Source organism: Strigops habroptila, chromosome 12, assembly GCF_004027225.2.
Source record: "Strigops habroptila isolate Jane chromosome 12, bStrHab1.2.pri, whole genome shotgun sequence".
Taxonomy (NCBI): Eukaryota; Metazoa; Chordata; class Aves; order Psittaciformes; family Psittacidae; genus Strigops; species Strigops habroptila.
Window position 1 is genome coordinate 207,719 of NC_044288.2, and position 214,593 is coordinate 422,311.

At 52.9% G+C, this 214,593-nt stretch overlaps 8 protein-coding genes and 2 long non-coding RNA genes across 38 annotated transcripts; 5 read left to right on the forward strand and 5 right to left on the reverse strand.

Annotated features, from left to right (window-relative positions):
- Nucleotides 1–27,525: 27,525 nt before the first annotated feature.
- On the forward strand, nt 27,526–52,309 carry LOC115615614. The gene is made up of 3 exons (XR_003994105.1): nt 27,526–27,536; nt 43,352–43,357; nt 52,209–52,309. It is a non-coding gene; the product is annotated as an uncharacterized LOC115615614 (long non-coding RNA).
- An 18,804-nt stretch (nt 52,310–71,113) lies between these two features.
- On the reverse strand, nt 71,114–78,406 carry TENT5B (terminal nucleotidyltransferase 5B). 4 transcript variants are annotated; one of them, XR_003994074.1, is made up of 3 exons: nt 77,975–78,406; nt 73,313–74,614; nt 71,114–71,408 (listed from the first exon to the last, which is right to left on the reverse strand). XR_003994074.1 is itself a non-coding variant. In XM_030503685.1 (3 exons), the coding sequence occupies exons 1-2, from the start codon at nt 78,158–78,160 to the stop codon at nt 73,595–73,597; spliced, it is 1,206 nt and encodes a 401-aa protein (XP_030359545.1). In that variant the 5' UTR covers nt 78,161–78,406; the 3' UTR covers nt 71,114–71,408; nt 73,563–73,594. The 4 variants fall into 4 exon arrangements, 2 of the variants coding, with proteins under 2 accessions (XP_030359545.1, XP_030359543.1); XR_003994073.1 differs by having other exon boundaries at nt 72,352–74,614; XM_030503685.1 differs by having other exon boundaries at nt 73,563–74,614.
- Nucleotides 78,407–82,646: 4,240 nt separating this feature from the next.
- On the reverse strand, nt 82,647–111,098 carry SLC9A1 (solute carrier family 9 member A1). 2 transcript variants are annotated; one of them, XM_030503676.1, is made up of 12 exons: nt 110,676–111,098; nt 91,022–91,482; nt 89,271–89,521; nt 88,582–88,799; nt 88,243–88,445; nt 87,309–87,398; nt 86,851–86,921; nt 86,093–86,266; nt 85,852–85,966; nt 85,396–85,476; nt 84,968–85,040; nt 82,647–84,318 (listed from the first exon to the last, which is right to left on the reverse strand). In XM_030503676.1, exons 1-12 carry the CDS (start codon nt 110,998–111,000, stop codon nt 83,996–83,998), a joined length of 2,385 nt encoding a protein of 794 aa, XP_030359536.1. In that variant the 5' UTR covers nt 111,001–111,098; the 3' UTR covers nt 82,647–83,995. The 2 variants fall into 2 exon arrangements, with proteins under 2 accessions (XP_030359536.1, XP_030359535.1); XM_030503675.1 differs by having other exon boundaries at nt 85,375–85,476.
- A 5,656-nt stretch (nt 111,099–116,754) lies between these two features.
- Nucleotides 116,755–143,580, forward strand: WDTC1 (WD and tetratricopeptide repeats 1). 6 transcript variants are annotated; one of them, XM_030503678.1, is made up of 16 exons: nt 116,755–116,970; nt 123,729–123,876; nt 125,961–126,044; nt 126,940–126,986; nt 128,131–128,242; nt 128,646–128,833; nt 129,622–129,804; nt 130,086–130,180; nt 131,366–131,481; nt 132,463–132,538; nt 134,037–134,133; nt 135,812–135,985; nt 139,017–139,252; nt 139,632–139,800; nt 140,207–140,399; nt 140,566–143,580. In XM_030503678.1, the coding sequence occupies exons 2-16, from the start codon at nt 123,769–123,771 to the stop codon at nt 140,761–140,763; spliced, it is 2,076 nt and encodes a 691-aa protein (XP_030359538.1). In that variant the 5' UTR covers nt 116,755–116,970; nt 123,729–123,768; the 3' UTR covers nt 140,764–143,580. The 6 variants fall into 6 exon arrangements, with proteins under 6 accessions (XP_030359538.1, XP_030359540.1, XP_030359537.1 ...); XM_030503677.1 differs by having other exon boundaries at nt 116,833–116,970; nt 123,800–123,876; XM_030503680.1 differs by lacking the exon at nt 135,812–135,985 and having other exon boundaries at nt 116,830–116,970; nt 123,800–123,876.
- Nucleotides 143,581–147,390: 3,810 nt separating this feature from the next.
- On the reverse strand, nt 147,391–147,957 carry LOC115615514. The gene is made up of 2 exons (XR_003994075.1): nt 147,743–147,957; nt 147,391–147,665 (listed from the first exon to the last, which is right to left on the reverse strand). It is a non-coding gene; the product is annotated as an uncharacterized LOC115615514 (long non-coding RNA).
- Nucleotides 147,958–147,999: 42 nt separating this feature from the next.
- On the forward strand, nt 148,000–154,657 carry TMEM222 (transmembrane protein 222). The gene is made up of 6 exons (XM_030503686.1): nt 148,000–148,156; nt 149,254–149,338; nt 149,946–149,977; nt 151,000–151,096; nt 151,259–151,389; nt 151,971–154,657. Exons 1-6 carry the CDS (start codon nt 148,035–148,037, stop codon nt 152,056–152,058), a joined length of 555 nt encoding a protein of 184 aa, XP_030359546.1. The 5' UTR covers nt 148,000–148,034; the 3' UTR covers nt 152,059–154,657.
- Nucleotides 154,658–156,130: 1,473 nt separating this feature from the next.
- On the forward strand, nt 156,131–161,012 carry SYTL1 (synaptotagmin like 1). 8 transcript variants are annotated; one of them, XM_030504245.1, is made up of 15 exons: nt 156,131–156,248; nt 157,287–157,568; nt 157,849–157,997; nt 158,074–158,173; nt 158,431–158,467; nt 158,697–158,790; nt 158,989–159,083; nt 159,293–159,409; nt 159,498–159,664; nt 159,742–159,844; nt 159,922–160,083; nt 160,152–160,230; nt 160,301–160,400; nt 160,477–160,682; nt 160,751–161,012. In XM_030504245.1, exons 2-15 carry the CDS (start codon nt 157,336–157,338, stop codon nt 160,888–160,890), a joined length of 1,782 nt encoding a protein of 593 aa, XP_030360105.1. In that variant the 5' UTR covers nt 156,131–156,248; nt 157,287–157,335; the 3' UTR covers nt 160,891–161,012. The 8 variants fall into 8 exon arrangements, with proteins under 8 accessions (XP_030360105.1, XP_030360107.1, XP_030360106.1 ...); XM_030504247.1 differs by having other exon boundaries at nt 159,341–159,409; XM_030504246.1 differs by having other exon boundaries at nt 158,080–158,173.
- Nucleotides 161,013–162,172: 1,160 nt separating this feature from the next.
- CD164L2 (CD164 molecule like 2) lies at nt 162,173–167,065 on the reverse strand. Of its 8 annotated transcripts, none has more exons than XM_030504256.1 (6): nt 166,663–167,058; nt 165,198–165,302; nt 164,743–164,820; nt 164,515–164,583; nt 163,718–163,883; nt 162,173–163,331 (listed from the first exon to the last, which is right to left on the reverse strand). In XM_030504256.1, exons 1-6 carry the CDS (start codon nt 166,973–166,975, stop codon nt 163,316–163,318), a joined length of 747 nt encoding a protein of 248 aa, XP_030360116.1. In that variant the 5' UTR covers nt 166,976–167,058; the 3' UTR covers nt 162,173–163,315. The 8 variants fall into 8 exon arrangements, with proteins under 8 accessions (XP_030360116.1, XP_030360118.1, XP_030360115.1 ...); XM_030504258.1 differs by having other exon boundaries at nt 162,173–162,610; nt 166,663–167,053; XM_030504255.1 differs by having other exon boundaries at nt 164,515–164,586; nt 166,663–167,049.
- Nucleotides 167,066–168,293: 1,228 nt separating this feature from the next.
- GPR3 (G protein-coupled receptor 3) lies at nt 168,294–170,632 on the forward strand. Its single transcript, XM_030504254.1, has 2 exons — nt 168,294–168,372; nt 168,998–170,632. The coding sequence occupies exon 2, from the start codon at nt 168,999–169,001 to the stop codon at nt 169,983–169,985; it is 987 nt and encodes a 328-aa protein (XP_030360114.1). The 5' UTR covers nt 168,294–168,372; nt 168,998; the 3' UTR covers nt 169,986–170,632.
- Nucleotides 170,633–175,466: 4,834 nt separating this feature from the next.
- WASF2 (WASP family member 2) lies at nt 175,467–207,710 on the reverse strand. Of its 6 annotated transcripts, none has more exons than XM_030504286.1 (9): nt 207,593–207,710; nt 191,471–191,624; nt 187,266–187,400; nt 186,582–186,735; nt 185,370–185,487; nt 184,161–184,291; nt 182,535–182,690; nt 180,364–180,884; nt 175,467–179,876 (listed from the first exon to the last, which is right to left on the reverse strand). In XM_030504286.1, exons 2-9 carry the CDS (start codon nt 191,598–191,600, stop codon nt 179,719–179,721), a joined length of 1,503 nt encoding a protein of 500 aa, XP_030360146.1. In that variant the 5' UTR covers nt 191,601–191,624; nt 207,593–207,710; the 3' UTR covers nt 175,467–179,718. The 6 variants fall into 6 exon arrangements, with proteins under 6 accessions (XP_030360146.1, XP_030360143.1, XP_030360144.1 ...); XM_030504283.1 differs by having other exon boundaries at nt 180,364–180,887; XM_030504284.1 differs by having other exon boundaries at nt 180,364–180,887; nt 191,471–191,626; nt 207,531–207,694.
- Between the last annotated feature and the right edge of the window lie 6,883 nt (nt 207,711–214,593).

Here is a 214,593-nt window from a genome sequence, read left to right on the forward strand (position 1 = left end):
GGGGGCAGAGAGACCCCCCAGCCGCCCCAGGGTGACCTGGCAGGAGGTGGGAGCTCCCCAGGAGAGCAGCTCTGCGCTGGAGCCAGCCGAGGGCTGCCTGGGGCAGCCACTGCAGAGCGGGGAGTGAGGGCTCCCCCAGGCCTGGGCAGGCTCGGGGCCAGGGACTGCCACCAGCTGGATTCTGCCACTGCTGGATCCCGCTTCCTCCTCATGCTGCCAGCAGGGGCCTGCGCTCTGCCCGTGCAGGGCTGCTGCAGGGTTACCAGAACCCACTAGCGCCATTGCCCCTTCTGCTGGAAGGTGGCAAAGGCCCTGGCGGGCTCTGGCAATGCCCATGGAAGTGCTTCGACCAGCACTCATGGAAGGACACCCAACATTCCAGAACATGGCAGCGCCCTGGCAGTATGCAGGGACCCAGCAGAAGCCCCTTAAGCGTTCGGATAGAGGCAGGGGCCTTAGCGGGCTCTGGCAAGGCTGCAGAATTCCACTGGGCATTCCAGAATGTGGCAGGTTCTCTGGAACTGTGCTAAAGCCCACAGGAGCCCGTCTAGCATTCTGGAAGGTGGCAAAAGCCCTGGTGGAGCTTGGAAGCCCTCCAGGTATTCCAGGGGCACCAGTGCCCATGGTGACCAGGAAGACCCCTGGGCACTCTGGAAGGTCACAGGTGAATGCAGCAAAAGTCCTGGCAGGCTCTGGCAACGCCAGCAGAAACCCTCCGGACATTCCACAATGCTGAGCTGCCCTTGGAGCTTCTGCCAACACCCGCGGGAGCCACCCAATATTCCCGACTGATGGTGGCACTGTTGGCTCTGCAAGTCCTGGGGCAGGAGAAGGGCCCTGGCTTATGCTACTTCTTGGGGTGTCCTGGTGGCTGTGGAGGTGACAGCCCAGGAGCAGACACCTGCATCTCCTGGTGCTTGGGATGTCACTGCTGGCTCCTCAACTCTTGGAGCTGTTTCTGCTGATACAAGTGCTTCACCCTCCTGTTTGCCCACCCACCCAGACTGCAATCGCCTCCCTTGGGTAGAGCAGCATTGAGGGAGACTGTGCCAAGAGCTGTGCTGAAGCTGAGGGAAACCACATCCACCCTTTGCCTCCTCACGCACAAATGCAGGCTCTCAGCTTGGCCAGGCAGGAGTTACGCTTCACACGACTTTTAGGTGCCCAGAAATGTCACCCCAGAGGACTCTGATGCTGGCACACACCTCACCAAAGGCAGCTTCTACAGCCTGTGCTCCCCTGGGGTGCACTTGGGGCCTTTTTCAAAGGTAAAGTGCAACACGTCCTTGTCCTCTCTACCAAGAGACCTCTGCCAATCCAATGACCTTTCACAAGGGGCATCCCAGAGGAATGCTGATCTTCCCCTGTAACTGCACTGCCACTGTCCTGCCTGTGACACCACGTGCTTCATTCCTCTCATCTGTCATAGACCTTCCCCTATGCAGGACACAATGACCAGCTCTGAAGCCCTCTTTTCAGCAGGCTGAAGGCCTGCTGAAATGGATAAATAACGGCACTAATGGACAAAGGCCCTGTCCATTATTCTCCAGTTGCCTCCTCCCCTCACTCTTCATTCATTCAGAGTCCTCTCACCTAGAGCTGCTGCTTTGAGCTTCAGGCAGGAAACGTTTACAAGTCTTTCTGTGGTCTAATTGTCTCCTTGGACGACTCTTCAATCATGTTCACAGCTACCTCTTTGTATCTACCTGGGTCTCTAAACCATTTCTCATGAGATTATCCCTGTATAGGAGCATGACCCCATGAGGCGCTGCTTGTACCAGGCACGTGGTGCCCGAGTGTATTTTACTGTGTAGGACACTTTGTCCTGCTTTTCTTTGCTTTGCTTGCCCAGAGGAACAATCCTGCTGTGCCCCTGTGCAGGCAGGTCTCTAAGGCAGCCAGGCTGGGAGTTGGTGCACAGGAGCTGCACCATCCAGCCGCCAGCTTCAGTGGAGAAGTGGGATGTGAGGAGAAGTGACGCAAGTCCCAGGTGGACGATGAGAGCAATGTTGCGTGGGGAGGTGAGGAGTGAGGTGCTCAGTGCAGCGCTGGACCTTAAGGGCTGCTTTTCCTGCCTGTCCAGGCCTCTGGAAGAGACATTCGGGATCAATGGCAACAGAATAGAAATTTCTAAACTGAAAAGTAATTAAACACTTTCAAATAACTTTTGTCAGAGGCCTTATGTAATCTTCCTGCACTTGGAAACCTCCCCACTTCCCTGGAAGACAATCTGGAAGACATGGCAAAAACTACAGGGTTTTCATCAGATTTTAATGAGCCCAATAGGTGAATCTGGGCTGAATCCATGAACCTCAGGTACTGAGAGGAGACTGAAGAAACCTCTCAAGAATTCCAAGTCAGAAACAAAGCCCCAAGTCCCTTCAGCTTTAATGGGCCCCACTAAGGGTTGTTACTGACAAAGCCTCCCCAGGGACTTGTTAAAGCAAGTAACTGGAGGCTGTGCTTACAGGGAGACAAAGGCAAAATGCAGGTGTCTGATGGTGACAACACCCTTGATTGGTTTGATGAAGCAGAAAGGCCAAGCCCTGAGCACAGCCCTTGGAGAAGGAGAGCCTGAAATCCTAAGAATGAAAGTTCTCCTCATAGGCCTTCAGGAAAGAGGCAACTGCCATAGACCAGGGGACAGAGACCTTTTGTTCTTTTGGGCCCTTCAGCCTTGCCAGAATCCTCAGTCATCTCTGCTGCAAGCTGTCCTCCACTGGCCCATGCCTGCACCTCTTTCCCTTCAGGCTGTTGCCACCCATCTTGCTTTGCCACCTAGCTCTCACGTGGCATTTCGGTACCTTCAGTCACATCTCTCCACCCATTGTTGTCTGTGCCTTGAAACACACAGCCATGGGCTCATCCAGACTCCCTTTTGCAGAGAAGAGATTCAGAGCAGCCCTGCAGAGGAGGACTTGGGGGTGTTGGTTGACGAGAAGCTTAACATGAGCCGGCAGTGTGCGCTTGCAGCCCAGAAAGCCAACCGTATCCTGGGCTGCATCAAAAGAAGTGTGACCAGCAGGTCAAAGGAGGTGATCCTGCCCCTCTACTCTGCTCTTGTGAGACCTCACTTGGAGTATTGTGTACAGTTCTGGTGTCCTCAACATAAAAAGGACATGGAGCTGTTGAAGAGTCTAGAGGAGGGCCACAAGGATGATAAGGGGGCTGGAGCACCTCCCGTATGAAGACAGGCTGAGAGAGTTGGGGCTGTTCAGCCTGGAGAAGAGAAGCTGCGTGGAGACCTCATAGCAGCCTTCCAGTATCTGAAGGGGGTCTATAAGGGTGCTGGGGAAGGACTCTTCCTTAGGGACTGTAGTGGTAGGACAAGGGGTAATGGGTTCAAACTTAAACAGGGGAAGTTTAGATATAAGGAAGAAGTTCTTTACAGTGAGGGTGGTGAAGCACTGGAATGGGTTGCCCAGGGAGGTTGTGGATGCTCCATCCCTGGCGATGTTCAAGGCCAGGTTGGACAGAGCCTTGGACCACGTGGTTTAGGGCAAGGTGTCCCTGTCCATGGCAGGGGGGTTGGAACTAGATGATCTTAAGGTCCTTTCCAACCCTTACTATTCTATGATTCTATGATTCTATGACCTATTGCACCACAAGTCCACCTTTTGAGAGCCATTTCTCTTTCCTAACTTTGAGTCTGAACCTTCCAAGCTGCACGTTGTATTGGTTTCCTTGTCTTCCCACTACCAAGAAAACCTCCATCATCTCTGAAAATCCTCTTCAAGTAGTTGTAGGCTGCTTCTGTAGTGTCAATTCAGCAGGTGGAATGCATATCCCTCAGCAAGGCCACCTAAGGGAGGCTTCTAGAGGAATGGGTGATGCCATCAATATATAGAACTATGTACCATGGGAGAGCAGTGGGGAAAGGGAATGGTCTGGATTGAGAACTTCTTGGCAAGAGCCAAAGGAAAGGTGGTGTCCTTGGGTGCAAGGTACCCCATGCTCTGGGGACAGGGCACCTCGTTTGGGACAGCTTCCTGCCTGTAGCACCCTCTCTGCTGCGCACACCCCGCTCTCTGCCCGCACTCACAAGTGTCTCACAGAACCTTTGCACTTCCCCTGCAGTGGCGACACCTCACTCCAGGAGGTTCCTGTATTCCCCAGGCTCAGGGATACTTCCTGCATTCCAGGCAAGTTTGGGTGGTGCAGGAGAGGGAGACAGGGAGGTCGGCTCATGGGGCATGATGAGCAGTGTTCAGGCACCCCCAGCAGTGGGCATTCCCCATGTGCCATGCTGAGGCATGTTCCCATGAGGGAAACATCTCAGATAATCTCTGGTTTGCCCAGGGTCTGCGGCCACACTCCAAGGGACATCTACTCCTCCTCCGCCTACAGACATCAACTGCTCTCCGTTGTTGGGCTCAGTCCTGCTTGTAAGGATTTGTTAAAGCCCTGACCCATCCCCCTGCTTCTTGCTGACTTTCCTCCACCCTCTCTCACCTCCCTACACACTGCTCATTGCCACTAGTAACTAACTGAAGAGTTAAGAATCTCTCAAGGCTTTCCTCAGGGGGTGACCATGTTTCTCCATTCACCACTGATGGATCCCAGAAGGGCCAGTTGAGGAAACCCATTAAGATGTGTGAGGGGAGGAATTCCCTGAGGCACCTCTGTGCTCTTGCAGGTCTAAGTGTTTTTGCAAGGCTCCAGGAGTTCATTTGGTGCCATTCCTCTGGTGTTCATTTCCTGAAACACAAAGCTTTGTTTTAGCTGGACATTTGTGATGAAGGATCTGTGGGAGTACTATGCTTGAATATCCCATGAGAGAGGGAATGTCCGTTTTTGTAATATAGGGACACAGCGCTATGACTCCAGTTTGCAAGAGAAAAAGAATGTTGTGCTTTGGTTTGATTAACCCTAGTGTGATTGATGGAAGAAGCCTTAGTGTCTGTATTTCGGGCAGCTTGCTTTCACATGTCCCACAGTGACATGTGGTGAAGATTTCCTGTGCCACGTGCCTGACAAATTACTTTGCCCTTTTAAATAAAAAATACATTTCACATAGTATCTGATAACTATGAACAAAACTAAAAGAAGAGGACTTGACCTTACAAAGTGCTGTGGTTATTCAGCTCTGCAGATAGAAGAGATCCTTCAAGTCTGTGCTGTGGATTTCAGGTTTTAGTGAGGCCATAGTGCCTGCTCATCACAACTCCATGGATCTTGGTGACAATTCATTTTAAACTATGGTACAGTTCCCTCAGGAGATCCAGCATCAATACCTCTACATGTTTGTATAGACTAGTGTCAGTTTGCTTAGTCACTGCACTCACACAAAACAGAAAGTCCAGTATCTGCAAGGAAAATTATTCTTATCCCCCTGAGGGTGCCCCAGCACAGTCACTGTTAACAAGCGAGATTCCACCAGAGCTGAGAATAATGAGTCTGGTCTTTTGATGGTTGCCACCAAATAATTCAAGATTGCCTTTGCACCTGTATCAGGACTGCCATAAAACATCCAGTGTGGGGCAGTGTCTATAATCTATCAACTGTGGACATGCAGTATTAGTTGGCAGTATCTCCCCACTGCCCCAGTCCTGCCAGCCCATCTGTGCTAAGCACTTACAATCAAATGAGGGAAGCAGAGTAATGAGGACATATTTAATAAACTTAAAATGCTCAGTAATACTAAGGCCATAAATGAAAGAATCACAGAATATCTCCCTACTGAACACAAGGGCACATGTTTCTGTCTTTCACACTGCTACCTCCTGTGCTCTTCAAGATGCCTTCCTGAGCTTATCTGGTTTACCTTTAATGCTTATTTCTATTCAAGGTGGTTTGAATCCTACTAACCCTTAAAGCTGTCATCATGTAATTAGAGAAACCCAAGCTGGATCAAACTATTTTTAATGAAGTCATCTGTTAGAAAAATGCATGCCAGGAGGTAAATTGCTGTTTTGTTAGATTTACTCTCAATTACCTTTACACAGATGTTTGTTTGGGGCTGCAGCTGTGGAGCTATTGGTGACTCACACTCAATGCAAGAGGGTGTACTCACTGGCAGGAGGTGTCTGCATTCAAGACATGGTGCCATCTGAAGAAAAAGCCACATCACACATGTCATTAAGGTTATCATGAGGTGTTTAGTATTTTCCTGGTTAGCGTCTACAGCAGCAAAGTCACTAGAAACACAGCAACTGATAGCCACAGCTGCTGGTACTGATCCTTACAGATCAAAGGCTATTGAGAGAATATGAAGACAACTGGAAAGACTTTACTGGAAAGTGACTTTACTGACAACTAAAACTAGGCCAGAAAGGTACTAAGTTAGTTTTCAGTAAAACTAAAAAGCTGCTCTCAATTGTAGGAGTTGAAATCCTCCTAATTATGAACCTAATCTAAAGAGGTGGTGAATATTGAGTCATCACTTGAAAGTACAACATTGCCCCAGACAAGACATCTTTCTGATGATACAGGGGAAAAAATTACACCACTGACTTCTTAGATCAGGTTATTATCTCTTGGGAAGAGCTTAGAGAAGACAGTTACAGGCATCACTGTAAAAACTTGGTGCTCTTACATATATGCCCACACCTGCCACCATTTAAGGTTTCAGGCATGATGGATCTTCTACAGCTCTGACATAAGCAGTAGTTACTAACTAACTGCACTCGTTGGCACTGCAACAAGATGCATATGCAGGTCCTGAAGAGGTGGTTGTTGCAGGATGAAGAGGAACCTGAATTTGGTAATGTTTACGGACACTGGCGGATAAAACACAATTTACTTTTCCATTCTTACCCTTCCTAACATATATGGCACTTGAAGGAATCTATGCTTTATTTTGCCCATCATTTAAGAATTACATCCAAAGGCATTGAACAAAATCACAGAATCATAGAACCCCAGCCTGGTTTGGGGTGGAAGGGACCTTAGAGCTCATCCAGCTCCAACCCCCTGCCACGGGGGCACCCTGTGCCAGTGTCCCACCCTCACAGGGAAGAACTACTACCTGAGATCTCATCTCAATCTCCCCTCTGGCAGGTTAAAGCCATTCACCCTTGTCCTGTTCCTAGAGGCCTTTGTCCAAAGCCGCTCTCCAGGTTTCTTCTAGCCCCTGTAGGCTCTGGGAGCTGCTCTAAGGTCTCCCTGGAGCCTTCTCTTCTCCAGGCTGAACCAGCCCAGCTCTCTCAGCCGTGCCTGTTTAACTCCTGGGCTGTGGGTGAAGGCCAATGATCCACAGAGGACGCGGATGAGAAATTAATAAAATATGCTATACTTTCACGCACTGGTTCTTGCAGTCAAAGCAAAATGCAACAGCTTAAGAGATTCACCTTGGAAGCAATCAAGACTGCTGCCAGGTATGAAATAACTCATATGTCAGTAATATTGTTTGAATGCATAAAATTAAGTGCAAGTACAGTTGGTGCATCAAAACATGTTGGTGAATTTTCTAAGTTCCTTAATGAAATGTGCCCTCATAAAAATTATCATGAAATGCAAACAAAAGTTTTGAGGCTCAAAGTTTCACATGAACACGTAAGAGAAGTTTTTACCTGGATTCAAAGCTCTTATTCAGACCTGATTTCATTTCTAGAAGAGTATTCGTGTCTACTTCATGGTTAGCCTTCCCTGGAAGAGGGATTCCAAGTGAGATGACCTGAGTAACTGGGACAGAGCCAGCTGCCACTTTCTCCACAGTGCTCTTTGAAGGAGAAAAACAAAAATGCAGACGATAATTTTCCTGAACAGAAGAATACACTAAGAGATACGGTCTTTTATTGTGATTCCTGTCTTCATTTGTTTCCCTTAAAAGAGAGAACACCAGATTCTTTAAAGTGATCTTTAAATGCAATTCCTCACTGCATGATTTTCACATTGAAAAGGAGCAAGCTCCTAACAACCATCCCAATTCCAACTTATTCTCCTGTTGCACAACTGTGAACAAAGCTTGAGATGAGCACTGTTGCTTTCATTTCACTTTAACCTTCCTTGCTCAAGTCTGGTTCCCATGTGTTCTAGGGAAGCACCTTTAGCATCATACATCAATGATACCTGGTAGGAGCGAATAACAGGGAAGTCTCTCCACCCTAATGGTACATTGGAGCCAGCCTCTTGTTTCATTGCAGCCATCTGAATGGATAAAAGATGTCCTGCAAAGGGCTAAAGCAAGACAGCCATTGCTTAAGCTTATCTCAGCTTCTCTATGCATTAAGAATATACCTATCAAACAGATGCCAAACATGATTTCTCATAATTTACATACTCATTGTCATGTCACACAATTCAAGAATGACAAATTGCATTTGGATACAATAACATTTTACAATACACAAAGATGTGCTCCACATTTTGGGAACTGATACTCAGGGCCAGGAAACATGTCTGCACTGGAAATATTTCGGTCTGAAACCAACCCTTTAATCCTCCAGACACAGCTCTTACACCAGTCATCAACGCAGACAGTACCGATTCAACACAGGAGGGGGTCCTTAGTCCATGCTCTGTCTGGGGCTGTGCTGAGATAAGGCACAGGGTTGCCTGCAGGTGCCCATCTCCTTGGCTGAGTTGCCCAAAACAGTGCTTAAGGACGGTGGCATGTCTCAGCCAAACTCTCTTGGGCTGCACACAGCGGCACGGGACACACAAGGTGGGTGGATCAGATCTTTACCTCATGCAAAGGGGCAGCGAGTATCTTTCCTCAAGGACCCGCCTGCTTTTGGCACCCCTGCACCAAAAGCACAGGACCTCGGATCAGCCTCCTGAGAGCCCAGCCCTGGGGGGACACAATGGTCCTGCCGCCATCCCCAGCATGCCCAGCCCCTGCCCCAGCAGGGGCTCCATCCCTGCCTGCACTTACCCTGCTGGCTCAGGCCCCGCTGCCCGTCCCCTCCTGGCACAGCCCAGCCCACCTCCCCCCACTGCATCCCTGCTCTACCCCCTGCCCACCCCGCTCCATCCCGTCCCACAGCCCTGACCCCCCCACTGCAGCCCTGCTCCCGACCCCCTGCCACCCGGCTCCATCCCAACCCACAGCCCTGCCCTTCCCGCTCAATCCCAGCCACAGCCCCGCTCACCCCACTCCTGCCCGGCTCCTTGCGGCTCCATCCCGGCTCCATCCCGGTTCCATTCCGCTCCATCGTGGTTCGATCCCGGTTCCACCCGGCTCCATCCCGGCCCCTCCCCTCCACACTCTCCCGCTCTCCCGCTCCCACAGACGGTGCGCCCCGCCCCTTCCCGCCCTGCCCTCCTTGTCGCCGGCTCTGCCGTCATCCCCCCGCGCCGGGAGGTGTCATGGTGGCGGTGCAGGCGGAGGAGAAGCCGGAGGCGAAGGTTCCTGCCAAGAAACACCGAGGGCTGGAACTCACCCGCGTCTGCCCCGGGAGCAGGGTCAGGCCCCACATCTCTGCTCCTGCCAGCGCTGCCGAGCCCTGCAGTCACTGGATGGTGCCATCAGAGCGCTCCACACCCCGCAGCACGGGCTGGGCCACTGCTCACGGCTCCAGCCGAGGCAGAACTGCCTTTGGAAGCTGCCAGCGACCAACAAGAGGTGAGGAGCGGCTGCAGAAGGGCTCTGCTGTGGGGCTGAAAGGCAAGGGTGGTGCAGGGGAAAGGAGAGGCTGCAGAGCCTCAGCCCTTGGGCTTCTTTCAGAGGAGGTGGCGGTGGTGCCCTTGAGCCTGGCTGTTCTGCAGCCTGCCCTGCCCTGAATGGTCTCCACTGGCCTCTGCCGTGGGCACCAGCAGAGACAGGATGTTCCTGCACAAATGTCTGCCCCTGGTTCTGGGGCTGACTCACTGATGAGAGCTCTTCTGCATCCAAATGCAGATTGTATTTTACAGACATACAGCCATAAACAGACTGGTTTGGGGTGAAGGGACCTTAAAGCTCACCCAGTCCCAAGCCCTGGCTGCCCAGTGGCCATGGGCACAATGCTGCCGCCATCAGAAAGCCGTGGCGGTCACTGTGGAGACACCCATGGTGACGGGGGCCCCCGTGGTGACCGTGGGGTATTTAAGGAGCAAGAGCCCTGCAGTAACCAGTGCAGAGGAGATGCCTCCGTCGGGAGGCTGCATCTCCCTTGGCTGCCCTGCACATCCAGGTACGTATTCTCTGACTTTTCAATCCTACTTTAGTGTTTGCTTGAAACACGTTGTGGGTGCATGCTCTAAAGGGAGGAGAAGCTGTCAGGAGATGTGCTGGTGCCATCCCAGCTGGAGGGGTAGGGGATAGGCGAGGAGGAGGCCCTGGGCTTGTTCACATGCTTGGAGCTGAGCTCTGGCTGCAGAGGTGCTGGGGGCGAAGCAGGAGCCTTGTGTGTGCAGGAGCTGCTGGTGTGAGAGGTGCTGAGAAGGTGTGAGGGCAGGAGCAGCCCCTGGGCAGTGCAGCTGCTGGTGCTGTGACTGGGAGCTCAGCACAAGGGGACCTGCCTGGCTCCAGCAACGCGCTAGGAAGCCCACCGGGCATTGCGGAAGGCAGGAGGGGTCCCGGTGGGCTCTGGTAAAGCCCAGGCCGGTGCCGGGCATTGCAGAAGGCTCCAGTGCTCTGCTGGGCTCTGGCAATGCATTCTGGAAGGTGACAAAGGCCCTGGCAGGCGCAGGCACAGCCCAGAAGCCCACCGGACATTGCGGGAGGCGGCAGGGCCCTGGCAGATTCTAGTGATCCCTGTGCCGAGCGTTCCAGAAGGCACCATGTGAGCTCTTGGCTTCCAGCAATGGAAGCCCTCCAGGCTCTGCAGAAGGCAGCAGTGTCCCTCATGGACTAAGGCAAAGCCCACAGATGCCCACCGTGAATTCTGGCAGACAAGAGGGGAACACTGGGGCTCCGGCAAGGCCCTCGAAGACCGTTGGCCATAGTCTAAGGAGGAGGGCCCTGGCAGGTAGCGCCAATGCCTGCAAACACCTGCCAGGCATTCCAGAAGGTGGGAAGGAGCTGGTGGGCTCTGGCCACACCTGCAGAATCCTGACTGCAGCAATGCCCGCAGGAGCCCCTGTGCTCCCACAGCAACAGTGCCAGGACAGGAGCTGTTGCTGGGCCTCCCCTGCCCTTGGCAAGCACTGCCCCAGCCCCAGCAACACTCAGGAGCTGCGCTTCCTCAGCCAAATAATGCTGCTTCCAGCTCCGTGACCATACAAAGAGCCGAGCTCCAAGAGTGCAAACGTCCAGCCTCTGCTGCCACAGCAAAGGGGCCAGCACAAGGTCAGTGTTTAAAGCCAGCTGGGAACTCAGCACCAGCAGCCAGTTGCTCAGCACCTGGGTGGGATGGGGAGGAGAATGAAAACAATGTAAAACCCACGGGTGGAGATGAGAACAGGTCAGGAACTGAAATCAAGCACAATGTAATATTAGTATTATTGTGATTAATAATAATGGACACAAGAAGGGGAGAGATATGGAACCAAAAGGGGAAAGAAAACACCAATAGCCAGCAGTGATGCCCAATACAATTGCTCAGCACCTGCTGAGCGACACCCAGCCCGACCTGAGCAGCGACCCGTTCCTTCTGGGTGACTCCGCCCAGTTTCTGTGGCCTGAGGTGTCATGGGCTCACTGGGCTGAAAAGCATTTATATTGGAGTGTATAATTTACAGTGGTAATATATATGTAAGCATAAAAGTCGATCAGAGAAACTCTCTAAGACTCAATGTGCAGTTTCAGAAAGCAGCATTCTTTATTGCAGCACTGGGCGCACACGTGAATAGCTTCACAAAGGTGAGCGCACCTGATACTTGCCGACAGCAGCTGTATATTTAGCATACTCATGCATATTCATAGCTTTTCCAGGAACTAATTATAATATTTGCATCCCAATTACGCATGCATTCTCTTGTTGAGTGGGGGTCTCTGGTGGTTGCTCATAGTCTTCCTCACTGTGTTTACTGAATGGCCTCAGTGCTTGCACACACTTGCAAAGTCCTAGTGCTGAGTTAGCAGCTGTTATGTCCTTGCTTCTCTTCTGTTCCAGTCTCACTCCACACTGGGCACCACTCTGCTCTCTTGAAGGCTGACATACTTGGTCTTATTTACTGTCTCCTTAGTTATTATCAGTCCTGTGATGTTCCTTCCCCCATCAGCCAAACATTCCTTTCTCTCTGTGTGTTAGTAAGTTAGAAGAGTTTGGTTTATTCTACTATGTTAAAGGCACGCACACTATTGCTAGTTTAAGATTTAAGGTTACACTTTCATCAAGGCCTATGAGGAGAACTTTCATTCTCAGGATTTCAGGCTCTCCTTCTCCAAGGGCTGTGCTCAGGGCTTGGCCTTTCTGCTTCATCAAACCCACCAAGGGTGTTGTCACCATCAGACACCTGCATTTTCCCTTTGTCTCCCTGTAATCACAGCCTCTAATTACTTGCTTTAACGAGTCCCTGGGGAAGCTTTGTCAGTAACAGCCCTCAGTGGGGCCAATTAATGCTGAAGGGACTTGGGGCTTTGTTTCTGACTTGGAATTCTTGAGAGGTTTCTTCAGTCTCCTCTCAGTACATGAGGTTCCTGGACTCAGCCCAAATACACCATGGGGCTCACTAAAACCAACAGAAATAGAAATTTCTATTCCATTGCCATTGATCCCGAGTGTCTCTTCCAGAAGCCTGGAGAGGCAGGAAAAGCAGCCCTTAAGGTCCAGCGCTGCACTGAGCACCTCGCTCCTCACCTCCCCACGCAACATTGCTCTCATCATCCACCTGGGACTTGTGTCACTTCTCCTCACATCCCACTTCTCCACTGAAGCTGGCGGCTGGATGGTGCAGCTCCTGTGCACCAACTCCCAGCCTGGCTGCCTTAGAGACCTGCCTGCACAGGGGCACAGCAGGATTGTTCCTCTGGGCAAGCAAAGCAAAGAAAAGCAGGACAAAGTGTCCTTCACAGTAAAATACACTCGGGCACCATGTACCTGGTACAAGCAGCGCCTCATGGGGTCATGCTCCTATACAGGGATAATCTCATGAGAAATGGTTTAGAGACCCAGGTAGATACAAAGAGGTAGCTGTGAACATGATTGAAGAGTCGTCCAAGGAGACAATTAGACCATAGAAAGACTTGTAAACCTTTCCTGCCTGAAGCTCAAAACAGCAGCTTAGGGGAGAGGACTCTGAATGAACGAAGAGTGAGGGGAGGAGGCGACTGGAGAATAATGGACAGGGCCTTTGTCTAGACAGCCTGCTGAAAAGAGGGCTTCAGAGCTGGTCATTGTGTCCTGCATAGGGGAAGGTCTATGACAGATGAGAGGAATGAAGCACGTGGTGTCACAGGCAGGACAGTGGCAGTGCAGTTACAGGGGAAGATCAGCATTCCTTTGGGATGCCTCTTGTGAAAGGTCACTGGATCGGCAGAGGTCTCTTGGGAGAGAGGACAAGGACGTGTTGCACTCACCTTTGAAAAAGGCCCCAAGTGCACCCCAGGGGAGCACAGGCTGTAGAAGCTGCCTTTGGTGAGGCGTGTGTCAGCATCAGAGTCCTCTGGGGTGACATTTCTGGGCACCTAAAAGCCGTACGAAGGGTAACTCCTGCCTGGCCAAGCTGAGAGCCTGCAGTTGTGCGTGAGGAGGCAAATAGTAGATGTGGTTTCCCTCAGCTCCAGCACAGCTCTTGGCACAGTCTCCCTCAATGCTGCTCTACCCAAGGGAGGCGATTGTAGTCTGAGTGGGTGGACAAACAGGAGGGTGAAGCACTTGTGCCAGCAGGAACAGCTCCAAGAGTTGGGTAGCCATCAGGGACATGCCGTCACCTCTGCAGCTACCAGGACAGCACAAGGAGCAGCATAAGCCAGGGCCCTTCTCCTGCCCCAGTACCTGCAGAGCCAACAGTGCCACCATAAGTCGGGAATGTTGGGTGGCTCCGGAATGTTGCTAGGCCCCCAGGTGCCCATCCTCCTTCTGGGATGCTCAGTGGGTCTATGCTGTCTTGCGGAATGCCGGCGAGCCTGCCCAGGCCTGGGGGAGCCCTCACTCCCCGCTCTGCAGTGGCTGCCCCAGGCAGCCCTCGGCTGGCTCCAGCGCAGAGCTGCTCTCCTGGGGAGCCCCTAGCTCCTGCCAGGCCACCCTGGGGCGGCTGGGAGGTCTCTCTGCCCCCCTGCGCGATGGAGGGATGTGGGCAGGGGGAGGGAAGGGCAGCGCAAGGGACGGGACCACGCCGGGGAGTGTCACAGACCGGCTCACAAAGGGCCCCGCTGTGACCTGCCGCCGAGGGCGCGAGGGGCAGGGAGTCCAGTGCAAGCTGGACCTGGAGCTGGGATAGTCCCTGTGCCAGGAGCTCTCCTGCCCTTGGGAATCTTCTCTTCAGCTCTCTTTGGACCCAGCCTGGGTGTGCTGGGCTTCCTCCAGCTGCCATGGCTCTCAGCGGGCAATGGGGGCACTTGCTGGATCTGCTGCTGCATGCCTGAAGGGAAATGGCCTTGGAGCTGTGACTTGTTGTGCTTCACAGGGGAATGGTTCTGAGAAGTCATCCTTGTGGGGAGAACTGAAAGGGCTTTATTAATGTCCAATGTTAATTAATCAGTGCCTGAATTAAAATCAAATGGGAATCCAATGGTGATTAAGCAATAATTGAATTTTATTTCAACAGTGGTTTCACAATGATTTGAAGATGATGTAAATGATAATTTAGACAGTGAGTTTCCCTTCCAGTACCTAACAGGATGCCTACAAGAAAGCTGGAGATGGATTTTTTACAAGCATATGTAGTGGCAAGGGGAACGGCTTTAACCTGGCAGGGAGGGGAGATGAGATGGGATCTCAGGAAGAAGCTCTTCCCTGTGAGGGTGGTGGGACACTGGCCCAGGGTGCCAAGAGAAGCTGTGGCTGCCCCAGCCCTGGCAGTGTTCAAGGCCGGGTTGGACACAGGGGCTTGGAGCAACCTGCTCTAGTGGAAGGTGTCCCTGCCTGTGGCAGGGGTTGGAGCTGGACGAGCTTTAAGGTGCCTTCCCCCCCAGCCCCTCCCGTGCCTCTGGGGTTCCATGAGGGGCGGCTGCTCCATGAGGAAAGGCCCCGCCCCGCACGGGGGTGCCACTGCAGACTCCGTCTGCTGCGGCAGGCTGCGCCATGCGCATGCGCAGGAGCCCAGACTACAGCTCCCAGCGTGCCCTGCGCAGGGGAGCCGCGCGCTGATTGGCTGTGGCGGAGGCGGGCCCGGGGTGCACGGCAGAGCGGGAGGAGAGTGAGGGTGAGGGGCCGCGGAGCGAGGCTGGGGAGGGTTGCAGAGCCCGGGGAGAGGGGCTGGGGTTCTACGGACCCCCGAGGCTCTGGGCAGTGGGGCCAGGCGCTCCTAGGGTGCTGGGGAATGCGGGGGGCGGGGGTGAGCGCTGAGCAGTGGGGCTGAGAGCTGCCTGGGAGGATGGGGTGCTGGGAACCCGGCACAGGGGGCCTGGGAGCTCTGGGGGTCCCGTGCCTTTCCCTGTCCGCCACAGCCGCACGGCATTGGGTGTGGAGCGAGGCTGTTGTGGGGGGCTCTGGGGGCTGTTTCTCCACGGGGGGCAGGTGCTGCTGGGCAGCTGATCCCCTGCACCCAGGAGGCAGCAGAGGGGGCAGGTGACTCTGAGCTGGGCTTTGGCTTCCACAGCGGCTCCTCCGGGCGCTCGCGGTGGGAGCAGGGAAGCAGAAGTGCCGGCTTCGGCTCCGGCACCACCCCTGGGCCGGGAGCTGTGGGGACAGGGCTGGGCGGGGAGACACTGCAGGAGCAGCCCCCTCTGCCTGCGGAGCTCCGGGCCAGCGAGGGGCAGCAAGGCCGGGGGAAGCTGCTGCCCGGGAAGGGCAAGAACATGCAGGAGCCCATCTCTGAGCCCCCCGGCAGAGCAGGGTTTCCCGGAGCTCTGGGCTCCCACCCAGGGACACGCAGGCCCAGGAGAAGGAGAGGCGGGGGCCAGGCACTGCAGGCTCAGCCCGCGCCGAAGGTCGCTCCAGAACCATGGGGCTTCCCGCTGCACATCCAGGATAAATGTGCAAAGAGCCTGGAGAAAGGGGAGAACCAGGAGCCTGTGCCACGGCAGCTCGTGTTCCGTGGGGCACTTGCTGTCTCCTGTTGCCGCCAGTGACGGGTGCGGTGGCCTCACACACCTGAACGCGGGCTGTTTCGGAATCAGGCACGGAGTGCTGCCCTCACCGCCCGGTCCGTTCCCCATGAACAAGGATCACAAGTGCTGCTCCACCGGGTCGGTTCCTCTGAGCACAACAGGACTTAGTGAGAGCCTCGAGCAAACGGGAATCGTCCTCACACCGACTCTTTCCTCTTGGTTTTCCATCCCGGAGCACTCGGGTGCAGGAATAAGCACTGAAGGATTCCGGTTCCCTTTCCCTGCCTCTCATCCTGCCTCTGTGGCATCGCCGTGGGAAGAGCTGGGGGTCTTCAGCCCGCTCTGGGGAGGGAAGGGCTGATGCAACTCCGGCCGAGAGCTGCTGTCAGCGCTGGTGCTATCGGGAGCAGGGAGAGGGGCTGCTCCCGAGGGAGGAGCCAGGGAAAGGGCTGGGAAATGAACAGGCTGAAGCCAAAACGCTGCTTAAAGCCTGGATTGAATCCGGGCGGCTCCGGGTGGTGCAGCTCCCAGCACAGCCACAAGTCCCACTGTCAGAGTTACATCCTCCTCTGCACGGGGTTCGTACCAGGGGACACTGGGATGTACTGGGCCATACTGGGAGGGCAGCAGAGCCCTAGTGGGGGGCACTGGGATGGACTGTGAGGGGATCGGGGCAGTACTGGGAGCAACTGGAACTGTGCTGGGAGCCAACTTGGAGCTGCTGGGAGCAACTGGGTTCACACTGGGAGTGACGGGAGTGTCCAGGAGTGACTGTAGTAGTGGAGCAACTGTTACTGTGCTGAGGGTGACTGGGACCACACTCAGGGCAACTGGGAGGGTGCTGGGGCACACTGGGAGTGACTGGGAACATGCTGAGGGTAATGAGGATCATGCTGGGGGCAACTGGGAGCAACAGGGAGGGTGCAGGGGCATACTGGGAGCAACTGGGATCACTCAACTGGGAGTGTGCTGGCAGTAACTGGGGTGTACTAGGAGCAACTGGGACTGTGCTGGCAGCAACTGGGAGGAACTGAAAGTGACTGGGGGCAACTGGGAGGAACTGGGACCAAATGGGGGCAACTGGGAGTGACTGGGACTATGCTGGGGACAACTGAGACCATGATGGGATCATGCTGGAGGTGACTGGGAACATACTGGGGAGTAACTGGGACCGCACAGGGTGACTGGGAGCTGCTGGGACTACGCTGAGGGTACCTGGCATCATGCTGGGGGCAACTGAAAGTGAAAGGAAGTGACTGGCATCACACTGAGGGTGACTGGGGGTGTCTCGGATCACACTGGGGGGAACTGGGATGTACTGGGAGAAATTGGGACTGCACTGAGTTTAACTGGGGTAGTACTGGGGGCAACTGGGAGAAACTGGAACCATCTGGGGGCATTGGGAGTGACTGGGTGGGTGCAGGGGCACTGGGAGCAAGTGGGATCGCACTGGGATGAAGTAGGAGTGGCTGGGACCATGCTGGGATCCTGCTGGAGGTGACTGGGATCACAACTGGAACTGCACTTGATGTGACTGGGAGTGACTGGGACTGCACGGAGGGTAAATGGGGCCACACTGGGGGCAACCATGGCAACTGTGGACCCCTCCATGGGCCCCCTACAGACCCTCCCTATGGATCTCCTTGTGGACCCCCCACTATACACCTCCCATAGAGACACCCCCCCGATGGATTCCTCCCTCTGCCCCCAACCCTATATATCCTCCCTGGCCCTATAAATCCCCCCTTCCCCCCAGGGCCCTACAGACCCTCCCTCACCCTACAGATCTTCCCTGGCCCTATAGATCCGTCCCACATCCCACAAGTCCCTCCCTTCCCCCTCGGACCCAATAGTTCTCCCCTCACCTTATAGATCCCCCCTCATCTCCCCTGTGCTCTATAGATCACTCCCCCCCGCCCCAGTCCCAAGGATCCTTCCCTGCTCCCACACCCCACAGCTCCCCCCATCCCCATGTCCCCCCCCAGAGCCGGCAGCCCTGACACTGTCCCCATGTGTCCCCATGTCCCTCCAAGGACGCTGTTGTCTTACCTCAGTCTGCCTTTGTGTAGCTCCATTTGCTGGTAAAAGTCTCAGCATCAACGACTGAAACATGAAGCCTTCCATCATTTGTCATTAAACCACGGAGAAAACAAACTCAACGCACACTGCAGTGAAAAAAACCATTTATTGCAGATTGCTGCAATGCTGCTTCCTGAGCAGAGGAGAAAAGAACATCCTCAAGGTAAAACAAACCCCACCCAGGTCCCGTTAACAAGAATAGAGCTAAAAACATCTGATCGCACAAGTTACTAATTTCTATGTATGACCCGCACGTGTCAACTGACAGTGTGGCACTGCAGGAGATCCACCTCCAGAACCTTTTAAAATTAGTGTATTAAACATTTCTAGTACAAACATTTCATCACATCACTACAAAGCACAGCCATTCATACTTTCACATCCACTAGTGCTATATCTCTTCAAAGTGAAAAAATTATTTGAAAGACCTATTTAAACCCAAGCACTAACCCAACAAATACCTTGTCATTGCAGATACCACAGAGTTGAAAGAGAATTGTTAACACAGGAGAATTCTGCACTGCTGTCAAAGATTGGCTTTTAGCACCAGACAGGTAGAAAATGCAGAGGCACAGATAGGACTTGCCCATCCTCCCGCATTACCCACCACGTGCACCCAGGTCCTCGAGCAGAAGCCATCCTATGACTGGGTTTGCCTTTGCCTGAGGCAGGAATACCCCACACTGGTTTCCCCAGCACATTCTTTACATGCACCATTCTTCCTGCTGTGGTGCAGAGCATGTTTCATATCTTGCTCAGAGCAGACTGGCCCAAGGGCCACTGCAGAAACTGTCTCCTTGTTCATTTGTTCAACGCTGGTCGTTGCTCAGGGCCCTTCCAACCTTCTGGACAGGAGCAAATGATAATGGCATAGGTTGGTTCCTTAGTCCAGCTGCAGTGCCTGCTACAGGGGTTGGAGTATCTGCAGAGCCTGTCACTGGGGTTGGAGAAGGCGCAAAGCTTGTTGCTGGGGTTGGAATAGTCACAGTGCCTGTCCTTGGCGTTGGAGTAGGCAATGTGACTGCTGCTGTGCTTGGAGTAGCCACAGTGCCTGTGGCTTGGGTTGGAGAAGCCTCACTGCTTGTCAAAGGGGTTCGAATACCCTGTCCCACACAGCTTCTCTACAGCAGCAGCGCCCTTCGGCTGCCCAGCTGGGGTCAATCCTTCCCCCCAGCTTCTCCCCCAGCACTGTGGGGAGCTCCTGGGCAGGCTGAGTGCTGACCCTGGCAGGCAGCAGAGTCCCTGCCCCGGCACACAGCCCCTGGGGTGCAGGGACCCTGCTCGCAAGGACAGCACTGGGCAGCCCTGGCTGCACACCCACATTCACACCCTGCAGCCAGCCCCGGGACAAGGGACCTATCTTGTCCTGTCCCTTGCATGGTGCAGAGGGAAGCCCTGCTCTGGAGCACATCCTCCTCCTTAGCTACTTAGAGAAACTAAGAGAGTCCTCCTGACAGATCCCATGGACTGTCCGAGACAGTAGCTTGAGGAGATCCCTCCAAGAATTGCAGCTGCACTGCCCTGCACCCAGAGCCTTACCACGCACAGGGCTGGGAAGGTTTCTCCTGCAGAGAGCTCTCAGCATCCTCCACTGCCAAGTGCCTTTAAGCTCTCTGAGGCTCGCAGGTCTCCCCTCGGTGCCTGCAGGCAGTGCCCCAGCCCTGCTCCTGGGCAGAGCTGTCTCTCTGCAGTGCTGCCCGCTTGCCAGCATCTATCTGTGTCCCAGGAGCCTGGCCCAGCTCAGCAGCAGAGGTCCAGCCCAAGGTGGCACTGCCTCTGCCCCTCTGGGCTCCCTCTGGGCTCCCTGGGGCTCCAGGGGAACAGGATGGGAAACATCCTGAAGCAAGCAATGATGTTCCCTCCCTCAGCTGGGAGGCACACTGCCTTCCTGCAGTGTCATTTCTCCACTGAGAGACAGAGTTTGTTCTCAACATCAGCTTTTCTTAGAAATGTAGAATCATTTAGGTTGGAAAAGATCAAGTTGGATCAAGTCCAACCATTAACCAAACACTGTCAAGTTCACCACTGAGCCATGTCCACAAGCGCCACATCTACATGTGTTTTCAATATCTGCAGGGATGGTGACACAACCACTTCTGTGGGCAGCCTGTTTCCTGTCCCATCATTAGACAGGACAGACAGACCAGGACAGGCAGGGACCTCCTTTACGTCTGCTGGAGGAAGGGATTCAGCCTGGTTAGTTGAGGCGTCTCCTCCTGGGACTGTAGCCCTGGGGCTGGAAGGGGACTCAGCTCCCTCCCAGGCTCACCACAAACCCACAGGAGGTGGGATTCCTCCTGCCTCTGCTCAGGTCTTCATTAAAAAGGCACCTCCATGTGAGCTCCTTGTCTCAGCTCTCATGGTCATTAACAGTGATGGGGGCTAGGAGGGAGGTGTCCAGATGCAAATCTCCAGTGACATTTAGCATTACAGGGCTGGTCAAAGTTACATGCAGGGAACAGAGACAGGTCGAAGGTACGTGCAGGCTGATATAGAGACAAGACAATATCTTTGAGAATATTCTTGTAGCACTCAGAGGCATCAGCCATCACTTGCTATCAGTGATATAGCAAGTGGCCTTTCTGCCACCCATTAGCTGCAGGCATTGAGTGAACACAAAGTACATCACTGCAGGGTCTTTACTCACTCCCTGGATGATTCAGGCAAGGAAGAGCCCAAGCATTTTAACTGTGTGCCTTGGTCCATCTGGCCTTCAGAGATAGCATCAGCAAAGCACAGCGATGGGTCATAGCAAAGCTTAGTCAAACTCAAATGGGAATTCAAGGGCACCAAGACAAGCTGCTGCTATTCGGGAACAGTTAAAGAAGAAACAAGATAACACAGGACCACTACTAAGTAAAGCCAGAGTACATGCAGGTAGATCTCAGATAGCCTATCTTTTGTTTGCCTCAGTTACCATCAGCAAGTTCTCCCAGGCCTTTGTGCTTTAAGGAGGACTCAGGATGGGAAAGGGGAAAAACCAGCACTAGATGGGGATCAAGCCAGGGGTTACTTTGCAAACTACACCCTTACCAGTCCATGGGGCCAAAGGGACCACATCTGAGGTGCTGAGAGAATGTTTTTCCCCAGGACGTGCTGGTCTGTTCTTATACCAGGAAGAAAGGCACTGGAGTCTGTGAGGTATCATTTAAAATGCTGTTCCTTAGATCTAGCTCTGTAAGGGGAGAATTCTGCAGATAAAATCATGTCCCTTTGATGGCTGGAACCCCAGGAGGTGTAGCATGGAGAGAGGAAGGATGAGAGGGATGGATGTAACCTGCATGAAGGGGAAGCTTGGATTTCTGGAGGTCCTTTTGTGTAGAGAATTAGCACTTTTTCTTCCTGTAAAAATGAAAGATTTTTCTGAAGCTCTGGCAGACTGGTAGCTAGTTTCAAGCTAAAAGTACCATCCTTCCTCAGTAGTTTCTAGGTAATTAAAGGACAGGCAGTGCTCTTTTTTGATATTTTTTTTTTTAAGAATAAAGCAAATTGTGGATTTTACAATCACTTCATAACTCTGAATATGACAGTGAAATTAGTAATTTTAATATAAAAAAGTAGTTTATCAGAAGCTTATGGTGTTGCCATTAAACTTGCAGAAAAGAAATCACATGAAAGATCATGTGATTATACATAATTAATTTTTCTAAGAAGTGTAGAATTTGAACCGACCAAATTGTCTTTTTGCTGTTGTTAGTACTGCTGACAAGCCAGTTTTATAGAGATACCCATAAGTTGGGGAAATTGAGAAAGATACAGACATTGTTGCACTGTTCAAATCATCTCGGCAACAACATGCTTTAAAGTTCAGTTGTCTTTGTTGTTGCCTGCTGGAAATGCTTTCTTCAGAAAGGGAAAAAGACTCTTTATATCAGAGAAAACAATATGATTTCTTCAGTAGATTGGAGATTTTTAGAGAGCATTTTTCATGTGGGGGATAATAATCAAGCTTGAGGAGTTACCTGTCTGTACAAAAGCAGGTGATGTGTCCTGCCATCCTCCGATTTGATAACATTTTAAAAAATTTGTAAATCCAAAAGCAGCCAATCAGGAAAAAACACAAGTTGAAATTCACATCATTACAGGAATTGACTTAAACAATGATGCCTTCGATGATTCAAGTACTTTTCAAACGCCTGTCAAAATACAAAAGGCAACAATATGATGAACAATAAACAGTGGGAAGCTATAGGTAGTTTTCGTCACACTGAGAATGGAATGGATACTGCTTTTCTGGAAAAAGCTTTTGTGAAGTGTAGCATTGTGAGAAAGCATGCAATGTGCTAATGCTGCATGTGAGGAGCGTTTCAGTTTAAGTAAGATTTATTAAAAATGTTACTTTGTTTGTTGTCTTTGTTTTCCCCCTGAGATTTATGTTTTAAACATTTCAGGCTCTGTCAGTGTCTGAATGAAAAATTTTCCTTAGCACTGGATTGAATCTGAAGAAATAGCTGTTCTAGAGAAGAGTGCACAAAGTCAGTTTTTTGATAAAACTGATGAAGAAGTTGAGTTGAAGAGACAGGAAGCTGTAAAAGAGAAGTTATTTCCCAGTGTCCCAGGCAGAGCTGCTGAGGTAAGCTTCAGGTTGCTTTTATTAGCCCAGATGCTGTGAATCATCCAACACTTGAAAGACGTTTAGAGCATTCTTTCATACAGTGGGCTACATGTAGACTGAAGTCTTGCTCTTGGACCTATGTGCCAGCCACTCCATAAGTGGGGTGCTTGTGTCTGTAATAGTTGTTTCCCAGAGCAAATAGTGGTACAAAACACCTGGAGTTCAAAAAAAATCTACAGCTATTGGCCTTCTGTCATTTTAACAAAACTGACATTGGCAATGTGTGTTAATTTGGAGAATGTTACCATAGAAAGAGTTAAAAGAGCAAGTGAACTGGAAATGCTCCATTGTTATTGATATAATGATTTCACTTACTGGGTTGTTAGTATTTTCGCAAAGAAATTTCTTTTTTAGTAGAAGATAAGCATTAAGGAAAAAAACTCTCCATCTCAAAGTAACAGCAGTGGAGCTGTATTTTCGTAGATGAATTAATCCAGTAATCAGACAAAAATGCTGGTAGAATTAGAATTTAGTTTGGCATGATAAGCATCTGAGAAACCTGCTATCCATGAAGGCCTTATTTTCAATTTTAAAAAGTACCTTTTGGACTGTGTTCTCTGAGTGGGTTATTTCACACAGAAGAACTAAAAATGTTCATACATCAACTAAAAGTTCTGCCTTCTTCAACTTGAGGCTCCTGGTTGAGAGGAATAGTGAAGGTAATGACATAGCTAAAATTAATCCAGTCTCTGTACTGGATTGTCTTACAAGAACAATAAAACAGTAGTAGATTGTTAAAAAGTGCTCTGCAGAGACTTCCTGCTAACAGGGCAAAGATTTCCTTTCTCAAGGGACAACAGTCTTCAAGACCAGATGGTCAGTCTGCAAATTTACTCAAATAAATTTGTAGTTTTCTAAAGTCATTTTTAAATTGTGGAGGAAATGTGGTCTGAATGTTTTTTTAATTCAAAAGAATCTTAGTTGGCTTTTTCTAGGTTCTTGAATTACGTGTTCAGCCTATTGCTGCAATAACCTCGTTTATCCAGGAATTTTTCAGAGTTGTGAAAATTGCCAAGAACAATTTGAACAGTATTGGGATCATGAAGAGGAAGAGTAGTGCCTGAAGAAAGCTGTCAGAGTAGACGAAAATGTTTTTTCCTCCTCTTCTCATAGTCATTTTCCAGGCTTCCAAGTCCATTAATACACTTTGGAAGTGTGTGAAGTCCTGATATAATTAGCATAGGCTCACTAGCCTTCCCTTACACTGCAGTCCTAAAAGGAAATGAATGTCTCTGGATATGGGTATGTATATGGGTTCAGTTATTTCTGTAGGCAGCTGTACACAACTCCCAGCTCTTAACAGGTTTCTGTACAGTAACTTTTCCCAAATAAACACACACAAATTTTCTTCCCAGCTGTATTTGACACCAAAATTGCTCCTGCCATTTTTTCTAGGCAGATTGTTTGTAATTGACACTGTTCTGTTCATAATCTGTCATCGAATAAAATTCCTGCTAGAATTTATTTGCATGCTTTTCAATGGGTAAACTTTTTTCATATTTTTCTATCCACCCTGCTAAAATGATTATCAAAATGTGAGTCCTTCTTCCTGTTTTTTGAAGCATTTTGATTCAGTTTTTTGGGACCTGACTTTGCAGGAGAAATGCGTTCAGAATGTGATACCCTTTTCTTATGCCTTGCGCATGGCAAGTTTATAACACAGAGTTGGCTAAGACGTATTTCTTGTTGCGATGCAGTCTGACAGCCAGTTTTTGTAAGTGACAAAATGAAACCACGACCTGGAAACATATCCTGCATTATTGTTGGGTACCATGTGTCATTCAAGGAATTTGCAAACATGGAGTGAATGAGTGCTAATGTATGTTAGATTATTAATGCTGTGGGACTTACAGTTCTGCTAGGGAAAGCAGGGAATAGTTTATGGGAATGCGCTTCATCAAGCATTTCATCACTGCTTGGGTGACATCTTTTTAAAGTAATTGTGAGCAAGTAGTGCTATTAAAAATACATCTGGTTTTTTAGGATCTTGAGGAAGTAGAAGTTTGGATTCTGAGAGCCTGACCATCAACATGTTTGCATTTTGAAAAAAAGTAAAAGGGTTAAAAACCGAAAAATGTTTGTTTTAATGTGTGTTAATGCCACATTGACTTCCATTTTGCAGACATAACTGTGTCATTGCACATGACCTTCCAGCAAGGCTCCTGTAGAAAATCCTTTGAATATAATGTTGAATCTTTTTTAGAAAGAAGCACAAGAGTTCTGTGACTCACTGGAAGTCAAGGAAGACCCTGATGACGCCCCTACTGCCCATGCAGGAGAGAGCACACCATCATCTACCGCTAGAAAACCAAAACCAGATGAGTCTGTGTCGTGGTTTAAGCCCAGCCGGTAAATCAGAAAAAAGCAGCCGGTGGCTCACTCCCTCCCTTAACCTATTACAGCGGTTAAGCAAGCTCTTCTCTCTCCCACCTGCCACCTTCAGTTCTTTGCAGTAGACACAGATTTTAGTGCAGACTTGGATATGGTCAAGGTTTTCCCTGGAAGAATTAGGAGGAGAGAAGGGAATGCTAAAGAAAAGAGATGGTTCAGAAGAGGCAGAAGCAGACCCAGAGCAGAAGAAGCAGCAGAGAAAGTAGCAAAAGCAGAAGAACTCGGTGGAGAGGCCAAAGGACAAGGACTGATCAGAAGATTTTGTACTTTAACATCTGTGATGTTATAAAATCTTACTGGATAATCGTAAGATGTACATTAAGAAAGAGATTTTGACCTTAACTACTCAGCCCTCAATCATTCAACCCTTCCAGTTGTTATAAAAAGTGTCAAGTCCTTTGTTGCCTGATTAAAAATGAAGATGGTCCAAATTTGTCCGAAACTTCAAAACATAGTATCAGCAGAGAGATGGAAACTGTGGAAGAGGGGAGGCGAAACCTTCTGCTCTACCTTTCTGTACTTTTGTGTTCTGCCCTGAATAACACTGACGAAAAACTTATGGCCACCCAAAACAAAACCAGCTGTTTTCTGCTAGCTCAATATGCTATATTAGATTGTGGAAGGACCAAAAGAGCACCAGATTCTATGATTGTCTAAAAATGAAGGTAGAGAGGTAAGGTAACCTGTTTGTTAGTGTTTCCTATTGGAAGTGACCAATTTGACTTTCACCTCAGAAAAACAGGACTAACAACTTCATTCCAAGTGAGATTCAAACTGGGGTCCTGAACTTTCTGGTGCATTTTCTAGTCATTGTCTTTCCTTTTTGCATGTCCCATGCAACCACAAACTGTGCCCTCATATCTTCTAAAAACTGATAACGTGTTTTAACTCAAAATTACAATTTACCTTAGCATGATTATCACCCCAGAATACCAGTACTATTCAATCAATGAATATTAGAGGACATCGTCACTTTTTACAAGCAGTTGATCCAGAGAGAGCTAAAGCAGTCATCTTCATCCGACATTGTCATTTACAAAATGAAGCCTTCTCCAGAGTTGACTATACTCTCAGTGTAAGGCAACACATGACAGGATTGAGTGTTTTCACTGGAACTGGGCAGAATACATTGGTCTGTGCCACAGAGAAGCACAACCCAAATGGCCACACTGCCAGTGAAGTTACTGAATTAAAGCTGTGCAGGCCAGCACATCTTAGCAGAAGAATATTTGAAATATCAGAGCAGTCAGATGAAGTTCATGAATACTGGAAAAAGGGAAACAAAACCCTCATTTACAAGAAAGGGAAAACAGAAGACCCTAGGAACTACAGACGTGTCAGTCTCATCCCTGTGGCAGAAGGCAGTTCCATTCCCGTGAGCTGGGGCTGGGCCAGAGCCTGAATCCTGCACCTTTGGGCTCAGAAATAAGCACCCATGGGGCGTGTCTGACGTCAAAGCCAAGGCCAGGCTGGGGGGAGCACTGGGGGTTGATGGGCAGTGGGAGAGGGATGGGCTGGTGAGCGGAGGCTCTGAGGCTGGGTGTCCAGTCGCATTTTTCCCCCAGTGCCAGGAAGCAGGCATGCACCAGACCAATGGAAATCAACATCTCTGGGAGAAAAGTGCTTCTCCCACTGTGTTTAGGCTCCAACTCTTTATTTACACAGGACATATACAACCACCACGAGAGTCCTGGACAATCTAGCTCAGGGCCCTGAGTATCAGTTCCCAAAATGTGGAGCACATCTTTGTGTATTGTAAAATGTTATTGTATCCAAACGCAATTTGTCATTTTTGAATTGTGTGACATGATAATGACTATGTAAATTAGGAGAAATCATGTTTGGCATCTGTTTGATAGGTATATTCCTAATGCATACAGAAGCTGAGATAAGCTTAAGCAATGGCTGTCTTGCTTTAGCCCTTTGCAGGACATCTTTTATCCATTCAGATGGCTGCAATGAAACCAGAGGCTGGCTCCAATGTGCCCTTAGCGTGGAGAGACTTCCCTGTTACTCACTCGACCACGTATCATTGTTGTATGATGCTAAAGGTGTTTCCCTGGAACACATGGGAACCAGACTTCAGCAAGGAAGGTCAAAGTGAAATGAAAGCAACAGTGCTCATCTCAAGCTTTGTTCACAGTTGTGCAACAGGAGAATAAGTTGGAATTGGGATGGTTGTTAGGAGCTTGCTCCTTTTCAATGTGAAAATCATGCAGTCAGGAGTAACACTTTAAAGAATCTGGTGTTCTCCCTTTTAAGGGAAACAAATGAAGACAGGAATCACATAAAAAGACCGTATCTCTCAATGCATGGACTGAAAATGCAATGGACTGAAAGCTGCCGCTGGGCCTCTTCTGCACACGCTGAGCTCTGCAGCGGTGCCACTGGCACTGCTCTCGCTCCTCACTTTCCCACCTAAAAGTCTAATTGCGTGCAACATCTACGGTGCACACTCAAGGCTGTGCCAAGCCTGTCACATTGAGCATGAACGTCCGGGCCCTGTTGCCGCAGCCGAAGAGCCAGGACTGAAAGCTGCTGCTGGGCCTCTTCTGCACACGGTGAGCTCCGAAACAGTGCCACCGTCATTGCTCTCACTCCTCACTTTCCCACCTAAAAGTCCAATTGCGTGCAACCTCTACGGCGAACACTCGAAGCTGTTCCGAAAAATTATCGTCTGCCTTTTTGTTTTTCTTCTCTAAAGAGCACTGTGGAGAAAGTGGCGGCTGGCTCTGTCCCAGTTCCTCAGGTCATCCCACTTGGAATCCCTTCTTCCAGGGAACGCTAACATGAATGTCCTGGGTTCAGCTATAGCAGTCATTTTTCTCCTTCTTAGTAGCTGGTGCAGTGCTGTGGTTTTTGTTTTTTTTTTAACTTTCAGCCTGGGAACAACGCTGATAACACCGATGTTTTTAGTTGCTGCTAAGTAATGTTTATTCCAACCAAGGACTTTCTCAGTCTCATGCTTTACCAGGGAGGAGGGGAAGCTGGGAGGAAGCAGAGACAGGACACCTGACCCAAACTAGCCAAAGGGGTATTCCATACCACAGCACGTCATGCCCAGTATATAAACCGGGGGGAGTTACCTGGAAGGCACAGATCACTGCTCGGGTCGGGCTGGGTATCGGTCGGCAGGTGGTGAGCAATTGTATCCTCTCCCCTTGTTATTTCACTAATCATTATTGTCATTGGTGGTAGCAGTAGTGGTTTTGTATTATACCTTAGTTGCGGGACTGCTCTTATCTCAACCCGTGGGAGTTACATTCTTCCGATTCTCCTCCCCATCCCTCTGGGAGCGGGAGGAGAAAGAAGGGGAGGAGTGAGCGAGCGGCTGTGTGGTTCTGAGTTACCGGCTGGGCTCAAACCATGACAGTTCTTTGTGGCACCCAACGTGGGGCTCGAAGGGTTGAGATAACGACAGATCTGACCAGAGTGTGTCTAATCATATTTGTGATAAGCACTCATTGTTACTACTCGTCACAATGGTGATTATTTGGCTCTCAGACTTGTTGCGCTTGATCTCAGAGTTTCAGCATGTTGTACCTTACTTACAGCCACTATTTGCTGTTTTAGTGTTTATTGGCTGGGGGGCCTGGGCTAAGGTTCTGTTTCACTATACTTCATGGTAATGACTTGTAATACAATAGACTCATTGATCATGAAACTGGTCTGGTTTGTGCTTCCAGCGTGGCCATCACCTCTATACATTGGGAGGTATATAATGAAATATTTTAGCAATTGCATATCTTTTTTTTTCTCCTCGGGGGGTCAACCTACGAAGGAGGCATTCCCTTACACCCCCTGTTCCCTCACCAGCCTATTTGCAACAGCAGTTGAGAGTTCTGAAGGTTTTAGATGGCCTTTGAATATCCTTGAGACCTGCCTGCTGATTGTGCTGGGGATCAGCATGTTGGCACACATACGGAGTGTGTTTTACCCACAGCCATCCCATCCTGGGAACATCCTATTTCATTTAATCTCAAAAGTTAAGCAGTATCGGGTTCAAATCTGGTCTAGGGTTAGACGACGATGTAGGAGGACCACCAAGAGATTTTCCCTGAAGCTGGACAGTCATGAGTGGCAGGGTGTGTGGGATAGTATGGGCAAGTATCTAGGCCAGTGGGCCCCTCCAGTGCTTTGGAACTTCACCACTGAACAAGTGCAACATTCGGAAAAACTAGTAAAACACTTAAACGAGGTGTGCTGTCGTTCTGTTTATACCAGAGAGGGACAACTCGCTGCAACGTGCTGGGGCTTGGCCTACGCCTACAGAGCCCTGCTCAACACTATCCAGCACCTTCAAAGGGAAAAAAATGTCTCTGGATCTGATGGCAAAGCAACAGACAACGCAGCTATGCCAACTACAAGCACAACAGCTACTCAAACCCTGACCACAACAGACAATGTGGCTACCCCAAGCACTGCAGCTACACCAACCCCAGTGACAAGCACAGTAGCTACTCAAACCCCGACAGCAACAGTCAATGTGGCTACTCCAAGCACCGCAGCTACACCAACCCCAGTGACAAGCACACTAGCTACTCAAACCCCAACAGCAACAGACAATGCAGCTGTTGGTGTTACTCAACTCCCAAGCACAACAGCTGCACCAACCCCGGCAGTAGACATTGCAACCACTCCAATCCTAGTGGCAGACACTGCAGCCACTCCAACCACAGTGACAAACATTGCAGCTAAACCAAATGGCCAGTTTGTGACAACGTCTGTTGCCCCTGTAAGCAAAAGCAAACGAGAGGCACAAAGAGCAACCCGCGAAGCAAAGAACGATGAAGACCCAATGCCATTACTACACGGAACAGCATCTGAGCAAGAGTTACTACTACGTGGATCAGAGGAAGGGGAAGAAGAAGAGGTCACTTCTCGACTCCGGACCTCAACCGAGCTGCGGAATATGCGAAAAGATTTCACCCGTCTTCCAGGGGAGCACACTGTCACCTGGTTGCTCCGATGCTGGGACAATGGGGCCGACGGTCATGAACTAGAAGGTAGGGAAGCCAAGCAGCTGGGATCACTTGCTAGGGAAGGAGGAATTGACAAAGCGATTGCAAGAGAGAAGCGGGCCCTCAGTCTTTGGAGGCGGCTCCTGGCAGCTGTGAAGGAAAAGTTTCCCTACAAAGACGATATTACGAGTCGCTCAGCCAACTGGACCACGATAGAGAAAGGCATCCAGTCCCTGAGGGAATCAGCCATTATAGAGATGATCTATCATAGGCCAGATGCCAGGAACACGTCCGTAGATCCAGATGAAGTCAAATGTACACGACCCATGTGGCGGAAACTTACACGGAGTGCGCCGTCATCATATGCCCACACATTGGCATCAATGACCTGGAATGACAGAATATCACCAACAGTGGATTACCTGATTCCTCAACTCCGAGAGTTCAAAGACAATCTCACCCCTTCCATCATTTCAGCTGTGGAAAAACTGTCCCAGGAGTTCAAACAATTGAGAGATGATTTATCCGATCTATCCAGCTCCCCACGTGTACCAACCCATGTCTCAGCTATTAACAGAAGGCGCCCTACTGCTTGAGAAGGAAAATATAGGAGGTACACGCCACGGGCCACCCTATGGTTTTACCTGTGGTATCACGGAGAAGACATGAGAAAGTGGGGTGGAAAACCTACCTCAGTTCTGGAGCAACGGGTGCGTGAACTGAAGAAGAGAACAATGGTCAAGGATGATCCTCCCAGGAAAGCTGCTGCTCCAGTCTCTGGTGAGCAGTTTCCCAGATGGAGTGGAAGAGCTGATTTTACTCCAGCTCCTGTGATAAGGAATACTAATCCCTTTTTACAAGACATAAGAGGACAATCTTGCGATCACTATTAGAGGGGCCCTGCCTCCAGCCAGGTGGAGGAGAGGGATAATCGGGTTTACTGGACTGTGTGGATCAGATGGCCTGGCACATCAGTCCCACAGAAGTATAAGGCTCTAGTAGATACCGGTGCACAGCGTACCCTGATGCCATCAAAGTATCAAGGGGTGAAACCCATTTATATTTCTGGAGTGACAGGAGGATCCCAACAGTTAACTGTACTGGAAGCTGATATCAGCCTGACTGGGAGGAAGTGGCAAAAGCACCCCATTGTGACTGGTCCAGGGGCTCCATGCATCCTTGGCATAGACTACCTCAGGAGAGGGTACTTCAAAGACCCAAAAGGGTATAGATGGGCTTTTGGTATCGCTGCCTTGGAAACAGAGGAAATTAAGCAGCTGTCCACCTTGCCCGGTCTCTCAGACGATCCTTCTGTTGTGGGGTTGCTGAAGGTCGAAGAACAACAAGTGCCAATTGCTACCACAGCAGTGCACCGGCGGCAATATCACACCAACCGAGACTCCTTGATTCCCATCCATAAGCTGATCCGTAGACTGGAGAGCCAAGGAGTGATCAGCAGGACCCGCTCACCCTTTAATAGCCCCATATGGCCAGTGCAAAAGTCTAATGGAAAGTGGAGACTAACAGTAGACTATCGTGGCCTGAACGAAGTCACACCACCATTGAGCGCTGCCGTACCGGACATGCTAGAACTTCAATATGAACTGGAGTCAAAGGCAGCCAAGTGGTATGCCACAATTGATATTGCCAATGCATTTTTCTCAATCCCTTTGGCAGCAGAATGCAGGCCACAGTTTGCTTTCACTTGGAGGGGTGTCCAGTACCCTTGGAACCGACTGCCCCAGCGGTGGAAACACAGCCCTACCATCTGCCATGGATTGATCCAGACTGCACTGGAACAGGGGCAAGCTCCAGAACACCTGCAATACATTGATGACATCATCATGTGGGGTGATACAGCGGAAGAAGTTTTTGAGAAAGGGAGGAAGATAATCCAAATCCTACTGAAGGCCGGTTTTGCCATAAAATGGAATAAGGTCAAGGGACCTGCACAGGAGATTAAATTTTTGGGAATAAAATGGCAAGATGGACGTCGCCAGATCCCCACAGACATGATCAACAAGATAACAGCAATGTCTCCACCAACTAACAAGAAAGAAACACAAGCTTTCTTAGGTGTTGTGGGGTTCTGGAGAATGCACATCCCAAATTACAGTTCGATTGTAAGCCCCCTCTATCACGTGACCCGGAAGAAGAATGATTTCAAATGGGGCCCTGAGCAACAACAAGCCTTTGAACAAAATAAATGAGAAATAGTTCATGCAGTAGCCCTTGGACCAGTCCGGGCCGGGCCAGATGTGAAAAATGTGCTCTATACTGCAGCCGGGGAGAATGGTCCTACCTGGAGCCTCTGGCAGAAAGCTCCAGGGGAGACTCGAGGTCGACCCCTCGGCTTTTGGAGTCGGGGATATAAAGGATCCGAGGCCAGCTATACTCCCACTGAAAAAGAGAGACTGGCAGCCTATGAAGGGGTTCGAGCTGCTTCAGAAGTGGTTGGAACTGAAGCGCAGCTCCTCCTGGCACCCCGGTTCCCTGTGCTGGGCTGGATGGTCAAAGGCAGGGTCTCCTCTACACATCATGCAACTGATGCTACATGGAGTAAGTGGGCCGCACTAATTACACAACGAGCTCGAATAGGAAATCCCAGTCATCCAGGAATTCTAGAAGTCATGATGGACTGGCCAGAGGGCAAAGATTTTGGCATGTCACCAGAAGAGGAGGTGATGCGTGCTGAAGAGGCCCCACCATACAATGAACTGTCAGAGAGTGAAAAGCAATATGCCTTGTTTACTGATGGGTCCTGCTGTATTGTGGGAAAGCATCGGAAATGGAAGGCAGCTGTGTGGAGTCCCCTGTGACAAGTTGCAGAAACTGCTGAAGGAGAGGGTGAATCGAGTCAGTTTGCAGAGGTGAAAGCCATCCAGCTGGCCTTGGACATTGCTGAACGAGAAAAATGGCCAGTACTTTATCTCTATACTGACTCATGGATGGTGGCAAATGCCCTGTGGGGGTGTTTGCAGCAATGGAAGCAGAGCAACTGGCAACGCAGAAGTAAACCCATCTGGGCTGCTGCATTGTGGCAAGGTATCGCTGCTCGGGTGCAGAACCTGGTGGTGAAGGTACGCCACGTAGATGCTCATGTACCCAAGAGTCGGGCCACTGAGGAACACCAGAACAACCAGCAAGTGGATAAAGCTGCTAAGATTGAAGTGGCTCAGGTGGACTTAGATTGGCAAAATAAGGGTGAATTATTTTTAGCCCGGTGGGCCCATGACACCTCAGGCCATCAAGGCAGAGATGCAACATATAGATGTTCTCGTGATCGAGGGGTGGACTTAACGATGGACACTATTGCCCAGGTTATTCACAAATGTGAAACGTGCTGCAATTAAGCAAGCCAAACGGTTAAAGCCTCTCTGGTATGGAGGACGATGGCTGAAGTACAAGTATGGGGAGGCGTGGCAGATTGACTATATTACACTCCCACCGACCCGCCAAGGCAAGCGCTATGTGCTTACCATGGTGGAAGCAACCACCAGCTGGCTGGAAACATACGCTGTGCCCCACACCACTGCCCGGAACACTATCCTGGGCCTAGAGAAACAAGTTTTGTGGCGACACGGCACCCCAGAGAGAACTGAGTCAGACAATGGGACTCATTTCCGGAACAACCTCATAGACACTTGGGCCAAAGAGCATGGCATTGAGTGGGTATATCACATCCCCTACCATGCACCAGCCTCTGGGAAAATCGAACGGTACAATGGGCTGTTAAAAACTACACTGAGAGCAATGGGTGGTGGGACTTTCAAACACTGGGATACACATTTACCAAAAGCCACCTGGTTGGTCAACAGTAGGGGATCTGCCAACAGGGCTGGCCCAGCCCAATCAGAACTTTTACGTACTGTAGAGGGGGATAAAGTTCCTGTGGTGCACATAAAGAATTTGTTGGGGAAGACAGTCTGGGTTATTCCTGCTTCAGGTAAAGGCAAGCCCACTCGTGGGGTTGCTTTTGCTCAGGGACCTGGATATACTTGGTGGGTAATGTGGGAAGATGGGGAAGTTCGATGTATACCTCAAGGGGATTTGATTTTGGGGGAAAACAGCCAATGAACTCAATTGTATGCTGTTGCCTGCACTATAACACTTTTATAGCCCACCAGCTAGATATCTTCAGGTCGCCAGCAACTGGCCCTGACTTCCCTCCAATCATCACCCCAACAAAGAATGAATTTTGAGGAAACCAGACCAGCTCAGCAGTGACCAGACGAGTTTGGCGGTATCATCAGCAGGTGGTATCATCAGCAGGCAACAACCCAACTACATACCGTCCCTCCTGCCCTGAAAGACTATTACAAGAGATGGAGCTTGACATCATGGACTAGATGAATTCAGCAATTTTATAGGGATTGGTCTATGGACTAGAGAATGATATCTTTCTCTTTGTGTGTGGGTGTGGGTGTATATATATGTGTATATATGGGACAGGGGCGATGGATGTGTTGAGAGATGTGGGATCTGAGCATGACATGAATGGTATGGAATAAGGGGTGGATACTGTCCTGGGTTCAGCTATAGCAGTCATTTTTCTCCTTCTTAGTAGCTGGTGCAGTGCTGTGTTTTTTAACTTTCAGCCTGGGAACAACGCTGATAACACTGATGTTTTCAGTTGTTGCTAAGTAATGTTTATTCCAACCAAGGACTTTCTCAGTCTCATGCTTTGCCAGGGAGGAGGGGAAGCCGGGAGGAAGCAGAGACAGGACACCTGACCCAAACTAGCCAAAGGGGTATTCCATACCACAGCACGTCATGCCCAGTATATAAACCGGGGGGAGTTACCCGGAAGGCACAGATCACTGCTTGGGTCGGGCTGGGTATCGGTCAGCAGGTGGTGAGCAATTGTATCCTCTCCCCTTGTTATTTCACTAATCATTATTATCATTGGTGGTAGCAGTAGTGGTTTTGTATTATACCTTAGTTGCGGGACTGTTCTTATTTCAACCCGTGGGAGTTACATTCTTCCGATTCTCCTCCCCATCCCTCCGGGAGCGGGGGGAGGAAGAAGTGGGGGAGTGAGCGAGCAGCTGCGTGGTTCTGAGTTACCGGCTGGGCTCAAACCACGACAATGAACTAGACACAAATACTCTTCTAGAAATGAAGTCAGGTCTGAATAAGAGCTTTGAATCCAGATAGAAACTTCTCTTACGTGTTGATGTGAAACTTTGAGCCTCGAGACTTTTGTTTGCATTTCATGATGATTTTTATGAGGGCGCATTTCATTAAGGAACTTAGAAAATTCACCAACATATTTTGATACACCAACTCTACTCACACTTAATTTTATGCATTCAAACAGTATTACTGACAGATGAGTTGCTTCATACGTGGTAGCAGTCTTGATTCCTTCCAAGGTGAAGGTCTTAAGCTGTTGCATTTTGCTTTCACTGCAAAAACCAGTGAATGAAAGTATAGTATATTTTATTAATTTCTCATCCATGTTCTCTGTGGATCATTGGCCTTCACCCACAGCCCAGGAGATAAACATCCGAGGCTGAGAGAGCTGGGCTGGTTCAGCCTGGATAAGAGAAGGCTCCAGGGAGACCTTAGAGCAGCTCCCAGAGCCTAAAGGGGCTAGAAGAAACCTGGAGAGGGGCTTGGACAAGGGCCTGTAGGGACAGGACAAGGGGAATGGCTTTAACTTGCCAGAGGGGAGATTGACATGAGCTCTTAGGCAGAAGATCTTCCCTGTGAGAGTGGTGAGGCACTGGCACAGGGTGCCCAGAGAAGCTGTGGCTGCCCCATCCCTGGCAGTGTTCAAGGCCAGGTTGGACACAGGGGCTTGGAGCAACCTGCTCTAGTGGAAGGTGTCCCTGCCTGTCACAAGGGTTGGAGCAGGATGAGCTCTAAGGTCCCTTCCAACCCAAATTGGTCTATGATTCTGTGATTCCTTGATTAAACCCCAAATCCTTGCATATGAGGAGGTGATAATGCTCGTACTCCTGCATGCACCATCCCAGGGGCTCCTGCTTAATTGGCAAATTTGCAGGACAAATATTCCAAGTGGCCAGGGGAATCCACTTCGGAATGTGTGTGGCGAGTCTCCCTCATGGGAGAAGACTGAACGTTCTTGAGTGAAGCATAAGCGGGAGGTTACTGGGGGCCCAGAGTCTTTTTAAGCACCACAGAGGGTGACCACAACTCTTCGCTGACCACATGAGCTGCTTCCTGAGCTGGTGGTGCAGACCCACAGGAGTGAGAGGACTCTCTTGGGATTAAACTCCAGGGTTCTGGGATCTTGCTGCATGTCTGTGAGAGGGAGCCTGCAGACAGCAATGGAAGAGACGTGTTAAGGAGCTCCCCAGAGGAGCTGCTCTCATACACGCCCTCCTGGACCGCTTGAAAACTTGTGCGGCCGCTGCTGGGGCCTGCACACAACCTGCCCGTGCTGGGAATGCTGCTGCAGCCGCTGCACAGCCCCCCAGGAGCAGCTCCACAGAACCCCTGCTGGGAATTCCTGCCACATAGAGGGAACGATGGGCTGGGTCGCACTGGCCACCAGGAAAGCACCAGGTCCAACAGTGCTGAAAGAAAGAAATAAATCAATTCATTATAAATCCAGCCCTTGTCCCCAGAACGGGATTTACTTGACTGCAAATATCGTGCCCTGGAGATGGTGACCTGCGGCAGCACTGGGACTGAAGCTGGAGGGGCTGGAGGAACCAGGAGCCACTGGGGGGACCAGTGGGGCTGAGTGGACTGGAGAGTTGCTGAGGGACCGGAGGGGCTGTGGTCACAGCTCTACCAGATGAGCATTACTCGTCCCTGTAGGGATGCTCTCAGAGTCACTTTTAGGATTTGGATGTTGCCCTTCGCTTGGCTGCCCATGAACTGCCAGCACTGGGGTTTGGTAAAGCTGTGCTTCATGATTCCCCTTTTATTTTAACACACAGTCTGATGTAACATGCAGCACTTTCTACATCACTTGTGCTAGTTTAGTCAACTACTTTGCATTTTGATTTATAGCACGGTTCTAATAGTGATCACTTGCTATTGCAGGTTTCAGGAGATTGAATGCTCCACAGACAATTGTGTGGGCACAGCACTGATGTTACTGTATGTTTGGGTGTTACTGCCGCAGCAGTTACTGTATGTTCAGGTGTAAGAATAGAGTCTGTTTCTGTATTAAGAGTATTGGAGCAAAGGTGGTCTTCCTAAAGAATGTTGTGGAGCCTTGGCTCCTCATTCTGCCTTTCACTGCTAGTGGAAACTCCTTTCCTTAACCCTTGTTTCCCTTTGTTTTGCAGGACTGGTGACTGTAGGACAGGTTCATCAACCTGGTCGTCCAGACAGCTTCTTTCCTTACTCCAACAGAGTGGCCTCATGCCAGAACCCCACTGCTTTCCCAACAAAGACTTTCCAGCAGACTCCAGTCCCTTCCAGAACATGGCAGGGTTCTTTTGGGTTGCTGCCAGGGCACGGGGCTTCCCCAGCTTTTCCAGGCCAAGGGGCTCCCTTTCCCGTCCTCCACAAGTGTTCCACAGAGGTCACACTCTCCAGACCGTGTTCTCACTTCTTCTGCTTCAGCAAGGGGCTCCAACTGGTGCCGCTTCCCTTCCACAACACAGCAGCTGCATGTCTCCAGGGCAGTGCTCGCGAGCCCCCGATCCAACACGTATGGCAAAAGTTCTGCACTTGCTGCTCAAGAAGTTATTGAAAAGTGATACATGAAATGTTTTTTTCAGTGCTCTGTCACTATGTGTGTATCTCACCTGTGTGCTTCCAGTGAGATGTGTGTTCCCTGTCCGTTATTTGCTAACATCCAGTGACAGAATGTGCTTTAGCTGCTAATTTCTTCTGGCTCTGATGAGATTAACTGTATCAGAGACAGAAGAGCTTAGAAATGTTTTCTCTGCAAGGAACAGGGAAGGACAAAAGTGTGTGAGTGAAGCAGGTGTGTTTGTGGAATCTTGATTCAACTGGAAGACTTGAAGTATTACAAATGAATTGGCCCCTTCGCCTTTACTAACACAGCCCGTCAGTAAATGCTTCCCTCAATGTTATTGAAATCTGGTGCCTCTCTTTTTGTGCCTGTGGGTGATGAGTGGGATCTATCCCCATGCTGGTGTCTCCCCAGGGTTTCCACAGGTGCCGTTTTTCTTGCTATTAGATCAGGCACTGCTGCAGCAGGCAAAAAACCTGAGAAAAGTTGCTGTGAGTGCAAACCATTTTTTTTGTGCACCATTCTACATTTCAGACCCGTTCAGAATCGATCACCAGTCTGGGTTCTACATGGTTGTTTTTGTTCTCCTCCCCTTGATGTACAGATATTACAACGCATTTGATTCACGAGTTGCTTTTGATATGAACTCTACTTACTCTTGAGTTGTGCAGTTTCTACTTTACGTGTAGTTTTCTATAGCCTATGATCTGGACTTAATATTTTCCACTTACCTCTTATTTCACAAGGACTTTTCCCCTTTTGGTTCTGCCTTTTCTTCTCTTAGAAACTAGGTTTTTTGTACTACGTGTTTGTTTCCTTAGGATCACTCCAGCAGGTTACAGACAATTTCTCTCCTTTTCTCTCTTGCACTGTTTTTACAGTAGCCCTTCAGGTTTCTTTGGTGGTTTTCTTGGGTTTGTAAAAATACTTTGGAGTTCCCAGTGAGTGCAGTGAGATTTCATTCAGATTTCATCCTAAAGTTGTTCAGAATGAGCTTCCAAAGTAACACAAGACAGACATGTCTCATGCTGCTGCGGCAGGATGTCCACTAGCATGCTCTGTGTTGTTTATCTCCCGTGTTTGTTGCTCCAAATTGGACAAAAAATTCATCAACTTTATAGTAAAAAGGGCAATAGGTTAGATACTAAAATCCATATTGGTTATCGTAGCAACTGTCTGGTGAGAAATCCCATGTAGGTGTCAGGCATTCCAAAGAAATCTGTCTGATCACTTGGCCATATCAAGTTATACTTGTAAAATTTAATTCATGTGAACGTTAGTCTAGATTTGATTTCATCAAGGATTTGTCTCTCTCCCAGGAGGACTGCAGATATTAAAGATTATCTGTCCTGCAAATAATGCCTTTACTTGTAAGTTATCTCTGCATGTCACCAAAACCTAATACCTGCAGAATACTGCTTCATCTATAGAGCTGCTTTTGGGAATAAGATCACAGTTTCGTGTCTGTGGGTATGTGAACATTCAGGCCCTTCCTGTGTGAATCCACTTTATGTGGTATGTTGTGATGAGACAGTCAAGCAGCCAAATCAAAAAGGTGATATTAAGACACAGAAGACTGATTATGAAGTTTCTCTCTGTGTGTGGGTCAATTTTACAGTACATATTTTTGATCTATATACACATACTTTAGAATAAATATGTTTTAAGGTGAAGAAATCAGTCTTACAATCAGTGGGGAGGTCCTAATACATTTCTGGCATTTAGCTCATTGACTGATTACTGCAGTGTTTAATCCAAGTAAACAATAGAACTGTGCACACTGGACACCAGTTCTGGCAGTCTGATCCCTGTGTTTGAATTCTCCAGCCACAATGCAGTGTTATTCGCCCCCTGCCCAGAGAGAGCCTCTGACTGCCAGTGCCAGCGCTGCGGCTCTGATGTATATGGACTGCGGCTTTGTGCAGGTGAGTGCAGCGCACGGAGAGGAGGGGGAAGCGGAGGAGACCCCACACATGGACTGCAGGGTTCTGGGCTTGTGGCAGGAAGGAGAGAATTTTGGAAATGGATCTGCTTGAGAAAGGGAAAGTAATGTGGTTTTCCAATACCCATTTCAAAGCAGCACTGAACATGACGGGGCGGTGCTGTCATACAGATAAGGTGTCAGGGCAGCAGCATCACGGGTGTCCTCATCACTGGAGAGTTTTTTCCTGTAAAAGTGTTATGTTTGACTGCACCAGAATTCGCTTTAGTTCACGAGTCTCCGTTTATCTTTGAAGAATGTCCTTGCCTGCACAAAAGGAGATTCTTTAATGTTATGGAAACACTGGGAAACAACTCCACTTTTCTGTCCCAGACAGCTTGCGGCAGTCCTGAGTTTCATTGGATGAATGAGGAAAACTAAGGTGACTTTTGGAATTGGCCATGCCTCAGGAATGTCATATTAAAGAGAACGCCAGTACTTCCCGTTGATGCTTTCTAGAATTCTGGTGGAAATTCCACCTTACTGGGTGGCATGGCTCATCAAATAGCAAAAAAACCTCAGTACAAATGCCAGGGCTTCCTTTTACATTCCAGCAGCATGAACATACTTTTTATTTTTTCTCAGAGAGGACAAGCAAAGCAAGATCTTGTGTGTGTTGAAAGAGTTGACCTAAGCATGATATATCATCCAGTTTCTTGTCTTGCAAATATCAACATTTTACTTTTATGCCTATTTCTCTTTTTTCCGAGGGCGCGAGGGGCAGGGCATCCAGCGCAAGCTGGACCTGGAGCTGGGATAGTCCCTGTGCCAGGAGCTGTCCTGCTCTCGGGAACCTTCCCTTCAGCTCTCTCTGTAACCAGCCTGGGTATGCTGGGCTTCCTCCAGCTGCCATGGCCCTCAGTGGGCAACGGGGGCACTTGCTGGATCTACTGCTGCATACCTGAAGGGAAATGGACTTCGCGCTGTGACTCGCTGTGCTTCACAGGGTTCAAGGAAGTCATCCTTGTGGGGAGAACTGAAAGGGCTTTATCAATGACCAATGGTAGTTAATCAGGCCTGCTGAGCTCAGGCCTCTGATGTCGGGTACCAGCATGCCAGTGGTTCTGCTGCAGGGCTGCTCTCTGAGTGCAGCCTGGTCCTCGCAGGCTGATCCCAAGCAAAGGTCTGCAGTGGCCCCATCTATCAATGGAAGAGGACATGGCTGCTCTCCAGGTGAGTGTTGGAAAGCAAGAAGCCCTCCTGCAAGCAGCTGAGCTGTGCTCACTTGTGCCCCGAGTGTCCCCATGCAGGTGTGCCACCCCAAGGGAGGACATCACCTGCAGGAGCCAGGACACGTGCTGGGCGGCAGCTGCTGTACATGCTTCTGTGGGGACATGGAGCCGCTGCTGCTGCCCACAGCTTGGAGGAGGCAGGTCGAGGGCTGGGACAGGCCCCCCCCACCAGGGGCACATCAGCTCTCAGAAGCACGGTTCCAGCTGCTGGCTCCTGCCTGTCCTGCCGCACCACTCAGCCCAGCTCTGCAAGCAGCCAGAGCAGGGCAGGCTCTGGGAGCACTGGCCTGGCGGGCTCTAGTGACAGGCTTTGCTCTGCTTCCCTTTGCAGCAGGAGGGACCAGCAGCAGGAGGAGGAGGATGGGGCTACCCTGGCCCTTTGCTCTGTGGGCAGCCCGCCCTTTGCCCAGACACCACGGCAGCCGGGCTCCGGCTGCAGCTGGGTCCTCTTTGGGCAGCCCCTGGCAGCACTCTGCAGGGAGGACGGCATGCTGCCCCAGCCCAGCCCCGGGTGGCTTGGTCACTCCAAAGACTTTGAAACAAAGTGGTGGAACCCCGAGTGGTTCGGTTAATAGGGAGACTCTGGAATAATACTTTAAGCAATGGTGGATGTTATTCTTGGGACAAAAAGGAAAGTGGAATGAAGTAGCTTATGCAGAAACGTTTTCCACTTTAAGATATCATCTGGAAAGGCAAACGGATTTTAGTTTTAATTTTGCACTCCAGAACCTCTTAGTATCATCCTTGCAGAAAGATAGTAAAATTCACTTAAACACTTTTGCTCTTTGTGCAGCATAGGGCAGTTATGTGCTAAACATTTGGGGAATGCGGAGGAGGATTTGGATTTGACAGTAGCCCCCCAGAGAAGGGGTATTGTGAATAATGGGGTCATGATAAAGATTCCCTTTACCATTATAGATTTGAACATTTGGAAACAAGTGGCTGGTAATTATGCATCATGTTATTGAGAGTGTTTACAAGAATATGATTATTCGTACGTCTTGGACCGCAGTAGAGCATCAAATAACAGCAGGCACATTGGCAGGTACAGTGAATCTTCACGTACCTACCCCCGATCCTAATTGGGATCCTAATCGGGACCAGGACAGGCAGGCTTTGAAACAATATCAGAGGTGGATTTTCTTCGGTATTAGAAACGCGGTCCCCAAGGCAGTGAGCTGGGCTAACCTATGTGAAATAAAGCAAGATATAAATGAATTACCTTCCGGATTCATGGAAAGATTTGAAGAGGTGATGAATAAATATACTGCTATTGATCCCAAATCAGAGGAAGGAAAGGACCAATATGATTTGGGAAAGATAATAAATGTGGCCTGGGAGACCTATTGCAATCGGACCCCCATTGCTCTGGTGCACATTCCCTGAAAAGGTTCAAATGGTGGTGGGAAGGGGTTCGAGTCCCCGATTATTAATATATATTTTTAATAGAATTAGTATTATTATTAATATACAATATTGTGTATTGTGTGTGTTGCGTTAAAAGGCAAGAGAATTTGGCAGAAAATAAACCCCCTTTCCAGCTGCTCCTCAGATATTAGAGGGGCTGGGTGCAGCTGGGCTTGGATTCTGAGTGATGACCAATTTACCACTATCAGTCCGATCCCACTCAATATATTGAAAAATCATGATTCCGGACACAGTAATAGTGCACTGCATCTTCAGTGTAATCGTGCTCATGAACTAACATGGCCACATTGAGGGATCTGGTTGAGTTCAATGAGAGAATTATTACAATTAGCTACTTAAGCAGTGCAGTTTATTGAAACAACAGACACAGGTTCGTACGGATTGCCAGTGATAAATACACTGTCTGCAAAAGCACGTGCAAATAATAGGGTATACAAATGTGCCACAAACTTATGAATAATACAGACTGGCTTTAAACTATAAAAGTAAGAAGTAACTCTATATAGAGATTCCTAATTTTCCCAGGGAAGCACTGGATACAGCGCAAGTCTTACCCAAAGGTGTCTCTATGGGGGGGGAGAAAGGTCCAGCCCATCAACCAGTCCCAAGAGTCAAGGGTGATCTGCTGATGGCATTTTCCTCAAGTCGTCCACTATGATGTCTTCCCTAACACCCCCCAAATTTTTGGGCCATTTTTATACTATTTTTCACGTTCAAAGTGGAGCTTGAGTGACTCTAGTCATATGTACCCTTATTGTCGGTGTAAAATTCTCTCCGTTTTTAAAGGTATATTCCACAAGTAATTCAAAGAGCATGCTCAAAGAGGGGTGAGCTCCCTTTGGAGGTGGGTAGCTTTGGAGATGGAGGAGTGTTTTTGTATTAAAATGCATTAAATTAAGCAAATTTCACACAAAGGACAGCATTTTGTCAAAAGATGACAGACTGTTGGCTCTGGGTAGCAAGTATGAAGTTTACCAGTTTGAAGTACCACCTAGTTCCCATCTCTGCTGGTGTTGGCACAGAGCTTGGTCGCAGAATCTCCACTCTGCTCCATCCTCCGCCAAGCAATGTTGCCACAGGAACCGCTGTGGAGTGAATTCCTGGCTTACCAGGTGCAGCTGCATCTTACCCTGAAAGTCCGTGAACAATGGTACAATTTCAAAAGTAAGTTTAATTTCTAGATCATATTCAGTAATTATTCCACATATTCCATTCTGTAACTGTGGTCACTCAAGCTTCATGATACTTAGAAGGAATTGGGAATATCCCATATAGTCTTTGGGTGAGGTTTGTCAAGTATATATATCTTGTGGGGATATCAAACAAGTTGAGCGCTTCATTATTATCCGAAGTCTAACATATAAAGCAATTGTCAAAACAAAACTTAATATAGTGAGCATAAGCAAGATCACAACAGGGTGGAGCATCGTTTTGAGAATCCCTGTGGTGGTTGGTGACCATCCAAAAAGAGTGTCCCACCATTCATGTCTTCCGTCTTTCTTGACTTTCTAGCACTTGATGGAATTCTTCCACATCATGGTGGATGGTACAGTTCTTTGTCCACTCTCTTTGGCCTGGATCAGCAACTGCTTCAAGTCACCATGGTGTAGCAGCTTTTTCACTAATGTAAGATTCGTTCCGATAAGAGTGAGTGGTAGATAATTAGTCATTGTATAGTTCGATTGCAACAGTTGGTGAGATGTGACAGGGAGCTGAATAATTAAAATCACATCGAATAGTGTTAGTAAAGTTACAAACACAAAGCTTTGAGTGGTTAGTTATAACAATATCATCTATCAGTACAGAGCTACAAAATGTTCTCATACAAGCACATCCTTTTCCAGCGTATATAAGCACAGATTCATTCGGATGTATCTCAAAATGACAAATTTTTGTTTAGTGTCAAGACAAATGTCTTGTGCTTTAATGGCATTACTCTCACAAATAAATCCTTTTTGGTTTCGTGTCATGCATGCATCAACGTCAACAGTTTGCCATTTATTTCAGTATTGTGCCCATTCTCTATGCTCTATTGGATAAAGTATAGTCCCCTGGTGATTCAAACACAGCGCAATGATTGAGTATACACTGTATACTGAAGCATTGCATATCGTTAAGACAAAAGCAGTGACTTTACTCTCAGTGGGATCGTAAGTGAAATTAACAAGGAACCATCAAGACTGAAATTTCCTCTCAAATTCAACTGCATTATCCCCTATTATTTTTCAAATTTCAGTGGGTAACATGCCTTCTTCACCTTCCCTTATAAGTGCAGCTCTTACTGATTGCATCCACAGTTGCGCTTGGATAAAACTGAGAGGCAAATATTGTCTTGGGCTACACCAATTGCATTTATGATCAATTGGTGTTTTCACTCGTTTCTTCCCACTGAGGTAATATATTCAATAAAAGCCATTGGTGATTTCCCAAAGCTAGAAGAGAGGACCGCAAAAGATATTTCAAGTTGTTTAGATGACCTGTCATTGTGACTAGTTTATTGGCAAGTATTTCAGCATCTATGCTATTTAAGACTCCTACTCCAGTTCCTAAGATACTGGTCACATATCTCTTTGGTCATCTTGAGAGGGTAAGGTTTCGTCCATTTAACCATGCTGACCACCCTGCATGAGCTGTACCCAGGAAAGATGAACAGGTGGGTTTGGCAGCAGATGTGTTAATCTGCATTGATAGTTCTATTTGCTTGAGGGAATATGACTGTTTAAACTGTATTTGCTGTTGACCGGTATTTTTGATGACATAAGGACCAATATTGAAAAAGTAAGGAGTTAGACTAGTAGGAGGCCAAGTAAATACACACTCAAAAACTGATTGGGCTGTGTGTTCTGTGTCTTCTACATCTGGCACAGAGATCGTTTTGTCAATCATAAATTCAAATAATATTTCCATGCCTCTTTGACCCCAAAGACAATGTACCACTATGGGCTTGGTAAAAGTGAAATTGTACCAACAATCTGAATTTGGCTCTATTATTGTGTAACATTCGATGTTATAATTCTTCCGTCTGGTGAAGTCTACATAGAGTGTTTTACTTTCAGTGGGTTTGTGATGAGCGGGCCCATTGGTTTCCTGACAGCTAATTTGTATTTTTTCTCCCTGGAATGATTTGAAGTTTTGCCATCCGGAGAGAGTCCTTCCAACTCCATTTTCTTTAGAATATATTTTATTTATTAATATATTAATAAATATATTAAATTATTTAATTAAGGGAAATTAAAGGCATTTTGAATGCCTTCCCAACACAAGGAGAAGGTGCCGATGGGCAAGCGGGAAGTACCAGAGGGGTCAGGAGGGACTGGCCCCCGAGCTGAGACCCCCATGCCGTGCCCAGCAGGCTGCTCGGGCATGTCCGGCTGCTCCCAGGACCCTGTGAGCTCGCTACGAGGGGAAGCTGTGGCATCCTGTCACGCAACTCAGACAATATATCTCCTGCCCTGGCAGCAGACTCAGGTGCAGAGCCAGCAGCTTGTTCCCTGGCAGGAGATCCGTGAAACCAGGGGCACAGGCAGACCCTCCCCACAGCAGTGCTGGAGAATGCAAAAGCCTTGCCTGCAGACCCCATGGAGGAGGCCAGTACAGCATGCACAGAGGCTGGCTCTCCCCAGGCCACCAGGCCCAAGGAGAAGCTCTTCTTGAGCTGGGGGCTTGCAGGAACTTGCTCGGGGCCTGCCCAGTCCCTTGCATCCAGCTCACTTCCCCCACAGCCACCAGCACCCTCCCTCACGATGGAGCTCTATGGGCAGGAGGTGCTGCCTGTCCCTGCTTTGGGCTTTCTCCTGGAGCTGCCTCAGGGGACAGTGAAGCAAAGAATCAAACTCAGCATCCATTGAGAGTGCTGAGCCGGTATTCTTTTATTGCAGTGCTGGTGGTTGCACTGGGATTTCTCCTCGCAAGTGCTCCCCAGTAATATCAGTACATATGTCAGTGTATACTTCTTAAAACAGGTACAGAAACTTTCTGAGGCACGTCCCACCCCGTTACAAGAACTAGGTATGGCATGAAGTTCAATATTTCATGGTCTCTGCTGCCATCTATTGATTGGCCATCTATTGACATGGCCATTTGACCAGGAGAGGTAGAAAAACATCTGAACAATGGTGGTGATGAAATTATAGACAGAGTAGGGGTAATACAAGTACAGGGGAAGAGCAATATTTCTTCTCTTGCCATTAATACACTGCCTGGAATTTCTCATTCGGTCATTGCTGGACATGTCAGGTGTAGAATATACTCGAGTGATTGAGCTGGTCGAAATGTGCTTGCATATTTGTGTGTATACTGAAACAAGAAGTTAATATTTTTCCATTGAAAATATTAACTCGAGTCAGTGTCAAATTGCTCAGTTCTCTTGGTTGTTCACCTATCTAATCTATTGTAAACATGGCCCGCTCATTGTAACCCCATTGCTAGAACAGGATGGATGTAACGATGTTGTAAAATATACTCTTTGTCCACATGAAATAACTGCAAAAAATGTTGAAGCTAGTCCAAAGAGCTTATATAATTAGAATAGAAACTGCACATCTTTAAGCTAAAAGGTAAATAAAGGACAAGTGATGATGAAGGAAAGACCACCTGGGGAAGTAAACGACCACCAGAGGGACTGAAGTTCCAGTAATAGGTTTGTTTTGTGTGGTTAAAGTCCTCTCTCCTTCCAGATGGCAGCATGAGCATGCACTACTCCAAAGGCATATTTAGAATCTGTCCAAATGTTGATTCTTTTTCCTTTTCCCAGTTCCAATGCCCCAGTCAAGGCTGTTATTTCTGCCTTTTTTGTTGATGTCCCAGCGGGCAAGGGTTTTGATTCAGTTACGTGGTGAGTGGTGGTAATGGCATACCCCGCCGTACAGTTTCCTTGTTTCACAGAGCTGCTTCTATCTGTGAACCAGGAATCCTCTGCATCTTCAAGGGGTTCTTCTTTCAGTCTGGTCTACTAGAACAGGTGGCTTCCATGGTCTCCAAGCAATCATGCACCACGGGATCCGAGGTTTTCTCACTGAGAAAAGAGTCTGGATTCACAACTTTAGTGGTTATAATGTTCACATCATCTTGTTCCACCAATGTGGCTTGGTATTTTAGAAATCTGGAAGGTGACAACCAATGGTTCCCCTTTTGTTCCAGAGTGGCCGTGACTGTGTGAGACACTAATACAGTCATTGTCTGACCCATAGTAAACTTACAAACCTCCTGTATGTTTAGGACAACATCTGCCACAGCTCTTAATCATCCAGGCCAACCTTTACTTACTTACATCCAATTGCTCAGACAAGCAAGCCACAGCTCTTTTATAGGGTCTCAAGTGCTGAGCAAGGACCTCTAAGGCAATACCTTGTCTTTCATGTGAAAATGGTTTCGAAACACCAGGCAGGCCCAGAGCAGGGGCCTTCATAAGTTCTTTCTTCAACTAGACAAAGGCTCTTCTTGTTTCCCCTGTCCAGTTTAGTTGGAAGGAGCTATTTCCCAACAGCTCATACAACAGTTTTACTAACAGTCCATAATTATATATCCAAAATCTGCACCAACCTGTCATTCCAAGGAATGTTCTGAGTTCTTTTACTGTTGCAGGTTCAGGTGTCCGGCAGATGGCTTCTTTCCTTTCTGTCCCAAGTTCACATTGTCCTCCAGATAGTTCAAATCCCAAGTACGTCACTTGGCGCTGTATCAATCAGCTGAACTTTCTGTTGGGAGACTCGGTACGCACTTAATCCCAGAAAATTTGACAAACTTGTTGTCCATTGCATACAGTCCTCCTCAGCTTCAGTAGCTACTAGCAAATCATCAACATACTGTAACAAGGTTCTATTACCCAGTGGTAATCCCCAAGTTTTGAGTTCTTTTGCCAAATGATTTCTGAAGATAGTAGGACTGGTTTTGAATCCCTGGGGTAACACTGTCCAAATTAAAAGGGTTTTTCTTCCAGTCTCTGGGTTCTCCCATTCAAAAGCAAAAAGCTTTTGGCTTTCCTTAGCCAACGTTAAACAAAAGGTGTCCTTCAAGTCCAACACAGTAAACCATATTTGATCGTCCCTTAATTTGGTCAGTAACGTATTTGGTTTAGTCACTACAGGATATAGATCTTCTGGAATCCTGTTTACTGCTCTCAACTCCTTAACCAATCTGTAACTTTTACCATCTGCTTTCTTTACAGGTAAGATGAGAGTGTTATATTCCAATTCACATTCTATTAATAAACCAAACTGCAAGAAATTATCAATTAGCTCTTTTATTCTTCTTCTATCCTCTAGTTTTAAAGGATATTGCTTTATTCTTACTGGTTTGACACCAGGCTTTAGTCTTACTACTATTAATTCTGCATTCCTAGCCCTTCCAGGGATCCCTGAGGCCCGTTTCTTTGCATAATGCACATTGATCTCTGCCCAATGGCTGCCTTCTCCCAGGCCTCTCTTTTTGCATCCTCTCCTGCTCTAATGCTGCAACTGTTGCTGAAGCAATTGTTCATCATAATTTCTTCCAATCCGCTATGTCCCTATTGCAAAATCTCTCCACGCCTCTTCCATCAGCTTTCCCAAATCCCTGACATCTGGATCCTTCAACTTTTGTAGCTTTCTCCCAGTACCCTTGGACGACTGTCCTAAAAAAAATCTCTTACTTGTTTTCCCTCCTCATCAGAGGGATCCAGGGTGGTATCCCTTGGGAGGGATCCCCTTGCCTCCCGTAAGGTGGCTTGTATCACCTGCCCATCTTACTTCTAGTTCTTAATGGGGAGAACATGGGCTCTTCAGGTTCTCCTGTATGTCCCTCTTTGGATGTTACAGACTCAGGGGTGCCTGAAGTGGGAGGCAGAGCTGGAGGTGCAGGAGACACATTTCCTCCAACCCTTCCTCCCCTTCCTCCGGGTTCTTAGACCCGGACTGTTTTACTTTTCCCCATCCTCCTTTTTCTTGCTCCCTTTCATTTTCTAATGTTAAAACAAACTGATCCTGGGGAGTTAAATTAATCCCACATTCTTTCTGCCATTCCGGATGATTCTGAAAAGTAAAGAACATATCTGCATATAACACTTCATTCCATTTGCGATCTCAGCCGACTTATAGGGTGCTCCATTATGGCCAACCTGGCCCCCTACAGATTGATCATTCACAAAACCCTACATAGAATGCCTTTTTCCTTACCAGAGCTCCTTGTCCGTCCCTGCAGTGATCCTATTGAGATGAGGATTCTCTCCAGAGAAATCTCTCGGGGCACCCAAGAAAGTCCCCAACTCAAGGGGTCCTGCAGCCGGACAGAGAGGGTCCCATCTGGAGCACCAATCTGAAACAGAGACATTCACTCAACAGCAGTGTTTAGCTCCTGTGAAGCTGGCCTAGCACTGGGGATTCCCCTCCGTAAGTGCCCCAAGGACTGGTTGTGCTCGTGTTGCTTAAGTTTACAAGATTAATGCATATTCATTACCGTGTTCGGAAGTCAGTCAAACGAGCACGCCTGTTCTGGGGGTGGTATTTCACGGTCTTTGCTGCCATCTAATGTCTAAATGATTTCTTCCCGTTCTACTTATCTGTCAGTTCAGCTAAAGCTCATCCAGAGCATCTGTTAGGTTTAGATACCTTTAACATAAGCATACTGCTCTGCTTACAATTGGCATTGTACAGCGATTTATCTTCTACAAAGTTCCATATCACGTTCTTTGGTCAAGGTTCACAAGATTCAGCAGCATCTGGAACACAGTGTTGAAATTCTTTAGGTCACCGTGGGCACCAGCAGAGACACGATGTTCCTGCACAAATGTCTGCACCTGATTCTGGGGCTGGCTCGCTGATGAGAGCTCTTCTGCATCCAAATGCAGATCGTATTTTACAGTCATACAGTCACACAGTCACAGACTGGTTTGGGGTGAAGGGACCTTAAAGCTCACCCAGTTCCAAATCCTGCCACTGGCAGGGAGACCTTCCACTAGAGCAGGTTGCTCCAAGCCTCATCCAACACAGCCCAGTGGTGCTGCGCTTTGACTCCTCAAGCAGCGGAACTCAGCCCTGATGGCCGCTAGCAAGGGATGATCCCAAACACCTCCCATACGATTCTTCCCCAAACAGCCTCTACCCCATCCAGAATAGCATATGGCAGCCATTGTCGAAGAAAGAAAAGATCATTTAAATCTCAACAGAAAAACTGCAATGGGTGGTTGGGGGCAGCAGGAGTGCCAGCGCTTCAATAAGCAGCAGAAGATCAGCACCTGCAATGAGAGAGTCAGAAAGCACTGCTGTTCTTAGAAAGGCAGGAACAGGCATGACTTGGTTCCCCTTTCTTTGGTGAACAGCCTTTACAAGGAATTGTTTTACTCCAAGAAGAGAGAACGATTGCAGGCACTGGCTAGTGGATGGCTCTGGCACCTTATCCCCATGGGTGATGTCCTCGGAAAGCTGTGCCCATGCAGAGATGCACAGTGCCCCTGTGCCAAGCAGCAGGGCCGGGTGAGGAGCCCCTGGGGAGCTGCCACGGCATTACTGCCAAACCCTGCCAGCACTAGCCCGCACTGTCCCTTGCCAGGCAGTTGGACTCTTTCCAAATGGGAAGGTTACTACCTCTTGGGACAGGGAGAAAGTGGGTGAACTTTGGCAACAGGGCTTCTGCAGGCATTGCAGAACCTACCAGAGAACTTGAGCCTTCCGCAATGCCCAGCGCTGGCCTGGCCTTTACCAGAGCCCAGCGGGACCCCTCCTGCCTTCCGCAATGCCCAGTGGGCTTCCGCGGGTGTTGCTGGAGCCAGGCAGGTCCCCTTGTGCTGAGCTCTCAGGGACAGCACCAGCAGCTGCACTGCCCAGGGGCTGCTCCTGCCCTCACACCTTCTCAGCACCTCTCACACCAGCAGCTCCTGCACACACAAGGCTCCTGCTTCGCCCCCAGCACCTCTGCAGCCAGAGCTCAGCTCCAAGCACATGAACAAGCCCAGGGCCTCCTCCTCACCTATCCCCTGCTCTTACAGCTCTGATGGCACCAGCACCTCCAGTGTCAGCTTTCCAGATAGAGTGGGAGGTGACCTTACACCTGATCCTATGGGAATGAATCCTGATCCACTTTTACAAGAAGGGAGGGGAGCACCCTATGACCAGGACTAGAGGGGCTCTGCCTCCAGCCACGTGCAGGCCAGGGACAACCGTGTTTACTGAGGCTCCCTGATTCCCATCCATGATTGGAGAGCCTAGGAATGCTCAGCAGGACCTGCTCACCCTTTAATAGCCCCATAGGGCCTGTGAGAAACACTAATAGAGAGTGGAGACTAACAGTAGACTATCATGGCCTGAATGAGGTCACACTGCCACAGAGCACTGTGGTACAGGACATGCAGTACAGGACATGCCGTACAGGAACTTCAAAGTGAACTGGAGTCCAAGGCTGCCAAGTGGGATGGCACGATTGATATTGCCAATGCATTGTATGAATCCCTTTGGCAGCAGAGTGCAGGCCAGTTTGCTGTTACTTGGAGGGGTGTCCAGTATACTTGGCATCAACTGCCCGAGGGGTGGAAACACAGTCCTACCATCTGCCATGGACTGATCCAGAATGTACTGGAACAGGGGCAAGCTCCAGAACACCTGCAATACATTGATGACATTATCGTGTGGGGCGAAATTTTTAAGGAAGGGAGGAAAATAATCCAAATCCTGCTGAAGGCCAGTTTTTGCCATAAAACAGAGTAAGGTCAAGCGACCTGCACAGGAAATTCAGGTTTTGGGAATAAAATGGCACGGCGACTCCCGGAGCACCCCTGGGTGCCCAGTGGCCATAGGCACGATGCTGCCACTATCACAAAGCCGTGGCGGTTGCTGTGGAGATGCCCATTGTGACGGGGGCCCCCACAGTGAGTGTGGGCTATTTAAGGAGCGAGAGCCCTGCAGTAACCAGTGCAGAGGAGACCCCTCCGTCGGGAGGCTGCATCTCCCCTGGCTGCCCTGTGCATCCAGGTACGTGTTCTTTGGTTTCTCAATCCTAGTTTAGTGTTCGCTTGAAACACGTTATGGGTCCATGCTCTAAAGGGAGGAGAAGCGGCCAGTAGAGAGAGTCATCTTAGGAAAAAAGGGCTTGTTTCAGAAATGGTTCATCTGCAATCATGGTCTAAGCTTAATTTAGTCTCCAACCTTGCAACCACACCTTCTGTTTGCCTCAGTCACTGGGATAGTTCCGTAAACTATGAGAGTAGTGTTCAAGGTGCCTTAGGTTTCTAAGATACTATTGCTGTATGGAAAGGCTGCCATAAGGTCTTCCCCAGAACCTTCTCTTTCGAGGCTGAACCAGCCCAGCTCTCTCAGCCTGTCTCAAATGCCCTCAAAGCATTTCCATGGTCCTTCTCTGGACTGGCTTCAACAGCTCCATGTGCCTCTGGTGTTGGGAGAAATGACAATATTTTTTTAAATTCACAGGAACAAGAAGTCTGTAGCACTGGAACTGTGCTTGCAGCTCGCTGCTGTGCTTGAAGCATTGTGTTACAGTTATCTTTAGTACTGCATCAGTTCTGTCCCGGTGCCACTTAGCTGACTTGACCATCCCTCAGCCACTGTTTCAACGCTCCACTGAGCTCATGAAGGACTCCTCAGCTCTTGTGGGACACCAGTGCTGTGGGATTTCAGCAGGTGAGTTTGGCCATGGCTGTAACATCTCTTGTATGGGGGGGCTACAGGCTCCTTCCTCTTGGGCGTGACGTCAGGTTTGGAGGATGTGCACGGACGGTGCTGCAGGAACCCTGTTGTTGTGTATTCTGGAGGCTTCCTCTTAATTAGGTGTGCTCTCCTTGGGCACATGCAGTTTAGATACAAGTGACCATGTGCCTAGAAAGCCTTGGCTTGAACCTAGACATTGCCCAGTGCCTGAGATTAGACAACAGGAATTCCCATCACCCCCAGGGTGTGAGATGAAGGCGCCCAGTGGATGAAGATCCACCGCGTTCTGTCAGTTCCCAGTTGCTGCAGATTCTCTTGGGAGTTAGCTGGGCCAGGAGCTGATTTGCCTGAGGACTGCAGCCAAAGCTGTTGAGAGGCAGGAGCATTGTTTGCTGTGTTGAGGTTCCTGTGTTCATTTGAAAAGATCGCAGGCTGGCTGCACAGGTATTTGAGAGCAGGCATGATGCTGCAGGAGTAGAGTGTGCTGCTTTATCTGAAGAGCATCATGCTTTAAAAGCAACACCCCCCCCCACTTATCCATGGCTCTCACCTTCTGTGTGCACTTAACTGATGTGAGAAACTATTGAATGGATTTCTAGTGTCGAGGGAGACTGCCATAAGGGGAGGGCGGGTGTCTCCGCTGCCCTTAGCAACATCTAGAAGCAATCAAAACCCCATGAATTTAAATGTTAATAACTTTGAATTGTTTAAGGTTTCAGATCTAATGACCAGCCTTTTTAAAATCCCAATTTATAACTGCAGTGCTTGTTACTGCAAATGGCTGGTTAAACTTCCTGAAGAGATGATTAACTTCAGGCAGCCACTTCCAGATACTTGGAAGAAGCTGTTTTTTTCAGCAGGTGCTTAATATTTCCTGGCAATGAAGGCTGTTGAGTTTGCTTCTCATACAGTTGGCCAAAGGTGATGACAGGTTTGAGTGTCATAGGCAGCTTTTGCGGACAATTGTCTCCAGCTATGTTACAGTGGGTTTTATTGTTCAGGACATGGATTCTGTTTCACTTCGCTGCTCCTGCACTCTGTACAGCTGGAAGCTGACTCTGAATTTATGGGCCCATGTGTCTTACTACTGGCAGAGCTGAGGATGTCATAAAAGGTCATTGAAAACCCTTCCTCAGCAGACAAATCACTGCTTATAGACGTGAAGAGGTCCTGATTGCCTTTGACCTCTGCTGCCACCTGGCAATGAGGATGAGAAACTTGGAGTGTGTGGCGGCTGATTTTTCACTCCTGTGCACAAATAGCAGCAATTCCCAGCAGAAGCTCATGATCTGCCTCTTGTCTCAGGGCATTAGAATCATAGAATCATAGAATCACAGAATGGTTTGGGTTGGAAAGGACCTTAAGATCATCTAGTTCCAACCCCCTGCCATAGGCAGGGATGCCTCACACTAAACCATGTCACCCAAGGCCCGATCTAGCCTGGCCTTGAACATTGCTGGGGATGGGGCAGCCACAGCTTCTCTGGGCACCCTGTGCCGGTGCCTCAGCACCCTCACAGGGAAGAACTTCTGCCTTATATCTAACCTAAACCTCCCCTGTTTCAGTTTGAACCCATCACCCCTTGTCCTATCACTACAGTCCCTGATGAAGAGTCCCTCTCCAGCATCCTTGTAGCCCCCTTCAGACACTGGAAGCTGCTCTGAGGTCTCCAAGCAGCTTCTCTTCTCCAGGCTGAACAACCCCAATGTTCTCAGCCTGGCTCCATACGGGAGGTGCTCCAGCCCCTGACCATCCTTGTGGCCTCCTCTGGACTTGCTCCAACAGCTCCATGCCCTCCTTATGTTAAGGACACCAGAACTGTGCACAATACTCCAAGTGAGTTTCATGAGAGCAGAGTAGAGGGGCAGGATCACCTCCATGACCTGCTGCTCATGCTCATTTTGATGCAGCCCAGGATACAGTTGGCTTCCTGGACTGCAAGCAAACACTGCCAGCTCATGTTCAGTTTCTCATCAACCAGCACTATTAGCTTTGCATAAGGATGAATCTGTGAACTGGGAATGAGGACGAAGGATTGGAGCGTGTGTCCCCATAAATCTTAGGGCCTCATTTGTTGTGAGCTTGGACTTGTATTCCATTTCTTGTTGAAATGCAGTGTAAGGGAGAACTTTTGCTATTCAGGGGTGCAATGATGAGATTTTCACATCACTTCCCTAAAGTATTCCAAGCTGAGTGGAATAGAGTGTTCTGTTTGCCTGTTAACAGGATGGGCTCCTGTCTCTCAAGTTGGAGTACCTATTATTTATTGCTTGTGTTTCTCCAACTTGATGTGACTGTAGGAAGCTGACTTAATCTGTCTTGTCTTAGCTTTTGAAAGGAAGGGCTGCCAACGCCGAGGAAGGGAGGCAGCCTGCAGTCTTCAGGGGAAGCCTCCTCAGCACGTGTCGTCTCCTCATCTGGAGAAGTCCCAAAATCTTTGCTTTCTGGCCAGTCCATGATCACTTCCAAGATTCCTGGATGACTGGGATTTCCTATTCAAGCTCATTGTGTGATCAGTGCATCCCACTTACTCCATGTAGCATCAGTTGCATGATGTGTAGAGGAGACCTTCCCTTTGAACATCCAGCCCAGCACAGGCAACCGGGGTGCCAGGAGGAGCTGCGCTTCAGTTCCGATCACTTCTGAGGCAGCTCGAACCCCTTCATAGGCTGCCAGTCTCTCTTTTTCAGTGGGAATGTAGCTGCCCTCAGATCCTTTATACCCCCGACTCCAAAAGCCGAGGGGTCAACCTCGAGTCTTCCCTGGAGCTTTCTGCCAGAGGCGCCAGGTAGGACCATTCTCCCAGGCTGCGGTGCAGAGCACATTTGTCACATCTTGCCTGGTCCGGACTGGTCCAAGGGCATGATCTCTTGTTTGTTCAAAGGTTTGTTGTTTCTTGGGGCCCCATTTGAAACTGTTCCTCTCCAGGCCACTCAACAGAGAAGGCTTAGAACCAGCCTATAATTTGGGATGTGCATTCTCCAGAACCCCCACAACACCTGGAGACATTGCTGGTGTCTTGCTGATCACCCTTGTGGGAATCCAATGACATCCGTCTTGCCATTATCATAGAATCATGGCAGTGTTTGGGTTGGAAAGGACCTTAATGCTCACCCAGTTCCGTCTCCCTGCAGTGAGGGCTGGGGTGCCCCCGTCTCCACGGGGCACACAAGAGGGGTTCTGTGTTTGATTCTGCCTTATTGATTGTGTGGAAGAGTTTGTACGGGTATGGTCTGTGACAGCACCGCTGTTGCCTTTGGACCTGTCCTCACCATGTCCCTCCTGTCCCCTCTCCCTGCTCCCCACTGACTCACTGTGCCCAAGGCTGCACCGCCAGGGGCAGGTCCCCGGGGCTCCTGCCCTCCTCCTCTGCTGCTGGAGCTGACCGAGAGCCGCGGCCTCTGCCCGCCCCCCCCGTGTCGCTGGGATGCTGGGGGCGCGCTCCGGGCGCGACCCCGCGGCAGCGCCGGGCTCCAGCCCCTGCCCCTGCGCACGCACGGACCCCGCCCCGCCCCCTTGCGGCAGGCTGAGCCGTGCGCATGCGCCGGAGCCCGGACTACATCTCCCGGCGTGCCCCGCGCGAGGGAGCCGCGCGCTGATTGGTTGCGGCGGAAGCGGGCCCGGGGCGCGCGGCGGAGCGGGAGGGGAGTGAGGGGCCGCGGGGCGGGGCTGGGGGGGCTGCAGAGCCCGAGGAGCGGGGCTGGGGGTCTGCGGATCCCCGAGGCTCTGGGCAGTGGGGCCGGGCGCTCCCGGGGTGCTGGGGAACGCGGGGGGCGGGTGTGAGCAGTGGGGCTGGGAGGTGCCTGGGAGGATGGGCTGCTGGGAACCCGGCACATGGCGGGAATTTGGGCCAGTTTTGGCCGCGGTGAAGCCCGAAGTGGCGCTGGCTACACCGGAGCACCCGGGCAGCCCAAAGCCCAGCCCAGTTCCTCAACAGCCCAGTTCCAAACTGGTTGAGCCGGGGAAGAGGCTCCACTTGGGACTGGCGTAAGCAGGGGGAGGCAGGGCTCAGCATGCGCGTTAGCCATGTTCCATAGGGTTGAGCAGGGCTCTCGAGGGGTTCCCAGTTGCCCCCAGGGGCTCTTGAGGGATTCCCAGTTTCTCCCAAAGGCTCTCAAAGGGAGCCCAGTTAACCCCAGTTGCCACCGGAGGCTATGGAGGGGTGCCCAGCTACTCTCAGTTGCCCCCAGCAGGGTTCCGGGTTGCCCTCAGGGGTTCTCAGTTGCCCCCACAGGCTTCCAGAGACTCACAAGGCATCCCACTCCCCGGCAGAGCTGGGATGATGCTGGGCTGTGCTGCCTCTCCTCCTTGGCACAGCTGCCCCGTAGTGTCCCTCCTCCAGCCTTGTTGCTCGTGGGTGGGGGCAGCAGAAAGTGGCATGTTCATCCTCATCCCCCTCCCCACACCCCTTCCAAATGTTTGGGTGTTAAGAAAGGTCTTCTCCAGGCATTTGAACCCCTTTTTAAGGGAATCATTGAAGTGAAAGTGGGTCATTAACCCCGCTACATGTGGGTTTAGGGCTGTGGTTTCTCATGGCCTTTCTCCTTCCGGAAAGGCCGGGCTGGAGGAGGTCATTGGGTAACAGCCAGGACTGTCCAAGCTGCGATTTTCCAGTGTTCAAATAGCCCTGCCTCTTGCTTCTGTCCCAGACTTGGCTGAAGTACCCCATGAGCCTCCAGTCACAGAGCAGCATCTCCATTTTCAGCCCTGGCTGCCCTAATCCGAAAACATGCTTCTGCCTGTGCCATAGCCAGCTCCTTCCCAAAGCCCCCAGGTGGTTTATGTCACTGGTTTGGGCAGGATCCGGCATCTTCTCCAAGGGCCATAGAGAAGCCAGAGGGGAGTTATCCTCCTGCTCCTCTCCAGAGCTGATCCCAAGCATCCCAGCACTTTCCCAAGCTCCTTCCCTACAGCACCAGGGTTTCCCTCCACTCCCAGCAGCCAAATCTGTGGCAAGCCCTGGGAAAGGGCAATGGAGAGAGGGGATGCACCCCAAAATAGCTGCATAACGTGCACAGCAAAGGGCAAGGTACAGGCAACTGGTTTTGCCTTGCTCACTGTCCCATCTCATGCAGGCAGGGCTGGAGGCGGTGGGAACAGGCCCCCTCTGCAACCCCAAATGTATGTATACATATATATAAAAAACGTACTATGTGTATATATCAAACCCAGCACCCCATCCTGCAGCAGGGATGCACAGACACTAAAGGAGACAACCCCTCCCCTGCACGTTTGGTTCGCCTGTCCCTGCTAATCCTCAGCAATCCGACATGACGGGGGTCCTGTAACCTCATGACGGTCCATAAAGGAGTTTAAAGAGATGAATTACCAGAAGCACCGGTTATTGCTTGTGAGGCTGCAGGGAGAGGCTTCCCTGCCTGTAGGGTTTGGGGTTCCCCTTCCAGCGGTTGTGGAGCAGGAGCAGCTCCAGGACATGGTTGCATGTCCTGGTTCCTGTGTGTGGTGCTTGTCCCTGCTGTGCTGGTTTGGGTGTGTGAAACACTCTGACCTCAGCATCTCCGAGCTGGGGCCTGCACGATGCCATGAGTCCAGGAGGGGGGTATTTAAGGAAATAAAAGCCCCAAACTTCTCCAACCCTCTGTTGTTTACAGGTGGTTTTGTGCAAGCAGCAGAGCTAAAGACAAGGTGGTTTTGGGACTGAAGCTATCCCCGCACAGGAGCACATGGTACTGATCCTGCTGCCTGGCTCCTTGGAAGGACACATCTCCTGAGTGTGTGGTGGCAGAGCTGAGCTGTAGGGAGGAAGGAAGGGGAGAAGGATGGAAGCAAAAGGAAAGAAAAGCAACCTACACACATCTTTCTCTTCCTTCTCTCAGCCTGCAGGGATAGTAGCCCTGCAGCACCAGCGAGCACACCCCGTGCTGTGGGATTGCTGGCACCAGGACCCCCCACCTCAGATGGAAATAGCCCCCGGGCAGGGCTCTGCACCCACTGCCCTGCATGGGACTCCCGGGCACCGCTGAGACCCAGTGACATCCCCAGGGTGCCTCGGCCCAATGCCTTCCACTGGCCCCGGCACTGCTGACGTGAGGCCAGGCTGACGCTGGGGACTATATCGGTCAGTGACAGGCAGGAAAAGAATGCGTGGAGGGAAGCCAAGTGCAGGCTCCTCTCGGATCTCCCTGTCGCCTCGCCTCTTATGGAGAGGAGCAGGAGGGAAGAGGGGCCGGGAGCAGCTCCCATTATGGAGAAGCCCTGGGGAAGCCCTGGCTCACACGGGCACCCAGTAGTGCCCTGGTAGGACATGGGGAGGGGAGAACATGTCTGGAACATGCCATAATCGATGGGGACAGTCCTGAGGCACAGCTTAGAGCTGCCCAAGCATGGTGGGACAGGAGGTTCTGTCCTCACCACAGCTGGTCAGGGGAGCTTGGTTTCCCCTGAGAGATACACTAATTCCCCCCAGGGTTTAGGCAGGAGCTCCCTGTGCACAAGCAGAGAGACTTGCTCCAGAGCACACTAAAAACCAGCAGAACCACAGGCAGGGGTGAGACCTTCACATTACAGCTGATGCCTCCTGGACAGGAGGAAGAGCTCACACCAGGTGCTGATGACTTGGCTGGGAGCAGCCAGGCCATTAACCTGGGGCTTTCCATGCTCCTAATCCCCAATTAGCACTGACCCTTGATGCTTGGGGTCAGCCAGTCTCTGCCAAGGCCCTAGTGGATGCTCCAGGGGTGCTCGGTGCTGCTGGGTGCCCTGGCGGGCTGGGGCCAGTGCTGGTGCATCAGCCTTTGCTTTTTGCACAGGCTCGTTCCCCGATTCCCACATCGTTCCCAAGACAAACTGGGTGGATGGGGAATCCACCCCAAGCCTGTGGTGAGGGAGCAGCATTGGGCCCATGTCACTGCACTGGCGGTGTGGGGACAGGAGGGGTTTTTGGTCCTCAGCTGCAGGACAGTCTCGCTTTATAAGCAATAGAAAATGATGCTTTAAAGTACCATTCTCTATTATCCCTGTGCAGCCACAAGGAAAAGCCTGAAGATGTGAACCCTGGAGAGACTAAAGGGTAGGTGGGAACCCCCAAGCACAGAGGTGAGGGGCTGGGGGCAGTTTGGGGTGTGCTGATGGCACCAGCAAGGAAAAGCATCCGGCATCCAATGTGCAAAGCCCCACTCCAACAGCTTGGTGCTGCCACCACCTAATAGTGCTCAACTTTATGAAGGATTTTGGGGTACATTTGGGGTCCTTGCAGGCCTCAGGAGCTTCAAGCATCTTTGGCACAGGCAGCAGGTCCCCGGTACAGCCCAGGTCCACCCTGAACACCACGTGAGTTTTCCCAGGGCCAGCTGAGAGCGATGCCCCTTTGCTTGGGTGCACTTTAAAAGCTTCTTTGTGCAAACCTGCAGAGCATAAGGAGGTTCAGAACCTGGGCAGCTCAGCATGGTGACAGGCCAGGGCATGGCTGAACCCCTGCCAGATCAAGTCCAGGTCCCCGGGAACCTCCCCCTGGAGCCAGGGAAACAACAGCTTCTCTTTCCCATGTGTTACTGCACTGCGCAAATATTTGCTTTGGAAAGCGCTGCCTTGCCCCGAGCCCCACAGCCAAGGCCAGCCGTGGCAGAAAAGCTGCTCACACCAGACACCGAGGCTGGGTCTTGCTCACATACAAACCATGCTCCTTATTGCAGGGAAGCAATCAGCTTGGAGCTGGCCCTGTGCTCCAGGGATGCTCTGCAGGAACTTGGGACCCTCCTCGGAGCAGGATGGGGACATGCTGCCACAGCCCGTGGAGCTTGTGGGCTCTGCTGAGGAGACCCTCCTCCTCCTCCATCCCCTCCTTGGCAACCTCCATGGCCAAGAAATCACCCAGGGAAGGGGGACATGGGGCAAGAGGGAAGGTCAGCAGCACCCTGGGATGCAGGGAGCGTAGGAGAGGCATGCAGGGTGCTCAGGGATATTGGGTGTCCATGCTGGGTTTGGAGCCCCCCAGAAATCCTAGGAGAAGGGCTGGCGACACACCTGCAGAAGGAAGAGCACTGGAAAGGGCTGGGAAGCTGCTTGAAAGTCGTGGAAGGCAATCCCAGCCATGGTGTGCTGGTTTTCAACCCCTAGAAATGGGGTTGAAATGGTTGGCTGGCAGGGAGCAGGAGAAAGGGTTGTGGTGGGAGCTGGGCATGGCTGGGGGGGCGTTCAGGGCAGGAATTCGGGGCAGGAGCCCCTGCAGCAGTGGTGTTTCTGGCTCTGCCTCTGCTCCCCAGCCCTGGCCTCTGCAGTGCTGGGAGCCAGAGCAGCCCTCGGCGCCTGGGACACTGCCCTTTGTTTCAGAGAATAAAGTTAGTGCTGTTACTCAGCCTGTCGCTATTCCAGCAATTCCTGCCTCCACTCTCGCTCGGCAGCGGGAAACATTCCTGCCTGGGGGCTGCCAAGCAAAACATGCACCAGAGAGACACAAAGGGATGGGGGCTGGCAGCACCATGGTGGCAGGGACAGCTTCCCTGGGATGGGCATCTCACCCTGCCTCTGAGGTGGTGCCTGTTTTGCATCCCATAAGATCCCATTCCCAGGATGAGACACTGAGTAACTCATCCTGGGACAGCAGTAATCCACCCCATCAACATGACAGGTAACCTGTGGTCTCTTGGGTGACTGAACAGCAACTGGAGGACACAAGGACAAGGCATGTCACCTCCAGTGCGTCCCAGACATAAAGCGTTATCACCAATGGCCACCATGGAAAGTTCTGCTGATGGCGGTGAGGTTCCACGGACACAGCCACATGGAGCCACAGATTTCTTTCATGGAAACTTTCTGCCCTTTAACTTGTGATAGGCGAAGCCAAGAGCCCGGGGTCCCTCTGTCCCCAGGAGCCTGCCACGTCCTCACACTGCCTCACCGCTATCACCTTGAGTGCCCGATAACCCCTTCTGAGAGGTAAAACAACCACATGGAGCAAAAGCTGTGGCTTCTGCCAACACCCATGTGCTGGCCACTAACCAGCTACCAACTGGCTGCCTGGGGCTACAGGGGGCTGCAGATGATGCGGTTGAGCTGCAGTGAAATTGTAGCCTGGTTTTGCTGGCAAAGAGGATGCGGAGCCTCAGGAGGCTGTGGTCTGCCAGACTGGGGGGCTCCTGTGGCTCAGCACATCCAGCCTGGTGGTGGCAATTCCTCTTTCGGTTCTTGCTGGTGCCGGTGGGAGGATGGAAGACTTGAAACTGAAACTCACCAGTGGTGGGAGGCACCAGCAACCTCCTCCTGCACCTAGGCACAGGGGAGGCCCTGATGGAGAAATATAGGTACTACCAACCCCTGTCCTGGCCAGCACCTCCTGCTCATGCTGGACTGGGACTGTATGACACATGGAGCCTTGTGGGAGCTGAGAGCAGGTCCTGCTCCACCCTTCCTTTGGGATGGTGCTCTCCAATCCCACCACAGGGCATTGCATCCTCACCCCCTTCTCTGTAAAACCCCCAAGAACAGACCCCCTGCCATGTGCACAGTCCTAAACCTCACTGAAAATCCTTGTGAGCACCAGAAGAGCTTTAATTCAGCTGAGCAAAGCCCAGGCAGAAAGCCTGGGGCAGTGCACCCGCAGCTGGGGCTCCATGCCACAATGCCCAACCTGGGAACAAAGGGAGGAATGTCCTTTCCCAGCTCTGGGGACATTAAACAAACCCCAAGAGCCCTGCAGGTCACCTGAGGTTTGATCTATAGCCCAGCGCAGCAGATGGAATAGTTCCCAGTGTGGGTTTTGAACCTGGTCTCTGATGTTTGCTTCTGGCAAAGCTGCCAGGATGCTTCCTGCTGCTGTGAGAACCCCAAAACACTCTGCCTGTCCTTTTGAGGCCCCTCTGAAATGGATCACAGAGTTTTCTCCTCTTCCCTTCTTTCTGAAAGCTTTTCAGTCCTTCCTACAGCTGAGAATAAATGTTTGAGTTATGGCTGCTGAACCACAGACCTGCTCACTAGCCCAAAGCCTGGAAACAGCCTAAAGGTAAGCTCCCAGGGCCACAACCGTCTAAGCTCCCATCACCTGCTCTGCTTCCAGCCCAGGATTCTAACCCAGATCCCTACCTGCAGCCAACATCTTGGCTAAGGTGAAGCTGTATTTCCACTGGAGAAGAGCTGCTGAGGGCTCTGGGGAGAAATCCTCCCAGTCTGTGGTGTCCGTGGATCCTGGGATGCACAGAAAAAGTCACGTTATTTTCCTCCTACCCTCCTGGCTTGTCAAAGCAAGTGGTAACACACCCCAAAATCCAAGTGAAAAAGTAAAAGCCTCACTTAGATCTGCATGACACAAGGTTGGCTGACCCTGAGCGAAGCAAAAAGCACAATATTCACACTCACTGCAGCTTATGCTCTTTAGGAACCCGTCAATTTAGTCTTATAATTGCATTATAACCCAAAGTTATTTTAATGTTGCTATCTCCCTCTCTGAGGCTCTTCTGATAACCCCAAAGCTGGGTACATAACTAACGCTAAATGGCTGTCATCTCCCACAGTGCACACAAGAGCCTGCTCTGGGAGAAAGCATCAGGACACAAAGGGTGCTGTAATCTTGAAATACCTGAAGAACAAGGCATGGTGAGGGGAATTTCTTACCTACTGCCTTGCCCTGCTCCAGTTTCTCACTGGGAGAAATTCGAACAGTCCCTCTGACAGCAAATAACCAGCCTTGCTGCAGCTTTGGTGCTGTGGTGGTGGTGCAGATGATGCTGCATTGCTGGGCTTGGGCTCAGAGAGATAAGAAGGGGATTTTCTAGGCTCACCTCATCTCACTGTGCTTCGTGGGATGGAGTTGATGCTGGTAGCAGGGTCACCAGCACTGGGGACAGCAGGATCCAGCCTCTCCAGCACATACAACACCTCACACGAGGTAGCCCCAGCATGGGCCGTGCCACGCTGACATGCCAGACAGACATGTGGGGTGATGGGCTTGCGTGGTCCTGGGGTAGGACACAACTCACACGCCTGTCCCGGTGTGTCCCAGAGCACGTGTGTACAGCTGGAAAACTTATCCCCTCTCCCAGGAAGGGAAAGGCTGGATTAGCACCTCCCAGCCTGGATTCAGTGTGTGGGCTGGAGCACAGCACGGGGACGCAGGGACACCAGGTCCTTATCTTGGCTGTCCTTATCACAGCTGGGCACATGTGTCAACCACCACCCCGGGGACAGGCACACGCTGCCTGTGCACAGCTCCAGCAGCTCCTGCGGCACCGGCTGCAGAGGAGCCAGGCAGATGGGTATCACAAAGCACCTCCATCACCTCCTCTTTCCAGCCCATGTCCTGCGAGAGGACAATTAAAAGGTCTTCCCTTGGTGTGACACATGGCGTGGGGACTCCCAGAGCTGCTCGGCCCAGTTTGGGAGTGTGATGTTCCCCTGACACCACCACCTGTGGCCAGCATTCCACTGCAGGGCCCTGGTCCTGCCCTGGCTGTGGCAGCAGGCTGGTCCCCTGGCCCCTGCAGCCCTTCCCAATGCTCAGAACTTTGTGCTGGCATTTTGGCTCTCCCATACGTCACCTTCTGGCAGCCCTTTATGCCAGAAAGCCTGGCTGGCTGAACCAGCCCCAATGTCTCAAACACCCCCTGGAGTCAGTCTCAGGGCAGCCTTGGGTGCTCAATGCCCTCTCCATCAATAGCACAGCTCGAAATCAGTCTCCAGTTCTCACACAGCTGCTCCTGCCTAAACGTTCCTCTTCATCCTTCCTGATGGATTTGCACAGTGCATTCACATGCCTGTGACTGGGAAGCCTGGCTGAGGGCACAGATGCACTGGGGGAGACCCCGGGGAGTATCCAGCCATGCTGGGTGAAACCAGCACGTCGGTGTCTCCTGTTGCCTCATCCCACAGCCAAGTCCTCTCTGGGAATGGCCCCGGGAGTACTGGCTTAGCCCAGCCGTACACGGGTCATGGAGCTCGACAGGTTCCCAGCCACTTGGCCAAGATCAGGCAGGATTTCATTTCCCTTGCCATAAGACAGAAGGACTGTGAGCTTTCCAGCAGCACTCCACAGTTTTCCTCATAGGCAGCTGTGCCACATCTGGACCTCCCTGGTGAAGGTGGATTTAGATCCAAGTCCTGTTACAGGAATGCTCAGACCCTGAGATAGCTGATGCTGGAGCACAGCCTGCTCTCTGCTCACCAAGGGATGTCCCAGCACGGAATGCAGGAGCTGGCGTGCCAAGGGACAGGCTCAGCAATGTCCCTGCTCCCTTTGGAAGGCTGCATGGAGGAGCAGGCTCTGCTGGCAGCTCCACCGAGGAGAACACCTTGTGCAGATGATTAATCTTTACCCCAAAGGCAAACGCAGGCAGCTGCAGTGACAGCAGAGAGAACAAAACCCAACCCAGCCCCTTTTATGCTGCAGCCTCAGTGCGACAAGCCAGTGGCTGGGGGAAGCCCTGCGGCCACAGGCAGCTTGCCAGGCCCCCTGCAGGGCTGGAGGGGCCTTTGCTGAGGTGCAGGGGCTGGGGGAGCAGTGGGCACCCACTCTAGAACCAAGGAGGAAAGGGAATGATGCAGCAGCCCCCGCTGGGGCTCATGTGAGGGTGGATTCCTCAATGATAGGATAACGCCAGCAATCCTGGCTTTCGAAGGCTCAGGCAAGTGACAGCTCCTGTGGGATGAGCCCGGCTTCCTCCCACAAACAGGATGGCCAAGGAGCCTGGATACTTTGCTGTGCCAGGGAATGGAGCTGCTCCTTGCCTGCCCACAAACATCAGCACCCAAACATGCTGCAGCACCCTTGCTATCAGCCACAAACCAGCAACTGCCCAGGGCAGATGGACCCTCCAGCCCATCCTGGCAGCTCCTGGCCACCAGGTTTTGCACTTACCTTGTGCTGCATGGAGCTGTTGAGGCTTCCAGGGGATGGCTGTTCCATGGGGAAGAGCAACATGTCCTGGGAGCTGGACACATCAAGGGAGTAATTTCCTTTACTCCAGCCAAAAAGACACCATCCCTATTGCTGGGGCAGGGTAGCAGGACAGAGCTAGAGGGGCACTTGTGGAGCCAGATTTGAAACCATGTTTTCCCCCACTGCAGCCCCCTGATCTCCCACAAAAGCCCTGACCATCCCTTTTATTCTTCCCAGCCCAAGAATCAAAGAAAGAGGTCCTTGATGATAAGAATCTCTGTGCATGGCTCAGAGATGGGGCTTGGTTTTGGCACTGCATAAACCATGTTCATCCAGCTGGGAGCTGCCTGGAAAACAGTGATTAATCATAGAATCATCAATTCATTCGGGTTGAAAGGAGCTTAAAGCTTATCCAGTTCCAACCCCCTGCCACAGGCAAGGACACCTTCCACTAGAGCAGGTTGCTCCAAGCCCCTGTGTCCAACCTAGCCCTGAACACTGCCAGGGAAGGGGCAGCCACAGCTTCTCTGGGCACCCTGTGCCAGCGCCTCAGCACCCTCACAGGGAAGAACTTCTGCCTCAGAGCTCATCTCAATCTCCCCTCTGGCAGGTTAAAGCCATTCCCCCTTGTCCTGTCCCTACAGGCCCTTGTCCAGCTTCCTTGCTGGCCTCTTGTGCTTTTGCCCCAGAGCTGGATCAGGACTGCAGGGGGGGTCTCCCCAAAGCACAGCAGAGGGGCAGGATCCCCTCCCTGAGCTGCTGCTCACGCTCTGGGGGTGCAGCCCAGCACACGGGGGGGTTCTGGGCTCAAGCGCACACTGAAGTCGGGTCATCGGGAGCTTCTCCTCACCCAACACCCCCAAGTCCTTCTCCTCAGGGCTGCTCCATCCATCCTGTGTTTGTGCTGGTCTCCGCCATCTCTCTTCACTCCCCTGCATAGCCCGGGATGGCCTTGGGGCGGATGGGTTGAGGTTGGACGTCAAGCAACCTGCCTGGACAAAACAAATCTTCGACTAAATAACAACCAGGCAATTACTGCCATTAGCAACACCGACCATCTCCAATTCCCTGGGCATTAATGGGAGGTGGAGGGCACCTGGCCCCTCCCAGGGTTAGGTCACCCATGACGTGGGATGGAGGTGAGGATGCTCTTACTCACGTCTCCCTGTGCTCTCCATCACAGGCACCTGCCAAGCATGAGCTGGAATAGCAGCATCCAGCCCCAAATGGGTTCAAAGGCTGCTGCCTTCAGGAGGGCATGTTACAAAACTCCTGAGCTTGTGGTAGGAGCAACCTCAATGCTGCAGAGGAGGACACTGGTGCTCCATAATCCCTCACAGGTGGTTGTCACCACAGTGAAGGGCTGCATCCCCTCCTGCCTTCTCACCAGCCACCATTAGAGTTGGTTTTTAGCCTTCCAAGGATGGCAGCACTGCTCATCTTCTGCTCGACAAAAACACACCCAGGCAGACGATCACCTTTTCAGGGATTGACTCCTCTTGAGCCCCATTGTGGTTGAGCAAACCCCTCTGTGAAGAGGGAATTCCACCCTCAGCTGCTCAACCGGAGCACGCAGGGAATGTGTAGGGCTGCAAGGAAGGAGGAGGAGCAGGAGAAGAAACTGGCTGAACTCGTTACACTAGTGATATTTGAAAAGGGTGGTAAGTGGTATGTTAACATTATGTCCAGTCTTTAAGGAATGCATCCAGGATTCATAGGGGAGCAGTAGTTAGGTGAGTCAGGCTGCGGACATGCGGATTTAACCAGGATTTCAAGCCCAAGCGACCTGTAATTGCGTATTAGTAGAGGGATGCTTAAAGTAATCAGCTGTTCCAGCCACACCAGCCCCGTGGCTACAGGGGGGGAAGGGAGGAGGACTGGAGGGGTGCATCCAGCCCCTCCTTGGATTACAAGGCAAAAATATAGGGCACACAAACACCCCAGGGAACGCGGTGCTTGGTGGCTTTTCCTTTGAAGGCAGGGTGACGCTGCTCCTGCTGACACTGAGAGTTGATAGCGGCACGATAAGCAGGGTAAATATGCCATGGTGGCAAGAGAGGGCAACGATCAACCACCCCAGTGCTGTTGGCTGAGCCCCCAGCCAGCTGCCCCAAAGAGAGACATCTCCATCCATCACACCAAAGAGAAACCTTCTGGCTGGGAAGGAGAGGTGGGAATGGCTATGGTGCTCTGGAGGAACACTGTGAGCTGTTAGGATTAAGAATGCATGTTCTTGCTTGTACAGGGAGAGAGATAACACGTTACACATCACCCTGCACCTCCCCTGGCACTGCTCCAGCCTAATGCCTGTCTCCAAAACTATGGTCCCACCTACAAGAGGTGTTCTCTCCTGGAAATGCCCTTGGCATCACTGAAGGAACGTGCAGTGGGTTGGGGTAGGGGTGCAAGGACACCTCATCTTGGCTGATCTCATGGCTCAGATGTGCAGATTTGACTTGTTTCCCTCCTTCCCTAAGAAGACATCACTTTGCACCAGCATTCAGCCATTCCCATTAATACCTTGGGATGCCAGAGATGATTTCAATCAAATTTGTCAGAGCCATCAAGTTTCTACAAGCTAAAATGGGTGGCCAAGCACTGGGATCCGCCCAGAGGAGGGAGCAGCAGCTGGATGCTCGGCCCACAGTCACTACCACCAATGCTGCATCTCACTCCTCCAGAGCAGGAGCTTCAGAAGAGGAGCAGAGAAGAGCAGGGAGCTGGTGTTGGCTTTTGCAGAAGCACGTGGGGGTTCTGGGGGAGCTGGACTGCTGTCCTGGGTGGATCAGGCTCTGCACGAGCCTCTTTTGATGGCTCAGGAGGGAAGGGAATGCCTGAGCTTCCAATTTGAGGCTGAATGCGCAAAGTCAGAGATGGGAGAAGGTGGGTGATGAAGGGGATTCATGGAGCTTCCCACTGTGCCTCCTTGCCACTAGCCAACAGGTCTGCAACAAACTGCCCTCAGAGCTGAACAGTGCCAATGTCCCATGCACAGAGTGGGGGAAAAAAAGCCTTTTAAGCACTCTTCCTCCTTCTCTAACATGGGCTGAAATCCTATTTGTAATACAAGAGCCTGAACCAGAATCTTCAGCAGCCAGGAGATGAGGCAGGAGAACTCAATGAGAGAGCAAAGCTGCAGGGTTCTTCCCATCAACCTTCACCTCCCCAAGGCTCAGGACTACAGCAAAAGGGACCAAGTTGGTGCCATCCTCCAGCAGCTCAGCTCCTGCCACGGCCCTCTCGGTATGTCCATATCAATGAAGCATTTGTCTCATGCTTGGCACCAGGCACCCGAGCACAAGGGTCCATGTGCTGGATTGCCTGAGCACAGCTATAAATGGAAAGAGGAGCTGCAGACAGACTGTTCTCTCATCCTGCATGATCTCAAATAGCAAAGCGAGCACCCACGCTGCCCAAGTGGCTCCCGAGGAGGAGGAGGGTGAAAACGCAGGTGTACTACAACAAGAGAGCCTAAATACACAGAGTGAGATATAACCTGGACACCATGCTGGGTCTAGCAACATGCCTGCATAGAGGTGGTGCCACCCTTTGAGCAGATTAAGGGAGGTTGGAGCAAGACGCTTCTTGAGTTCTGGAGATCCAAGACAAATTCCTCCTGTTTCAGTGATCCTGGAGCATGGCCAGATGTCCTTCCAGGAGAAAAGCGACCATGGGCAGGGCTGCAGATGTAAAACCTGCATTGCAAACCCTGGAAATGATCTGGCTGATACAACATCAAATGTTTTTGGCTGCATTTCAAGGCATCGAGCACCCCAGCAGCCCTTTGCAGAGATGCTGCAGGGCACATGCTGTGCTCACAGACAGACTGCACTGTGGGCTTCTGCATGCCAGACTTGTTATCCAAGCTGGGCACTGCCAGTGTAACACAGACCATCCTACTATGGGCACACCACCACAGTCTACCCCAACATACGCCTTTCCTCAGAGCCAAAGCTCCAGATCCAAGGCTGAGAGAAGCACACACCAACACACCCAGCACTGGAGTCGAGACGTCCTCCACCAGACGCTCAGGCACATCTCAACTTGTCCATCAGCCTCTGTTCAAAGAGAAAACAACAATGACAGATGACAGGCTGTGAGAAGAAAGATGCGGGGTTGGTTTGTGTTTGTTTTTATTTGGCAATTAACAAAAGAGGGATCCAACTCTCTGCTGTAAACATTGATACCTCCTTTCTGATCACTACTAGTACTTTCCACTAGTGTCCTTTTGTAGCGCCTGATCCGCTCCAACAATGAGAAGCCGACTCTGTCAGGGCTTTTGCTGCTCTGCTCAGGGTCACAAATCCAGAGCCAGCTTATTCATGAGCATCAGCAGCACCAACCACTGGCACTGAGAAGACAATTGAAAGACTAAGCAGATGCTTTAGAGCCACGCTCAGGGAAGGCAGCAGCTTTGTGCTGTGCCATGTGCCAGCAAAAGCCAAGAGTCCCCTCTCACTGCCAACAGGTTTAGAGAGGAATCAGCTCAGGCAAAGCAGAGTCCTACTCGAGCAGGCGACAGGAACACGGTCTTACATGGTGCCAGCCTGGCCGGAACAACCCAGACCTGCCATCAGAGGGAAGCTCAGCCCTGAACAGTAACGATCTGGAGATGCAGAGCCGGCAAGTTTGCCCCAAAGAGGGACTGGCACATAATCAGCGTGATTGCTGCAGTGGAACCAGAACTGCCTATAGCTTGACAAGGGGAAGTGAAACTTCATCTTAGGCTGGAGGGCAGCCAGAGCTGGAGGAGCTTACATCCAGCTTCCAGTCATTGCACAAGACACTGGCCTGACCATTAACAGATCCAAGCTTTTTTGGGAGATAAGCCTTTCAGAGCCTCCCCTTTCCAAGAGGAACCGCTTTGCAGGTGGGCCAGCTACACACAAATAAGCAAGTCTTAAGTTACTCAAGCCACCTTCTGCTGCTCATGACCATCAGCAGAGAATGACGCCATGGGAAGGAGCAGCACGAGTCTCCCAATACTATCCCCAACATCAGGGCCCGTGGATCACCACCAGCACTGAGCAGGCTCCACATCAGGCTCCCTCCCCCAGCAGCAACTTGAGGAGCTTCCAGGAAAAGGGAAGATGCACAACACTAAAGAACAACCTTATAAATAGAAACCTTCCTCACCATGGGAGTGACCTGCCAACAGCCACACGCTTCCCAGGCTCCACAGTTCCTTCACTTGGAGGGACTAAGCAGCCCCCAGGTCCAGAACCAGGCTTGCTGCTTCTGAGGCAACCATTTGGTTCTTGGTGGGAGGAGGGTCAGCATCTCACACCGCGCTACCCCCATGGACAAGAAAATAAAAACCCAACAGATTTGAATACACTGTATTTATTTGCAACAGATTCTAAAGAATCTAGTGAGTTTATGTCAAGCCCATTGCATGACAAGTGATACAGGTGTAGGGAAAAAGACATTTAAAACAAAAATCAAGTGCCATTCGAGCTACTGGAATCTTCCACTTGCCCCTGTGCAGGAGGCAGCACAGGATCACTGCAAGGTCTAGAAAAACTCAGGTTCAACCCACTCATGAGAGTCTCACCACACACACGCTGTAAATCAAAACTGCAATCTCAATGTAAGTTGCCCTTCAGGGAATCTTTTTGACATCTTAAAGGGAAGGAGGGAATCTGTTTAGTGCGTCCATGTGCCTGCAGGGAGAGGGTAAAACAGCCTGTAAAAAATAAGCATGCTACATGTTCAACTGAGATTTCAAATGAAAGCAAAACCTATCTCCCTCTGCAGCTGTGAAGCCGGCATCCTTCAGATCTCAAAAGCAGCCCTTACACCAGTTTTACCTTGCACTGGACAAGTCTCAAGCTCCCACCACAGGGATCAGGCTCTGTGCACTGGGTAGTTACTGGGCTGTGGCAGAGCCCACACACCAGCCTTGTCCATGAAGGCAAAGCTGTTCCACAGGAAGGCAGTTAAACATGTAATAACTACACAGTTAGTGACATTTCTTCAGCTCTAACTGGATAGGAAGCAAAGCTGGACCAATTTCAAACTGGTTAGTTCATGGTAAGTGCAAGAGCCCCCAGATCACTCCCCCCAGCCCCTTATGCCCAATCCCCAAAGAAGGTAGCATTCTGGCTATAGACATTCCAAGGATCTAGTCTTTATTAGAGCATTCAATCTGCCCAGCTAGTACAGTTGTGTCACAACAAAACAAAACCCAAGTTGAAGATACTCAAGTACGTCAGCCTCGGAGGAAGCACCATGGAGTCACAGTGTTCCCAGAGCAGCATCTCTAGGGAGCGCCTGCTTTGCTGGCCCACCTCGCCCCCCGTGCATAGTTAAAGCTGAGATGATGATTCCAGAGAATGGGCATTGCAATCCAGGCACTGCAGTGAAAGACTGTTTGTGCTCCAGACACCCGACAACTTCAAAGCCACATCTGGCTGAGAGAGCCAAACCCTGAAGACACAAGAGGGTTTGTTGAGAGAACACATACTCTTTCCCCCTAAGGCCAACTGACTTTCGCATGCTCACCCACCCCCCCAAGCTCCATTTCTAGCTAGGGAATGAATTTCAAATGCTATCAGTGGCTCACATGTGGAATCACATCGCTGGAAATAGGCTGCTTTTGGAGATAGAACATGGCAGAGGGAAGATCCCCACCACAGGAGGCTGGAGTCCGGAAGAGGTCTGCCTATCTCCTAGAACAACACAGGGCTTCAGCCCCCATCCCAGCAACAGCTGGAGATAACTGACCAGTGAACTAGTTGGTTTGTGCTTCAAAGGACAAGCCTCATCTGCCCAGATAACCCAGCTGGCCTCTGGCTTTGTGCACTAAAACCACACTGCATGCCAAAAAACAAATACAAATAAGCAGCATTTCCAATTCCCCTACAAAATACAGGATTAGGTACAGGAGCCTGGGGCAGGCCCCTGGACAGATCTGTCTCATCGTTTCTGTGCATGACTACACTTTGGCACTGCAGATTTGGAATAAATTCCTATGTAGCTCCCTGCTGCCTTTTCTCCAGAGAGCTCTGTACAGCATTGGCCACCATGCACTCCCCCCTACCCCACTTTTATTTTGCCATTTACATGGAATCCAAGCCCACCCCTCTTCATGCAACTCCACTTTGAGAGCTCTTTGCTCCAGCTGGTCCTTCACAGGCAGAAGCCATGCCAGAAAACCTCAGCATCATGTAACCTGCAGCCCCAGTCATGCTTCAGCAAGGTTACTAGAAATGACCTTATGACCCCCCCTTGCTCCCCAACAGAAACATTTGCCTCTTCAGACATCCCCACTCAAGCTCTTGGGATGTCAGCCCCTGCAAAGGTTTACAGTACATTTGTGTTTATGTTGTTACAGGCACTTAAACAGGATTCTTTGGTCCTTCAAAGGAACTCGCCACTCTGGCTTCTAACTTCAGAAACCACAAGTCTGCACACCCCGAACACCTCCCATGCTAAAAACCAATCCCAGTCAGAGCCATTTCAGGGCAGTGCAGCTCTACCTTAGTGTAATTCTACAATCTCCCCTCACACACACCCCCACCCACCCCCATGGCCTCCAGAATTCAATAAGCAATTCAGTCTTCCTGTAAACGTCCAAGTCATCTGGTTTCCATAACACTGCACTTCCCATCACAGTGTACAGCAGTGGACAGGCCTCATTCCAACAAACCCAGGAATGAGACACTCAAGGAAGAGTCCAGGAAGTTTCCTTTTGTTGCAGTTCTTGGAAGGTTGGTTGGTTTGTCTCTTTTTCCTGCCCCCACCCTCCCCACTCCCCCCAAGGCATGGAAGTACCCTGGAGGAAGGACCCTGAAGTTCATTCTGGCTCAGTTACAGGGAAGCCATGTTGGGTAAGACTGATTGCAAGGCAGGAAGGGCTGCACGTGGGTGACATAGTAGTTGAAGTTTATTTCACTGACATAAGGAGCTGGCTGGTAGTAGCAGGTAACGTTTGTGACCGTGGGGATGATGTTCTGCTCAGCCAGGACTCTCACAGCCAGCATGGCAATGAGGTTCAGGGTCTGCCTCCTTTCGTGTCCCATAAGACAGACTGTGCTCTCATTAACCACCCTGTGGAGGGTCATCAAATAGTCATATCTTTTGCTCTCCATCCCCACGAAGTGGCTCTGAAGGTAGCACTCCAGCTTCCTCTGCTGCTCACCGATGTCAGAGAAGTCTATGAAAAACCTGGAGCACATGTATCTCTGTAGTGCCTTCATATCCACTTCTGATTTGGGCTTAAATCCCCTCACCAAGAGGTTGCAGTATTTCAGAAGCCCCCCACCTCTGATCTCCTCTGGGTTCCTCGTGGCAATGACCCTGTTCCGGAGATGGTCCATTGCCTCCTCAAAGTCCCCGTACATGCTCTCCCCCGTGACCGTTGGGTGGAAGTTCTCAGCCATAGGGTTCTCCGAGCACTCCCCAAAGAGCAGAAGTGAATCCAAGATGATCTGGAAGGAGTCCACACTGAACTCAAACTGCCGTCTGAGGGAGTCCACGAATTTGAGCTCCACGTTCTTGCCACTGTTGTTGGAGAGCGATATGAGGCTCCAGCGGTCGGTCTCATTGCACACCTTCACCAGCTTCTGCACGTACGCCTCCTTCAGAGTCATGGGGGTGATCTTGTCTTTGTTGACACCTTCTGGGAGGAAGTCAAGCAGGCAGTCCATGACCACATCTTTAACGAGCTGGAAGACGTCTTCAGTCTTCAGATCCACGCCAAAGATGAGATCTAGGTCTTTGTACCCCAAGCCACTGTCTTGATGTAGAACGTGACTAGCTGCTGAACCATTCAACCTGACATTATGGACTGCGATTCCTTTCTTCTCCAGGCGACTACGGACAACCTGAGATATGAAGAGAGTCAGTGAGAAGCAAGAAAACATTCCTGGAGCAGCCTGGTTACAGCAGCAGGATTCACTCCCAGCATTTATATGGGTCACTCCAGTGCAAGACAATGAAATAAAGAGCTAATCCATCAGAAATAGGTCACTTTGGAAAGCATCCAGAATCTTGCCAGCAGCCAGGGGTGCTTCTCCTTTACTTACTCCCTTGCATAGAGGTCTCCCACTGCGCAAGTGGCTGTTTGCTCTTCCCCTCCTTCCCCCACCACAGTTAGGTTACCTACACCCACTCTTTTGGGTGTCTCTGCTCCCTTCATCCCCCCCTCCTCCCCCAGTTGCAGCCAGCCTTTCCAACCAGCAAGCCAAGACCAGCCATTCCAACAAGGATTCCAACTAGAAGGCAGTAGCAAAGTCTGCAGCTGTCCCTGGTGATTTAATCAGGGTGGCTCACTCCTTTCAGCCATCCCCTTTGCCTGTCAAGATTCATTAAAGGCAAATCAAGACGCCAGAACTGCTCCAAAGCCCCAGCCAGGCGTATGCAAGTTCATGTCCTAACTAGCAAGTGTATCCTAACAATTTCCAGTGTGTCAGAGCTTCGTGCTGGACTTGGCATGCTATCAAGCACAAGAGGCAGCTTTCATCTTACGGGTGTTACTCCAGTGATTTTAATGCTGCCTGCTCAGTCCTGGCACACCCACCAGTACCTCCAAAGCTTTGTTCCTTCAGAGCAAAGCTGAATCACTTGCCCGATTACTTAACATGCAGGAGGCTGAAATAACCCCAAGACCATAAAATAAACTATCTAGACACTAGCTTATAATTTGAGTTTAACTAAGCTCAAAGATCCCAGGAAGATTAAGTTCACATCTCTCATTCTTTCATGTTCCTCTCCAGCAATTACCCACTGCCCTGTGAGCCTCAGCTAGCCAGCCAGCTCCCCCAGTGCCCAAAGCAAGGCTAGAGCTTGAAAGAGCCAAAGCTTGGGATACAGATGGACAAATGATACCACTAGGAGCCAGCCTGACCAGGTGAGCTCTGCCAGGCTGTCCTAGTTTGAGAGGCCCTACTAAAACTCAAAGCCTTATCAGCTGGGCCAGGAACCCTGCTTGGTTGACACAGCCCTGAGCAGACAATTTGGGGGTCAAAGCATCGCAGCTCCATGAGTCTCAGCAGGCACCAAACTGCCCCTCGGCAAACAGCAGAACCCTTGGTACAAATTGAGGATTGGTTTTCAACATGGAGCTTGTTAAATCTCATGATGCAGCTTCTCCATTGGCATTTCCCCTATTGCTCTCTGACATGAGCCACTGCTGCTCAGCCTAGAAGTGCACGCAGGCTCCTTGCCAACCAATGGTGACAGCCACATGCCAGGCAACAGTTAACCAGCAAGCTAATCACCATCAGAAGTCTCAAGTTCCCATCAGCACATCCAACCCAGCCATAAAAAGGGTTGTTTTCAAAGGCACAGAGTCTGAAAACTGAATTTACTCCTAGAAGAAACACAGGGTTATTCCCCCCTAGAGAACAAACATCACACAGGCAACCCAGGGAGCTTGGTGCGCATTTGGTGCCAAATGATCAGCCACTGGAGCTGCTCACCCGAGGCACAGCTCCAGCACTACTTGTGAAGTTAAGAGTGTTGTGCTATTAGGCTTACAGAGACAAGATATAGGTCACAAAAGTGTCTGCTGCAGAGCTTGGGCCAGTGCTTTGAGAGGATCTCATTCCAGATTAATTTCCTAGACCCAAAGAACATTTGCTCAACCCCTTTCTGGGCACAACTCAGGACCAGCAGCATCGCAGACCCGTAAGTTCAGACTCATAGTACACCTATGAGAGATGTACTCAGAACACGGGAAAAAAACCCATCTGCTCAAACTGCCTTTGTCCTAAATGATGCCAAAGCAGCTCCAACATGCAACCTCGCCACTTCCCCCAGTTCTTCACCCGGAGCACATCCCCCTGCCTGCAGGCAGTGGGCTCAGGTATGTGTTTTCCCCAGAGGGATGGATATTTGAGGGTTAGGCAGCTGCTGACCTGCTTCCCAAAACAGCACCTCATGTTATGTGTGGTTCAGATAATTGACTCTGACAGACAGGCAGCAGCAAACCCTGCCTGCATCCTGACTGGCCACTTCCCACCTCCCACAACAACAACAGCACGCAATAAAGAACTGCCTTTTAGGTTACTTGTTTCACATTAGTCAGCCCTAAATACAGGGTCTGCCAGTGTGGTTGGTCAGAATGACAGCCCTCAGTTATGTGGTGTTTGAAGTTGCTAGTAGCAACATCCTTTTCAGCAACTCTGACACCAAATGGCTTTAGTTTGGTGGAATTAAGTAGTAATACATTGTGGAACATTGTGCTGGCCTTGCACAACCTACAGGCAATGTCCTGACAGGAGCTCTCACCACTCACTTTAAAAGCTTCAGCAGCCAATATTCAGCACTTCTGTCCCCACCAGATGCAGCAGGAACTTGAGGAATTTGGAATCATAGAGCAAAGTGTCTTTCAAATGTCACCTTCCCATTTTCCAGGCTTTGGCAGGAATATTTCTCAAGGCTTCAAACCCCCAGCGATGAGTTTCTTGTGAAAGCCAGGTTGGGTTTAGCTTTGTGAGAAGCCTTTTTAATTAGAAGCCAACATGCCCGATTTTACATTTGATGAGTCATTACTGAGGAATGAAGTTGCCTCCCAAACATGAATATGCATCAGCTCATTTGAACTACATTGTTAGTTCAACATTAAACACAGTTATTACTTGATGGTTAAACTAACAGGAACTCTTCAGCAAGATGGAGTCTTAGGCAGACTCTGGAGCATACAGATGATAACCAAAAGGCCACTGACACTCGATCTAATATGGCAAATAGTAACTGCTTTGGCACACAAGCCCACCATGTCCATCAGCATGGAGCAATCCCATGGGAGCAGCTCGAGAAAACCCCCTTTGGCTCAGCCACCAGCATTCCCCAGCTTTTAAGCCACCAAACCAGCTCAAGAACAGGCGGGATGCAGGGTGGGAGCAAGCCAAGCAGGACCCACGGATTGGGAATGCATTCGTTTTCCCATATAAGGCTATTTCAAGGTCGGTTTTCCCGGGTTTATGCATTACCGGGGAAGGGGCAGCAGCCCCCCAAGGCCAAGCAGCCACCGACAGGACCGGGAAGCGGGACCTCCCCCCCCAGTTCCAACCCTCCCGCACCGGGAGCCCTGCCCTCCGCCCGCGGGAGGACGGCCGGGCTGGCCCGGAGCCCGGTAACCGCCGCCTCGGCACTTTGGTTCCCTTCTGACCCCCGCGGGAACAGGGCAGAGTCCAACGCGGAGAACGGCTCCTCCTCAAACCCCGCAGCCCCAGGCTCACCTGCACGATGGTGCGGGGCCGCACCGAGAGCGTGGGGAAGTTGCCGCGGCCGTGGATGGGCACGGCGTCGCCCAGGATCTGGTCCAGCCGCTGCACTTGCTCCCACGACAGGACGCTGAAACGGTCCCCGCCAGCGCCGAGCTGCTCCGCGCCGCCCGGAGCGGGCCCCGCCGCCGCCGCCAGCATCGCCCAGCCCCGCCGAAAGAGCAGCGCCGATCACCCGGAAACGGCACCGGAACAGGGAAAGCGAAGGGGGAGCCCAGCGCGGAGCTGCCCAGGGCGCGTCCCGCGGGGCCCGGCGCAGCCGCGGTCAGTACCCGATGGAGCCGCCAGCGCCAGCCCCGCGCCGCCTGCCCCAGCACTGCGCTACCCGCGCCGCGCCGCGCCGCCGCCTTACATAGCCCCGCCGGCGCGGCCCCCATTGGGCCGGCCCCGCCGCCAATCGCCGCCCGGCCTCGCCGCCTCTCCAGCGCCTCCATAGGCCCAGGGGGAAGGGTGGGGGTGGGCTGGTGGCCAATTAGAGAAGAGGAGAGAGGAAAGAGGCGGGGCGAGGGGGAGAGGGGGCGGGGCAGGGTGTGGAGCCCCGCCTCTCCGGCGGGCGCGGATGCCGGCGCTGATTGGCTGAGACGGGGCGCGGGTTAAAGGGACACCCCACTGGTGCCCATTGATACCCCATTGATGCCTATTGATGTCCGTTGGTGCCTATTGATGCCCGTTGATACCCATTGATACCCCATTGATGCCCATTGGTGCCTATTAATACCTGTTGATACCTGTAGATGCCCATTGATACCCTATTGATACCTATTGATGCCCGTTGATGCCCATTGATGCCCATTGATGCCCCGTTGATGCCCGTTGATGCCCCGTTGGTGCCCGTTGATGCCCATTGATGTCCCAAGGTCTGAAACCCCATTGATACACCTTGGCCTAGCACCCCCACAGCCCAGTACCCCCTGGCCTGACCCCCCACACCTCAGGGCCTGTGTCCCCCAGGACTCACTGCACTAGCTGGATGCAGGGGGCTGTGGCACCCAGGAGACACAGGGTGACATCCCTTGGTGATTGGACCCACCTGCTCCGGATGCTGAGTTCAGCTCCAGCCCCTAAACCCCACTGCATGGCCCTGCTGCTGGCCAAGCCCCCGCCTCCTCCTCAGGCCAGCCCTGTTCTCTGCCACCCATTTCCTTTCATCCCAACAATTCCCATCCCTTTAAAGAGCTCATTTCTCCTCAGCATTTAACAGACATTTCCAGGAAGCAGCTCCCTGCCAAGCTGCTGCCCTCAGGGATGCTGTTGCAGGGCTCTTCCAAGCTGCAAAGTCTGTCTTCAAAGCTGAGGCAGGTTGTCCCCTTCCGTATCTCAGGGGTCTGCCACTGGAAGCTGTGGGAAGAGTAACTTAAGTGATGGGAGATTTGGGTTTGGGGAGAAATGGGGTGTTCAGGAGCACCCACAACTGGGGTTGGGAGTAGAGAAGGCAAAGGGGTACCCTAAGCCCGGGTCCCCTCTGAGATCTTCTCCATCCCATGATGCGCCAACTGCCTGAGCAGTCCCCATGGGGGCCTGGAGTCCCCTCTGCCAGGGTCCCCACGTGGGGATGCTCCTTGTGCCACCATGGTTTGCTCTCTGGCATCATTGTGCAGATCCATCCGAAACCTCCACCACGATTAAGTGCTGCTTCTGCTTACTACCTGCAAGGCTCCAGACTGAGGTGCAAGAGGAGGGGATCCCTGTTGGAAAGTAATTTTCCAAGGAACTTAGAAAGCCAGGCAGCTGCCTCCCATTGCAAACCACCTTTGGTCCTGTCAGCAGAAGAGCTGGATCAAGAGAGCTTCCCAAGGCAATGAGAGAGGGCAAATGGCTTTAGAGATCTACCAGCCCACCCTGGTGAGATTGGGGTGCAGGAGGCCTGGTGATGAGCTGGGCTGAGCTGGGCTGAGAGGGACAGGAGTGCTGGTGGCCCATTAAAAGAGCTGCCGCGCTCTGGTCGGACGGGCTGAGCTGCTCCTGAACATCCATCACCAAACCATTATCCCAAGGAGCCGCCGACAGCGCACCCGGTGTTGGAAATGGTGCTGAGGCTGCTTCCTCCCAGCTCAGCAAAGGCCAGTCTGGGCTTCCTTTGTTTTGTTGGCAATGAAGGAATAATCATCGTCTCGGGGTGACACACAGGTGGATCCTGCCCCCCGGGTGGTGGCACAAGGGTTGCAAAGCCCCTTTGGGGCTGTTGGAGTGGGTCAGGGGCGAGGCAGGGGGGACTGTGGTCCTGCTTGATCCATGGATCCAGGCCAGCATCCTGGCTCTGCCCAGGGGATGCTGGCGTCACCCCACTGGGACATCAGTGGGGTGAGCTGGGACTTGTGTGTGGGGAGAAACAGGCAGCTGCTGGCAGGGGTCTGGAGAGAGATAGAGGGTGAAAACCCAACCTGGAGGTGACGAGAGACCTCAGGGACTCCCTGGCTCGTGTGGGACGGGCTCTGTCCCACCCACCATTAAGCAGGGTGTGTGCCAGTTCCCTGAGCAAGCAGAGGGACCAAGCCCTTCTCCCAGAGCCATCAACGTCACCCACAGCCACCTGAGGGAGCAGCAGAACAGGGTGGGGGCATCCTCCTGCCCCATTCCCATGACAGCAACTCCTGGCATTGCCACCCTGCACACCCCTGCCATGTCCCAGGCTGTCCCCATGCCCATGGCCACTGCCCCCATGCATGCACCAGCCACCTCTGTGTATGGCCAGGCTGTCCCCATGCATGTGCTTGCCATCCCCACACACATCCCCGCCTCCCCACGCCCACTGTGGGTTTAGGAGGTGAAGCCCTTCTCCGTGGCCACATCCAAACCCTCTGTGATCAAACACCGCTCCTGGACACCTCCAGTCACTTCCACCCACCATCCAGCTCCACTTGCTCGCACACAGCCTGTCCCAGAGGTACCACCACTGCTCACTGTCCCCAGACCCTCACTGGCAAGGCACCCATGTCCCTGGGCCAGTGCCACCTGCTGCCTCCATGGCCCCAGTGGTCACAGTCGTCCAAAGAAGGGTTTTCCCCATGGTGACCACAGCATGGTGTTTCCCGCCCAGCACAAGGGGTGTCACCATCCAGGACCCCCAGCCTCCGCCACGTCTCACCTGGAACTAATGACAAGTGACGCTGCTGGGACACCCTTGCCCTGGAGAGGCCACCTCGGAGGCCTTGAGATGAAAGGGAGCACAGGGTGTTATTACTGGAGGTGACACAGAGCTGGGGAATGGCACCATCACCTCCCCGGGCTGCTACGTGGGGAGCTGGGGGGGACACGCACTGCTGGGGTACAGGGACACAGACCCACGTATCCCCAGAGCAGGGCAGGGACCATCCTCTCTGAGCTGCCCAGGGTGTCACTGCTGGGGTTGTCCCCATTCCCTGCTCCTCCTGTGACCTGTGTGTCCTGCTCTCGGTGGCTTCCCAGGGACACTAAGTGCTGTTTGCTTGGTGTGACTTGTGCTTTTAAAGTCATGGCAGGAGATGACCCATCTCAGCACCACTAATCTGAGCCTGGTAGAGGTTCTCCCTGTCCTTGGTGGCACCACCAGGACCCTGCCATGCTTTGAGGGGGAGTAGAGGGTGCCAGGGGGTACAGAGGTGAAAGGCATCACCAGCATAGGCTGGGACCGGTCCATCCCTCCTGCGTGTGCTTTGGCAGTTGCTCAGCAGTGACAGCCCATCCCCGGGGGGATCATTACTCCTCCCTCATTATAAGAAGTTATTCACCCTTGAAGACAGAGACAAGAATATCCTGGAAATGCCTCAGTTTGTGGGTTCTTGCAGTAAAGTTATGACTGAACCAAGGGGGGGGGGCTGCATGTGACGCTCGCTGGCACATGGGGAGGTGAGATGTTCAGGCAGCAGCCCCCGTGCCTGGATGGGGGCCATCCCCTGGGATCTGGGCTGGACCAGAACCTCTTGGTGCTCCTACCACTGAGATGGCAACACTGCTGCTCTCCTCCAGTGAGGATAGAGCCAAGGCCCATTCCTGACAAACCCTCCTGGTTTGGGTCCCCCCTGCCCTGGGGATGAACCACCCATGTGGGGAGCAAGGATGTCACCCACCAAACCAGCACCACCATGGGCCCTGTGGCATTCCCTACCCTACATTCCACCTCATCCTGCCTAGTGACCCCTTAGCAAGGGGGAAGCCCTGTGGTGGGGCAGCCACGTTCCAGCCCAGAGCCATGGGGAACCCGGGGCCTCAGGTATGTGAAGCACATGAGCAACGCCAGCGCTGGTGCTCGTGCTGGATGGCGAGGGCCTGAGTCACAGCCTCCGGAGTCACAGCTTTAACATGCAGCGATGAAACATGCTGCCATTGCAAATGACAGCAAAGAGCTCCAGGGTACCCCCAGCCTGGGGGGGTCTTGATGAGGGGAGGGCTTGGCTTTAGCCAAGGGGTCAGATGTCCCTGAGCCCCCTCCCCTGGGCACAGAGCCATCAGCCCCCCAAAACCTGGCTGCAGTGTAGGCAGGGACCCCAGTGCTGCTGCAGCAGGACCCTGCTCCTTCAGCCACAGTGGGAAGGCAAAGGGTGAACACTGCATTCCGGTGGGAATGAGGCCTCACAGATGCCTCATTCAGCCGGGACAGCCGGGACCCTGTGGCAGGGGTTTGATCCCTAAGAGCTGGAAAAACCTCCACTAAAAATTACCATTAATTTATTAGAATATTCATGATAAAAACCAAGATTCTCTTTACACGTGTTTGTCTTTCCTTTTTATACAAGAGAATCCGCATTGCTTTGTTTTCCTCCTGGAGAGAGAGCAGGGCAGCAGGCAGCGCAGGCAGTGGCGGGGGCTCTTGCCCTGCTGTGACAAAGCCACACGGACACCAGGCCCCCGGTGTCCCCATTGGGATGCGGTGCCCACCGGGGCAGCGATGACACGTGGCAAGGCACAGCGTGGGGAGGGGTGGTGAGCACCCCACGGCATGGGAGAGGCAGCCCCATGGCGAAGGGTGGCACGTGGGGGACAGGGTGAGGTGCTGAGCACGATGCAGGACACTCCTGAGCCTGGGGAGGGCTGTCAAACACCCAGCCAAGCCGTGGGAGAGATAGGTCCTTCCAAAGCCAGGACCCCCACACCGCCAGCATTGTCCCTCTGGGGGGAGACTGTCCCCCTCCTGCCAACCTCTTGGTGCCACGCTGGGTGAACCAGCCCCTGGCTCTTCCCCAGCTCCTCATGGCTGCAGGGAGTGATACAGAATCCCCCCATGTAGTCAACTCAACCCCCCACATGCCCCTTCCCCACGCTGGGGAGCCTGGACCCCATCTTTGGTTAAGGAGCAGCTGGTGCTGCTGCCGCTCAGGAACGGGGCGAGGGGCAGAGGGTCCCCATGGGGACGGGTGACAGCGCTTCCAGGAGGGATGGAGAGGCCCAGGCTTGCGGGGCAGCTCCGAGGGAGGGGGCCCCCAGCTCCCCCCTTGCATGGCTCTAGGATATCTATGGAACAAGACCTGGCATGGAATGCAGGGTCAGAGGAGCTCCGGGGGGGAAGCGGCCAAGGCAGGAGTAGCGGCATGAGCCTGAGGTCCCTGCGAGGGTCCCTGGTGCAGAGCCTGGCTCCTGTCTTCCCATCTCTCTGCTCCGGAGCAGGTAAAACAGAAGCCAGGGAGAGGCAAACCTGTGCCATTGGGCAGCCTTCACAGACACCCTGTGCTGGCCACACATCCTGAGAAGGTGGGCAGCCTCCAGGGAAGCCCCTCCGGGGCTGCGAGGCACCTGCAAATCCCAAATCCCAGCCTTGGGTGGTAAATTGTCCATCCCCCCCAGGCTGAGGAGCCCAGTGCATCCTGGGGGCTCCATCCCCGCTCCTCGGGGCCAGCCCAGGGCGTGCTAGGCAGAGCTGCCCTGGCGATCCCAGTCCATCCAGGACAGTCTCCCCTTCCTGAAGCCGGTGTGTAGTGACAGAGGAAATCAAAAAGGAGAACAAAGAAAAAAGAAATGAAGAGAGAGAAATGGTCTAGAGGCGTGTGAGGCTCCGCACGCTGGTTACTGCCCCTTAGGGATGAAGGGTTCTCCCTCCTCGGGCTCCGGCCGAGGCCCCGGGTCACTCAGGCATCGCAGCATCCGCTGGTTGCTGGGGCTGTCACCGGTCCCCGGGGTGAAGACATCGTCAGTGCCCGGGGAGGAAGGCTCCTTCACCCGCATCACCAGCCCCTCCTCATCCTCCTCCGGTGAGGGCGGGAGGCCGCTGCAGCCCTTGGGCTCCTCATTCATCAGGTCCATGGACTCTGGGGACTGCGGCGAGGCTGGGTCTATGGTGATGATGGGCAGGTTCTCGGAGTCTGCCTTGGGTTCATAGGCCAGAGGGTCTGCGGAGGCAGGGAGAGGTCAGGCAGGGCTTGCCTCATTATGGATAAAGGAGGTCAGGATAACCCAGGACCCCCAGCTAATGCACCCCAGATGTCTGGGGCAGGGATGCGTGACTTCCACAGCCCATCTGGAGCAGTCCCAGACAGCCCATTCCACCATTGGTGAGGGCTGAAGCTGCCCTCTGCTGACGAACCACCGGTTCTACAAGCACCAGCAGCAGCATCACACCCTGTCCCACCCCATCACAACCCGACACACCCTATCACACCCTGTCCCCAGAGCAGGAGAGGACACACGGGACAGGAGGAACAAACAAAAGATGGCGAAGCAAAAATGGGTGATGGAGACGCTGAGAGTCCAGGGCTTGGGGCTGAGCACTCCTGGTCCTCTCCCCCAGGACATGGCCAGGAATGTGGCTGAGCTCTGGACAGATCTACCAACCAGCCAAGCTGACTTCCCAGCAGGATACATGCTGGGAAGCAAGTGGGGTGCTTCAGCCCCTGAGGCCTGGCTGCATTGCCACAGGCGAGTGGGATGGGGATGATCAGGGCTGTATTGCTGCAGAGGAACTGAGGAGGTGCAGGACAACACAATCTCCGAGTGCTTCAGTACCCGAGCATCACCCGCCCTCAGTTCAGTCCCACCTACCTGAGCCTATGCGAGCCCGGGACATGGTGGGTGAATCCAGCCTGTGAGCCGGCACTGTCAGGTAGTTGTTCATCTGGAATCAGAGCATAGGGATATGTCCATTGGGGTGGACAAGGCAAATGGGAAAGGGGAAGCAGGGAATTGACCCCAGGCCACACGGACGAGCAAGAAGCAGCAGAAGGATGCAGAGGATATGTGTCTGCATCCTCCCAGCCACGCTGCAGGGACTTGCTTAGAGCCTGGGGCAATCAGAAGACCCCCAAAGCTTGGGGTCACCCACCGTCATCTGACCCTCAGCCCTCTCCCCATGCAGGACACCAGTGGCCTTCCCAGGGTGGGAAGCCCCCCTCAGCACCCCGACCTCCTCACACTGTGGTGGCATCCCTGCCCCAGCATCCCCTTGACACCTTCTGTTCCAGCTGCCGGACCTTCTGCCTCCGCAGCAGCATCTGGTTCCAGGCTTCCTCATAGGGGTCAGCCACAAGTGTGTGCCGGTTGTAGGATCTCAACTGGGAAAAGGCACCAAGAAAAGGAGATGGGTTAAAACAGAACACATGGAAAAGCAAAGAAAGGTCCACTGGTGGACTCAAACAGCCACCAGTGGGCAGAGCGTGTCCAGGGAAGCTGGTGGCTTGTCCTTTGTGTGCTACCACGGGATGCCTGCTTTTCATCCACCTTGGCCCAGCAAGGGTTTAAATGCTGGGCTGAGCCACCAACCAAGCCAGCATCTCCTTCAGCACTATCCCAGCACCATTCCAGGAGGAAAAGCCAGACCAGGAACACAAGGGGCAGCAGGGCACAGGGTGAAGGGCCCAGGTGGCCCTAAGAGCGTCTGGTGGGAAGTGGTTGTGGCCACCCCCAGGGAAGCAAAGGGGGCACCTCACCCTCTGCCTGGTTTTCTGCAGGTTGTTGCGAAGGATTTTCCGGATCTCCTCCTCCTTGTCCTTGGACAGGGCTGGAAGGGCGCGCTCCACAGGGAGCGTCTTGGGGTTGATGTTCCTGTGTGGACAGACAGGATTCAGTGTGACACTGCCATGGCCACGGCAGGACCGAGTGGCTGCTTGCCCTGCAGCCCGCAATGGGGACCTGGTGGGGGCACAGGGCAGCCGAGGCTGAGGAACTCACTGGATGGAGACAGTGGAGACAGCAGAGGGGATCTTGCCTATGCCCCCGCTCTCCACCAGCTCGATCGCCTGCTTCATCTCCATCTTGTGGTAGAAAGCGATGAGCTGGGGCTCCTTGGACCGCTCCCCCGCTATCAGGCACTTCTTCACATACTTCTTGTTGAAGCGATTCAGCCTTCCCAAGGACAAAGGGAAAGGAGGAGCAGACACACATCAGAGCTCCCCCTGCCCCAGCACCCACTGTCTGCTCCCCATCTCTGGCTCAGGCCAGCAGAAGATGGTTCAGTGCGCACCAGCACAGGTCAGACCAGGCTTCCCTGGCTTCCTCCAGGACTGGGCAGCCTCCAGAACACCCAGCACCAGCTTGCACCCACAATGGATGGTCCTGAACTTCTGCAGGGACTGGCCGCTGGCAGCTCCCACACTGCTGTAGACATGCCATGGTGAAGGGGTGCAGCCCTGCAGCCCCACCTGCACCCAACCCAGGTGGTGTAATTCATCAAGGGGGGTGCGTATGTGGATATACAGAGCCAGGCTGGACGGGGATTGGAGCAACCTCCTCTAGTGGAAGGTGTCCCTGCCCGTGGCAGGGGGTTGGAACTGGATGATCTTTAAGGTCCCTTCAACCCAAACCGGTCTGGGATCCCATGCAGCCCAGGAAAAAACCTGGCACAGGGCTGAGAAACCTGCCAGATGGTGATCCAAACCCTTCCCCATATCCCCCACAGGTCCCTCAAGTCACCAAACCTCCACACTCACTTGTCCTTCCAGTGGTGATGCCCATAGTGACCACAGATATCTTCAATCCCTGTCAGAAGGTGATCCAAGAACTGGAAGACAAGTTCCAAGGTGTAGGTAGCTCGCAGGGCTGTTGCTCACCCTCTCCCCATCCCAACACCCATGCTGACACAGGGGTGAGGGCACTAAGGGGGTGCAGAATCAGGGCTGTGGGTCCAGGATGGGCTGGCCTCAGGAGGGCAGCACGGTCCTACACAACCGGGCTGCTGCTCTACCAGGTACAAGGGAGGTTCTGGGTCAGAGCAGGCACTGGATAACACAGACAGGGAACGGCCCTTGCTCCGTCCCCCCTTACCTCTGGCACTGATTTATGGGCAGGTCCTGCTCTGTAAACCTGCCTGGTTACAGCAGTGGAGGTGGCAGAAGCAGAGAGAGAAGAGGACTAAGGTGGTGAAGAGAAGGGCCAGCCCATGGGTTACCTGCGTGTGAATCTCTTCGTTGATGGAGCGCTTTGTCTCCTGCTTCTTCTTTACAGCCAGCAGGTCCACCAAGGGCCGGATGGTCATGCCCTAAGGATCAGGGATGGTGGTTAGACCTCTCCCCAAGGCACACTAGTGGGAGTGGGATGAGTTCAGCAAAGCCAAACCATGGGCCTCCACGCTGCAGTGTCACTTGGCAGCCTCAAGAGCTTTTAGAGAAAGAGGACAGTGACAGTGTCTAGGACGGAGGCTGGGGCTCCTCACTCTCCACACACACACGTGTCCCGGGCTGCATCAAAAGCAGTGTGACCAGCAGGTCGAAGGAGGTGATCCTGCCCCTCTACACTGCTCTCGTGAGACCCCACTGGGAGCACTGTGTGCAGTTCTGATGTCCTCAGCATCAGAAGGACATGGAGCTGTTGGAGCAAGTCCAGAGGAGGCCACGAGGATGATCAGGGGCTGGAGCACCTCCTGTATGGAGCCAGGCTGAGAACATTGGGGCTGTTCAGCCTGGAGAAGAGAAGCTGCGTGGAGACCTCAGAGCAGCTTCCAGTGTCTGAAGGGGGCTACAAGGATGCTGGAGAGGGACCTTCATCAGGGACTGTAGTGATAGGACAAGGGGTGATGGGTTCAAACTGAAACAGGGGAAGTTCAGGTTAGATATAAAGAAGTTCTTCCCTGTGAGGGTGCTGAGGCACTGGCACAGGGTGCCCAGAGAAGCTGTGAATGCTCCACCCTTGGCAGTGTTCAAGGCCAGGTCGGACAGAGCCTTGGGTGACACGGTTTAGTGCGAGGTGTCCCTGCCCATTGCAGGGGGTTGGAACTAGATGATCTTAAGGTCCTTTCCAACCCAAACTATTCTATGATTCTATGATTCAAAGAACAATCCTCTTGCCCTTTGAAACCACACTGTGAGCACCTGCATGCCACCAACCTGCACGAAAACTGTGAAGAAGATGACTGTGATGATGGCTGTGAGGAACATGTCCCTCATGCCAAAATGCTTATAGTCCAGGAGGTAACCGAGGGAGAAGGCGATGGCTCCCCGCAGGCCCCCGTAGGCGATGATGAACTGGTCTTTTGGTGTCAGCTTCACAATCCGGAATTTGTTGATGAACCAGGTGAGGACCAGGACACCTGAGGGAGTGGGACAGGATGGTGATAGATGTCCTCCAGTCTCCCCAGTGAAGGCAAACTAGGGCCTCATGGCCCCGAGAGTCGCCCATCACCCAGGACCATCCCCAAGGCTTCTGCCACCACACTGACACCTCACCTAAAACTCTTGCGATGAGGCAGAAGAGCAGTGTGCTGATGACAAAGGTCCAGTTCCAGTAGTGGTGGCCAGCCACAGTGGAGACACCCAGGAAGATGAAGATGAGGGTCTCGCTCACACTGCTCCACATCTTGAGGAAATACTTGATAGTGGTGTGAGACTTGTGGGAGATGTTGGCTTCCACATAGGGCCGCATGACCACACCAGAGGCAATGAGCCTAGGGGCAAGGTTGGGGCACTCAGCAGCCATTGGGACATGAAGGCAGCCCCAACCCCTGGCCCTGCAGCTCCTATACCAAAACCCAGAGCAGGACAGGGCTTGCGAGACACCAAGCCTCCAGAGAAGGCAACAAGAGGTTTCTCCTTCCCTCTAGTAGGGCAGGAGCGAGCATTGGAGCCAGGGAGCACAAAACCACATTGTCTTGAGCACTCACCAGGCCCTGACTGTTACTGTGTGCCCAGGAGAAAGGGCAATGGGTTCCCAGCACCCCAGGATCTGTAGGACAACTCAAGAGAGTCGCTTCCCTCATCTGTCTCCCTGCATGTCCTAGCTCAAACACACCTCTGACCCTTACTGGGCATGTACTGGCCATGCTGGGGCAGCCAGAGGGCTGTGCTTACACCAGAGAAAATCCTTCTAATGGTCCTGGGGACAGGAGGGCATCACATCCCACCCATGCCCAACTCACGCCATGATGCCAGAGAGGTGGAAGAGCTCAGCAGAGAGATAGGCCATGTAACTGTAGAGGAAGACGAAGAGGGGCTCGATGACTCGGATGTGGGAGGTGAAGCGAGACGTGAAGGCAGCAATCACCCCATAAATGACACCCACGAAGACACCGCCCAGAGACACCACGAAGAAGCTGAGGAAGCCGAGGATGATATCGATGATGGTCACCTGCTCGAAGTTGGCAAACTCCTCAAAGAGGTGGTAGAGGACCTGGGGAGGAGAAAGGAGATGAGGGTTCAAACTGTCCTGCTGGCAAGAGACAACCTCACCTTAGAGGAGACCTGCATGGGGACATCGCATAGGGCCCATACATAGGCCCATAGGGCTCACAGGGACATGGTGCCATCGGAGAAGTGTCTGGGCAGGTCTGCTCTCCAACACAGCTCCGACCACTGTCCCAGGAGGGGCTTCAGTCAAAGTCTGAACCAGCCAGAGACTGTTCCTGTTTCCCAATGAGCAGGTCAGGACAGATCCAGGCTGGGGGACACATGACAAAGCCAACATCTGCCCTGTTCAGCCCAAAGGACAGCCCAAACCCTTAATGCAGCTTTGTAGCTAAGAGGACAACCTTGCAGGAGGAGCCCACCCCAGACTGTGTCACCTTCTCCCACCCTCAGACACATTCACTGGAAAGATCTTGAAAGCAGAAGCTGACACAGGCATGTTAGGATGGGAAAGGGGCTTTAGGGCCTAAGGGATGGCAGTGCTGGCAAGCAGGGAGAGGGCAAAGTGCCAGCTCCTGCCTACCAAGGCTGGGTCCTGGTACATGGGCAGGGGCAGACGTGACAGCAGAAGGCAAAGCATTCCCTAGGGATGGGAGTGGGGACACAGGCCCTGCAGGCAGCCCCTCTGCTCAAAAGTGGGGAGAAGTGCCTGGGAAAAGCCCTGTGGTGGGACAGCGTGTTCCTCGTCACCAGGAACCTTGTCAGCAGCCAGCTCTGGAATGGACAGCTGGGATATGGGAGAAGAGCCAGGAAAAAGCAGTGGGTTAGAAGTAAATGTAGAGGTCAGCTCTGCAGCGTGGAGAATGGCCAAGCCAGTAACGGGACACAGATCCCTTTGGAAGTGGCCTGATCCCCAAACCTTCCAAAGGTCCCTGCAAAGCTGCTGCTCCAAGGCTGGGGCTGAGGGGTGACCTGGGTGGGATCCAGACCGGCCACAGCCCCTGGGGCTCCCCCCTTGCCATGGCTGGCCATGTCCTGCCCTCCCACCTCTTTGGTGCTGCAATTGGAAGGCAGTGAGGAAGACCACACAAGGAAGGAAACAGGAGGGAGCAGCAGCCACATGGCAGTGCTGCCTAATCCAGTGCCAGCCCATGCTCCTGCTTGCTTCCCCAGGCACCAGCATGGCAGCAGGAGGCAATTCCACCCAGGAGAGCAGATTCCCAGGAGAGCAAGGCACCAGGAACAGACCTGCTCTTCACTGGCTGAGCACGTGCCCCCCGTCAACACAAACCACCAACTGAAATGCTTCACCTCAACCAACCTCTGCGGTGCTTTAAGCCACTATATTTAGCTTTGCATCTGCAAAGGGTTAGGAGCAAGTGGAGCTGCTACAGTTCAGCTGCAGGCACCTGAAGGCTGGTAATGACCCAGTCTATGGTTCTGCCCACAGGGCTTGACTGAGAGCTGCCAACCCTGGTGCCAGCACCCAGAGATACTCCACCAAAGCAAAGCCCATCCCCTCGGCCGATCGCCCTCATCCACTTACCACTGTGACAGCATCGTTGAGCAGGGACTCCCCGAAGACCAAGATGTGGAGCAGCTCGTTGATGTGGATCTCCTCAAAGACAGCGAGCACGGCCACCGGGTCCACAGCCGAGATGATGCTGCCGAAAAGCAGGTTGGCCAGGAGGCCAATGTGGTTGAGGCCAGGGCCACCGAGCTGGCACACGGCGTACATCAAGCCACCCAAGAAGAAGGCATTCCAAAGCGTCCCCACCACGGCGAAGATGAGGATAGTGCCCAGGTTCTCGGTGAATTGGCGCAAGGGGAGGAAATAGCCAGCATCCAAGATGATGGGTGGAAGGAGGAAGAGGAAGAAGATGTCTGACTTGAGGATGGGGGGCTTTTCACCCACCCCTTTGATGAGCCCCCCAACCAAAAGGCCCACCACGATGAGCAGGCAGCTCTCTGGAACGATGCTGGACACTGAAGGGATCACATGGAAGCCTGGAGAGAAGAAGGAGAAAGCAAGACACATGTTGGCTACATGAATGGAGGATGCTCTCTGTGGGAGGACACCCCTGCAGGAGTCAGGGATCAGTTCCCAGCCCTCCATGCACTCCACATTTGTGGAGCACTTTGTGTGCTTCAGTTTCCCCTTCTAACCCCCTTCTTCCCCATGCTGTAAAGTGGAAACTGCAGCTTCACCAGACCCACATCCCTTGGCATTGCCTGATCTCAGGCCAGACAGTAACAGTGAGACCTGGTGACAGAGTTTACCAGACAGCAGCCACCCCCTGGGCACACTGGGGTCCCTCAGTGAACCCCCAGACTCCCCTGACAGCTGTGTGCAGCACAGGCAGTTCTCACAACACAAGCTGTTGCTGGCTCCAGCTCTTCCGATCGCAGCTCCTCATCCCCGGCACACGTAGGCTCTGGCATTTCCCTCCCGTCAGACAGCAGCCTGCCCACCAGTGCTGTTGCACCCGGCGTGCCAGGCGCTGGCAGGAGGCAGCAGTGCCCGTCCCCACGCGTCCCTGATGCAGGGGATGGAGGGGAGATGGTGCTCGGTGGGGCTGAGGATGCAATTGGAGCTGCTCTTGCAGTCTCAGGAGGTTTTACATGGCCGGTTGCTGCTCCCAGGCATGGAGAAGAGACAGACATATCAGGGCTGTTCCTTGGGGTGGAAGGTGAGAGGAAACTCATTTTCCCCTTTTTGAATCACAGCACAACCCCAAGTGCAGGTCTCTGAGCCAACCATGACCCATTGGGACAACATCCATCCACCAAACTACCCCCCATCCTCTGCAACATGGGCATCTGCCTGCAGGGCTGGGCAGGCTGCATGATGACAACCAAAGCAGCACTTCAGCCAACGCACCAATACCCACAGAAGGATTTTGGGTTCCCTGGATCCTCTCCCAGGCTTTATAATGATTATTTTGAAGTGAGGCACATTTGCTCCCTGGCAAGGGAAGCAGTTTAAAATAAGGAACCCTGCCTTGGCATCCTGTGTTCCTCTGTTCCTTCCGTCCTGTGCCATCTGCACATCAATTCACAACAGATTAAACCCACCCCTCCCTAAAGAGCCACCATCCTGCTGCTGATCTGGAGCTGCTCAGCACCAACCTCAGAGCAAACTGCTCTGTGGCCTTCAGGTGTGGCCATGAGAGGAAGCCCGGGGGAGACGGGAAGCATCCGAGAGCTCTCCCAGTGCTCTCCCAAATGTGCAGCCACCTGCATTCAGGGATCTCCCAGGCTGGAAACGATTCCTGATTGTTCCTGTCTCTGCTCCCTCAGCAGCCCCTGCAAGCACTGAGCACCCCAAGGCAGCCCTGGCAGGGAGCTCCCTATGAGAGGGGAGGCGATAATCCCTTTTCCAAGCACAGCTCATGCAAACACCAGGAACAAGTGTCCCCTTCCAGCACACTGGGGCAATCATCCATCTCGGCACACACCAGCCCTGGGCTAGAATAAGGTTTAAAGCCACACAAGCAGTGAGAAGCCCACAGCAAATTAGTTCTTGCTTGCTAAGTATGTTCGATCATGACTAAAACACAAACACTGACAATTAAGCATCTCTCACTTCTTCCCCATGGGCCGCAGGATCCCATTCAATTGGAACATTCATGTGCTGATGTGAATTCAGTGGTTTAGAACCTTTTTGTAGAGCCCTAAAAATACACTCACACAGGCTGCATTTTAATTATGCCTTTGATTTAGTTGAATCTCATCCATGTTTTGCTTCTTGCTTGCTCTGCTCAGTATTTTTAGAGCACTCGAAAGCTGATCGGTACCAAGCTGTTGCTGGGATCCTGCTGGGATCCTGCTCTGAGTGCTGGGCCAGCATCCTGCTTTGGGGAGGGGGTAATAGGAAGAAACACTCTTGCCATGAGAGTGGTGCCAGCCGGGGTGAATTGCTCCGATCCCAGCTCTGCTCCTGGCTTTCTATGCCAGCGGAAGAGGGAGGCTGCAGCAGGATGCTGGGTGATGAGGATGTCATGGGCACATCCAGGGGCAGCGGGAAGGGTCATAAAATCATTGAATCCCAACCCGGTTTGGGTTGGAAGGGACCTTAAAGCTCATCCAGCTCCAACCCCTGCCACAGGCAGGGACACCTTCCACTAGAGCAGGTTGCTCCAAGCCCCTGTGTCCAACCTGCCCTTGAACACTGCCAGGGATGGGGCAGCCACAGCTCCTCTGGGCACCCTGTGCCAGCGCCTCAGCACCCTCACAGGGAAGAAATTCTGCCTCAGAGCTCATCTCAGTCTCCCCTCTGGCAGGTTAAAGCCATTCTCCTTGGCCTGTCCCTACAGGCCCTTGTCCAAAGCCCCTCTCCAGGTTTCCTGGAGCCCCTTTAGGCACTGGAGTTGCTCTAAGGTCTCCCCTTCAGGAGCCTTCTCTTCTCCAGGCTGCCCCAGCCCAGCTCTCACAGCCCGGCTCCAGAGCAGAGCTGCTCCAGCCCTCACAGCAGCTCCGTGGCTCCAGCAGCTCCACGTCCCTCTTGTGCTGTTGCCCCAGAGCTGGATCAGGACTGCAGGGGGGTCTCATGAGAGTGGAGTACGTAATAGCCTTAATAATAATACTAAGCCATTATAACCCCCAGGCTCCTGTTCTGGCTGCTTTGGTTAAAGGTTAAATCTCATGGTGGCCCTGCTGCAAACTGGGAGAAGCACCCACTGGGTTTTGGCTGGTTTCTCTGAACCCCTCTTACGGCAGAGAGGTCCCATGAGACCCCATTTCCCTGAGGGCCCCCACAACCCCCAAATCACCAGCACGGGGCATGTGCAGGCACCCAAGTTTCTTCCTTTGGAAAACAAACTCCACGGGAGCAGTTCCCCTATCAACAGCACGACACAGCTCCCAAACTATTAAAAGCAAGACCAGTTGAGTAAACACCAGCACTGAAAGCTTGAGCAAACAAGGAAAAGGGAATTCAGAAGTGAATAGTTCCTATTAAAATGGTTCCTTGTCTTCATCATGCATGTGCCCAGCAAGAGGAACATGGGAATCACTCTCTGCTGGTGGTCTGCTCATCCTCACTTAGGGCAGAAAGGTTCCCTACCAAGGGGGAACCAGGCTGCTTTTCCCAAGGCAGATGCAGTGCCATGTAAATATTTACTCCCAAACAAACAGCTTGGGAAAGACTCTGACTTACGTGTGGTTTTCTCCTTCCTCAGCTATATGTGGGTTACTGCAGCGCCGGTGCACGGCTCGGATGCAGTGCCTGGCTTTTATGTAAGCTCCATCCAGCAGCACCTGCTCCTTCACTGTCTCATGACTCCAAACCCACCATATCTGATCTGCTTCCATCGTCAGCCTGGGCAGGAAGAGCCTGAAGGGATATGGAGGGAAGAGAGGCAGAGGGAAGAGTGCTGGGCACCCAAGCCAGCCCCAGCATCCCCACCCTGTGTGAGCTCTGCTGTCAGAAAGAGCTGGGTCCCACACAAGCATTTGCCTGAGATGATGTTTCTTGCAGTGACTCTATGCCCTGAGCTGCTCACAGCAATTTGGAACTCTTCTCTGAAGGCCAGACGGGGATGATTTGCAGCTCTCAAGGCACTGGGAACCTACTGCAAAAGGGAGCAGGGAGCATCCCCCTTTGCTCAGCCCAGCCCCATCCCACAAGGGAAAGCCCCAAGGACAACATGCAAGATGTCCTTCAGCATCTGCAAGGTCTCTCCCCTCCCCACCCAATACCATTTCCCTGTTCCACCCATGCAGGACTTCTCTCCCCATCACCCTGGCTGCTGCAATACAGCTCCATGTGGCAGGAGACCCAAGGTCAGGCTTAGTCAGAGCTCTGGCAGTGCTCCCCTGGTTTTAAAGACCTCTCCCAAAGCAGCACAGAAAGAATATTGTAAGAACATTTTAATCAAACACTTATGATGAAAGCAAGGAGGCAAAGCCTTCACACACTGCCCTGCTCAAGGCCAGGTCATGGGGAGCTCCTCATCAACCAACACTCCCAGGTCCTTCTCCTCAGGGCTGGAGCTGGAACTGGAAGAGCCCCTGCAATCCCCATGGCCCTGAGAAACACTGGTGTCCAGAGGTGGTAACCTGCTGATGCTGGAGGCAGCCTCAACCATGAGACAGTGTCCCAGCCTTGGGGACTACACGGTCCCCCCCGCCCCCAGAGCCAGTCTCCGCAGCTTGAATCACCATCACATCCTCCTTAGAGCTGCAGGTTGAATTTGGCTGGGATTAATGTCCCCTCCTGTCCCAGGAGGAAAAGGAATGTGAAGGAGGAGGGATGAAAACCCACCCAGTGTTTGAGCTGGAGCTGGGCAAAGAGGGGGAGGAAAGAGGGAAGGGAGCATGTGGCGTGACTGGAAGGACTCGGCATGTTCATGGTTAAGTGGGATTAGAGCTTTTCCACCCCTGGAAAGGGAAGTCCTCCAGGTGATGCCCACCACAGGCCCAGGCACCCATGGGTGCTTGTTTGGGCTGCAGGGAGGGACTGAGCAGCCACGTGGCTTAGGTGCAGAGAGTGCTGCGGTGCTGGAAAAGCCCTGGGAGAAGGCAGAGAGTCCAGGAAGGGGGAGCAGGCATGCTCAGAAGGGCTGCCCTTCTGAAGGACACTGCAGAGAGCACAGCTGGAGGAGGCACACGTGTCTCAGCAGCACCAGGGCCCCTCCAAAGGCCACTTTAACCCTTCAGGACACCAGGCAGACAGGGTCTGGGAGGGCTATCAGACATGCAGCCATCAGCAAACCCATCACCCCCTTGATGAGGGATACACGCAGGTATGGACACCTTCCCATGCTCCTGTGGGACACAGGGTCCATGGAGAGCCCTGCCACGGGGGTGCTTTGCTGGACAAGCCCCAAAGTCACTGAGATGCCACCAGCCACAGGGACAAGTCATCTGCAAAGCCATTACCTGCACCATCCCTTCCTGTTTCTCCACTGAGAAGCAGCAGGCAGGGAGAAGGGCTGGGAATGGGCTCGGGGGTCTGCAGAGCACAGGGACCACCATGGCCTGACTTTCATGCCCTGTGTTTTGGGGTGATAGGGGGTCGAGGATGTGGGGCAGGATTAAAACCCTGTGAAGGATGGTGACACAGGAACAGAACATTTTGTAACTGGCTCCCATGGGAAAACCCAGCTCAGGCCACCAGATTTTGGCTGCAGCTTCTCTCCATTCATCCCTTTCCCTCCCCAAAAAGGCAACGGATTGTTGCCTTCCCCTGCCTGACCATCAGCTGCTGCTGCAGTTGCCCAAAGATCAGCCAGGCTTTGCTCATTGCTGGTGGCCTCCAGCACAACCCTCCTGGGATGTCTCATAGCTGCTGGGAGCATGTCTCAGCCCTGCTGTAAAATGGAGCTGGATCCATCGACCTGCCTGCACAGACAGGCAGTAAGGTGCCTGGGGAAGGGCGCAGAGAGAAAGCAGCGTGCGCTCAGCAGCGGCACTGGCACCAGATGTCATGGGCAAATCTCGAGGGAAGAGGAGGAACTAAATAGCTGGTGATTTACACCTAAAAATAGAGCAAGGCCAGGCTCATATCACCCTGCAAAGGGAGGTGGTAAACCCATGATACTTAAATTACATCCATTGCATCTCACAAGCTTCAACGTCACCTCCTGCCACCGAGCACCAAGGCAGCCGGGGGTGGCACATGTGAGGCCCAGCAGCAGCTTTGGCTTTGCCAAACCCTCTTCAGCTTCATAGAGCAGGTCCCAGTCTCCCAAGTGCTCTCCTGCAGCTCTCTTTGGGCTGGTTTCAGCAATATGAGTTGGTTGGGGCAGCCTTTTAGAGACACATCAGATGGCTCAATGTCCGGAAGGGTAAAACTTTGATTTTCCACCTCAGAAATGACATTTCCTGGTTAGAAGTTGACTTGTTTTGTCGTTTGGTTCAAAGACACAGGTACAGAACAAGCTCCTACGCACAAGCATTTCCTCCAGATTAAACCAAATGTTTCGTTCAAGCCTCATTATTTTGTTGTCACTAATTACAAAGAAAAGCCAAGGAGCAGGAAGGGAATTAATTTCAACTGCTTTTTGTGACTCACTGAGTTAATGTAGATACCACACAGAGGCCACACAGCCAGCACGCACCCAAACTTTGCTACAAAGCAAGCACAGGGAGAGAAGGGAAAAGCAAGACATCCAGCCCTAATTTGAAGGATCCCTCTTCTGCACCCCAGCCTCCAATGAGCAGGGGTGTAGGCAGGAAGGGAGATGAAGCCCGGAGGGTCTGTCCACCCTAATGCAAAGTGCCCAGCACAGTCTGTCTCCCGTGGCGACCAACTCCCAGACCTCAGTTCTGAGCTGGATGCTGCAGTCAACAGCCATTAACACCCATTGCTAATTGGCAAAGGTACAGCTTTGTTTTCCCTTGGTGTGGCTGCACCGTCCCCCTTTGCTACAGACATTGCTCAAACAGTGGGCTCCACCTTGCAGGTGCTGAATTAGCCCTTGTTTTCCCTCTCTTCCCACCACACTGCAAACAAACCAGGAGCAAAGGGAAGGAGTTCCCTGTGATAGGAGACCCAGAGCCGCCTGGTACGGCCTCCAGGTCCCTCAATCTCATGTATTCATTCCCAGTGCCCACGGCAAGGCAAGCGTGCATGAGAAAGTGACCTGCCTGCACCCTGCCTGCTTCCCAGCAGAAAACACCACTGATAGCATCGCGCCAGCCCACCACTGAGTCAAAACCTATCAGCTACAGAACAAGCAGCAGACACTGTCAGGTAGGAGCATGCAACAGCCCTCTGTAGCTTAGCTGCTCAGCCACAGCAACTGATAACATGCATTGGTCTGGCCCTTGCAGACCTGGCAAGCACTTGTGCAAACCAGCTTGGCCAAGCCCTTGAAGTACAGCTACGTTAGCAAAAGGAGGCATCCTGCTGGGCAGCATCACGGCACAAGGGAAGAGCCCTCCACCCCAGGCAAAGGGCAGACAGGTTCCCTGCATCCCTACTCTGCATCTCTGCCAGGAGGGGCTGGCAGGGTTTGCAGCAGGGCTGCAATATCTGACACCTTCCCAGCTGCACCATCCTCCTGCAGCAGCACTTTGCAGCCAGTTCCCATTGGCACGCCCTGAATAATCCTCTGATGGGAGAGGAGACAAGTCTAGACACCGCCAAGGCAGCGGGAGAGAGCAGACAGGCACTTGCCTTTCCCAAACCTCAGTGTCCCCTAGGGACCTGTGGGGAGCAAAGCCCATGCCCCAGGATAGGATAAGCAGAGAATAAGCTGCAGCCAGAGCCTTCCTCCTCAGGAGATGCTAACAGCTCCCTGTGCACATAGAGCATCAGCAGGAGTGATGCTGGTCTGGCTTTCTGCAGGGTCAAGGGCTAAGGAGAGGACAGCTCAGAGTTGGTCTGGGGTGCTGCTAGGATAAGCAACGGCTGTGGGCACTGGTGCTAATGGGAGCGGGTTGGCATGCTGTTGAATCAGCCATTACAGGGCATGGAGGGGGCTGTGAGCAGGGGGGCACTGCTCCTCCCCATGCTGCACTGCTCACTGGCACAACACAGCTGGGAGCACAGAGGGCAAGGAGCTGAGCTACGCTGCCCATGAGCCCCACACAGGCAGCAAGAGCCAGGGCAGAGCAAGGCAAAGCAGGGCAAAGACTCTTCTGGTAACTCAGTGCCTGCAGCAGTATCAAGTAGGAATGTGCCTCTCATCCTCACCATTGTGCCAGAACCTTGCCTTCCCGGGAGCACCTCCCCTGCATCCCTGGGGCTGCCAGCTCTGCCAAGGGCTGTCATTGCCTGCCTCCAGAGGGATGCAGGGGTGTCAAACCTGACACCCCATCACTGCAGCCCCCTCCCAGCCATGAGCAATGTCAGCAGAGCAATACCCAGTGATGGTGGTGGCACCACCTGGAAACCACAAGGTTGTTCCTTTCGTGCAGGGCTGGATGTGGAGATGCAGAAAGGTCTCGGAAAGAGGAGCAGCCTGGGGAACACAACCAAAGGCATCACTGCATCCTGCAGCAGATGGAATGACGAGCTGCATGCAGATGAGCCCAGCTCTGACACCCCCCAGAAGCCAAACACTCCCCTTAGCAAGGGAAAACTCATTTGCTCTGCCCAGAGCCCTGCTGGGAGGTCGCAGGGAAGGAGGCTGCTGCGCTGCAGGGGCGGGGGGCCCTCGGTGGCAGTGCTGCAGTGCTGCAGAGCAGGAGGAGGGTGCAACAGGAGTGCAGGAGAGCTCTGAATCATCCGCAGGCACCCTGGCTATCAGCCTGCCAGGATGGGCGGCCCCCTGCAGAGAGCTGCTGCATGCACTTACAAACAGGCTGTTTACACAGAGCAAGAGAACTTCAATGATAACAAGGAGAGATCCCTTCCTGGGGCCCAATGCAGGCACAGCACCAGCTCACCCCCCCAGCACAAAGCTCCTTGCTTTGCAGTTTGCCCACTCAGCTTTTCCCCCATGCAAAGGGGCTGTGTCCCTTTCTTCTCCCAAGCACCCAGCATGGAACAGCTCAGGGAAGCCCGGCAAGACTTCTGCATCGTCCAACTCCTGGTGTTCCCTGCAAACCAGACAGAAAATGTTCATGCCACCGAGCCTGCAGCTTCACAGACAAGTGCCAAGCTGCTGGGAGCAAGTCCTCCCAGTGAAACCTTGCTGCCCCGACCCAGTAGGTCTGGTCAGGCAGGCGAGCCAGCAACAGCCCCAGAGCTGCCTAATTCTACTCCTCCAACTCTAAAAGACACATTAATTCATTAAGATCAATCCAAACTAAAGAGTCTCTGTGCTCCTCTGTGCTGCATGGAGCAGCTTGCAGCAAACTCTAATTATGGCGATGGGAAAGGGACTCATCCTGCTCGACCACAGCCTCCTCACCCAATAGCACCTTGGCTGGGTTGAGAGAGCTCTGGTGAACACTGGGGAGGACAGGGAGGATAGCATCAGCCTCCCAGGAGAAGACGACGCCTGTTACTGTTATGTTCCTACCATAACATACTGTGGCAGCAATCCATGGACATAGGTGTGTAGGAGAAACACTTAAATACTCTTTTTTGTTCCAAGAGCAGGGAGAAGCAATGCAGCAAAGCACATACCCTCATTTTACCTCCAAAGCACTCACAAGAAATTAACAGATCAATTGGGAGTCTTTTACAGAGCTGGTATTAATTTCCTCCCAGCTGTAAAAGGAAATGAGAGACAAAAGACATTAAATGGATTTGCCCAAGTCCCCAAGTGAGCAGCGTGAGAGCTGGCGTGAGAACCCAGCAGCTCCCCATTTCCAGCTCTGTGTTTAGATAATGCTTCTCCTTCAAACCAGAAGAAAAGCCAAGGACACGCTGCAAGAGAAGTAGATATTAAGAAAGCCCTATTGAAGACTGAGAAGCACATGCTGCTTTGGGCTGTCACCCAACAGCTACACCATTTCAAGTAAGGAGGAACTGGAGCCACCTGGAGATGCTGCTGGAGCAAGTGCTGACGGCCTGGGAGGCTTCAAGGTTTGGTCCCATCACATTGTGAAGAAACCTCTTGCAGACCCAGCTGTGCTGAGCAGAGCAGCTCTACTCCACCCTCCACCTCTCTGCAGCTCCATGAGGAGATGCTGCAAAACCCAGCGCTCTCCTCTGGAGGAGCAATGAGAGGGTTTGGCGCTACGTGCCATTAACAACCTCCAGTGACTCCCAGGTACTCCAGTAACCCCAGTCCCTGCTGACTGCATTCCTCTAACGGGCATGGTACAAGGCTGCTCCCAAGCCACAGGCTGAGATTAGCAAACCTGCCTGAAGCCTTCAGGCATGCTCCACACGCAGGTTTTCTAAGGCGGGACCATATGGATTGTTACCAGCCTGTGGCAGTCACGCAGCAGGAACCAGGCACACAGGTATGGAGGCGTACAGGGACAAATTGCCATGCAAATGTTCTGCTGCTGTGGCTCCAAGACTCATTTTAACCTTTTTTCCACCATTTCCCATCGAGAGCCAGCAAGGCTGGGTTCTTCCTGCCATAGCTCATTTACCCCGGAAAGCCCAGTTCTCTATAGGCAACAGCATCCTCATCCGGTTTTATCTTCTTCAGAAGTATCAGAACAGCAACAACAGCCGGACTTGAGCATTTGGAGCTAATAAAAGAGTGTCTGGAAACACTGCTCCAGCTCTAGGGAAAGGGGCCAGCAGCTAAACACAACTGACCAGCCACGCTCTTCCCAGGCTGCTTCAGCTGAATGCCATGAATAGCTGGGCTAGGAGGGGTCAGTGCAGCACGTCTGCCTCGAGCTGGGGGTCTCCTAGACCAGAATCCTCCCACTTACTTTCTGCATAGTGCAAAGCAAAACTTCACACTGTTTAATGCAGATTTAACTGCATTGCTCTGGAGCAGAAATGACTCAAGACCTTGTGGAGAGATGGTCCCTGGTCACCCAAAATCAGGCTACAATCTGGTCACCCAGAATAAGGCTCTATTCTCCTAGCTCCTTGACCTCAAGCACATGGCACAGCACACACAGTTCCTGCTGGCCCTTAAAGCCTCGGGAAGAGTTAAAGCTGAGCCAGCCCAAGGTGAGCATGGTCAAGCTCCCCAGTCAGAGCAATGCCAATCGCCCTTCCCAGGAAGGGCAGATTTCCTACCAGGAACACGGGCAGGAAGGACAAACAAAAGCTTTTCAGGAAACAACCTGTTGGTCTCCACTCCACCAGGAGGGAGGAGGTAATTGCAATTATCACTGATTACTACCGGGCTTTGCAAACCCAGACAAAGCAACACCGCTCACAGCACACGCCAGCAGCGGGTTGAGAGCCAACACGAGCACCCAGTCACCTTCTCTTCCCTAGTTCTTGGCAGGAGCTGCCAGCACGCAGAGATCCCACTGCCTGAGGCACCCTGGTGAGGCCAGGAGCTGGAGAACCATCCCCATCAGTTGCCATTTCCAGCATCCCCTCTCCATTGGGATGCAGGCAATGCTGTTTCACACCCAGCCAAGTGAACAGAAGTGCTCCTGGGAGCAGATGCTCTCCCCTCTCTGCAGCACTTCACAGAGAGAAGAGCCTGTACATTGCAAAATGCACCCCCCAAGGACCAAAGCTGCAGTGGGAAAAGTGCTCCCAAGGGAAACTGAGGCACTAGAAGGACTGGATACACCAGCTTTTCTCTTTAAAGGCCTGTGTGTGTGTAAATCTGCACCTATGGCATTTGTACTCCAGAAGCAGGGTGGGAAGCTACCTTCTTTCCAAATCCATCAGTAAGAATTAACATGTCGTGACTCCAAAATGCTGCATAATTCCAGGCACTGGGAAAAGGAGTCTGCTTCTGCAGATTTGCATCTTGCGGCATTGCTAAAGAGAGGGGAATGACTTCCCTGCCAGCACTCACAAGCAAGTGAAATTGAAAAGCTGTCCCTCGAGGTTGATTGTGTTGTGACTTTCTGGAGACAAAGAGCATTGATGCTACGACATTTATGAGTCACTCCTGGGCAACCCAAGGAAACGCATTTGTTCTCTTCCCATTACAAGAAGTACTTTGCATTCTCCAACCTTCCGCTCAGGGAACTCAAAACATCACCCCAGCCTCAAACAAGCCTTTGGTCAGTCCTGTCCCTCTCAAATCCACCCCGCAGGTGGGTCAAGCTCTCTTGGGAAGGGAGCACCAAAGGCACCACAGCACCAGATTTATTCTCACTACTCCCCTCCAAGCACTGATCAATCTTTGATCTCACCTTTTCTGCCAAGCACGCAGCAACGTGTGTGTACACGCCTGCCTGCAGAGCTTTGCATTTCAGGTCTTCCTTCCCAAGCACAAACACGTGTTCTTCTGCCCCAGGAAAGAGCAGGAGAACAAAGCATGCCAAGATAGCCATCCCTCCATTAACACACAACTGGAGGATGTTGGAAAATTCAAGACATAAGCAAAACACCAAGCACCATGTAGAATAGATGGCAAACATAGAGTTTGCCTCTATATCATAGAGTCATAGAATCCCAGACAGGTTTGGGTTGGAAGGGACCTTAAAGCTCCTCCAGTTCCAACCCCCTGCCATGGGCAGGGACACCTTCCACTAGAGCAGGTTGCTCCAAGCCCCGTCCAACCTGGCCTTGAGCTCTTACACCATGAAATGAGAGGACCAAGCATGGATACTTGGTTCAAATCAAACCCTTGCCACAACCTCCCTTCCCTTTGAAGGCAGCCAGCCCAGATTTCAAATCACTGAGGGTGTTCTCAAACCTACCCCAGCAGCTTTGAGCCCCAATGGGTGAGAAGAAGCTGTTGACAAGCCAGGCAAGGCAGGGAAGCCAGCACATGGGAGAGGTGTAACCCAGCTCCATCTGTGTTTTCACAGAGCATTCCGGATGGATTTCAGTTTTTATTTGAACAAATGAAGCCTTGGGAAGCCAAAAGAGAAAAATAATGAAGAAAAATCAAATGTTTACAAGGCAGCTGCAGTAATTCATCCTCATTATTGCTTAAAGTTTTCTCTCTCCGTACCCACAACTCAAATGCTGCTATAGTAAAGGACTCGCTCCTGCATGACTCCTACAGCCCCATCATCTCTGAAGTCTATAGGCAAACCCCAGGACTTGCAGGAGGGAAAAGGGAAAGGATTATGTTAATGAAATACTCTTTTGCAAGCCTTTGAGCTTCTGGTTTTTACAGGAGCGACTGAGATGCCTGTCACATCTGCAGAAGGGCTCCAGTCCCTTGGTGCCACAGGTTTGTCACCCAAAGAACCACTCTCTCCCCTTCCCTCCACCACTGTTCAGCCTTCCCTTCTCCCACATGTGATTCTCAATCCCTAAAGGATTCTATTTAGCCTCACTAATTACAGACAAAAGACTGGTTCTCCACCCCGCTAATTCCCAAGGGAACTCCAGCACCTCTGGGTAACGTGGATAAGCCGTGGTTGGGTGCCTGGGCAATTTGGGATGGAGGACACGAACCAACCAGGCCAAATAGCGGTGTGCTCTGCTCCTACCCCACAAACCACCCCAGCTCTATTGGAGGACTCAGAGGAGGGAGAACTTCACAGCATCTCTCTCTGAAAGCCAGGCCAGCACCCATCTGGGCTCTGGCCATTGCAGGACTTGCAAGTCAACACCCACATCCTGCCCCTGAGCTCTTGCATTGGGTGTCCAAGCCTTCCTTAATAAATGGGATGAAACAACAGCTTCAGTTCCTGAGTGGCCTCAAGGTCCAGAAAGCAGACCCAGGCATCACTGCAGGCACAAGGGTCTGCGTGGGGTGCGAAGCCAGGGCTGCAACTGAGTGTAATCCTGCTTTAATGGACATTAGGGCTCACCGGGGAGGTATGGGCTATGATTACAGATGTCTTCAGCTTTTCCCACTCCATCACCATCCTGTACTTCACAGCAGGAATCTTTCACTCTTCCAGCCTTAATTAATGTAATGGTTTTCTCAGCTCCATAGAGGGAACAGTTTGGAGGGTTTTTTGCTCAGGCATCAACAATGGGCAGAGCAGGGAGGGGGGGAAAAATGCCGTGGCTGTTCTTTCTGAGATGGCAAAACAGAGAGAAAGGGAAACCACAGCATGTGTTTGGATCATTCCCCAATAAGGAAGTGGGAATGCAACAAGTCTGCATTAGAAGAGGTTGTTTAAATTCATTATCATCACAATTTACACTTTTGTAGCACCAGCTGCATGGGTATTTCAAAATCCTTTCCTAACATCTATTCATCGAGCCTCAATTCCCCTGCAGAACATCCACGAGCTCACCAATACAAACCAGGAAGCATCTGGGGTGATCTCAGACCACACACCACCTTGGTATCTGCACCCACACATGAAATCAGCCAGGGTTTTAAAACAAACATTTCCCTCATCAACCACTCCCATGGATCCAGCTGAAACAACCCCGACACCTCCAGCAGCCCTTCCCACAGCCAAGCTTTGCTGATGGCCATCCCCAGCACAGCCCTGCTTGGAGCCCAAAAGAAGCCAATCTTGTGGTGGCAGAAGAGAACCCCCAGCGCGCTCATCCCATCCATCAGACACGTATTTCCAACATGATGACAGTGCTGGGGCAGTGCACATCTTGGAAGGTTTCTTTGCTGTCCCCTTTCCAACCCTTGGAGGTGGCACCAGCAGCAGTGTACCCACACCCCACACCAGTGGCTTTGCTCCGGGGTGTTTCTGCCCCATCTGGTCTTAAGATGCAATTCCTACATCTTGTGTCATGTTTCCTACCCCGCTTATCACCCCCAAACCAAACCAACCCTCAAGTCCATCAACTCACAGGTCCCTGTGAGACCTATGGGTGGGCCCTTCCAAAATCCAGGGTTTCAGGGGAGGGATGTGGGCTGCTAAAAGCATCTGGAAAGCACCCGAGTGTTTTAGCACCCAAACCTCACTGCCAGCCTCTACAAATGTTTCTCTAGCTTGAAATCGTCCCTGTTCCTCCACAAGGCTCCACAACCCCACTTGCATCCATCACGCTTTGCTCTTCTTCTCCCAGCTCCTATCACCAGCCCACAGGCACTGGGAACTTCCTTCAACTTCTTCCTCCCCAGACACCAACACTGGGTACAGTTGGTACAGGCCAAAGGTAACTGCCACTGCAGGAGCCTGACACCGGGATGCCCCTTGCCTGGTAAACCAGGCTGAGATATGTCACCAAGCAACCCCCAAAGCAGCAGCACGTCCCCACATCCCACAGTGCTCCCTGCAGTTCTGGGCTCCCTTTCCGCTCGCTCAGCACAGCCTCTCCCAGCCCAACAATCACATGCAACAATCAATCTTCAAGTACCAGGTTGGTGCTGGTTGGGAGGGAGGGAAGGAGAGGGAACACCCCTGACAACAGCCTGACCCAGAGACATGCTGAGTGCTGCGAAGGAGGAAGGAGAGACAGCAGTGACTCAGTGCTTGCTACAGGCTCCAAACCCAACTGGAGCACTGTATCACGCAGCGAGCTTGCGTCTAGCGCACACCAGTGAGCAAAAGTAGGGTACGAGCTCAGCTCGAAAGCAGAGCCTCATGGGGACCCTCTGCAGTAACATCCAGCATGGACACGTAGGACATCAAGTCCCCGCTTATGGGGTCTGGCTGAGATGGAGTTCATTTTCTCCATAGCTGTCCTCTATGTATTAGTGTTCCCCACAGTGCTGTGTGTTGGTAGCCAGGAAGGGGTTGAGAACACTCTGATTTGGCCACTGCTGAGCAGTGCTCCGCAGCATCAAGGCTGCCTCTCCAACATTCCTCCCTTAGCAGGAGGCTGGAGATGGGCAAGATCTGTGGGAGGGGACACAGCTGGGACAGCGGACCCCAACTGTCCAAAGGGACATTCCACACCACAGGACATCTGCTCAGCAATAAAAGTAATGAGAAAGGAGGAGGACGGAGGACATTCCTTATGCCTTTCAGAGCAACCACTATGTGCACTGAAGCCCTGCTTCCCGGGAAGTGGCTGGACATGGCCTGCTGATGGGAAGAAGAGAATGAATCTTCTGTGGTTTCCCTTGCTTCCATGTGTGGCCTTTCCTTTTCCCTTATTGAACTGTCTTTATCTTGACCCATCAGAGTTTTTTCCACCTTATTTTCTCCCCATCCTGTTCTGCCAAGGAGGGAAGGGATAGAGCGGCTTGGTTGGCACATGGTGCCCACCCAAGGCCAACCATCACATTCCACTACATGCTTGAGCAGCAAAGTGGAATGGCCAGGATGCTCCAAGGAGGCTTGGGAAGCTCTCAGAGGCTGAAGAGCCAATTGGTGCAGACAGGAATTGCCTCAATCAAAGGCAGCTCCTAATGCACTATGGAAATATGACTGCAATGCTTTTCTGCTTTGAAAGATGTCCTCTGGAGACGCAGGTAACCCCAATTCTTCTCCAAGAGCTGGTGCTTTGCAATACACCTCTGACCAGCAGGCCCCAGCCAAAGGCCTGCTAACCACAATCTGTTATTTACATTCCTGACTCACTCCTTCCCCTGCCCCTGAAATGGAGAGATCTGAATTCCCCTGAACATCTCCTAGAGCCACGTCAGCTCCTCAGAACCAGGAAACCAGGTTCTTGTGCCCCGGCCCTTCCCTACCACTCCTTGGGCACAGAGGGAAGGAAACCCTTACAGTATCCTTGCAAAACCCTGGAGACAGGCACAGAGGGCTTCTGGCCTGGACATTTTATGAAGGTCTGACCTTCTGCAGCGATGCAACAGGTTAAGGCACTGTCTGGCTGCAACCCTCAGCCATAAAGGCTTCTCCACTTTTACTGCCAAAGTCCAGCCGCCACCAGATGTGGTCTGCACGTAGCTGGTGGGGCTTTGGAAAGGCATGGTTGTAGCTATCCCTCACCCCATCTTCTCCTACACAGTCTGAAAATACCGTGTGAGTACGAAGTGAAGCAGCCAGCACCAGTCTTCCCCTTCTCAGCTGGGATTAGCAAAGCAGAAACAGCTGACGCCTGCAGGACACGCTGGGGTGACCAGTCCCTCTGTCCCAGAAAGCGACACCCTGTCACGTGTGAATCCTCCAGGAACCAACAAAGACTATGTCAAGAAGGGAAGGGCTCAACCCACACCTTTGATTCCCCAAACTAACTCGCAGTCAGGGCTGCTGGAGAGAGGATAAATCCCTTGGAAGGGACTGTCTGAAGTGTCAAGAGTGATGAGGGGAAACTGAGCCGCAGGACAAGGGTCAGGCTGTATCTCCTGGCCCAGAGGAGAGCCCTGTAAAGACTTCTGGGCTTCTCTATGTGGTCGCCCTGCACTACACTGGTGGGTGACAGCCCAAAGCCATTCACAGGGATGAAGACTCAGTTTTGCAGCAACATGTGGCTCAATGACCAGCCCTAACCCGGTAGAGGGGTGTCTGGAGTTCAGGGAGAAGCTGGGGAAGGTGGCAGGCTGTCATGGACAGCCCATGCTGCACAAATTCCCCCTCTTGGAGTAAAGCTGTTTGTCCTCTGCACCGTGAGAGTTTGCAGCGTCACTCTGATGCATCAACGAATGCACATTAACAGGACGGGGGGGAGAGGAAGCACTGCAAACTCCTCTTCTGCTCATCATCCCCCTTCCCCTCTACATGGAAACTGGATGCTCCAAACCCTGCCTGGTTTAGGGAGCCTGGAGACTTGCGTGTCTTATCCTGCCATCACCGGTTGTACTGCACAGGCACACCAAGAGCTATCCCTGGGCGGAAAAAAGGCTATTTGGCTGCTCTCAAACAACATCCTCTGATCCAGGGTGGGACTGATGGAGCCAGTGAGCAACGAGACCTTTTTGCAGGTCACGAGCAGAGCAAGTCTGACAGTTCAGCTGTACCAGCAGCTTGGGGACTCCACACCAAGGCAAGGTGAACAAGCAATGCTATTCCCTTCAGAACCCTGGAGAGGAGGCCAAGCAGAAGGATGCTCCAGGCCTGCTCTGCTGTTGAAGCCCCTGTGAGAGGGGTAGGTAACCTAAGGTATGGATTGTGGCATAATCCACATCCCTGGAGTGCTGCAGAGCACCTGCCATCTCCAAAGGCCCCTTGCCAAGTTTGCAAGGCAGCTCCTCCTAAAATATACCCCCTCGACACCCAGCCTTGCATAATACTTATAGCACGTAAGAACCAGCGGGGCTCAGCTCGCTGCCAGAAATAACTTCTCCTGCAGCACATCCGAGCCCTAACTTCAGGCAAGAAGCAGCTTCATGCAGTCCTGCTGAGGGAGGGTGCCCATGGGAGGGGGACAGTCAGTGGGCAGCAATGTCCCCCGTGTCCTCCACCGTGTCTGTCCCCGCGGAGCCGCTTTCTGCTGTCCATTCTGGTGCTTTCCAGGGGCAGTTCCTCAGAGCAGGGCCGCAGGCCAGTGCTGTTAGCCCCTCCTTTCTCCACCAGCTTCCGCACAGATACTTCTGATTTCATCACTCTGCTCTGCGAGGCAGGAGGACTGCAAACGCAGTGCAATAGCCCCGAGCAGCTACCAGAGGTCGCTTAATCCGCGCTGGGTGAGCCCTTGGAAAGGAGATTTCGGGGCTGCGTTTCCTGCGAGGCACCTTCCAGCTAAATGCACCTTAAATCGTTGTAGGCAAAGCTGGGAAGGGATAAACCCCACGGATACCACCTGGTTCTGCTCCGACTGCTTGTCTCCCAGACAGGCACGAAGCCTCCGGGTCTGAAGTGTTTGCACTCCTGCGCCTACATGTAAATAAACCACGCAGGAGGGACTGTGGAAATAGGGCTTTGCTGCCTACACATCCCCAGGGGTGTGGGAAGGGGATGAGGTATGTTGAGGCAAAGCTGAGCAGGGAGAACTGAGCTCCTTGGGGGTCTCTCGTACCCCTCGGGCCAGGCCAGGGCAGAGTTTCCAACCAGCACCAGCTTCAAAAGAGCCCCCAAAGCAAGATTTCAGTGGGCAGAGCTGCCGTTCCCATTCTTAGATTGCTGGTGGCGATTGAGAGGCAAAATGAAGGCAGGCAGAGCTGCCTTCCCTCCCATCACCGCGCTACAGCAGGAACAGGCAAACGCTTCACCTATCCTGGCTTTGTATGACCACTGAGGGGACCGGGGCCAGCCCAACCTCCCGGTTGAAGAGATTTGAGATGTATCCCAAAGTTACATCACTTGGGGATATTTCGGTTGGTATCGATTCAGCTGCACAAGTTTGGAAAACACTTTGTCAACAACCCCCGCGCCGGCAGGCGGATGCTTGCCCAGAGAGGGGCATTGGAGAGGGTGACTTTTCCCAGCCCTCTGGCCCCTGATGCTCCTCATCTTTAGGGCAGGAATCCTCCAGAGGCTTTGCACCATGGGCAGCTGCCACCCTGGTGTGCTATGGAGGGCAGAAACGGTTGGCTGAAGCACCGGGAGGTTTTGAAGTGACTTCTCCAAGGTTACAAAATGCATCCGTGGTTGAGAAAGGAAGGAAACAAACCAGATGCTTCCGTAGGGAGGATAGGAAACCGAGCAGGGGATGGTCAGGGGTTGGGGAGCACCTCCAGCCCTGTTCCCAGCCGGTGAGATGAGCAAGGCCGTGCTGAGCAGAGAGGCCGGCATGCTGCTGCCCTGTCTACCAGGTCTTGACAGACCCAAGGTCGTGGGGAGAGCAGTGCCCACCCCTGCCCCAGGGTAGCTGGGGGGTATGCAGGGGATGCTCCAGCAGGTCCCTCCCTGGCATGCTCTGGGAGTCCCACCCTGGGGCGTCTGTGCTGTTCAGCCAGTGACTTCCCATGCTGGGATGCTCCAGGGGACCCCTCCTTAGGATGCTTGGGGGGTCCCACACTGGGATGCTCCAGGGGATGCTCAGGGCACCCGCTCCTGGGGTGCTGGAGGGTCCCTCCCCGGCGCCAACCTACCCAGCTTCATGAGGCAGGCCAGGAGGATCCAGAGGGAGATCTCGAAGGGGATGCGGACGTGGGTGTAGTCGATGCCCAGGACGGGGAAGGCTTTGCGGGGCTTGGCGTGCTCCTCTCCCGAGGCGTTGGCCGGCTGCCGGTGCAGCGGCATGATCTCCTGGGCAGAGGCGGGCGGCGCGGTGGTGAAGCCCCCGATCTCGCCCGCCGGCAGCGGGGCCGGCTGCCGCTGCGGGGGCTCGGAGTTGGCCTGCAAGCCCTGTCCGGGCAGCAGCGGCCCCAGCAGCAGCAGGGCCCAGGGCAGGGCGCGCAGGGCCGCGGCGCCCATGGCGGCGGGCGCGGGGGGCGGCGGGGCGCTGGGCGCGCCGGCGGCTGGGGCTGGAGCCGCCCCGCCGAACGCCGGAGCGAGCTGGGGCGGCCGCGGCGCTGGGCACATCCCACCGGCGGCGGCGAGAGGCGGGCGCACAGCCTGCGGCGGGGCGGGCGCAGGGACGGCGGGGAGGAGAGAGCGGGGTACCCGGGGTGCGGGGGGGAAGATGGGGTGTGCTGCGGGGTAAGAGGGAGCTGATACAAGAGGGGTGCGGTGGAGGAGGTGCGATGCAAAGGGGGTGCAAGGGAGAAGATGGAGTGCTCTATAAAGCCGGGTGTCCTGCAGAGGAACGGGGGGGCGGGAGCTTGGGGTGCTGATACAAGAGGGTAGGGTGCAAAGAGGGGAGTAGGGGTTCCTGTGGAAGATGGGGTGCAGAGCAAAGCGAGGTGCAACTGCAAAGTGGGGCTGGAGCAGAAAAGGGGGAACACGGGAGCGGTGGGTACTAATGGGAGAAGGAGTGCAGGGCAAAGGGGGTGTATGGAGGAGGAAGATGTGATGCAAAGAGGGGAGGAAGGTACGACACAAGGTGGGTGCTCCTGCAAAGGGGGTGCAGCACAAAGGGGAGCAGAGAAGTGGGAGGGTGCTCAGGCAAGGTGAGCTCCAAGTGAAAAGGGGGTGCACAGAGAGGCAAGCAATGGATGAGGGTGCAAGCCTCAGAGGGAGATGCAGTGCAAGGTGGGGTGCAAGAGAAACAAGGGGGTGCAACACAAAGAGGACGTGCATGGGGGCAGAGGCTGCTGATGCAAGGTTGGACACAACCTGGGTGCATGGCCCCTGGTTGCATTCTCCCCAGGCACCCTGGGCCACTGGGGAGAAGAGAAGCCACTGTGTTTGCTGCTTGGAAAGGGACAGCCATGGGCTGCAGAGGCTCAGCATGGAGGGGAGAGCTCTGGGGCAGTGGGATTGGCAGAGGGGTGACTTCCAGGGGGCAGGACGTGGTGCTTGTTGGTACCACTGTGCCCTTCGTCCCAGTCTCCAGGGTAGTCTGAGTCACCAGGAAATCTGATAAGGCTCCAGTAAAATCACTGGAGTAGCAGGGGGGTGTTTGCTTACACTATGTAGCAGGGATCAGCCACCCTGATTTCTTGGCTCTGCTCCATCTTCACATGTGTGTGACTGGAGCGATCAAAACCAGTTCTGAACTGGTTGATTAGCTCAACTTTAGGGGCAAAGGACCCTCTTGGTAAAGATACAGCCCCAATCCTTGGGTGTGGGGAGGACATGGGCCCTTGACATGATACATGGCAGCTAAAACTGGAGCTTTGGAGGTTACACTTGCTGGTTTGTGTCAGTTATGTTACTGGTTTAAGATGGCATCAGGTCCTAAAGCACTAGTGGTTGGACTCGCCCAGGGAGGGCGGCAGGGAATGCGGCCCTTTGCCTTCCCTGCTACAGGAAAGGGGCACAGCAGCCTTGCTGCTTGGTGGAAATCATCAACCAACGTGACCCATCAATTAAAGCGAATCATCAGACTGAGCAGGAACCAGGTAGGTGTGTCAGTTCCTCTCTTCCGCTTGGTTATGTTCTGCACACTCAAATTAAGCTGTTTTAGCAATTAAGCAAGAAATCCTGACTGTTTCTTGCTTTGAAAGGGCTTAGTCATGTCTGTATGAGAAGCTGATCCTGGCTGACGGCTTCAGTGGAAGCAGGACCATGCAGTGGGAGATGCTAAAGACTCAGGAGAAACCATGGGTTTCTTTCAGAAATAGTTCCTAGAAGCTAAAACGGGCACAATGTTCCAGTATCTAACAGTGGCCTACAAGAAACCTGGAGAGGGGCTTTGGACAAGGGGAATGGCTTTAACCTGCCAGAGGGGAGATTGAGGTGAGCTCTGAGGCAGAAGCTCTTCCCTGTGAGGGTGCTGAGGCGCTGGCACAGGGTGCCCAGAGAAGCTGTGGCTGCCCCATCCCTGGCAGTGTTCAAGGCCAGGTTGGACACAGGGGCTTGGAGCAACCTGCTCTAGTGGAAGGTGTCCCTGCCCATGGCAGGGGTTGGAGCTGGAGGAGCTTTAAGGTCCCTTCCAACCCAAACCAGGCTGGGATTCTATGAAATAATCAGGTCAGGTTTTCTTACCTGCTCGTGCCTGGATCAGTTGGCAGCTTTGGTAGGTCTGAACTGGCCAGGATCTCACTGTTGGATGGTGGTGGATGCAGCATCAGATGAATTTACTGCTTTTTTGGTACCATCTGTTCCCAAGCCACTTGGCTGAGCACTATCTGTATTCCTGAGTTAATCCATAAGCACTGCAGCTCTCTGATGGTGCAAATATCCCCACCAGGATCTTAGGGCTCGAGCTGCCTTGCATCTTTAGTTATTTGTGTCTCCTGTGTTCCACGAGGAGTCCAGTTACCTCCAGCTTCTCATGGCCCTGCTGAGATCCTCTCGGGGATTCATGGAAGTTGCACCATCTTCACACTGGGAGGGAGCATAATTAGGATTAAGCTGCTTAGCCTGCAAAGGGAGAGCAGTATAACCGCATGAATGGGCAGAGGGAGCTTTAAAAACATGCCATCAAGCAAATTACTTAAGTTCTAATCCACCAGAGCTTATCCTGTCATATCTTGGAGTGCAAAATCAGACACTGTTCATACCTGAGTTCGTAGTTGCCTTCCTTGGCCCCTGGAAATACTTTACACCTCCTGCCTTTGAGCAGCTGTGCAGTGGGGCACCTCCTCTGGCTCAGACGGTGGCATTCCTCCAGGCCTACAGCTGTGTTTCCATATAAATCCCACAGAATTCAGCCCTTGTACTGTGAGAATCCTCCACGAAGCTTTGCTATTCCATAGTAGCTTTGATCAGAGAGTCTAAGTATTTTCCAGCAGATGTTAATCATCAGAAGGTGAACATCATGCACATGGCACAGAGAGTCAGAGGCAGGTAGAGACCAAAAGGGAAGTGTTTTCTAGAGTCATGCAAGGAATTGGCAACAGATTGGCTCAAAATGGAGTGCAGACTTTCCTGGCTCCAGGAATGTTTCTATACATTTACAGTCCATTTCCATATGAGACCCAGCTCTTTCTTTCTGCATTTATTTGATAAAGATGAACTCAGCACCACTACTTCCCTCTCTCTGCTTCCACTTTGCTGCTGTTCTCCCATCCCCACTTGCACTCACTTTGTGCAAACCGGGTACAGGTCTGGCTTTCTCTCTCAGTCAAATGACAAGTCTTTTTCTCTGCTCTGCTTCAACAGCACAGCAAAGTGGCAAGTAAAGGCTGTTTACATTCCTCAAGTTCCCTTTGAGCCTGACAGGCAGAACCAGCAAGTACCTCCTTAACTTCTGACACTGTTCTGTCTGTCTGTCACCAGCTCAGAAAAAACCAAGCTCCTGTGCCCCAGTTTTCTCTCCATAAACACGTAAAACTTCCATGTCAAGGGCATCCGAAGTCTGCCTGATGTTCTGTGGGGAGCTTTAGATCCCCATGAGGACAGCATCTGAGGAAAGAAGATAAACCCTGCTGTAAGGATGATAGTGATAGATCCCCCTTATTACTTGTTCAATTCAAGAAGTCCAAACAGATGCAGAGGCAACAATTATGTCCCCTAAAGAACTTTGACAACAGCTGAGTAAGTTAATGGCTTATGAGAGCTTATGAGAGCCAACTGATGGACAGGGGCAGAGCAGTTGACATCATCTACCTGGACTTATGCAAAGCGTTCGACACTGTCCCGCATGACATCCTTGTCTCTAAATTGGAGAGACATCAATTTCATAGATGGATCACTCAGTGGATAAAGAACTGGCTCGATGGCCGCACGCAAAGAGTTGTGGTAAATGGCTCGATGTCCAGTTGGAAACCTGTAACAAGTGGTGTCCCTCAGGGATCGGTGTTGGGACCGGTCCTGTTCAACATCTTTGTCGGTGACATGGACAGTGGGATTGAGTGCGCCCTCAGCAAGTTTGCCGACGACACCAAGCTGTGTGGTTCGGTCGAGACGCTGGAGGGAAGGGATGCCATCCAGAGGGACCTTGACACGCTTGTGAGGTGGGCCGATGCCAACCTTATGAAGTTTAGCCAAGCCAAGTGCAAGGTCCTACATCTGGGTCAGGGCAATCCCAGGCACAGCAACAGGTTGGGCAGAGAAGAGATTCAGAGCAGCCCTGCAGAGAAGGACTTGGGGGTGTTGGTTGATGAGCAGCTTAACATGAGCCGGCAGTGTGCGCTCGCAGCCCAGAAAGCCAACCGTATCCTGGGCTGCATCAAAAGAAGCGTGACCAGCAGGTCAAAGGAGGTGATCCTGCCCCTCTACTCTGCTCTTGTGAGACCTCACTTGGAGTACTGCGTACGGTTCTGGTGTCCTCAACATAAAAAGGACATGGAGCTGTTGGAACGAGTTCAGAGGAGGGCCACGAGGATGATAAGAGGGCTGGAGCACCTCCCGTAGGAAGACAGGCTGAGAAAGTTGGGGCTGTTCAGCCTGGAGAAGAGAAGCTGCGTGGAGACCTCATAGCAGCCTTCCAGTATCTGAAGTGGGGCTATAAGGATGCTGGGGAAGGACTCTTCCTTAGGGACTGTAGTGGTAAGACAAGGGGTAATGGCTTCAAACTTAAACAAGGGAAGTTTAGATTAGATATAAGGAAGAAGTTCTTTACAGTGAGGGTGGTGAAGCACTGGAATGGGTTGCCCAGGGAGGTTGTGGATGCTCCATCCCTGGCGGTGTTCAAGGCCAAGTTGGACAGAGCCTTGGACCACATGGTGTAGTGCGAGGTGTCCCTGCCCATGGCAGGGGGGTTGGAACTAGATGATCTTAAGGTCCTTTCCAACCCTAACTATTCTATGATTCTATGAGAGGAAGACAAATGGTTACAGCTAATGTTAGCTCTGTCATTTGTGAGTCTGGGGTGTATGGAAGCAACCACCCACAGAGCATAGAGCGTGGACCACACAAGGACCACAGAGTCCTTCTGTGTCCAAGTACTGTCAGCTTTAAAGGGCTTTTTGCGCCTTCTATTAACACAGAGCAGGCAAGCAGCAGTTTCGTTGTCACAGAGCCGGGGTTATCTGGGAGCCATGGAATGAAGGTCCACATTCCACTTTAAACTATTCATTATGCTTTATTAATAGACTTTGGAATGTTTAATTGTGGAAATAAATTATATTTACACTATATTTATTCCACACGCCCTCTTTTCGGGGGGATGCAGTGGGATAACGGGCACTGGTGGAGATGCCGCCTGCCTGGACACACCGGCCCGCGGCCCGCGTCCAGGCGGCGGGACGGTCAATGGGAAGGGAAGACCTGCAAACACTGCCACCCTCTGGCTCTTCCCTTTTATCCCCGGCAAACCCAACTGCGCTGCACTTCATATCCCCGAATTCCACTGGGAAACCCACCGCGGGCGGACAGGGATCGGCTTTTCCGCACTCTGCTGGAGGCACGGAGCGCCGCGACCGAGCCCCGCGGCCTGCCCGCCGGCCGCCATCCCTCTGCCTCCGACTACAACTCCCAGCAGCCCCCTCGCGCCGCTGCGCTCCCACCCCCCTCTCCGTGCCGATTGGTCGAGCCCGCAGCGAAGCGCTGTCCCCTTTCCCATTGGTTCGGAGAGCTGTCAGTCACGAGGCGGCCGGCAGCCGGGAGAGCAGGCCGAAGGACGAATTCTCGAACGCGACTTACGTCGTTTGCGTGGAGCCGGGCTTGCTGCGGCTGCGAGAGGGGTGGTGGCGCAGTTGGCGTGGCGCATGCGCAGCGCGGCGCGGGGCGAGCAGCGGCGGGGGGTGCTGCTGAGCCCCGGACAGCTGAGGGGGTAAACAGGGGCCGGGCCGGGGCACGGCGGGGCCTGGGCCGGGTCCAGCCGCGGGGACCGGGGGCTGGGGCCCGCGGCCCGTGGGGCTCCTCCGGCTGCTCCTTCCGCTTGTCCTGCGCTCCCCCCTGCATGGATGGAGCCTCGCAACTTCCAGTGCCCGCAGCGCCCGGGAGGCCTGACAGGTAACGGTCCCAGCGCCGGCCGGGCCCGCCCGCGCAGCCCCCCCGCCCTGTCAGCGGCCCCCCGCGCCCGGGGCAGGTCTGTTACCTGCGCCACGTCCCCTATCCCCCTCTCCTGGCAGTTACCCCCCTGTTATTCCCCTCTTGCCTGGCAGTTACCCCCCCAGAACCCCTCCATCCCAGGCATTCCCCACACCTCGTTTCTGGGAGCCTGACGCCATCCCAATTGAGAAACACCCCCCCCCATCCCTCCCCTTTATCCCCCCCCTTTATCCATTCCCCTTTTATGCCGCTCCCGCTTTATTCAGCCTCTCCCCCTCTAACCAAGCACCGCTTTCCCGCTCCAGCTCTGATGATACCTGGCTGGTCCCTACCCCCCTGCTAGGTTCAGCCTCTGCTTCCTCACTTCTGTTTCCCCCTCCTGCAGCTGGCACTGCTGTGTCCTCACTTGCTTCTCCCCTTTCCTCTGCTCTGCTCACCTCTCCCTTGCTAAAGTCTTCCTGTGGAGCTTTTCCCTGCCCCAGTGAGTGTCCTGAAGCCCCTTCCCTTGGGAAGCAGATGAGCCTTTTCTCCTCTGCCAGTATCTGCTGCCTAAACTCCTTCCTGGAGCTCCTGGACCATGTGGGTCTTGGCATTGGACTATTACTTGTGCTGGACTGGTGAAGGGTGGCTGGAGGATGCCAGCTTGGAGGGCTGCTGCCTGAGCTATAACCACCCTGTGGGTATAGCAAAGTTTCCTGGACACTTCTGTCCTCTTGTGCTGGCTCTGTCAGGTCTCGGATCCTACCCCTTCTCCTGTCCACCTCTGTTGTAAGCAACTGCTTCCTCGTTTGTTGGCTGGCTCCGTGTTCTGAGCCATCTGTCCTGACAACTCCTTCAGCCATAGCAAAACCTTGTTCCTAGGTGTCTGCTGCTCACCAGGTCATTGCCTCTTGTTTCTCTAGGTTTGTTAGAATCAATCTGTCTATGTATCTCTCTTCATTTGATCTGTGACCTCTTGGAAAATCAAGGTAAAGAGAAGAGGGAAAATAAGTGGTGAGGCTAAAGTTGGGGCCTAGGTGGTATTTGGATGGGTGATGTCATTTGTAGATGCTTCAGGGCAGGGTCAGAGCAATCTTCCTTTGGGATGAGCTGTGTATCTGCAAGGCTTGGAGTGTGCGGAGTGCTGCTTTATTCTTCAATGACCTTGAGTTTGGAGACTGGGAAACTTGAGTGCATCCAAACAGTGAGAAGTTGGTTTGCTCAGTTAGTGTCGCTCATTTAAGAATGATCCCCAGAACACCATTTGGAAGTGTCCTTTTCCAGGAGCTGCAAGGGCTCGGAAGTTACTGTCAGTGTCAATCCAGGCTGGCAGACCTGGAGCTTGCAGAGATCTCTGCCTTGTTAATTTTTGACTGCAGGTTTAAAGGCTGTGTGTTGCAAAAGTTCTTCTGCCTCTGGAGCTTTGCATTACAGGAGCAGAAGAGGCCAGGAGTGACCTGCAGCTGGCTGCACCTCTCTACACTTCAGGGTGTAGCGTGAGAAGAGACTGTTTCTGCAGATGAGGTGACAGCTGGAACTAGATCCCAGGTTTTGAGTCCTCTCTGTGTGTTCCAGGCAGATTTGGAACAGTGAGGGATGAAAGAAGGTTGTCCTGGCTTGGAATTGAGTGCAGAGATGCCCTTGAAGGGGGAGAGAGAAATAAGCTCCAGTGTCATCTAAGGGTCATCATCTCTTACGTGTAGCCAAAGTGAAGCTCCTTGTGGGGTCATCACTGGTAGCAATAGTGCAGATTGATCCTAAATTGTTCCTTGTCACTGGGACTTAATCCTCTCATTTCATCACGAGTTGGTTGTTGCAGGTTTTGTTCAAAGGCAGAGAACTGCATGAATGGGTTAGGAAACAATATATGTAAAAGATAGAGGATTTGCTCAGAGGAGCATCCTATCTGAGTTTACATGCCTTTAGTGATAACAAATGGACAGAGGTTTCAAAGGGGCTTTGTGGAGCCTGTATGTGGCTAAGAAATTGGAGTCACAGGTTATTCCTGTCTCTTTATGTGTATTTTCCAGAAGACCTACAAATCTGGGGGCATTTTATGCTTTATGCCAAGGTCAAGTTATAATGTAGTTAGAAACTGTTGTTCTGGATGTACAGTGGTGTGGTCAATAGAGTCTTTAGTGTTAAGAGCAACACTGGGAGAAAGACTTGGAGGTGTTGGTGGATGAGAAGCTCCCCATGACCCATCACTGTGTGCTTGAGCCCAGAACCCTCCCGTGTGCTGGGCTGCACCCCCAGAGCGTGAGCAGCAGGTCAGGGAGGGGATCCTGCCCCTCTGCTGTGCTTTGAGGAGACCCCCCCTGCAGTCCTGATCCAGCTCTGGGGCAACAGCACAAGAGAGATGTGGAGCTGCTGGAGCGAGGCCAGAAGAGGCCCCGGAGCTGCTGCGAGGGCTGGAGCAGCTCTGCTCTGGAGCCAGGCTGAGAGAGCTGGGCTGGGGCAGCCTGGAGAAGAGAAGGCTCCTGAAGGGGAGACCTTAGAGCAGCTCCAGTGCCTAAAGGGGCTCCAGGAAACCTGGAGAGGGGCTTTGGACAAGGGCCTGTAGGGACAGGCCAAGGGGAATGGCTTTAACCTGCCAGAGGGGAGATTGAGATGAGCTCTGAGGCAGAAGCTCTTCCCTGTGAGGGTGCTGAGGCGCTGGCACAGGGTGCCCAGAGAAGCTGTGGCTGCCCCATCCCTGGCAGTGTTCAAGGCCAGGTTGGACACAGGGGCTTGGAGCAACCTGCTCTAGTGGAAGGTGTCCATGGAACTGGATGAGCATTGAGGTCCCTTCCAACCTAAACCAGTCTGGGATTCTATAATGCTTGTTTCATAGTAGGAGCTCTACATGTATTGACTCAAGAACTAGGTAACTGTCATATTCATGGTGTGTGTGAGCCTGGAATTGTGACCAGCTAATGGACAATGGCTGATGTGGAATGAGAGAATTTGGGACTTTTTAATTCTTTGTCTGTGATTCCATGATAATTTAAGGTTGCCAAAGCCTTTGCAGCGGTGGAATGCCTGTTGAGCAACAGAAACCCCCAGCACTGTGAAGGCAAGAAAGGCTCTTAGAGTCTTCTCAGCCAAGCATATACAGCACAGCCTTGGATGCTGGTATTAGTATCTTTAAAGTCAGTTTTGCGTCAGATGTTTGTTTTAAACTCTGGCTCATTCCACTTTGTCAATTAGAGAGTTGATTTCATGGATGATCTTCTGGATCTATATCTTTTAAGAAATAAAGTTGTGTTGATGATCTCTTCAGAACACCTCTGAGTTACCACCGCTGACAAGGACCTGTCCAGAGAGTTGGGAAGCTCCGCGTCATATCTATAACCCTAAAACCACCCACATGTGCTGTGCTGCACTCCCCTGGCCAGTGGAGGAAGGTACCAAATGCTGTGGCAGAGGAGACCTGGTTGAAAAGCAAGGGAATTTGAGTCACTCTGCAGGAGTGGTAGGTTTTGAGGGGGTTGGATGTTTGAGGTCTCTTTGGGGTCTAAAGATCAAAAGAAACCCAAACTGCTCTTAAGGAGGAAGACAAGCTGTCCCCAGCAGGGAAGAAGTCAGCTGGATGCTGCTTGGAGAGGGGGACTGCAGATGGGGGTTGGGAAGCTCCAAGAAGAGTGGAAAGCAGACAAGACTGAGGCACTGAGATCTGCTGGAATATTGTCCCTCGTGACTCTTGACAATGTACTTTGTATTAAATGGATCATTCACTTCTCTGGAAAAGTTGATTAAGTGACATTAGTCACTGGTCCCACGTTCCTGCAGGGAGGTTGGGTGGCTGGTGTGTTTAATAGGGCTATAAGGAGGAGGGAGCCTCGGGATATCTTAGAGGTAAGAAGATCTTGGGGTTTGTCCAGTGAGTAAGAGAGTCCCTCACCTGAGGGCTGAACTGTTGAGGTGTCACAGAATGATGGAGGGTCTTTCTGCCCTTTTGTAGCTATGGATGGAGAGAACATCTCTGTACCCTGGAGGAGTTGGTAAGGAGGCCAGTCTGTGGGGATCCAGCCCAGGAGAAGGGCAGGTGGAGGCTTCTTAGCTGGAAAGGATGTCTGGAGAAACTCGATTCACCCCGACACGCTCAGTCTATCTGAACCTGAACTGCTTTTTGAATTAGCAGTTCTCTTCTCTCTCTTGCAGAACTTAGAAGTGTGCCTGGAAAGCACATCCTCATGGGTGTCTCCAGCAATGGAGCTTATCCAGCCCAGCTGGCATGTGTATGTAGATCTGGCCTTGGACACAAGCAGCAAGGGGCCTCTTCTGGTTTCCTGTGCTCACCTCTGTGCTGCAGAGTCCAGAGGATCCACCTGCCCGTGTGCCGAGGTGCTTTGCTGCTTTCACAGCTACAGGTTGGGCAGAGAAGAGATTCAGAGCAGCCCTGAGGAGAAGGACTTTGGGGTGTTGGGTGATGAGAAACTGAACATGAGCCGGGTTCAGTGTGCGCTCGCAGCCCAGAAACCACCCGTGTGCTGGGCTGCATCAAGAGCAGCGTGAGCAGCAGGACATGGAGGTGATCCTGCCCCTCTGCTCTGCTCTCGTGAGACCTCACTTGGAGTATTGTGTACAGTTCTGGTGTCCTCAACATAAAAAGGACATGGAGCTGTTGGAGCAAGTCCACAGGAGGCCACGAGGATGACCAGGGGCTGGAGCACCTCCCGTATGGAGACAGGCTGAGAACACTGGGGCTGTTCAGCCTGGAGAAGAGAAGCTGCGTGGAGACCTCAGAGCAGCTTCCAGTGTCTGAAGGGGGCTACAAGGATGCTGGAGAGGGACCTTCATCAGGGACTGTAGTGATGTCAGGGATTGGAGTGTGCGGAGTGCTGCTTTATTCTTCAATGACCTTGAGTTTGGAGACTGGGAAACTTGGGTGCATCCAAACAGTGAGGAGTTGGTTGAAGGGGTGATGGGTTCAAACTGAAACAGGGGAAGTTTAGGTTGGATATAAGGAAGAAGCTCTTCACTGTGAAGGTGCTGAGGCACTGGAATGGGTTGCCCAAGAAGTTGTGAATGCTCCATCCCTGGCAGTGTTCAGGGCCAGGTTGGACAGCCTTGGGCAACACGGGACATGGTTTAGTGCGAGGTGTCCCTGCCCATGACAGGGGGTTGGAACTAGATGATCTTAAGGTCCTTTCCAACCCTTACGATTCTATGATTCCTCTCCTTCCCATGCTTGTGAGCTCTTCAAAGGGCAGTTGGTGGTGTCCCCTTATAGACTCCATCTCCATAAAGAGGCAGAACAATGCCTACACCAAGCTCCCATGGAAAACCAGAGGCCAAGTGTCAAATTCTGATCGCTTCATCATCCTACTGCAAGAATTACCATGAAATACTGATGATCAGACACAGTCATGGTGCTGCCTCTTGCCATTAACCCTGGGAGTGAAGCAATTATTGCTTAACATGAGAATGAGGGAGGTTAGAGGTGCTTAAAACATGAGGTGTCTTCCTGGGGTCTTTCCTGGAGCTACTTCTGAAGTAAAAGGAATATGGATTAAGTACACTTGTGATGAACTAATACACACAGAGTAACTCAGTGTCAGGCTGGCCAATGGGTTCTGGGGGAGCCCGAATTCATGCTCTGGAACACAACCACGAGGGCTGCTGGTCTTCTGCCATCTGTGGGAGGGACGTTCATCTTCAGAGACCCGCAGATGCTGTGCCTTTTGTCTGTGTTACATTGGATTCATCCTATGGCTACCCTGAAAATCCTGCTTAGGAGCCCACTGCAAGACACCTGGGGTTTCTGTTTGTTTGTTTGGTGGTTCTTTCTATCTGTAGGTTTAACAACGTTTCTGTGTTTGCTGTGGAGCTGCACGGAGGAGCCATCTGTGTTAGGAAAGCAGTTGGAACTTCCACTTGGAACAAACTCTGCTGTCAGGGAAAATGAATTCCTGGTACTTCCTACCCATGGGGAAGTGCCTGCGAATGCACGCTACCAGGTTTTGGGAAGCAAATGGAAGCTGAAGCCCAGGGCTTTGGGGCTCCTGGGGTGCAGGAACCTCGTGGTTTTGCTGTGCACAGCAGGTCTAGCTAGGTCTGTGGGCTTTGAATTATTTAGCTTAGTGCATTAAATGTGGAATTCCATTAGGAGGGTGGAAAACTCTCATTCCTCCTGGAAATACAACTTTCAATGATCACCCCTTTCCTAGTGCTAGTGTAATTGGGCGTGCAAGTGATGGTGGCACTTGATGGGTGGCTAATTTCAAAGAAACACATCCTTTTGTTGGGGTGTTGTTTTTTGGCTGATAACTGAATGTAGTAAATGAGAGAGGAGAGGTGGCCACGTATACCAATGCCTTCTTTATTCATGGTGTAAGAGGTGGTGAGGCACTGGCACAGGTTGGACACAGGCTTGGAGCAACCTGCTCTAGTGGAAGGGGTTGGAGCTGGATGAGCTTTAAGGTCCCTTCCAACCCAAACCAGGCTGGGATTCTAAGAGTGGACATGTAATAGTGGGAGGCAAGCTGTGGACCAGATGCTACCCTGGACTGGCAGGGTCTTTGCTGGCACAGAAACGTGGCTTCCCTAGGCTGGGGTAATCCTGGAGTTCTCTGCAAACTCAGGATGTTCTTCAGTCTTGCATTGGTCCTTCCCATCCTTGAGTTTCTTCAAGGAGCCTTTATACAAAGCTTTTCACTTCTTAGCCACGGCTATTGAAAATGAAGTACTTGACATTGTGTATGACTGGCCTAATATGTTTGTATGCCTGCCTTTACTCTTCTTGCTCTGTCCTGCAGGTAATTAAATGCCCTTTGTGTGGATCTTTGCTCTGGTGGCATGCTTGGATGCACAGCAGCTCTTCCGATAGCTTCTTTTTGTCTGCCCCACTACAAGAAGATGGCAAAAGCAAACATTACCAGAGACATCATCCACAGACAGATCAAGGTATGTGTAAGCCATGCGTTTGCTCGTGGTGGGTGGACAGCACATAGAGACTTGGTGTTCATGGCCTGGGAAACACTTGTGGTGTTGCCTTTACTTCTGAAAAGACCTCTGCTTCTTACATATTGATAAGCTGTGTAAGAAACTTAAGAGAACAAATCCATAGGACCTATCACTATCCTTAATGAAGAGGTGGGATGAAGCATGGCAGAACAGGAATACAGCTCTTCTCCCTAGCAGGAGCTCCCTGTGCTAGTTTGACATCAGCAGGTCTGTTCCTTTTGAATACAATGATGAAGATAGGAATACAGCTACTTGTGTTAGAGCACCATAAAGGACCCTTAGCTAGCTCCCCACGTGAGTTTTCTGTCTGCTGCTGTCTGTGTTCTCTTTGTGTGATCTTGCCATCAGAGGTATTTTCTGACTGCAGGAAAGCTAATGATCTCTGTCTCAGTCTCCTGTCTCTCTTTCTTTACAAAGTGCTGTGTTGCTTCCTTTGTGTAGGGAAAAACTCGTCCTGTGGTCGGATCAGTCATCTGATGGCTGCATTTGGTGAAAGATCTCTTAACGTGAAAGGACCAGCTACAGCAGACACAATAGGCAATTATTACTTGGACTCAGAGGCCTTAAATCACTTGCAGCTTTGCTGGTAATCAGTATTCATGCAAGTGGGCTGGTAGTGGCCAGAATAAGGAACTAGGAGCTTGAATGCTCACTCCACTTTGCAGTTTGGTACCACACTTTGTGTTGTGAACTTGTGATTTAATCTATGTGCAAAGATCTGTTTTGCTGCTCTAACAAAGAAGGGATGGTTCTGTGCTTAGAGCCTTAGCCTGGGACTCTTTCACACTGTCTGCTCTGTTAGACTTTGATGCCTGACCTTGGGGAGATTTCTAAGTCTGACACTTCCTTGTAGGAAAAGCAGTATCCCACAGACCTCAAAGCCACTGGGGTTGCTATAACAAGGCAATTAGAACTGCTGCACCTTGCACTGTGCCTGGCAGTGTTTTGGGAACATTATCCTATAAAAATAAGTGAAAGGGCTTGAGATTTGTGCTACAAAAAGCCTATTTTGCTTTTCCTTTCCCCCTTTCTTTCTGTCTCCGGTTTGTTTTCCAATAGCTTTTCTTGTGTGGAGTTCGTTACTTCACATAGGTCTGCAGAGCTGTAATGTGGTGTGCCACTTCTCTGTGACTGCTAACGTGCTCCTACTACCACCAGTCTAATGCTTAACACCAGTGTTTCCATCTCTAAATGGTGCTAACAAAGACGTTAGTTGTCTTCACCTGACTGTAGCATGGCACAGGATGGGACCAAGGCTGGATCTGGTCCTAGGAAGGAATCTCCTTGGACATTATATGTTCCATTCACAATATGACTTGCGTTCCCTTTTCTTCAGGCCTGCCTCTGCAGTTGGCCTTCTTACATTGAAGCCATCTGCTCATGCATCTGCAAACCCTGTGAGATCACAGGGGAAACAACTGGCCTGCTTTTCTTCACCTTCATTTGTACTGACGCAGTTCTGTGGCAGCTGCTCTCCTCTCTGTAGAACAGGCTGCACTGTGGCACTGCAGCTACGTGCTGCTGCTCCAGTCCTGGTGAAAGAAGCCATCTCTAAAGGATGCTGGCCAGTGATGTGCCCCAATATTTGCTCCGTGGTGGTGCTTCAGGCACATTCTGTGCAATGGCAGATGTCTCCTGAGCAGCTGTGCTCTAGTACTGCAGTCCTCTGGAGTGAGCTGCTGCTGAAATTCTTGCCAAGGGATAATGACAGGCATTCCCAAGCTCTTTTGTATCTCCTGTTTATGGCCCAAAGCAGGCAACATATTCTGGGCCTTGTCTTGGCCACCCAGCTGGAGCTTGGCAATGAGATAAATACCATTTTAAACGAACTCAGGGGCAAGGATTACACACTACCTACCGGGAGATGATGCAAATGATGTCTCCTTCCTACAGGACAGGTACTTGATGCTACGGACACCCCAATACCTGGCAAGGTCCCAGCTTGATTTTGCAACCTTCTTTTAAAGGGCAAAAGGAGTGTTTTGTTTGCTGTAGTGAGTGTGCTGCTTGTTTGCCTTGTGCAGGAGAGGGGTGCGCTGGGCTTTGAGCGACACTATCATGTCACTGATCCATTCATTCGACGCCTGGGCCTCGAAGCAGAACTGCAGGTAAGTGGGTAGTGCTTAAAAAGCAAGCTGGGCTGCTTGTACGACTCCCTGCAGAAGGGGCAGTGTGCAGGAGTGTATGAAATTCTCTCTTGTACGGGATAGATGCTGATTACTTAGTCCCCTAGACTGCATTAGAGCCAGGAATAGCTCAGTGAGAGCTTGTGTGAACTTTCTGCATTACCTAACACACCTACAAGAGCCTTAGGCGGGTGTGTGGCAGCTAATCCCAACAGCAGTGCCTGAAGAAGGCAACTGTCAACTGCTCGAGATACTCAGCTGTGATGTTGAAGAGTGTAATGTGTTGCCTAAAGAATAGGTTGTTGTATTGCAGTCTGACACAGCTTGAAAAGATCTTAAGATTATCTTGGTTTGGGGGAGGACAGGTTCTTTTGTTCCCCTTCTCACTTGCAGCTCCCGTATTAAACACTGGTCAATGCTCCCCTAGTCTTCTCTGGGACAGTTGTTAGTTAATGTGGATGAAGATGTATCATACAGTTGCCCAGCAGCAAGGTGCTTCTAAAGGAGTTACCAGAAGTGCACTTTGCCTGCGTTCCCAGAGAACCTGTACATGTAATTTGTCAGCATAGCCAAGGGCTTTTGAAGCAAAGTCACCTTTCCATGTGTACAGCAGGATTTCATCTGTAGCCTCTGAGACTAAAACTGCCATTTTATTCAGCACTACCTATTTTGGTTTTATTTATTTCATTTTGCCTTTCCTAACACAACTGCTACAGCATGGCCGGAGGTGCTTATCTGTCATGTGGGTGGGTTTTTCCATGTTGGAACGAGTTGTTATGTACAGGGAGCTTTCTATGTCCTTGTCTTGGAGCAGCTCTGTTTGAGAAGTCTGAAGTTTGTGTAATACTCTCTTCCCTTTATGTTTTTTTTTCCTCAGGGTCACTCTGGGTGTGTCAACTGTCTAGAATGGAATGAAAAAGGAGAGTAAGTATGTGGGTTCATTCAGGGGATCAACCAACCGATAACCCCAAGAGTCATCTTGGGTCATCTTGTCATAAGAAGCTGCTTCCCATTCCTAGTAAAGCTCCAGCTCCAAGTTTTGAACTGTAGTAGAGCTCACGCTTCAAAAGCAGCTTTATTTTGGTAAATAGATCTGTGTATTATTAGAAGTGCCCCTTTGGTGAGTTCAGAAGGGAAACGGTCAGCCTAAGAAGTGGAGATTGAAGCCTGCTTCTCTTCTCTTAAGTGGTATTACGGATTATAATGGATCTTCAGGATTTGCCCAGCTGGTGGTGACCCCACCCCCTTCCCCACGCTCTTAAAAGCTTCTGCTGTGGGACAAGTATATAAGGGAGGGAGGTAGAGCATTTACTCCTGTGAAGTTTTAGAGGGAAACTAAATACAAGAGCATTATCTGCATGAGAAATGACTGGGTGGAAGGAAGAGCATGTATTTCTTGCCGTGCCTCTCGCAAAAGCCCAAGTCTGCTCTCTGATGCTCTTTAGAATGACTTCCTGGTGAAAATGCTGTGTTCTTGAAAGAGATCTGCCTACAAGGAAAGAGGTTTAAACAAGCTGATGGTTGGGGATGTCAAATGCTTTTGCTTCATGAAGATAGATGTAGAAGGCAAACGGTGCCTTGCAATCTCACTGCCACACCCTGCACTTAGTGAATCACTACATGAGCCCTGGCTTGGGACTGCTCGGGCACATCCAAAGTCCAGGAATGAATGCCTTGGCTTGGGCTCGGGGATGATGTGGAGCAGTTCATGCAGCCAGGCTAATAAGCAAAAAGGAGGCTCTGCATTTTGTTGTTGACCAGATGCTCCTATTGTTTTCCTCTCTGCCACTGGAGTCTGTGCTAAGCTGGCTCAATGAGCTGAACCAACAAAACCCACTTGCTTTATTTTCCATGGAGTTGCAGTTTGGCTGGTTTAGCTCCCTAAACTGGCTCAACAGATTGGTGCACGGGGAGCAGCAAGAACACAGAGCTGAGAAAAGAGAGGGGAAGTGGGCTTCTTAGAGCAGAATTAACTTAATGGCTGCCTGTGGTTAAAGCACTGCAAGAAATTGGTCACAGCTTAGAACAGAAGAATACATGATGCATATCTCTCTTCTGCTTCTTTTAGCTTGTTGGCCTCTGGCTCTGATGACCAGCATACCATTGTCTGGGATCCTCTGCACCACAAGAAACTCCTTTCTATGCACACAGGACATACTGCAAACATCTTTTCTGTCAAGGTATATCATTAGAAAGAAGGAATGACTAATAAAATCAGCAGCCTGAGCAGCAAGAGAACAGATCCTTGCTGGGAAACATCTTCCTGCAAGCAATGCCCCCCCAAAAAATAGGATTTAGTATTTCTAATGCTAGGAAAAAATACCTGCACTACTTAGGTTGTGCACCTCCCAGATTTATCTCATGCTCCCTATAAAGTCAAAGGAAATGGTTGTAGCAGATTGGGATGTGTGATGAAGAAACTATTTTGTGTGCTGCTGTAGCTGGTGACTCCTGAGTGTGGGTGTGTGACGTAGGTAATAACCCAGGTCATCCTGTGTTCTTAAAGCGAGCTGCTCTGTGGCCTGTCTGTGGGGACAGGCTCAGCACTTCTCACCTTTGAATGTCAAATGTGTCTCCCAACAGTTCTTGCCACATTCAGGGGATCGGATCCTCATCACGGGCGCTGCAGATTCCAAGGTGCATGTCCATGACTTGACTGTCAAGGAGACCATCCACATGTTTGGAGACCACACCAACAGAGTTAAGCGGATTGCCACAGCTCCCATGTGGCCTAACACCTTCTGGAGTGCAGCAGAAGACGGGCTCATCAGGTACAAAACTCTAGTTGTTCTGCCCCCAAATGAATCAGATTAGGATCCATTGCAGTATATGCTATGCACAGACCTGAAGAGAGACCGTCTCTCTGCTAAAGTGCTTAAGCTCATTTCTCACTTTCCTGGAAGGGTTCATCTCAAAATGTAGACTCCTCTGATAAAGACTCTCCTCAGCTTCTCTGTTTTCCTCTACTGCAAAGGGAGGCCAAGAAAGGAACAGCCACGTTGAGTGGAAGGGAGATACAACACTGAGCAACGTTTTTCTCCACAGTCATTGAGACTCTTAAATGAGTAAAGTTACTATGAGAATCTGTTCCACTTTTCATACAAGCTGCTATTTGTGTGGTCGTGACTTGGAGTTTAATCTGGACCTTGAATGAAACCAGTGCACATTGTAGAGCTGGTTTGAATGGTTATCCTGATGTTGGGGCCTTGTGTATATTGAACAGAGCTACTTCCAGTAACATGTGGTACAAATGACTATTAATGTCATTGGTGTCATACTCATAGAATAGTTGAAAGGGACCTTCAAAGCTCATCTAGTCCAACCCCCCTGCAATGAGCAGGGACATCTTCAACCAGATCAGGCTGCCCAGAACCACATCCAGCCTGGCCTGGAATGTTTTGTCGTGCACAAGCCGGATAATTAAGATATACTGAGCAGTATAAATGTGCTGCTTTGAGTGGTCTTCAGTCTGGTCACCAGAAAACAAGCTAAGCCCTCTCTTAGTGCTGTTTCTGTTACCTGGTGACATGGGTTGCCTGAGTCTCTCTTCCCTTTGCAGACAGTATGACCTGCGAGAGAACAGCAAACGTTCAGAAGTCCTCATAGACCTCACAGAGTACTGTGGGCAGCTGGTGGAGGCCAAATGCCTGACGGTCAACCCCCAGGATAACAACTACTTGGCAGTGGGGGCAAGTGGCCCCTTTGTGCGCCTCTACGACATACGCATGATCCACAACCACAGGTAATGGCAGCTGCCTCTTCTGGGCAGACAGGAGTGGTCCAGGAATCTGTTCAAGGCTCTGGTGGGAAGGGGGAAGACAGGGAGCAATGTCTGGGGCTCACTGTGAAGTTTTGCCCAGTTCATCTGTGTGAGTACACACGGGTGGGGTGAGGCAGGCTGGTGACCCCACAGCTCTACAGGCAGGAGGCCTTGCCCTTGAGTGTTAACAAGAAGTGTCAGTCTAGACCAGGCTTCCAGCAGTTAAATGCTGTGATTATAAGGCTGTTCTCCTTTCTGGCTAGGAAAAGCATGAAGCAGAGTCCTTCAGCTGGAGTACACACGTTCTGTGACCGACAGAAACCCCTCCCAGATGGCGCGGCGCAGTACTATGTGGCAGGTACTGGCACCTATGCTGGGGGGGGACTCATGGGACTTAATCCCTGAAGAAGTGAAGTTCTACCACAAGCAACCACTGCTTGGAACAGTTCTCTGGTGCAGGGATGGTCTGTGGAATAGCAGTTTAGTTCTCTTCCATGCTGCGAATTCTTGCTTATGTTACCTGCCCGCTCACCCTGGTTTGGCAGTGGTATGTGGTGGTGAGCTGGCCTTGCTTCTTGGATAACTGGGGTGCTTATCAGTTTCTTCCTGGAACTGGTCCCAGCAAGGCTGTTGTTCAGAATCTTTTTGGCACAGAAGTGGCTTGCCCTCATTCTGCAGGTGACATTCTCTCCAGTGCTCATTATTTACTATCTTTTTTTTTCCCCAAAATGTTTGATTTTTCTTCAAACTACCTTAGACCAGCATGTTCAGCAGACCAGTTCTGACAGTCTTGCTGCTGATGAGCCCCGCTAGAGGATTTCTTAGGTCTCCTGAATTGGTCATGCAACACATCTGCTGTCTGAAGCAAAAGAACCTGTGTGTGAGCTGAATATTTAGGAGCCTTGGGTTGGTTGTGCTAAGGGCTCTATTAAGGGAACCTGATGAGAGGATTGAGGATGGAGGTATTTGTTTGCAGGTGGCCACGAATCACAGAGGCCAAATCCAATGTGAATACCTAAAACTGAGATTTGCTGGATTCTGCAGGCTTTGTTGTTAGTAAGCTAGTTATAACCCAGTCTACATATAGAGATGGCCTTGGAGAATTGATATCTAGAACTTGTGAAGAGGCGGCTATCCACATCTGTGTGTTTTCATAGAATCCCAGACTGGTTTGGGGTGGAAGAGACCTTAAAGCTCCTCCAGTTCCAACCCCCTGCCACGGGCAGGGACACCTTCCACTAGAGCAGGTTGCTCCAAGCCCCTGTGTCCAACCTGGCCTTGACCACTGCCAGGGATGGGGCAGCCACAGCTTCTCTGGGCACCCTGTGCCAGCGCCTCAGCACCCTCACAGGGAACAGCTTCTGCCTAAGATCTACTCTAAATATGGTGGTAGATGGAAGGATTCAATAAACAGCAGTAGGAAATAGAAAATCACTTCATACATTGCTTTCCTACCAACCCCTTGTAAAAGGGAGCAACTGGAGTGGGACAAAGACAACAGTTGCGAGTGAAGCTGATGTGTGTGGACCATTTCTTTCCGCAGGGCACCTTCCAGTGAAGCTTCCGGACTACAACAACAGGCTGAGAGTTCTGGTGGCCACATACGTCACCTTCAGTCCTGATGGCACTGAGCTTCTGGTCAACATGGGAGGGGAGCAGGTAAGAAGACAGCTAAAGTGTAGCAGAAAGCTTCACCTGAGGTTGTGTGTGTTGGGTCACCACATGTTGTTGTATGTTCTTAAAAAGAGGTGTAGCAACTTCTCTGTGGGTCATATGATTGATTTTTTTTAACCTGCTTTTGGATTCATTCAGACTAAATGCCTGGTGTAAGGGATTGATTTGTTCTGCTGCCACTGATCAAACTTGAACCACATTCTCTCCTGGTTTCCCAATTCCCATTTTATCTTCTGGAAGAGGAAAGAAAATCCAGTTCTGGAACTGACCTTTGCTGACCTAGAAAAGATTTCATAACTCATTCTTGAAACATCAAACTGCTTCTGCAATAGAATCTGGTGAATAAGGAACTTAGAGAAGCAAAGGCCTTCACCTGGAATATTGATTGCTTTAATTTGAAGTGATATTCATGGATCTTTTGTAAAGCCTATCAGTGAAATGAGAAAATCCTCCTGCCAGCATTAATCAGCATGGATGAAGCAGGACCTTCGCTTGTGGGCAGGTTGCTCTGTGGTTGTCCTCTACAGATCTTTCTCACACGTGCACTCATTCCCTTTAAGAGAAGGTGCTGGGTTAAATGAATTGCAGCTCTGATCTGAGCTCTCAATTCCTATCCCAGTGTTAAATGAGGGCTTCACAGGGCTGCTTTCCATGTTTCTCGGGAAATCCTGGTTTCATCTTAGAGAGACTTTTGCCTTGGTTTAGGGTTTTCTTACCTCTTCAGTAAGACAAGGCTCCTGTTTCTCAATGTTCCACCTTCTGAAGCCAGTGCTGGAGTGGGACACGCCACGGGTACTGCTGTCAGCCTGTGTGTACCCATCTTTAACCAAGATTCCCAGTTAGAAAACTGGAAACAGTAAAATGCAGGTGTGGAGGTGGATACCCAGCCAGCCCTGTATTATTGTCACCTGAGCAGCTATGTTTCACTGACTCTTTTTTGTCTCATTCTCCTTCTTCATTCCTTAGGTCTATTTGTTTGATCTAACATACAAACAGCGACCATACACTTTTCTCCTCCCAAAGAAGTGCCACACTTCAGGGGGTGAGTATGATGCTACCATGGAAGCGAGTGGAAGGCAGAGGGAAATCATGTAGTACACAACTCTTTTCAGGGTGCAGCCCAGTCGGGGCAGGAACTAGGAAAATGAAGTGGGGGTTGGCTGTTGCTGGGCTGTTTCTGCAGTGCAGTTCATACCCTGAGTTCTGAAACCCTTCTACAGAGTGGCAAAATGTGTGTCTTGAGGGGGGAAGTGAGCTGTTGCATGTGTGAACTAAGGAGAATGCTTAAAGCTGGGCACAAAGAATAAAGTAGACTTTGTAGAGGGGTTCAAGACCTGGTATCCTGCCTTCAGCTGAGGGGGAAAGACTGGACAGGCCGGGAAGTGGTACATCGTTTAAACTTACTAGTAAAATGTAGGCTATGTCTGTTATCCCCTCGTGCACCCATGAGGAAGGAGACAGAACAGTTTCTTCCCTAGTCTAAGAATTAGGGGTTGGAACGAAGTGATCTGTAAGGTCCCTTCCAACCCAAACCATTCTGTGACTCTGAATCAGGCCTGGCACCAATATCTCTCCTGGTGGTGAGATAGTTGAATCAAAAAGTCATTTATTCGATGAATAAGTGTATCCAAAAGCCTTTTTATTCTTGGCCCTGTTTCTTCTGGGGCCTGTTTGTATGCAGATACTGCAGTCCTCAGAGCACTCTGGCAGAGTTTGATCTGTGTACTCACTGTGCCTTAGGCCTTAATCTAACACTCACATCCTGGTGGCAAACATGCCCTGCCTTTCTCTTAAGTCGTGAATGCATGTGGGTGATCTGGACTGTGGTATCTGGTGAGATCACGCTTCCACTGGTAGGACAGTGTTTTAACAGGCTCACAGGGGTGCAGCTGCAGCAAATGCTTCTCCCTGTTGGGCACAGAAAGTTTAGGCAAAGGCAGTGTGAGTACAAAGGCTGAACTTCATGTGCATGCATGTCTGTGCACGCTGCAATTGCTGAGCAGTGCAGTACATGGCTTGGAGAGCGGCCCCAGTTTCCCAGGCTGTGCAATGGCTGCAGGGGTGCTCCCAGCTGCAACAGAAATGCAGTTTGTAGACATTAAGCTGAATATTTTGGGTAGAAATGGCAGATGATGTGGCTGTTTGACCTTCAGAGGGTTACTTCAGCTTGTAACAGCTCCTGGAGCAGTGGGGTAAGAAAAGAGTGGAAGGAAGCAAGCATCTACAATTCCTTGACTGGATTCCTCCAGTGGTTCTACTCCTCCTTGTTCTATTAAACGTTCACCAACTTGGCTCTGTGATTCTTTATCTGAGTGAATCTAAACTAGAAAGTTATTCATGTGAATAAACACTTCTGCAGTTTTAAATATCAGGCTCCTGGTGATCAGTTACCAGAGACTCAGTCTGAAGGCAGTTCAATTCAAGCTGCCCTCTGTGTGTGTACTTTGTTCTATATTCATCTCTTTTCAAGCATTAGTTTGTATCATCTCCGTTGATGCTTAGCATGGCTGTATATTTTTGGTTTTCTTCCTAACCTTCAGAAGTGCAGAATGGCAAAACCTCTACCAACGGAGTGTCCAATGGCATCCACCTCCACAGCAACGGCTTCCGCTTGGCTGAAGGAAGAGCACATGTGAGGTAAGGGGACAGCTCTGCCTGCATGAAAGCCCCTCTGGCGTGTTCTTCTCCCCCTGCACTGGGCACTGGTGAGGCTGCACCTCGAATCCTGTGTTAGTTCTGGGCCCCTCACTACAAGAGAGACATTGAGGTGCTGCAGCGGGGCCCGAGAAGGGCCCCGGAGCTGGTGCAGGGCCTGGAGCACAAGTGTGATGAGGAACGGCTGAGGGACCTGGGGGGGTTTAGTCTGGAGAAGAGAAGGCTCAGGGGGGACCTTATTGCTCTGTCCAACTGCCTGACAGGAGGATGGAGCCAGGAGGGGGCTGGTCTCTGCTCCCAAGGAACAAGGGATGGGACAAGAGGAAACGGCCTCAGGCTGCACCAGGGGAGGTTTAGATGGAGATGAGGAACAATTCCTTCCCCAGAGGGTGCTCAGGCATTGGAACAGGCTGCCAAGGGCAGTGCTGGAGTCACCGTCCCTGCAAGTGTTCACACACCGTGTAGATGAGGCCTCAGTGCCATGGGTTAGTGGTGGCCTTGGCAGTGCTGGGGTAAGGGTTGGACTTGATGATCTTAAAGGTCTTTTCCAACTTATTTGATTCTCTGATTCTTTCTCTTGCCGTGGTCAGGTGCTGCTAAATAAGGTGCGAAGTGCAAATTCACTTGGCATGTTGACTTGATTATTAAGTGGCCTCTGTCCTAGGAGCTGTATTTGCTTCTGGTGCATGGTCTGTGAAACAAGAGTCGGATCAGACAAGAGTGGCCTAGCAGAAATGTTGTCCATGAGGATTTTTCCCCTCTTATGATGAATTACTGTGGAAAAAATGAAGAAATGACTTTTCAGGCCTGGAAGCAAAGTGTTCTTGGTTGTTCTGACCTGCAGAAACCGTGTCTTGGTAAATGGGAGAAGCTGTCAGGTCCAAAGAGCCTTGCTTCCCTTTGCCATTGTTTGGGGGCATCTGCATGCTGCAAACTGAACTGAAGCAGCCAGAATTGCTTTACGCCAGTGCCACTGGAGGCATTAGTCCTGCAGGCTGCATGGGAGCTAGGATGGGTGGAGAGCCCTCCTCTATTGTTCTTGTGGCTCTCTTTAAGAGCAAAACGCAGCTGGGGTGAAGCAGCAGCAGACTGGAAGCACATCTTGCTGCTTGGTTTTCATCCAGCTGATGAGACACGGTTAAAAGTCAAGACACAGTTGCTTAATACCATATATGGGTAGTCTGGGTTCCACCAAAGTCACTTTGTTGGGTGTTTTCAGCTTGTTTCCTCTAGGTGGCCCCTCCAGCACAGCAGCAGAGATGTGGCTGGAATGGTGGGTTGCTGAGTATGGGCCTTGTGCAGCTGGGATGCCTGGTTTCCTTCTGAATTGGTGTTCTGGGTTTGGAAATGTTGTTTATCCAGTCAAAGCAAAGCTGTCGTCATGAAGTCTGAGGGATTAGATGCTTAGAATACCCACTGTTCAATTTTGGGTATTTGTAATATAAAGGAATAATGGAAACAGCCAATGATGGGCAAAAAGAAACCTTCCTCCTAAGTCCAGCTTATTCAGGTGCAGGGTCTCTTCTGCTTTGTCTGAAACTTGTGGTATTAGCTAATGCTTGCTGGGACTTACTAAGCTAGAACAAAGCACGGCAGATAGTTAGCTGGAGTTCACAGAGCATGTGAGACTTACCTGTGCTCCTTCCTTCTTTCCCTTCAGCCCCCAAGTGGAGTTACCTCCGTACCTGGAGAGAATCAAGCAGCAAGCCAACGAGGCCTTCGCTTGCCAGCTGTGGACTCAAGCCATCCAGCTCTACAGCAAAGCAGTCCAGAAAGCCCCCAACAATGCCATGCTGTATGGAAACAGAGCTGCTGCCTACATGAAACGCAAGTGGTAAGGAAGCAGAGGATGTCAGAGGTGACTGAGATCTGGGTAGCACTGATACCTTGTTGTCCACTGCAAAGCACCTGCACAGAACCTTTATGCAGAGCAGGGTTGGGGATATTGGATCAAGCCGTAAGTGGGTCACCCTGGCATAGAACAGGGGGATTGCGCAGCCACAGATACTGCACAGGCAAGCACAGCTGGTAGTAGCTCTTCATTTTGCCTACTGTCATGCTGAGTAATGTTCTGTTCCTTTCCTGTTCAAGAAGAAACCCAAAATCCACTTCTGAGTAACAGCATTATGAGTGTTACCAAGGGTGTTTGCATTTCTTTGGATAATTCTGATCTTCGTTAGAGTATGGCTCTAAATCTGCTGTCAACAGATGAGGTAATGGTTACTGTGCTTTATAACTTCATCTCTCATGATAGAAGGTTGTTGTAGGGCTGCCCGGAGTTGCTTTGCTTGCTACTTTATCCAGATAACTAGTACTGCAGATGGTCAGACGTGAGCTGGTGGTTCCTGTGTTAGCCCAGCTAACCCACCTTCCCCTCGACTGCAAACAAACCTCTCTGAGGGATCTGGGGAGGTGGCAACTGGTGCCTCAGGGTCCGGGGAAGGTTCTGTCTTGACTCTTGCAAAGTACACTGTTAGCCTCTGCAGTAGGTAATGTCTTTGACCAACAGCCAGAGCTGCATCTGCAAGATCCAGCTGACTTATTTTAGTATCTGTCCCTTTGAGCAGAGGAAGACTGAGCAGAATGACTTGCCATGAACGTAGTTAAAATAGCTGTGGTCCTTCATCTCCATTTGCTCTGTGAGGACATCCTTCTCTCTCTGCTGAAATCCCCAGGATGAATTCTCCTCTCTCCTTGCCAAGATAAAGAGCAGCCAGCAGTTGTTGTGACTGTTGGTGACTGGTCTACTAGCTGTTCTGCAATAGCAGAGATTTGGGAGCTGCCTCAAAAAGACCTCGGTGCTCAGAGGGAGAGGAACAATAGGTTGGGATTAAGGAATGGAAGGCAGAAGCTGAGTGCTGAGCTCATGAATGACGTCTTCCTTATAGGAATCGGTTTTCCCAAAGGATGTTGGCAGATCTGAACCTTTCTGTGTGTCAGCTACTGCTTCGCTACAGCTTTCAGTAGCAGGAAGATGTGAAAATGTATGCACGATGAGTTTCTGTGGTGGGCAGTGATTAGAATTTAAAGAGTACTGAGCTGGAATCTTCTCAGGTACAGAAAAGACTGGGCAGTTACCTGCTGGAAACAGCTGCTGCTGGATGGCAGAAGGTGGCTGGGATGTCACTGAGTAGCTGGACAGTGACCCATGCTGGACAGTGACCCATGCTGAACCCCTGTGTGTCTCTGAGGTGTTCTTTGTGTTCGCAGCAGGAACTGTGCAGGATGCTGCAGGTCTTGCTTTGGCCTCATTCTCTGAATAAGAGAGAGATAGATCTCTCCCCTTTGCTCATCTCCTCTAAGATGCTCCTGGTATCTTCCTTCTGAAGCTGTCCTCTTAAAATCTGCTCCTAAGAGCCAGCTGCATCACTCTCCAGCCGTGCTTTTAGCAGTCTGTGTTGACAGTACTTAGCTGATTCAAACCTGTAACAATGGGAGAAGTCAGGGCCTGCTTTACATCTCAGTGTGTTCACACCAGTCTCTTGGGCTGGCTGACACTAGGATTTGACGCTGGAGGATTTTTGGGGGTGGCAAAGTAGCTAATAGCCCAGTCTGACACCCGTTTGTCACTGTAACAGGTAACTTGCATTCCCTCTTCATTTGAATGAAAGTGGCCTGATGCTGTGCATCCAGCCTGGATTAACAGACACAGTGCTGAAAGGCAGCCCTCAAGAACCATGTTTCAAAGAATTATGGAATGGTTTAGGTTGGAAGGGACCTTAAAGCTCATGCAGCTCCAACCCCCTGCCACGGGCAGGGACACCTTCCACTAGAGCAGGTTGCTCCAAGCCCCTGTGTCCAACCTGGCCTTGACCACTGCCAGGGATGGGGCAGCCACAGCTTCTCTGGGCACCCTGTGCCAGCGCCTCAGCACCCTCACAGGGAAGAGCTTCTGCCTCAGAGCTCATCTCAGTCTTATGATGGTTAAGAATAACAACATTCCATCAGCAATGGTGATCACTGATTAGCAATAACAACAGAGCCTGTGGAGACCTGGCATTCTCTTAAGAGAATGTCTTCTCTTCTGGTGCCTCTGGGCAGTTCAGGCTTGATGCTGGTGCAGCAGGCATGTCAGCCCTGCCTGACTTCTCAGCCTCTGTCAAACTGAAGGGAATACCAGCACGCAAAACTCATCAAGTCTCTCCTGCTTCCAGAGCACAAGCAGAGGCGTTCTCATTCCCACAGTTATGGAGCTTAGGGGAATCAAGCATAGCCTCCAGGAACTGTACCCAGGATATAAATATCCATTATGATACCAGTCTGCTGTAACACTTACTTCCAAAACTGAAAGGTTTTTCCTCTAAAGGTGAGAAAAGACTGCTGCATTAGAGATTTCTGCATTGGGGTGGCGAAGTGTGGTGCTTCTGTAGCTCCTTCTTGAAGCCTACAAGTAATTGAGTGTGGGCAGGAAAAGATGCTGCCACACTGTGCATCCACAAAGGGGCACGCGTGAGCTGCCGTACTCCGAGGAGGCCCTGCTCTCCTTGCAGGAGAGGCCTTGTGTCTGCTTGGCCAGAGGGCTGGTGCATCCTCCATCTTCAAAGGACTTCTCGAAATGTGTTCTATCCGTCAGCTCTGCACAGTCGGTTCTAAAATGGCAGGTCAAGACTTGCTGGGCTTCCCTGTGTGGTCCCACTGCAGGGCTGCCTGTCCACGGGTGGAGGTGCAGTCAGATGGAGGGGCTTGGTCAGATGTTTCCCCTGAGAAGCAGCAAACACTATTAGCATCGGAGCTTGTGGGGTGTTTGAGTGCATAGAGAGAGCTGGAAGCAGCAAGCTTTGGAGTGAAATGAGGGCTAGGAGCAGTGGTGGGAAATGTGTGCTGGGAATGCTTGGGCTATCTAACCCATGCTCCCTTTTCTTCAGGGATGGGGACCATTATGATGCTTTAAGAGACTGCCTGAAGGCCATATCCTTGAATCCGTGCCACCTGAAGGCCCATTTCCGTCTTGCCCGCTGTCTCTTTGAACTCAAGTACGTGGCAGAAGCACTGGAGTGTCTGGATGACTTTAAAGGGAAGTTCCCAGAACAAGCACACAGCAGTGCATGTGATGCACTAGACAGAGACATCAACGCAGCCCTCTTCTCCAAGAGCGATAACGGTGAGTGCCAGTGCCTGGTGTGGTGCTTCAAGGTTATACTGAAATATAATGATTGGACAAGGAATTTTCTCCTTAAACTGTCCCTCTGAAGTAAAACTCCAGTTGGAGAGAGAGAGATTGATTGTTCCTGTGCACAAAAACTGGCCTGAGCCTGTTCTTTCCTCGTGCCTGGTCCTGGTTTGCTCTTGAGCAAGACTGTGATAAAAGGAATCTGATGTAGCCAGGAGATAATCTGGAAGGAAGCTTGTGCTCTAAGTCCTGCTCCCTGCCGGAATTGTCCTTAACTCTCCTCTAAAGCTCTTGGGGTCTCCTGGAGTGCTGTTTTCTTAGAACATGTTCCTCCCCAAGTTGTGATGAGGGAAATCTGTTGTCCTTCCAGCTGAAGACAAGAAAGGGGGTGGCCCCATCCGGCTGCGAGCCACAGGCCGCAAGGATTCCATCTCAGAGGATGAGATGGTGCTGAGGGAGCGCAGCTACGACTACAAATTCCGATATTGTGGCCACTGTAACACTACTACAGACATCAAAGAGGCCAATTTCTTTGGCAGGTATGTGGCAGAGTGTAAGAGGGATGCAGCAGGATGACAATGCTCTCTTCCATCAGATACAGCCTCGTGTAGCCCCATGTGACTGTTCATAAAATGATGCTGACACTGGTTTGCAGGGTTTAAAAAGATGACAGGCATCCTCCTCTTTGTGTGGCTGCATGAATAGCAGGTTCAGTAGCAGACCCACAGAGGACCCAGTTGGGCTAGCATTTCAGGAAATCCATGTTGGGATTGAACACATGAAGCCTGGGGATGGAGGGAACCAACACAGGAAGCTTTATCTGGATCTGTGAGCGTGAGGGGTGGCAGCCTTCTGATTATAGAAGCCAACTGAGATTCTCATGTCTGCTAGAGACTAGCTGTGGCTCTAAGCTGTGATCTCCAGCCTCTGCTCCTCTCACCCTAGCAATGCACAGTACATAGTCAGTGGGTCAGACGACGGCTCCTTCTTCATCTGGGAGAAAGAAACCACCAACCTTGTTAGAGTGCTGCAGGGAGACGAGTCCATTGTGAATTGTCTCCAGCCTCATCCCAGTTACTGCTTCCTGGCTACCAGCGGCATTGACCCAGTTGTACGACTGTGGAACCCCAGGCCAGAGGTAAGAGCTGTGCTAAAAGGCTGTCTTGGTGTCATGAGATGTAACACGCTCTGGTCTGTCCCACTGGGATCACTTGAGAGTTGCAGCAGCAGTAACCTCTTTGCTAGCTAGCCCCTCTTTGGTGCTAGCATTGCCTTGCTGAGTTCTCTCCTTTCTCGTCTTGCAGAGTGAAACCCTGAATGGCCGTGTGGTAGTAGACATGGAAGGTGCTTCCCAAGCTAACCAGAGGCGCATGAACGCAGACCCGCTGGAGGTGATGTTGCTGAATATGGGGTACCGGATTACAGGACTGACCAGTGGTGGGGCTGGAGGCTCAGATGATGAAGACAGCTCAGAGGGGCAAGTCCAGTGCCGGCCCAGCTAAAACAGAACTGCCTCTCCTTCCTCTAACTGTCTGGCTGAAAGGGAACCGAGTTTCCTTGGTCCTGGACTTTCTCTGATGAATGACTGCACTGTTTCGCACTATGCACAGAGTAGGACAAGCTGGCAGGGGCAGGAGCGGCCGTCTCTAAACCATCACCACCACCTCCTCCTCCTCCCCTCACGCTACTGAGCAGCATGGCAGTGCAGTCCAGGGTTTGCCTTTAGTGGAATTTAGTCCCAACAGGGGTCTTTGAGTTGTCTGTAAGCAGTGTAAGCTGGTCATGTTGTTTTGCAGAGTTGCTGTATGTTCTGGTACAGGGTTGGCTGCATTCATGCACTTGCAGAGGGGATGTGAAATTCCTGAATAAAATACAAACCTAGGGCAGGGGTTATGGAATGAATTCACTGCAGTGATCTTGAAAGCTTGACTCTGCTTTTTGTGCTACCAGCCTGTCTAGAGGCCCCTGGTTTAGGGTTTTTGGCCATAAAACACCTGGTTTGTCCCATAACATCTTTCTTCTGGCTTCCATCTCTAACATGTTGTCACCAGATGTAGCTGTGTTGCGTTAAGGACTGGATATTGCCCGTGTTGTCCCTGGGCATCCATCCTAGTTGACAGATCAGTGAGGGCGCTGAGTATGTGCAGCTCAGTAGGGTAGCGTGTGCGTGCCCAGCTCTGTGGTCTATGAACCCATGGAGAAGGGTGACAGCAATGAGATCAGGTTTGATCAGAGGCTTAGGGCTCATGTAACTGAAGCTACTGAGGAAAGGGGCTGGTAGCAGCACTCTTTGGAGCTGCTCTCTCTGTTGCCCAAAACGTGTAGCTGTATTCACCTCCTCTCCACATCACTCGTGCTGCAGCTGAGAACGTTGCCACCGTGTGTATGTTGTATCTAAAGTGTCAAGCTTTTAGCAGCATTTCTGTGCAGTCAGCTGCTCTGTCTTGGCCAGGGTGGGCCTCGCTGGGCTAACATCTGATGGGTTAGTGGTTCTCTCAGGAACCCTCCTCCTTCTTCCTTCTCTCCCACACTTACTCTGGCTGCAAAGCCAGGAATGCACCTAGAAATGCAGCACTGTACTTCCATCCTTTCTCCTCTCATGCCACATGCAGCCCTCATTTTTTCTCCTGCAGTTGCCAAACACTAACTATCAAATAGATCTTCCACAGCTGTGCTTACAACCGGATCCGAAGAGGTTGTTTTTTCTAGGACTATCAACTAAGACCAAAGAGCCCCTGGAGATCTTCACTGCTCTGTGCTGTCTCGTATCTCTTACTGCTGAAGGTCTGAACATGCTAGCCTTGGTCCCAGGGGTATGAGATGTGTGGCTGGGAGTGTGTGCGCATGTGTGTGTGCTGCATTAGGGCTGTTCTTCCATGTGGTGCAATCCCTGGTCTTCCTGTTGCTGCTGTGGAAAGATGAGAGGACTCCCTTTCCTCCTCTGGCTGCCAAGCATTGATGAGAGGCTGCACAGTGCTGGCTGATCAAGGTAACTGCTTCCTCTCCCTTCCAGAACAGTCTTGGACATGAGTAAGCCTTGTACAGGAGGGAGAGAGGCCACAGAGTCTTGTAGCTGGCAGCATCTCTCCAAGAAGACTGCTCCCTGCAGGGAGGAATCCCCCAGTGGAGTTAACCAGGACTAGGTCTCTAGCCGTTAGACAAAGATGTCCATCTGCTTTGTCACGGGTGACACAGAGCCCTAGTGAACCCCAGTTTTGTGGGAGCATGCCCCTTACCACCCAGGAACCGCTGAGCTGTGAAGGAGGCTGAGCCAGCATCTCCTGCTGAAGCAGAGCTCTCCAGGGATAGATCCAGATCCTCACCGGGCTGCTGAGGGCATGGTGTAGACGTGACTGCTCACTCCATGTACCTGTTTGGGGTTCACAAGCTCCCCTGTCCCAGGTGTACTCCAGCACTCGGTGCTCTTCCCAACCCAGAGACAGCAAAAAACTCTTCTCACTTGGGTGGCTCTTTGCCATGGTCTGGCCTTTTCTTTTCTTGCTTCAGGCTTTCCTCCTTGATGCAGCCTCTTTTTTTCTCCTCTTCTCCTCCCACTCAAACTTTGTTTTTTCCCAGCTTTCAGGAGACAATGTCTGCAGACTTGGGTTTTTAACCGGAGACACTGAGGTGGAAAGCTCAGAACAGGCCTCTGCCTCCCCATTCACCTTGTGCTGTGGCAGTTATTTCTTGTTGGGTTTCCCCTTGTGAGACAGTGCAGCTCTTTTACCTGCCAGTTGCAGTGTGAGAGCTGGAAGATTCCCTGCCTCTGCAGTGGGTTGCTAGTTGTTAACGTCTGCTTTGGTTAAAAGAAGAGGAATAATAATGGGAGAGAAGGGGAGAGAACAACCTTTCTGCCTCTGGCCCCTTGTCCCCTTGTCCTGGGCAAATTACTTGCTCTGTCACTTGGTAATGAGGACTTTGTATTTATTGGTGAAGGAAATAAAACCCATGCTGGGGAAGTAGGGAGAAGATGTTGCTTTATTGACCTCTGCTGTTTACTTCAATCCCCTCTTTGGGAAAGCTTCTTCCTGCTCTATCTGGTTAACTCTTTCTAGCCTGGGATATGCAGGGATGCCTCCTCTATTTTTGTACTCTAGCAGTGGGCTCTCTGTGAGGAAAGGCCAGGATTCTCTTTAGTGGTGTAATGACCATTGCTTCTCGCTTTTCCAAGTACTAAAGGTGATCATCTCGTAAGCTTTGCCCCTGCAGTTGTAGAAGTAACACACAAGCCTTACTGCCCTCGTTAGAAGGAGCAGAACACTTGTTTCTCTGGTCCTGGAAGAGAAAGGGTTAAAGAGATTAAACAATTCTTTCTTCTAGTTCTTTATTGGTGTCATTTTGTTTGGGGGATTGATCTGCCTTTGTTCTACCTTTCTTCTCTCTGGAGGTGGATGGGGAGGGTGGAGGGTGGCCTGGTTGAGCTGGGTGTTGTCTACTCAGCAGTGCTTCATGGGGAGCCCCAGAGCTGGTTTGTAAGCTTGGTGGCTGCTGGGTTAGTGCTGATACTGGTTTATCAGGTGTGGGAGCCTGGATCTGTGAGTGGAGCGAGGGCTGGGGCTGTGTTCAGGAGCAGAATCCACCTCTGGCTTGGTTCAGAGCCAGAGCTGCGGCCGTTGGGGTGAGGAGGAACAAGCTGGGGCTTGCTGGGGAGGGAGAAGTGACGCACGTGTCTGACAGGGAGGGGAGTGGTGTGTGATGGGGTTGGTTTCTCTGAATCATGTCTTGTCAGGGTGGGGGATACAACTGATAAAGTCCTCATTGAGTCCCTGCTGAACCCAAGAGTTAGAGGTGAGCAAGGGGGAGGCAAAAAGCCAAGAAGAGAGAATGGTCCAGCCTTGCCTCGTGCCCTGCGAAGCAGAGCCCTGGTGACTTAGGCTATGGGTCACCTGCTTGAAACATTACTGACTGATCTGAGCTGTTTCCATTGTCAGGAACAGCTCATTTATTGCCTTAAAGTGTCTCGCGCTCGGGGGGGATGTTGGACATGAACTTTTAGACCCAGAGATGATCCTTTGCTAAAGGATATCACAAGCTCTTTCTCCACTGGGTTCCTGCTACGTAACCTCCCCAGTACTTTCCTGCCCTCCACGCTGCAGAATGCCAGGTGTTAAGTAAGAGTTAGAAAGCCATTTTGCTGTTTTCAGCATCCATTGGAACTCTTCTCTTTAAAAATTCCCATTGGACATCTTTCAGCTGTAGGGTCTTTGAAGGCCTCTTCATTCCCAATCCTGTCTGATAGAAATGATGGGTTTAAACGGCAGCTCTGCTTGTAACAAAGCAATGTGCATCCACAGCTGGAATTGGCAATCAGCTAATTGGGTCAGCTCTTGGCCTGAATGATTGGACAAAGAGGAAGTGGGGAAGGGGAAGCTGAGTGCTTCATTTGTGGGTGGAAATGGGTAGAAGGACCCAGCAAATGAGTTTGGTTTGTAATTTAGGTAAAGGAATTGGGTTGCAGAGGGTGAGGAGTGACATACTGGGATGTGGGAAGAGGAGCAGTCCCAGCCCTGCCAATGAGTTCACTTTTCTCTGATGTAACACTTCCCAGTGCCAGGAACAAGTCTGCAAAGGGCTCGAGATGGCTCCTGTCTGAGCAAAATGGGAGCAGGATGTCGGAAAGCTGCCTGCTGCTGTTGCAGTGAGGAATTCAGGCCTCTGCCTGTTATGCTCCTTGAAGCTCATTCTGGCCTTGCTGCTGCAGGAGGTGAGGCTGATCAGGACCCCCTCTGGGGCCAGCAAGGAGAGAAGATGGGCCTTTAGCAGCATTTGGTAGCTGAGAAATCCTTGTGACCTGCACTTGGCTCTTTGAGCTCTTCCACTTTGTCCCCGAGAAACTGGTGGCTTTTCCTTTAAACAGAGAAGTTACCTTATGGATGGGCTGTGTCGGTTGGAGCAGGAGAGAAAAGGAGACGCAGCTTTCAAGTGACAGGGAAGCAGCAAAGACCTGCAGGTTAAAGCTGAGGGCTGTGATGGTTTAGGGGCATGCTTTTGGGGTGGGCGGCTGAGCCTGCGTCTGTTCCTGCGCTGGTGAGGAGCACCACCATCAATACAGATGAGAGTGACGTTCCTGGTTCCTGCTGAGCAATTTGAGGCTGTCAGATTGCAGCAGGCACAGACCACAGGAGGGGAACACCACCACCGCAAAGCAACCCACCCCAGCATCACCTCCAGGGCGGGGGAAGGATGCCTTGGTGTCCTCCATCAGCCTGTGCCTCGGTGGTGACATCCTCAATAGGCTCCTGCACAGTGGTGCCTGCTGCTGCCTCGGCTGTCAATGTCAGAAGGGGGAGGGGATCTCTTCCTTGAGTGGTTTGGTTCTGGCAGTCCCTGCAATGTTTGAGCTGTCACAACAGGGAAGGTTCCCAAGGAAGCCGCTCTCTGAACAAGAGCTGGCTGGGTGCCTGCTGCTTTCAGGCTCTGCGATGAGCCGGGGTGGGAAGGGGAGGTAACTGCATCCCCCGGCAGGCTGAGCTCCAGCTACAGCCATGGTGGTGGTGGGCTTGCACAGACCCAGACTGGTGCTTGGTCTGGGCAGGGGTGGATGGGCTCTCCTCTCGGAAAGACTCTGGGATGCTCCGGTGTGCTGGCACCTGCAGTGAGCAGTCAGACGTCCTCTGTGTCCTGAGGATGCTTTGGCCCGACAGGAGGTAGAGCCGTGTCCTTGCAGACAACGGTGGCAAGTTGCTGGCAGAAGTGGGAGTGAAACCTTTTGTTTCTCACATGAGAGATTGCAGAAGCAATGATGGCAGCATTCCTACTCCCTCCATCGATCCAGCATTGTCGGCAGGCAGGAGAGCTGCAATCAAAAGCCCGACCTTTCATTTTATGCATGGAGAACTTCTTACCTGCTCTCCCCTCCCTGTCATGTCCACTCCCCCACCACCCCCCTGCAGTTTCTTTCCCAACTGCAGCTATTTTTCCCTGCTGACTTCAGGTGTTTTGTATTCTGCTTAGATCAATAGGCACAGAACAGCAGTAGCTTCCCAGTTGTCACTAGGAAGACCCTGCTGTCAGCTACAGCTCACCCCTTTTCTGCCAGTGCAGTGCTGGGGATGGAAAGCCCTTCTGCTCACCTGACAAACACCAAGCTGCGCAGTACGGGGGTGCTGCGTTGATTTGTAGTATTACTATTAGTATGATTTCCTTTAATTCCAGCCTGAGGAAGTGTTCTTCCCTTGCTCCAGCAGCTGCCTTTGCCTTCCTGCCCTTGGTTGAGGAGGGAGTAAGCTGAACTGCCCCTGTCCATTCAGTGAGGCTGCGCTGCAGGGAGACGTGTCCTGCCATGGCTGTTGGCATTGTCCTTGCGCCGTGGCTTTGCCAAGGGAGCTGGTCCCTGGTGATATGCTGCTTAGCAGCCTCTGAAACACAAGCAAGAAGAGCAAATCCATTGCCTAATCCAAGGACTGTGCCAGGCCCACACTGGCCCCTGTTCATGGGGTTTTTAACAATCTCTGATATTTATGTTAGCCCCAAGCAAATCAGTGCAAGGATTTTTCTTCATCGAACAGAAGGTGTTCACTTGAAACACATACAACTTGTGTGTGCATCTTCCACCCAAGTGCCAAAATGGGAAGCGTCTGTTAGGAACGAAAGCACTGGGCATTGTGCTCGAGGGCGTCTGCCTTTCCTCAGCTTTCTCTCCTTTGGAACTGGACTGGTTTGTGCATTCCCTCACCCTCCCATTCCGAGGAGCACAATCTCAGGCTCTTGATCGACTCTTGGTGCAGTGACAGGTCCTGCTGAGATGATGCCCACGCTACAGCTGGACCTGGGGCACTCATGGCTCTGCTTCCACTTGGCAGCTCCTCCTCTCGGAAGGGCTGTCCTAAAATGTGGGCTAGGCTAGGAAATAATGTGGGATGTTAGAGAGGAATCGTAGTCTCCAGTGCATTACTAAGCTAGTTGTGTTGAAGCCTGAGTACTCATACAACATACATAGTGTGTATTGAGGGTGAGTAAGCCACCTCTAGTTGGCCAGCCCTTCCTACTGCCATTCCAGCCGCTCCACAGTGGCATCCCCTCGGAGACTTTCAAGCTGGAAGCTTCACTAGTCTAAACTGCAGTTTCAGAACAGCGAATGCATTGATAAATGGGGAAGGGTGGACTTGGTTTAATTGAGCAAAGGCAGGTACTGGAAAGCAGAGAGAAGTCTTTAATGAAGGAGCCACGTAGGAGGAGAACCTGGCCATGTGCAGGAACCAGCCAAGCCTTTGATGAGCAGAACTCCTTGGCTTGGTGCTGTGTAACACCACAAACAGGGCTGGAGAGGGGCACTGCAGCTCCAGGGCTCTGTGTGAGGAGGGCATGAGCCAAGGGAAGCACGAAAGGAGATGATGAGCAGAGCAGGGACCGTCCTCCCTCTTCTTCCCTCTCCTGGAGCACGTTGTCCCTGGTGGGTGTAAACCTGGAACAAACCTATTTCTCCTTCAGCTCCTTGTGAAGTTCGAATTCAACTAATAAAGCAATTGTTATTTTCCTAACCCGCTTCTCCAGTTGTAAATGCCGTTCCTGCCCTTTGCAGCCCCCGCACCGCTGAAGGGGTTTATCTCCTTCCTCCACCCGCTTTGGCTCCATGGAGGGCAGAGCTCCGTGGTGGACCCGCACCGGCCGCACCGCGGGGCGGGGGGGGGGTCCCCGGGCCCGAGCCCGGTGCTGCCCCCCCCAACAACCGGGCAGCAGCCCCGAGCGCACTTCCTGGTTACGGGCCGTGCCCGGCAGCGAGCGCGGTCTCCAGGAAGTGACGGGCCGCGGCGGGCAGGGCCGTGCCCCGGGGATGGCGGAAGCGGAGGCCAAGATGAAGCAGTTTGGCGGCGGCGGCGGCGGCGGGGCCGGGCTGGAGGCGGAGCGCGGCCGCTTCCCGTACTGCGTGGTGTGGACCCCGATCCCCGTCCTCACGTGAGTGCGGGGCCGGGCCCGTCACCGGCGTGACCAGGGGCGCGGGTGGGGAGCGCTGCGGGGAGCGGGAGCGAGCAGGGGTTCGGCTGCGGGGCTCTGGGACCATCCCTGTGCCTTGAGGGGAATCTCCGCGCTTCACTCGTAACGGGCTGGGAGGCGATTTGCCTTGTCAAGCTCCAAGAGAACTTCCCAGTTTTCCTCTGGTTGTGGGATAAATCAAGAGGTGTAGAATGTGGCTTTGGGAACGAGGAGGCTCGAGTTTGTCCTTGCTCTTCCCCTGCGGTGCCAATGAGGTGATGGTGTTTGCTGAGCCAGAGCAGAAAGGCAGGTACAAGACGTGGTGTGTGGGTGCCAAGGTTGGGAATGGCACTGTTAAAACCTCCGTGTGAGGGGAAGCTGCAGCTCCCCTGTTGCTGTGTCCCATCCGGCACCAAACCAGCTTTGGTTTTGCCTCTTTCCAGTGGCTTAAAATTCCCACCTTGATTCTCTTTTCAAAAGCCTTTTTCCTTCTTATTTCTTACTGGGACTACTGAAGAGAGCTGTCCTGCTTCATGTGGTATCATATTTGTGGGTTCATTCCCTGACGGAATAGTGGCATCTTCTTCTTGATTTGGCTTTACAGCAGGAATGTCAGTGGTATTAATTTCCTTAGACTCAATAATAGCTCCGTTTTCTCCCTCTGACACTTCCTGGCATCCTTGGAGACTTGAAAGACAGTGTTGAGAGGAGAATTAGAAGGAAGAAGTGTCCCCTCTGAAGGTGACAGTGCTGTGACAGTGCTGTGACAGCGTTATATCCAGCCATACCTTCTGGCCAGTAAACCCTTGTGCAGGTGGGGAGGAGAAAGTCTTTGAGCCAACGATATTGTTTAGGGGACGGACTGCTCTTCCTGGAGCCAGGGCCCCTGCTTTCTGCCTGGGGTGCTTACATCTAGTTTGCTGTACGAGCTCTCAGCCATGTATAAGGCTTTAACTGTTCCTGTCTGTCCCATGCCATGCAGTTGGTTGCTCCAGCAGGCTCCTGGCAGCATGTTGCTTGCCCTCAGTGTGATCAGGGGGCACATACCTCACGTGATGGTTGGTTTGTTGTCTCCGTAGATGGCTCTTCCCGATCATCGGTCACATGGGGATCTGCACATCGACCGGAGTCATTCGGGACTTCGCGGGGCCGTACTTTGTCTCAGTGAGTAGATGATGGATACTCAGTGAGTAAATGATGGATGCAGGTGCTCAAGCAGAAGCTCTGCTTGGTCAGCTTCTCACCTTCACTGGTGTAATTACAGTAATGTGAGGAGGACAGGCATTACAGTAATGCCTTCCAAATTCCTCAGCATAGTAACAATCATGCTGCTTAGCATCAGGTATGTGCTAATCCTCTAAACTGCTTTATAGTCCAGTGGATTTTAAAAGTAAGGCTGTAGTTCAGTGGATTTTAAAAGTAAGGGAGTTTTAATTTGGGATAATTAATACTCTGAATAGATTGGGACATTTAACAAAGTATTAAGAGTTGAAAACAAGGACAAGTTAGGGAACAGTACTTCTACCGTATAGCTGGATGGTGTGACCATGTATAGAGTATAAATATACTCATGCCCACAACAGAAGTATGAAAAAAATTCAAACCTAAATCCAGACACAGGAATAAGAGACTGCTGAGGCAACGTGACAGCTTCATCACTAAGTGGTGGTGGGCCGGGACATGGGCTCATGACAAGCCTCTTCCAGCAAGAGGCATGTCATGAATCTTGTGCTGGCTTCTATCCTCTTGAGACAGCTTTCCTCTTTTCTAGGAAGACAACATGGCATTTGGGAAGCCAGTGAAGTAAGTGCCCTGTTAGTTCTTATTAAACTAACCAAGTAACCAGCAGAAGTCCTTTAATTCATGGTATAATATTGCTTTCCTTGTTGTTCAGATGCCCTAATTCAAGTGGATGGCTGCTGTGTCTCTGCTTTTCAAGACAACACAGTAAATGAAATCTGTTTAGAGGTGTGACAGCAATGTAATAGTGTTAATAATAAGAGCTGTGTGGAGCCTTTATTAAGGAAAAGGAAGCAAAAGGTTAACACATGTTAAGATAGTGTTAACAACAAGTGCTCCAAGTAAATCCTGCCTGCACTGTGCTAATAAACTCATCACTCACATCCCATTAATGGTTTTTGGGTGGAGGAGGAGAGGTGCCTGGGTTTTGTGTGTCTGTCAGAGCAGGCTTATGCTTTGAATGGCCAGAAGGTTTCCTGTCCTGGGACATGAAAGCAGCGCAGAGCTTTGTCTGTGCCCCAGAGCTCTGCATGTTCTCTCTTGGCTACAAAGATGCTCCAAGGGCTTGGAGCCAGGCTGAGAGAGCTGGGTTGGTTCAGCCTGGATAAGAGAAGGCTCCTTAAGTGGAGACCTTAGAGCAGCTCCAGTGCCTAAAGGGGCTCCAGGAAACCTGGAGAGGGGCTTTGGACCAGGGCCTGTAGGGGCAGGCCAAGGGGAATGGCTTTAATCTGCCAGAGGGGAGATTGAGATGAGCTCTGAGGCAGAAGCTCTTCCCTGTGAGGGTGCTGAGGCGCTGGCACAGGGTGCCCAGAGAAGCTGTGGCTGCCCCATCCCTGGCAGTGTTCAAGGCCAGGTTGGACACAGGGGCTTGGAGCAACCTGCTCTAGTGGAAGGTGTCCCTGCCCGTGGCAGGGGTTGGAGCGGGATGAGCTTTAGGGTCCCTTCCAACCCAGAGCAGGCTGGGATTCTATGACTCTCGAGGCCGTGGATTTCTCTAAGTCCATTAAGCATCTTCCTGCTGCGAAGAACAGGAAGTCGTGAAGGTGCAGCAGCAATGCTAAAGGGATCTCTTTTCATCCTTCTAGGTACTGGAAACTGGATCCCAGCAAAGTGTACTCCACCGGATCCAATGCTTGGGACACAGCTGTACACGATGCCTCAGAGGAGTACAAGCACCGAATGGTATGGCACCAGTGATGGTGTCCTGGCTGTGTGTGAGGAATATCTCCCCAGGGTTCAGGTCCTTGCTGCAGGAGTGGGACCTGTGGCTCTGTACGGGCACAGGGTGCGGAAGTGGGAAGCCTCAACAGGATTTCTAATGCTGTGCCCCTTTCTCTGTTCCAGCACAATCTCTGTTGTGATAACTGCCATTCTCATGTAGCTCTGGCCTTAAACTTGATGAGATATGATAACAGCACCTCCTGGAACATGGTGAAACTCTGCTTCTTCTCCCTGCTCTATGGGAAGTATGTGAGGTGAGTTGAGGAGAAGCCTAGATTCAGCAATCAAAGGAGTTGTTTCTTTCCTTCTTCCCAGCCCTCTAAAGCTTCAGCCTGTCCTGTGGAGAAGGGAGAGCCATCTCTCCCCCACAACATGTGGGGGGGGTGTCGCTGGTAGGTGAGACTGTCACTGCCTGCTGCCTGTTCTTAGGAGGAGAACCAAGAGTGCTTGCTGGGTTGCACCAGATGCTGCTCCCAAAATACTGTATCTGGGAGCTAATTTATGGTGCTTGGAATTTGGGAAATGCTGGCTAAAGCAAATCTCACCCTTGTGTTGTCTTTTGGCTGGGGTAGATCAGAACATAAGGTCACAGAATGGCTTGTCTCCAAGGATTACTGGTTTCTCTTCCCTGTTGTCTTGGTTAAATACAGCAGCAGTCTGCAGAATGAGGGCTGTGGTAACAGAGTTTCATTTTTGGTGCTCTCCTGTCACCACTCCTTTCTGTGCAGGTTTGAAAGGTGTTAGTCTTTGACCTGAATTGAAGCTGGAAGCTCCCTTTTGTGTTTCTCTGCTGATTTCCCATGTTTAAACCCTTCCTCTCTTTCCTGTTTTGCAGCATAGGGGGATTTGTGAAGACCTGGCTGCCCTTTGTCCTCTTCTTGGGGGTGATCATGACCATTGTTCTCACACTTCATTTGCGGTGATGGCAGCTCTGAAATCCCCATTCCATGGGCACCCAAAGGAAGAGACTGTGACTGATCCAGCAAGGTGGAGGCATGGCACTCTGGGAGGTGTTTTCCAGGGAAGGTGGCAACTCCACTCCATTGTGACAGCTCCTCTTGAAGCTTCTTTTCCTTCTGTTTTTGTTCTGTTGGTGGCATCTCCCAGCAGCAGGGCTCCCAAAGCTGCCTGCTCTCTCCCTTGCTGCAGTCTGGTAGGTAGGAATGCAGTCAGGAGAGGAGAGGGAGGTGTGGACACCTTCCTTTCATCATCACATAAAGCCACCAGGCAAACCCTGCCTCCTGGTTCAGGAGCACAAGCAGATACACCTTGTAAGGTTCTCTCTGATCACCTGGTTGCTTCCTCTTGGCAGAAGTCATCAGATGCTTCCTCAGCTCTCCTCAGTCTCCGCGAAGGAGCCGTAGTTTCCCTGTTGCACGACTCTCCTGTAGCACATGTTTCCAAGTGGAGGTATGGGGTTCCTCCTGGGGATGTCGGGTGCCACAGCACCCTATTGATGACAGGAAGGTGTTGATGCTCCTCTGAGGAGGTGCACAGAGGAACGCTCTGTGGCAGGGCGAATTCATCCTGTCCTGCTGGGGAGCCCAGAAGGGCAGGAAAGTCCATCCACCAGCTTGGGTATGGCTCAGGGCAGTCTGCACACTTCCAATAGCCTCTTACAGAGCTGGGAGTCTACTGTTGAATCCCTTTTAGCTTGTGCCAGAGAACATAGAACTTCCCTGCTTCTCCCTGTGCTTTGAATACCTCAGATTGTCGTTACACTTCTCATGAGCCACTTCCCTTTCCTTTGCTGCCCTGTCCTTTGTGTGTTGCAGCATAACCTGAGCCTGCAGAGGTGGCTGGAGCAGCAGGTACGTGTCTCTGGAAGGCTTAGTGTAGGGCTTTGAAAGCATCGTGAGACCTGGGGCCATCAGAGGCAACTGGAAGATGCCCATGTTCTGGTTGGATTCTGCAGCATTAAACTGGGGCCCTGGCTTGCTTGTGGCTGGTTCCGGGATAGTGCACAAGGTCTGTTGACTTCCTTGGTGTGCTTTGAAGAGCACACCTGGGATATGAGTGCTTTGCTGGACTGGCTTTGGTGTGAGAGATGCTGCTCTGGCAGCATCAAGGAGCTGATGGCCCTTCTAAGCCCTGGATGGAGCAGGACAGGTAGTAGGGAGGTAGCTCCAGGTCAGTCTGTGCTGGTGTTCTGGCCTGAGGGTGCTGTTTTTTCTGTGGGGCTCTGAGCCAGGCAACCCGTTACAGAAGTGTGGGTAAAGGGTGATGTGCAGTTGAGCAGAGCCCCCTGACCGCACAGGGAGGAAAACAGCTTTCCCAACTCCTCCAGCCCTATGGGAGGGCTGGGGACTCCTCTTGGACTTCTCCATCTCTGCATTTCCTCCTTTTCCTCAGTCACCTTCAAATGCCCCCTTCTCAGCATCCCGTTGTCTGTCACCTGGTACTGGCTGTTGTGGGGTGGGTGAAGATGTGCAGACCTCGCTGCCCTTCCCCATGGACCTGGAACTAAAGCAGTGGTTGGTGCCTGCTCTGTGCAGTCATTCCAAGCCTGTGTGGAGAGCAAGCCGGAGGGCACTGCGCCTGGGACTGATGAGAAAGCCAAGCTCTTGATCAAAGAGAACCTTATGATGAAAGGATGGTGTCTGATGGTGTCTCCCCAGCTACCCTGCCTTGCCGTCTGGCTGAAGCACCCCAGGACAAGCCAGTTGAACAGGAGGGATTAGTCCTTTGCCTCTGCTCTTAATGTAAGTCTGATTCCTCAGAGTGACCTGCCAAGGATGTGCTCAGAGTCCCTGGCCGCAGGGCTGAAGCCAGCCTGTCTTACACAGTAGCAATAACCTCGAGACTCTCAGGCCTGTGTCACACGTTGGGTCAGTGTGTTATCAATACGAGCATTGCCAAAGCTGAGACCTGGAGCTGTCAGGGGAGGCCGGGAGCGGGCTGCTGCCACACTCCCTGCTCCTGGGGCTTCCAAAGCCACGTTCAGTGCCATTCCCCACATACTCCTTTGCTCCTCATGCTTTAACCAGAGCTGGGTTTCCAATGGAGACTCCTTGAGCAGCAGGAGATGGGCTCGGAGTGGGGTGGAGGCTGCTGGGGAGGAAGGCAGCGCTTCACCCACGTCCTGGCTCCACAGCCAACCCGCTTCCACCAGTGGAAATGGAAGGAATGGCATCCAAAGGGAAGCTCAAATCCCAAACCTGAGGTATCACAAAGCCTTTGGGCTGGTTGGATTCTTGGTCTTCCTGCCACTGTGGTTGTGTGGGGAGTGTGACGCTTCCTTGCATAAGGAACATCCTCTCCTTGCAGCTCCCTTCATCTCACCACTGGCTCCTGCAGTGCCCCCTTGCACAAGCCACATTAAAGCTTCACCCTGTCCTTCACCTTCCCTCTGCACGTGGCTGTGGTGCAGAGCTCCGGTGCTGCCGTTGCTCCCTGGTCAGGCTCCCTGTTCCTCGTTCTCCTGCTCTCTGCGGGGCGCTGGGTCTCTCTGTCAGTATTTAAAGTGCTTCTGTGCTTTCAGCATCCTGAGGGGGGGAAATAAACTTGGTTCTGTGATGTCTCCAAGTGCTTCCAAGACTCTTTCCTCCTCCTAGCACTCAGCCAGGAGTGGGGTTGATGTTCCCCCTTTGCCAAGGAATGCCCCAAGGAATGGGGTTTGGCTACGGGAGGAACCCGAGTGCCGCAGTGCAGGAAGCACTGCAGGCTTTAATGCCAGGCTCTTGAAGCCAGGGATGTGCCACTGTGGTTGGGTTGGGAGGAGCAGGGACTCTGCACTGGCCTCCCTATTCCTTCCCTGCCAGCACAGGAGCAGGAGCCAAGTGAGATGTGCAGATCCATCCCTGTGTTCCCCTCTCCCGGCAGGATACCACTGCCTAGCCTGGGAGCAAGGGAGCTGGGCCTTGCAGCATTGCATTGATTGCTGATGCCGCAGCCAGGTTTCTGTTCCATCCCATACCCAGAGGCCAAAGCTGTGCAGAGCGGGAAGAGCAGCTGGGAATGAGGTTGTGGGTAAGGCTCAGGGATGGAACGGAGCAGCCATGTCACAAACACCACCTGGATCCTCTCCTGCTCAGACCCTCCATCCATCCAAACCACGCTGCAGCTGTGGGTTACGTGGAAGCAGCCAGGCTGAATGTGCTGAGATAGACGCTTGTCACCCGGTTGTGGCCTTAGGCTGGGCCATGTGATTCTGCTCCTCACTCCCTCTCCTACAGTACAGCCCACGACACTGCTGGGAGCCAGGGAGGAGGCCGGGAAGCGGGATCCATCCCAACCTGCCAGCGGGGAACCGAAGCATCAGTATGATGATGCCTTGTGCCCTCCACCTGCGATGGTGCCGCGTGATCAACCCACCCTGCTGCTGTGGGGTGGGGCTGCTTCAGCGTGGGGAGCGGTTCTGGGGGGCCCATGGGGACGGGGACCAACCACCCCATCACTGGCCTGGAGCTGCCTTTGACGTGAGGTCACTCTGCTGCCAAGGGGCCCCATTGCTGATCCCAACATTGGAGCTCTTGATGCCCACGTCCTCCCAGCGATGCCTCACACACGGTCCCCACCAGGGCCAGAGGTGGGGGTGCCACAAGGTCCTGCTCTGCTGTGGGGGCTGCAAGAAAGAGACCCTGGGGGTACCCATGGGATAGGGTACGTGTACCTGGGGGTACCCATGGGATATGGGATGTGGAGCTGGGGGTACCCATGGGAGAGGGGATGTGGGGCTGGGGGTACCCATGGGACAGCCCAGTTCAGCCCAATTCAGCCCATTCAGCCCAGTGCAGCCCAGTCCAGCCACGAGGGTGGGCTGCAGGGGCCCTGGTTGCTGGGAGGAAGGAGGGGGGTGCAGGGTTTGGAGTGGGGAGTCCAGGGGGGCTCAGCCTGGGTGTATTTGGGGTTTCACCCCCGCCATGGTCCATCCCCCCCCCCATCGCAGCACGCTGTTGCAGAGCAGGACGTGCTCCCCCCGCCTCGTGGCTCACGGGGGAGGTCGGACTGGTTTGACTGGTCTCCCGGGGGGGGGCGGGGGGCCGGATGCAGCACCCTCTGCCGGTGCTCGCGCCTGCACCCACTGTTGGTGCCGCTCAGTTCCGGGGGGGGGAACACCCCCGGGCGGGGCCGGTGACCGGAGACGGGCGGCGGCATCGTCCCAGTGACACCGGTACGTGTGTGTGTGTGTGTCCCGACCCCCCCCAGCCCCGGTGACACCGGTACGTGTGTGTGTGCGTGTCCCGACCCCCCCCCAGCCCCGGAGGCACCGGTACGTGTGTGTGCGTGTGTGTCCCGAACCCCCCAGCCCCGGTGCTGGGTGCTGGGTGCGGGTAGGGATATGGACGGGGTGTTCCTGGAAGGGGACACGGGATGGGGAAGGGGGTCATGGGGAGCACACAGGGATGTGGGGAGTGGGATTGGGGTGTCCTTGGCAGCACAATGGGATGTGGTGGGGCGGAATTGCGGTGTCTCTTGGTGGACACGGACATGGGGGTACTCCTTGGAAGACATGAGCTGGGGTGGGGGACTCCAGTACTCCCCCTATGTCCCTGTAGAAACATCCCAGTTCTTGTCCCCAGGGCTGGTAGAGGGGCACCCATGGGGCTGGGGACCCACAGGGCTCAATAAGGGCACCCGTGGGGCTGGGACAGGACCCTTTGTAGGGCTTGGGCCACTGGTGCCCAAGCCCCATGGTGGCAGTGGGTGCTCACATCTTGGAGGGCGCCCAGGGAGCTGAGGGCTCGGGAGGGTGGAGGGGGGGTGGCAGGACTGATCCTGCCCCAATGCTGCTGCAATATCCTGCCCTCAGCATCTGACGTTGGGCAGCACTTTCCGAACACTGGGGACAGGAAGGGCAGTGGTGAGGCAACAAGAGCCCCTGTGGCCCCCGTGACACCCGTCACCCTGGGAGCTGTCATGAGCTGAGTCCGGTCTCAGCCTGCTTCAGCCTCAGCACCCTTTTGCCACTTGTTGTGGTGCTGTAGCACCTGATGGGACCCGTGGGAAAGCAGCAGGGCCCCAGCAAACACCCTTGGCAAACATGGGCAGGATCCTGGCACGGGGCCTGGCAGCAGGAGGAGCTCTCTGAGCTTTCCCATGGGATTGCGCCTGCTCCTTCTCTTGGCACCCTCGGTTTGTCCCCGATGGGGGTGTTTTGGGGTGCAATGTGAGTGTGTTCATGCTGAGCTCCCACCCCATCTCTTTGCAGAGGGTCAGGATGATTCCCACCCCAAAGCATCCCCAAGGTGTCTCTCCAGATGCTGGCATCACTGGTGCACGCCCGGTGCACTGAGCCCCCCCCATCTCAGCATCCACCCAGGCCAGCACCCTGGGGTGCCCCCCCCGTGGCCCCCATCCCCACCATGACACCGGAGCTGGGTGCTGAGGTGCTGCTGGACCTGAGCTTCCTGACGGAGGAGGAGCACTGTGCCATCGCCGAGGTGCTGCGGCGGGACTGGCTGCTGCGCCGGCGCGAGGAGGGGCGCATCAGGTGAGGGGGGGGTGTCCCCTGCTCTGTGTCACCCTCGGGGACACCACGAGCTCCCCCAAGAGGAGCCAGGCTGGGGTTCCCCTTCCTGGGGATGGAGGCACCCATTCACCCAGGGTGAAGCCACGCGGTGGGTGATGCTGTTGGGGGTCCCAACCCTGCTGGGACAGGGTGGCTGCTGTCCCCAGAACCAGTCCTGGTTGCTCCATCAGGTGATGGGGATGGTGGGGATGGGGTCGATGGCAGCAATGGGGGGGGACCCAACGCCACCCTCTGCCACCAGCGAGCTCCGCAAGTCGGTGTCGGACGCGGCGCGGCTGCGGACCCTCACTGGGGACTGGTTCTGTGATGCCCGCGCCCAGCGCCACCGGCACCATCATCTGGGCTCCGACCTCGTCCGTGCCTCCATCCGGCGCAGGAGGCGGCCCCGAGGTCAGTGTGGGATGGGAGGGGTTGGGGGGACACCGGGGCCCAGGGCTCATCCCGCTGAGGTCCCCAATGTCACCAGGAGCAGGGGAGCCAGAGCGTGTCCCCAGCCTGGAGGCTATCGCCGAGCCACTGGTGGAGGAGAAAGAGGATGAGGATGGTGTGGGGGAGCCAGAGGAGAGGTGAGGGTGAGAGCTCTTACAGGTATCTTGGGCCCTGGGGTGCCTGGGGGGAGCTGGAGGTGGGGAGGTGGGAGCAGAGCCCACGGTGAAGGGGATGGCTCTGGTGTCTGTCCACTGTCCTGGTGTCTGTCTGTCCACCACGCGGGGGGCCTGCTGACCCCTGGGTCTACAAATGGATGTGGGGATGTGGAGAAGGGAGGGGGGCTCGTCAGCCTCATGCCTTGGTGAGAGAAGCTAATTATGGACTCTCCCCACAGGCCCCTCACAGACGTGCAGGCAGCAGCAGCACCCCAGGTTGGTGGCTGGGGGAGGGGGTGCCTGATGCCCTGGTGATGGGCCCAGTCAGTGCCTGAGTCACCCCGATGCCATAGCCCTGGAGCTGCAGCATCACCCCAGGAGGGTGCTGCTGTTGGGATGTCCCATGGGACGTCCCTCAGGGACCCAGAGGGGCTGGATAGAGGGGATCAAAGTGGGGAGAGGAGGGCGCCTGTTGTCACCCTTCCCCCTCTGTGCCATCCCACAGCCCAGCCCCACGGCCCCGGTTCTGGAAGGGACCCCACAGCCCCTGCGGCAGGGTGACATCCTGGAGAGGGAGCAGGGCACTCCGGCCCAGACAGGTACCTGTGGTGGGGGGGTCAGTGCTGCTGAGCTCTAGGGCGGTTGGAGCCCCTCAGTGCTGCTCAACAGCCCCCTACCTCCTCCCAGCCCCACATCATGGCCCCTCCTTTCACTTCCCTCTTGCCAAAAGAAGGGACCCCCTCTCCTGTCCATCCCTGCTGCACCAGGGACCCCCGATCCACACCGCTCCCTTGCAGGTGACACAGTCAATGGGAGCCCCTTGGGCATGTCCAGCACAGAGGAAGATGAGGAGGAGCCCAACTTTGCACGCAATGGCCTTGATGCTGGGCAGGTGGGATGGTGGGGCTGGGGGAGGTGTATGGGGCTGTATAGGTCTGTATGGGGCTGTATAGGTCTGTATGGGGCTGAGGAGGCTGATGGGGGGTGCAAAATCAGCATGGCACAAGCTCTGCCCAAGCTGGGTGCTGGGTGCCCTCAGGAGCCCACACTGAGGATGGGGTGCAGGGGGGGTCCTGACCCCTCTTTGCTCTGCATTCCCAGGGGCTGGGGACCCCCCCGATGGTGTTCCCAGGCCTCATGTCCCCACAGAACAGCCGCGCACCACCGAGCAGCCTCCTGACCACCAGCTCTTCAGTGTCCAGCCTCAGCTCCTCCACGGTACAGGGCTGGAGGCTGGGGGAGGTGTAAGTGTGTGTATGCGGGGGCCACCTTTTCAGCCCGCCTCACCCTGTCCCCCCCCCCGCAGCTCAGCAGCAGCCTGATGAGCCTGTACAGCGAGAGTGAGCTGGGCAGGGTGGCCGTGAGGGGCTGTGTCCAGTTCTCCCTCTGCTACGACCCGGCCAAGAAGGAGCTGCAGGTCCATGTGCTGCGGTGCCGTGAGCTGGCCGAGGCCAAGAAGCAGCGGTCGGACCCGTGAGTGCTCCAGCAGCCCCCAGCAGTGATGCCCATGGTGGTACCTGGTGCATCCTCACCTCATTTCTTGGCTCCAGGTATATCAAGACGTACCTGCTGCCGGATAAGTCCAACCGCAGCAAGCGCAAGACCACGGTGCGAAAGAGGAGCTTGGATCCCATCTTCAATGAGACCCTCAAGGTTTGGGGGTGTCCCTGATTCGAGGGGGGATGGATGGCTGCAGGTGGGTAACCTCACCCTGTCTGTGTCCCATCCAGTACAAACTGGAGAAGAGGGACCTGCAGGGCCGGGCCCTGAACCTCTCAGTGTGGCACCACGACAGCCTGGGCAGGAACCTCTTCCTGGGAGAGGTGGAAATCGCACTGGGCACCTGGGACTGGGACAACACAGGCCCTGAGTGGTTCAGCCTCCAGCCCCGGGTGAGCGCCCAGACCCTCAGCCCAGTACCCCCATCCACAGCCCCCCATAACTCCCCCATCCTCCCCAGATGCCCATCCCCTCAGATGGCCTTGCCAGCCGGGGCAGCCTCAACTTGGCACTGAAGTTCATCCCTGCCGGCTTGGAAGGTGAGAGGTCCCCATGGGTGCTTGGGGCGGTCTGGCATGGCAGGGTACCCCTGACCCCTCTTGCCCGCAGGCGGGGGGCTGCCACCCACAGGCGAGCTGCACATCTGGGTGAAGGACGCTCAGAGCCTCATCCCCCTGCAGAGCGGCTCCGTGGATGCCTTTGTGCAGTGGTAAGGGGATGAAGGCAGCCTTAGGGGGCACTCATTGGTGCTGGGGTGTGTGTCCCTCACCCTGCTGTCACTCCAGCTATGTGCTGCCAGATGACTCCAAGGCGAGTCGGCAGAAGACGCGGGTGGTGAAGCGGAGCCTCAACCCTCTCTTTAACCACACCATGGTGTACGACGGCTTCCAAGCCAAGGACCTGGCTGAGGCGTGTGCTGAGTTCACCCTTTGGCACCATGAAGCCTTTTCCAAGCGCCAGCTTGGTGGCATCCGGCTCAGCCTGGGCACTGGTGAGTGGGGAGAAGCTCTGGGTGCCCCCCATGCCGCAGCAGGGGGTGACACAGTGTTCTCTCCACAGGGAGCAGCTATGGGCTACCGGTGGGCTGGATGGACTCAACAGCAGAGGAGCGGGGGGTGTGGGGCCGCCTGCTCCAGCAGCCCGGGCAGTGGGTCGAAGCTCTCCTACCCCTCCGGACCAACCTTGTCCCCCGGGCATAGGCTCCAGCCCCCCAGGGACTGCGGGACTCGGGGGGCAGGGACAGGGCTGAGCCAGGAGCATCACTGCGCAGGGCTGGGCTCTGTGCCCCATCAGCAACAATGAAGTGGCACCGGAGGGCGCATGTGGTGGCTGTTTATTGCAGTGGGTACCGGACCCTGACTTCTCCCTCCAGTGTGGGGCTGGAGACATCCGCCCCGGGGCCCCACTGCTGCCGGCGTGGGGCTGTCCCCTGCATCACTGCCCTGCCAGCCCCTGTGTCACCCCCGGAATGGTGCTGAGCACCGGGAGAGCTGGTGCCCTGCACTGAGCTGCCCCGCTCCTTACCGGGACACCCAGCACCCGGCTGCCCCGTTCCCCGCCGGGGGCGCTCCCTGCCGGGGCCGGTTCGCTCATCGGGCTCCGCTCTGGGCACCGGCCGCTGCTTCCGCGGCGCTACCGGCTCCTGCTCCCTGACGGCACCGTTTGCAAAGGGCCGGTTGTGAAACTGGAGCGAGGGGAAGGGGAAGCGGTGGGACCAGGGGCATGTCACAGCTGAATAACGGTCCCGAAGCGGGGTGAAGGGCCAGGCAGCACCCCTGTACCCCCATTGCATGTCCCTGGCCAGGGTGAGCAGCTGGGAAGGGTCCCAGGGGTTGGAAGTGGCTGGTGAGACCAGCTGGGAACATGGGAGCTGCACAGGCAGGGCTGTGACCCGTGGTTCTGAAGGGAAGGGCTCGGTGCGTGGTGAGCTGCAGGGGACATGCTGGGACACCACAAGCAGAGGAGGCATTGTGAAGGCAGACAAGTCATGGCACAGGCGGACAAGACACAGCACAGGCAGATAGGCCATGGCACAGGCAGGCAAGCCATTCCAGCACTGTTTCCATGCAGGGCAGGGGATAAGAGGAGGACAAGAAGGAGGAGCAGGGACACCGGGCATCCAGAGACACCGGAACACACAGTCCTGCCTGCCCATGCCTGCTGCTGACCCTGCCTGGCCTCCCTGCATCCTGCCTCCCCATCACCATCCTGGAGCGATGGACCTGAGGAGGGCTGGATGAGGCCACAGAGGTTCCCCCTGAGCCCCACTCCTCCTGCCTGTGCTCATTCAGATGATGCCCTGTTGACCCATTGTCCAGTGTGGCATCACCTCTCCCCAGGCTGGTTCCCCTCCCCTGGTCACTGGGAGGAATGGAGTCACTCAGGACCACCCACCAACATCCCCAGTGCAGGTACAGGTATGGCACCCACTGCTCGAGCTCTGGGAGTGACGATGGGTGACAAGGACACGGACACCAGGAATAGGAGGAAAATCCTTTATTGGGTCTCTGTCCCCTCTGTGCCAGGGTCCCCCTGCTTCCAGCCATGGCCATATGCTCTCTGATGCCCTCAAGGCTTGGATTTAGGGCTGGATGGGACCCCTGCATCTGGCTGCATCCCTCTACCACGTTGGGTGCAACAACCCTGGAGCACCCACTGGGTGACGCGTCCCACCGCGGTGCCCCCCAGGGAGGAGCCAGTTGCATAGTTGTGATGTGGAGCCCTGTGGGGCCCTGTGGCCACACGGGGGGGAGCGTCCTGCAGCGGGCGGGGATGCTGGCAGCAGGCAGAGATGCAGGCAGGGATGCAGGCAGGGATGCAGGCAGGGATGCTGGCAGGGATGCTGGCAGCACCGGCCTCTTCTCTGCCTGCCCCATGGAGGACGAGGGCAGCATCTCCCCAGCCTGATGGCCTCAGATCCTGGTGCAATGGACAAAGAGCAGGTAGCAGAAAGCGCCCGGGAGGCTTTGCCTGGGGTGGGGGATCCAGCCCTTTGCAGCCCCCCAGGGAGTGGGATGCGGGGGGGTATCCAAGTGCGGTGGCAATGCCATGGGGAAGGGCTGGTCCTGCACCTAAGAGTTGGGTGGGAGGAGGGATGGGGGCACTTTCTGTCCCCCCCCAGCTACGGCCCCGCCGGACATGAGACAGACACCACCTCACAGAGTTTAATTGGGGCAGCCCGAGCTACAAGTGTCACCCCACAGCACACAGCACACACCCCCTCCCCAAACAACACACGGGGAGGGGGCAGGGACCCCCCCAAACACCCCCACAGCAAATCAGAGGCACAGCAAAAGCACACAGCAAGACCCCTCTATGGTGAGCCCCATAGCTGAGGGGAGGCAATGGGGAAGGGGATGCCCAGGGTGGGGAGGGGGACACAGATGTGCCAAGGGGCGGTGCATTGGCTCCATCCAGGCGCTCCATATAGGGGGACAAGGGGGGACCCCCCTTTTCCTTCCACCACTAACGACTTCCAGGAAAACAGCAAACCAGTTGGGAAACACCCCTCATGCAAACCAGGAGAGGGGCCACGACACCCCCTGACCCCCCCGGGCCAGGGAAGGGTGAAGCTCTGAGGGTGCAGGGGGGAGCCGCCTTCCCATCGCCACCAGCACCCAGGACCTACTGGTTGTCCTCTCTGGCAGCGTGCAAGGAAAGAGAGATGGGGCACGGCCCCCCCACAGTTAGATGCAGCGAACCCCATGGCACAGGGGTGCACCCCCCCACCTTGGCTCAGCCTCAGAGGGATGGGTCTGGGGTCCCCGCACTTCCTATGGGGCTCGGAGACAGGATGTGGCCAGGCAGCAACACACAGAGGACCCATGGAGGGGACAGACGGGGGAGGACGAGTCCCTCCACCCAAAAATCCCCCCCAGCACAATGGGGATGGGCACAAACAGCCACAGGAGATACCACTCAGGACACGGCCACAGAGCTCCCCCCTCCCCCCCACAGCTGACCCCCACTTTGGGCTTCAAGGGTGGCCATGAGCCATGTGGGACCCCTCCTCCACCCGGGCCTTACAGTGTTTGGTAGGTGCTGTCCTTGGACTTGATGAACTTGATGATGAAGAAGACCACAGCCTGGACACTGAGCACCAGCACGATGCCACCAATGAAGCTGGCTGTGTCGAAGCCAGGAGGGTGGAACTCAGGGCTGCCCGTCAACGGGGGGCTCGTGCTGGTGGTCCCTAGTGGCAGAGGACGACAGGGACGGGGGGTTACGGGTGCTGTTGGCATCCATGGCTCCTGCCAAGGAGAGGGGATTTGGGGTCCACACGGACCCCAGTGGCTTCATGGGGAGGGATGGCTGGATGTTCCCATCAACACATGGATGCTGGGACAGGCTCGGCCCCTTCCCGTGCTGGAGCAGCACATGGGAGAGGAGCCAGCAGCAAAAAGATCCTGGTGGGATCAATAATTCAGAGGGTTCCGGGCTCCGGTTACCCGCTGTAATGAGCCCAACGCTCTCCAGTTCCCACTTCCTGGAAGAGGCTCCTGCTCCATGCCCAGCCCCTGCTCTGGAGATGGCGCTTCCCAGCATGGATGGCAGCAGGGCTGGTTCCTGGGGGGCTGCAGGGTATGACCCCCTGGCCCCATCCTGCCATCGCTGCAGCATTGCTTAGGGCAGAGGCAGGGACAGGGACAGTGCTGTGACGTGGGGACAGTGCTGGTACCTCCAAGGTTGAAGTTCCATGGGTGCAACTCCGACGGTGGCTCAGCTCATACATGGAGGGAAGCAGCTTGTCCCGTGCCACTGGCCACTGCCCCTGGGGCACCCAAACCCCCCACCCCATCCCAGCACCCCCCAGACCCACTCACTTGGTGCATGTGTCGTTGTTGGCTCCTTGTTATGGGACCGTGGAGGCTCTTCAGTAGGGAACTTCAGCGCTGCTGGAGGAAGGAAGAGAGGGAAAAGGGATGTCAGGGAATATCACTACATCCCATTTCTTTGCCCCAGGGGTGCGATCTCATCCCCGCAGCCCTGGCACCCACAGCAACTCCTCTATCCCAAAAGGCTGCTGGATCTGGGGGTGCTGCTGGGGTTACCTCGGCACTGGGTGCTGGTGTTGTAGAGCACACAGGTCTCCCTTGCTGCCACCCCTCTCTGCGCGCAGCTCCCCTTCTCTGCAGGAAGAGGAGTAGGGTTTGCCCAAAGGAACCCACCACTGAGGGTTTGGGATGGCGAGGTCTCATTCCCAGAGGTGGGCACCCATCTGGAGGTCATGTCCCATAGGGAAAAGCCCCATAGAAGGGCTTTATAAACAGCTGTTTCCCCCCATCTCCATCACTTGGTGCTGCTCCATCAGCATATCCATTACCAGCCTTATCCCAAGCCCAGCATTGGGATCCCCTGCTCCCACCAGGATGGGTCAGATGAGATGGACATGGACTATGGGAAGCAGCTGGGACCAGGATGCTGAGCTTCCAGCACAGCCCCACCCCAGCAGTGGGGGCAATGGGAGCCCCTCACTGTCCCCCCCACCCCAATCCAGGCCCCTCACCTGGCTCCTCGGGGGTCCCACAGTGCACCCAGATGCAGCCAGTGCTGTTGTGTGAGGTGGGGCTGCCCGTGCACGTCTCACAGAGCTTCAGCTCACTGCACCCTCCTGCCAAAGCCAGGGGAAGGGGTGAGGGCACGGCCAGCATCTGTCCCCCCGCCAGCTGGGATGGGGCTGGACCCTCTGCTCCGTGGAGGAAGACTTCTTATGGTGCAGCAAGAGGGATGAAAACACCTCTTGCAGCACCGAACCCACTAACAAACTCATCCCAGCAGGATGAAAGTGTATTTGGAGCACCTCTGTAGCGGGAATATCCCGCACCCCACAGCTCCCAGCACCCACGGCCACGCAGGGCTCACCCCATCACCCCAGCGAGGGCCATGAGTCACTTGGGTGCTCTGAGGTGCTCTGCCTTGAGCTCATCATTAATTTACAGCGCTGCCATAGGGAGGCTGCAGTGGGGAGCTGCGCCCGGGCCCTGCCTGCACCTCACTGCATCCCACGCCTGTGCTGGCACCATCCTGGGAATCAGCTGAGATCCATTCCCCACCCTGGACATGATTCCCCCACCCAGGGCTTGCAGGAGGGTGCTCCCCCTTCCCAGGGGGTCTTTTCCATGCTGGAATCAACCCAACCTTGTTTTCGCTGCCCCCCATCCCCTCCATGCAGAGAGTTTCCCACCACACCGCCTCCTTTGGGGTGCACAGCTCCAGCCCCCCACAGCCGTTAGGGCCATGCCTGCTGGTAGAAGAGGCATTTGCCTTCTCCCAGTGCCCCCCCAGCAAAAGCGAAGGGGGTAACCACTGGCATAAGGCACGGAGCGGGATGCTATGGACCCAATGCATGGTGGGGGCACAGGGGTGTGTCCCCCCCCCAGCATTTAGAGCCCTGCCGGGAGCCAATGGGAAAGTGGGACTTTGTTCACGAGGGTTTCAGGCAGGTTTGTAATTGAAGTTATTTTTATCGTGGCAGGCTCAGGAACAGACGTTGGAACCCAACGGTGGCAACTCCCGCTCCTGTCCTCAGGTGTGGGGAGGGAGCGGAACAAACAGGGGGGCAGCCGAGGGCATCCCTGTCCCTGGGGTGCGCTGGGACACGTCAGGGTGGAAATGCCTCCCCCGAGCAACGGGAGGATGGAGCGGGGGGGGCAAAACCAACTCCTACCCGGAGTTACCCGCACCCCGGGCAGGCGGGTGCCGGCTCCCAACCCGCTCCCCCACCACGGAACCAGCCACGAACCCCCCCGCACCCCGCTTGTCCCAGGGTAACAGTCCCCCAGCCTGGAGCAGCAGCCTCTGTCCCCCAAACCCGGAACTAACCGAAGGAACGGGGCTCCCCATCGCGGATGGAGAGGGGGGTGTCCCGTGGGGTTGGGGGGCGAGGGCAACAAAAAAGACCCCCCCAAAAAAGTTCAGTTGTCCCAAAGCTGTCACCTCCTCCCGCTGTCCCCACCCCGCCCCGGCCGTACCTGCGCGGGTGGGCGCTGGGCGCTGCGCCCATAGCAGCGCGCACAGCAGCGCGCAGCGCAACGACGAGGCCATGGCCCGGCGCGGCTCAGCCCGGGCCCAGCGGGAGGTGGCGGCTGCGGCGCTCCGGGAGAGCGGAGCGGAGCCGCGGGCAGACGCGCGCCCGAGGGAGGCGGCCCCGGCGAGGAGGGGGGGCGCTGGAAGGGGCGGCCCCGTCCCGCCTCGTCCAGCCCCGCTCCGCCCCGGGAGGCCCGGGCACGGCGGGGGGGGTCCGGGGGTGCATCCCCCGTTATCCTCCCCGTATCCCCATATCATCCCCCCGCCTGCGAGCTGCCGTGGCCGTGGGAAAGCCCCGGTCCCGGGGGGGTGCTGCAGCCCCCAGCACGCACTGCACACACTGCACTGGATGCACTGCCCTCACTGCACACTGTGTGCACTGCCCTCACTGCACGTGGTGTGCACCCTACACACACTGCACACTGGCTGTGCACTGCACTGTGTGCACTGCACTCACTGCACACCCCGTGCATACTGCACACACGATGGCAGTGACTGAGCACTGCACTCACTGCACGCCCTGCACTCACCACACACTGCCTGTGCACTGCATTCACTGCACATCCTGCACACTGCCTGTGCACTGCACTGTATGCACTGCACTCACTGCACACCCTGCGTGTACTGCACACTCTGCTTGCAGACTGCACACACAACGCAGTGACCGAGCACTGCGCGCCCCGCACTCACCGCACCCCGCACACGCACCCCAGAGCCGCTCCGCCTCTCTCCGTGCCCGGGGCACCGCGACCCTCCCCGGGGTCCCTCTGCCCGTCCCGACCCCGCACCCCTGGGCGCGGCCGCCGGAGCTGCGGGGGGAACCGGGCGGCGTTCAGCACCGCGAACAGCTCCCGCCGGGCCGGGCCGAGCCGAACCGAGCCGGGCCCCGTCCGCCTCCCGCGGGCCTCAGCGCCAGGGGCTCCCGACCCCCGCAGGGTCCCGCACGGGTCTCATCACGCTTTGGCAGCGGGGCCGGGCTCAACCCGCCCCCCCGGGGGATGCACAGTGCTGGGCAAGGCTGAACCGAGCCGAGCTTCGAGGAACCGGCGCGGGGGAAGCGTTCCGGCAGGGTCCCGGGGGTGAGGACGCCTCTTCCCCCTCCTCCTCCTCCTCGCTGTCAGCCGCCTTCCCGCACCCCCTCCGGTCCAGCCCTTCCCGGTTCTCCCGGCCATGAATCATTCAGCCCCTCATGGGAAAGCCGCCGGCGAAGCGAGGGGGGGATGCTGAACCCCCCGGTTTAGCTGGAGGGGGACACCCCCGTTTCCCCCACGGGCCGCCACGTCCACACCCCGTGGAGCCCCCAAACCTCTGCAGTGGGGGGGTAGACACAAGGGACGCCCCCTCCTCTGCAAGGACGTGGCGGGGGGGGGCCGGAAGGGACGTAGGAGGGACCCGGGGGCGGGGGGGGCCTGTTTTTGTGAATGGGCTGCTCCGTCCCCGGCGAGATTACTATGCGGCGCGCCTCGCGGGGCGCTGATTGGCTCCGGCGCGCCATTGACGTCACAGAGGGAGAACGGGGATGGGGGGGGGGGCGGTGAGTCAACCCTCACCCCCTCCCCATCACCCCCCGTTCGCCCCCCCGGCGGGGCTCGGTCACTATAAGTCGGCAGCGCCCATGGCAGAGGCGCCCCGGCCCGGGCCGAGCATCCCGGCAGGTGAGCGACCGGCACCGGGTGGTGGGGGGCACCGGGATGTGCTGCACCGGGGAGTACCCAGGGAGGGAGTAAAGGGGGATTACCCCGGTTGGGGGGCGGGTGGCGGGGCTGGGATGGGGGGGGACAAGGTCGATCCCATTCACCTGCTGCTCGGGATCCCACCGGTTGGGTCCCGAAGCCCCGGGGATGGGCGGTGGGGGTGTGTAGGTCCTGTGTTTATCCACCAAAACCATGCAGTGCACAAGCCCCCGCAGGCAGAGCGCTGGGGGGGGTAGGGGGAGTTGTGTGTATCATGTGTCGTGTCCCCCCCCTTTATTCATATATTGTTCTTATTTGCTTGCAAATGAGTTAAACCCAACCAGACACCCTCTCCAGGAGTGAAGAGTGAGCACCCTTCAAGACACAGCGCTCTGCCCCCCTCCTGGGGACAACTTCTGGGGGGACACCCTGGGTCTGGTGTCCCCCCAGAAGTTGGAACTGGATGAGGTTTAAGCTCCCTTCCAAGCCAAACCAGTCTCTGGTTCTATGAAAAGACCCTGCCTGGACATGGGGTGACAACACGGGGACCCAGCAGGTCCCTGCTGTGGATGGTGGGTGCTGAGGGGCTGCTCTTGTTCTCCACCAGCATGATGGGGGAAGAGCCCCCCAACTCCAGCAGGGGCCATCGAGGCTGGTTCACGGCCAGGAACGGCAGCGGCAGCTCCTTGGACTTGGAGTCTGTGGTGCAACCCCTTGCCTTGAACCCGTGGGATGTTGTCCTCTGCATCTCCGGGACCATCATCTCCTGTGAGAACGCCGTTGTGGTGGTGGTGATCTTCTACACCCCGGCTTTCCGGGCTCCTATGTTCCTCCTCATTGGCAGCTTGGCCACAGCTGACCTTCTGGCTGGTTTGGGCTTGATCCTGCATTTTGCATTTGTCTACTTCATCCCATCGGAGGTGATCAGCCTGCTCACCATGGGGCTCCTGGTCACCTCCTTCATAGCCAGCGTCAGCAGCTTGCTGACCATCACCATCGACCGCTACCTGTCCCTCTACAATGCCTTGACCTACTACTCAGAGACGACAGTCACCAGGACTTACATCATGTTGATCCTCACCTGGGGAACCTCCATTTGCTACGGGCTCCTGCCCATCATGGGCTGGAACTGCCTGAAGGAGCCCTCCACCTGCAGCATCGTCAAGCCCTTGACGAAGAACCACCTCATCATCCTCTCAGTCTCCTTCTTCATGGTGTTTGCGGTGATGCTGCAGCTCTACGTGCAGATCTGTAAGATCGTCTGCCACCATGCCCACCAGATCGCCGTCCAGAGGCACTTCCTGGCCACTTCCCACTATGTCACCACCCGAAAGGGCATCGCCACCTTGGCCATCATCCTGGGCACCTTCGCCTCATGCTGGCTGCCCTTTGCCATCTACTGTCTGCTGGGGGATTACAGCTACCCGGCCCTCTACACCTATGCCACCCTCCTCCCTGCCACCTACAACTCCATGATCAACCCCGTCATTTACGCCTTCAGGAACCGGGAGATCCAGAGAGTGCTGTGGACCGTGTGCTGCGGGTGCTTCTCCTCCACCATGCCTTTCCGATCCTGCTTCCCCAGCGACGTCTGACACATCCCAGCCCTTTTATCCCCCTTTTCATCCCCAGAGCTCTTGGAATCCAGCAGCTCTTCCCAGCCCCAGCTTTTGGGCACAGCCCCTTCTCCTCCTCTATTTCCCCACTTTTTGAGTTTACAAGAGAGAAAAGCATATTTTTTAGTCATGATATAATCTATATTTATGGGGGGGGAATCCTCATATTTTCTTTACGTCTATTGATGATGCTTTATTTTTCTAAGGGGGGATGTTCGTTCACCTCTATTTTTACAGCCTCGTTCTTTACATCAGAGAGTTAATCTATTTTGTACATTAGGGGAAGGGGGGGACGCACTCGCCGGAGGAGGGACTCAAACCCACCCCTTCTCCCATCCATCCGCTTATTTATTAGCTTTAATTACCATCTAATATGATTTGAACGCCTCCCTCCTGCCGGCTCAGCGCTGGGGGCTGCTGCCCTCTAGTGCTCGCTGCCTTTGGGTCCCCCCCTCGCAGCACTCGCTCCCCTGCCAATGCCTTTGCACTGGGGCTGGATTTGCACATGGGGGGGTTTGGGGACCCTGCGGTGGGTGCTCGCAACGGGGGGATGCTTCTTGTTTACAGCCGTTGAGGTCGGGGGAATAAAAGTAGTTTGTGATACGAGGAGCTGCTCTTTGTGCTGGGATGGGTGGTGGCTCCTGGGGGGGGGTCCCCATGTTGTCACCCCGTGTCCAGGCAGGGTCTTTGCATAGAGCCATAGGTTTGGGTTGGAAGGGAGCTTAAAGGTTTCTTGTAGCCCCTTTAGGCAGTGGAGCTGCTCTAAGGTCTCCCCTTCAGGAGCCTTCTCTTCTCCAGGCTGCCCCAGCCCAGCTCTCTCAGGCTGGCTCCAGAGCAGAGCTGCTCCAGCCCTCGCAGCAGCTCCGGGGCCTCCTCTGGACTTGCTCCAACAGCTCCACGACCCTCTTGTTTTCCCTGCTCCGTGTCGCTGTGCCTGGTTCAGAAACCCCAAGTGACAGCACTTCCCCCTCCCATCACATCCTGTTAGCAGGAGCCGGTCCCAGGGGAGCCTTCGCCATCCCCATCCTCACAGCACCCAGCAAGCAGAGGGGCCGCATCCGGCCTGGTGCTGTTAGCACAGCCTCCATCACACCCCAGCCCTGCTCCTGGTGTGGGGGCTCTACCCTGGGCTTACACTGCAGGAGACAGAGCTCAGATGAGACGCGGGATGCCCACCACTGCTGCCCACGCCACAAGGTTAACGATAGCAAAGCTAATTAGGGCAGCTCAGCCCCTCGGGTAGCAGGGTGCTGTGCCCCAGAGCCCCCTGTGCCCCTGCCCACCCTGTCAGGGAGCAGAACTGAGTGCTAGGATGGGGTTATGACAGCAAAGCATCGAGATGGGGAGATGGGGCTGGGGACCAGGGTCTGCTGCTTGCCAGGGGCTCGGCTCAGCACTGGGGCCAGGGACATGGTGGGGTTCCATAGTCGCCACTGAGGTTGAGTCCAGGGGAAAGAGGCAAAGCCCAGGGGTTGAAGCTCCCCATGCCCTGGGGCTAAGCCAAGGTCCATCTTTCCACGCATCCATCCATCCATCCCTCAGCTCACCTCTCCCAGGAGTGAGAGATGCTGCGATTGATCCCCGGCCCTGCTTTATTCACAGGCAGTTCATACCTGGTTGTTCTGATGCCAACAGCTTTTCTCCTCCTCATGCCTCCCCTGCTGATGCCTTCAGAGGGACCAGCCGCAGCCTCTTTGCTTCTCCATTGTGCCCTATGGCCAGCGGTGGGACGAGGTCCCCAGATTCACCTGGGGCACAGCCCAGCATCCAAAGCCACCACAAAACCCAGCCCCATGTCACATCAGATCATGTGCTCCCCCCACGACTGGCAATTCAGGGCCCCTTATACCCACCCACTTGGGTCCCCTGCTGCCACCAGCCATTGTGGGCCACATCCTGGCTGGGAAATGCATCCTTCAGCTCCTACCTGTGCCCAGTTCCCTCCTTCCAGCACGGATGAGGAAAGCTGAGGCTGGATGAAGCCGGGACCCCGCCGCAGTGCTGGATACTCTCCTGGCACAGCAGTAAATCCAGAGCCATTCCCGGCTGCTCCAGGCATGGAGCAGGGATAACAGCCAGCAGCAGGGCCCAGCCTGCTTTGTTCTTTGGTGGAGAAGGATGCTGAAAGCCATCACCCAGCTGTGAGACACATCTGGCACCCCTGCCCAGCACATGCTGTAAACCATAGGAGCCTCTCGCCTGTGCCACAGTGAGGGCAGGGGGCTCTGGGCAGGTTTTGTCCCCTCCTCTGTTGCAGGCAGCCCTTGGCAGCACCAGGGCTTGGTTACAGCCCTTTGCCACCTTGTCAGGAGCAGCAATGTGAGGCAGAGCACTGGGAGTCAAGCCCTGTGGTCAGGCTGGGAATGCCGGGACCATGGGGAGGGCTGGGTTCCATTTAAAGGAGCAACCTCAGCCCTGGCTTTGGGGGATTTGGTTTCCTTGGAAGCAGGAGCAGGCAGGAAATGAAGGAAAGGCGGCCCCGCTCCGAAGTGCTTTACCAAATGCCGAAGGCAGCAGGAGGCATTTCCTGGTGCGGGCTGCGGAGCATCATTCCCGGCCACTACCAGAGCCGGGGCTCCAGGAGGCATCACCAGTGCTTCCTGGGATGGAGAGCCTGGAGACAGCAAAGAGCAGGGTGGGAAGCGGGTCAGTCTCCAGCACCCTGCAGCCTCCAGTATTCCTGCTCAGCAACTGATAGAGAAGGTGGCTTTGTGCTATGGGTGCAGGGCTCAAAGGCTGGCAGCACCCTCTGCTCCCATGGAGGGGCACCAGGCTGGCACAGCGCTGGGGCTTTGTCCAACCACACCAGGGCAGGACATGGTGGTGGGGAGTGTGGTTTGAATGGCTGCAGGCCCATTCCCATGCTAGCTGCCTTAAGCCCTCTCCATGCAATCCCTGGCCTTTGCGGAGCTGCTGCCCTGCCAGCCTGCAGCAACTTGAGCTCCAAATCCATAATTCCTCTGGCACCCCGTGGTTATTTGTGAGCTGCTGTGAGCAGATGGAAGAGTTATAGATAAAGCCATCCGCAGCACGGGAGCCGACTGCCTTCCCCACACAGCCGCGTAGGCAACAGCAAAGGCAGGGAGGAGGGAAGAAAGGAGAGGGGGGGGGAAAGGCAGAAAGAGCGAGAAAGAAGGAGTCAGCCATTTCTTCCAGGGGCTGAGCTGCCATCTCAGCACACCTACATGCAGGGAGCAGGGGCTCTGTGCTGGCAGCGGGAAGCAGGGAGAGGGGAGCGCTCTCCCACCACCCAGTGATGCTTGGCTAAGGCAGGCAGGGCCGGGGGTGACATTGGCACACCGGGAGCGCGGGCTGTTAACGCTGATCCGAGCTGGCAGCGCCTGCGCTCGCTTTGGTCCCAGAGGGGGAATGAAGGGAGAGAAGCTGACGTCAGTGGTGGAAAGGACACGCAGCCCACTCGGCCGAGGCAGCAGCTTCTGGGTGGTGCTGACACCACCTTGAAGGAGAGAATTAAATAGGGCTTGGGAAATGGGGCTGCTGTGGAGCCGGAGCTGAGCCCTGTGCAAGGGACACACAGCAAAGGCTGGGGACAACGCCAGGGGACCAAGGTGCAGCAGAGCCCTCCATAGACACCCCTGGCTGCAGCAGCTCCTCTATAGGGATCTGCTGGGCTCAGGCTCTGGAACGCTGGCATTTCAGAGCATCACTGCTGGGCTTCTCCTCCCTGCACCAAGCTGAACCTCAAAACAGGGAGCAGCAGCAGAGAGGAGAGAGCCTCAGTCACCAGGAGCTCTCCCCATCACCTCCTCACCTGGGGGCAGATGGGCTGCCAGGGAAAGCAGACCTGGGACTGGGGTTTCCCTGTCTTTCAGAGGAATAAACCAGCATGACCCTCCCCAATCCCCCCCAGGGTGACTCTCAAAGGCTGGTACCCCAAAAGCACAGGGTTATATGCACTGACTTAGCCCTGGCCACAACCACCTAGGCAAGGGAGCCAGGGGCACCGGCTGCTCCTCCTAGATTCCAGATGGAGCCAAGCCCGCAATATGCAGCACCAGGGAGCATGGAAGCCCAAGAGATCCCTCCTTCCCCTGCCCTCTGCGCCCCAGCATGACTAAAGGGCTTGCTTGTTCAGAAGCTGGCAAGACCAATTAATCTAATGAGGTTTTGCAGCCAGGGACTATTGTCAGCCAAGAAAGGCACAGCACTGCAGAGCGAGCGCATGGGTGTCTCCTGGAAGCCAAGGGAATTTGGCAGAGCAAAGCTCTGCACAAGCAGGGATGAGGAGCAGCAGGGGTGGATCCTTTTGTTGCTCTCCACCAACTGGCAAAGCAAACCCACCCGCACGACAGGCCCAATGCACTGAGCCCAGACGTGGCACCTGAACACAGGGCCTGGAGCCATCGCTGCTGCGGCTGGGGCCAAGCAGATTCACTGCACAAGGGACCTTGAGAGGCTGAAAGGGAGGCAGAAAAGCAGCAGCAGCAGCTCCCTCCCACCCCAGCTGCAGTGGCTGGAGCCCAGGCTCATTCGTATGGCAGGGAGCACCCCTGGGAGGCTGGTACCTCCTGCCTTGGCACTGCTGCCCATCACGCAGCACTAAGTACCCCCATCCATAATCCTCAACCCACCTTGGCACGGCTGCAGTGCAGTGCTGGAAGAGGCTCCGGCGTTGATGGTGCTTGCAAGACAGCTTTGGGACCTGCTGGAGTCCTCCATCCCTCTGCCCAGGCACCTGCAGGCAGGATGCAGCCTGGGTGCCGCAATGGAACACTGATTGCAGCCGGGCTCCCCAGGTGATGCTACAGCAACCCTGCGAGATGCACTACAGGACACAGATCACACAGAGCCACTTGCATGGTCCAGCATCTCCTGATGCTCCTGGGCATGAGAGGTCACACACACATGGACATCCCCAACAGTGGGAGCAGCAGATCCTCTGCTGTGCTCTGGGGAGACCCTCCTGCAGTCCTGATCCAGCTCTGGGGCAACAGCACAAGAGGGACGTGGAGCTGCTGGAGCCACGGAGCTGCTGCGAGGGCTGGAGCAGCTCTGCTCTGGAGCAGCTCCAGTGCCTAAAGGGGCTACAGGAAACCTGGAGAGGGGCTTTGGACAAGGGCCTGTAGGGACAGGACAAGGGGAATGGCTTTAACCTGCCAGAGGGGAGACTGAGATGAGCTCTGAGGCAGAAGCTCTTCCCTGTGAGGGTGCTGAGGCGCTGGCACAGGGTGCCCAGAGAAGCTGTGGCTGCCCCATCCCTGGCAGTGGTCAAGGCCAGGTTGGACACAGGGGTTGGAGCAACCTGCTCTAGTGGAAGGTGTCCCTGCCCGTGGCGGGGGGTTGGAGCTGGAGGAGCTTTAAGGTCCCTTCCAACCCAAACCAGGCTGGGGTTCTCTGAACTCGCAGCAGCCCCTCAGTGCAGGATGTGCCCCTTTCCACATGCCAAGGACCACACTGGGGGTCCCCAATGTGTGCCCACAGTAACACACCAGGCACTGGTTGGATAGAAAGGTTTTATCAAGTTTATAGTTTTTAAAAAAGGATCAAAAATTATTAATTTTCCTTCTTTTTTTTTTACATGTACATTACAAAAAAAAATCTGCAATTGGGAATCTTCATCCAGGGGTTACTGAGCTGATTATAAAAAGCCAAAGCAGCAGGAAAAGCCTGGCTTACACAGCAACCGACAGGGAGAAGCACAGGCAGAACAGGGGAAACCAGGAGGCAGTGAGGATACGGATACGGACACAGGCTGGGCTCTGCTCCCGCAGCAGCTTTAAGCTGCATCTGTGCACATGAGGCAGCAGAGCCCAGGCATCAGTGTTTGTTTGCAGGGGAAGGAAAACCCAACCAATCCACAGTGTTTTGCTCAGGAGATTGTTTTCATGTTCCCTTTTCTCTGAGCAGAGTTTAGGGTTGAAACTCCTTTGGTGTGATGTGAGGAACCCCCTGCACCCTGAGAGCATCCATCACCCCATCCGACCCCCAGCCTGGCTGGGTCCTCCGACGGCACTTCCCATCTCTCCCTCCTCCTGCCTTACCTTCTGCTCAGCAATACACCCCTAAGATACAAGTGGAATAATTAACTTTTATAAATATATTTATATCATGTAGGAAAATAAGGCACTTGAGGAGGGTTACAGCTCTATGTCTAAGTCTATGACATTCTAACCAGGAAGAAAAAACGGGTTAGTTTCTGAAATGAATTAAAATGAATGTTAATACAGGAATAAAAACATTGGATCCACTTCCCACTTGAAGGCTTTGTTTCAAAAGCAAGAGGAGAAAGCACACACCCCCCCCCCCCCCCAATCCAACAGGAATGAAAGCTGGCCTCTGCCCCACGCCAAGCCCTGCCACGCAGCTCCTGCCAAGGGCAGGTAATTCCCAAAGAGGCACATTAAATAAGTTCATGGATTGAATAATAATAGAGAACACCACATCCTTTCCCTGAACCACCACTCCACAGTTTCTCGGCTGTGTGGGACCTCCAGGAGCCCCTTTCCTGGCTCTGCTCTGGTGCTTGGAGCCTGATAAGGGGAGGAGAAAGCAGTGAAGGTCACCGGCTGCGGAGGAGGCTCCAGGCTGAGCCCAGAGAGCCGGGATGAGGCTTTCCCTGGGAAGGGGGGTGGCGAGGGAGGAGGCTGCTGGGAGTAGCAGCCAAGCACTGCGGGCGAGGACACCAGGAGAATGTTTAACCAGGAGCATGGCGCCGGGAAGGGGAAGGCGGCAGCGGCCTGCCCCAACCTGCACACCCTGAGCTCCCTGGATGGAGGGAACAGCTGCTCCGGCCCTGTGCATCCACACGGACACGAACCAGGCTGGCATGGGAAAGGAGGGGGTCCTCCTGGGCAGGCAGAGGGCAGGGAGGACTCCAGCTGCCAGCTCTTGCTTTTGGCTTTGTGAAATGCTTGCGGCTTGCCCGCCGTGCCGTCACAGGGAAAGGAAGGAGGAAGTTCACATGGAATGACAAAGATGACAGGGAAGCCCAGCACAGGCCCTTGGTGACATGGGGCAGCAGCCCCGCAGTTACAGCACAGCTGCTCTGTCTTGCAAAGGTTGGTTTTGGCACCCCTCCTCTTCCCCTACTGGTTTCAGAACTATTAAGCTTTCTTGGTGGCCCATTTTGCAATGCTCCTCAAAGACAGTGGCTTTAAAGCAGTTGTTTCTCAGGGATCAGGACATTGCGCTCCTTTCGCAATCAAAGGAGACTTAAAAATCAACAACCAACCTTCCCTACCTGTCCACAACCCAGCTAAGATCCAGCAGGTTTGACTCTGTGAGTCTCAAAGCAGAGGGTGGTTACCAGCAGGCTTGCACGGACAAAGCAGTGTCCCTCCCGCTGCCAGGAGTGCCCTGCAAGCAAGAGAGGCAGGAGGAGCCGCCAGCTCCACGCTGGATCACCCACACAGCATCCTTGTGCAACAGGAACTGTGTCCCTAACACCCCGAGGCACAGCCCTGCCTGACAGACCATCCATCTGGGTCATGGAGAATATGGCACTTGCCTGGATTTCCCACGACAGGAATACTCACTCCTCTTTCTCCACAGGGGCTGAGTCTCTAGTTAAGGCAATTGAAAATGAAGCCAGGTTTGGCATTGGCAAGTTCCTTGCTTCCCTGTGTGATAATGCTGTCAGCCTGGGTTAGCTTAAAGGTCCGTTTTCCCCAGGAACCTGTCTCCAAGGGGAGCCAGAGGAGGATGCTTACGGAAAGAGCAGGAAAAGAAGAGGCAGCGATTCTCCTCTCCTCTCCTCTCCTCTCCCCCCCCTCACCCAGCTCGCAGCAATCAGCACTTTGCGTTGCCAAGTCTCTCTCACCGGCACCCGAGGGGTTTGGTCCCTCTTCCAGAACCCGGAACTGGTGCTGCTCACATGCTCCTAGCCCATGGGGGTGCCTCAGAGTCTACGCCCTTTGCATCCTGCCTGGCTTTACAGGCACAGACTGCTGGTTTAGCAGTCCAGTAAATCTCTCAGGGTCACACTTGATCTCAGCTTGATCCACACCCCAGAAAAGCCCGTCGTCTGCTCTGGCAAAGACCCAAATGCACACGCACACAAGGAATCAGTAAGAACACAATGGCACGAACCAAAGCCATCAATCAAAGCCCAAGCAGGATTTGCAGCAAGCTGGCAGCCTCAGGCTGGGCCTGGCATTCGAGGTATTAGCAACATCATTATACCAGAGAAGAAGGAACAGGCACAGGCTGGCAAAATACTTTACAATAGGAAAGGCAAAGAGGTTGGAGAGTTGGTCTTACTGGGACATGCAGCTGGTCCCACCCCACCACAGCTGGATCCATGATCTCCAAAAGGCTTTGGAATTGCTTTCTGGCATGAACTTGACTGAAAGAGTCATGTTCAAATCACAATACACATCTGTGGTACCAGGGGTATTTGTTTCTAGATTTCCAAGATAGGCTTATATGCTATGGAAGGGAATATAAACCAGGAATGAAACCTGGGTCAAGTTCAAGTCCACCATTTGCTCCCCTTGCCAGTCCTGGATCTGTAGTGAGCAGCCTGGGAATTCACAGGGTTAGTGAGGAGAAGAAATGTCTTCTTAAAATTAACTAATGAATTAGAATCACAAAATGATAGCAAACAAAGTAGGTTAGGTCTGCTGGAACTGATGGGCAACTCAGTTCCCACACAAGATGTTTTTAGGCACAGAAATCCCCCTCCTCTGGTGTAAGGGAGGAGGAAGCCAAGGGAATATCAGCGTTTTCTGCTCGAGTCCCTGTGCACAAAGGATGGTCACCCCACTAGAAAGCACCTCTCCAAACTGCCTGCAGCATTGCCCTGAGCAGGCCAAAGACAGCCCAAGTGTCTGGTGGGCAGAGAACCCCTCCCCACACCCTTACCCTGCTTGAGGCACTTTTTAAACATGCTCTCAGCATGAATTGGAGGCATCAACAGAGCAGTTTCACGACTGATGTGTCCCAGTGGGACAGTGGCTCTGCTCTCCCAGAGTGGGAAGTTAAGGAACCGTTCTGCCCCAGCTTTGCATCCCTTTGGGCAAGTCTCCTTTGGCTGACTTGGCCAAGCAGTCCAAGAGGCTGGAGGAAGGTAAAGGCAGCTTTTACCATTAAAGAAGTCCCTTCTCACATTGCACCCATAGCGTTCCACAGCCCTAGAGCCAGGAAGCACACCCCACGCAGGGCAGTCTGGAACTAATACTAGGGAGTCAGAGGGGAAAGAATTGTGCGCTACTGCCAAAACCTGATGATTTGACAGGGGATGCAGCAGAGAACTGACATTTCAAGCCCATTTTCTTGCAGCACTACCAGTATTCACTGGATAGGAAGAGCTATCAGATCAACTGTCTGCTGTTGCCATGAGAAAACTAGCTGAAAATGTCCTTCATCTGAAAGGCCATCCGGCCGCACCAGGATCATCCATCTTTACTTTAAAAATCCCTCCGGATGGAGGGTTTAGATGTGCTCTGCCTGGTGGCATCAAGAAGCTGGAGGTTTAGCTCTCTTTTAAATAAGCAACCGTTACACCTCCTCCAGCTAAATCCCAGCACCACCTCGTCAGTGTCCGTGAGGAGACCTTTGGAAAAGGCAGAGCACAAAGCCCTGCCAAAGCCAGAGGGGGAGGGAGAGGGGAGATATGCTGCTGGTTGTCTGAAAACCCTTGGCACATCTTTGGTTATGGGTTGGAAAAGGAAGTGGTGGAAGGTTTGGCCACCTGATTCTTTAAGAAGATGTTAACTCAGGAGAGAAGGGGAAGGAGGGGATTGGACTGTGGTTAATCCGACCATTCGTCCTCATCGAACTCGGAAGAGTCGTCCTCAGAGTCGCTGTACTCCACAGCGATGCGGCGCGACAGGATCGTTGCCACATCATTGCCCACAACGTCCCGCTTCTCCTGCTCCCGCTGCTCCTCCACCTTGCGAAGCTGGAAGCCTGTTGGGAAGAAGGCAATAGAGGGGATCATGCAAAGGCTTTGGTCACACGGAGATCTCCAAAGCAGCCACCCCTGTGACACAATCCTCTGGGCAAGGCAGCCTGTCCTCTGCCAGCGAGTCTTGGACACGCTGTGGGATAACACAGATGGTGAATGACAGGCAAGACAGGCTGGGTGGGCAGGTGGCATGGGAAGCGAATCGTTTCCATGCTCCTCTAAAGGGTTAACAGCACTAACCCTAACCAATCCACTCACAAAGTTGGACCACACCAATTCCAGCACTGCTGTCTCCAAAGGTGCAGATGGAGTTGTAAAACCTAGCGAGGTGGTCATCAGGATGGGCAGACAAGGAGGGACCACAAGGGACAGGTCTCAAGCAGCGAGGCAGTCACACCACTGCTCAGGAGATGGCTCCCAGGGGCTCTTCACTTGGATACCGTGAGGTTTTCCAGAGGCAAAGGAGAAAGTACTGAAACAAAACCTTACCCTGGCGAATAGCCGAAAGCAGATCACTCCTGGCATCGCTAACCGCAGGCAAGGATGACTTGGGCTTGGAGGTGGAGGTGTCTGAGGGTGGAGGGGGGGGTGGAGGACCATCCAGGCCACCAGAAGACAGAGGGGGTGGGCCAGGAGGCGGCGGTGGTGGAGGGGGAGGCGGCGCACTCCCACTGCCCGGCTGCGGCAGCGGAGGTGGGAGCACGCTGGCATACTCGACTGCTGGAGGGGGAGATGGCGGTGGCGGGGCAGCAAACTCGGGGTGAGGAGGGAAGGAAGGGGGTGAGGGGGGTGGTGGTGTTCCCGGCGATGGGAAACTCATGGGAGGCGGTGGAGGGGGCGTGCTGCCCATCAGTGGTGGTGGCGGTGGTGGCGCCGGAGGGGGAGCAAAGCCCGGCCTGCTTGTTGCAGGGGATCCAATCGGAGGAGCTGGTGGTGGGTGACTGGGGCTGACCAGGCTGGATCGTTTGGTCCCTCCAGAACCAGAACCTCTTTGGTTGTCTACAGGATAGCTGTTGGAGCAGGGAGAGAGACATAAGGCTATTAGTTGTGCAGACTGGACAACCTCAATGCTAATGCAAATCATGTGTGTTTGTTGCAGTGCAGACAGAAATATCTAAGTTCCAGCTTTAACTGGTGTTTCCATGAGACCTCACTCCTTGGTTTTAACTCCCTTGCAGTGTTTCTCTTGGCCTACACCACCAGAACAAAGGAAGGCTTCTGGGGACTGGCAGGAATGCTGTCACCCATCCCATCTCCCAGGCTGGCAAGAACATGAGCCATCTCACCTCTCCGCCAAAGGCCAGGCACCAGGACTGAGCTCAGAGCAGCCTCCTGGCTTAAGAGAATCTGCAGCAACCCAAGACACTACCCCTCTGAGCTGAGGTCAGCCTCCTGACACACCGAGCAGGGATGTCTACCGTGATAAATCACACAAGGACTGGTGGGAATGCCAGGAAAGCATATGCTCTGTACACCTGCTGGGAACAGATCTCTGCACTGGATTCCACGGCTCAGAGCTCGAGTGCGGCAGCCATGGCTCAGAGCTCATTGTGGGGAGTGAAGAGGAAGACGTGGAAACCCAACGTGCTCTTTAAGTGATGCAGGAGTGACTGAATCGCCCATTTAGGGAAGCTGTGCTGGTACCAGAAAACACTACTGCCCGTAAGATACTCTAATATCCCATGGATGTGTGAAGGAAGTCCTAAACTGACATCTCCTTCAGCAGTAAGACAGAAACAGTGCTGATCCAAGGCAGACTACTGGGGATCAAACCTCGCTCCCGGGGTTCTTTATAAACAAGCACCAAAACAAAACCAGGCAGGGGAGAGCTCTGTGGCTCGTCAGAGATCTAAGCAACTGCGTAAGGCAGCATCTGAAAGCTCATTTCTGCTCTGCCCTAGAGGAACACGCTGCAGAGTGGAGCGCTTGGTCTCTCTGACACATCAGAAGAGCCTTTTCTGCAGCACTGCTGCCTTTGGATAAGATGGAGAGAAGCTAACACAGTCCTGCCTACCTGACATAGCCCCTCCTGCTACTCTTGACTGGTTTACTGCCTTAGTTTTACTCTTGTTCCACCCTTCGTGTCCTGAGCCACTGCTGGACCGTCATTCTCCTCTCCAGAGGCAACTGGAAGCCACCATTTCATCTGACACAAAGCAGCTGCCCTGAACTTGCACCAAAGTCTCTGGGAAGAAGTCAGCTGTGTGCTCAAGTCCTTTAAATTTAACTCCATCTACATCTTCAGTGCCCAGGTCAAAGATCATAGGGCAAACAGGAACAAAAACTAGAGGCGAAAGGCGGCTTCTTTGCAAAGCTCTATCCGGAACTACATGGTCTGGAACAACTGCACTGGAAAACCAACACAATGGAGCCAGATCAACCGGGACCCTGGTCTTACAGAACACAAAATAAGCCTGCTCTAGCTCTCCCCAAGCCCATTCTCCCCTTCTTTATGGGAACAAGGACAGTGGTTGGGATTTATGGATGTGCTGCCTGTGCCTCTGTCCCTGCCTGCAGTTGCACATCCCCTCAGACAGGAGCGTTCTGGTTCCCATACAACACCCGTCAGGAAGTTATGCTGAACTATCTCAGCCTGTCTCATGTCATCCTTTTACACCACCTACTACTCCTTGGTGACAGAAGGGATCCCGTAGGCTTACCTAAATTCCACCGGGGGTGGAGGCAGGCTGTCATCTGGGAATGAAGGAGGTGGTGGCACAATAGAGTCAGTCTGCGGCGGTGGCGGGTAGCAGTTCACATCCATGCTTTCGTTTGAACCAATGCTGCCGTTCTGATACACCATGTTAGAGGGGTACCTGGGTGGAAGCAGGACAAGCAAGTGTTGGAAGAGTTCAAGGCAATGGCTAAAGCTCATTTTCCCCCTCACCCACAGGAGGTTTGCCTCCTGGAGGGGTTACACCAACCAATCGTGCAGCAGTTCAACCACCAAACAGCAGTGATATTAACCACATGGATGGATCAACCTTCGAGATGTGGAAATGAGCTTTTCCAGCAGGAATAGCTTTTCCCACCACAGCGGGACCTGCCTTTAGGTGGGACCTTAACAACCACCACAACAGGACATGCAAACAAAACCTCAAAGAAACATCAGGGAAAAATGCCTCTATTTCTCCAAGTATCCTACATGACGAACCATGCAGAGCTGTATTGGTTTGCTCTGCATAATTCCTTGGCTAGAATTTACTCAGATGCTCTCACGTTTGTTTATTGCTACCACACACCACAAGAGCATGAGGATATAGCTCAGTGAGCAAGAAAACACTGAAATAAAACCCATTTCTGTTAACATTCTTAACAACCTGGACTTGAAGGACTCCCAGTGGCACTGGGCATCCTCAGTGGCAAAAAGAGATACCCAAAGATGCCACACAAATAAGCTGGAGAATAAGGTATCAACAAGAATGCAAGAAAGAGCAATGCCACTAAAAGCAAGTATCCAAAGCTCTTCCTTCAGTACTATTTCAGACGATTCTCTTTCTCCTGCTCAACTTTCTATGAGCTCATTTCACTGTGGGGTGATGAAACCACCTGGGGGTTCTGGACCTCAAGTGAATTCAAATGCACGAACACACTTCCACGCAAAAAGACGAGCAAGAAAATGGTGCTGTTGTGCTGCTCGGTTCCTCTGCTAGAAACCAAACCTGTTCTCCTATTAAACTAAAAGCAAGTTTTATTTTTAGCTGGAAGAGTGTGATTTAAAGAGAGATTTTTTTCTTCTATGAAAGGAAGCTGCAAGGAGCGAGCAAGTGAGCAGTGCATTGTGGGGAATTCGGTCTGCTTCCAGCCTTGCTGGTGTCAAAAGTTAAATGAATTCCCAAGCCAGAAGTGCTAAAGAGAGATCTGGAGCTTGAAATACTTGGATGGGGACAGCCCCCGCTTCAAGTTGAGGGTGTGAAGAGCCATTTGGGAAATGTAACAAAGCAATCACACAATAGCACCACGATGCCACCCTGCTCCCCAGCGTAAGGCCCAGGACATGGTGACGGGGTAGAGAGCCAAAGCTCTCAACACTTCCGTGCCCACAAGACAGGCAGCCGAGAGCAGACTTGCTACCAAAGCTGTTCCTGCCACCTTGTTCAAACCCTGCAGCTCCCTGATTTATTTAGCAAATCTTAAAATTAGCAGACACATTTACTTTGGAGAATCTGATTAGTGGCAGTATCGATCCGCACCGCGCAGCGGATCTGAGGAGCTGCAGAGCCGGGTGAACTGCATCACAATCAACCTCAGCAGGGAGCCGAACAGAGAGCCCCAGACTTGCTTACCCAGCAGGACCATGTTTGTCCTTTGACTCAACAAATTCTTGTCCCATTTTCAGCTTCTCCCACTCTTCTTTCCGAGTTTTGATTTTCCGTGGATTCACATTCCCTCGGTTTGGATTCTCCTTTTTCTCTTTCTAAGGGAGGAGGAATCAAACAGAAGCTTAGGAGGGGGGAAGGATAGGACAAAGCTGTAGCAGTTTCAAGAAGAGAACATGCTCAAAAAGGGATGGGATCTTTAATTTACTTTCCCCATTGCTGCAAGCTCCAAAGATCTCCCACACACAGAGGCTGGAGCATGAAATAAGAGACAGACAACATCAGATTTCCCCAGTGCAGCCTGGCCATGATGCCATCGTTACACCCTGGCACGACCACCTCGAGGGCAGAGGGAAAGCTCAGTTTCCCACAGCAATTCAGTTAGTGGCCTCTGGGCCAAGCCTGCCAAATCTCACCATCACCTTGCTGGTGTTAAGTGCTTTGGGATGCAATATGGACACTTGCCCACAAAGAAGTGGGCTTCAGCGAGCCTTACTCTGTGTATTCTACCATGTCCTAAATCTCTCCTTTGTTATTTCAATTGAAAAATCATCTGGTTTGCTATTTAATACTCCAGTTGCTCAAAAGCTACACAAAGTATGCTCAAACTGAATCTTTCATGGTCTAAGTTTCAGTGCTGGTAAAAGATGGGTTCAAATCCCCAGGCAAGCCAACCAGAAGCTTCTACCTGGCACTCGTAGCTGACGTGGTTTTGTTAATCCCCCCACTTACCCCCAGTTTAACATCAGGGCCTGGTTTTGTGCTCCTGAAGGGACATTCTCTCCTTTCTTTATTCCTTCACAGCAGAATTTATCACACAGTGCAGTGCTGGGGCAGTGGGATTTGCACAGCTTCACCACTGGACAGACCCCCTCTGCAACATGGAAAGTGCAGAAAAGACTCTGACAACTTTCTCCCCTGCACTATGTTTGAGGACTACAAGTTAAGCCCTTATAACCATACAAAGACAGCGGCATTTGGAAAAACAGATAAAGGGTGTCTTTGTGTTCTTTAAAGCAAACCAGATAAACTCTTTAGGGGTCAATCCAGGGAAGTTTTTAAGAAAGCAAACCTGTATTTTGGATAGCAACTTTGGAGTCCAAGATGTATTAACACTTCCCACCTCCTATCCTTCCCTGACACACCTCTGCTGGCAGAGATCTCCCATTTCCTTACCCGATGTTTCCGCTTCTCTTTCATAATATCCTTCGTGTCCTGAAGCATTTTCTCTTTCCAAAGGTCGAAGAAATAGGAAGGATCAGTGTAGAATTTAAGTGCCTCCTTGCCATCATCCCTAGAACAGGGAGGGGGGAAAAAAGCCAACACACACAAACAAGGCCCAAGTCACACATTTGTTAGAAGCCCAAAGAAAACACAAGGCACAAGCCCAGAGGACAGTTTAGAAGGTCAAACACCCTGCTCTCACCTCCATCCCCCATCTCAGAATGGCAGCAGACCCACAGCCTCCCTTGTCCTGGCTCTCCCCCTTGCTTTTACCCTCACACCAACTCTCCATTACCCAGCATGTGAAGAGCTCAACTGCTCTGAACAATCACCAAGAGAGCAGCAGGTCTCTCACTTCAACTCCCACTTGTTTGTGTTGTATTTTTGATGTGGAAAAACAACCAACCAAGGCCTTCTCCAGCTCAGGAACCCTAAATCAGACCGGCAGCGTCCTTGAAACTCAGGAGTGAGCACACACACACACGCGCACTCTCCTCCTCCTTTGCAGCGCAGCCGTGTCTGGCAGAAGACAGCTGCCTCCAGCTATCTGTAATTACTTTTTACCTGCTCAAAAGATATTTATGGATGTGGGCTAAGCCTCTGTATTCTGACCCCCTGTACTTCTACCACCTACAAGATGAAATCAGAGGGAGACTGCTCAAGAGAACTGGTTACGCAGCTCGTGTAGGTCACATTCGATGTCTCAGACCAGGCACAGAAAGCATCTCCAGATCTATAGGAGTCTGCTGCACCCACCTGGGTGAGAGCCATTTACAGATGTATGCTCTGCAGTTTGCACTGCAGCTTTCTGGAAAGGAGCCACGGGGCTATGGAGAAGCACAGGAAAAATGCATCATCTGCACAACACCTAGCATGTTTCTGCAGTGCCAGCCAAGCCTTGCCCCAAGGCAGTCACAAATGTGACAGCAGGGAAGCAAATCTATCATTTCCTAGCTACACTCATTCGTAGAGCCCCAAAAGCAAAGTTTCACATAATCCAGAGAATGGGATTTCCTGGTGGATCGCAGTTTAGCAACTCAATTTCCCATTGGAAATGGTTACTTCAGGACAGGACAGGATGGGAAATGGCCTTCTTGACAGACTGGCAGGAAGAGCTCCTTCTCTGCAAGGGAACAAGGAGCTAACAAGGTGTTGCAACCATACCTGTAAGGTGAGAGAATGTTGAGAGGTGGAGGAGTATTGCAGGTCCCATAGGTTTCAAGGACAGGCACAGGGAGAGAATCCCTGTCGAAGAGCTTCTGGTCCTGAGTAGTGGAGCTTTTGAAGGCCTTCCTGGTGTTAATGCCTTGCAGGGAGACTGTAAGAAAGAGGAGAGAGCAAGTGAAGAACAGCTTGACCCAGGCCAGTGACACTGCAGACCAAGCAGCGAACATCTGATTTCAGCTGGAGTTCTTGGCATGCTTCGCACTTCTTAAGGTCAGGTTCCTTTTCCCACAGATCCCTTGGGAAACCCAGCAAATCTCACATGATGCCGTGCCAAGATCCGCTACTTGAGCCGTATCGACACAGCTCTCTTGAGAGCTGCTGATGTGATTTTGAACCCCCACGACCAAGACTCAAGCACCACACTGCTACCACATTGTGAAAAGCGACTTTCCAACATGGAGACTTGCTAAAGAGCAAATCTAGACTTGGCCACAAAGGCTATCCACACCAGCAGCACTGCGGTTCTTCAGGAGGGGAGGGAACAGTCCCTCCTTAGGCCAAGAGAAGACACCACCACCCATCACAGCATCATGCTCATTTTAAGGCCGTGAAGCAACCATGCTGCTTCAAGGAGAACCTTTACCGCGCTTGGTCTGCAAGGACTGTGCTCCCCTCCATTACCTTCCTCCTCTTTGGGATCCAGCTGAGTGACTTTGACTTGCAAGCGGTCAACTCTCTCGACTAGAATGCTCACCCGAGAGGCAAAGGTGTTGGCTTGAGTAAACAACTCTCCAAATATGTCCTCTGCAAATTTACCTGGAATAGCAAATTGTCCACATTACCCTCAGGAGCCACATCAGTCTCCCAGCCTATTTTCTTGCAGAAAGAACAAACCAAGCATGCTTCTGTTAAAGTTTGTCAAGGCTTGAGTTCAATATAGAATCATAGAATGGTTTGGGTTGGAAAGGACCTTAAGATCATCCAGTTCGAACCCCCTGCCATGGGCAGGGACACCTCGTGCTAAACCATGTGGTCCAAGGCTCTGTCCAACCTGGCTTTGAACACCACCAGGGATGGAGCATTCACAACTTCCTTGGGCAACCCATTCCAGTGCCTCACCACAGTAAAGAACTTCTTCCTTATCTAACCTGAACTTCCCCTGTTTAAGTTTGAACCCATAACATCCAGGAAGAAAACTTCTTGTTCCACCAAAACCTGACATTTCCAAAGGATCTTCAAGCAATAAAGAAACAATCAAAGACATACTTTCAAGCCATTATTAAAGTAATTGAATAAAGAGGGCTGACAACACTGGACTGCTCTGAAGCTGGATAAGTCTTGTAGGTCCTTTAACATTTTCTGCTTTTCTGTTTATTAGACAAGCAAATGCAGTTAGGTTTGTATTGCTCTGGAGAATCTCAAAGGCTCCCTGTCTCCAGCAGGCCTGCCTCCAGGGTAGCTGCCACTATTTAAAAGCTCTACTAGAGAGCAGACCCAGACCTTGAGCCTCCAGCCTGAGCTCTAACCACAGCCGAAAGCACTGACCCTTTTGTTCCTTCAGGTGGCACTGTCTGAAAAATTGATGCATTCATGTTTATTCTACATCAAAACCAAAGGGGAACTTCTCAAAGAGGGATATTCTCTCTGTAACAGCTTGGCTTGCCCAGTGGGCTGCTCTGACAAACATCATCCATTGCTTGCACTGTGAGAGTGCCTAGGGGCTTGGAGCAGGAGCTTGCTGAATCACTTAGAAGCATAACAAAAAGATATGCCCTGGCCTTGGGAGTTTCAAATCTGCGTGTGCAACAAGAGGTGACCACAGGTACACAGAAATGGGAGAAGTGGAAGAAAACCAAGAGCTTATGATGAGTAGTGTCTTTGTTCTGTTCTCGGGCATAACCCAAGCCAGGGAGCCCAAACCACACCGAGGACAATGCGGATCAGTAGAGACTTGGCACTGACAACAGACATAGGCCCATGGAGCTCCCACTGATGGGAAACATTCCCAGCCACGGCTGGTGAGTACGAGGCTGCTCCCAATAAGCAGTCTGGTTTTGAAGTGCATCATCATATGGTCAACAGTTTGTTCTGGAATCTGTTACTCCTAAAGATCCTCTCCGACATTCGGGAAAGGATAACCAGTTGGAAGCCTGACTTTACCAGCAATTTGGGAAAATCTGGTTGTCTGCAGTGAGTCACTTCAGAGAGACAAGAGCCCGTTCCACAAAGCAACGTGAGGACATCCCCCAAAGCCCAGCTGCACAAATACTTTCAGCTCTCTAAAGTGACATATCAGCTACTGGTTCATACTCCCATGCAATCCTCCTTACACTGCCAAGCACGGGGAACCAGCCAGGTTAAAAATCAACCTCCTCCACACCTTTCGGTGGCAATGCCAGCTTGAAGTGTTTGTAGAAAGCAAAGGCTCGAAGTTAACTGCACAACACAGCAGGAAGCATTGGACAACACAGACTCCATGTACACTCCATTAACAAGCCCAACCAGCTTTCCCCAAACTTCCAAGAAGGATTTCGTTTCTGGAGACCCAAAGGCCAGGTAGCTCTTGCTATAGCCATCTCATGAAGCACTGGTCATGGTCAGCAGCAGCACAAGAGCAGCTCTCCTATCTAACCCAAGAGAGCCAATGTTTAGCTATGGGCTAATTTGCTACCTCCCAGCAACAACACAGAAAAAGAACAGTTGTAATTTGGTTTCTACTTTATTGAGAACTGAAACTCGTTGCTGAATCTCACAAGGAACTGCAACAAGCAGAAAGGGAAAAAAAAGAAAGTCTTTGGTTTGCAATGCCAAGTGCTCTGTTTCAAGCAGGAAATAATATAGAAAGAGCATTGTACGTACTGGTCTTGACCCTGGAGGGCGCAGCGATGGTCTGTAATCCCCTGCCCTGTGTAAGTTCACCCGTACACTCATCACCCAGCACCCCAAACACGGGCACTTCTCAATGGGGTAAGGCAAAGATTAATTCTTTGGTTTAGTTCCTTTGGCTGCAGAAGTGCAGCTTACAATCAGAATTATCTCTGTCATGCACTGGCAGGAAGACAGACAGCATGATTTAATAGGTCTTTCCATCTTTAGCTTGTGGATCCTATAACATCACACCGAAATGCACAGTCGACTTCTACAAAGTGCTACCAGCTGTGATAGTAACGAAGGGTAAACTCACTGGAATATGAAAGTTTGACAAGATTTATGTTTGCATCTTTGTAAAGAGACTGTGCTGCACTAGGCAGGGCTGATTATTCACTTGACAGGCCTGTCACAGCCTACTGAACCTGTACTACGTTCCTGTAATATTCAACGTATAGGGAAGGAGTGGATTTCGATTTTGAAGTAAAAGAGAGAAAAGGAGGAGGGGGCAGGAGTTTGGTCATTGGGATGCGAGTTTTCTGGAGCAGTTAAGTCTAAATAGTGCTTCATTTACCACACTGCTGACCTTAGGGAAGCAGCTAAGAGGCGGTGCTCAGCGTTTCCTCCCCACCTTACGCAGTGTCAGCAAGAGCCACCCCTCCAGTGCTCTCCTCCAGGTACCTGTGATGGGTCCAGCACCACGCACCTCACTCCCTACATCACCCCAGAAGGCACCTTCCCAATAAACCAGGCTGGAATTTGGCTCCCAGCGCTTCACCCACCCTCTGACAATGTAGAAGCGGAGAAGTTTTCACTGAACTGCACAAAGATGTAAACCTGGAGGATCTTGCCACGGCTCTGTCACGCTTAACCCACTGCAGGCCTCTGGACTGGGATTAGCTTTCCCTGCAGCTGAGATTTGCACAGCTTTACTGCCTTCTTCCTCACCATTTCACATGCATGAGATGGGTTTTACTTGCCCTCCGCAACCATCTTGGCTACAAGACCTAACAATGAGCACCAAGGGCCAGTTGAACGTGAGCAGAGGGACTGGTCTTGCCTGTGCAGTGACATTTCTACAACCCAAGAGAATGTGATCCCAATTGGCAGCAAACACAGGCCCAGGGTTCAGTGACAGCCATGGTTTCCACTGCTGGAAAGAGCCTGCACCGACGCTTTCCCTGTCACATTCATGCTATGGCAGAAGACAAGGGGCTTGCAGAGCAAGCAGAAGGACTTGCAACCACCAGAGAAGCCAAGCAACACATTCATTTGATTATCAAAAGTCTTGCTTCAAGGGCAAAGGTGGCTAATCAGAATCCAGAGCATTCCACAGAGGAAGAAGTCATCCCACAGAGACCACAATTAACTCTTTGGTTGTCCTACTGCATGGAAGCCCCTGTTTTCCTTCTGGCCTTCACAAGGTACTGGTCAGCCCACTGGAGAGCTGAGCCAGGCGTTGCTATAGCTCAGGCTGCCATCTGAGTTTGCAGCCCCAAACCCCCCAGAGGCAGCACTTGGCTCGGAGTGGGGACTTAGGGTCTTGCAAGGCAACCACCAGCAGGGGCAAAGAGACAGCTTCTGTGTGTGCGTTTTCATTCCCTTTCATTAAGAGTAAGACTACTGACACAGTGTAGATTCAACACGGTCAAGCTCCATTTAGTAGCGTGTGCAATTACAGGCACATTCTCTGACACAAGATCCTGGCTGCTCGGAGAGCCTCCCATTTTACAAGCCTGAGTTGTGCTCCATCCTTCCATCTGCAGTTTCACTGCAACCTCTCACACACACACACACACACACACATCCACACCCCCCCCCCCCCCCATTTTCTCTTAGCTGGGAAGGCAGTGGGACCGGGGATATGAAATTAGCATCAGATTTCTTTCGGAAAACATTTTAGCATTACCCAGGGAAGGCAGATGGGGGAGAAATAGGAACGCCAGAGTAGAAAGCAAGCTAAATAAAGAGCACGAGTGACTCCTGAGGGCAACGCGCAGGCTCGCCGTGGTACTCACTCAGGCTGCCCAGCTGTCGAATGACATTTGCCAGGGTGATGTTGGTCATGCATTCCAGCTCGCTCCGAACGCTAGGCAACGTCTGACGGCACAGGTGCCTTGGCTCAATGTTCCTCGTTACTAACGGCATGGTGGACCTGCTTCAGGCACTGTTCTGAAAGATGAAAAACAACCCAAAAAAGAAACAGGAAAGGATTACTCAACCACAAATTCCAGGCACACCAGAGCCATGGTGCTCGGTTTTCCTGCTCTCAAATGGCTTTATTTATAAGCCTTCTTTCCCCCACCCTTATAAAACTGGTTTATCGGAAATAAAGATCCTGCTGTTCTATGACTTGCAGTGAGAGCAGAGCCTCAGCACCTCAGGTAGAGAGGCAGGAAGGGAACACGACACATCTTCACCCCCACGCGAGGTGCTGCTGGCACCACCGCAGCCGTTGTTCCCTTCCTCCCCAGCCGCTGAGCCGCCTCCCGCGCTCCCGCACGAGTGTCTTGGGCGAACTTCACAAGCACAACTCTCCTCAACCTGCAATCAACAGGGTTGCCCTACCCAAGAGGAAGGAGATGGGAGATGTTAGGGGGAAAGAACAGCAAACAGTGTCTTCTAGCACAGCAAAGCATGTGTGGTGCCTCCCTCCCGCAGCAGCACAGGCAGGGCTCTTCTGAAACAACAGGAAGCGCTTGCAGCTGACCAGGAAACTTTCCTTATCCTGCAGGCTGCACCCCCTCTTCCCTTGGGAAATCCCCCGGGGCTGAGGTTTACACTGGACCATTGTTTTCCTGCTACAGCAGTTGCGGGAGCTCTAATCAGGACGCAGGGCTAAAGGGAGCTCAGAAAGAAGTCAAGATGGAATGTACACGAGGCAGGACAAAGATCCAGCTCTTTAAAACAAATATCAAATAAAGCAGAAAGCCCAAGTGTCCGGAGGACAGAAAATGCTTTTATGTGCAGGAACTAACCACAATCTCCTTTACTAAGAGGCCGAAACACTGAAGCTTCTTCTGGGATCATCCACCTCCGAAAGAGAGGAGGAAACTTGGCTGAGCAGCAACAACAAGGAGCACGATCCACTCCTGAAATCTTGAAGTGAAAGCAAATCCATCCCAAGCTCTTGATTAATTTAGAAGGGGAAAGAATCCCTTTTCTAGGTCAGCTGAGGAAGAAGAGCCCCAGCGAAGCAGGCAGTGCCCATGTGATAGGCATGCTGATCTGCTCGGGCTGGGGGTATAAATAAAGCAGGAAGCGAACAGCTTGGGGAACACGGCTTCCTGTCACCAGCAGCAAAAACCCAAGGACCAGAAAAAATCAGCTGGTTGCTCTTGACTTTGAGCCACCCTTTGATAGGCTCGGCAGCTGGCAGCTTATCTTTGAGGTCCAGGAGTCCTTCCTGGATGCTTTTCTATCAGGGTGTTAAGAGGAAGAAGTGGGCATTATCCCTTCTAATTACCTCACAAGCCAGATTCTGAATTGCTAAATTTGACCCATTAAGGCAGAGGAGTTCAAGAGCCACAGCACTGGGCTAGCTCCCAGACCAGCAGATGCAGGTTGAATGACTGGGAGAAATTCGGCGGGATTTGGGGTCCCAAACCTATCCACCTGAGAAAAAAAGAGGAGCGAGACCTGCATCGAAATAAACACAAAGCAGAGTGAAGTCCGTGTTGTTCTTCACCACATCCAAGCACTGCAGCAGCCATCAGTAACTGCTGGGATATTTAAAGCACAGGGTGAAGGGAGGAAGGACTCTGACCTTCGCTTCCAAATACGTGTTTTATCGATTACAGCCCGAGCCCTACAATCTTTTGTCAGCTTTAGTGCTTTATGGCAGACAAAGTTGCCCGGCTCCCCCTAGACTGCAGTCTGCACCACCAGGCAGCTCTCATCAACAAGGCAGGCATTTGCAGGCTGCCTGCATCCAGCTTCTCCCCACCTCTGCTTCCGCAGGGCTCAGCCAGGGAGCAGCCACGGTGGGATGTGCAGGGCCGGAGTGGACAGACAGCTCATCCACCAAAGCCTGGCTGGATTCCTTCCAAGGTGCAGGACAGACAGAAGGAAAACAGCACGAAGGGAAAGAAGCTGGGAAGGGGGGTGAGATGTGAGCGTGCACGTCAGAAAGAGAGACAAAACCCACCCAAAAGAAGAGGTCAGATGAACACAGGTAGCACTCATCTGTGAGGAACAGAACGTGGAGTAGTGCCCCAAATACCCATGAAGAAACAAAGACTCGGAATATGTTGTCTCTATACAGTGATTGCCTTCAAAGCATGTCTGGAAACTAAACCCAAGGAGGAGTGGTGAAAGTTGCTTTGGTTTTGGGCAGAGAAACAGCAATGCTACAGCACAGGGACAGTGTGAATCTGCACCGGTGCAAGACAGCAGAGCTAAAGGCTAAGAAAAACACTCCCTTTATAGCCTGGCTCATGCTGGCAGCCACCCCCTCCCTGCCACACTCCACTGCAGCAGCAAGAGTTTCGCCCTCGTGATGGCTCCAACAGTGGCTTCTTCCCAAGGCGACAGGGAGAGCTCCGCTCCCAAATCCAGTCGGGATCCAGCAAGCAGCAGACTTGGAGATTAACCCTGTGGAGACGAGCAAGGCAGGACAGGATGAGCTGGGGACAAGAAGCCTTTGCTCTCACAGCAGCCGCAGGGACCAGAGGCAGTTTAAAGCAAAATATCCCCTCCTCTGAGCGGAAGGACAAGGAGCTTAAAGGTTTCAGATGTCTGGGGAGGGTGGAGGCAGGCAGATAGGAAATGTGGGACCTACAGCCAGAGCCTGGTGCCAGCAGCAGTTGATGCTCCCCCAAGAAGGCACTTCTCTGTTAGACCTCAGTTATCCCCCCTGTGAGCCTCTGGAGGGCAGGGACAGAGATAACAGCTAATGGGCTCCTGTAAAACCTTCCTGCCTCACGAGTAGGTGGGACAAAGATTAATAGCCTGGATTGGAAACCAAGGGGTGGATTTTGAAAGCAGCACTCAGGTGGGGCAGAAAATCAAGTGTGGGGAAGGGACAATGAGAACAGAGGGAGAAGGAGGAAGCAAAACAGTGCAGACAGCACAAGGCATAAAGCGGGGGGCAGGGAAGAGGCACATTAAATGAAACAAGGAAGGGACAGACCTAAAAAAGCTTTCCAGGAGGCTCTTGCTTTTATGCTTTAAGAAAGAGTCATTAAGGAAGCGATTGACAGGATGCTCCCAAGCAAGGGCCATCCTTTTTGTAAAGCCACCGCTTTACTTTCTGTGTCAGGGCATGACAGCACAGCAGTTTTCCACCCCAGCTAGCCAGAGTGGTCATCAGGCATTAGTCTCTGTCAGGAAACTACTGCAGACCATATATTAGAACTAAATCCTACCATTCAGGAGCACATGAAATGAATTGCCAGGCCAAAAATCCTTATCTTTCAGGCAAAGAGAAGTGCTTCCACCTGCTTATTAATGGGGAAGATTGGGTTGGTCTCAGTAGCAGGGTTTAGGGTGCAGAGGCTGGTTTTAAGAAGCTGCAAGAGTGGCACCCAATGGGCACAGAGGATCCTGATCCCACTGTAATGGGAGAGGAGATCAAGTATGGTAAAAGGAAACTGCCTCTAAGAAACAGAAAAGTGTCTGAAACAGATTTCTAATGACTATGGAAAACAAAGGCATCGAGTTGAACCATGTGCAGGAAGAGTGATCTTTGCTGGATGCAGGATACCACTGGTTGGGAGAGCCAAGCACTGCTGCATCAATTGATGTGCAACCACCGTGCTTCACACTTTCTCATAAACAAGAAGTAAGGGCTTTTGTTAAGTAACAAATGCTTTTTCTCTCCCACTTGAAGCAGAACCTTCCTACCTGCTCCCCACAAGCATTTCCTCTGCAGTCTCCAAGTCATGGCTTGAACCAAAGAAGACTCCAAGCCCTGTTATGTCGGCAGCTACTAAAAGCCAAACCATGCTTTGCCCCGTAGCTCTTTTGCCCCCACCTCCAGCCGGGCATTGCCAGAATTCCTCATCATTTCCCCTCTCCCAGAGTGCTTATGCCAAGCCCTGGCCCCCGTTGAGCACAACAAAAGCCCTGGGAGCTGAGCTCACCGCTCCTACATTCCTACATCCCACCGCTCCTTCCAGCCACAACTGGCACCTTGCTTCCAGGATTCACCAGGCTTTGGCTCCCCATCACCCTTCCTATCCACTCCTGGACTTTCCCATCACACACACCTTGCATTTCCCCAGGGAAGCAGGAGCATAGAACCATGGAATGGTTTGGGTTGGAAGGGATCTTAAAGCTCATCCAGCTCCAACCCCTGCCACGGGCAGGGACACCTTCCACTAGAGCAGGTTGCCCCACGCCCCTGTGTCCAACCTGGCCTTGAACACTGCCAGGGATGGGGCAGCCACAGCTTCTCTGGGCACCCTGTGCCAGCGCCTCAGCAACCTCACAGGGAAGAGCTTCTGCCTCAGAGCTCATCTCAATCTCCCCTCTGGCAGGTTAAAGCCATTCCCCTTGTCCTGTCCCTACAGGCCCTTGTCCAAAGCTCCTCTCCAGGTTTCCTGGAGCCCCTTTAGGCACTGGAGCTGCTCTAAGGTCTCCCCTTCAGGAGCCTTCTCTTCCCCAGGCTGAACAAGGATCCACTGGTAGTGCTCCTTCACATGGCTGCTGATCCCTCCACAAGAAGCTCTCACCTTGACTGCCTTCCTCACTGGTTTTTAAGTGGATTCTGACTTTGGCAATCATTTCTGTCAATACTCTAGGGCACTGGGGAGACAAGTGTGGAGCAACTGGGAAACAAGTGTGGAGCCCGTAAAGATACAACATGCTGCCTTTCCAAATCCAGCACTTGGCGCAAAGCACGAGGTAAACTCAAGCTCTGTCAACTGCAAACAGCAACTCAGAGCAAATACTCCTTAACAAGCAGTTTGGAGCAGAGCAGCAAACAGCACTGCACAGCAAGAGAGGAACAAGGCTTTATTTCGTGTGCAGCTAGCACAGTCACCACGGTGGTGCAGAGGAGAAGGCAGGCAGCACAAGGTGAGATGTGTATGTGATGCACACAAAGAGCTGTAAATAACAGGTGAGTTGGAGGGAGAGACCTGACAAGGTTCTCCTCACTGGGATTTGAGCAGCACAGCATTATTGGGAGTCACCTGGGTAATGCCCCACTCAATGTGACACACAACCTCTTAGATCAGGGACCATCTGCAAATCAAGCTGGACCCCAGCAGTGATATCATCTGTCATCATGTCTGGTGCAGCACAAAGCACCTAAGGAGGACATTTTGGAGGGAGATGGCAATTAGGCTTGATTTTCCAGTACATCAGGGTGACCGATCCCACTGCCCTCAGCAGGGCTTACAAAACCCTCTGCCTGGCCACAAACAAGCAGCATAGTCAAGGAGACCAAGCCTTCAGCTTGGAGAGCTGCCTTTCGGAGTCCCCATCGGGGGATGAGACACACCAGCAGGTTTGGGAATGAGGGAGAAAGGAGATAATCAGATCTGAAGTTCCCATCAGTATGAAATAAGACTGAACTCAATCGCTTGCCAACGCAGACCGACTGTTCTTTCTAATGTCTGTGACAACTCCGCTTCAAATTCCAAGCTTCTCTCAGCAGTAACTACTCCCCCATGTAGCTGTAATGGCCAGAAAGAGACTGGCTTTTATGTAACCCCAAAAGACTAGCAGGAAGAGAAGCAGCAGCCACACACACACAGAGAACTGAGGGGGAAGGCTCTGCTGAGTGCTCAGGGCTATATCCAAGCTCACAATGCGGCCACCGAAAAGTGGGATGCAGCAATCAGAAATGCCACAGTTCCATGCTCGGAGAGAGAGCTAGCAATCAGTGCTGCATCTGAGCAATAGGGAGTGAAATTATAGAGCAAACTGCCATGTGATGCCTAAACTACTCCATCCCGCCAGCTGTAACAAGTATTCATTCCCAAAACCACGTCACAGGCTCATCTGTCATTAAGAGCCCAACCTGCCAGCAGCTGAGTGGGAGTCAGCAGCGAAGGGCAGCTGCAGGGCTGCTTCCTCGCACAGTGGTCTCTTCTCCCCCAGAGCCATGGGCTAAAACCCACCCTGGGTTTCCCTCCTCTTCCCAGCCGCTAAGACAGAGTGCTGTGTTTTCATCCAGCACCACAGAGAAGCTCTCCTGAAGCAGGATCTACTGCAAGCCACACAGGAGAACACAGCTGATCACAGACCCCCACACATAACCCCTGTCTGCAGTAATAACCCACTTCTTTGCCCAGAGAAGCTGTGGCTGCCCCATCCCTGGCAGTGTTCAAGGCCAGGCTGGACACAGGGGCTTGGAGGAACCTGCTCTGGTGGAAGGTGTCCCTGCCCGTGGCAGGGGGTTGGAACTGGATGAACTTTAAGGTCCCTTCAACCCAAACCAGGCTGGGGTTCAATCCCCAGCTCGAGACTTGCCAGGTATGATGTGCATTACAAAAGAGGTGTTCCACACTAGCATGGGGCAAGAGCAGCACTGCCACTTTCCACAGCGATGCTGTGACACCGGGAAACGTCAGCCCTGATCTCGCAGAATAAGGACGCATTGTACAGTGCTGTGGAGTCCTTGAGAAAACAAACATCAGCCCGCTCTGTCTCAGAGTCAGAATACTCCTGTATTTCCCTCCCAGTCCCCCCCTCCTCCAGTCTGCTGGCTCTGAGAAATGTGAAAGAGGCTCAGAAAGCCATTTTCTGCTGGTTTTTTGTCTGGCTCCTGCATTATCATCATCATTTACTGCCCTCGAGGGGATTGCACAGGTGTGACTGGAAATTTGGCTCTTCCCTTTAAACTTTTGTTATCAGCTTTCCTGAAGAGGATCTTGCTGGAATCAAGCTCTCCTGGAGAGGGACTCGCTGCTGGCACAAATCAGGCTGGGGGTGGAAGAATGGGGGTGTCACCAACAGGGAACAGGCAGATCTTCCCGGCTGCTGTTGGAGTGCAAATAGAGCCAATACTTTGACCTAGAGGGGCTTTTATGCCTAAAACCCCCACTCCATTGCCCTAATTAATGTTTCCATTCATTTAGCTGCAAAACAAGTTAAACAAAGAGGGTCACCTGGTGTTCCTATCAATGCCTGCCTAGGATCCAGGCAGAACAAATGCATTTCAATACAACTCTAGAAGAGATGTGACAAGAGAAAGGCAGTTTAGCTCAATTAAAGAGAGCTGTCACAGGGATTGGATTCTCAGAATACAGAACTATTGATTACACTGGAATTAAAGCTCCGGAACAGAAAGGTTTCAAGGTCTTTGCCACGAGGATATACATCAGGAGAGAGGCAGGGCTCTTCCAGCACCAGAAGAGCTCTGGCTTTGTTGCTTCCTAGGAAACAGGAGCAGCAAAGGGAGCAGAATGCTTTCTCTTCAACCTATGAATAATTTTGGCACGGATGCTACTCTGTTGACACTGACCTTGTAGCACAAGCTTCAATCAACAGGTCGCTTTGGTATTCTCAGGTGGAGAAAATCCACTATAGGTTCTAAAAATCACTATAGGATTCTCAAACCCACTATGGGAGAGAGGCCTGGACAGGTCAGCCCAGCAGCAGGAAGTCTCTGATGGTCTGAACCCAAACCACTGTCTAAACTGAACGGGAATATTCAAGGAATCACTCTCAGCCTGTCCCTAGAGCCAAAGCCCCTGAGCATTCACATCAACCCAAGAGAAAGATGTCTGCTAAGGTCAAGGTTGAGGAGCTTTCACTGGCAAAGTCACCCCGTTGTTTCTGTCCCAATCCAGGCAAAACGAGCTCTGGAGAATCACAGAATCCCAGACTGGTTTGGGGTGGAAGGAATCTTAAAGCTCATCCACTTCCAATGATGATCCAGTTCCATGGGCAGGGACACCTTCCACTAGAGCAGGTTGCTCCATGCTCCTCAAACACTGCCAGGGATGGGGCAGCCATAGCTTCTCTGGGCACAACCTCCAAGCCTGCAACAGCACTGAATTCACTCCAACAGGTCTTGATGATGCAGTGTTAGGTGGCAACAGGAGCAGCACCATTCCCAGCAGCTTCCTTTGGAGGTAGCACAGGTAGCCGAGCCTCCCGCCGGCACTGCAGGGATCCTGCATGGAATCACAGGCCCACTGCTGTAACCGGTGCATGGCTGCTCCTGCAAACACCCCTGAATGGCTCCTGCCCAGGCTGAATGGCTGCTAATGAGAGCCTGTTTGCTGCCTCCCTTCACAGCAGCCTCCTCCAGCAAGAGGCAAGGCTTGTGCCCGTTAGCACTAACAAAGCCCGGGGTGCAAAGCACAACTCTCACAATACATCAGCACATTGCCATTCTAGGGCAGTGCCGGGTAATTAATACGAAGGGGGGGGGGGGTCCTTTCTCAATGACTTATTCCTGAAGCCTGAACATATTTTAACCTTCCTTTTGAGCAGATAAACTCTGTCTCATTTGCAGCTCAGCTCAGCCTCCCCTCCTTAAACACACATTGAACTATTTTGATTAATGAAAAGAGTAGGAACAAACCAGTTCCAAGTGTTTTCTATACAGCTCAACTGCTCTTTCAGTTTCAACTCACGCCTAGATAATTATATCACAGCTCCGAGTGCCCCCACCCTTCTGCTGCACTTGGGGAATACTGGAAAGATAAGTCTTGCCTTAATTATTAAATGTAAATAGCTCATTAAATATAATCCAATTACTTTAATTGTAAGAAAAAGGAAGTAATTACAATATGTACATGTATTCTTGCCCGAACGGTTTTAATATCTTAAATGAATCTTTGCAGCATTAATATTTTAAGTTAACCTTTGACATGAGGAGTAGAAAAAAGAAGTGACACCGAGTCCCTGAGATTTTCCAGAAGTGTTTTATCTGTTGGGATTTGTCACGAAAAATCCAAGAGAACAGCCTTGAACATCTAAATTAAAATGGTTTGTGAACAGGGTCTTAATAACATCAAAATAAAACATGGGGTTTCTATCGTGGAGGGAGAAAAGTGTATATATATGTATATATATATACATAGACAGTACAGTAAGATCCTGAATATGGATTTGGGATCTCAGTAGGCAAGTGAGATGGGTATTACCACGGAGCTGGGAGAACAGGCAGGCCCCCACCCCCAAAAGCCACGGGTAGCTGGGGTTTTCCAGGCAGTTATTCCCCACTCCTATGGCTTGGCCTGGCCAAGAGTGGGAAGAGGAAGCAGAGAATGGCCCTGCCCCTGGCTGGGATTACCCAGCTCTTCCTTAAGGTGCCCCCCAGCAACACCCAGCCTGGTTTTAGTGCATACATAAGCCATCTGTGCAGGGCACGGCGCATGAGCCAGTTGGGATTTGCAGGCAGAGCTGCAGGGAGCTACAAGGAGCAGTCTTCTGCTTTTGCTCAACAGCACAACAGCCCTTGGCCTCACTTTCTCCATCCATGCAGCCAGCAGGACCCAACCACCTTCTAGGCAAACACTTCAGCAAACCCCCCCGGGCCTGCCAGAGCAGCGCCAGATTCCAGCTTGGACACGGTGACAGATGCCTGTGGAATCTCCTTGGGACAGGCAGGAAAATAGGCTTTTTAAGCCATTTTGTATGTTTCGAGCCCAGCAGTGATCTCACCTTACGTCATACACAGTGCAAAGTCCAGGCTCTGGAGGATGGCCCATCCAAAACTATGTCCAAGTGTTTTAAACCACTTCTTTATGGAACCCAACTTTTGGGGAGAAGAGGGATTAGACTGTATTAGGGATGCTAAAGATACAGGTCTTTCTATTAAAGCTCACCACAAGGTCTAAAATAAGCTGCTTTATGGAAACCCTCTCATGTGAAGCCAGACCCTAGATGTAACCTCTGTGATACAATATTGCAACCAAAAGGCTATTTTGTGTAAGTTAATTACACTGGGTTTTAATTTAGCCTCCCAAAGGGAACGAGCCAGTTATTCCATGCTGCCCTAGCCAGAAGGTAAAGGTTTGACACAAGCTGTGTTTATAGCTACATGCCTTCCTCCAGCAAAGGATGGGCTGAGCAGCTGCTGGCATTGAAAGAACAGGATCTGGGTGTGTGCACGGTTCTCTCTTGCCTGTTTTGTTGGGTTGGGTGTTTCTTTTTGCAGCTGCAAGGCCAAAGCCAGAAGAGTCTGTGCTTTTTCTTACGTGCACAAAAGCAGGGTGCCTGAAAGGGAACTCGCTTCCGCTCTGGCAAGCACTGAGCCAACTCATTGCTGGGCTGAGGGGTGGCTGGGGGAACTTTCACCCATCCATTCAGGCAGGGCTGCGGTTCCCCCTCCCTCCCAATTAAATCCCATTTCTTGCACTCCATGCATGAACTGCAGCTACATCAATCCATCAGATACTGTGGCTGATCGACTCCTCTGAATGCCACTTCAAGCCCTCCAGCACAGAGCCACCTGAAAGCAAAGCAGCATTCAATCCTGGAGCAACAGAAAGAGACTTTTGCTATAGAGCGACTCAGAGTAAGACTCTTAACAAGTAGGAAAAGGGCATCCAGTGAAAGAGGAAATGAGAAATTAAAACCACATTCAATCTTATTAGTGATTGAATTAGTGGTAATACAATAGGTCAAGAAAGTACTTTGCAAAAGCCCACAGCATGGGAACAGCTTCTGCAGAAGTGTGATCAGTGACATCAGCCTTTGGCTCTTATGGAAAAAACAAGGATTGCTTTAAATACCCCAGCCAGGAGGGGAGATGGCTGGAGATAGCACCTCTGTGCCTTGCAGGACACTACACGTGGGAGATGAGAACCAGAGGAATAGTCTCCCTCCACCTTTTCCACCTGAAACATTTTCCCTCTCAAGGGATTTCCAGCATCTTATAAGTGAAGCTGCTTTGAAGCACCACAGAGTGGCATTGCTCATCACTCCAGTAATGATAGTAAATAAGCTCCAGTATTTTGCTGATCCTTTTCCCTTTGCTTTACAAACAAAAGGTCAGAGTCATTAGCCCACTTTTATGACTGGGGAGAAATGGAGACTCACAAGAGGTAGGTTGCTCTGTAATATCCTCAGAAACATCAGCACAAGACAAGAAACCCCATGCACAGGACTTCAGAACAACTATGCTGGGTCATCCAGCCTCCAGATAAACCAGCAACTTCTGTCCATCAGCGGCCAGATAGCAAATGCATAAAGAAAAGAGCATGAGAACAAGGTAAGCACAGGCAGCAGATCTCCCTGCTGTCCTTTTCCACACTGCAGCACCCCACAGCACCTGAAGACCGCATGGAAACAAGCATAACCATAGAATAGTGAGGGCTGGAAAGGACCTTAAGATCATCTAGTTCCAACCCCCCTGCCATGAAGCAGGGATGTCCCACACTAGCCCACTGCCAGGGATGGCGCAGCCACAGCTTCTCTGGGCACCCTGTGCCAGTGTCCCACCACCCTCACAGCAAAGAACTTCCTTATCTCCAACCTGAACTTCCCCCGTTTCAGTTTGAACCCGTCACCCCTTGTCCTACGGCTATACTCTCTGATGAAGAGTCCCCCTCTAGCATTGTCCTTTCTGGATTTCACTTCCATAAAGGGGTTTCATCCATGAAATCCCAGGGCAGCAAGTCCCCCATTTATCATACACTAGGTGAAAAGACCTTTTATACCCCTCACTTCACAATTAGGAGATTTTAATCTCAAATCTATGTGTGTCTTTGCTTCATAAAGGAGTTGTTCAAATAAATGCATCACCATTCATATTAGAGAAGGACCTCCTGAGAAGAAGGTTATCTGCCTGCATCACACAACACAAGAGACCTTCTCCATTCTTATTGAGCACTTGCAGCGGAAACCAAAAGAAGAAACTCAGGGTTTAGGTTTGATTTATGGCAGCAAGAACAAATCATTTTGAGCAGACAGCTCTTTGTGTGTTGTCCATCCTGCTCTTGACTGCTCACTGCTTCCAACAGTAACACAGGAGAATCACAACCTCCAAGTCACTGGTGAGCTCCGAGCAGCTCCTCTGCAGTGGTGGCACAGCAACAGCCTCCCATGTAAGCCCTTGAGAAGAAATGCTGAATGCTGCATCAGAAGCATCTCCCCCCTTCCTCTCCTGGCACCACAGCATCCTTCAAAGCACCACTTCTCCCCAAAACAGGTCTGGGATACTGCTCTAGAAGATGCAGGAGGCATGGGAGGAATGGAGCAGGTCACCACTGACCCCATTTGGGAGAGACCAATGGAGATTGCTGCTCCTTTAAATTCTCCCTCATCAAAGCCCCTGCCAGATGCATACTCGAGATAATGCTTCGCTCCGCCACTTCTCCAGTAGCAACCTAATACCAGAAAGCTTTACTGCGATCTCAGGAATTAGGGGAGGATCTAGAGGAACTATTTCCCAGGCCATTACTGCAGCGAGGGCGAGCTCGGGCTGGAGAATGCAATTAAGGCACTGCACCAGGCTGAATGCGACCGCCTCCTGTAGAAGCCCCCATCAGCAAACACCCCCTTTGAGTGCAGCCTGACGGGCAGCACTGGTCCCTCCCCTCCTCAAAAAGAGGGCTTTTTATTACACAGAGTTGCAAAAAGCCAAAGGAAGTGAGTGTCACCGGGGTGGTTCTGTTCTGAGCACTCATTTGCTTATTACCCAGAAGCCACTTCCACACGCCTTGTTTTAAATCCACTCTTTAGAAATACCTCCAAGATTTCAATACACGTTAATCTGCAGTAACTAAGGGCCCAATCTCACCAATATTTATCCTTCCACAGCGAGTATAAACACTCAAAACACACCATTTCTTACTACAGATCCCATTAGAAGCCAAAGCGCTGCTGCAAACAGTAACGCACCTTAAGACACACTGGGAAGAGAGTTGCATTTTGCTCTCCACAAGGTGAAAGTGTCACTTCTGCTTTGCCTCCTGCACATTTTCCGCAGTGTTACTTTAGAAAGGAGCTGCTTTCACCCTCAGAAACAGCTTTTGGCAGCGTGTGTCTCTGCTGCTGTTCCATTCTGGGCAGGGACAGTGGGAACTTTAGCCCCAACGCATGCAAACACAATCCTTTTCCTGCTTTGGGATTGCCTCGTGCTGCACACACAGCAATGGATTTTGCTCGGCTGAACGACCAAAGGGTAAGTATGATCATCAAACCTCACAGAGGCCAACTAGAAACCTTACATTTTGAGTTATTAAAGAGTTAAGCCCACAGAGAAAAACTATCCAGAAGGATTAAAGCTGAGCCTTCCACTTGTTGAAATCTTCCTTATTAGAGTCTGTCAAAGGAAACGAACCTGATTTGGGGGAAACATTAATCCTAAGAACCTTCTTTGCTCTTCTGGCACCAGAAAAGACTGAAACACACAACCCAGGAGATGGATTTGCTGCTGTAACTCTATGCAGATGAGGCAATCGCTGAAGTTTTAACCTCTCCACCCACACTACGTGATTATCTAACCTTTGTGAATGAAATCAACTTTTCCTAGACCAGCCCTAAAGAATGAGATATATTCAAAGTATGCTGAGAAACTGGGTTGGTCGTTACCATAAACGTTGTATTCTTTTTAATGAATCACTGCTCACAACTACCTTCTGAGCTGTAACTTAAAAATACCCCATTTCTGGTTGGTGTGTCACGTTATTCACAGGGAAACCAGTTTTATCCTCCGCTTAGAAGAACTTTACTATTAACTCGTTATTCCAAACCCCAGAGTGATAACTCTAAAGACATCAGGGCTACAGTTCCAGCCTCTACCCTTCTTCAGTAAGCCACTCACCATTTCAAACAGAACTTGTACAACAAGGGGAGACCTTATAACAGTCTTCCTGTACCTAAAGGGGTGACAAGAAACCTGGAGAGGAGCTTTGGACAAGGGACAGGCCAAGGGGAACGGCTTTAACCTGCCAGAGGGGAGATTGAGATGAGCTCTGAGGCAGAAGCTCTTCCCTGTGAGGGTGCTGAGGTGCTGGCACAGGGTGCCCAGAGAAGCTGTGGCTGCCCCATCCCTGGCAGTGTTCAAGGCCAGGTTGGACACAGGGGCTTGGAGCAACCTGCTCTAGCGGAAGGTGTCCCTGCCCGGGGCAGGGGTTGGAAATGGATGAGCTTTAAGGTCCCTTCCAACCCAAACCAGGCTGGGGTTCTCTGAACCAGCATCCTCCTACCTACAGAGCTTTGTAGAACCAGAGCTTGCAAGATTCAGGAGTGGAACTGGGGGTGAGCCCAGAGGCCAAGATCAGGCAGTGGCATTGCTCTGCTTACGCCACTGATTCTTTGTGGGGCTTGGAAACGCCTGAGCAGCAGCAGCCAGCTTGGAAAGGCTGGATCTTCCCAGCCTAGAAGAACAGCAAGGCTTCACCTTCAGCTGGGCTACAGAGAGCTGGGAAAACTGCTCCTCACCCCACACAGAACAAGACATGCTTTCTGCTGTAGAGAGAGGCTCATGGTTTGATCACCAACCCACCAAGGGACAATACCGACAACTGTAACCTGAGCAAAGATCAGCATTAAGCGGGTCTTTAAAGCTTGGGTCAAGTTCTCTCATCCAAACTTAGGTGTTTTCAAGCACAATCCTTAAATGAATAAGCAAGGACAGAGCTGGAGTGCCTGGCCTGCTCCTCCCCAGCCTCCTGCACAAAGCTTGTCCTTGGCTGTGAGTGCAGGGAGTTTTCAAAGGCACTCTATCAGCATGCTGCTGCTGGTGGTGTCACTGGGTAGATGTTAGATTTGGGTTGGTTGTAACTGAGTTTGGGGTTCAACTCTCTATGGGTTTCTATGACAAAACCCCACTCAAGGTCACTAAGGGGCACATGAGAATGCAAAGTGTCGCAATCCTGCAGCAACTGATCCTGCACATGTTTCCAAGGGATGGGAAACAGAACTCTTCCCCTTCCACATGTGACCAAGCTTCGAGACTCGAGCACTTCCCATAAAGCACCATCCTGCATCAGCTCTGTCACAGGGAAGCACATGCACACGGTGCTGGCTTCTCATATCTTCTACTTTCAACTTTTCCATCCCACAAGCCTGAGGGAAGGACACGCAAGTGAGTGTGGGAGTGCTGCATCAGTTCTGGCCCTGTCTGCCACGGTGTACTTCAGCATTAATGTCATCTCATGTCCACCAACATCTGCAGAGTTGAAAGACTTGGACTTGCAGTGTTTTCCAACAGGCCTACTCCTGGCATCACCACATCCTGCAGTCCCATCAGTGGTGTGACCTAGGCAGAGGTGCCCAATTCTGTTGTTGCTACTAATGAAACTACAACAGTAATGCCAAATGGGAAACTTGTGTCAGGAAAAGAATAAACATCCAACAGGAAGGTCCTTAAGGTCATATAACAGCTGACGGGGAGAAGCTGCAATCCCTTACCTTTCTCCATAGGACATCAGCTATTTGTATCCCAAAGGAGGAACCCCAACACAAACCTAAATGCTGGCAAAGTACAACCCCAGGGACATTCCTTAACAACTTATTTCTTATTATATATGGTCTGAGCTCAGCAGGAGCTCAGTGCATTTGACGAAACTACCCAACCATGTCCCGTTACACCTTCTTTTCAGAGCGTGCCTAGGGAGTTAATGAGAAAACACTTTCCAGAGCATGCTCCAGCTCCCACACAGCCTTACCCCAAGCAGTTGCGGGGTTCAGTTGATAGCTAAGGGGCTTACACACATCCTTAGAGCACCTAGACCCACCGAGGGGTGCAAGGCAGGAAGACAGGAGGGAGAAGGTGCTTCCATGAGCACAGCCACCAGACCTTGTACCAACAGGGCCAGCTCAGACAGACCTTGTATACAGACACACACCCTGATGCCAAACCCACACAGCAAAGGCAGGGAGGGACCCCCATCCCCCTGCAGCACCCCCTTCTCCCCAGCTCCCCCAGGCCATTACCCCACCACCGGGCTCCGCTCCCCGCCAGGGGCACGCAGCACCCCCTGTCCTGAGCCTGGCCCTCGGGAGGGGCCGGGCCAGCGCCGGCCCAGGGCTGCGGCCATGCCCTTGCTGCCGTCCCCGGGCCGGGGCCCGGCCCGCCCCGCACCTCCCGCCCCGCACCTCCCGCCGCGGCCCGCACCCGAGTGCTCACTATGTGGCAGGAAACACCGCCCGGCTCAGCCCCACAGCTCACTATCTGGCAAGGGCCTAGCGGCCCACCCCAGCGCCTCCTCCTCTCTCTCTCCCCGCAAGAAGAGGCGGGCTGGGAGGCCCGGGGAGGCCCCGCTCGCCCCGCTCGCACTCACCCCTCTCCGCGGCTTGTCCCCTCCGGCCCCCTCCGCTCGCTACCACCAGGGCGGGCCAGCCCGGCCGTCCGCCATTCCACAGCTCCCCCTCCCTGCCCTGCCTGAGCCTCGGCCCGCCTCCTCCCGGCCGCCGGCCCGCCGCGCCATTGGCCAGCGCGCCAAGGATGCTGCCACGCTATTGGCTGTTCTGCCTGTCTATCAAAGCCGCCCTACGCCACTTGCGTACGGAACCGGAGCAGCGGAAAAACCCCACCCAAGCCGGCCGCGCAAAAAGAGTAAACAGGGAGGAATGTACCATTAGGGGAGATAGGCGGGGGGAGCTTCGGGCAGGCTTGGGACAGATTTCGGGGGAAATACTGGGAATACCACTCAAAGACACGACATCTTTAAAATATACATCTGATCCTGTGAGGGACAGAGCTCGATATTCTTCGAGGTGGCTTTGAGGTAAGGGGTTTTTCTCTTCCGTCCCCCCCCCGGGCGAGCCCCCGCTTGGTGTTGCCTTTCGCCTCTATGGTCTCACGCCCTGAGAGGAAAGTTCCACCTGCGGGAGCGGGGGAGTCACTCCAGGGCGGGCGGGGGCAAGTAGAGCTGGGGGCTGGGGGGGCGACGTTGGGGGGTCCGGGCTGGGAGCTGTGGGGCAGGAGTGTGGGGTGGGGGTTAACGGACTGGGATGGGGGGCCCCCCATCCACCTCCAGCCCCCAAACCAGGGCAGGGGGTCCCGACCTCCCCATCCACCTCCAGCCCCCAAACCAGGGCAGGGGGTCCAGACTCCCGCCATTCACCTCCAGCCCCCAAACCAGGGCAGGGGGTCCCGACCCCCCCATCCGCCTCCAGTCCCTGAACCAGAGTTCGGGGGGGGCATGGCTTAAATGAACCTCGTTTAAAGAATGGGGCTGGCAGTGGGACATGGGGATGGGTCCCACTCGGTGGACATGGCCATGCATCCTTGTCCCACCATCACTGCACCACTTAGGGGGCCTTGGCAGCATCCTGAGGCTCAGCCTGGTCCTCAGCAGAGCCGGGGTAATGCTCATGGCCCCCTCGGAAGCTGCAGGGCAGGGGCAGGGTGAAGGGCACTCGGGCACCAGGTTCTGGGTGCTCAGAGTGTGTTAAACCAACCCACGGGGAATAAATCACTGCTGCTCCTATTGGGAAGCCAACAAATCCATGTCATCACTGCCACAGGCATCACCGACGGGCGCACTCATCCTGGGGTCTCTTTATCACTGCTCCCACCCGCTTTGGTCCCTCCTGGGTGAGATGGGCACACGCACATTTTGCAAACACCTATTTCCTGCCCATTTTGCATTACTCCCTCCCCTTTCAGTGCAGTGCTCAGCACCTCATGGTGCTCCCAGCACCCCCGGGCTCCCCATCCTGCCCTAGCACCCCACATCCCATCCTGTGGGTGCAAAGCAAAGGGTGAGGTGCTGCTGGAGGCCGCTCAGCTCCAGGTTTTCCAGGCTGCCAGCAAGCTGTTCCCTTGAAGAAGAGCTGCTTCTATCTCAAGGTGTCACAGCCTCAAGGGAACCACCTAATCTGTATCTGCACTGCAACCTTTATCTCTCCCTGGCTGTGTGAGAGGCTCTGTTTATAGCTGCCAAATAATACCTGCTAAATTGCAGGATCCAGCCCCCCTCCCCTGTACCCCTTGACACTTGTTTCTCTACAAGAGGGATGCTCTCGCCTGCCAGGTGCCTTCCTGCATCCTGCTGGAGGTAAATGATGCTCTAAGGGATGGGGAAGGGCGACTGGGCTGCTCCTGCCTCCCTCCTAAGTGGGCTCCAGCCACATCCAAGCCCCTGATAACCCCCTGGCACAAATTGTTCCCCCCCCTCCAGTTTCATCCCAGTGATCTTCCCACAGCCTTGGCTTCTGGTGAAATGAGGTGGGATCCAACAGGTCCTCTGGGGATGGGAAGAGGGGTCATCCTCCATGGGAAGGAGGAGATGGCACCTTATCAGAGCCCACCCCAGCCTCACACCAGGCCAAGGCCCAGGAATGGTGGCCAAGCATCTCTCTGGAGTCAGCCACACAGCCATGAGCTCTGGTGCATGGGGCACCTGGATGTGCCCCAGGGATGTGTGGGGATGTGGGAAGCCCAGGGGTGCAACCAGGTACCTGAGGTGCATGGGATGTGTGGTGCGCACAGGATGCGATGGGGCACATGGGATGAACAGGGTGTACAGGATGCCTGGGACATACAGGACACATGGGATGCATGGGGTACCTGGGACACAATGGGGCACCAGGGATGGACAGGGAGCACAGGACACATGGGATGCACAGGATGCATGAGGTGCTTGCGATGCAATGGGACACCTGGGATGGACGGGATGCTCAGGGTGGCCCAGATGTGCAGTGCACACGAGGTACCTCTGGTGCAGTGGGACATGGGGATGGATGGTGTGCCCATGAGGTGCCCATGGTGCAGGAGGACTCTGGATAATGGGATGCACACGAGGTGCCTGTGGTGCAGAGGTACACCCGAGGCGGATGGGACGCAGTGGGACACTGGGACGGATGGGATGCACCGGGACACCTGGGATGGATGGGATGCAGTGGGAGACCCGGGATGGATGGGGTGCAGTGGGAGACCCGGGATGGATGGGGTGCAGTGGGACACTGGGATGGATGGGATGCTCAGGTCCCCAGGCCAGCGTGGCGCCGGGCAGTTGCTGTGCCACTGACATTTACTAATCAGCTCTAACCCAGCCGCACACCCGCTCGGTCTCGCTTGCTGTCTTGTCTCCATGGAGACTCCGCAACCTTTGCTCACTCGTTAATGGTATCGCAGCAAACGAAACTCCAGCGCCACGCAGCCTTCCCCTCCCGGCCCCCGGAGGCATCCGCGCCTCTCACCTCCAGCCCCGTCCCCTCCCACCCCTGGGGATAAAAGGGACGAGTCCTTGTTAATGAAGGACCCGGCCACGCTGGGCCGAGCCGGGGGCAAGTTCTGACGGTGGCGCAGGGAGGAGGGCGATGCCACCATCCTCCTCGCTGCCAAAAACACGAGGCCGGGCGGGTGTATCGCTGCAGCAGCAAGGACAGGCTCTGCCCATGCAGGGTACCAGCCTTTCCCTGGCTGATCTATTGAGCCACGGGGCTCAGCACAAGCCATTGGACCCCCCATCCCACAGCCACCCTTACCCAGCAGCCAGCACCCAAACCTCATGCTCAGGAGCAGCATCCCCAGTGTCCTGCTCTCGCTGCTTCTGTTTTCACATTAACATGGGAAAGATGCCCATTACCTGCTTCCAGATAATGACTATGATTAGGCAGAGCTCTGCTGCCAGCCGAGATCTGAAGGATTTCTGTGCGCTCCAGCAGCGCTTGCCGGTGCAAAAACAAGAGCCAGAAAGTCTAAATAAAAGACTAAAGAAAGGGTGTGGGGAAGCAGCTCTAATGATGAGCTTTCGGTGGTGATGGTGATGGCTTCAGCCTGGCTATGGGCAAGGCAGCATGGCAGAGGAGCTGCCCCATGCTTGCACCCCACGTTTGAGCAGGGCTTGACTGGAAACAGGGGGTTTTGAAGGCAGAGCTCAAGGTGTGCAGTTGGAAGGTGCAGTGTAATGAGTGAGGTTGTCCTTGGGTTCCCCTGGCCCAGCAGGAGGAAGCTTAAGGAGGGGAGATGAATCTCCTGATGATGGCTGCAGCGACTCCTGGAGCACGCAGCATGGCCCCACACTCCTCTGTCCTGTGGCATAACATCTATGGAGCCGTGGGGAGCAGAGCAGAGATGGCCCCTCTGTGACGGGTGTCCTTGGATATCTCCATCCCCAGACCTGCTGTTCATGGGTACCTGGCTCAGCTGCACCCTCCTCACCCTCCTGCTCCCCTTACCAGAGCCCATGTTGGTCTCACTCATGTCCCCACACGCCAGCACGTCTTGCAGTGCCCCAGCCTCCAACCCCTGCACCTCTGGGGATGCCCCTTAGCATATCACCCCATTGCACATCGCCCCATAGCACATAGCCCCATCAAGCAGGAAGGACCACAGCCCAGTTTGTCCCTATCCTCTGGGGATGCTGGGGTGTCAGTGGGGACACTCACCTTCATCCTGATCAGGACCCTCATCCCAGGCAGGGGCACCCAGAGCCCCAGTGCTCACTCAGCACCCATCCATCCATCAGGATCCATCCCAGGCTGCCTGGGCGGAAGCAGGGAGCTCTGATTAGGCACAATTCCCAGCGATGGAGGCTTCTTCCTTATTTCTTCCCCCCTCAGTGATAACAAATAATAATATAATCCCCTTAATCCCTCCCTGAGGAGCCAGGAAGCTCTGCGCTTCTGCCGCTGCTGATAACTCACACTGCTGGGACCCCCCGAAACCACCTGGGCTTGGGCTTTGCCCCCCAAGACCCCATGTCCTGCCTCTTGGCTCCTCCACACCACCCCCAGACCCCTCACCCAGCCCTACAGCCAGCATCGCTCCTGGCTCCATCCCACAGGACACGGCTGGGAAAAGCCACCATCACCCCACAGAGCCCCATCCAGGACCCCATAGGAGCTCTGCTCCCTTTGCAGCAGGGATGTGGTGAAGCCCCTGGTGGGGGGCATCCCCCCACATCCCCCTGGTCCCCAGGGGTGTCTGGAGTCCCCCCCAGCCACCTTAGTGCTTTGGTTTAGGAGCATGGGTGCAGGGAGCACCACCTCCCACCCCAGTGGGGCCCCAGATCCTGTGCCCCCCACCCCAACAGTGGGTGCTGGGAAGGAATCGAAGCATCCAGCAGCCAAACCCTCCTCTCTCCACAGGGATCCCAGCCTGCCCTGTGGACACAGCCCACCCCCTTGGTGCCAGCTTCCCCCCGGCCACGCTCATCCAGCAGATATTAACAGCAACCCCTGCAATAGCCTTTGCTTTGATTCCCTGCCTTCGCTGGCCCCCGCTCTGCTGATCTCAGCTCCTCCGGCTCCAAAATGCCTTTTCCAATCATTGGAGAGTGAGGACCTCTGGAATGGCTCTGCCCTCAGCTGCCCCTGCCTCCCCCTGCAGCCCGCACCCACAGCACCCATGTGCCATGCGGCGAGCTGGGTGCCATCCGCCCCGGTGATTTAGAAGGCGCCAGACTGGGCTTGATTAAAACTGAGTTAAAAGCCAGAGCCAGGGCACAGAGAGGGGGGATTGAATCGCTCGGGGGGAATGTTAATGGACTCCAGAGCTTTCTGCCCGGCTGGCGGCTGGGCTCAGGCCAGGCTGGGATGGATGGGGACGGGCAGACGCAGCCCTGCGGCGCGTGCGATGAGCGCGCCGGGGCTCAGCTGAGCGCATGGGGAGCTGCTGCGGGCGGAGGGGACGTGGAAATCTCTTCCAAGGGCCTTGCCCTTCCTCTGGGAACAGCAGGGGTGGTCTGGTTCCTCCAGCTCGGATCCACGCCACTGGCACTGAGGCTGTTTGTGCAGCAGGGATGTGGCAGGATGTCCCCGGGGAGCAATGCCATCACCCCACATCCCTTCCCCAAGAGTCCTGCAGTGGGGCATGAGGGCAGCATGGGGTGACAGCAGCTATGGGGGGCTACAGCAGGGTGGAAGGGGCTGTTTGCCAGGGCTGGTGATGCTGGTGTTGAGGTGCTGGTGGCCCCCGGCTCAAGATGCTCCCCACTCCTGCTGCCAGATGCACTGGATTGCAGGTCTGACGTGGGAAATCGCCTCCCTTCCTCGTTAGCTTGTGATTAGCATGTCAAGTGGTTGAAGTTGGTGGGTATAAAGGATGCAAGCTAAGAATAATGGCTTCAATTTCCTTCACGGCACAGCCATTAATTTGAAGGAGAAGGGGGTGGCCAAACCTCCTGGGCAGATCCAAGCAGTGGGATGAAGGCAGGGTCCTGCTGCTGCCCCCCCGGCCCCGGGTCCCACTGCAGGGCTGGGGTGGGTGGCACAGCCCTCATCCTGCTCCAGGTACCAGCGGATGGCAGCAGAGCCGGGTGCTGGGTGCTGCATGCCACTACCACGGTGAATTTGGCATGGGCATTGACATCCCATGTGCATCCCTGTGCCAAGGGCATGGTGGAGCCGGGTCTGGGTGTGCATTCATGTGCACCATCCCCTGCCCCAGCACATTCCTCATGGGAAGGAGGCATTTCCCCAGCCTTGTGCCCTTGGATCCATCTCCATGCGATGGGCAGGCAAATTCCTAGCTTGTTTCCAAGGGGATGGAAAAAGCTGGAGTGATGGCACAGCCCTTCCTGATCCTGGCAGCAGCACAATGAGCCTCCTTCCAGCTACATTCCCTATGGCTCTGGGGTCAGCCCTGGACCCTCTTGCCTGGGATGTGGGGCATCCCTCATCCCACTGTACTTGCAGCATCCCTGGGCTCCGAGCAGGACCATCGCCTGCTCCAGCATCGTTACCACCACGAGAGGCCAGAAACCTCCTCCCTGTTTCATTAACATCATGATTTCCACCATGTGCAGGTACAGCCACATGTGGGGGACCAGCCTTCCCTTGTCCTGCTCATCCCATATCCCCATGGTGCTGCGTGGCACCGTGCCGGGCTCACCGGGTGCCCCCATACGCACCTCTCAGAGGCCTTTGCTAAAGAAATAGCCAAATAACCATTTTCCCCCTCAGTTTTGAAGCCTTTCCTCCTTTTCTCCCACTATCCCAAGCAACCTTTGCTGGCCAAACCCAGCAATCAGCCCCATCATGAGGCTTTTCAGCCTCTGAAGCGGCGCACACTGCTCGAGAGGGAGAACTGAGGCTTAAAGAATAAGAAATAAAGAAATGAAGTCAATAAAATCAAGCCGTGCTCCAAGCACTGGACATCCCGGTGAGGCTGTGGCCATGCCAGGCCATGCCTCCCAGTGGGATTTGCCTATCTCCCAGTGGGATTCCTTTCCCCATTCACCCCAGCGCCGTGCTTGTTTGCACCTGGCAAACCTGGGCATTAATCTGGCTGCGGTGGGTTTTGTCCTTCTTTAGTGCTGCTTTTTGTGACCTGAAATGGGGGGAAAAGAGTACATTTGATGGTTGTGGGAAGCATCACTTTGAAGACAAG

Bases quoted from the DNA above. Each gene is read 5' to 3' on its own strand.
- TENT5B (XM_030503685.1), bottom strand. From the start codon at position 78,160: ATGCTGGCGGCGGCGGCGGGGCCCGCTCCGGGCGGCGCGGAGCAGCTC. The intron at 74,615-77,974 runs GTGAGCCTGGGG...TTCATATCTCAG, and splicing joins GGCCCCGCACCATCGTGCAG to GTTGTCCGTAGTCGCCTGGA.
- SLC9A1 (XM_030503675.1), bottom strand. From the start codon at position 111,000: ATGGGCGCCGCGGCCCTGCGCGCCCTGCCCTGGGCCCTGCTGCTGCTG. The intron at 91,483-110,675 runs GTAGGTTGGCGC...TCTTCTCTCCAG, and splicing joins GGCCTGCCTCATGAAGCTGG to GCTTCCATGTGATCCCTTCA. The intron at 88,446-88,581 runs GTGAGGTGTCAG...CCACTCCCTCAG, and splicing joins CCTCATCGCAAGAGTTTTAG to GTGTCCTGGTCCTCACCTGG.
- WDTC1 (XM_030503677.1), top strand. From the start codon at position 116,922: ATGGAGCCTCGCAACTTCCAGTGCCCGCAGCGCCCGGGAGGCCTGACA. The intron at 126,045-126,939 runs GTAAGTGGGTAG...TTTTTTCCTCAG, and splicing joins GCCTCGAAGCAGAACTGCAG to GGTCACTCTGGGTGTGTCAA. The intron at 128,834-129,621 runs GTACAAAACTCT...TTCCCTTTGCAG, and splicing joins GCAGAAGACGGGCTCATCAG to ACAGTATGACCTGCGAGAGA.
- TMEM222 (XM_030503686.1), top strand. From the start codon at position 148,035: ATGGCGGAAGCGGAGGCCAAGATGAAGCAGTTTGGCGGCGGCGGCGGC. The intron at 148,157-149,253 runs GTGAGTGCGGGG...TTGTCTCCGTAG, and splicing joins ACCCCGATCCCCGTCCTCAC to ATGGCTCTTCCCGATCATCG. The intron at 151,390-151,970 runs GTGAGTTGAGGA...CCTGTTTTGCAG, and splicing joins CTCTATGGGAAGTATGTGAG to CATAGGGGGATTTGTGAAGA.
- SYTL1 (XM_030504245.1), top strand. From the start codon at position 157,336: ATGCTGGCATCACTGGTGCACGCCCGGTGCACTGAGCCCCCCCCATCT. The intron at 157,569-157,848 runs GTGAGGGGGGGG...CTCTGCCACCAG, and splicing joins CGCGAGGAGGGGCGCATCAG to CGAGCTCCGCAAGTCGGTGT. The intron at 159,665-159,741 runs GTGAGTGCTCCA...TCTTGGCTCCAG, and splicing joins AAGAAGCAGCGGTCGGACCC to GTATATCAAGACGTACCTGC.
- CD164L2 (XM_030504255.1), bottom strand. From the start codon at position 166,975: ATGATATGGGGATACGGGGAGGATAACGGGGGATGCACCCCCGGACCC. The intron at 164,821-165,197 runs GTGAGGGGCCTG...CTCTTCCTGCAG, and splicing joins TGGGACCCCCGAGGAGCCAG to AGAAGGGGAGCTGCGCGCAG. The intron at 164,587-164,742 runs GTAACCCCAGCA...TCCTTCCTCCAG, and splicing joins CACCAGCACCCAGTGCCGAG to CAGCGCTGAAGTTCCCTACT.
- GPR3 (XM_030504254.1), top strand. From the start codon at position 168,999: ATGATGGGGGAAGAGCCCCCCAACTCCAGCAGGGGCCATCGAGGCTGG.
- WASF2 (XM_030504283.1), bottom strand. From the start codon at position 191,600: ATGCCGTTAGTAACGAGGAACATTGAGCCAAGGCACCTGTGCCGTCAG. The intron at 184,292-185,369 runs GTAAGGAAATGG...CTCCTCCCTTAG, and splicing joins AAGAGAAGCGGAAACATCGG to AAAGAGAAAAAGGAGAATCC. The intron at 179,877-180,363 runs GTAAGGTTTTGT...TCTTCCCAACAG, and splicing joins GCTTTCGGCTATTCGCCAGG to GCTTCCAGCTTCGCAAGGTG.